This window comes from Streptopelia decaocto (assembly GCF_964273445.1).
Source record: "Streptopelia decaocto genome assembly, chromosome: 4".
In the NCBI taxonomy this organism is placed as follows: Eukaryota; Metazoa; Chordata; class Aves; order Columbiformes; family Columbidae; genus Streptopelia; species Streptopelia decaocto.
This window is the reverse complement of record NC_138658.1, coordinates 29,739,063-30,027,420: the sequence shown is the minus strand read 5'-3', so window position 1 is coordinate 30,027,420 and position 288,358 is coordinate 29,739,063. Positions and strand designations below refer to the sequence as shown.

Below are 288,358 nucleotides of genomic sequence, written 5' to 3'. Positions count from 1 at the left end.
ATGAAGTACCATGATACTACTTGGAGTAGCAAAGGATGAGCTGGACAAGAGGAAATGACCATTCACTATGCAGACAGTGCATGAACAGATAAAAAGCCAAGCCATGAGGGGTAAGTGGAATTGTTTTACTTGCTGGCTGTTTTACATCCCTGGCTGCAGTCAGGGATATGCACAGGCTGCTGGTGTAAGAGCACAGGGGTGAAATATCTAGGGGCAGCATTCATTGATCAGCTGGTAGGAGTAGATGGTGGATAAATTGAATACTTATTCCTCAAAAGTCAAATTCTGCCTCCACAGTCTATACGATACACCTCTGGCTTCTTGTCCTATCAACAAGCTTAACTGAAAACACACCACACCCCTAAAGGGGACCCTTTTGTTCCAGGATTTGTCCTTTCCTCCTGGCAACAAAGCAAACAGTGCAGGTTGGACCCAGGCTGTTGCAGCTACTTTTGATTCAGTCTAAGGGTGCAAACAGGCTGCTCCCAGTGCACTGTGACTGGTGGAGCCTGCTCTAACGGTCAGACAGAACAAAACAAGTGGGGATAAATATCCTCTTTGCCTCTCTGTGCATGCTTAGGTAGAGATGCATGTGCACAAAAAGCACACTCAGAGCTTACTGCGTGTTTAAGAAATGCTACTGCAAGGATGCAGGGCTGGATGCTGTTTCTCCTTGAGAAAGCTCTTCCCAGGGATCCCGTTCTGTGGTCCCGATGCACAACCCAAAGCTGGCTCCCAGAGATGCTGTCAGGCAGACAGGAGCAGCAGAGAGCGGTGGAGTCTCAGCAAGTAGAACTGCAACATGACATGCAGTCTCCTGTGGCTTGCAAAGCAGACTAGAAAAATCAGCAGCTTTTCAAAACAGGAACAGGCAACTTGCCCAGTGTGACAGTGTTATTATTTACTTGAGATTCTTGTCCTGAAAAATCCCTCCTTATTTCTGTGCTTCTTTTGTACAAAGGCAAGATGGTAGATTCTGTCATGCTTTCAGTGCTTTGCTCCTTTGCCATGATGGGACCATGTTAGAAGCACAAGTGCCACTGAGAAATGGTGCACCTGGCATCACTAAATCCTTTGGCAGCCACTGGGAAAACTTCCCAGCATTAATACAAACCCTCAATGCTCAAAGGTCTTTGCCACCAAAATAAGCATGGGAAGCTGTGCTGGTGCACCTTCATTGTGTAAAATACCTGCCAAAAATCACAACCCAGCCCACCTCAGTGAGGAAAAGGAAAAAATTCTCAAACTTCAAAGAACTGGATCAGGCATGAAAGTTACAATAACATCCTGATACAAGGCTGAGTCTGGGAAGGGTAAGAAGCAAGAGCTCATCTTCTAAGCAGCTGCATCGTTTTGCCTGCTGTCAGAGAATGGAAAGAATTTTGTCTCAAACATCGTTCCAAAACCAGTTCCTCCAGTCTCAGGAGATGGGTCACTCAGGATAAAGTGATAAGGTGAATTGTGATTTACATACCAACAACGAGCTAAGGGGCCACAGACAAAGGCCGGCTGGCCAATACAGGAGGTGAGGGACAGGCCAGAAGGCACATAGCTCCACCTTCTGATATGCCCAGCATGGCACAAAGGCAAAAGTTGAGACCCTTCAAGATGGCCTGAAACTTGTCAATCTTTCGCAATCACCCTCCTCCCCGCCTTCGACTTTTCTATCTTTTACAATAACATCTCCACAAAACACCAAAAATTATGCAAGCGGGCAACTCAGAGGGCTATAAAGGCCCACTTTGTGCAAGCACTGGTGTCGTCCACCCACCATCCTGAGGACCACTCTGCCCACCGGTCTCATCACATGAACTGAACAGAACACTGGAGGAGGCCATACATTGCTGGATCTGAGACTGCAAACTCCATCACACATAAAGTGGAGCCACAAGGATGGTGAAATCTTTCTCTCTTCTTTCTTTCTTAGATTTCTATTATTTTGCTTCCCTTTTTATAAGTAATATAGTAACATAAGATTTATAGCCCCACATATGCCACAAACTTTTTATGTTTACCAATTGAACCTGCAATAATGTAAATCCTTCTACCACCAAATCATATGCCAATTGGGCCAAGCTGCAAAATAAAAGCCTTTTGTTTATGGACCTTAAGTACTGTGTGTACTGTTTTACAACCAAGGGGATGCACAAACCTGAGTCACTTCTCCCCCCACCTCATACCTCTGGGAGAGACATGACACTAGTTCTAAACTTCCCTCAGAGGACATTCTGCTCAGTCAGATCTTACATCTGCTTCCCTTGCTTTTCTGAGATACATGCACTTTAAGAAACCTGCCCAAGACACCCACATTGTAATGCCTCCAACATATAAAACTCAGACTGTGCTAAGTTGTCTTTTTCTGGCCTCTTTTGCAAACCAGTTAGAGTCCATGTAGCATAGTCTACACATCGTGATTTCTAGAGAGGGTAAGGCTTATCCTTGTATTAAGTCCATCACAACAACAGCACCCGAACAGTGAACTTGCATCTGGGCTAAGCGGTGTTCCGAACTAGTATGTTTACTTACAGGATGTTATGTGGGAGCACTTAGGAACTGCTACCAGTAGAAGGATCCAATTTAGGGTCCTTAAATGATTATTGAAATGCACTCTACATATGCTACACCATAAGCTTTTTATGATAAAGCTGTTGCATAGATCTGCATCTCTCTGTTCAAGAGTGGTGTTCGCTGGGACATGTCGCATAACTGCTAAAATACTACAGGCAGCCATTCTTGCATTTCTGAAAAGATACTGGAAAGCTGGGGAGGAAGCCAAATGTTGCCATCAAAGTAACATGAAGAGGGAAAACACCCCTTGCATCACAGAATCACAGATTGGTTGGGGCTGGAAGGAACATCTGGAGATCATCCAGTCCAACCTATCTGCTAAAACAGGGTGACCAGAGCAGATCACACAGGATTGTGTTCAGGTAGGTTTTGAATGTCTCCAAAGAAGGAGACTCCACAACCTCTCTGGGCAGCCTGCTCAGTGCTCTGGCACCCTCAAAGTAAAGATGTTTCTCCTCATATGCAGATGGAACTTCCTATGCTTCAGACTGCACTTGTTGCCTCTCATCCTATCATTCGGCACCCCTGAAAAGAGCATCCTCTTGACACCTAACCTGTAGATATTTATAAGCATTGATGAAGTCCCCTCTCAGCCTTCTCTTCTACAGGCTGAACAGACCCAGCTCTCTCAGCCTTTCCTCGTAAGAAAGATGCTCCAGACTCCTCAATATCTTTGTAGCCTGCCACTGGACTCCTTCCAGTAGTTTCTTGTCCTTCTTAAACTGGGGAGCCCAGAACTAGACCCAGTACTGCAGATGTGGCTTCACCAGGGCAGACTAGATGGGAAGATAACCTCCCTCGTCCTGCTGGTCACACTCTTCTTAATGCACCCTAGGTACCATTGGTACTTCTTGGCCACAAGAGCACATTGATGGCTCACGGTCAACCTGTTGTTGACCAGATCTTCTGGGTCATTTGCTGCAATGCTGCTTGCGAGCAGGTCAACCCCTAACCCATACTGGTGCCTAGGGTTATTCCTCCCCAGGTGCTGGACCCTACACTTGCCTTTGTTGAATTTCATCAGGTTCTTCTCTGCCCAGTCCTCCAGCCTGTCCAGGTCTCGCTGAATGGCAGCACAGCCTTCTGGTGTATCAGCCCTTCCTCTCAGTTTGGTATTGTCGGTGAACTTGCTGAGGGTGCACTCAGTCTCTTCATCTAGGTCATCGATGAAGAGGTTGAACAAGACTGCACTTAACACTGACTTCTGAGGAACCCCACTAACTACAGGCCTCCAACCAGACTTTGCACCATTGATCACAACCCTCTGAGCTGTGTCATACAGCCAGTTCATGATCCATCTCACTGTCCACTCATCCAGCCTGCACTTCTTGAGCTTGCCTATGAGGATGTTGTGAGAGACAGTGTCAAAAGCCTTGCTGAAGTCAAGGTGACAACATCCACTGCTCTTCCCTCATCTACCCAGCCAGTCATGCCATCAGAGAAGGTTACCATACTAGTCAAGCTTGGTTTCCCCTTGGTGAATACATCTGGACTACTGATAACCTTCTTTTCCTCCACATGCTTGGAGATGACGTCCAGAATCAGTCGTTCCATCATCTTTCTAGGGATGGAGGTGAGGCTGACTTGCCTGTAGTTTCCTGGGTTGTCTTTCTTGCCCTTTTTGAAGACTGGAGTGATTTTGGCTTTCTTCCAGTCTTCAGGCACCTCTCCTGTTCTCTATGACCTTTCAGAGATGATGGAGAGTGGCTTTGCAATAACATCTTCTGGCTCTCTCAGCATTCATGGGTGCATCCCATCAGGGCCCATGTATTTGCGGGTGTCCAGTTTACCTAAACGGTCACTAACCCGATCCTCCTCAACCAAGGGAAAGTCTTCCTTTTGCCAGACTTTTTCTCCCACCTCCAGGGCCTGGGATTCCTGAGGGCCAGCCTGTGGCAGTTACACTTTTCCCCTACTCTGAGAACTGCTATGGTAGTTGCACTTCCCCCCTCTGAGAATTGCTGTGGTAGTTGTACATCCTCCTCTCCTTCAATGGGGCAGTTAATGGCTCTTTTGTGGGACCCAGAGTCAGTTAGCCAGGGTAGTTAGCAGAGGAGGGGTGGCCCAGAGAAGCTGAGAAGCTTCTGGAATGCCCACAGCCAGATCTGATCAGACTATAAAACTGGGTTCCCGACGAAGATTCCCTTTGTGTGGTCTTGTCGGAGCAGCGGGTCTGTGCTGAAGCCCTCCCCTTAGACTGGGACGCTGGAAACCTCCCAGGATTGTAAGTGCCCTACCTCCTTGTTCAGGTGAGTGATAATCTACTGTGAGTCCTTGCCAATCAGGCAAGTGTAGCATCCTGGAGTCAGAGGGCTCTGGGCTTTGTTTCTTGTGAGTGTGCGCGTGCATGCTGTGGATCATCATTATTCTCATTTGCTGGACCCCAATAATTTCCTCAACTGATATTTGAACCTTTATCTTATGTTATCAGAGTGCTAACTAGTCATATAAACCCTGTTTTGGTCGGTTCATTGGCTGTACTTTTACAGCCAGGATAAAGTCTGTTTTGGAACTTGCTTTGCCACCTAAAAGTAACTTTGGGGTCCCTTTGTGACACAGCCTTAGCAGTAAAGACAGAAGCAAAGAACGCATTCAGTAACTCTGCCTTCTCTGTATCTTCTACCACCAGAGCACTCTCCGCATTCAGCACCAGACCTACGTTTTCCCTAACCTTCCTTTTGCTACTGGTGTACTTGAAGAAGCCCTTCTTGTTGTCCTTGACATCCCTTGCCAGATTTAAGTCCAGGTGGAGCTTGGCCTTCCACATCCCTGCATACTCTAACAGCCACCTTATATTCCTCCCAGGTGGTCTGTCCCTTTTTCCGCATTACATAAAAATCCTTCTTCCACCTGAGTTTTGATAGGAGCTCCTTACTCATCCATGCTGTCCTCTTACTCCCAGCGCTTGATTTGTTGCTCATAGGGATGCATCAATCTTGAGCTTGGAGGAAAGGATGCTTGAATATTAAACAGCTCTCTTGGACCCCCATACTTTCTAGAGCCCTAGCCCATGGGATTCCTCTAAGCAGGACATTCAGGAGGCCAAAGTTTTCCCTGCTGAAGTCCATGTTTGTAATCCTACACATGATCCTGAACACCATGTCATGGTCACTGCAGCTGAGGCTGTCCCCAACCCTCACGTCTCCAACCAGTTCTTCTTGGTTTGTTAGGAGAAGGTCCAGCAGCACACCTCTCCTCATTGGCTCCTCTACCAGCTGTGTCAAGAAGTTGTCGCCAATGATCTGTAGGATCCTCATAGACTGTGTATGCTTAGCTGTGTTGTCATCCAGTAGATGCAGGATGATTGAAATCCCCCATAAGAACCAGGGCACGTGATCCACCATAGCCATACATACCCTTGAGGTGGTTGGCCTTCTGGCTGTCATCTTGAGAGGCAGCTAAGGAATATTTATTGGTGCTCTGGTTGACCAGTTGGATGTGATGCCACTTTGGACCCCAAGTCCCAAGCTCTTCAGTTCAAAGCCTGCATCAAGAGGTCTAATCAGTGCACTCTGCTTAAATTACCAAAATGAAGATCAAAATGTGACTTAAGAATGGAATAACTTAACATGGATAAAGTTATGGATATTGAAGGTACATTTAACTAATGTAGAAAGATGTAATGAGGCAGCAGCTGAGAGCAGAAGGGGGATGGATTCAAATGGAAGATGGTACAGCTTTTATCAGTGAAGAAGCTTAATTACTGCCATAACATATTGGGGCAGGGGTAGAGTCATATCACTAGAAAAGTTTGGATCAAACCCGCATGTCTTTCCAAGGAAATGTTTCTGTCACCCAAGGGTTACTGTTCCCAGTGAGGAGGACTTCATATTGTTTTAAACTCTCACAATATACTGGAGTGCAGACCAGAGGAGGATCTGTAGACATATTCTGAAGCCAAAATGTCTGCACTGAGGATCCTTGCTAAGCTCAACAAGATCCCCAGATACTATGACCTAAATCCTCCTAAAGTATTTTATTAAATCCTTAAGTATTCCGTCCTTGAGTTGACATCTCATCTCTCTCCACCACATAACCCACTTGAGTGTTGCTTCAAAAGAGGGTCCTCAGTAGAGGTCCTCAGCTTCCAACCTAAAGGGAAATAACCTGACTATGTCAGCAAGCCTGCTATAGCCATAGCTCTGCAAGGCAGAAGGGTCAGTTTTGGTTGAAACAATTGCTTCATTTCTCTTGAGACAATACCTCAATCATGACTTCACTACAGGCATCAAGGATCACAGATAAGACCCTTCTTTGGTTTAGAGTTGCCTGTTTTAGAATCTAACTGCCTCAGGTTTCTTCAAATATTAGCCTAAATTATGGGAGTCCATTGACCGGGCAACTCCCACAGCAAGCCGTTACCCCAAAACTGCGCTCCTTGTCTGGCAGGTCAGTCCTCATAACCACGTCATTCAGAAGTGCCATGATTTCTGCAGCATGGTGTAGGGGGGCACAGTTTCCTTTAAGTGCACAAAGACAGTTAATTTTGGCAGGTAGCCATTGCTCTTCTCTGAATTCCAGTGTTTCATGGCTTCACTGTGAGATGCACATAAACCACAAGAGATTCATGTGCTGTTCAACAGCTATTGCACCACATTATGAATTCACCATATTCATTTAAGCAATACATTCACGTGCAGTGTGGGATGCAAATGCTTTATGTGTCATATCACATTTTTATCACATACTGTTCAGTTTAATCCAGTATCAGTAAAACAAACATTCTGCAATATTATCCACTAAATCTAGAGCTTGGATTTAGACAAATGGGAGGGCTTTCCTAAATAAAATTTCCAAATGATTGCAGCGAAAAGCATAATTAGGTTCATCTTTTGGAGTAGCATGAAATCATCTGCATGTATTTAGAGTTCAGCAAGGCTTCAGTATGTTCCTGAATAAAGATTGAGGGTTAAGTCAGATTTGCAATGAGTCTGCCTTTTGGATTGCTGCACCTTTGGCACATCAGCACTTGGTCCCACTCCAGGAGCATCGCTGGCTGTATTCAAGTGCCAGATCTTTTTTCCACTGCCTATACAGTGCAGTGCAAAGGAGGGAAGTCTTGCTGGTTAATTTTAGTAAGATAGGAGCTACTGAGTAGGGTTTCACCACAAACTGAAATGCTTGAAGGTAGTTTTGCACCCAGGCATTACAAAAAATTCTCCTGGAGGCTGATTTGCAGCATCCAAGACACTTCTAAATAATGAACAGTATAGAACAAATACCTGCATGAGTCCAATTAATAGTATACACAGCTGTGACTGAAGTTTCTCACTCCATGTGAGACAGGTCAAGAGCTTATCAGACATTCTACAGCCAAGCCATTTTAAAGATAATAACCTTCTTCAGCGTTGCTTGCTACAGAAAATTCAACAAATGTGTTTCCATTTCATATTTGCCCTAAAGACTTGCAACAAATAAAGCAAAGCAAACCTTATCCTGTGATCACAGGAAAACACAGTTTGGAAGGGACCTCAGGAGACGATTTACGCTCATATGATTCCCCTGTGTCAGAGACTGAAAGGAATTATGTCTCAAACATCGTGCCAAAACCACTTCATCCAGCCACAGGAGATGGGACATTGTCAAAGACTGAAAAGAATCAGGACTCAAACATTGTGGCCTAGTAGCAGGAGATGGGGTACTCAGGATAAGGTGAATTGTGATTTACATACCAACAGTGAGCTAAGGGGCCACAGACCAAGGCTGGTTGGCTGACAGTAGGAGGAGGGGGACATGCCGGAGGGCACATGGCTCCACCTTCTGATATGCCCAGCATGGCATAAAGGCAAAAGCTGAGACCCTTCAAGATGGCTCAAGACTTGTCTATCTTTCACAATCACTGCCCAGACTTTTATTTCACAATAACACCTCTGCAAAAGACCAAAAAATTACACAAGCAGAGAGACCAGAGGGCTATAAAAAGGCTCACCTATACTAGCACTGTTCAGAGACCCCATCATCCTGAAGACCACTCTGCCCACCAGCCTCATTGTGGGAGCCAAACCAGCCACCTGAGGATGTTGCACACCGAAACTACGAATCCCAGCATCCTTGGCGCGGCATGCTGGAGGCCACACATCACTGGACCCAAGCTACAAGTCCCATCATCCACGCTGCAGAGCCTAGGGGTGGTGGGTTCCCTCACTTTATTTCCTCCTTCCTTTCTCCTCCCCTCCCCTCCCCTCCCTATATCCTCCCCTCCCCTCTCCTCTTCTTCCCTCCCCTCCCCTTCCTTCCCCTCTGATTCCAGTCAGCATTGGTTCATGCGATGATAATACAACTTAGCACAATAGCTAAGAGATAGCACTCATGGCAGGTGTCCGGATTATTTAAACATCCTGGTTATTTTTGCCAGTTCGTCACTTCTTTTGGCTTAATTGCAAAGTTGAAATACATCAATTTAAGTTTCTGCAATGAACCACTCCAAATTATTTATTTGAAGCACCATCTCACAATGGACTCATCTTACTATTGAATTCTGCTGTTCGTTTGTTTGGGTGTTTTTATTGTGGTTTTTGGTGTTTTGTTGTTTTTGTTGTTGTTGTTTTTACTGCAGGTTAATGATTTACTGAGTTATTTAGCAAAATCCCCAGTGATTTGACATGAAGGTGAGCTCATGCTCACGCCATCTTTTCTGCCTCCCAGTATATCATCACAATTTTCAAATCCATGAGCCAGATCCAGAGCCTGCGAATTGTTAAGGATCTTCTGACACCTTGGGCCAGATATTCACCTACTTTACAGCATGATAGGACCACTGAGACATGTGGAAGATATCTCCACTCAGAAAAATAGCTTTTAGTGGAGTCAGATTAGACATTTTGCAAAAAGAGCTTTTTTTATTATGTTAGTGGCCAGTATGTCTCATCCTAGGGAGAGTGCATGTTACTTAGCCCAGAGAAGAAATTGAAGTTACATTAAATGACAATTATTGTGCCTTCTGGCTTTAGTTCCTTTAAAAAATTTCCTGGTACATACAATTTCACTTCGAGATTTAAAGTATGGTTTCTTGTGTGGACACAAGCCAAGTTTTTCCTCAAATGCAAAGAAGGAACTTTAGACTACTACATTGTTATATGAGCTAGTAACTTCAATTGCTATGTATTTTCCTACTTATTCTATTAGATCCAAAAGTACCCGGGGGGGGCGGGGGGGGGAGGGGAGGGGCAGTGAAGGAGACAACTAAAACCAATAATTGTGCTATTACTTCTAAAGAAGCTGCATTTTTTCCAATGCACTCAGATGCTCAATTTGAAAACAATTATTTCAGTTGCCAATAAATAAGAACAACTATGGGAATAAGTTGCCATGGTCTGTTAATATACTATATATTTCTGCTAACCATCTGGCTGCTTTCAGTGCTTTTGCCACTCAGGGAGAAGTAATTTACAATCAGTTTCAACAAATACCATATGCATTAGGTTGAGGAAACAAATGATATTTCAATATTACACATTGTAGAAGAGTTTCAAGTTCATCAGCCCCTTCCTTTGTTGAATTTGTTGTTTGCTTGTTGTTGTGGTGTTTTTTTTGTTTTGTTTTTGATACTGTGTGCAACCCAGCATCTTGGAGACCGAGGGTCCATTTGGCTATCCTGCAGGCACTGGCTCAGCAGCTTAGGGGGACATATGCAAAGAGACAGAGAAGCCACTTCTGGAGTCAGGACTCGTGGGACCAGCTCACAAATACCAGCTCCAGAGCACGAGCCACAGCCCAGAGCTGAGAGTTCATTTCCTACTCAATGCATAGACAAGGGTAGGGACATGAAATATTTAGAGCAATCAACACCAGGGCTTCTAGCCCTAGATTTGAGAGCTGGTTTGACACTGAAGATTTAGTGTAAAAAACACAGAATGACTTTATACTTTATAACTTGAGGTTCTCTCCAAAAGTATTCAGAGATGCAGGCATTAAGGGAGGTTCTTTATAGCTGCTTCTGATTGTAAGTGACAAGTATAGATGTTTTGGTAAGCATTGTTTCAGTGGTTTTATTTTTCAGTTAACAAAGTAGAGATTTTATTTTTTTTTTTTTTCAAAAACATGGAGGAAAAACAACTCTGAAAAAAAAACACTAGAATTTCTTTGATCTTGTCAGGTGTTTGAAAGTTCAGATAGAAGCACTGTTAAAATATTTACTAATTAGTAATCTAATCTTGCAAGTAGAACGTATGGAAAATTTCTTCTGAAGTTGAATGTTAACAGATGGGACTTTATAAGCAGTCAGGATTTATCTAATTCTCCTTCTATTTGACTAAATTGGAGTTTTACCACTTGCTTCAGAAATAACAGGTTTGGGCTAATTTTAAAATTCCTATGCTATTAAGAATGTAATAACCACCAGATTTGGACAAAGTTTCAGTCTCATTTTCAAGACAGCACAATAAGCACTAATATTTTAAAATACCCGTTACACTTTCTCCTTTTTAACTTTTTGTAACAAACGTATTAAGCAGGACTGAATTGCTACTCAAGCCACTATATCTTGCAATATGATCTGTGGAACCTCAGTTCAAGAGCAATGTGAACAACACGGAAGGAATGTACAGAATGAGCTTAGAAGTACTTAAAATCTGACTGTCCATCCTTTAGAGTACAAATGCCGATTCCTTTGTGGAAGTACACTACACTATACAGTGTATAACAATATAGTACACTATACAGAAGTATAAAAGCAGGATACTATAAGCCCGAGTTCACGTATGTTAGCACCTCCATTCCTTCCACATGTTTGGAGCCTTATGCATTGCAAAATGTGTCTTAGCAACTGAAAAGGCATTTTCTGACAAAACATACAAATCACTTCCCCGATCAAAAGACATTGTGCACAAAAATCTCTCATGACCTCAGCATTCAGAAAAAAAAGATGTTTACTAATTTGTACTAACTAGGGAATTGATTCTGCTGCACTGCTCACGAGCAATGTACTTGGCAAGTTTCAAACAGCACATTATCTGTGTATTTAATTTTTCATGCAAGGCTGTGATCAGCACTCTCCTTGCAGTGCTGTTATTTCAAGGGAAAGTGCTCCAAGTGCACTTGGGCATTTTGCCTCCAGGAAGCACTACAGGAGGGGTACAATTGTTATTGCACCCGCAATGCCCTCAGCAGATTAACTATTAGCTGCATCTCACATGTGCTACCAACCAGAAATATTAATTCCTTACAATAGCTAAAGAGTCTGAAAGATCTATGCATTTGTTCTGCTGGTTTGTTATGTGTGCTGTGCCCCGGACAGGACTGGCTGAACTTGCTGCCATTTGTTTCCATGAAAGATATAAGGTGTCAGAAGTTATTTTTCTAGAATAGCCTCTGTAGACACCTGTCCTGGAGCAGTTAGCACCATCGTGAAATAGCTCTGTTTTGGATGTTAATCCGGTGAAATCAGTTGGGTTTGAAGGTTTCAGAAGTTAAGCCAAACCAGGGCACCAGAGTCTTTTCCAAAATTCTTCTAGAATAATATTCTTTCTAATGCTCTTTCTGAAAGTCGAGTCCCATTTCCCATCACCAGTGGCTGCTGTCGCAAGCTTAGTGGGTTTGATTAAGGTCTTTTCCAGAAATCAGTTTTCTGACTGCTTCAGCTTGCTCCTCAGCTTCCTGGGACACATGGTCATCACCCTGCAAAACTGACTTTCAAGCTTACAACAACTGCTCAGTGCTTCAGAGGCCAAGAGAAAGGTACAGTTATAGTTACTGCAAGCCTGACTCTGAACATCTCTCTCCCTCCATAGTCACAGCTCTCTGGCACTATTTGAGTCAGGTCTTTCAAAAGCCCAGGGCTCTCCACCTCATGTACTTTCTGCTCCTTGTGGAGAGATCTGAGTGTTTCTCTCCCCACTGTAGGCCACTTTCATTCTCCCTAATTTGGGTACATTAGGATGTGGGTTTATTTTATCACTTTATCTGGGAATGCAGAGCTATCTACCTTTTTTATCCTATTGATTGCCCTTGTCAAATGTAAATCAGCAATCTTGTAATGGGTTTCCTATTCACCTCTCCATACTAAGCCCCCAAAACCTCTTGCTTTCTGACTTTGACATGCATTTCTACCTTACATTGCCATGTGGATCCATCCATCCTCTTAGACATGTCTATTAACCAACAGGCAGCTGTTACAGAAACAGCCCTTGCCTACATGTGTACAAATCTGTGGTCTGTAGGCAGGACACAAGGATGGCCAGCATTGCCTGGGAGGCTTGGCAGCTGTCACCAGCTTTGTACAATTCCTTAGCATAGCATTTTATTTCATAGCATTTTCATGAGCATAGTATCTTGTTGCAAAAAACAAGCCATTTTTGGTGGCTTACCCGTATCACCTAGTGGCTAAGATGATTGCTTTTTTTATTTTCTAACTGGTTCAGTTTTCACTAAAACAGACATAAGGACTAATTTAGTGAAATCACAATACTAATTAAGGTCTCCTGGTAAATAGACATCACACTGTGAAACCCATGGAGCACAGAAATTAAAACTAACACATGGCCCATATTGCTTACAAGCAATGCAGCGTCCAGAGAGTATTCATGGCTTTCAGACACCTCAGAAGCAGATTTTGCTGAAGAGATGAACACCAAGCCTGCTCTGTCACAGGCTGACTGACACAGAGCACCACTGGTTATGAGTACCAATGCTTTAAGTGCTGGATCTAGACTTGAGTTTTATATATGAGCCAGCATTACATCTGAGCCACCTAGTAAATACAAATCCAGAAGTCTTTGCAACTGCATCTTAAGTCACACAATCATAACAACCCTGGTTTATGAGTCATTACCTGTAGCACTGAGCTTTTCTTTATGTGGCCAAAGACAGAAACATCTTTTACTTAGTAGCCAAGTGCTTAAGAAAAATATTCATGCTTTTTTAGCCTCCTCAGTTTAGACCAATTCTGTAGGAGGTTTTGGGCATTTGAATCATGAACTGTAATACAAGTGATTTCATCCTTCTGTGAATGGCAGGTGCTAAGCTAGAACCACGGGTATTTTACATTCCCACTACAGTAAATCAAAAACAGTGAGGTCAGTATGGAGCAGCAACTGCAGGGTGTGACTTCTAAACAGAAGACTATCTTCTGCCTTTGGATGTTGGAGTCTGAACTGAGTGCAGTTGCCAAAGTTCTGTCTGTGTCAAATACATTTTAAATATAAAAATGTGATTCTCAAATGCATGTTCATATAAAACCCCAGCAACAAAAGTCCAGAGATTTTATAAACACAAATGTAAGAAGCCATAAATAATAAGAAATCTTGTCTGTTGTGAGAATTTCAACTATTAATATATAAAAACAAGTCAATGCTTCTAAAACCTTGATACTATATCACTCCACAGTAGAATAAGCACCTGATTTCATTAAGGAATTATTTCTGTTCTTTTTACTAGTCAATTTTTAAAACTTTTGACAGTGTGGAGCACTCAGGACCATGAACACAGCCTTACAAGGACTCAAAAAGCAGACAAAGAAGATAAATTTCTTTGTAGTACTTCACTGTAGCAGCACCACAGGACATTGCAGGAATAAAGACCATGGTTTGTTCTAATGGACATGACAGTAGTTGCTTCCCAATGCCAGAGGTAATTTACTACTATTTCTGAGCATACAGGATATTTACACTTATCCCCATGCCAGGACTCTGCATTGCACACCCAATGTCTTAGACTAGAGCTATTCTGAAGTTACATTTGAGTTTGGTGACTGGATGTAAGCAGCACAGCAAGACATTCATTTGTCAGACAAGGCGTTAGTCTTAAAATAGCTTGTAACATTTAAAGCTGTTTGCAATGTTAGACTGAATCCTGAGGGAGCCAGGCTAATAGGGAAAACAGGTAAGATGTTTAAACACACACAATACACTGCACAACACTGCAACTCACAGCCTAAAACTGGTCTCAGCTGTATTTAATACCGCACCAGCACTGCCAGAGTGGGGGACATGACAAATGCTCATTTCAGAATGAGCACAAACATGTCTTTGTAGGTATAATCTTTGGCACCTGGCTTAAAATATTTTCTATGATATGACCATCTAGCTCTGATAGGCATAGATTAAGAGACCTGCACACATTCATATGCCTGTACACTGAGTTTAAGTCAAATATCTCACCAAAGTCCCAATCTGATGGGCTACGTACTGATTTAGAAACTTCCCTTTCCAGAAACTTTGGAAAATCTGGAGCAAATTTATTCTATGAGAAGGTGTTGGGAGACTGCAGGGCAGGCAACCAGAGAGGTTTTTGTGTCTAAGGCACAATTCTTTTGCTTCTAATGATGCCCCATGGCAAACTCAGTCCAGAGGTTAATGGATGAAGCACAGCTACTGAAGCCCTGCACCAGTTTTTCTATTGGCCCTCAGGCTTCTACATTCAGCAAGCCTTTGCAGTTATGTTTTTCCCCTGCCTGTTTTAAAAGTTGTGAGCACTTCAGAATCCTTCAGCAGAGACATGTGGTCCTCTGGGAAAATAAATCCAGCTGCAATTCTCACTCACAGCATGTAAGGGACATACTGAAAGTCCTCGAGGCACACTACCCATGCTAGGTCCCAGAAGTGACCTGGTGAAATTCAGGCTGGCTCACAGACAGCTTTCCCTGTTGGCAAACAAAATGCCAAACAATGGGGAATAGTTTCGCAGCCAACAGTGTTCACTAAACAAAGGTTTACCTGGAATATTTTCTGACTCTTTAGGACAGTGCCATACTCAGATCCAAATGCAGTCAAGCTCTATTCTCTTTTCCAAGATTTTCCTCAGCTTATTCATTATATGCAAGGCAACATCCTCTAACAAGATGGAAACAGTCCAGCCACACCAAAATTTACCCCCCCAACACCTCTGAGAAACTACCAGAGAAGCCTTGAGTTAAGAAACCATTTCTGTTAGTGCTTACATTGTACCTTGCTCAGGAGAGTATGTACATGGGTATTGACATGCTTTTCTGAACAGAGATGGTTGCTCTGAAACAAAGTCTCATCTTGCTTCTTTCTTCAGCAGTGCCTCAGGGTTGTTTGTTTTTGTTTTTGTTTTTTGTCTTTTTCCCCTAGTTTTATCCAGAACGGGCCATTTTTCCACACTGGATGAAGACAGGATCTTCCACAACAGGGCTCCAACCTCACTGCAAAAAAAAGGTGTACAACAAATGACTGAAACAGACCATTTTGGAGATTTTGTTGAACAAGAGATTCTCGTCCCCTTCCCCTGATAATGAGATTGATGGTTCATCTAACTCAATTATCAATCACCAATATAATTTTGTTGTACCACTGTCTAATTATTCCTCCATCAAAGCAGCTTCCTGCATATATTCATGGACATTTGGACATATTTTGACTCTTTTGAAGGCAAATAGACACTGAGAGATGACATAGGCTGGTCCAATAACATACTTGTTTTCACAATAGTCACAACAAGGGATTTATAGGCTGTTATTTGGGTTCATTTTGGGTTTTAGGTTGGCTGGTGGGTTTTTGTTTGTTTTGGTTTTGTTTATTTGTTTGTTTGTTTGGGTTTTTTGTTTTGTTTTGGGTTTTTTTGTTGTTTTTCTGGAATGTCTTTTAACTACTTATTGTTTATTTAAAACACAATAATCCTCCATTTTAAAGATTCACAGAGCAAATAAGATTACTTGTTTTTCTGAAAAGAAAATTGCCCTGCAGATGTAGATGGTCATGCAACCAGCCTGGAGTGACAGTTGGTATTTAATTGGAAAATGAATTCTTCTCGGTCTGTCAAAGCAGAGATCTCATCTTCCAAAGGAAGCGTGAGATTTCTTAAGACCCTGCATATCATGAAATCACTGACATGAAGAAGTGAGTGAGTGAGTGAGTGAGTGAGTGAGTGAGTGAGTGAGTGAGTGAGTGAGTGAGGTGAAACTAGAAATCATCTCTCCCCATGAAAGCTGCAGATCACTTGCAAGCCCTTCTCCCAGATCCCCCAGGGGGGTTCTGTAGAGTAGCAGAGAAGTAACACTCACTTAGCAATGGTGACAGTCCAACAAATTTTAGGGAGACGGCACGTAAGCGTACGCTAAAGGCTCACACTTTCCTCCTGCTCAGACTTTGCTCCTGCTCACGCTCACCTCTATAGTCTGCTTTTAAGCCCTGAGACATATCTGCAAAGATAAGAGAATGGAGCTGCTCAGAGCTATGATTGCTCTTCAGTGTGTGGTGCCATCAATAACTCACTTTACTCCAGAGATCAGATTATCTCCCACTACACTACCAGCCCACTCTCAAGTGGGGCTGCTTGGTGTCAGGAGCCTGGGAAAATGCAAACCTCAGTGTGCACTGTGCTGTGCACCCCGTTTTCAGCTCCACCACCTCTCCCTGCCAGTTGCTGCCCAGCAAGGACTGTTCCATACACAGCCACAGCACAGCAGGAGACCCCAGGAACGAAACCCCAGCATCTTTTGGAGAGGTCCTTTGTGTTTTATGTACCAAAGAAAGATGACACTCAAAATTGAATTTTTAAAAAATTCTTGGCCTCTGTGTATTTGTGATACTATGCTCAGGTCCTATTTGAGAAGTGTTTCGATGGTTGAGGCAAAACAAAGAAAAAATGGTAACATAGACATTACTTATACAGTTTATTTTCAGAAAGAACTCAAAGCAGAATTGTTCCAAAAGATATGTTGGGACAGCCTTTAGCTGAAGTACATCGATTTAGTTCCATGTATTTCCAGGCAGAGACTCCCATACATTTCAAGTGCTGTTCAAATATGTGTAGGATCGTCTTCAAATCATAAGCCTTTGTATTCTATTGTACAGATAAACCTCTACCAGTGTAGTACGCGATGTTGTCTCTATCCTCACAGAGCCCTGCAACATAGGAAAGCGCTACCAACCAAATCAGAGATGAACATGAGGTCTAGAGAAAAACAGGGCAAGCCCTTAAAACTAGTCTGAAGGCAACTTGACAGAGATCACACAAGAAGCAGCTGGCAGAACTGGGATCCAAGGAAGCTTTAGGAACACATGTGCTGAGGCATGCGTACTGACACCAGCTCAAACCCATCTTCCCCTTCAGTAAAATACTTGGTTTAGTTTATCTTCAGGCTGTATGCTTTGGCACCATGGGATTTTCACCAGGAAAGGAGACTGAGAGTGTTCATACACATATATAGGAGACACACAGGTGAACAGACCCCGTTTTAAAAACACAATGGACAGCACACAGCTTTAACTTGTCAAAGGCCTGCCACAGACCATGTGTTATGCTTCTGCCAAATTGATGATCTGGATGCAGATCATGGGTTCTGACTGCAGAGGTTAGGAGCGCGCTATTCCTAACAGATGTGTAATGTGATTAAATACAAAATGCGATGATGTCAAAACCCATTAATCACTCTTTCAAGACACATTAATATAGTCTTTACAGACAGCTGTGATGATTATGCTGTCTCTGCAGGTACTGTTGCTTGAAGTTACCCATTGGGTCTCAAAGAGGAAAAGATATACAGTATGCAGAATATACTTTAATGCACTGTACAGACATTTCCATCATGAAAAGTGTTTGTATTACTTATATTCCTGCAGCTTTCTTTGGGTTATCTGATTTCTATGTAACTCTCCACACCCATGCCTTGTGCAAAGACAGTGATAACTCATCAAAAATACATGGATTCAGAAACAAATGCAAGTGTGGCAGGTCCATATATGAAAACACAGCTCAATAGGGGAAAAATCTCCCTTCTGAACTGGGGGAAACCTATGGGCAGCTGAAGCAGAAGAAAGATGGATTGCAAGCCAATCCCACAAACCAAGCACCTTGCACCTATGGAGTGTATTGTACAGAAAGTAGTCCCCATGGCTGGGGCCCAAATATAGGCCGTGAGCCTCAGAAATAAGTGCTTACATGCAAACCCCATGTTTAGCGCTTTGGTCTGCCAATGTTCATCCAGAAGGATGAGCTTTCCATAGTTTCTGTAGGTCCTGTCTTATTCCCCACACACATGCTCTACTGGTCTTTTCAAACCCAACCCTTTGCCTCTGTGCATACAGCTGCGATTCTTGCACAGAAATACTAGGGTAGCAACTTGGATGTTTTAGGGTTTAGTAAACACCATCTGCTTGCACTGCCTTTCCTGCTGCACCACTAGCTTGGTACTGATCCTGCTGCCTCTGCTAGCGAGGCAGGACACTCCAAGCTGCTGCTGTTAATGCCTGGGACCCATGGAAGAGGAGCATAATGGGTAGAGGACTTCATAGGATTGCTATGTCAACTGAGGTGGCCTCCCCTTTGACAGAGGCATCCAAATATCTGGCTTCTTGCCCTGGGAATGAAGGCTGCATGCACCCCCTTATTTTATGTCAGTGGGTCTAAAAGAGACCAGCTGTGAATGTGTCTAACATCCAACAAGCTTCCTTTGTTCTGGCCTCCTATGGCCTTAATGCCCCTACTACTATAAACCATCCATTGCCAAAGTTATCTCCATGTTTGTGCATAACTGGGATTTATTTCTACACCTGCTTTTAGCCTTCTCTCAGATTCATTTATTTGATTCCAGTCTTGTTATATATGGCTTCTTAGACCTTTGACTTGGTTATTTTGGCTTCAGTAGAAGAGAAACAGGCAGCCGGTAGACACCAGGAGGACCAACGGGAGGTAGCCGTAGGTAACAGTTGAGGGAACAGATCCAGCTGGTTGGCACAGTAGGAACATGCCCATCTACTGTTCAAGAGTTTGGTCATGACAAGCTACCCAAGGAAAAGCAATGACTCTTGTGTGCAGAAATAACCAAGTGTGGTCTTGGGGAAAGGGTAACAACAGCTAGTATATGCTCACAGGGGGAAAGAATTTTTGGCAAATTTAAGAGTAACAAAGTCTAGTGGGTACCAGTAAGTCACCAGACGAGGCTTCCCAAGATGATGCCAAGTGAAAATCACAGAAGGGTAAGACCAAGATTTACCAAGTCACAGCAAGGACTAATGTCCCATGGCAGACAGTGGCCAGAAATTGTTATCTGGGAATCTAAGGGGTTAACCTGAAGAGAAAAGTTGCTACTTCCAGGCCCGCTGGAAAGTTGTTTCCTATTGGTCCTGTGACAGAGGAAGCTGCTCTGTTTAATAACCTGCAATGTCTTTTTATTTCATTAATTTGTCTGGCCATACTTCAAGCCCGTAAGCTTTTAGTATGTGCAATATCCTGCACCAAGAGTGTAACTACCTGTTGCGTGACAGATTAACTCCTTTAACCCATCCTGCACACCTATATAGATGCCTTGTAGCTCTTGTGCTATAAGAGGCAACATCCTACGCGTACTTCCATTCACCATATCATTCACAACTATGGGCCTGTCATATCTCCAGTCATTTTGCCATAGTTATTTTAGTCATTGCTCAGATATAGAAACTAGTCCGTCATTTTTGATGCTCTTATTTCCATTGTGCTTTTCTCCTTCCTCCCACCTCAGCTACCTTGTCCATCTAGACTTCCATTCTGCAATTTACAGGATTAAATAGAAGATAAATTAAAAACCTGACAGCTTCAGAAGGGACCAAGATTGGCACAGCAGTCCATCATGTATTGCTGATCAAAGGGATATAGTTTATATTGTAAACTCTAAAAAGCAGGGATTTTTACTATGCATTTGCACAGTAGTTGTCTCAGTAGGGCCTTGCCTTACCTGGGACTAGTGAGTGTTATTCTAACAAGTAATTAATCAATAGCTCAAATAGGTAAAAGTCATAAATTAACATTTAAGGAAAATAACGACTTGTAGCTGCAGGCTTGCAAGTATGTTAAAAAAAGCATGGTGACTGGTGAAGGAAAGGAAGTAAGCATTATCTTGCAAAGTGTCACGGAAATGGCTTTTGGCATTGAGAGATGACTCAGGTCATCAAAACCAGGGCAATACCTGTATATAAATACATACATGCCTGTATCTGGCATGCATGTATATCAGCATATAGCAGCATACAAAGTAGTTTGTGCCATGTAGATTGGAGAATATTGTTTTAAGGAAGCCATCTTTCTGCACCACCTCTTAGTGCAAGACCCGGAAGGCCCGAGGGAGGTAGTGCTGCACACCAGTGGCAGAGCAGGCTGGAGAGACCCTTTCTTAATTAAACAGTGTGTCCTGTCCCAACAGATGGTATGAGGGATGAGTTAACTCTAAATGCGACACGCGCCCTGACTTAACAGACGAGACCAGGTGTGAGTTAACTCTGGGTTAATTCTGCACGGTTTTGTGAAATGAATGACAGACAACCACTCCAGGGGTCCAACTCAATTATCAGTTTTACTAAAAGTACGTGTTGGAATATTAGTTACAGCGAATAGTGGCTTGGCAAAAGTATTTTGTGATATCACAGAACTTATCAATACATTAACAGCGAAAGTCCTACTACGAGTGATATATTGGCAACCATTAGTAGCTATAATACAAGACTTAACAAGAATCCAACAGCAGAGCTTAAGATAATGTTACACTTATATATTGAAAAGGAAAAGAAAGAAAGAAAGTGGTAGAGGGGGAAGGAAAACTAAGAGAGAGAGAAATAGTAATATATCACGGAAGGAGAGACAAAGAAATTGGGATATAGAAAAAAGGAGAGAAGGAAAGAGCAGAGAGAAAGGAAGAAAGAAAAGGGTAAGGGATCCAGACACTCTTACGGCTTCACAGCGTGGATGACAGGACTTGTACGATGATGTATGGCCTCCAGTGTCCCGTGGTGAGGATGCTGGGGTTTGTAGTTCTGGAGCACAGCGTCCTCTGACGTCTGGTCTAGTTCCCGCAGTGAGACTGGTGGGCTGAGGGTCCTCAAGGTGGTGGATTCCCTCAGCGAGGCTGGTGGTCTGAGGGTCCTCAGCGTGGTGGATTCCCTACTAGTGCTGTTTTAGGTGAGCTTCTTTGTAGCTCTCCGAGTATAGAAAAGTCTCGGGGGTAAGGGGTGATTGCGAAAGACTGACAAGTCTCGACAAGTCCCACGCCACGTTGAAGGGTCTCAGCTTTTCCCCTTTGTGCCATGCAGAAATATGGAGGGAAGGGGTGATTACAAAAGATTGACAAGTCTCGACAAGTCTCAGGCCATGTTAAAGGGTCTCAGCTTTTTCCCTTTGTGTGCCAAGTTGGGAATATCAGAAGATGGGACTAGGTGCCCTCCAGCACATCCTCCACCTCCAGTATCGGTCAGCTAGCCTGATCTGTGGCTCATTGGCTTGTCGTTGATATGTAAATCGCAGTTCCCCCTATACTGAATGTGTCATCTCCTGTGGCTGGATGAACTAGTTTTGCCACAAAGTTTTCAGCCACGATCCTTATCAATACACAACACAGTGATGCACAGACAAATTAATGGGGACTAACACTAGCCCCCCATTAGTCCTATGGATTTATGAGATTATCAGTGCAGTCAAATCTAACAAACCATGCTGCACAAAAGGCTAACAATATTAATTTCCTGCTAAACTCATTTAAGTTTCCAATTCCCTACATGATCAGAAGCAGCATTCTGGACTGTGGTTCAAAAATCACTATAGAAACCATTACCTGACACACTACAGCCTGAGGAATTCCCGACACCACCTCCTTGGTAAACACCTCTGAAGGTGTTCCACAAAAGCAGAGCAACTAGAAGTATAATAAAGTCACTGAATATAAAGAAATTGGAACAGAAACATAGCATGTTAGAAAAATGTAGATCTTAATTATTTTTTTTTTTTTCTCAGAAAGGATCAATTTATCCACTGGGAAATATTGACAGAAACCTTCTGTTCTAGGCCACAATCTGAGCCATGGGCATGCTTCATAGGAGCTGTGTTTTTTCATGAATCTTTCCCCATCTTACATGCTTGCCAGTCATCTCTCCCATTAGGTGTACTGCCACATCCCCTACACACATTGTTACTAGCAATGCACAGGGAGCAGTTTCTGTACCTCATGTTACATTAAACGCAGAACATCCCACATCACTGGACAAAGAAGCTCTTCATCTACTCAGAAAAGTGTAAGGGGCTCTACAGACTAGATTGCTGATCAGAAAGAAATTTTATTAATTATTTTGCAAAGGCAAAGCCAGTAGGAAAAACTAAGTTAACTCAATAAGGAAAGACAACCAGTCTCTAGTAGAAAGTAGAGCCTCACAATCAATACAAGCACATCCTAAAAGCTGAAATACCTCAAAGGAATATGTTAGTGAGTAAGTTCTGGAATAAGTATTGTTTAACAACATCAGCTGGCTGAAGATTAAAGCAAATTTTATGACACAATAGGAATGGTACAATTCTTTGTAAAGAGGTAGAGTTGACCCACAGTGCTTCCTGCTTTCACAAGGACCCAGCAGCCAGGGGAAAACCATTCTCTTTGAAACTTGGGTCTTCCTGCTTGTTTGGTGCCAGGGAGGATTTCTGCTCCCTTTACCATTTGGGTGGTGCTGCCTCCCCTTGTGTAAAGTAAATTCTGTTGCAATTTCAGTGTTTCTCTCCAGCTGTGTTGGCAGCTCATAGCATCCCCTAGGACAGAACTCAACCCCAGGCTTACCTAGAGGTGTTCATTGCAAGTCCCTCTTCGGTGAATGGCTGACCCAGAAACAGAAGGCTAGTCCAGAAGTTATCTGCTTTTATCTGTCCACCTAGAAAGCTGGTAATACTGGGAAGAGGAGAAAAACATTTATCCCACATAAAACTACTGGAAAAAAGCTTCCACTTAATTTTTTACTAACATTACATTCTATAGCAAGTAAGTGATCCCTTGAATGCCATGTTTATAGAATACAGATAGTTTTGACCTATATGGCAATAATCAGAGATTAATATTTTAGACCCTATTCCCATTTACACTAAGACTGTCATTTCACAATGTTGCAGTATGTGGCAGCCACTGTCCCATCAGAGCACCCAGGATTCAGTGACTCACTGTCACATGAGGAGTCACACTGGTGTTTTCAAACACATTAATGTCTTCTAATGAAAACATGAACTTCTTAAGTCCTTACTACATCAACATGAAAAATGGACGAGAGGAAATAGCCTCAAGTCACATCAGGGAAGGTTCAGATTGGATATTAGGAAAAAATTTATTCTCAGAAAGGGTTGTTGGGCATTGGAACAGGCTTTCCAGGCAGCGGTAGAGTCACCATCCCTGGAGGGGCTTAACAGATGTGTAGATGAGGTTCTTAGGGAGATGGCTTAGTGCTAGAGTTAGGTTATGGTTGGACTCAATCTTAAGGGTCTCTTCCAACCAAAATGATTCTGTTATTCTAACAGAAGGTTTCCTGTCACTGACCTAGAGTTGTTGCTTCAAGTCTGCCCCCAAATCCCTTTTGGTCCTATTAGCTGATCATCACTCCTAAACTGGGCTGCAGGAAAAGTTTGGTCTCTCTTGCTCAAGGAGCTACTAGCTCTGAGGAAACACATGCAGGGCTGGTTAGGCAAGCAGTGAGCTCTCCGTGCCTCTCCAGGAGAGAGGAAAGGAATTGCAGACTCTAGTGCAAGCCTGGAGACTGCAGGATTGAAAACAAAGACTGGTTTAATGCACTTGCAGAAGCCCACAACAGTCAGAAAAGTGTAAGGACTTTTCTCACCATGACCCCACAAGGTTCTGCTTGGCTTTCTGCCTTCAGAGTTTCAATTTACTTCCACCAGCAGCAGCCTTGCAGGGCTGGAAGCAGGAACCTCTAAGCTCAGGACAAGTCTCCCATCATATTCTGCCAGTGCCCATGTAATTTGGTCAGAGAAGTATGCAACAGGGACAGCTAGAGCCAGGTTTAGAATTGCACAGAGCCAAACAAATCACTACAAAGCAATACACATACCCCCCAAAAAAATGCTGGAAAGCAAACTAGAATTAATCTTTCCAACTCAGGGAGGAAGAGGAATTGCTATCTTTGGCTAGTAGAGACAAAGCACTGATTTGTGTGGGCACCTACTGTTTCATAACGTGGAACTATTTAAGTCTATTAAAAAAACAAGTAGCACATTATAGTGGGCAATTATCACCATACAGAGGTCTGATGAGAAAACCTTTTCAATGCATTGGTATTTAACAGTATGCTTTACCTTTTTTAGTAAAGGAAAAGCGGTCGTCCTGGAACTGGTTTTGTACACACCTATGCATAAACCTAGTCTAAGCCCCTCAGCAATGAACTGTCTTTTAAGTACAGCTGCATCAAACTTGCACTGAACACAGTGACATTTTCTCTTGAGCTTTTGCAGGAATTGCATACCTCAGACAGACTTGAGGCTGCTACTTCAAGTGCAGCAGCATTTCAGGGGATGGAATGAGAATATCCTAGATAGTCACAAATACTTATTTCTGAGAGTATTTCTTGACTACCTTAACTTATATACTTGCCAATTATCTCTTGATAGTATTTTCAGTTTGTGAACATAAAAATAGGCACATCTTGCATTTAAAGCCACTGCTGCAAGCCAAGACTGCTTTTCTCAAGCATCCTTAACAGCCCAGATGCCTGAAGGAGATAGTGGGAAAAAGAATATAGAGAAAACCAGCGATAACACCATCTCCGAATTCCCTGTGCCATGGAAGAGTCATTTCATTATCCTGGCAGCTTCTGAGTCATTCTTGAAGAGTCACTTTCCTCTGTGGAAGGATTTTGTCTCCTTTTTCACTCATCTAATGCACTTACATACCCAGTTCCAAGGACTGGCATGTAGCCGTGCTTCTAGCACATGGAGAAATACACAGGCTCCCAGTGTTTTTTTGAAAAAAAACACCTAAGAAGGTCAGCCTGTGAACTGTAACACCAGTACTCTGGAAAGGGACCACCTCCTCATGGTACTACAGCCAGTTGTTGAGGGATGACCCAAGCATTCTCCACTTTGGGGGTGACTCACCCACTTACCACGTGAATCATTTCAGGAGGGCAGGGTGATATGACTCCCTTGCAGACCTCAAACTATAAAAGCAAGAGCTTAGCAGCTGCATCCAACCTGAACACAACTCATGAGCTAAAAAAAAAACAAAAACAAAAACCAAAAACACCAGCTTGAATATTTTGATTTTCATTCACCCTCCTAGTGATCACTAGTTACTACTCAAAGGTGATGGAATCCAAGGCACACACCAGTTAATTTTTTTCTTCTAGAGACAGCAAGTTCTTAAAGAAAATCACAAACCTCATGGAGGGGAGAACTTTTATACACTTGCTAATATCTGTCGTGCCCTAGCACAGGGAGAAGGGCTGGCAGAGGAGCAGGGTGCAACTTTGCACTGAACAGAACTGTTCTGCCTTGCATCTCTGCAAAAAGCCTCCTCCACAGCAGAAGGGTGCTGCAAACCCCAGCAAGTTCAAGACAGAGCAATGAGAACAAGGTGGTATTTTCTTCCAGCCCAGAGAAATACCAGCAGAATCAAAGTATTCTGCAAATCCCTGTATCTCAGAGGGGAGAACAAGGAAATCCAGTAATAGCTGAAGCTAGCCTGCTTATATAGCAAATTCCACTGGAAACATTTTTCTGACCACTTTAAACAAAAATCTATTGCGGGTTCAATTTGCAACAAGCTGAGGAGGGAGAAAGGTGCTGTCATAGTTGCCTGGGTGCAGCACAGCACAGAGCTGCTATTTCTCCATTATGCCTCACTGAGCCATGTATGGGGTCTCACATGGACTGTCCATCAAATCCCAGGATTTAGACTATCTTTTCTGCAAGTACTTTATTGGCTGTATTTGAATGTATTTGAACAAAACATTTTGGGGAACCTGTGTAAGCCATGCTGATGCACAGCGTGAGAAAATGATTCTACTATCCACAATACATCAAGATGAATGCAAGCTTTAGAACAGGAGCTACCTTTCAAACATCAAATTCAACACAACTGTCACAGAAAAACAAATATCCCCCACACCATAATCCTCCCCTATGCATGATAATTCAAATCTTCCTAAAAGCAGGGCAAGAACTGGAGCAAAACCCATGCCAAGTGTTGGCATTGGCCGAGTGCAGCTCCTGGAATAACATTGCATAAGCAGGCAAATTAATCATAGACGATAACATGTTCTGAATTTGTATTTTTCTGGAATTTGCTGTAACACACAGCTTGGAGAGAAGCCAGGCTGCTGATGTGTGTGACAACAGCTGGGAATATTGTGTGTATCTCACAGACAACACACTGTCCCTTTCAATAGCATCAGCCCCATATCTCCCTGTAATCACTTTAGTTTAAAATTAGAACAGACGCTTGTGGCCAGAGAATATTAACACTTCTTCAGCACTTAAACCATCAACATTTTGGGGAAAAAATGATCAGGTGATCCATAGTGTGTGCACTTTGCTAGCTGTCAGGAGGTTAATGGTGTGCCTCAAGCACGAGGCTAAATTAGGATGTGAACACCTTAATCTACAGTTGCAAATGCTGACAGCAATGGCACTTCATCAACTATTTTTGCAGTCTTATTTGCTGCATGTCTCCCTGATTTCTCAATCTGTGCCACCAACCCTCCCTCACCTTCACATAAATTAGCTAAATGACCTCTTGTAGCCTGCTTGAAATGAAAATTGTCATCTGAAGGAGAAAATAGCTGCTCTAAATGTTTTCAGGGAATGAAGAAGGTGTTGAGGAGTGCAAGCTTTCCTGTAGTACAAGCCTCCAAAATATCATGTGTCAGAAATTAGTCTTATCTGCTGTTCTGAGCCAAGAAATTAATAATCTTCCCTCCAAAAAGCAGATCCTTTCTTTCTTTATACTTGCATTTGACATTTTAAAATCTTCAGTGCATTAACCACCTATGGATCTTGTTTAAGAAGATATGTTGCTATAGCAGAGCTGGAATTTATCTGTATTTGTTACATGTGCCTTTATAACACAGATTTTGTGCCATGTTTCTGAGGAAACTGATGCATAGAGGTGTCTGAGCAGCCACCACTGATGCATTGATACTGTGCTCTTAAAAGCTTTACTGCAGGAATGCATTAAACAAAGCCAAATGGTAGAGACAGCTTTAACCACACACTGGCACCATTTGAGGGAGGAAGAGATACTGAAATTAGAAATTAAACTATTTGCCACAAGAACAATAAAATAGCAATTCTCCAATTTGTTAAAAGATTAATTTAAGGACAGCAATAGAAGCAGTCACAGTGAATTGACCCATGAGTGAATTATTCCCTCCAGCATAACTGCCTCTGAAGACCCGTTACTCATCACAGGCATAGGCTGCCATTTCTCGTTCACCAGGGGGGCCGAAGTGTGGTAAAGATGTATTTTTGGTGATGTTGCTAAGACTGCTGCTACATGTCTTTATGTCTATAAAGGTAAAGAGGAAGGGAAAGAAACAAAAGGGAAACAAGTCTATCCATCCAGCTGTGCCTCCACCCCCACAATTAAGATGCCAAATCATCCACACACCAAACCTGTGACCAGGATATCAGGAATTCTCATAATAATGCTATACCAACTGTGATGGAAACTCAGAAGAGAAAATTGAAGCTGCATTAGCCAACAGATCTTTTAAGAGGGCAGACAGGCGTCGTGAGGCAATAGCACTATGGGGGAAATTGTCTCCAGAAAAACATCCTTATGAAGAGAGGAGTAATAGAATAAGGTTGGAGAATACAACATGTGCACTATTTCAGGGCAAACCATTTCATTATTCTCCAGGGTCTGGGAGCTAAATGAGCCTTTGAGGCTAAAATCTGACCCTTTAAAGAGTGCATAATAGAGTTGAGGCATAAGAGCAAGAATGAAGTTTATTAATATAGGAAAAAGCTAGGACAACATAATCTCTGAATGAAATCAAACAAGATAAAAAAAATAGTATTCTTCTACTAAGTTCCTAAGTGTAGCATGGCCCAGCAAAGATTAAAATCTCCTGCCAATGAAAACTTCTAGTGTAAATTTAGAGGGTGAGGTTTCAGACAGGTGAAAGATTCAAGTCAGGCTAAGCAGCAAGGAGTGTTATATCCAATATTTCCAGTGTCATGCTGAGGGGCTTATTTACATTTGTTATTCAGAGTGCAAACCACTGGCAAACATTCCACAGCAGGTTTGCTGAGTGCTTTAGCTGCAGGAAAAATTCTTACCTCTTTGGTGATTCCAGACCAGCAAGCAGAAGATGTAAAAAGATAGTTTTCATTATTACAACAGGATGCTTTTTCAAAGCAGTCATTACTCCATTTAGAAAATACTGTTTGATATCCTGTAATCCCTATGCATCTGTCATTTCAATTTATTAGTTCCCCAAGTATATTCAGAGCTGTAAATGGAGAAACTGAGCTGTCTGGGTTTCAAATTGAAGATGGGAGTCAACTGACAAAATACTACATAGCTGTTTCAGTTTAATAATCCCACATGGACAGATGATAGATCTACTATTCCTTCAGAAGCTTATTTCCCAAACTCAGCTATCAGGCAGATGGTAAAACTCTGTTTCTTGAGGGTCAGGATTAAAGCCAATGGAAAGTGCCATGTAAGTCACTGCGGAAAAATAGCTATTGCTACCTGGAAGGTAATAGCTACTTCGAATACAAAACACCCTGTATTTTATGACAGGTAACATTTTCCAAAACCTTACTCAGCACCTAACTTTAGAAATAATCTAATTTCAAACACTGCTCAGATGCAGCAAACAAGCACAGTTCAATATAACCACAAATGCTTTCCAGGCTACATAACCCAAACAAGCAGCCACCCCACAGCAAGAGCATCATCCCTCCTTCAAATCCCAAGTGCTCCAGTACCCAGAGCAGGGTTTAGGCTAAAACGCAGAAGCCATTCGAGAGCTTCTGTGCATGCCCAAGCTTCCCCAGTACAAGAACCCAAACACCTTACCCTCCTAGGTTTCATGAAGACACAGCGTTTAGGTAAAGCAATGCCTATGTCCTGTGAAAGGTCCTGGTGTCCTTACTACTGCCAGGGATGTGGGCACATCCTCCAGGGACTGCTGATGTGAGATATAAATTAAGGGATGCCACTGATCTAACAGCTGCACTAAGAAAAAAGGGCTGGGGCTGCACTGGTAAAAACTGCCGAAGAGAAGGCTGAGGTACTCAGCAACTTCTTTGCCTCAGTCTTCATGGGCAAGCTCTGTTCCCACACTTCTTGAGTGAATGAACTGCAAGACAGGGACTGGGGGAGGAAAGTCCCTCCAACTATAAGTGAAGAACTGGTTCATGACCACTTGAGGAACCTGAACATACATGAATCCATGGGACCTGACGAGATGCATTCCAGAGTCCTGAGGGAATTGGCTGACATATTAATAGTTGCGAAGCCCCTCTCCATGCTATTTGAGAAGTCATGGCAGTCAGGTGAAATCCCTGGTGACTGGAAAAAGGGAAACACTGCACTCATTTTTAAAAAGGGTAAGAAGGAGGACCCCAGGCACTACCGACCTGTCAGCCTCACCTCTGTGCCTGGGAAGAAGGAACAAATCCTCCCAGAAGCTGCACTAAGTGGGGCAGGGATATGATTTGAGACAGCCAGCATGGCTTCACCAAGGGGAAGTCCTGCCTGACCAACCTAGTGGCCTTGTACAATGAAGTAACTACATCAGTAGACAAAGAATGGGCTACAGATGTCATCTATCTGGACTTCTGTAAAGCCTTTGACACGGTTCCCACAACATCACTCCTCTAAATTGGAGAGGTATGGATTTGATGGGTGGGCTGTATGGTGGCTGAGGAACTGGTGGGATGGTCGCACCCAGAGAGTGGTGGTCAATGGCACAATGTGTGGATGGACACCAGTGACAAGTGGTGTCCCTCAGGGGTCTGTTCTGTGACCAGCACTGTTTAACATCTTCGTCATTTACATAGGCAGTGGGATCAGGTGCATGTGCAGTAAGTTTGCAGATGAGACCAAGCTGAGTGGAGCAGCTGACATGCCTGAGGGACAGGATGCCAACCAGAGAGACCTGGGCAAGCTCAAGAAGTGGGCCTGCGCAAATCTCATGAGGTTCAAGAAGGAAAAGTGCAAGGTCCTGCGCCAGGGTTGGGGCAACCCCCAGTATCAATCCAGGCTGGGGGGTGAGGGGATTGAGAGCAGCCCTGAGGAGAAGGACTTGGGGGTACTGGTGGATGAAAGACTGGACATGAGCTGGCAATGCGCACTTGAAGCCCAGAAGATCGATTGTATCCTGGGCTGCATCAAAAGGAGCATGGCCAGCAGGTGGAGTGACGGGATTCTGCCCCTCTGCTCCATTCTGGTGACACTCCTGTGCAGGTAACCCAAGGGGTGCAGCTCGTGCAGTTAACCCAAGGGGTGGAGCCTCCCCCAAAGGGTGCAGCTCCTGCCCATGCCTGCTCCTTGTCCCATGTCCTACGGTGGCGTATGCAGCAGAGAGCACCTGTGACCAGGATCAAGTGCTGGTGAGATGCCTAGGGGACAGCAAGGACACCAGCTTGAGCACCTGTGGCCCCAGCTTGACCGCTGAGGTCCTCGCTGGGACCCAGCAGCAGCACATGAAGAAGCTGGCCCAGGAGGAGCGGGAGCGGGTGGGCCCTGTAGATGTCACTGGGCCAACGGCAGATTTTTGTGCAGAGGGAGACCCACATGGAAATAGTAAATTTGTGCAGTGGGAGAGGGTGAACACAGCCCCTGCCCACCTCACAGGTGGCTGATCTGGGCTGGGATGAACACTGAGGCATCCTAAATGCATCTTTACACAGGGTTATTGTGGCCTTTTAGTACTTGAAAGGGGCTGATAAAAAAATGATGGGGACAGTGCGGGAACGGCAGGACATGCGGTTCCAGCTACAGGGCCTTGGACAGGTTATACAGAAGTATGTTTTTTATGAGTGTACGAGTGATAGCCCGGGTCAGTGAGAATGGTATCTTGGGTTGGAAAACCACCCCCATATGTATGATGTGTGAATGTTGGGCCTGGGCGTGTGAATGAGTGGATCAGAACGCTGTCCACAAGATATGCAGGGGAATGTGACTGAAAAAAGTCACAACATGAGTGTGGTGTGTTTGGGATAACATTTTTTGAAAAAACATCCCGTCTAACCTCTTGGTCCAGGCCTGTAACTGTAAACTTATAAGCTGAGAACTGCTAACAAAAGTCAGCTCAGCTCTGCCTGGCTCTGCTCTCACCTGCTAACAAGAACTTTGTTTGTTTGCGTCTCTGTCTGTGTCTGAATGCGTTGTTCCTCATTGCCACAGACAGACTTTTTACCAGGGCCTGTTAGGACAGGACAAGGGGTAATGGTTTTAAACTATGAGAGGGGAGATTCAGGCTGGACATTAGGAAGAAATTTTTGACACTGAGGTTAGTGAGATACTGGTTCAGGTTGCCCAGAGAGGTGGTGGATGCCCCATCCCTGGAGACATCCCAGGCCAGGCTGGACAGGGCTCTGAGCAACCTGATCTGGGTGAAGGTGTCCCTGCTCATAGCAGGGGGTTGGACTGGATGAGCTTAGAAGATCCTTTCCCACCCAAACTGTTCTGTGATTCTATTAAAAACAACAACAACAACCCCAAACACAAAAACAAACCAAAAAAACCACAAAAACAACACAGGCACCTGTATACCATCTCTACAGCATGCCAAACAGAGCGTATGTAAAAATTGGCTACTGGTCTAAAACCACAATAATATTGTCCCAGTGTGTCTTAGAGTAAGTTCATAATATTTATTACTTTGGAAAATATTAATTCGTACAGCTGGTGCACTTTATTTTTAGTGGGAATAAAAGGCATCTAATTTAGGCCTAGCATTAAAATGTATACTTGCTAAATGTACCAGTAGTGCATTGTTGAGGACAAATTAACTTAAACATGAGACTGACTCTATAAAACATCAAACCCACCCTTCCAAAGCAAAACATACTTTAATGACATTTAAGTCTTTTAAAACAAAATTAGTCAGTGACTTTAAACATCTTCTCTTGGTCACAATAAAATGCAATTCTCTGGCTTAGCTGCATTTCCACTCTTTTGGTATTCCCCTAATTTACAGAACTGGCTAACACTCAGTTTTACCTGGAGGCATCTGCTGACTTAAGAAGAGGCATAGTGAGCCAAACAAGGTACAGCCTGCTCATGGAATCAAACTGTGAGTATCAAAGGGAAAGCCACAAGGCGTTCATCATTAAAATCCGAACTAACAAGATGTTCTGCATTTCCTTTGTAGAATTTCCTCTGAGGGAGAATTTAAAGGATGTTCTGCATTCAGGAGCTCAAGACAGTATAGTGTCACGGCAAACCTTCTAAAGCACACCCCAACATACACATTGGTACGGTACCACACAAAGCAGCCAGGTAGCACATGCCAGCAAGGAACAGCACCATGCTAAACAAGGCTGTGAAGTCTTCCTCAAAATCTGGACCTAGGTTTATTGGTCCAGGTAAACCAAACACCCCTTGAGCAGCAGGCCAGGGCACTCCTCCATCCAAGCTACCATCAGGCAAACCTCCCTGCTACGCTGCCCCAAGGGGACAACAACTTGTTGTTGGACAACAGCTTGACCATTGCTTTGTCAGATCTCAGCAGGCAGAAGTGGAGGTATTAATATGGGGTTTTCCCTCACATTGCAGCATTCATCTGAACAACCGTTTGCACTAGGCAGGACATGTTTAGAGTCTGCCTTCTTTTTTTTTTTTTTTTTTTTTTGTGGATTCTTTGTACAATTCAGCTTTCTCCCACATTAATGCACTACACACAGACCTTTTAGGCTAGAAGGTATTGTGTTTTTAACAGAAATTCTCTGTAGAGGGACTTGCGTCTTCAATACTATTGAGCAACTCCCCACTGCAGTCAGCTGGGAATCCTGCTCAGAAAAATTGATGGCACAACCAAGCCTATGGCTGGTGGGGCTTCCTTTTATATAAGGTGTGTTTTAGTGTTTAAACAAATGCCAGCATTGATCCTTAGAAAAAATAATGAAAAATAAAATGAAAAGGAGAAAATGATTACAAAATACTAGCTGAAGTCAAAAGGCTGGTAAAGGCAAAACCAGTAACATATTGTGATGCTAGAATATTAGATGTAGAATCTTTAAAATGTCATACAATAGCTTTGCTTTAAGCCCAGCAGGTTTTTGTAGGATCTGTCTGCATCATTTGAGTATTTATTGTAGAAGCACCCAAGAAAGTAGAGTAGGGTTACCGCTATGAGAAGTGAAGGGCTATGAAAACCTGGCCAAAGGGAGGACATTCAACAGGATGCAAAAGCCTTCAAGCACATCTTAAATGCTAAAAGGAAAGGGACAACCTGTCCTAAATGCTTTAGGCTCTTGGACAACCTTACCTGTTAGGCACAACAATCCAGCCTAGCACAGAAGCTTTACCAACGTGTACCAGTCCCACTAACTTAAAAAAGATCCTTTTTTTACTAGCTAAGAAGCCATCCCCTTCCCCTCCAAGCTTTAATGGAGTTGTGATTAATTGCACCAAAGTGGATCTGGCCCAGTCCTTTCAATGAAACACTGTTGATTTACTCCTGCAGCACCAGTAGCCCACCAGATTTTGACATTGAAATATTATCTCCTTTAATGACACCATTACTCTTAGTAATATCTTCCAGCTTTCTCAGTTATTCATTCTGGGATTTAGATTTAATTTTGGTGCTGTTATGTTGCATATATTTTATTGTGCTCTGTTTACAAAATGATTCTTGCAATTAATTACAGTAATGAGATTATGGCTAAAAGACTCACAGAATGCCAATTAGATAATTAATGATTGGTTGTTGTTCGTGGAACTTTATTGAACATACACTCCAGGTTAGTCTCTCCCCTTTCCTTTTTTGGTCTTTCTTTCCTGAGTTGTAATAGGTAATTGAAGAAATTATTAGTGGGAAAGCAGATTACATGAATCATATTTAGCCCCTCCGCACTTAGACAGGAATCCGGAGCAATATAATGTGAGGAATATAAGAAATCAATTCCTTTGGTATTTTCATTGTAGTAAGTACAGGCTGAAAATAGTTTTAAATCAGACATTAGTTCAAAATTGGCAAATAGGCTGGACCTGAAATGAAGAGCCTCTGTGCAGGAGCGAGTGATGTTAGAGCAGCTGCTGGCCAGCGAGGATGGGACTGATGGGCCTGCTAAGGGGCTGGCCAGGACACAGCAGAGGTTGACCACACAACACCATGTGGTCAAGCCTAGAGTCAAACAGTTGAGCACAGAGAAAACATCTTTCAGGGACTGGGGGTGGAATCAGGTCACCCTTGCTCTGCTGTCGGTAAACTCCTGTGAAACCCTTCAGCCAAGACAAAGCCCCACCTCCCTTCAGGGCCAAGCCATACCACAGACAACAACATACTACCACCAGGAGCTGGTGTGAGAGATGGTGGCTCTCAGCATACGGTTTAGTGTGTGTGAAAGCCGGTAGTCCTTAACACACAGCATAAGTGTGGAAGGCTGAGATATTGTGAATTAGCTGTCTGAAAGCTTACTTGCTAAAATAATATACTTAAGGCCTGCTTGTTACAGAAAAATGCTTGCTCGCACTGCTTGCTTAATGGGGCCTGTTGTAAAGGCCTAAATACAGTGAATAAAGGTGCAAAATGCACGATCACTGTGAATTTCTAAAACTCGAATGCTTGAAGCTCATGTAAGTTCAAGTGAAGCTCCAGCAATATCAGCCGCCAACATCTGTAACTAGGCCTGCAGTGCGCTCAGGCAACGGTCGCCACCAACTGCCATAAAATGACCAAGTTACGACCTGCAAATGTGGCCATCCACCATCAGGACCAAAACCTGGGACCGGTGGACCTGAGACCCGAGTGCTGTTAGCACCTACCAGAACCTGGGCTCTGATACCAGAACCTGGACTCTGATACCGGCACGACCCGAGACCCGCAAACTGCCAGCGTTACCAGGATCTGAGACCTGCGAACTGCCAGCACTACCAAGGCCTGGATCCTGAGAGCTGCCCCACAGGAGATGACGTTTGGATCCCTGGTGGTGACTATCTCTTGCTTATCTTCTTTGCATGCTTGCTTAACTTTCCTCCTAATTTCTCCCCCCCTTTTTCTTTGTTGCTCTGGCTTTAGGTGTGAAAATGAAATAGACTTACTCTGTCTTTAGGCATAAAAATAAAATAAAATAAAATTGTTTAGCATTATCTGACCTCGTTTGTGTCTTGGAATAATTTTTGAACATTCCTGAGTCCAAAATTGGACCTGGACCCCACAGCTGGATAACCAGCTGATAGAGTCAAATACCAGATTGGCCAAAACCCACACATATCAAATACCATTGACTCCAGCTGGTGTGCTTTCAAAAAAACAGGAATACAAAGCCACAGGGGCAAGCACTTTCTGCACACATGACGACAGCCTAATTGAGAGTTCTTACAGACTTTACCCTCAGCACTGAAAATACAACCAGACCCCTACATGTCCAGCAGGCATGCAGAAATTGAGGCACTGAAACAAACACCTGTCCAGCTGTCTTCTCTTGACCAAGACCCAGATAAAGTCCATTCTGTATCATAACACAGGGGTGCTAGGTAGCCCTAACTACCACCTTCTTGGAAAAGCATAGCATTCTCTTCCCAGATTATTTGTTTTTTTCCTTCTCCCAAGTCTGACAAGTCTCAAATCTCAGCCCCCACCTGAAATGTGGGGTTTTTTTCCAGCACTTTACTGGAGACCTTGGGATTTCTTAATTAGCAGGAAAGATTGAGCAAGAAAAGCTAGAACAGTATTCTTTCAGCTTCTGATGTTGCTCAGCAAGTAAAATACAGAATAGGTCATTCTGAGGGACTGATAAATTACATTTATTCACAAGGACCAAGGTAACTCTAAAGTACAAGTTATATTGTCAGAGCAGCAATCATGGCAGTGTCCATAGGAAAAAAAATGAAGCCATGATCAACCTCAAATTGCCCCATAACAACTTCTATATGACTTTTCTCCCCAATAAGGTAACCTAGGATCCCCAGCAAAACAGGATGCATAGGACCTGATGCAACATTTGAATCTGATCCTGTAGTTGCAGACAACTTCAACTTTTCTGTGTGGCATGTAGAAGGCACATATTTCCCTATAAAAAGATGCCATTTTCCTGTCTCTAACCCTGGAATAGGTTCACCTCAGTCCTGAAGATGCAGAATTTTCTTCCAAGGCTTTGGCTGAAGAAAAAATATGCCATTGTCCTGCAAAGAACCTGATCACTCTTGTTTCTGACCTTAAGCAATGCTTGAACTACAGCTTAACATACAAAAGCATTGTAGGCATTTAAAGAATTATTTCCCTGCCTTGGGACCCATGCAATTGGGTCCAAAGGTGGAGACTTTTCTGTAGGCCTTCTGAAGGGGGCAAAACCTGCTTGTGCTCAGCTTCCTGGGAAAATCCAGGCTTTCACATAGCTCCTTAGCTGGTGAGAGTGTTCCCAAGTCACATCTCAGCCGCAGGTGCTGGGTAGTAGACTGACTTGCTCACAGTAGTTCAGGTGAGAGGTAAACAAGCACAAGCTTCAAAAGAATGCAAAAGCAAAGACTGCAGCAGTGTGTCTTTGACATAAGTCACTATTTTACCAGCCACATGACAGGTGGCCAAAGCCACTTAGAGGAGCTGTATGCATTAACATACACCAGAGCCTGGCTATCCGCTCATCAGCATTATTCCACTACTGAGTCAAAACCACTAAGATTACAGCAGGTGACATACCAGCCAATTCCAAATACATTCTCATATAGACTAATGAATAAAGGTGAATTATCTTCCATCTACTATGAAAGACATGGGCCTCCATAGATGAATTCCTGCAAGACACACCTATTCACTCATGGAAGAGCAGATTAAGCTGTCATATTCCCAAGGCACATAACTTTCCCATTGTCCGCCTTCATTTCTTCAACTGTCAGCAGTTTTTCCAAAGAAACACAGGTATCTTAAGATTCATTTTCAGAAGACAAAGAAGCCTAGCAGGGAGAAAAGCAGGCAAGATTTCTCTCTACACACCATCAAAAAGAAACATTTCCAATTCACTACAGTAGCCAAATATTTGAGGCAAGTTACATACTGGGCACAATTTTCTTCTACACAGCATAATCACAGATAATTAATACATCTGATTGCTAAGAACACAATTATAACCCCCTAGCTAGAACCTGACATTGCAAGAATGCCATTCAAATCAAGGGGTAGGAGGGTCACAATCTGTTCTGATTATATCATATGTTATAGATGCTTCTAATATGTTTAAGACAAGAAACAGGATTGCTGCTAATACAACACAAGCTTTTTCAGAAGCTTCAGAAGCCAGTCATCTTGAAGCAAAACCAAAGTCTAGCAGCACTACTTGTTTGCCAGAGCACAGTTAACAAAAAAGTTGCTTAATATGATTTTTGTTACACACGTGTACAGCACCTAACACCTGATCAGGCATTACCTTAAGATTTGAAGGGATTAGCATCTGTCTTGAATGAGAAAGTCCATAGGAAGCATTTAATTTTTATTAAGAACAAGAATGTCTTGAAGTTACACTTATACACCAGTCTGTGGCAGCCCTCAAGCTGCTGGCAGCTTGTCTGAACAATTACAGACATTTATTTTGTATTCTCACGAAGTAGGTTTTTTGCATACAAGGTTTAAATGCCTTCTACAGTTCTCAGCCAAGAGCTAGATCTCTGCTGCTTAACTGCTAAGGCCAAAGTTTGAATGAACAGCACAGCAAGCCAGAATCCAGTTTAAATAGTTTTATTTTTAAGTTTCTGGCTATTCTTCATTTCTTGCAATACCTGCTTGCAGACTACAAAGGAAATCATTGCAGCTTCACAGAAGTGAGAAGAAAGAGTGACTATCAGAGCATTCAATTCCTGGCCTCTCACTCATACAACCCATTTCAAGAGGGCCATTGTCAAAAATACACAGCATGAACACCAAATTCACAAATATACTGGTGCCACAGAACCAAGCCTGAGCTGCAAGTAGCCCAAGTGCTGTTGTACCCTCTAAACAGGACCAAGGGGCTCAGCATCTCCAAGAAAGAAGCACCTTTAACCTTCACTCCTTCCCAAAGGTCAGTTCAGCATGTATCCCCGGTTGTTTCCCATCGTGTCACTCATCCACGAAATAAAGTTCAAGTTCCTGATGCAAGTGCTGATATAGTTTGAGGCAACCATTAAAACTTATTAGTTTAAGAATGGACAGACAGTAGGTTGTTGTACATTTTAACTATGTTTTAATACTTCAGAACAGTGAGGAAACAAGTTTTGTCATAATTTTATTCTTGTTATCCTTGACCACCTCACAATATTTGCCTTATTGAGCCACATTTGCCATGACCGTTTGTAGCGCTGTCCACCTTTTACTCCAACTCTGAGCTGCAACTTATTTTTCTTTAAACCATGGGAGGCCAGTAACTGTTCAATTGTATCAATCATGGTACTTCGTTCAGAAAAGCTGTCAGCTTTGAAGTGGGCATTTGAGCAACCATTGCTTTTAGGGTGTATGTTGTCAGCAGCACCAAAGCTACTTTATTTATGCAGTAATCACTGGTCAAAAGCCTCTTGAACAAATAGCTCAGAGAAGCTAAGATGAAATATCCAAGTTCCAGTGTCCTGTGAGAGATCAGAAATGCAAAAACTTCAACTGGAAGGAGTGGAAACTTCCCTTCTCTGCAACAGTCTGCTGGGTAAACCAAAGGACAGTCATTTGTTCTAGTTACAAACCTAGTTCTTGCACACTCTAGGCACTCCTGAACTGCTGCACACATATGGTCCAGGCTTGCTGTTGCAAGTGAGGCTCAAAATACCTTTTAATTCACCATATCTAGAATTCCCTATAAACAAACAAAACACAAAACAAAACAAAACAAAACAAACAAACAAAAGAGGTGCCTTTAAATTCATCATGAAGAAGACATCCTGACTTCTGGTTAAGTCAGATATTTCACTCCAAGCAGTTTCAGTCTGCCTCCATTTTGGAAAAACATATGGGCATTTGGGGAAATGTGGGGGAATGCACTTGTGGCAATAAATGGCATCTACTACTTTCATCCTGGAAAAACTTGGTCTATGTTGTTTGTCCGTCTCAACTGCAACAGGGAAACCATTGAACTGTTGGAGTGTCAGTCAGATGAATTGTCAAACCAGCATTTACCTCAGGCAAACCTTCTAAAACAAGGCCAACCTCTTCTCTCTTCACCAATAAGTATATTGCACTCTTGGAACGATAAAGGACTCAGCATTCCGATTCAATGTGAGTCACGCAAAAGCCATTTATTACAGAAACAAGCCTCCTTATATATGCAACTATATTCTAATCACACGTCCACGCTCCAAGCATGGATTCGCTAAATGAGTATCATGGGCTGTCCACGCGCTGGAGTCTCACTGATGATACGTCCGATGACTCACGCCATGTTGAGGCCCTGTACGCCCCTCTTTCTCACAGCAGATTCTGTTCTCAACTTCTCGAAGCAGCCTTGAGATTCCTTTTGAACCTGACTAATTCAACAACAAATCTTTATCTATCAAAACCCCTCCACATTGCACTGTTACCAATAGCTCTGTAATTTCCCTCAAAATAGTGTATACTGTTTGGGGAAAACCCATGAGCATTCTCACCAGCTGAGATGAAAGTTACTGAATAATTTACTCTGAAGCCAGACTGCAGAATGCCATAGAAGCAAGAAAAAAAAAAAAAATCAGAAGATTGCCAGGAGGAAAAACTTGGAACCAGTTGTTTTATGAAGAACCCTGTACAGCACAAACACTGTGAGAGCAGCTTTGTTTTTCTTGGCCACATAGCAAGGGGCCCAGTACCACCCAAATACTCATCCGACTTCCACAAAGCAGTGCAAACACCTGTCAGACAGACATATGTACCAATCTCGGCCATATTATTGCTTATCTACCTGAGTTGCTCCCATGTTACTTTGGTCCCTTGATGGACTGTTAAATGAAATATAAGCAGATAAAATAAAGCCAAACAGCTATATGAAATTAAGAAGCAGGACTTTCGTTGAAGGAAGTTATTCCTGACTCACATGTGCCAAGTTTGCTTGACAAATATCACCTGATAATTCTTTTGTTACTGGGCATCTAAGATTGAAATCATACTCCTTTCTCTTGCCTTTTATATGCCCACATCTAAACAGAAGAGATTGGGTTAGGTGGTTATTTGCTACAAGGCTCAGATTTCACACTCCCTGGCCATGAGCCATTTTCCAGGATCTGTGCCATGTCTGATGTGTGACAAGCTAACTCCCAAACTGTTATTTCTTAGTTCCATTATAAAGACACAAGTTGGACCTTAACAGCATGCTACAGGAATTAAATGCTTGTTTTTAATGACCTGCCTCTTGACAGACCACATTTGTACTATCAGATAGAGAACCACTATGAGGAAGAAAAAAAAATCTGTAGTCCCTATGACCACTACAGAATGGTGCAATGATAAAAAAATCAACTGGCCATGATAGCTCTATGTTGAAGGAACATTAAACAGTCACTTATTTTTTCACTAGAGTAGCTTATATAAATTAGTGTCTGAAATAATTATTTTGTAAGAAAGACTATGGAAAGCAAGTAAAGTGAAATCACCAAAGAAAAAAAAAAAACAAGCACTATTTTAATTTCTTGAAGTTAAACCTGTGAAAAGGTTGGGTTTTCAAGCTTGAACAAGTACTGTCAGTGAAGGGAAGATTTCCTCAGGTGCTGCATGTTACACAGCTTAAGGCACAAAAAAACAACTTTTGAGCTATCTTATATATCTCCCATCTGTTGCCTTTTTAAATCCCTCAGGTACATGCATACTTGCCTTTTGCAGGCTTCAGAGGAGTTTCCATTTGGAAAGCCTTAATTTCATCTCTAAACTCAACAGCTAAGGTGATAACTTCTCAGAAATGCCCATAGCTTCCATTTAACATTAACACATATCGTTAGGCAGGCAAAAACCATCTCTGTTGTAGTACAACCCACACACATGTTGTACCATTGGTGAAACAAGTAGATTCATAAACCCTGGATTTGGCAAGAAAAATTTTTCACTACAGTATGAGTCACATCCTTCCCACATATACACTCCTCCCCACCTAGGTGCATATAATTTATGGAGCTGTTTAAAGCCCTTTACAATTATCATTTGTATGGCACAAATCCTTTGGGATTCCAACAAGGAAGTACCTTATCACACACACTGCATAAAACGAGCAAGGAATCAATCTCTAGAGATTTCACAAGCCAAATGCCACTACACACATCTAGATAGAGAACTTGACATACACAGATTAAAAATAGTGAAAAAAAGCCCACAACAAACAAACAAAAACCAACACCCACAAACAAACAAACAAACAAGCTCCACAACACAAAAAACAACAGAACAACAGATTGAAGGGGTTAAGCATTAGTGAACAGGCTTCAAAACCAGCACACTAGTAGCAAAAGGAAAGTCCTTCATTTCTGTGTGACTGTATCTGTGAGAAGCTATTTGCACTACTTTGTTTAGGAACGACCATATATGATGTCTGGTTGGCAGTCACTGCTTTACATATAATAAAAGCCAGGAAAGGGAAAGATAACATACAGACCATTAAGGACTTAAATAGTTCATTCAAGCTCATAAGTCTGACCACTTGCATCTTTAGACTCCTCGGTTCTGCACTCAGACACCAGTTCACAGGTAGAGTATGACTGAAGCCCCAGTAAACACCTTCTTCCACCCGCCAGGGTGGGTCCTTTTGGGAAGCAGAAGTGAGAAGGACCGAGACTGTTGGGCAGCTTTTGGTTGACTCCCTTCTACTTGAATGAGAATCCCACTTCTGGTAGCCTAAAAACGCTGATGCTTTTTGCCAAATGCTGGGTCTCTAACCTGGTGTGTGAGCACAATGTGATTTCCAGTTTGCTGGCAGCTCATCTTGCTTGGAGTAGTTGTAAACAGTGATGCTGGTATTTTTATTGGCTGATTTTACAACCTGGCATCTGCTACCAGCAGCTTCATGTAAACACACTCCTGCCACAGCATCTGTTCTGCTGCATTTTGCCCTTACCCTAGTGCTCACAGGGAGCTGGGGAGGAGTGATAAAGCTCTCTTCTGAAAGGAGCTATGTGTTGAAAAATGGGAACTGAATAAAAGGCTCAGACCTTTTCTTCAGACTGAATTTCTGGAAATGGACTACTCAAGCCAATTCATGTTTTCTTAATGCAAAGTCAGGAAATGTGATGGTGTTCAGAAGAGTGGGCTTGTATACAGAATGGCAGACTATTATTTTTTTCTGAATAAAACTTGACAGAGATGGGACTGAGTCGTTAGCCCAATGCAGTTAAGCCAAGATTGATCTTGTGGAACGTGGATATAAACTAAATGGATACAAGCACCAGGCGAGACCAGACTCCAGTCAAAGTGATGACTGTTGTGAAAGGTACAGAACAGAGACAAATCTTTGGTTTCAGTGGAGAACACAAAAGGTAACTATGACCTGCAGTTTGCTAATGGATTATCAAGCTACATAAGTATAAGAGACGTGATTAAGAAAGGAGCAATTCAGTGGCAATGCTGAAGAAAGTCCAGCTTGCCTTGGTGTCAGGCCAAAGAAAGAACAGATCTAGGCAAAAACTGAGTAAGTGCATTAAATGTAATATATTACGGGGTATTATCGTGTTTAAGTGACCCCATGCATCTCCTACTGCTTCTAGTGTAAATGTAGTTGCTTTGAGAGTCTAGAGATTTGTTCTCTACTTCTCACCATTGGCTTTCCTTCCAGCAGAGCACTGAGGGCTGATTCAGAGGGATGGCAGAGAAAGAAATGACAAAGGTTGGTCTTGTATTTTTATTGGGAAATATTGAGGTTTGTTGGTTTTAGGAGTTCATGTAAGGTTTTTGATCAGTCCTAGAAAAAGGTCAGTTGCAGACTGGAGGGAGCTGTATTGCTTTATAAACACAGCCTAGGAAGTAGGAGTGTTTTCTCCCACGTTCAACAGTGCCCAAGTGAGATTTTATGGCTGCTGTAGCTCTCCTGTCAAGATTAGCAATTTGCTCCACTCAGTGTGTTGCTCTGCCTTCAATGTGGGGGGGATGGTACTCAAAGACTGAGAAAGTTGTTACTAATCTAAAAATAAACCAAGCCTGCCCTGTTCTCCCAGAGGTGTGGGCAGACCTGCAGGAGCCTCTTCTCCAGGGATGCTGACACGACGTGAATGTGCTCCCACCTTCCAGATTTGGGGCTAACTCAGCCTCTGAGCAGTTCTCTAAGTTCAGTGTCCCCAGTTCCCAGGGTGACGGTGGTGAAGAAGGTTAATGAGCCCTTTCCTTCCTTATAAATCCTTTTTTGGTTTTTATTCTATGTGGGCAGAGTCATGTTTGTCGTTTGCAACACGACGAGCTAACTTGTCATATTTAACACAACTTGCTTGTTAGTGTTGAAGTGGTTCTAAGCATATGCAGAAACAAAGACTTTAGGATGTTAAGTCTTAATTTAATGTTACATTGAGATGTGTAAGGGGCTTGGATACTGTGAATATGAAATGGGAATGAAAATATTGATTCTTAACTGAATGTCTTCAAATACACTGATCTGCAGAGTACAATGTGTCTGCAGAGTACATGTGTCTAGCATGGGATATGTTTTGAGACGGTTATTGTTCAGTGACTAGTTCTCGGATGTGGATAATGCACTGACCAAAAGCCATACTAAGGGTAAGCACTCAGTAAATCTTTATGTAAATAGCTTGATAATGACTTCTGTTCACCTTGTCTTATTATTCACTCCTCTATGTAGCTTCACTGCCTAAAGGAGCTGTGCAATCAGTGAATCTGTAATGGTTTTATTAAAGTTTAAATGTTTACACCAGGTTTAGTATTTCCTGAAGTAAATGTCTTTGGGTGACTATTGCAGTCTGGCTAAAATGTCTATTACGTGCCTCAGACAAGAGACCCATTACAAGTTCACATTACGAAATATTCTGCCCTCGGCTATAGCTATAATCTGATTGCCATTCTTTACTTGCTGTGCATGTGCCCCCATCACCTTCACCTCCTGATTTAATGAAATTGTAATCACCTACTCTTGCATATAGCTGGGGGCAGAATTAAAGGCAGAAAACAGAGGCAGCCAGAAGTGTCTGGGAGTGCACATGTGGCAAGGCAGAACCTACTAAAGGGTGAACTGAGAGGAGATGAAGCAAAGGTGGCAGAGCCCAAAAGATCTTACAAGAGAAGGAAAGGGGAAAGAAGTTCAGGGAGCAAGCAGGAGAAGCTATTAAAGGAGAAATAACTGGTAACAAGCTGCCAGATGTCATGTCATGAAGTGGATGATATGTTTATGCCCCAATACTGTCCAGTGCTCTGGTAATATTGCACTGAAATCTGGGAGGAATACAGACGCTGTCTGAGCCTGCAGGGATGAGGTTCGGAAAGCCAAAGACCAACTGGAGTTGGGTCTGGGACAGGACATCAAAGGTAACAAAAAGACATTCTATAAGGAGAAGGGTGACAAATCAGCACTGCCAACAGTTCGGTTAAAAGGCAGTCTTGCATTGAAGAGAAGGCAAAGAGGGTCTGGCAAGGGAAAGGGTGGGCTTGGAAGAACAGGGAGGTGAAATAAGGCACACCAGTGGTTGCAAGCACTGACTTTGGCTTGTTCAGTTCCCAGGATACTGCGTGGGTTGCTAACCACACTGCCAGTTAACAGTACTGCAGAAATACCATGATGGCAGGCATGATGCAAGAGCCAGGCTGGATGGTGTTCCCCTTCAACCTCACCCAGGTGCAATGCTGAGCCTCAAAAGCACTTGTTTAAGTTAATGGCATTTTATTTGCACCTCCTTTGGGTGCACTGAGCATTGAGTAAAGGGATATTACCAGCTGAGAAAACAGCTTCCTTGGGATTGCTCAGGGTGTCTGTGTCAGAAGCAAAACTTGTACCAATGCACCCGAGTCCTGTAGCTTGATTGCACACACCACCTAATTGCTCTAGCTCTTCTGGTATGGAAGGAAGAGTTTTTTCTAGGAAGAAACAGCAGTCTGTCTGGGAGGCTAGCCTCTTTATGGCAGGCAGACCCTCCATTTGAGAAGTTTGTGTATAAAAGGTAGCTGCTGAATTTTTTGCCTTTTCTTTCAATTTTTGCAAAATCTAACACAAGTAAGCTCTTTTGAGTAGTCTTTTGTTTGTAACTCTTGTATAGGAATAGGGGAAGAAACACTGAAGTCTGGCAGTGGGAAAGACATGGATTGTATGTGGAATATTTGTGCCAGAATTTGTCATGTGGGGTAGTCTGTCCCAGAAAGCTGGCCCTGATCCTACCCTGTCACTGTTATTTAAGAATAATTTAACAAAGCACATGCCAAAAAAATTTACACTTGCTGAAGCACTTCTCTGTGAGTAGACACTAGATTTTTGCAAGCTAAGTGTTTCTGAGTTTGGAACACAAGGCTTACCTAAAGGCACAACTTGAATATTGCAAGGAAGGAGAGAAATAAATATGTTCCCGCATTTCAAAAACAGTTGCAATTAGCTGATGGAAAGGATGCAAAGACTATAGCTGTGATCCAGATGCCATCTCACAAGAACATAAATGAATGTGTTGGCAGCTGAAATTGCTAAGCGTTTGTAAGTATTTGAGATATGAACTGACTAACAATGATGTGATTTATTTAGGAAATCATTAGGGGTATGTTGAAATAGAGAGTCAGTATCAAACAGTTCTTCTTGGAGGAATATAGGGCAGCAGCTTGACCTAATGAAACTAGTCTGCCTATAATCAAAGCAATTCAGGGTAGCCATTCAGCCTTCCCTTAGAAATCAAAGGCATTATTGACCTTATGAAACATAGTTCAGAAAGGAACTGAGTACTGGAAAGTAATGTATGTGGGAGATTAATGTACTTAATTAGTAAATGATACATTAATATAGTGATTTTCATTATTATATCCATTATTGTGTTTGTACTTTGAAAGAATGTACATTTAATGAGTGAAGTGCTGAATGTGAACCCTTGAACTACAGTAATGTCCACATTTGCTACTGTAGATCTTGATCCAAAATGACATGCTGGAAAAGGAAAAGTGAGAATGAAAAGCAAATGGATGCTCTAATAGCTTTTGAGCTCGATTCAGGTCTGCTACACACCTTCTCTGTGACCTTGAGTAAGTTACTCAAGGGCTAGATTTTCACAAAGCGCTCTGGTACTTGCAAATGCACCCAAGTCACTTGCCCAAGCTTGTGCAGCGTCTACTAAAGCTCCTCACTGAATGTCTTGAGGAGATAAGCCAGTTTCTCTTAACGTCTGCTGATACTTACTCTGATTCAAGAACAACTTCATTCATATTTTAAGAACACTGTCCCTGATCTACAGGAGCTCTAATCAATTCAGTAATTTTTATCTGGATTTTTAACATGTTTAACATCTCCTTTGCTTCTGTCTTCCCCCATCTTCCTCACAGGGCATGTTGGGAAGACAGTCAAGAGTGTGAGGTGCTGAGCTGTTACAGTTAGTGGATGTATATAAATAGCTTACAATGAGAAATACGAAAGTGAGTCCATTATTAAATTTATACAGGGCTAACAACATAATCAAATTAGCCTTTGCATTTTCTCCTGTTCTCCACTTTCTCCATTAGAAAATCTCCATAAATCTCTGCAAAGCCATTTCGTTTGTTCCTTCTAATGCTCTCCTCTTGTGTGATGCAAAGAAACACCTTGATACCTGCTGAGCAGTGGGTGGGTGGCAAGTTGTGCCAGCTGTGTCTGCTGCTCTCAGTGCTCCCAGGTGTGGACTTCCATGTGCAGATGGGTCTAACCTGGGTTGGCATGTGAAGGGCAGACATGGTACCCTCTGGGCCAGGGACCGTTCCTTTGCTTGAGGATGGACAGTGGGTTGTTGATACCTGGGATCTAGCTACAGGGCTATGAGAGAAGGGAGCGGTGATGAAGCATTTGCCAATGGGAGCATGCTGCTAGGTCGAGGGCCTTTGGAAGAACTTATCAGGACCAAGGGCTGATGACAAAGTGCTCAATGCCAAGCTGAAATGTCAAGCTTTCACTAAGCCTCTTCTGTCTGAAGCAAATATTCACATGGTTTTCCATGGATTTTCATGGCTTTGGGTCCAATTTGTCTGTAAATGAAGTCAACAGATATCCCTAAGCACACAGTTGTAAGTAGCAACTGTGGGGGTAGCAAAAGAAAAATCAGTGCTGAGACCACAGCAGTGGCTGGGTTTTGAACTTGTACAGGCAATGCTTTATCTACCACTTGCTCATTTTTATTCATGCAAATACCGGTTTATTGGTTAGAATCTTTGTCTACACTGAAGTATGAAGATTTCAGCAGTGACCGAGGGGATAATCCCTGATATCCCTTGTCTGGCCAAGGGGTGGCCCACCTGCACTTGATATTTTGACTTCCTTGTCCCTGCTGGCTCCTGGTACAAATTTTCGTGTTGTCTACTGGGCCTGTGACTATTGCTTTTTGCAGTCCTACACAGGCTGCTGTGGTGTTTCTTGAACACAACCATTTTGTGCTAAAATTGTAGTCACATTCATGGTGCAAATCCAATTGCATATACTATGCAAAGCTGCTTAGCTGATCTCAATTGCTTTTGCTTTTAATAAGCATTTACTTTTTGAACAGAAGATAAATATTCTGTTTCAAAGGACTTGTGGGTCAAAAAACAAAAGTAATTTCTACATTTCATGACGGTATTCCTTAAAGGTGTCACCTCTGACTATTCTGAAAGGACTTTACAAAGGAAAATGGAAATACTTATGTGCCTAAATAATTAAAGAATTGGTTGCATTATAGTGGGGCTTCTATTCCATTAATGCAATGAAGCTGTGGCTTTAGTGGGACTGTTTACACTTAAATTTCAAGTGTGAAATTGAATCTTTTCTCAGATGGTGGCTGTATTGAATATGGATAATGATACACAGAATGGATTTGGTTGGTAGTTGTGGCTTCCTGAAATAATCAGGAGGATAAACTCATTTATTGTTCAAGTGTATCCTGTTGATAGGATAAACAGTACACTAATGAAATGAATTGGCAATGCAAAGTTAGAAGCTGGTCAGAACACAGAAATTATACGAAAGGAACTACGTGTTTGGAAGAGAAATGAAATTAGACTGGGAAAAATGAGCTTTTGCATATCTAAGTGAAATAATCTGAGATGCACTAATTCAAAAGATACCTGATTTCATAAATAGTTTAAAATATATGTAATAGCTGACAGCTATTACAAGGCAAGTTACACGGGGCAAAGCTGTTGTTTCAGTTTCAGGCAGTATATGCAAAAACATTTTAGAGATAGTTGTTTATTATGGCTTTAGTATGACTGTACTTCTGGGCAAACTGTTATGAGAGGGATGTTGGGAAAACAAGAGGGAGTTTGGAGTGTAACAGTATTACTAACACTATAGAAATGACTCGTGAGAAAAAGATATGAAGGGTGAAATACAGACCTTAACTAAGTGATGATTAAGAGGGTATACCATTTGCATAGGTGAAAAGACATAAATGTAAGGGCCAGAAATGAATTAATCTGAAAAAATTGAAGCTAACACAAAGTACAGGCTGGATATGAGGAGAAATAGCATGAGTCTGAGAGGTTTAGGTTCCTGAATAATCTGTCAGCCACATCTTGTGATTTTTACGGTGAATTTACTCAAAGCAATAAAATATATACTCTTCAGGGGTTCATCAGACTGTCGAGCTTCTCTCTGATTACCCATCAACGCTACCAGAATGCTGCAGCACTTTGCTAAAATTTCTCTGTTAATGCCCACTGAGGAGGCAAAGGGTGGGAAAGAACTGCTCACTGCAAGTTACTGAGACTGGTGGCAAAACAAAGAGGAGAGCAGTAGAAGACTGACCCCTCACCAAACAGGATTAATTAAACAGTGTTTAAAGTTGCAATACCATTCATTTAGGGATAAAGTGATAACCATTTTATAATGCCGTACTTAGGCTTTTTAACAGTAGTCTGATCTCCTTGGAGATTAAATTTGTGACACTCTTCCTATGTGACAGTCAGGGTGGAGAACAATCCAAATGTCTTAGAATAAGAGCTAGTTTACTGCAGGGGAAAAACCAGCAGCTAGGATGAAACCTAGAGCATGGTGGCTACTCTTAAATAGCTGATGAATCATACGAAGCTCATCTCAGCGTTTCCTAGAAAATTAAGATGTCACTAACATATAATCTGAAATGCCTCTAAATTATAAGACTTGCAGTCCAAACAGCAGTTAATGTCTGTTAAATAGCAGCTGAAAAGAAGGAACAAACAGCAATTTGATATGACGATGTGCTAAGAGACTTGTCAAGCTGCAACAGTCTTGCCCCTTGGCTGGCAAAGGCTCCCACCCAGCTTAGCATTTTACGTGTTCTTGTCCTTTTTATTGTGCTGGCAAGGTGCTGTTTCTGATTAAGTTTTCCTTCTTTGCCCTGACTTGCGGGTGGAAACCTTAGCATTGCTTCTACAGATAGCACATTCCTAGAAATGAGTACACCATGTGGTGCTACTCCCATCCTAAATCCACTGCAAGCTAGGGTGAGATGTTCTCAGCTGTGATGGTTTATACCAGCTGAGGATCTGGCTCTGCAGCTTTATGCAGGGAGGTGTCTGATGGCAAACCTCTGTGCCTTCTGAACTGCAAATTGGTAGGTTTATCTGAATAGTGAAGATCTGATGCACTGCTGTAAACAGATGCACGCCATGCCTTTCATTTGGCTGGCAACTTTACCAATGTGCCTCATGTTGTAAAGCCAAGCCTCTTCCTTGTCCTCCTGGTGGCAGTAAAAATGTTGAATATCTTGATGTAGAAAATCCTCTTGCAACAGGAGTAAACACTTTTGCAAATAATATGCATGGTACAGCCCAGGACTATGTTCATATTTTGGCAATAGCTGAGGTTTGTATCTAGTACAGAGAAACATATAATCTAGGTACTTATGAATAAAAGAAGGGTGATGCCCATGAGGAGAGATGTGTGTTATCAGCAGTTATCTGGCTAAAGACTACATGTCCTCTCAAAACTGGCTTTGGGGATTTTGCAAGTAGTTTGGAAGCCCTGGCCCTGAGCCTTGACCCCTGGAGAGATCCTCTTCCAGGTGCTCAGCCTTAGGTTACTGCTTTTATAATATAAATGAACAGCCCCAAATCTTGGCATTGGTATGAAAAAGAGGAGGCAGCACTGGGTGAGAAAGGTTTTGGTCAACCTTGACTTGCTGTTCATGCACCTGCAACGCTGGGTTTTGTCTTTATCTTATCTTCTTCTCCAGAGGTAGTTTCCCTCAGGGGAGGAACTGATGTGAGTGAATAAACCACTAGCAATTAACTTCTGATAGCTCTGGGGATTTATGTTTTCCAGGAGGATGAAGTGGGTATCAACTAGGGCTCAGAGGCGGTAAAAAAAAAAAAACAACAACAACTCAGTGAAAACTTCCATGAAACTAGTTATCAGTGCAAGACTCAAAGCTGTGCTCCGGTGGTGACCTAAGGTAAAATACACCTGAAAATAATCTTTTACCTGTCACCTGCTTGAATACTGGCTCTGTTAGGGAGTATCTTGTATTATTGCTGAGGAGAGAGAAGTTTGGGGAGCCGTGACCTGGGGCTGCCTGTTCCACCTCAGCGGGCTCCCGAGGGCCGCCTCGCAGGGACAGCGCTGGTTCGAGCGACGAGGGGAGTCCCTTGGGCCGGCCACTTGAGGTGCGACACCCACCGCCCCGCACTGTGCCCTGAGGCGCGGTGGGCACCCACCGCCGCGCGCGATGGCGGGGGCGGCTCCGCCCCGCCGGGGGCGGCTCCGCGGCGGCGCGGGGCCGCCTCCCGGCTCGCCAGTCGCGGCGGCGGCTGGACGGGAGTGGGGCTAATCTGCTAGCCCGCCCCGTCCCGAGCGGGCAGCACCGGGGTTTGGGGAGAACGGCTGCCCTATGCGCTGAGGGGCGGCAGAATGGAGCCGCTGGGCGGTGGCGGCTGGGCCGGCCGCGCTGGGGCGCCGGCTCCTGGCTGGACGTACCTGCTGCCGCTGCTGCTGTGCGCCGCGCTCCGGAGCCTCCTGGCCAGCCCCAGCAGCGAGGGTGAGCGGGGACGGGGCGGCTGGGTCGTCGGGGCAGCGCGGCAGCGCCCGCCGAGGAGGGGGACTGTCCGGCGGCACGCTGCTTTGAGTCCGTTTTGCTCAATCTTGTAACGTTTTTGGGGAGGTAAAGAGAGGCTGTGCCGATGGGGAGGTGGGCCCTGGGCCGGAGGATCCGAGGAAGCGGCAGCAGCTGCTGCGAACCCCCCTGGGAGGGGAGCGGGACCGCAGCGCGGCCCCAGGGCGGGTGCACAGCCGCCTCTGCACGGGCACGTTTCGCAGTGTGGAATGGTGTTGCACAGGTGCCTTTGTGGTGTGTGTGGGGGGACACGCTTGTACCACGGGGGTTGCACAGGTGCATTGGTGCGGCTGGAACTGTGGGGCTTTGCACGGGGGAGTTTGCACAGGTGTAATCGCACAGCGCGCTTACTCCGTGCCTTAAAATGGGAAGCTGCGCAGCATCCGGTGTTCTAACCCGCAGCGGAGCGCGCCTGGAGACGACTGATTTTTTTTTTTTTTTTTTTTTTTTAAAAAATACATTTAATCTCTGTGAAGCCAGTAGCCAAAAATACGTGTCCAGGCTTCCTGTCTAGTGGGGGTACTTCCAGGCTTTCAGAAGGGACTGTTTTGGGGTGGGTTTTTTTGTTGTTGTTTTGTGTGTTGTTTGTTTGTTTTTGTTTGTTTTTTTTTGTTTTTTGTTTGCTTTTCCCATCCCGTCTATACGTGTTGTGTGGGCACTGCATTGAGCTTATTATTATTTTCTGGCTCAGCAGGCAGGCTCTAATGTGAAAGCCATGGGTGGAGAAGTTTGGCATCTGAAGGGGATGCCCAGATGCTGTTTGCTCGTAGCAGGCTGGTTTCATGATGTACCATAATTGTTTGTGAAACCCCTTTAGAGGGAAGAGTATGCTTAGGGTGTTGAAGGAAAACCATAGCAGAATTTCAAAGATGTGGCCTGAGGTAACCAGCTACCTGTAATGTATTTTGGAGAGTGAGAATAATGTGAATCACAGTTTTCTTCAAAAAAAAAAAAAGTGCAGAGGAAGGGGAAAATGCTGATCCTCTGTGTGTGAAGATATCAACTGTTCAGGAAGCTCTGGGGCATGATAGAAATGCCTTTGGCCTTGTCTTGGTGAGATAATAGTGGGCCTAATATTTTTGCTCCCATGGTTTCAGATTATTTCACCTGTGGGAGAGATGGCTGAGCAGGTGGTGTGGTTGCTTCCAAAGGGCTGTCCCCATTACCAGCCTCTTGGGAGGCACGCTGCCCTGACATGGTGCTGGGAGCCCCACAAGTGCTCCTAGTCCTGTTTTGGTCATCCTTCCCTGTTCTTGGTAAAACTGGATAGTACTGATGGAGTCAACAGGAGCATTGCTCAAGCATAGAGGTGCCTCTGCATGAAGAGGCAGCTGCAGAATAGGACTTTTACGTGATAGGAAACAGTACTGGAAAGGATTAACAAAGCTGTCGAGCAAACAAATTTAGTGGCATCTTTACAGGGAAGCTGCAGGGGAATATTAGAGTAATGATTAGCAGCATGAGCAATTGCTTCAAGATCTCTCTCCCCCTACTTTTCCAACTGCTGCTCTGTAATTCTTATATCTTCAGTAAATGCAAAGCTAAAAGACTGCTGGTAGGAGGGGTCTGACTGCAGACCTGAACTTATTCAATAACTGCTGTCCTCGGCTGTTAGGAGATTTATTTGTAAACCAGTGTTATTTGACAAGTGCTTCTCACAGCATGTCTCCTTACCCAATTACCACCGAACAGCTGTGCTCCTGGGAATGGATCACCCTAAAGCATGGGAAGCTGAAAGCGTGAGAAACCTCCGATGCCAAAGGCTGCCTGCCCTAGCTGTGTGCCACTGATGCTTGACACCTGTTTGGGTTTGAAAAGTTCGGTTTGGCTGCTTCTGGGCTCTGAAGAGAGAGATCCTCCCCTGGGGTTAGTTGGCATATTCAGCTGGTTGGGAACTTTTGCTCGGATGGAGGTAGCCATCTTAGACCTGTGAATAATATTTTCAAAAGTTGCTGGTATTGGTTTTTCAGAGTCTTGTTTTCTATTATCCTTCATCTTATTGAACATCGTTAAAAAACAACTAGCTGGTACCCTGTGTTGTATAAGTATGTAACACTTGATGTTGCATGGAAGATGATAAATTCTCATAATTCTTTAATCCTGCATCACATTTTTTGTTTCTCTAAATCTTCCTGCAATACTCAGTGATGTTGTATGGTAAGGGATGGGCAGTTGACAATTCACAGTGCATGATATTTTGGTTTACCCTCTAGTGGAGGAAGACTTATGGGAAGATGGGGGGGTGGGGGGGGAGGAAGGTAAATTCAGTGTCTGGGTTCCTTAACGTGGAAAAAGCTTTTTGCAAGGGTAGCCGAGTTTCCGAATTTCTACTGTTTTTATAGGCAAGTCTTGAGCACCCAACCTGGTCAGTTATAACCTCCAGTTATAGGTTGAAGGATAAACATTGACAAAAGAGAATTAGGCAGATTTTCCTTTAGTAGAGAAATAAACCTGGGTTTGTCTTCAGGTCCCTTTTCTCAATTTAGATATTAAAAGCAAAATACGCAGTAAAGGATGAAGGCTCAGTGCTATTTTGTGTATTTAAAGTATTGCTTAGCCATTATTTTTAACTCTTTAGCAGAGTTCATTGATGAGAATAATATTTCCTTCCTGCCTTTTACTGTTTTTTCAAATTCAGAAATTAATTGGACAGAAAATATTTCAAGTACACCAAAGGTATTGCACAATTTTGAAGTGCTTTATTACTTCAAAGTATGTTGCCTGTGATAATGGGATGACAGGGGCAGCCCTGCCATATGCAGCTGGGCTTCTGCACCTTCTTTGCTTTAAAATTGGATGTGGTTTAAATCTTTCTAAGCACTAGGGTTTGGAAAGTGGCTTATATAAATTATTAATGTAGAACAGAATGAACGAAGGAATTGTTTAAATAGCCCCTTCCACCCTAAACTTCATGGTATGTTATGCTGTGCCTGTGAATTTGGTTTAGTTTGCAGGTATTGTTTGGACATCATCTAGGTGACCTTAAAAAGTGTTGTGGGCAAAACTTTTTTTTTTTTTTTTTTTTAATTAAGTAGGTCACATCTTCTGGTCACTTAGAACAACATAACTCAACATAGTTGCATATTTGTATACAAAGTACATTTAATTTTAGGACTTCTCAGCAGAAGTGCGATGCAGAAGTGCTGTAACAACAGAGCATGCTGTTAAGCAAATGAAAAGAAATACAGTTTGAAATATTGACATTGACTTAGACAAAGGTGAGAAAGACAAAATGAGTCTGACTTGGTAATGTTTTGTATTTGTTTTAGGGACTTAAGACTAAAAGGATATTCTTTAGTTAGACTCCTGTGTTCGGTCATCTTCCTCTTAATTCTTCCAGGGATTTTTGAAGCGCAGTTTATCTTAATATATCATTTTTAATTTGAATGAGTAAATGAGTACAATTAAAGGGGTGGGTCTGGTGCAGGCAAAAATAAAGCAAGGTTGTAATTTGCAGATTATTCATGCTGGAGCCCAGAATGAGCCTACCTGTTCTCAGTGTGGTGACTTGTGTGTGTGTTATTTCATACTGACATAGAATTTCTATGTTATGGCACACTAGATAAATGCATATTTAAGTATAAGATCACAATGTTTCTTTTGAATCAGTGAATGAAGTATTTTTTTTCAGTGAATTTTTTATGTATTTAGTAGAAGCAAACATGAGAATACTCTTAATTTTCATACCAGTGTATTTCAATTAGTCTAATGCTTTGGGTGAAAATACACATGAACAGAACCTTGTGGTTACTAGGTCGCTCTTAGTAGCTTGGCTGTGTGTGTCATGCATTCACATAGCCATTGTATTTTGTGTAATTCTGTAGGTATTAAGTACCGCTGACATGCATATATGATGTGAATGCAGAATGGTTACCTTTGAGCATATTTCAGTCCACTCAACAGTGTTTTGTAGAGAGATTTGAGGAGGTATCTGTTTTTTATTTTGTGTATCGGAATGGTTCCCTATGTGCTTTCCATGATAACAGAGCATAGACTCACTGCTGTATGTTTATTTTACTCACAGGAGTAATCCCATTAACTTTTAAGTTTACTACAGTGGAATTACTGGTATGAGGAAGGACAGCTCATGTCTAATGGTCTTTTGGGGATCAGTCAGATGTGTGATGTATGGCTTTTCAGGAGGTTTAAAATGACTCAATCGTAGATTTAAAATGGAAACTACTATCCTTTTGACAGTGGAACAACATTTGAAATGTAGCACTTTTAAGTATATGACCAAAAGCATTGCTGCCTAATGATGTGTGTTTTAAAAAAAAAGAAAAGGGAAATAAACAATAGCAAAGATTGACTCCAAGATAGTGCCCATTGCCTTTTGAAGCCTATCTTAAAAATTGTAATGAATAGTGGAAAACAGGCAAACTGTCTTAAACTGCACCACTGACAGAGTGTCTGCATATAATGTGGTAAATTTTGATACCGTATTTTGATGTATAAAGCAGCTATTTGCAAATCAATTTACAGATGGATAAACTGGCGGGTATCACTGGAGAAGGGGAAGATCTTGTTCATGGGCTTGTCTGACAGCTTCATCCCCCTCCACCATTACGTCTCTCACTGGTACCAAACTTTTTAGTTCTAGCATATGATCTACCTCCATATCTGCCATTTTCTTTCTGTGAAATAAGAAAATGAAATCTTTCCCATAAAGAAATGTTTATTCTTTGCACTAAAATGCAAAATGCCTTTTGTGGCAGGCCCTGGCGAGGAGGCTGAGAGCAGGATTTCGTAAAATGTGGCAGAAATTTTATAGACAGGACAGTTTATTATGTAGTGTCTTGCTCTCTGATCTTACTGCTTTTATGCTTTATTGTTGAAAGGATTTCTGTGCTACTTCTGCAGAAATCCTTGTTTCCAGCACTTGCTGAGTGAGTCCAGAGCCCTTGACCTGGGAAAGTCCAGCTGGGATTGCTCAACTGAGTGACAGTGTTGGACCATGTTCAGTTTTAGGTTTTGAGCGGAAGTGGAGCTGTTATACCCCCAAAATCTTTATGACCTGGAGCTAAGTTTTTAGTGGTCCATTCCTGTAAGTGTGCAGGATACACTTCTTGAATACAGTTGAGATTTAAACATTGGTTAGGGATGTCAGGAAAGGGAGACCCTGCCCCAAAATAAAACCTTTTTTTTTTTTTTTCTTTTTTTAATACTAGGAACTAAATCTAAAGTTTCAAGCGCAAGAGGTGTTGAAAACACACACACAGATCAGTCACAATCAGTGCTGAATTTCTTAGTTATCAAGTGCATGCTTCTATGGAGGAAAGAGTATTCAGTACAGCTCTTCAGCAGATATTCAGCCCACTATCCATTAAATAGGTTGAAAAAATAATCTTGTGCTTACAGTAAAGTATCTAAACAAAAATTTGAAATATCTGTTGTAAGTGTAACTTTCTCACTGGCTGTAAGTGCTGGTGAAATATGTGGCCTCATTCCAACCACGATGGACTTGAACTGGATATTTTTCTTCTACTGAATGTTGCAGAAACACTATGTTAGTGATTGCATTGGAATGAACAATTTATTTTTGTAACTTACTCCTTACTAAACTCACTTTCTTTGATCTCTTCTGTAAAATTGCTTATTTTAAAAGCTATTGAAGTATCCTTTTTCCTTTGATTTTTTTTTTTTTTTTTTTTTTTACTTAGGATGTACCAGTTTTTTGGCACAGGCAGAATGGAGAGATGGATTGTCCTCTGTTCACATTGTGCCTGTCCCTCGCTCCGCTCTGTGACCGGCTGGACTTTGAGGTGACAGGTTTTGCTGAGGTGAAAGTGTTTGCTGGCCCAGTTGCTTCCACTGGCAAACTTGAGCACTGGCTCTCAGTAGCTTAGGCTTCTCTAGGGATTTGTTACCCTTTTAGTTGTCTCTTTGACCTATTATATCTCTGACAGTCTCAGTTTTGGTATTTGCAATGGCTTTGGTCAGTGGACTATCTGAGCCGCTCAAGGTTTAACGCACTTATCCTCTTGGAGGTGGAAAGCAGTTATCCCTGTCTTCTGCAGTTGGGAGGGGATGTGAGCACTGCCATGCGCAGCACTTAACTTTCAGGTTTGGGAGGTGATGAGATGTGGTGTGTTGGCTGCTGTGGACAGAGTGCGGGGACCTGATGTGGGCTGTGCATGTCTGCTCTTTACAAAGAGAACTAAAGATGCTTTGGGCCAGAAAAAATTGCAGTGGAAGCATTCAGTGCACCCTCTAACAGTCTCACCAGAGGTGTCAGTGGTGGGAAACACTCTCCCTTCCCTCTTCTCTGGAATTTGAGTTGTGCAGGAGGTGTGTTAGGAGGGCTGCTCAGGTGACCGCTAGCTGAAGGGATCAGAGACACCTCCTGGAGAACGTGATGCAGTGTGTTGTGCTGCAGCAGGTCAGGGAATTACCTGCATGAGCTGATCTAGCAGCCCTGAAGGAGATGATGATTCCTGCGCCTCTTCTTCCCCCTGGCAAGCTCCTGAGCATCATCAGCTTGTGTGCTCCTGAGCAAACTCTGCCTTGGGGATGGAGAAGAAACACTCCCTGGGGAAGCTGAGAGCTTCTCCATAGGTTGCTGTGCAGCAGCAGGTGTTGAGCCCTGTGGGAGAGAAGGTAGGACCCTGGCTGGCATTACAGGTTTTCATGCCAGAGACTTCATTTGGGTACAGGGGGCAGTACTGGAGTGTTTTCCCAACATATGGATTCTGGGATTCTCTAACCTGATCACTTAATGTTAGAAAGAGGTCAGCATGACCAGTTTGTACTTCATAATTCTCTAAGGGGATAGAGAAGTGCTTGGGAACAAGTTATTCAGCATCAGTAAATGTGCATTTGATGATGTTTCTGGGTTGACCTGTATCTTTAACTGTTTTGTATGGCCCAAACCAGTGAAACTACACAGGGAAGTTATCTCCATACTTGCCTTTAAGTTAATTTCTCAAAAAAAAGTAATCTTGGTTTATCCGTGTTTGCTTTACTAATGTTCACAAGCAATTTCTTTCTGGAATGTGTTGTGTGCTGTTCCCACTAGCAACCTCTACCCTCTCAACTGAAATAGAAGGGATAAACTGTCAAGCCCCCTGAAAAGCCAGTAGATCATCTTAAGCATTTTTTTCTTGCTCCTGCATGCTATCTAAGCATTATGTCAGTTCCTTTTTTTTTTCTTCTTTTTTTTTTTTTTTTTTTTTTTTTTTTCCCCTGCTTGAATGAATTTAGTGGCAGCAGAGTAGTCATTATTGTCAACAGGAAGGCTTTATTGGTTCTGGACAGTGAGTTCCTACAAGTCCACTGGCAGTGAAAGCTGACAGTCTTGACAGCTCTGAATGTGTCTGTGCTGAGTTTGTTGAGTTTAGTTATATGCAAAAGAGAATTTTATGTCCATGTCTTTTGATCCCTTTGAGGAAGGGAGATAAGATTACTTTTACTTGGTAACACCCCGATTTAAGGAAGAAGGTGAGATTTCATCTAGGCACTGCCAGAAGGTGGTTTGATTGCATTGGGAAGCTGTTGGGATTTTTAGGGCTTGACTTTACATGTGTGGTTAACAAAGTCCTCACTTTAAATAGGGTCTTGAAGAAACTGGCTGCCTCCTTCAATCACTTGCAGCTCTCTTGGTGGTGGCTGGAGACCCTAGATCTGCAGGCAGCATTGGTGTTTTATTGCTCCAGGCAGGGTGGTTGTCAGGTTGCTGGTTGCAGCACTATCTTATTTTCAGTAGAAACTTCTTCCTTGTTGCAAATGCAGAATGAAACTTACCCAGAAGGTTTCCCCAAAAGCTTTGGACCATGGCTGTCCCAGAGATCTGGTGTTGTGTCGGTACAACGTTGTTTCCAGTGGATATTGTGAGTGGGACTGGAAGCATTTTACTGTTTTTCTTCAGAGTGAATAATTCCTTTTCAATTAAATGGTGCTTTTGATGGGAATGGGAGCATTTATCATTAATAAAGGCAAACCATAGTGGAGTTTCTAAATTTCCAGGCACTTTGTTGTCAAGCTAATATCCTGACCTTTCTACTTCTAAGTTATGTATGATGGGAAGAACAAATGACTACCTCTTTTCTTGAGTGCAAGTACTGGTAAGGGGAAAACCTGCAGGTTTGTTTTGTTTTTTTTTTCAGTGGGGTCCAGTTATAGAAGTGAGCTTTTGATGCCCCTCCCTGGTGCGATGGCTGGTGCTGTACCTGTGGGGGAAAAAGTTGCAGCCAACCCGAAGAACTTAGTCCAACGGCAATATCACACCCCTCATAAACTGTGTGTTCAAACAGAAATTGCAAACATAATGCAGAAAATACTGGGCAGAATTCTCTGGCTGATTGCAGTTGTCCATCTGGCCTTAAAAACGTATGAATCTGTGATGCAGATTCTCCCACTTTGGCTCTTGCTATAAAAGGGAATTGTGAAAACTTCAAGCAGAATGAAGCCAACATAATAAAATATAAATCTGCAGTTAATATTAGTTTGCGAGTTCATTAAGTAGTGTATATTTTCTTCCTCCAGTGGGCTATAAATAATAGGTACTGCTGCAGCTTGCAGGTTGCTGTAGCTGGTTTCCACTGATGGAAAGTGTTTGCAAGGTTCTTGCCTGTGTGTTTTTTGTCCTAACTCAGTGAAGCTAATACATACAAAACATCTGTTCCCCAATGACTTTGATTTCTTTCAAGAGCTTATTTTTTTTTTCATTTGTTTTTGCCTTTTTGGATTACTTTTGACTCTCACTGCTTGGAGCATCTTGGATTTATACTTTTTAAAGAAATACTTGGCACAACAGGGAAAACAGTAGGAAAATGAATGGTAATAATAGGGCAATAAGACCGGTGAAGATTCATGAAGTAGGAAAATTTTGACTCATGGTGATGAAGAGTCCTCTGCAATCAATGTGTCTTGGTAGTGCTGTGAGCTCCAGATGTGCAGGAGGAAGGATGGGTGTTGGAACGAATAAGGACTCAGCAAAACAAGTCAGTTCAATGTGAATCACGCTAAAGCCATTTATTACAGAAACAAGCCTCCTTATATATGCAACTATATTCTAATCACGCGTCCACGCTCCAAGCATGGATTCGCTAAATGAGTATCATGGGCTTTCCACGTGCTGGAGTCTCACTGATGATACGTCCGATGATTCACGCCACGCCAGGACCCGGTGATTGTGGAACGCCCCTCTTTCTCACAGCAGATTCTGTTCTCAGCTTCTCGAAGCAGCCTTGAGATTCCTTTGAGCCAGACTAATTCAGCAACAGATCTTTATCTATCAAAACCCCTCCACAGATGGGGAGGTATGCACGGTGTCAGGAAAAACCAGTACCGTTAATGATGATGTCTCGGGCCGAGGAGGAGAGCAGAGGCGTGAAGCTTGGTGGAAAACCCTCCACTGCTATTCAGGAGACCTCAATGAGGGTTCGGTGCACAGCACTGCTGTCACTTCTTGTCGTGCACCTTGACCCCCCTCCAGAAGAGTGTTTTGCCTCATGCTTAGTTGGCAGCCTGTGAAGATTCCCATTAGAGGTTTCTCAGGAGTATTTTAAATGTAGATGCTCCCATGAGCTTATGAGTGTTGGGGTCAGAGCCTGGGCTACCTTGATTTAGCTCCGACCTTTCTATGGGTGGCTGCGTCCTGAGGAGCAGTGTGCAAAGGGGACCAGGAGCTGCAGGAGGAACCTTGAGGAGGAGCGCTAGATTCATGCTTTTTTCATATGGAGTTCAGATTACCCAAAACAGTGTTCAGATTCCTGCTCAATTTGTAACAAATATATTAAAGCAGAGTTTTGTTTCAGTTTTAAAAAACAAAACATTTTAATTCAAATGTATTTTGTTTCGAAATGTGCTACTTTTGAAATCAGGGGATGTTTTGAAATATTTATGCAGGCTTTGAGTGAAGGTTTCTTTACTCCTGTTTGTTTTGTGATGGAAACTGTAGTTGCAGGGTACTGATTTGGTCGAAGAGGATATTCTTCCTGCTTTAGTTGTATTTTAGTGAAATAAAAGATTGCTTTGCCCTTATAGCTTCACAGTATAAACTCCATCAGCTTTTGTTATCTTGACCATTTTGCCTGTTCAGGAGTAACTTTGGTGGAACATGTCCTGTGGTAGGCCTTAGCTTACAAATGGTGCTGCTGCAGAGCAGGACTCCTCTGGTGTGTAAGGATTTATTAGAAATCAGCTCAAAGACCACAGCAGCACAAGAGCTGGGTGGTTTGTGTGCCTGCAGAGACTTTGCCCTGGTGTGACAAATGGAAGTTTTTCTGGAAGATGCTTTGATACTGAAGTGGCAGGAGGATGGGTGGGTGGCAGCATCAGAGGCAGTCAGTGTTTTAGCCTGTCAGTAGGGCTTTTTTTCTGTTTCAGTTGGGTTTTTGGTTGGTTGGGTTTGTTTGGGGGTTGTTGTTGTTTGTTTTTTCCATTTGAAATTGGAGAAGAGAAAATAAAGCTGCCCTGGCTGATCCTGCTCCAGATCAGAGTCAGAGGAGCAATCTCGCTTCAGCAGTATGATGTAAAATCCATGGACTGGTGGCTTCTACTTCAGGCATTGCATCATAATGACAGACCTGTCCTGTTCTTGCCTGGGCGATGTGATCCCACCACATGGCACTGCTTGAGGTGGCTGGCTCAGACAGGGTGCTCTGCTGGGTGGGCTGTAGTGTTGGCTTCGGTTAACTTTGAATGCCATCAGCACTGGCATTTCTTGGGCTTCTTTCCAGCTGCAATTCCTCTGCAGCCATGGTAAAGCTGCTGAATGCTGACTGTATGAATGTGATGGGGACATTTTGAGTAAAAAGCTTAATCCAGTCTCCCTGTCAAGAGATTCATGACTAAGAAAACACTATTCATTCACTAGTTAAAGTTCAGGGCAAAGGTTTAGATCACTTCTGGTTTTATTCTAACTTGATTGCTCATCTGTAGTAACCAGCCTGTCTGAGGACAAGGGTGTATGTAAATTCCCCAAGCTATTATTCTGTATTAAAAAAGAAAAAAAAAAAAAAAGACTGTGGTATGACTTTAGACTTAATCATCATTTATCCTACCCTGAAGGCATGGAAGTTAATGATGATATAGATCTGTGTGGTTTTGTGTTCCCCTTGACTGAGCATTAGAAATAATTAGGGCTTGTGGGATGGATGTACTGATGGTGGAGATATTAAAAAATGCTTTCTGCTTATATGTGCCTCTTCCAAGTTTGCTGGCAAAGATAGAGGTGTTAATTGTGTGCTTACGGGCTCCGAGGTTTTCTGCTTGTTTGTTGAGACATGGCTAGCTGGTGCTGAGGGGAAAGGAAGTAGAAATAAATGACATATGTTATTTTGGAGGCTTTTAAGGTGATGGGCCAAGTAGAGTTGGTAGTGATTTCTGGAGAGTTCTTCAGTGGGGTGAGTTGTCCTGCACCCCATGGGCTGCTGCGTAGAGCTCTGAGTTATGCCTGTGAAGCATCTATCGTGTTGGGGCTGGTCCAGGAGTCCCAACTATACAGAAGCTGGCAATAAATCTCCCAGGGTGTGGAAGCACATAGTTGGAAGTTTTCCTGAATTACCTCCTTCAATGACCTGAGTGGGTTAGCTGGTTATTAGCTATGGCCAAATGCACACTTGTGGTCATGACAAGCTGGATGGGGAGGAACTGGTTCTGGTGCTTTGGGGAAGACCTCTGGTCTCTTTCTCTACTTGGCTGTGGGTTGAACCAGAGAAAATTTCAGTGTGGTGGTTTTGTGTGTGTTTGGTGTGGTTTTGTGTGTGTTTGGTGTATTTTTGTTTTTTTTTTAAGGAGCCAAAAAACCTTAATCTATTCTCAAGCAGCCATGTGGTGAGTGCTGAAAGCATCTGTTTGGGATGGTGGCAGCCCTTGTATAAAATCTTTACTAAAAGAGTTTCCCCTGTATTGTAGGTTGCTGTTTGCCCACTGTTTTTCTTCCCCAGCCTGGCCAACCTGCAGCATTTTGTTGAAAGCCATTTCAGCAAAAATAATGTTCCTGCCAGGCTGGAAAATACTGGGAAGAGTGGTGATGTGGATTGGCCTAATGGGACCGTGTGCTGATGGCCTCTTGGATGGTGTAGGATGGTAGGGCTGCCTGAGAGAGCCTCCCAAAAGTTGTTGGTAGTACTGTCACTATGCGTGGGGACCTCCTGCAGCTGGGCTGTCAGCCAAAGCTGAATTGAGTTGGGACCTGGCAATGATTTATTGGAGATGGCTGGGTGGGCTGGGGATGGGGAAGATGCACAAACCTTATTTATCTTTCGTAGTGGTGGTAATTTGTGTTTATACCAGAGTTTTGGGGATGCTGAAAGCAAAATTTTTTGATCCATGCAAGCAATTCAGAATAACAGAGCAAATGGATACAGTATGGTATTTTAGGAAATATTTTGTGAAAGCAGTGCTGGGCAGAAGCAGCCCTGCTGAGCTGTGCTGGGAGCCTCCCCGCTCTCCAGAGCACTGCTGGCTTTTGTCTTCCCGGCACATGAATTTTGGGTTACTGAGCAGCGCCTGTCAAAACTCCTGTCCCTTCCTATTTATTTTGCTTATATGCAGAATTCTACTGAAAAATAAGGGAAGAATAGAGTCTTTTCCAACTAGAGATTTAGTTAGTATTCAGCTCCACTGGCTGACTCACCGGTAAGAAAATTCCCTTTGACTTGAGTTGGAGTTGAATGGGGTGTATTATCTTTTCATATGCAGAAAATTATTTTGAAATTGAAGTTAATAACAGCAATTTAAAAATTGTCGTTGATAGAAAGATAATACAATATTTGGTTGTATCATGTTCTTTTATGATCTGATTCTTGAATAAAAGCACTTTTTCAGCTTTTTTTTCTTGATTGCCATGTCATGAAGAACTTTGTGGCATCAAACACATCATCTAATTACATTCATTAGTAGCATCTCCAGCACAAGTTTTACTTAAGTTGTACAATATAGATCAATACTTACTTTGCATCCATTCTGTCTTTGACAGGAATATACTGTTCTGCACAGTTTAATGTCCATGATTGTAACAGAGTAATTGGGGTAAACCTGCCATTTTGGCAAGTATGCTCTCTTCTCTTGCTTTTTAAATTAGTATATGGTTATAATATGGGACATGTTATTTAGCTGTGTCCTGTTTTGAAGAAAATTTCAAGATCCACCCTTTTTATCTCATTAAAAAGTAGAAGAAAATGTAGTATGGGTCAGGAGCACTTGGCTACTGGTGCTTGACTTCAGCTGGAACAGGAGAAATTGATGAGCATTTTACCTGAAGACTTCAGGAGGGGAAAAGCTGGCCATCACTGGGTGACGTATCTAGTGGTGGATGACAGCAATAGTTTTGTTTTGCTTAGACTGTGGGGTGGAAAGCTGCCTAATTGTATGTTCACTTACTGTGAATATAGTTGGGTATAGTTCGGTACCACTGCCAGCTCCTGACTGTTTGCTGTTTTGGCAGGAGAAAGCAATCCAGGCACTAAAACCCTGACCTACCAAATGTTTCTGTGCAACATCCTGAAAATATACTTGACCAGGCAGAACATCTATATCCTTATGATAGTGTGCTGGATTAATACTTGCATTCGCTGTAAAAATATCTGGGTAGGCAAATCTAGGTGAGGACTGATATTTCTATGTCAGTGTTATTTTTTTGTGTGTGTGTTTTGAGCTGGTTTTGTGAACAAGTGACTACAGTAGTCAGCTTTTAGTACAGTACAATGATTAAGACCAAACTGACTCAGAACTTTTTTTTCCAAACTTAATGCGTTTAATCTTAATTGAAAAAGAAACTCAAAACCAACAACCTTTAACTTTTTAAACAAGCATGGCTTTTATTTTAGTACAGTGTCCTTCTGTGTTGTGTTTTTTTGTTGTTGTTTGTTTGTTTTGTCGTTGTGAGGGGGTTTTGTGGGGGATTTTGGGGTGTGTTGGGTTTTTTGTGTGGTTGTTATTTTGTTTGTTTGTTTTGTTTGTTGTTGTTGTTTGTGGGTTGTTTTTTTTTTTTACTATGCCTTTGTAAATAGTGTGATCCTGATCTCTGAGGTGCTCTGTTGGCAAAGTTTTAATTGAGGAATTGATGAACCAGGTAATATCAGGAGGGCAGAAGCACAGAAGTGAGTGTTGTAGTCCAAAGAGAAGGAAATTTATGCTTTTAAAGTACTAGAAAGTTCCTCCTTGGTAGAGGTTTTCTATGACAGCTGTTGATGCAGAGACAAGTTTTTATTAATAACTTGGAGATTAATAGTCCTGGATACAGGAGGTGACACTGGGAAGCTCAGCAGCAGAAGCTGCTGTAATTTTCCTTAGCTGAGTTGTGTGCGTAGATGTCATCGTTTCACACTTTTTACTCAGTATTTCAGGTAAGGTGACAAAAATATGCCATAAGCTTGGGAATAGCTTTTTGCTATTTAATGTAAATTGGTTGCTTATGTAACTTAACAGAGCCACTCTTAATTTTTGTGTGTGGGAAAAAGAGAAGCTCCCTCAGGTATCTTATAATAAAGTTGTTAGAGGCTTGGGAAAGGATGTGGGAGAAAGACAATAATTGCTGATAACAGTAATACTCTAATACTTGTATATAAAATACTTTAAAAATTGATTTCATGATAATCAGGTTATTTTGTGTGTTGTTTCTTGTTTCATTTTTGTCGTAAAGGCCTGATGATGCTAAAAACTGTGCCACCTTAGAACAAGAAACGTATGTGCATTAACATGGAGCTGTGTATGTTTACATGTCTTCTACATGTAAATACACAGTGTGCATATGTTTATTTATTTCCCCTGAAAGACCGGATTTGAAGAACTTGAAGGATCTGGATTCTGCAGAAGTTTAGTGCATTCACAACTTGGTTTCAGTGGCAGATCTCAAAGGAATGGAGAAATGCATACATAGAATTGCTTTCAGCATATGACCTCATTGCTGGAGGAGTTATTGCACTGTTATTTTGCTTTACAAAAATGTAAATTCCTTGGTTAATTATAAACAGACTGTTTACTGTAGATGCCCAAATCTTGAAATATTTTCTGAAATCTGTAATCCATCCATTTTCATTAACAGTTTTTTTCTTATTTTCAGTGAATTTACTGGACTCACGCACAGTAATGGGGGATCTAGGATGGATAGCCTACCCAAAAAATGGGGTGAGTCTCTGTTGTTGTTTGCTTTCTCTCTCACAAATTATACTAATCGTTTCCATTTGGAAAGTAGACTACTGGGTTTAAAAACCTCCCTGGAGTGATTTGTCAGCAATAGAAGGAAAAAAAAAAAATAACAAGCTATAACTGGGAAATTGGAGCTGGGTGACTAGGGGATTGATTTATTTATGCAGTAGAGCCAGCCACAAGTATTCAAAAAAAGTCATGAGTCAGCCCCCTCAATGCTCCCCTCACCAAGAAAATCCGTGAAGTTATTTAATGTTTTAAAATTATAAATTCCTCATTTTTTCTTCTTGAGCTTTTGGGGTCAATGTACAACACAATTTTCTGGAAGTTTTCTTCTGAAATATGGGGTCTGGGACATTACTGTTAGCTTTAAACTAACAGGGCTGTTCAGAAATACTTTTCAGGCTCATGATAAAATTCTGGGAGCTGGTAGCATTGGAACAGGAGCCGAGTTTCAAGAACCTTGAAGAGTCTCTGTCCCTTGCCATTAGCTGTACTGAGGGGTGAAGGAACCTGGCCTCCTGATTTGATACCTGCAATAAGTGCTGGAGTTGAGATGCATTAAAACAGAATCACAGAATCGACTGGGTTGGAAAAGACCTCAGAGATCATGAAGTCCAACCCTTGGTCCAACTCCAATCCATTGACTAGATCATGGCACTAAGTGCCATGTCCAGTCTCAGTTTAAAAACCTCCAGGGATGGTGAGTCCACCACCTCCCTGGGCAGGCCATTCCAATGCCTGACCACTCTCTCTGTCAAGAATTTCTTTCTAATATCCAGCCTAAATTTCCCCTGGCAGAGTTTAAGCCCATGCCCCCTTGTCCTATTGCTAACTGCCTGGGAGAAGAGACCAATCCCCACCTGGCTATAACTTCCCTTCAGGTAGTTATAGAGAGTGATGAGGTCACCTCTAAGCCTCCTCTTCTCTAGACTAAACAACCCCAGCTTCCTCAGCCTCTCCCCATAGGTCTTGTGTTCAAGTCCCTTCACCAGTCTTGTTGCTCTTCTCTGGACCAACAAATACCCTCCAGTGGTTGTCCTGACTGCATCATGTAGCTGTTCATTGCAGTGATTTTTGGACTTTGGTTTGGCTGGCATGTCCTTGATGTGTCACAGAGCTTTGAGATGGTCTCTCCAGGTTAACTTCTGTAAGGTGATGGGTATTTCTGTCTGTTCCCAGGATCCATGAGCACCATGTGAGGTAAGAAAGCATCCCAGGGCAGAAATGCTGTATGACTTGGACTCTCCAGCAAACAGATCTCAGGAACATATTATTCCAGAATTTTAGACATCAGCTGAAACAGGCAGCAGAATTGTCTTGGACTCCAGTTTGACTGTCATAAAAGTGATAGCAATTTTTATATAAAACACAGCCAGCCCTGCGCATGGATCTGACACAGTGGTTTCCATCTGTTCTGTGTAGATGAAAGGCTGTAGCAATGGCCACTTCACTCAGAAAAGCTCTGTGCTTGCAGGCACTGGTACAGCAGGGACGTAAAAGCTACATGGGGAGCTGAGTTTATCCTGAACTCGGTTCAAGATCTATTCCTGTTGCGGTCAGAGTCTATAACAACACTTTTTTTTTTCTATTGATTTAAATCTGAGGACTAAACTTGCTCCCCTTGTGTTTGTGCACATCAGAATAACCAGTTCCAGACATGCTGGAATGGGGCAATGGTCTGGTGCCATACCATAAAACTTGTGATCTCCACTTCTTAATGGCAGACTTTTCCTTGTTGAACACCTGTCAGTATTTTTCCTAAGGCGTAAAGCACAGTTGCTGTATATTCCAGTGTCCTTACAGGAATATCAGTAGAGAAATAACTAGGCCTGAAGTGTTGAAAAGATTTCTGTGTTGCTATGTGTAAGTGAGTAAATGAATACCTAAATATCTTATGCATAGGCCTTAGTGTGTTGTTTGTTTTTAATTTTTATTTTCATCATTTGGAGAAACTTTCATATATTTACAAGCTTGGTTTCCAAACAGCACTTGGGAGTGCTCTTGTGAATGCCAAATCAATCATTACTGACTGAATAGGGAGGATTTTCTTCCTTAATTTAACTTCTACAAATGAAAGGTGAATTAGGCAGCTGGTTTTTGATTTTCCAGATATTTCCTCTTTAATCTTTTTTGCTTTCATGGGACATCATAAAAATTCATGAGATTAGCCCAGTTGTCTCTTTTTTGGCCTAATATGTTTGCAGTATTTTACAAGCACTGAAAAAAAGTCTTTCCAGACTTGCTTCTTTAACCTCCATCTCTGCTCTGCAATTGGCTATGCTGTGGTCATACTCTGCTTAATTTTTTTTAAAAGATCTACCTTTCATAAATATTTTAAGTAACCTCACTTCAGGTTTTGAATTTGGAAAATGAGAGAGCTTTGAGATCAGAGGTGCAAGCTGTTCTTTTTGAGGTTTTCTTATACAAATTTGTTATCTCAGGACATGCTCTTCGGGAAAATTTTGGAAGGCCTCTGTCTACACAGTCCCCTTTAAAGGAAAGGAGCAGAAGTGTCAGTGTGTCACACTTTGCAACACTCCTGTGTGACAGACCATGTGCTGAAGTAAGCTTTTTGATGTGGGATTTTATTTAGTGCTATTAACAGTGGCCTGTAAAGTCTACTTGCTTTTCAAATACTTGGTAGCAATTTCAGTAGTGATATGGCTCCAATTGAAGGTACATCAGCTTTTGAAGCAGCATTCAGCTCTGCAGTGTTGCTCCTTCTCCACTAGTTTTTTTATGATGAATCTTAAGGCAATTTAGTGTTTTTCCTAGAACCACATCTGCTAGAAATAAGAGACTGCAGCAGGAGTGCAGCTGCTGTTAAAGAAAGCAAGAGTTTAGTCTTTGTAGTTGTATGGGAGTGCTTGGAAGAAGTTATCTTTGTATCACAAAGGCTCAAACTGGAAGGTTTTAAAAACATATTTCTGCATTTATTTTAAACTGTCACTGTTTACTTCAGGGTGACAATAAACCGTGGTAGATGTTCTCTGTTAACCCCCTGCCCTCCCCACTAAGGAAAGGTAATAGGAGGAAAAGGGAGAGACTTGCAAGTTGGAAAAGTTAAAAATGCTTTCCTAATGCTACTAATGAATAGAGAAAATCATATGAAATATACAAAACCAATCTTGAATTTCCCAGGGTAGCGCAGCATTGTGGTGGCGGAGCTGACACAGCTCGTGGCTTTAGGGCAGGTACGTGGAAGTCCTGGGTTGGACTCCACAGTAAACCAGAATTGTATTCAGGGATGCAGGGTCTGGAATCAGGCCTTGGATCACAGGGACAACAGGCAGGGTCCTCTTCAGATGCCGGCCGCGGTTGAAGAGAGCGAGACCCTTGTGATCTTCCAGTTTTATAGGGTGCATGATGTGTATGGGATGAAATACTCAGTTGGTCAATTTTGGTCACCTGTTCTGTCTGTCCCTCCTTGCAAATACGCCCCTCTCACTTACAGGATGTGAGAAATCTATTAGCAACCTAGGTTGCCATAGCAATAAGTCTAAACCTGGGCTCTTCTGCATACCATTGATACCCTTATCAGCACCAGAGCAATCAGTGTCAGAAAACATACAGCTAAAAATCAGAAAAGTGCAGTTATTTAGAAGAACTTAGCTGAAAGGAAAATTCATGAAAAGAGAACTGTTCTTGTTTTAAACAAAACTAGGACAAAACCAAAACAAAAAGCTAAAAACAAAAGAAACCCCAACCAAACAAAAAACCACAATACAAACAGTGGTCAAGTCAAGCTGCTTTTGGCAGATTCTTGGGAGCTTGCTTTTGGCAGATTCTTGGGAGATGTCGGTATAAATTTCTGTTTTAGTTTTGTGCCATGGTAATTTTCTGTGTTGAAATTTTAAGACATTCAGTGCTCCAGAGAGGTCCAGCTGTCCTCACTTTAGCCTGCTGCTCACCTCATGTTTGCTGAACACAATGGAAAAATCTGATGTTATTTGGGAAATGAAAGCAGTAGGGTTTGGGAATGAGACCGACCCTCCAGTCTGGAGGTGGATCAGATTTAGAGATTGACCTGTTCCGTGACTGTAATTCCAAATAAAGCACCACAGCTGCTTTAGTCCCCACAAGATTAAACCTTGGTCTGTTGCTAAACAGCATGCACCACCACACCTTGTAAATAACAGGTTGAGGGGCAGGGAGAAGAGCATTTTGGCCTAGGGTTGGCTCTGCAGAGCTCTGCCTAGCTAGGTGTGTAGTTGGTTCAGGTTTTAGTTGTGTCTAGTATCCTTGCAGCCTAGCTGGGCTTAATTTTCTCCCATGTCTGTGGAAGGAAAGAAGAATCTCCCTTTTTTTTTAGTTGTAGTATTGAGGGGCTGGTGGAAATAAAATCATGTGATAGAAATACAGTGTGGCCAAATAGGGGCTGGAAGTTTGTCCCCTGATAGGCAGAACCAGCTGTTGTGCAGGAGAAGGTGCTTTTTTTTCTTTCTACTGCTTTGCTCTGAAGGATTAATGAATGCTGGTAGCTGCCCCAGGAGGCCCTCACAGGCTGTGCGGGTTTGGTGGTTTGCAGCCATTGTGCAGTCAGCTTGTAAACCTGCAGTTATATCTGTGTTAGCGTGAGCAAAGTCCTCCTCAGGGCTGTGTAGCCACCGAGCTCAGAAAAGGGACCCTCTCCCTGCCAGTGGAGTGTGGTCAGCATGGAAATGCTGCCCCTTTTGCAGCCTGCAGGTTGGGAATTTATCATGTCATTACATGCCAAAGGGACAATCTGGACTTCACTTTGCAGCTCATGTAAGTTTTCTTCAACCTGAAGGAGGTTATTGGAATTACCAGAGGCTATATCAAAAAGGTCTGGTTCCTCTTGCACAGTAGGAAACTCTCCAAACATGTTGACAAAACGGGTCAGGTTTCTTATAAAAGCCTGTGCTTGTATAGCAGATCTGCCAAGACACTTACGTCCAGACTGATTCCTGGGGTGCAGCTTATGTTACCAAAACTGAGCACACCAGAGGCTTATGTGTGTGTCACATATGGCTGTGACACCCACTAACTCTGACCTATGGAAGCTGCCTGCACTGAATATATCTTTTTATTACATGGAGGCTCACAGGAGTAGGAACAATGGTAAGTGCTCAGGGAGCAAAAGCAGTGTTTGGAGGCTGTATTGCCTCCTCTTCTCCCTTGATTTGGCAGGAGGTTTGACATGATGCCTTTCGAATCCCTGCAAACCCATAGCAGGGGTGGAAGGTACAAAGAACCTCCTGTAAATGGGTGCTGTTCAGTTTTATTTGGTCTGGCCGAGTGAAAACATAGCCACATTTAACAATATCCAGATAATTGCAAAAGTTGTTGATTAAAATAAATTCTTTTTTTTTTTTAGCTGGCTTGATTTATTCAGTGATTATATCTGATTTTTGTTTCAATGGTTACAATAGTGCTGATTTACTTCTTTCAAGCCTTCCCTCCTTTCAGGATTTGTTTTAAAACTACCTCCTTGACAACTTAGAAGTACTCTTTCCTTTCCAAATAGGAGTGTTGCACACCTGCTTTGATTTTTGTGTAGTGGATCCTCTCCCATCTCCTCCACCTCCCATTGATTTTATTTTTATTTTTTTTTTTCCTGCCCTTCCTGTAGCAAAGAACAGGAAAACCTCTGCGGTCCTTGGGGCACTGCCTGTGTGCTGTGGCTCACTGCACAGTTCCATGTGCTGCGAGGTTTGTTTTTGTTTTTTAAAGCTCAAACCGGAAAATAGCCATTCACTAAGGAACCTGATCCTGTGGGGATGTTAGAGAATGCTGGGATCCTTCATAGTTCTTTATTCATTGCAGAAAATGAGAGTGCTAGCTGACTTGGTACATGCGAAGGACAAGATGGAAAGCAAGTAGCCCTGCTTTTGGCCGTCAATAAGGCCAAATACCAGAAGCCGGGGTGGAGCGGGGGGGCGGCGTGGAATTCAGTAAGGCTGAGTCTGCAGATTGTTTGTTGTGTATGTAGGACATTGGTACATTGGTGGGTTTAATTTTTTTTTTTTTTGAGCACCGTTTCTTGCTCATTCTTTTGAGGACAGGTACCCTAGGGTGTCTCTTTGAAGTTAAAAATAATGGTGGTTTAGATGACTCAGCATGGTTTGTGAATAGATTAATGTTGCTCTCTGTCTATCTTAATTCAGATACAGATTTTTATACAGGAATCTTGGATTGGAGGCAGTGTTTGTCCTCAGGGACAGAAATAAAATAAAGGGGGAGGGATAGGGGGTAATGAAAGAAGGAGGATTCTTGGCACCATTGAACTTTGTCATGTAGCTATGATTATAATTGGCATTTTCAGGGCAGTACTTCTGGTAGCCTGTGTTTCTTGTTTGGTTTGTTGGTGGTGGTGCTGGTGCTGTTGTTGTTGTTGTTGTCCTGCAAATGCTCCTCAGCTGTGACCACTGTAGAAGAGGAAGCAGAAGCATATGCTAACATGACAAGAATGTGATTCATATACTGCAGCATGGAGCATGATGGAAATATTAATAAAAGTAGTACCTGAGTAGAAGCGAAAAAACATTATTTTTCTAGATTAATAATTTGTGGGATGATGATTTCAATAGACTTCAAGTATATGTGGGGCGTTGTCTTCCCCTAGGATTCCTTAAAGTAAAATGCACTGTCTCCATATATGTAAAGTTCTGTCGTCTTTGACCTTTCCCTTGGTTTGTCATGTTCTTACATGGTCACCTTTGCTCATATCCCATGGGGCCATGATGATGTGGGGTTTTTTGGGTTTTGCTGCCTGTTTTAGTGTGCCACAGTGATTCATGAATGTTTGTATTGCACAGCATAATTATGACAAATAGGTTGAGCTTTGGATCTGAAAAGACACAAGAAGTAAATAATATGGTTGTGCAGGACCCTTGTGATAACTAAACTATCTTCCAAAGCAGTGCTGAGTTCACGTTGAAAACTCTGGAAGCTCCAGAGTGACACTGAAGATGCTGGAGTTGAAGTGTGGTGGGGGCAGTGCTGTGAAGCTGAATTTGGCCAGCTGACCTCTGTTCAAGTTGGTGGGTTTCCTTGGTGAGTTGATGGCCTCACCAGTACTTGTAGAGTTGCACTTGTTTCACAGAGTTTGAATGTATGAATCAAAATCTAAAAGAGATCAGCTCTGCAATGGAGAGATGTGTGGAAAAGGCTGATGGAGTTGGTTATACCAGGGAGTGTTGGACTAGCCTACAACCACCTTGAGGGGCGCAGAGAAGAAAGGAACAACCTCTTGCCCAGGTTTGCCATGGGCAGAACAAGAAAACAAATTCTTGTTTTAGCTAAGGTTTTTGTTTCAGGTTAAGGTTTAACTTGATTCAGGTTAATTTTGCTGGAAAGTACTTCCTGCTGGTGCAGCTTTGGGGCGGATGTGGCATTTCCTTCACAGCAGGTCTCTGAGAGCAGATGAGACCATCATCTCTGTTACTCTGGACAAGCAGATTTTACCTCTTTTGGAGGAACAAACCAGGTGATCTGTTTTGGCCCTTTTCAGCCCTGCTGTCTGAAAGCTTGTCCTAACTCTGTCTCGGGTGAGATCTTTTTGTGTCTCTCAGAGTCTTCTTTCCTCTTGATCTGCTTACAAACCACGTTACTATTACTCTTTCCACAGACCCCCCAGATCTACTACTCTGATGCCTGCAACAGAGCCCTGGTGTGTAGCTGCTTTTAAACTAGAGTACTTCATGCTAGACAACAGTTCTCATTGAATAGCCTCGCCATTTTATTCATGTCCTTTCTCATATCTTCTTCCGTATCTGAAGTTTAATCTTCTCACTTTGCTTAAGAATGCTCTTAAATTTGCTGTCCTAGACTCCGATCAAGCTGCCCTTTGTTTTGTATGCTGTTGATGTGAATCAAGCCTTTTTTTGGTAGCAGCATCTGGTGAGGCGTAGGTTGTATTAAAGGGGATCTAAAATGCCTAGAGTACTCTAAGGTACTGTAAAATAAATTAATATTAGTAAGAGTAAGAATAAAACAAATCTTTATCTCTGCTAGTACTGTATTACTAGAATAATGTATTACTATCCTGTTCTTGGAAAATCTACTACAGAATAAATGAAGGCTGATCCTTCAGTATATCTTTTTATAAATACAGTTGTCAGCATTAAGTTAGTCCACACAGTCTCATTGGGCAAACAATAATCTCCTTTCACGCGATAAAGTCTCTTTTTCACTCTAGTGTCTAGGAGTTATGTTTGGGGATAAAACAGCTTTGAAGAGCTTTATCTTCTAAAACCATTGTTTTCTCTGTTGCTTTTGTGCCAATTGCAGAAATGCTGGTATCCGACCGTTTGTAACAGTACAATTAAAATATATAATCCTAGTGCTGTCAAGGAGAATCTGAAATTTTGCAGAATAAAATAGTACTGTTACAGAGTGTGTATGCCACAGGTTTTATAGCTTATGTTGATGACTTTGTAGTATGTTACTTATATTACTTATTACCTCATATGCTAAATATATGTATCAGTAGATTACTTATCACTTAATTGCATAGTCCTTTTATAAGACTTAAAATGCCTTGGCCTTGCTCTTGCCCACTTTTACTGCATATATTTTTAGTCATGTTAATGGCTTTTTTGGGTAACTTAATTAAAGGCTGCAGTCCTGTTTAATTTATTTAGTGTTGTTATTTTAATTGAGGCAAGTTGGTTTTCTTTTGATGTTATTCATTCAGGAAAGACACTTCAAACATGAAATAAAATGAATACCAAGTTCAGAAAGGGAAATGCACGGTAGGTTTGTCTAGAAGGAGACTATTTTAGAATGCAAAACTCCTGAAAAAAAGTGTTAACATGGAAGCTACTGTTTTGTCTTCATGTTTAGTGGTTGCCTTGTGTATTGCAGGGTAAATGAAGACAATGTAAATTACAGAGTGCTTTTTGAAGACCCATCACCTAGCTTAAAACCAGTAAGAAGAGTTTCTTTGTGATTGACTTCTGTGCTACTGCAAATTGCTGATATGTGGCTATTCCAGAAACGGTGCAGCAGCTCAACATCTCAAACTGTTTGAACAAACTTTCACGTACTTATCAAGTTATAAATGGGAGTGGTTCAGGATTTTCAGAGATTGAACATTGCGCTGTTGTGTTCTCCGTGAGCTTGTCCGGATCACAAAAACAAGGTGTTTTTCAGTTGCTGCAGGCTACACGCACGTAGGAAAGTGGAGAAGATTGGGCTGGGTTTTTGGCTGTCAAAAGAAAATGTCAGTATTTTAGGTGGAAGCTCTTTTTGTTTCAAAATGTTTTGGTTTTATATTCTTAACCTGAAGACGTCATCATTTGGGGGGAAGAAGCATGCTGAGCTTTATGGTTCAGTGTGTTTGACAAAAGCAGGTTGTAATAATGAGGTCTATCAGTTTTAATATTGACAATACTGTGGCAAAACAGATCAGAGATTAAGTACCAGGAATATACATGGATGCAGATACATCCTGTTGTGGGTTGTATGTTGGCTCTTCTCCAAAGAAAAGTGGTAGCTCCTCTAACCAACTTCTAGGCTCTTCCCAACACAAACGGCGAAGCGCTGTTGAAGGGAACATGGGTGACACATGGTTGTTGGTCATCCCTGCATTACGGGTGTGACATTGTGTGCTGCTGAGCTGCCGTGATCAGTTGTCTGTACCCCATGGGCTGTACGGTGAGTGTAAAAATTGCTGAATGTGATAGGGCTGCTGCTTCCACCACCTGCTCAGGGAGTCTGGGGAGGAAAAAAAAAAAAACCTAACAAAACCCTTCAAAAATGCAGAGAAGTGGGGGCTGTGCATCAGCATGTTGGTGAAGTATGACAAGGAAACACCTGCTGAGCTTGGGCACCTTTAGGGCAGATCCCAGGAGAGGTGAGGAGTAGAGAGAGATTGCTGATGGCTTTTTAAAACATGCATCTGTCAAACCACGCTAAAAAGACCTAGCATGGTCCTTCACTTGAGTCCTTTTGGTGCTTTTGAGGAAGGAAAGTATTATTAGATACCTAGTTCGTGCCAAAATGTTGATAAGCATTTGATTTTTGCATTCTTGCTTATTTTTCTTTTGTGTTTGTTATTCTAGCGCGTGCCAGGCCGCTGCTTTGACTATATTAAAGTCTTGATTTAACAAAATGAACAGTAGAGAAAAACAAATTATTCATCGTATTTTAAACAGATGTGTTTAAATGGTTAAAGAAGCTGTTAGTTCCTAAAACCTGTTTTTACATTGATTGTGCATCTTGCTGACTTTGTATATGAACTGCCTATATATGGAAACACAACAAATAATGTCCTGTAGGTTTGTTACTCTGCTGAGATGAGATAACCCAGAAGCTTGGAGATGTGTGTGTTCTGTGGATAACTGCCCTCCTTGGGATGCTTTCTTGCAGTATCAAAGCTGGGAACTTTTAGCTCTGAAAGGGGGGAAGGACTGAGCCTTTATGCTGCAAAAGTGAGCACTAGACTTCAGCAAAAATATTTTGGCACAAGTGACCTAGCCCTCATCTTCAAAGGTCTTTGTGTAACTGCAAATTCTTTCCCTAATATTGACAGTCTGTAATGCTGCGCAGAAGATCCATTTGTCAGGAGAAGATAGCACAGAGCATTTCTTAATGTGATTTGTGAGATGTTGGTACATGTGGATAATCCATTTGCCATTGTGTTCAGGTTGCAAGGAGGAGCTGCAGGGTTGGTGTTATTCTTGTTCAGTTTGGCCTCTCTCCTGTCTTGCCTTTGGCTGTGGGCTAAACCAGGAACCGGTATGTGGAGGTGAGGTGGGATGGGAGGACTCTATTTTAAATATCTATTTATTGAAAGGGATCTTACAGAATTCGTTGATGCAGATGTGTTGCTCGTAGAGATCAGTCCTGCTGAGATGATGAAATCCCAAGACCCAGCTCTACCCAGCAGATACCAAGTAGGGTGGGAAACTTACCTGTTTCTGAAAAGGAGGATTTAGATTTGCTACGTTTTCCTCCAGTTGTTGAGAAAAACTAGCACTTCTTCCTGCACTGGCAGCCTTTTTCATAGGGACTTGAATTCATTTGTCTGTATTTTGAGGGGTTAGTCTTTGCATGTTCAGCCTGCAAACTCCAGTTATGGCACTGACGCTGTGATTCTTGTGGTTTTCTGGGGGTCATTCCTGAATTTTGTCATTTGAAGGTTAGAGGACCATCAAAATAGCTTCTGCCGTGCATGGTGTCTGCTCAGCATGGCTCACTCCTGTTCAGTCAGCAGTAAAGGATAGCAAAAATGTGGCCCTTGGCCTCCTGTTCTTAAACCCTGGAGGTGTTCAGTTTTGTTTTTTATTTTAGCTTTATTTTATTTGAAAATTGAGCAGATTCTCGCTATCTTGCCTTGGTTTCAAATCTCTGAACTGTTAATTACTGGGCAGCTGTTGGAGCTCCTTGCAAGACATAATTTTAAGTGCTGTTACAAATTGTAGGGCATGAACTGACTGTTTTAGTTGATTGCAATGCAAATGTATAGTAAATCGTAGCCAGTTTTGTGATTACAAATCATTACAATAATGCAAGATTACTCAGTTTGTCACAAATCCTTCCAGACTACACAATTAAAGTTGTAACCACAAGTATAATCCTGTGAGATAAAGTTGCTTCATTGCACAATCTCCTTCTGGTTTACTGTTTGTTTTATTTCGATGCCAGATTGAGTAACTGAATGTTCCTGTGTAGTTAACTTCAATAGCAGTGTAGCTGCTTTTTGAGTCTCTGCTAATTCTGGAGTTTATTTTGCATCCTTTAAAAATATGGATATTAATACAACAATTGGGGAAAATCCCTAATGATTTCAGCTCTAATACAGGGAAAATCAACCTAAAAGTGGTAAAGGAAGTTTTAGAAAAGAATTACTAGTTATTGTGACAATGGAAATAGATGTCACGTGGTGAGAAGATAAATGAGTTGTGGTGAGGGGTACCTGGTGTTGGGTGATGGGGTAGGTGACTGTGAGCAGGTCAGCACCTCCTCAGTGGCTGCAGAATTACAGCAGGGCGGACCACAGCTGCTGAATGGGAATGAAATGTGTAGTTCACTTGAACACAGATTTCAGACCGAATCAAACCTTTTTGCACAGTTTTAGATACCCATCTCCTTTCTTGTGCAGAACCTGGTGTCTTTTCCTGAAGTTGGATGTCATGCTTCCAGTGTGAAGGAAACTGCAGCAGGCTGAGGAGTGACTTGTGTCCGTCAGCCAGAGCCCGATGACTCCATGTCAGAGTAATTCTGATAAATACCCTGACTGAGATAATCAAAACTCGTTGGGGGATTTGGTTATTGTCCTACTTATTAATATTAATGATAATTGAATATCTGTACCCTTCACGCAGGCTGTAAGCCCAACTTCCCAAGCTCTGTAAATTATTTCAAAATGCTGCTTGTTGAGAGTCAGGTATATGGTAAATGGTGGTCTTGATGCAAATGGGCAGGAGCTACTGTGTCCTTTAGAGTCACAGTAACTATGTCTGGCAGAGCCTGTTTTTTAGGGCTGTGTAAGTGTATTGAACTGGCAAATGTTTTTAGTCCCCAGGGGATTTGGCTGTGATGCTGCTTGTATAATGTTTATGAAAGGCTTCTGCTCTGAAGGTGTTGGAGAGAAAGCAGGGAATCTTAAACAGCACTTTGCTCGGTGTTTGCAAAGCTGTTGTTTTTTCCAATGCTACCTGCCCAGGTGAAACTCTTGGACCTGTCTGTTCTCTGTCCCATCTGAGCCCAGTGCTATTCTCAGGTTTTCTGCTTCCAGGGTCAGCTCCTTCAGTGTTAATCCAGGGTGTCTTCACCCAGCACTGCTGCTTGTCTAGGCTGAGCTTGCCAAAGCTGGGTGTGCAGAAGTCCCTGTGCATCTCTCCAGGTGTGGCAGAGTGTATTTGGCAGAAGCCAGAAGCTTTGTGTTGGGTTTTTTGTATGAGGGGCTTTTCCCAGATGAACTCCCTGCTGGAAGACCATGTAGTGTCCACATTAATCGAGGACGAAGTAGGCAACTGAGACCCAAAAAGGATGCTAGTGCCATGGGTGTCCTGTGTTTTCCTCACCTGGTAATAACCCTAAGTTAACAGAGCCCTGGTTGTTACGTTTAAAAAACAGACTGCCACTTTTTTCTAGTTTTTTGTTTTGTGCGTTTAAAAATAAAGCAGCAAAGAGAAAACAGAGTGAAAACCATTTTTTCACACAAAGTGCTGTGACCAAAGCTATTGCTTGGAAAATTTCCTTTCTTCTCTGCTCTGCACAGTTTTAAATCTGAGAACTGAGCTTGTTTTGTCCTGTATTACACTAAATACATAAGTAATCAAAACGATATTAGGAAAGAAAGTTGGGCAACTCCTGCTGTTCAAATATGTTAATTGCAAATCACTGACATTCTAGACATGCTGTTTATTACTGAGTTATAGTTTCCTTGCTGCTGGGGTAAAGCAATCAGTTAAAACAAACCCCACACGATATTATAGTATTTGCTAGTTCTTGTTATTTAAAAATAAGAGTAGGTTTGTGAATGTGTGACTGAAGGTAAATGGTGATGTAGCTTCATCAGATGTAAGGCTGTTAATGTTAGGTAGCTGGATCTCCTGTAGTTCAGGGGGCCTTGTAGCAGGTCTGTGACCTTGGTTTGACCTACAGTGCATCTTCTTGGATTTAGTCTTCCTCTTCTGGTGAGTCTACCATATCCCTTTGTAGCTTGTGCCAACAGCAAGCTGTCCTTGCTGTGAGACAAACTAGTCGTTCTAGCCTGAATTCGTTAAACTTCAGTTCACAATCAGTGTACGTTGCTACGCGTGTTGCTAATTTTACAGGTATGTACTAGTCATATCTTTCTCCTTCCCATATCCCATTTCAGGCAAATAGAGGCCACAAGCAAGTAAGCCACATCCCAGCTTTCTTTTCTCTCTCTCTCTTTTTTTTTTTTTTTTTTTACAGATTTTTTGTGCTGTTAAGTAAACTTTCCATCTATTCACTAGTTGTGGACTCTGTTTTCTGGGATCTGTGCAATTTGTCTGAACTGATGTGTTGCCATCTGAAATGCAAGTAGCTTTCTGAAGCGATCTTAAAGCGTTGCATTATCTTTTCATTTGCTCTGCAATGCAAATGGATCATGAGGAGAAGAAAATAATCCTTGTGCTGGAAGCTAGGTAGATGTGGAGGTGGAATCTAGTGGTGGTTGGGGAGCAGTTGGAGTATGGTGCCAGAGGTAGCTGTGACCTCGAGCTGTGTGCTAGAGCTTTGCTGAAGCCGCTGCCGTTGATTGACCTGGGTGCTTGATTGTGAAATAAATAACTTACGTTTTTTCTATGGATAAACAACATTTAATCCAATTCCTTGTATTCCTTAAACACGTGTTCATTAGAGCATAAGCAAAACAGCGCTGGGTGCGCGGGGGATTTGTTCCGCCCAACACGCACACCTTTAAACAATAAGAAGTGTGCTTAAATACAGTAAGGTATTACATATTCATAATGAACCCAGGAACGCCTATACATATTCATAACCTTTCCCCGCTTCTGATTAAAATGAGTCTCTCATAACCATTTCCATAGACCCTCCCCTGTTGCGCCTGCGCAGTGCCACTTGGTGAATTGGAGGAGGGGTCTTTGGGTGTCTTTGGATGAAGGCTCCTTCAGCTTCATCACAGTGAACTTTTTACCTTTGGCCCATTATGTTGAATTGACTGGGACACAAGCTGCCAAGTCGATTGAAACCAGACTGTTGCCCCCTTTTGCTGTAAATCTTCATTATCTTGTCTCCTCAAGTTTACTGCTAGGTGCAGTAACACTTCTTATGTTGGCATTCGATGGGGTTCTGTTCTTCTTAACATAAAGCTCTAAACTAAGCATTTATTGTGTGGCTAAGCCTTAAAGTGTTAGTTCGTTAGTAGGCACCCATTATATGTTTAATTAACCCTTAAAATGTTAGTTCCCTCTGTCAATATAACTTCATAAACAAGTTTCATAACTTTTTACATAGAACTTAACCACCTTTTCCTTTTTCCAGGTTCAGAGCCCGTGCCTCATTTGGTTATATCTGTAAACATTAAACATCTTAGCACGAATCACAACTGTGTTTCTCACAATTGTTTGGTGAGGGGAGTCCATGGGAGATAGACAGGCTGCTACAGGCCACACATGAGTGGTAGAGTTCTTTGCGTCTGGTCCTGTGGAGCTAGCAGCCAGGGTAGAGAGAAACTGTGGAGAATACAGCAGGTTTTTGTGTCCTTCCCCTAAATGGTTTATTCCTTTAATGTGAGGTTTTTTTCACTCCTGTAAGTTTTTGTGCACAATAATTTATGAATGAGAGCGCACAATATTAGAAAGGTTTATGTATTGTGCACTATAAAGGCAACTTTTCAATATCTGAATGCTATTTTTTCAACTGTCTAACTTTCAGTGGGTAGGTGTTTTGGTAAGAAGAATGATGTCAATTAACCACCTAACCTGTAGAAGTGCTGTTTCCTATGCTAATTAGTTCTGCCTCTGAGAATCATACTTTCAATTTATTTTTTAAAGTGCATTCATTCATCCTTTTCCTTTTAAGCTTCGATGCTTTGTGAGACAATATCCAGTCTCACAGAAAGAGTCTGAAGCTGAAGAGACCAAGATTGAAAGGGGATTGATTTCATGGTTTAATGGCTAAATAACAATGAAGCTGGGTTTGAAATTTCATGTTTGTGTGAAGTGGTCAGTCAGTCCATTCTGTAGAGTAGGCATAAGGCCTAGAGTGGCGATGGGTAAATGATCATCTGTAGCTTCTGTGTTGAGCAGCTTTTCTGTGTTCTTGCCCTCTCTGCCTCAGGGACTTGGTCCTGGAACAGACCCTTGTTGTAACCTGGTGAGAGTAACATATAAGAATATTTAGTATCTATATATATCGTCTCTACTCCCGTGTGACGTAGGCATGATGGTGTTAGCTTTAAGCTGCCTTTTTTAGTTGATGGATGCGTATGACTCACCATGGGCTAGGCTTCCCGAGCAGGTGACTTCTGAAACTTCTCCAGGTCCCCCTTGAAGGTTTCAAATGATGGAGGTTTGACTCCTGTGGCAAGTTCTCCCTATGGTGTTTTGCCCCCCTTAAAGTAACTAAGTTATCTTACCCTCTCTTCAGAAGTGTTTAATTTAAATTCTTGGATCTTAGGTTAAAAAAAGCAATCTAATAACAGAAATCTCTTCTTCATGTAGGCATTGCAGTATTACCATCAAGTCTCCACTCCCACATGACACAGGCATGCTGGTGCTAGCTTAAGCTGCCTTGTTTAGGTGATGGATGCATATTGCTCACCATGGGCCAGGCTGCCTGAGCATGATCGTATCTACTTTCCTAGCCATTGCGTGTTGATGTTGAATTGTTTCTTCAGCAGTTGTCAGGTGCTAGAAGAGAGCATGGAGTAGTAGGAGGTCCCAAGTGAGGAAAAACACCTGGTGAAATATGGAACATCTCCAGAAATGTATCTTTCCTGAGATGGCTAGGATACAGGGCAACCATCATGAACAAATGAGCACATCATGTTTCTTCAGTTCCAGCTTCAAAGAAACTGTGAGGTCCAGGTTATACCAGTGTCTGATATGTTTACATCCCTCTGATTCTGGTGCTATATGTAAATAGTAACATAGGCCTGATGTGGTGGGAATTAAATCCCATAGAATAAAAAGTAACTAAAAGTTGTGTTATGTTGTGTAATAAGCATAACAAACACCCCGATGTATAATTTATTACCTATAGTGGGCGAGTACTTAACAACAGTCATAATAAACTCATTCTGTTAATTCATTTTTAGATCTTAGCATACTGTTTCAGACCTTAACTGAAAGTGAATATACAATCAATGTGAGGCTTTTTATGTCAGTTTAATAATGTAGGCCTGCAGAGGATCTTTAAATAGTTATTCTTTGTTCAGTCAGGATAGGTTGCTTCCCTATAGGGATTGCAGGCAAGAACATGCAAAATCCACCTCGAATGGATCATGTTTTAGCTGCTTACTGTAATCCTGTGTAAGTGATAGTCTTTGTCGCCCAGAGCAGCAAGGGCAACCCAAAAACCAGGGAAAAAAGTTGTAGTCAGGTATTATAAATGTAATACTGATTTCTGAGGTGATCAAAGAACAGTATGCTAAGACTCAATTTGATGGTGCTGTGAACAATGTTACAGCTGTCTGACAAATGGGAAAGGTGGATTTTCTACAGGGTTCAGCTTCCAATGGCTTGCTTTGTTTTTGGTGACAGTTGTAAGGTGCTCAGCATGCAGGGAATCGTGCCTGCCTCCTTTCCCTAGGAAACAGCTCTTCAGAAAATCTGGGATTTGGTTTACTGGTAACCTTGTGTGTTCAAGAGGTGGCAACAGAGCTGTTAGGAGGAGGTGCAATAAATTGGATGGTGTACGCGCTCTGCTGTGCACAGTGGCTCCTGGGAGAGGGTCTGTGCAGATGTACCAGCCTTTGCATTTCTTCCATCTGGGTGTATTGGAAATGCAAAAATCTGGTCAGCGAGGGGGCTGCTGCTTGTAGCACCAAACAAGGCTGACTCGGGATGGTCTCTGCCATTATTCTCTTTGTCATTAATGCAGCTCACAGCAGCTGGACTGGAGGGACTTAGGTATTTATTAGGGGAATATAATCATTTAAGCCAGAATAAGCTTCAGAGCTCTAATGTGGCTGTTTGGCCAACAGAAATGAGATGTAAATTTGTGCTGAATAGCCACTGATTACGGAAAGATGATTAATGCAAGATTTAAAATTGATTTATGGGTGCAGTTGTCAAGGCCTAAACCATGAATGTAATATCTCTATGAAAAGCTTTGGATAGATTAGAGACCATGGAGTAAGGGCAAAACAATGCATTTGCTGGAGGGTCTGATACAGCGTATGGGCTGTCTATAATCTAGTCAAATTTGCGATCTGCCTGAGAGGTTAGGCTTTGCCAGAGCAGCACCATGGGTAATTTTTTTCTAATATTTCACTTCGCCTGAAACATTGGAAAAATGAAATGTTTAATATTTTTTATTTTCATGAAGTGCACTTTTTTGTCAAGTATGTTTTCCTCTTTTACTGGAAACTCTTAAAGTATTTCCTCACAGGAAATTTTAGATAGCTGATGACAAGGATAAAGGATTTAGTTTGCTTTTTTAAAAAGAAGTATTTTTTACTTCTAATCCCCTGAAAATTTCTACTGTTGCATGAGTTAAAAATGGGGCAAATGTTTTGTGCTATCCCAATTGTAGTAAGCAATTAGAAGCACCAAATAAGTTTTGACTTTTTTATTAGGATGTCAGAATAACAAGGAAAACTTCTGTTCTTGTTGCTTTTGGAAATAGTTCTGTGAATCTCTTGGTATCATTGAGTAATACGAACACTATCCCAAAAGCTTTGAAAACCCCAGCATTTGGTTGTAAATCCAAAATGTGTCATACTGTACCAAGTCCTTCTGAACAACTGACTCTGTCAGTATTCCTGTGTTAAACCATGTATTGTCAACACTTTGTTTATGGCATTTGTTAAATTGTTCTACAATGAGTGGTATGTAAAGCAGTGAAAAATGATTTAATGGTATTGTGTTTCTTCATTGCCTCTTTCATGCTCATTTTTACTGTCTTAGCCTCAATTGCTAGACCACAGTGTAAAATGGATTTTTTAGTTCAGATATAAAGGAAATTTCAAAGCTTAAAAAAACCTCCATATATTCTTATGAGAGGGAAGAGATGAGGCTTGCAAATAACACCCCAGGTGCTTTGTTCTGGGAAGGGGTCAGAGCAGTCTCTGATTAGACATGCAGCTGATGCTCCTTTTCTTTTCAGTTGCACTAACCTCCAGCTGGGTTCTCCTCCTATTTGGATTCTGGTCCTGACATCTTTCATTGATCATGCAAAGGATCAAAGTCTGAGCAAAACTTCTGTCCCATTTTCATTTTTTTCCATTGCATCTTGCTTGTTGTGCAGCACTGAAAAGTCTAGGTGAATTTGTCCTGGTGTTATGTCATTTTTCAACAGCTTGAATCATGCAGATCTCTGAACAGATAGTATATTCGATCATAAGCATGTTCTGAAAATAATTTTTAAGAATTTTAACTGGCTTTCTTCCTCACTGGCTTGCGTAGGTTGGGCTTGCTTTAGCAAATTACTGCTTGTCTTTTGAGATGCTCTCTGTTTTACAGACCTGACTCTGCACAGGCTCTTGAAAGCCTGACCCAGGTGAAATTAAAAAAATCCAAAACGCCTTATGAGAAAAAAGTATTCAGCCAGATGCTTAAGTTCTTACTTACAAAAAATGAGGTTTTATGTTTTTTTAAAGCTGTTTGCTGCTGCTGAGTTCTGAGTATAAGAATGTGAGACCAGCAGTAGTCAAGTTGCAATGGAGCATGATGGTACTGTGAACATTAATCCAACTCATTTCTAGGGTAGTTCTGTTTAGTACTGGAAATCTAATGTTAAACATTGCCCCATCTTTGCTAATTCCCCTCTTGCTCTCTGTCACAGTACATAAACCCTTGACATCGAGTGAAACTGAGCCTCAGTAAGTCTCAGTGCAGTGGCGAGTGGCTTTTAACGTGGATTAAGGCCCTTTTTCTGCTCTTAACACCTTTGCTGCCTGTGCGTTGGAAGTGATTTTTTCAAAAGCATGTGTCTGGCTGTTCCGTTAGTGGTGCTGCAGTGAGAATTTGCTCTTTAAATTGTGTTGTGTGGTGGGGTTTTTTTGTTGTTGTTGTGGTTTTTTGAGTGGGGGTGGGGGTGTTTGGGTTTTGGTTTGGGTTTTTTTGTGTGTGGAAGACAGTGGAAGTGAGTTTTTCAGTCTGCTTTCTGCTACGTGAGTATCACATATGGGATTGCAGGGAATATGTGTATGGCTAGTCAGATGTGGCATGTTTCAAAGATGCTTTGAACTTTCAGTTCATACCTCTTTGCATTTTACTTCTCCCACTTATGTCTTAGCTTATGAACAATACTCCTTAGCTCTTGGCTGGGAAATTCCCTGTAATGAGTAGGGTACTCACATTTACTTCAGGTAACTAACTTCAGGATATTCTGAGGCATTAACCAGACTGTGCAGCTTGGTGGCTAACAGCAGAGTGGCATTTGTGAGAAACGTCAGAAAATTGCAATCCAGTAGTAAAATACAAGAAAAGTAGTGCCAAAGTTGTCATATTCTTATTTGTTCTATTTATTTTCCTAACCTGACAAATTGAGGAGAATGTGCCAAACCACCAGAAAAGAAGTTCCTTCTTTGGAAACTCTGCTTCTTAAATTATTTTCATTAGATCAGATTTCTGCCCAAGTAGGGAGACTGATCTGATCTTCTCTATCCTCTGTGCCTATTCTCCATTATGTTTTTTGCTTGACTAGTAACTGCTGTCAGTAGGAATATATGTCTGTCTGTGTAAATGTCTCAGTTGTTAAATCACCTCCCCACTGGAGTCTCAATCTCATTTGGATGGCATGTGGAAACAGTAGGATCCTGGGTGGATACAACTGCTTCTGATATTTCAAGCTTTTAATAAACACTGGGATGAGTGCTGTTTGCGTTGAACTCTCTGCAGTTTTCCTTTTGATGGTGGCTCCTGCCCTTGAAACGAGCTCCAAAACCCACAAAACCAGGCAGAGGCTGTGTAGGAACCTCTGCCCCTTTTGCATTATAAAAATGGATGTTGTTATTGGAAAAGTTCATCCATACACATACTAGGTTGTGTTCTTTTTGTTTCGGTTGTGTAAATTTTAAGAAAGTGTTTGAGTTTGAAAGATAGTTTGGTTAATCTAGAACAATTTTCATATTGATTTATTCTTTCTGCCCACTGCTTCATCTTGCTTAAATTCAGGAAGATGCTAAATACATTATCTGTGAGGCTGTGAAAATGGCTCTTTCCCCCTCCCCTGCCCCCCTTTACTGATTCTTTTTGTCTCCTCCCCTACTTTCCTAACTTGATTCAAGTTCTTGAATTGTTTTCATTTCCTGATGTGTTGTGTTTTTTTTATGCTTGTTTTGAGCGGTTAGCTGTGAGTCTGTCCCAATGAACAAGCATCCTGCTTGGGGCCAATGCACTGCAGCAGAATTTGAAACCTGAGTTGTTGAACTGGCACAACTGCTTAAAACTGCCCCAGAGCTATACCTAAAACAGGACCTGGTGACCTAGTGGTGGTGGAGGGGAGCTAAGCAAAGCCATTTTGTCTTTTATTTGGTCTGGAGGTGGCATGCAGTGGAAAGGGTACCAGGGTCACCCAGGTGTTCCATCAGGTGCTGGTGGGGCTGCCAGGATTGCTAGGTACTACAAGTTGTACATAACCTCTTGACTATGCCAGCATTTAAAACAGAGCTGTTCTGTTCCTGCCAACCCTGAGGCCAGCATTGCTTTAGACACCTACAAATAATCATACAATCATTTTGGTTGGAAGAGACCCTCAGGATCATTAAGTCCAACCATAACCTAACTCTAGCACTCAACCATGTCCATAAAAACCTTGTCTCTTTGCCTTTTAAACCCCTCCACGGATGGTGACTCCACCACTGCCCTGGGCAGCCCATGACATGGGCTTGACATGCCTGACAACCCTTTCAGGGAAGAATTTTTTCCTAATATTCAATCTAAACCTCCCCTGGTGCAACTTGAGGCCGTTTCCTCTTGTCCTATCACTTGCTACTTGGGAGAAGAGACCAACGCCCTCCATGCTCCAGCCTCCTTTCAGGTAGTTGCAAACAGTGAGAAGGTCTCCCCTCAGCCTCCTTTTCTCAAGGCTCATCAGCCCCAGTTCCCTCAGCTGCTCCTCATAGAACTTGTGCTGCAAATAAGGTGACTTTTTAGTTCTTTCTGTTTTGTGTTCTTGTTTTTTGACCAAGCAACATCTTTTTTTCCTTCAATGAAGACTGAAACAACTCCAGTAAAAGCCAAGATTCTCCTTTAATCACACAGTTCTGGGGCTGAACATCTGAGCAATGCTGTGTAGGGCTTGTTGATAAAATTAGTGGCAGACTTTGAAGTAGCTGAAGTTTTGAACTGGTGTGTCTGTAAGGCAAGATGGTGACACAGTCAGTGTTGTTTTACAGATAGCACAGCCCTGCAAAACCTTCTGCAATGCAGGAAAAAAGATGAGTAGTGCCCTGCCTGGCTTGCACTGGAGATTTAGTCTTATGTGACCTCATTGAAGTCGGTGAAACTGCACAGAGGAGAACCTGCTTCTTATTTGTTTTAACTTTGTAATACAATAGCAGGTAGAAAGCCAGCAGGCAGATTTAAAAAAAAAAAAAAAAAAGTTTTGGGGTTTTGTGAGATAGTCGAGTAATGTGAGGAAACACATATGTGAGCTGAGCTGGAGGCTTTTGATTGGCAGCAAGGTTTTAACATCAGCTGTGTAAATTGAAGAGGCTACCCAAATATGACCAGGATGAAAGGCAGGATAAATGGCACAGAGCTGAACGCTGGGCTGCTCTGCCCTTCTGGAAGGGCGACAGGTCTCCCCTGTTAACTTGGCATAGGGATTGCACAGCCCCATGTCATGCACTTCTCTGCGCTGGTGTGCTTGTGCTGGGTTTGACAGCAGAATCTTGGGGTAAAACTACCTCCTCTATATGTGGGTAAAGTGCATGGAGTGCTTCAGATGCTTCTGCACATTTGAAGCCTGGGATCTGAGGTCTGTGCCAGGCTTGCCTGTTTCCAAAAGAGAAGGGGTGAAAATCCATGAATCCTTTACCAATCGTACACCTCTGTGCCAGCAGATACCTGCACTACCATGCATAAGTTGCAGAAGTCCATGTGGTGGGGTGGATAATGAAATGGGAAAGGATGAGGCTTCTTGTACCTGTGAAATAGGTAGTGGGGACAGGGGCAGGTTGCATAGTCCTTGGAGAGAGGGAATCCTGCTGGGAAGGTTTTGGATGAGTCCCGGGAATCCCTCTTAAGGTTCATAGGATTTTGCTAAATGCCTGATTATTCTTTCAGTAGTGCTAGAATGTGTGAAGTTGGGAAAAAGGCTTGATATTTCCATACCACCTTTAGTGGCTGCTGAAGAGTGAGTTACTGGAGACCACCAAAATTATCCTGGGGGGGGGAACCCACACACAAACACAAAACATAACCAAATAAACAAAAGCTCTGAGATTTTCCTCCCTGATGTTAGTATTTGGTTTTGGGGTAGCAGCCTTTCAATGTGCTGCAGTGCCAAATTGCAGTTCAGGAATCCTGGAGATGAGAAACAAGCCTGAGTAGCATACATCTGGTAAATGTGTTTTAAAATTGTCTGTTTAACCAAGGCTGCTCCACTGAATGCTTTTTCAGCTATTGTATTTTTAGTTAACTGTGTGATATCTTTGGCCTTTCCATAGGCAAACAGCCTGCGTGAATTACAGGCTTCCTATTGATGGAACCGAGTGCAGCGTTTACCTTCTGTTAACTTGCCAGCAGTAGTGTACTGGAATTTTCTGATTCAGAAATAGGTCTGCTATAAATGATTTAACATCAGGCTATTGAAATGCGTTTGTGTTTTCCTTCTTAAGAGCATTAACATGGAGAAAACATTTAGCACTGAATTAATGTTGCATTTTTGTTTTAATCCTGCAGATAGGGTGGATTTATATCTCAAAAACATGTAGTGTAGAGAGAAATCATAATATTACACAATTTTTCTGTTGCACTTCATTTTTTTTTCATGCCAATGTTTTTGTCTAGATTCTGTCTCTTAAACGTGGCGAGCTTTCTTTTTCATTAACTGTAAGGTGTGCAGTGTTTCATCATTTGGTTGAAATGCTAGTCTGATGTCTGCAGCAATGGGGAAGCAGAGACCAGGCGGGTGATCCGTCTTCTCCTCATGGAGGGCTGGAAAAGCAGAAGGGCGCAGGCTGCCCACGGTCTCTGGGCAAGGCAGACATGGCTGCACACATTAGAAGTGAAAGAAATGGTGCACTCCTACATGCAGATAGGAAAGATGGAGATGGAATTAAATGACAGAGCTGAGATTTTGGCACAGTAGTGGCTGCTCTGATAAAATTGGGTTGGCTTTCACTTGAGAATTATAGAGCAGCCTTGACTGGCTAGCACCTTGCTTTTGCTCTCTGCTGATTGCTTTAGGTTTGCTGGAGGTGGCACTGGCAGGACTTGCTCTGATCTGGGGTGTGGTGCTGGAAGTGCAGCACCTCTGGAAGCCTGATGGTAGATGATATGTTACTTGTTGCAGTTCAGATTAGACTCCAGCTCAAGCTGATTTTTGGACCTTCTCACAGTGTTAAGTGCTCTCAGTGTGTGAAAGCAACCATTAGAATCTCTGGATTTAGTTTTTGAATGAATCAGCTTTTTTCTACTTACTTCTGCTAACACAGCTCCTGGAACAGCGATGGAAATTAGCTTTATTTTGTAACTCTGGAGAGCATTGAGAAAATTGATCTGGCAAGTATTAAAAGAGATAAGTGATTTTTGATTTTTTTTTTTTTTTTTTAATATGCCTTCAAGTTAGGTCATTAATGATGTTACTGCAACTCGCAGTCACTGCAAATGTCACTTCTCTAAAGAAATACATGTCAGATGCTCCCTAAATGTCGTGTGGAGTTAATTTCCACTCCTCACATGCTTTTCACCAGCTCCTGCTGGAGGTGAACACTTCTCCGTGTCTGCTGGTTGATGTGTGTGGTTATTTGGGTGAGTGATCTTCTGACCTTCAGCCAAGAGAAGCAAAGGATTAATGTCCTGAAGGTCTTTCCTGGGTGATACGGCAAGGTGCTCCCCAGCTCCTCTGCCTGGGACATCTGCTTGTATCGAGGGGTGACGGGAGACACTCCCTCTTCATCAAACTCAGAATTGCCACTGGGATAAAAATAAGACTTTGCATTTATCTCACATTAAACGAATCCACTTGGAAGCATATTTTGTACAGCATATTTAGCACTTAAATTAGCCACAGTAGTTGAAGAATGGTGCTTCTCAGCTTTTTAATTTCCTGGACCTAAAGCCATTCTATTTATTGGAACACAGAGAAGCTAGCAGCAGATTTGTGCTAGCTTGAGTGTTTTTCCTGTGTTTTTTCTCTGTGGCTCTGCTCTCTCTAATTGTTAATTGCCTCTTCCTAAAGCTAGGCAGGGATACTGCATGGCCCTGCCTGGCTCTCTCTTGTAGGCACATCTACAGCTAAGTCTGTGGCGCTACTGGGAAAGGTAAAGTGGCATCAACACGTTCATTGCGGCAGGGTCATGGCCTGTTGAAGCTCCGGCATGTAGGAAGTGTTTTGAAATGAAAATACTGCTTAGCATGACAGATGTTTGGTTTGGTTCTTCACTTGGCAGACTGGTGGTATAGGTGAGCTCTGCATTGCTGTGGGCACATCTTACTGAAATTGCTAACTCCCCTCTTGCACCTCCCAGGTCAGGGAGGAGAGAAAATGCTTTTCTTCTGGTGGTATTTGTAACTCCTTTTGGACTGTAGCACCAGGATATGTTTTAATGCCACTTGTTGCCACTCTTTTCATTTAAAAATCTGAGAACAGCATTTCCCTGAAAAGAAGTTCATGGTTATATTGACTCTGAGGGTGTTTCCTGTCAGCTCTGTGGTAATTGCATCTGGCTTGAGAAGGCTCTCAACTTCATCTCGGGCTGTATCTCCAACGAAAAAAAAAATGGCCTTTGCCCTTAGGAAATATGCAGCTTGGAATATAGCTATTACCTTGTACTGGAGCACCTTTAAATTATGCTTGACACATGTGCTGTTGTCTGCGGCTGTGCTACATGTGGGCAGCAACACTGGGCAGAGGATGGAAGAAGCTTTGGCAGTTGCCCTTGCAGATTAGCGGGTCAAAGGTAGGAGAGGAACGAAACTGAATCCATTAGTGGTTCTGTTGAGCTCTTTGCTGTACTTTATGTGGATTTAACTGCCTCTCAGTGTGACACTGGAGCTCTCAAAAGCAGAGGGGAAACATTAACACTGTGTTTCTGTTGTAGGCCCTGTGGCAGTGTTCCATACTGTTGTGTGCTGGATTAGGAAAAAGCATTTCTTCAAAGTGGTGCACTTCAGAGTATGGCCAAAATAAAATGGAAAAAAAAGTCATTACAATTCCCACAAAGATCTAGGAGATGTCGTCTGGAGCTCTGCTTAAAAACCTGCATAGCATGCTCAAACAGCTCAAGATTTACAAATCCCTGTAACATTTATTGGAAGTAATCTCCCCTTTGCATCAGCAGAGACTGCTCTGACTTGCACTTTTAGGAAGGAAAGTCCTATTTATTTCATATACCACTCTACTCATTTTCTGGCAGGGTGTTGGCAGGGGAGAATAGCTTGTGGTCATCTTCATTGCATTGAGCAGTGACTTGAGGATGTGGTAGAAAAGGAGCCTGAGGAAGCAGGGACAGACGGACTGTAAACAGCTTTTTTTTTTTTTTTTTTTTTTAAATCTCCTATGTGGATGCATTGGAAAAGGCCAACTCATCAACTCATGGCCCCATCTCCTTTCATTTTGTTGCCTAACAAAGTATTAGTGGACAAATGCAGAAGTATGTTTTCCCATTTTTTAAATGTCTGAAGGGTTTCACTGTCTTCCTTTTATATTGCTAAAGGGTCTTTTATCTGATTTTGTCAGGAATATATCCAGCCTCCAGTATGGAACACTGCTATTTAAAACTTTTTTTTCCCCTAACCTTCCTCCTGAACCTCTGAATCCTGACGTGCTCTTAGATGGGAAAGCTAACATTGTGTAGGAGCTGTATCTTTTCAAAAAAAGTAATACTTTTCCCTTTTATACAGTGGGAAGAAATTGGTGAGGTGGATGAAAACTATGCTCCGATACACACATACCAAGTATGCAAGGTAATGGAACAGAATCAGAACAACTGGCTTCTGACCAGCTGGATCTCTAATGAAGGGGCGTCTCGCATCTTCATTGAGCTCAAATTCACCCTGAGGGACTGTAACAGCCTTCCAGGAGGACTTGGGACTTGCAAAGAGACGTTTAATATGTATTACTTTGAATCAGATGATGAAGATGGCAGGAACATCAAAGAAAACCAGTACATCAAGATCGATACCATTGCTGCCGATGAGAGCTTTACAGAGTTAGACCTTGGCGACAGAGTTATGAAGCTAAACACAGAGGTGAGAGATGTTGGGCCACTAACAAAAAAGGGATTTTACCTTGCTTTCCAGGATGTGGGCGCTTGCATTGCCCTGGTCTCTGTGCGTGTGTACTACAAGAAATGCCCGTCGGTGATCCGCAACCTGGCCCGCTTCCCTGACACCATCACAGGAGCGGATTCCTCACAGCTGCTTGAGGTGTCGGGCATCTGCGTTGACCACTCAGTGACCGATGAGGCGCCAAAGATGCACTGCAGTGCTGAGGGGGAATGGCTGGTGCCTATTGGGAAGTGCTTGTGCAAGGCAGGGTATGAGGAGAAGAACAACACCTGCCAAGGTAAGGCTGTGCAGGAAAGGGTGCTGCGCTGAGGCTGCTGGGATGATGTGGGGTCTTGGCTTCCTTCTCTTTCATGTCACAGAATCACAGAATGTTAGGGATTGGAAGTGACCTCGAAAGATCATCTCGTCCAATCCCCCTGCCAGAGCAGGAACACCTAGATGAGGTTACACAGGAAGGCATCCAGGCGGGTTTTGAATGTCTCTAGAGTAGGAGACTCCACAACCCCCCTGGGCAGCCTGTTCCAGTGTTCTGTTACCCTTACTGAGAAGAAGTTTCTTCTCAAATTTAAGTGGAACCTCTTGTGTTCCAGTTTGAACCCATTACCCCTTGTCCTATCATTGGTTGTCACCGAGAAGAGCCTGGCTCCATCCTCGTGACACTCACCCCTTATATATGTCTGTAAACATTAATAAGGTCACCCCTCAGTCCCCTCTTCTCCAAGCTAAAGAGACCCAGCTCCCTCAGCCTTTCCTCATAAGGGAGATGCTCCACTCCCTTGATCATCTTTGTTGCCCTGCACTGGACTCTCTCCAGCAGTTCCCTGTCCTTCTTGAACTGAGGGGCCCAGAACTGGACACAATATTCCAGATGTGGTCTCACCAGGGCAGAGTAGAGGGGAAGGAGAACCTCTCTCGACCTAATAACCACCCCGCTTCTAATACACCCCAGGATGCCATTGGCTTTCCTGGCCACAAGGGCACAGTGCTGGCTCATGTCCTTCATATCTGGTTGAGTTGACAGCAGTGGGTTGGGTTCTGACTTCCACTGAGGTCCTGTGAATGTATTATTCAATATATTCATCAATGATTTGTGTGAGGGAATAGAGTGTACTATCAGCAAGTTTGCTGATGACACAAAGGTGGGAGGAGTGGCTGATACGCCAGAAGGCTGTGCCACCATCCAGCAAGACCTGGACAGGCTGGAGAGTTGGGCAGGGAAAAAAATTAATGAAATATAATAAGGGAAATTGTAGAGTCTTGCATCTGGGTAGAAACAACCCCGGGTTCCAGTATAAGTTGGGGAATGACCTATTAGAGAGCAGTGTAGGGGAAAGGGACCTGGGGCTCCTGGTGGACAGCAGGATGACCATGAGCCAGCACTGTGCCCTTGTGGCCAGGAAGGCCAGTGGCATCCTGGGGTGGATTAGAAGGGGGGTGGTTAGTAGGTCGAGAGAGGTTCTCCTTCCCCTCTACTCTGCCCTGGTGAGACCACATCTGGAATATTGTGTCCAGTTCTGGGCCCCTCAGTTCAAGAAGGACAGGGAACTGCTGGAGAGAATCCAGTGCAGAGCCATGAAGATGATCAAGGGAGTGGAGCATCTCCCGTATGAGGAAAGGCTGAGGGAACTGGGTCTCTTTAGCTTGGAGAAGAGGAGACTGAGGGGTGACCTCATTAATGTTTACAGACATAAAAGGGTGAGTGTCACGAAGATGGAGCCAGGCTCTTCTCGGTGACAACCAATGATAGGACAAGGGGTAATGGGTACAAACTGGAACACAAAATGTTCCACTTAAATTTGAGAAGAAACTTCTTCTCAGTGAGGGTGACAGAGCACTGGAACAGGCTGCCCAGGGAAGCTGTGAAATCTCCTACTCTGGAGACATTCAAAACCTGCCTGGATGCCTTCCTGTGTAACCTCATCTAGGTGTTCCTGCTCCGGCAGGAGGATTGGACTAGATGATCTTTTGAGATCACTTCCAATCCCTAACATTCTGTGAACCTGTGTGAATGGTTGTGACAGCCTTAGGTGGATGTAGTGCAACTTGACACCTATATATGGGTCCCTCTTGTGCTTACAGGGCTATGGACAGGGAGAATGTGGTTCACCACTATTGTCTTTCGAGCACTGCACTGTTGGGTCTATGAGATAATTGCAATTTCATCTGCTCTTTAAAGTTTTATGTTATTTTTCCTCAGTATTGAAATTTTCTTATGAATCGAGAAGCTTGACTTCTTTTTTTCTGGACTGTCCCATGCAATGTTTCAAGTTAATCTCCCTATGCAAGGTGTGTTTTGTTTCTGTTTTTAAAGGAATATGTTTTTATCACTCTGTGGCGGTAATAATATTGGATATGGTGTGAGCTGATTTGTTTTCCTTTCTGGTGAACAGTTTAATACAAAGCTGCTCAGCTCTTCAGAGCACAAAGCCACAATGATAAAACTGCTTCCATATGAAATGCTTCCACATGTGCTGAAGTCTTCACACAAGTAGCTGGCTGAGATTCCTGGCTTGCTGGTCAGCATAGGTCTCCTGAGTCATTGAGGGCCTTGAACAAAAGACCTAGGGTATCTAAAACTCAAGACCTAAAAAACCCCAACTTTTAAAGAAGAGCAACGTAAAATGAGGTTATATGCTCTTAGATTACAGCTTGCTATACTATGTCCTTGTTTATAAAATTTGCCCGTCTGTTGTAAATATGTAACTGGTAGCTTTAAATCTATCTGGGCATAAAAGAGAAAAGGGGAAAGAAGTAAAGACTGCAGTGCAGTTTGCTTTTTGCAAACTTTTTATTTGTTGGTCACCTTACCTGCCTTGTACTTGCACCCACCTAGTAATGGATAACCCAAGGGGAAGGCAGAGGGATTCTGCTCTGACTGAAGTCAGCGTTGCTTTTCTCTTTGCCTCACACCAGGCACTTGTTGTTGGTATTTGTAGTGTTGATACAAAGGACAGATCAGTATGTACCCAAAGCAAACTGTAGCTTTGATCCTTTAGTCCTTGATCACACACTGTACCCCTGAAGATTATATAGTTGAAACCTGTTCAAGGGTTGACTTGGAGAGAAAATGTAGGTATGACTGTTCACCAGAGGTTTCTCCAAAACAAAATGGGGAGTTTTTTCATCAGGATAGCCTCCTTTTCCTGCAGATATAGTCAATATTGCAAAATCTAACTTGATTTTGCCTATCTTGTGCCAATAATCATACTTCTCCCATGTAGGTGGGAAGAAGAGTCTGACTTGGTGTTTGATACTGCACAAGAGTAGCCAAGACCCAAGCTGAGGAAATCCAGACTGTTGCAGATGAGGGATATGGGTCAGATAGATAAGCAAGGATCCCCTTCACTGTAGCTAAAAATACCGTGTCCCAAAATATCATGCACTGATTGGGTGCTATGTCTGGACACTGACTTCGGTCACCTCTAAGAATCTTTGGAGGAAAGGGCTACGATCATTAGTCACCTTTCAAATCCCGCTGCACGAGCAGCATGGGCTGTCTCAAAGCACAGAAACCAAACCACCAAACCCTGCCCCTCCCCAACAAAACTTCACCAAAAAAAAACCCCAAAATACAAAACAAAAACAAAACAAAACAAAACCCACAACCAAAACAAAACCAAAACAAACAAAAAGCCCTAAACCAAAAAACTGCCAGCTTAAACTACAAGCCTGAGACTACCTTTGTTGAACCTATCGTGTCTCTACAGTGGCTGGATTTCTGGTAGTGCTGAGATAGCAGTACAGGGTGTGCTTTCAGAAGACCTTGGTGATTTGTGATTCTGTTTTCCATTTTGTGGTATGGGTGGGTTTTAAAAATTTTTCTTAGTCAGTTGAGAGGACAGTGTCTGGCGATGTGATTTGTGACTGTGTTGGGTAGGAGCATGGGCATAATTTGGAAGCATAGAGATGCTTTGTAGTGCTGTACCATTGCCCTTCCATGGTAGGGCATACCCTCATAAATTAGTCGTACACGTCACCCACAGCGTGCACACTCGTATCGCTCCAATTCTCTGGAGCCATTAAAGCCCATAATTCTCATTTGTAGCAAAGCCCTAAATTCCATCCAAAAAAATCAATGGGGCATTGGGATCTGAGTGCCTGTGGCAAAGTCAGAGGGCCCCATTTGGTTGTCCTGTGTTTAACCCAGGTCACCACGGCAAGTGTTTCCTGCTGGCTGGCTCCAAGATGCTCAGTTGACAGGAGACATTCTGCCTTAGGCCACGGGGAGGTCTGTCCTCAGCGTGATGGAGCTCATGCTGATATCATGTGTGAGTTAAGTGGTCTGATTTGGATATTGTTATATTCACAAGGATGAACTATTTTCTAGGATGAACTTTGCAGCCCATAAGTAGAATAAGTTACACCAAGGAAGGGGCTATGTGCTTGTAGAGGCTTTTTTTTTTTTTGCCCAGGCCACCTCCCCCAGCCTGACTGGTGTTTAGGAAACACTCCATTCTCCTGGCTGACAGAATTATGGTCTTGGCACTTTATGGTGTAGCTTTGACAAACACCTAAATAATTCCTGACCTTTTAGTTTGTCATCTCCCTCCTTGCTTTCACTGGTGCATAAGCAGGCTATTACTGACCATGCTTCAGGAAACATTTTCAACCCAGAAAAGGCTGCCTTTGTTTATTAAAATTTCTTGTGCAAGGATGACATTTTTTCCAAGCTCTGGTGTCATGTCTGGACAAAGCAGACTACACTCTCTTATTATAGACAATGTAAATCCCAGTCACCCTCACAAACATATGGAAACTATTAAAATCCCTTCTGCCTACAAATCATTAATTGGCGATGATGTTCTGAATTCATCACCTTGTCAGCAGGGTTCCTGTTTGAAGAAGGCACTGACAGTAAAAACTGAGCAATTTTTCTCACTGGGGACACTGAGGCTGTAAATATGACATGGTCTAATCTCCTTCTGTAATGTGCTCACTCTCTCAATTAATATAGGCAGCTAGGTAGTAGTTATTGTAAGTAACCCAAACTGCTTGATTTTTTTTTTTTTTTTTTTTATGCCTCCTTTGGCAGCATGGCCCGTTTATCAGCAACTGGAATGGGACAGCTAGAGGTAAATTGTGTCTGGTTTGGGACATGTTTACGAGGGGCCTGTGTTAAGGTTCATTATTCATGGGAGTGAATTGCTGTATTAGTTAATAAGGGAAATAAAAGCAGTCACTCTGAGTTCCTGTGCTGGTTTCCAGAATGGTGATTTGGTGCCACTGAAGGACTGATGGTGGTTGGCTTTGCCTCGGTTCAGCTGGTGCTGTCTGAATGGGTTCTTGAGGAAATGTTCCTGAGCACTTTCAGCAGCTGGAGAATGCCCTGTTTCAAATCTGTTTGGCCCATTTCAAGTCTCTGGGTAGTGGTCTCCTCCTTAGCAGAGGGTGTGTTCAGCCATGATTGAGGGCCACATCCAAAATGTTGTAAAACTTGATGTAGGACTGTTGAAATCTCACCCATTTAGGGTTTTTGCTAATTGTCTGCCCCAGTTGACACTTTCCTTCTTCCTGCACTGGTATAGGTGAGTTTTATTGTAACTTCTGGTTTAGTTGCTTCTCCTGCATACAGCAGGGCTCAGCATTTGGGGTTTCTGTAGGAAAGGAATAAAGTCACTGTGGAAAGAACACATTTTGGCACTTCTCTGTATTTGTCCTCACCTTCAGCCCAATATGTTCTCAGGGAAAAGCAATATGTTCTTATTTTTTTTATCCCTTTAATGGCTCTATACCTCATGCTACTGGAAGGGAGAGGATGTTGTCAGGTTAGTGAGACCCAAATACACTTGTGGTGATGAGGTCCTGCTAGTGGCTCCAGGGCTACAGAGTGGTAACTGCAGATATAATTGATTTTTCAGAGCCTGAGATTTGTGTGGCTTCTTTGCAGAACTGAATTGCAAATCAATTAAATAATTAAATATTTGGGTAATAAAAAATGAAGAAGTATGTTGAATGAGCCAAGCTGAAAAAGCAAGTAATGAGTGCAGGAGTTGATTAGGCTCTCCTTACCAAGAATTAGTGCATGCTGCTACTTAAAGAGACATCAAAAGGAGTAGAGCTAGTTTTAGCCAACTCCAAGGTATGGACAATATTACAGATGTTAGAAGTGGATAAAATAATGGAGGAGAACTCAGCAATGTTACCTCACCCATGGTGCCTACTGAGGGCTGGAGAGACAATGGGTTGGGGTATGGTTTTCTGTTTTTAGAAGGGAGTTGCTGCCAGAGGAAATACTTCGGTTTGGGTTTTTGGTTTTGTTGTTTGTGTTGTGTTGGGTTTTTTTTTTGTTTATTTGGGTTGGGTTTTTTTTGTATAGCAGCTCAAGAAGCTTCAAGCCCTTCTGTTATCTTAAATAGTGATGTTTGTTGTTTGATTATTCTTCCCTTGATCACCTTTGCTGAACAAACCTCTTTGCGTTTACAGAAGAATATTTTTGCTGATTGTTCAGTATTGTGTTACAGTTCAGCTGAGCTTTTATGCTAAGAGAAATGGGAATTTCTTATAGAAAACAAAGGCTGCAGAAAACCTCTGTGTTCACAGGTCTTTTATTCTGGATATAATTAAAACTAATTGACATAGGTAGCTAGCTTATGTAGATCAGAATTTTATTTGCTGAATCAGTTCTCGGGTGATTGTTGCTGGCTGATTGATGCAGAGTTACTCATCTTCCTCTGAGAGCAGTGCAATCAGTGCAGACGTTGGAAGGAACTTTCCCAGCGCGGTGATTGCCCCCCTGTTGATCAGCTGCTGGAAGGGTATTTGGAGGTAATTTGGGTTTTTTTGCAGACATGCAGGTGTGGGCAGGCAGAAGTGGTGACCCTCGGCTGGTGGGCAGCAGAAGGCAACCGAGGGATCACACAGGCAGCAGGGGCAGAGCTGTGCTTGGTGACTGTTGTGTCCCTGCAGAGCAGCTGTCCCCAAGGCCTGACTCATGAATGAAATGCAGCTAAGAGGGGAGATTCAGGCTGGGCATGAGGAAAAAATTTTTGACCCTGAAGGTGCTGAGACACTGGCCCAGGTTGCCCAGAGAGGTGGTGGTTGCCTCATCCCTTAAGACATCCCAGGCCAGGCTGGACGGGGCTCTGAGCAACCCGATTTGGGTGAAGATGTCCCTGCTGATGGCAGGAGGTTGGACTAGATGAGCTTGGAAGGTCCCTTCCAACCCAAACCATCTCATGATTCTATACCACAGTAAAGCCACTGGAATTAACTCCGTAGGGAAGTGGTGGATTCCCCAATGTTGGATATATTTAAGATTCAGCTGGACAGGGTACTGTGCCAGCTTGTCTAGACCTTGCTTTTGCCAAGAAAGGTTGGACCACATGATCTTTGTGGTCCCTTCCAACCTGGTATTCTGTAATTCTAATTTTTAACAAAGGAATTCAGTGTGTGTGGTTTCCCCAGGTGCAGCTCGGCCATTGCCTTCCCTTTCCCCTTATTTCTTGGAAACATGCTGCTGCATGGGTAACCATGTTTTGGAGTTTAGGCTTTTGCTCCAAAGCATCCAGTGTTTCTGTTTCTGCATCTAATGGTGGAGGAGGCAACTTTTCTTCACCCCTTCCACAACCTGCATCATGCCTCTTTGGGTCAGCTGAATTCTCACTCTAAACTCCTTGTTACAGATTCTAGAAAGAGATAGTATCGCTAAATCCTGCCTGTCCTTCGGGACACTTCCCAGCTGGGACTTGGGTGACTAAGACAAGTGTGGTTTTAGCCTTGTGGTAAAGTAGAAAGCAGGCAAGGTCCAGGAATTAAAAATCTCTTTTTAATTCTTCCACCGGGAGGTGATTACATGGCAAGAAAAATATTGATGGAAATAATCAGTATATAGAGAATATTTAATTTGGAAATACTGCTGCCCCTCCAGGAAGTTCTTTGCCCATCATTCGTACTTCTTGTGCATTTTTCTGATTAAAACCAAATTAGCTGGGAGTATAGCATAGTAGGTGTTTATTATAGGTGTTTATATAACTATGAGCTGAAGTGCCTAGTTAATTTTAATTAGGCACAAAACCAACCAGTGTCAGAATAGCCAAATTTTTGGCTATGCAGTGTGTATTTTCTTTTCAAATGTAAAGAAAATCACTTGAACGCTACATTTCAGTAAAAGGCTGTTGTCGCTGGAGGCGGAATAGGTTTTATTCTGTAGAGATGCGTGCATGTGTGTCTTTAGGTGTTTTTTTCTGCAGCTGATGTAATTAACAAGAGCAGGGGGATGTTTTCCACAGGTCAAAACTGTGTTGCAACAGGATCAATTAAATATTACTCTTTTCTTTGTTTTGTGTGTTCGCTTTAATTACAGGAGGCACAGTATCAGTGTATGCAGAGTCTATTGTGCTTTGCTAAGGAGTTGTAACCTACTGCACTACCCTGTGTGCTTGTAACCCCAATGACTCTGAAGATCTTTCCTCATTCTGCAGCGATGCTTTTAGGCCACTGCTTTGCCTAACTTAACCTTACAGTTCCTTGTATTGTGGCTGCTGTGCAGTCACCTTCCAGAAGGACAATTAAGGAGTATTTTATTCCCCATGCCAAGTGTAGACTGAGCAATGCAAATAAAATAGGGTTTGGAATCTGTCCTGAAAGAATTAAATGTGAAGGTTGTGTTTTGCTGCTTAGCCAAAAGGTGTTTTGGGGCAGATTTTAAGGGATGCTCTTTAGTCTGATCCTAGATAACTAAATTATATTGGGTTGAGTAGTGACTTGATTTGGTTTTAGCATTCTTCAATATAGGGTATCCATTGGTAGCTTAGGGAATTTCTTAAATTATGGGATGGGAGAGACGCTGCAGGAGAAAAGGAGTGTTACCCACAGTGCTGTTGTGTTCCTCTGATTGCCACCTTTGACTCTGGATTCCTTGGAAATAGCTTGCTTATTGTCCTGGTTTTCTTAAAAACAAGACCAGTTTCTCTTCTAGTGAATTTTCCTTTCAGCTAAGTTCTTCTAAGTAACTGCACTTTTCTGAAGTAGGATACATGTTTTGGTAGACATAGCAATGGAATGCAAGGTCACTAATAAGGATGCACATCCCATAAGTGAGAGGGGCAAGGAGGAGCAAACTGAACAGGTGACTAAAACTGATCACCTAAGTATTCCATCCCATCCACGTCATGGCACCATATAGAAGTGGGAGATCACAAGGATCTTGCTCTCTCTTCGACCATGGCCGGCATCTGGAGAGGACTCTGTCTGCTGTCCCTGCGACCTGAGGCCTAGTGACAGACCTGGGTTTTTTGGTTGTCGTTGGGTTTTTTTTTTCCCCATTGAAAACCTCTGCTTAAAATTAGGCTATTTAAATCAGTACTTTGGGCCTATAGAAACTTTGTTTTCAAAAGCATCAGGCAGTCATCAGCATATGCTGAACTCAGTGGATGCTCAGTCCTTGTGAACCCCTTCCTGGGCTGCTTGCTGTTGTACTTCTGATGCTTTCCTTCAAAATGTGTTTGGCCTAGAGGAGCTTTCTCTGAGCAGGACTTTCACATCAACTGGAAGCTGTGCCGAGGAGTCCATATCTGCCTGGAGATCCTTTTTGCTGCCAAAGCCCTGGTGTTACAGAGTACCAGACCTTCTGTGTATAGATAAAAAAGCATCTTCCCCCTCAGCAGACTCTCCAGTCCGCTCTGCACATTTGTGCCTGGTACTACGTGAGTAAAGCAAGCCAGCCTAGTGAACCAACATCATCTTTACTGGACTCCAGAGTCATGGTGAGCATCCACTGAGTGAAACAGTTGTCTTCTGTGTGCTCATAAGGGTCACTTTGCTGTGGTGCCAGTTCCCCAAATAGTGCATCAGAGATTCTGCACTGAGTCACACAGTCCGTTGTCCCATTGCAGTGGTGACGAAGGTCACAGTGTTGCCTTCAGAAGCTACCTGGAAAGGAAGCTTTTTAATTGCTGCAGAGCAAAAGGAAGAGCTGCTCCCTACAAGCACGGGGCATATGCTAATTGGGTGTTTGGTGGAAGCAGCTTGTGATTTGCAGCTTCCCCGTGCTGAGCGGCCTTGCAGGTAGTCTGATAACTAGGCAGCACAAGAGCTAGGGCTGTGGAGTTCATTACTGCCAGGGCTCTGTGCTTGAAGAGTGCTAGCATTGATGGGATCTTGGGACAGCAGCCAGCCGGTTATTAGTATAAATCTCAGGTAATAGGGAATGTTGATTACTGGAGGAAAGGGTTCGGGGTGATGAGGGGTGCTGTGGTTAACTGTGAAGGGCTGTGGTGCCCCGTGTCCCTGTGCCAGTGAGATTTCCTCAGTTGCAATGGTTGGCTTGCTGGAGATGGATTGTTTTCTCACCAGGAGGAAAAAAAAAAAAAAAGGAAAAAAACTTCTAGAGCAAAGTGTCTGCAGAGGCAATTTGAGGTAAAAATGGCTAAAGGCTTACTGAGTACTACAGCAAAAAAAAGTCATGGGACCCACCAGTGCCAGGTTGGATGTTACTTGGGGCTTTTTTGTGCATATGGGTGTGCTGGTAATGAGTAAGTATATGGGTGATGGGTTTTCACTCTTCCTGCCCTACCTGTTTTTGGGACTGCTTTTTGCTTGAGCACTTCGTGCCCCTTCAGTGCCAGAGCAGGTGACCAGCATGAGACTTATCCTGGAAATGAAATACATGGAAATGGCTGCAGACCTCTGCAGAAAAAGGCAGGTGTGTGTCTTGCAAAATAGTCTTCTCCTGTTTGACTACACAAAGTCCTCAGTCAGGCTCAGGGCTCAGAGAAAAGCTTTTTTCCCCTTCCTGGCCTGTATTATTTGTAAAGGCTTTTTTTTTTTTCTTTTTTTGGAAGAGCTTTTTACATTATTTTTCTTTGCTTATGTCAAAACTAGTTTGCTTAGCTGGCCTTGGTTGTCTTGCATACTTTCACCAAAACAGGGCAGTCATCCTTCCAGGCATACTGCTGCCCAGACAGATGAAGTGTCACAGCAGCTAGGACTTGCTCTTGTGTTGTGACAGCAGCAGCATCCTCAGACAAAGCCTGCAGTGGGGAACGTAGACTGCAATAATGTTTACAGATGTGGCTTGGGTCAGAGCAGTGCGGACTCACACAGCAGATGAGGACAGGCTTATGCTCAAGTGTGCAAAGGAATTTTGGTCCAGATGGAGAGTCTGTCTAAGACCAGAGAGGAAAAAAAACAAAAGCCATCCCATTGGTGCCTGTGCTGGTGAGAATGGTGGATGTGGCACCCACTTGTATCAGAGTGCAGGTTTCCTGGCAAATGCAAGTTACTGTGTGATCTTGTGCTTTCTGCATTTGGGGATTTTGCCATTGATTTTGGTGGTAGGGAGTTGATACTATTTTATTATAATTTTTAATTACTAAATTATTTTTTAGCCTAGATCTTTATTAAGTATTGCACTGACTGCCAGCAGAGCACAGTCTATAGAATAGAAATTTAGTTTATAATAATTGATGTTACTGAGATTGGACCTGTTTCTCAGGTAGTGGTCTGATCCTGACCTCCAGACCTCCTGAATATCAGAGAGTGTCTGGCTCTTTGTGGTTATCTTTTTCTCACCTCATGCAGGGGAATGTAGCCTAAAGTTTATCCATGTGTTTCTGCACTGTGCTTCATTGGAAAGACTAGGGAAGAAGTATTGGGTCACTCCTTGCTCTTATGAACATTTAAAATGGCCTGTCAGTGCTTCAAGCCTGCTTGAAGGAAGCCTTCCCTACGCTGCTGTGTGTTCAACTGTCTCTTGTTCAGCGCTTGGCATCCTCATGGTTGACGTCTTTGGGTTCTGGCCTCCTGGATGCATCGGTGGTGCAATACTGATCAGTCAGGTCAAACATCTCTGGGTGCTTTTTTTTGCTGGTGTGTTGTGTGGGCTTTTCACTTTCCGGTGTGTGGGTTAGCTGCCAGCTGGAAATCTGGTGCTTGGGGACAAGCAAAATGATTGTATTAGTCTGTTATTGACTGAGCTGTGAGCGTGGCTAATGGCATTGACAGGAGCTGTGTCAAACTGATGGTTAAGGCGTTAAGCCACTCACAGGCTCTGAAATGAGAGCTGCTCAGTGCACTGGCCGGGGTGGGGGGAGGGGGGAGGTGGACAGTGCCCCCTGCCAGACCCTGCCCTCCCATGATGTTGTAAGGTACTGTTTTGTGGCTTCCCAGAGATTCCTGAGACAGAAGGGTGCTTAGAGTGAGCCAAAAGGTCTGCTCTTTTGGATGTGATTTCCAAGATAAGACTACCCTGTTTCCCTGAAAATAAGACCTACCCTGAACATAAACCCTAGCATAGTTTTTCAGGATTTTTGAGGATGCTCGACATATAAGCCCTTCTTCAAAAATAAGCCCTCGTTACAGTTGATACAAAAGTCAATTTAAATAGTGTCCAAGCAGCTATACATGTAAAAAAAGTAAGCATCTTTTGGAGCAAAAATTAATATAACACCCTGTCTTATTTTTTGGGAAACAGGTTATGATAGATCAGACCCTGGTATGTGAAGTTGAGAGAAGTGAGACACTGGCCCAGGTTGCCCAGAGAGGTGGTGGTTGCCCCATCCCTGGAGACATCCCAGGCCAGGCTGGACAGGGCTCTGAGCAACCTGATCTGGGTGAAGGTGTCCCTGCTCATGGCAGGGGGTTGGACTGGATGAGCTTGAAAGGTCCCTTCCAGCCCAAACCATTCTGTGATTCTACGACCAGTGTCATCTGCAAACTTGCTCCTGGGACCCTGTGAAGCTATGGTAAATACCTCTTACAAAACATATTTACCAAGGTGCCTGTGCATGGTGCCATCTGTGTCCTTGGCCATGCTGGTGTGTGTAAGTCATTTGCTGTGCTTCATATGTGCTGTGCATGTGAATAAGAACACACCACTTCTAATGTGGCCTGGGTGTTTGCTCTAATCCCGTGTCTAGCTTTGAGCTAACAGGGAAATGAGTGCTTTAGAAGAAAAGCAAGACCAGCCCAAACTAGAGCCAACATCTTCAGATGGAGGCATTGGCTTTTTGGATGGAAGTATAAAACCATTAACCTAAAGTTCCAGTCTTCATTTTCAGTGAGCTGTTTTAAGTGTTTTGTGGCTCTGATCAGGGAGAAACCAAGACCCTACAACAGCTGTGCTGCAGATATGTCTGTAGGGCATCTGGATCTGCAGAGACCTTGCAGGATTTAGTTGGAGGCACATTGTCACTGCTGTGTGCTTCTGGGAGATGGGTGAGGGCCTGTGGAAAGCCAAGCTAGACCACTTCTGGCTGTAGAGCCCCTTTCCGTGTTTTCTGTTGTGTATGTCCATGCAAACAATGTCGGCTGTGAACACACAGCAACAAAAACAATCCTCTCAGAAAGTTATTTTATTCAGCAAAGGCTTCTATTTAAAAAAATTCAAATTTTACGTGTTCCAAAGGCTGATTTCCAGATGCCATTGGGACAGTGTCGGGCCACATTCAAATTAGCCTTATTGTTTCATAGTATCTTACTGGAGTACAAGGTTAATTAATACCACAGGCAATATACATTATTCATCACAGCAATCAGGCTTTTCTTCTGCTGGCCTGTTGTGTGCTGCAAATGGCTTCCCTTTCAGTAACAAATCCTTGATATATTTTCATATTTAATTCTGCCAAATCATATTTGTGATATATAAATTATGTGGGCACTCTGCTGATGAATAACATTTCAGGTGCCAAAAGGACTGTAGTTTTAATGAAGAGGAGTCATCTAATAGGAGGAGTTACAGGATGCTGTTGTTCATCTGACCCTTCCTTTCCCTAAAGGCAAAGCGCACTCACCCCTCAGATCCTGCTGCCTTTGCTTGTTCAGGAGGCTGAGTCACTCTGGTATCCTGAGATTACGGTGTTGCAGGTGCCTCTAGCATCCCAAGCAGTATGCGGAAAACACAGTGAGCTGCACTGATCTGTTTCTGCCACAGCATCTACTTAAAGCGTTCACCCTCAGCAAGTTTGCAGATGAGCTGAGTGATGCAGTTGACACACCTGAGGAATGGGATGCCATCCAGAGGGACATGGACAAGCTCGAGAAATGCGGCTATGTGAACCTCGTCAAGTTCAACAAGGCCAAGTGCAAGGTCCTGCACCTGGGTTGAGGCAACCCCCAGTATCAATCCAGGCTGGGGGATAAGGGGATTGAGAGCAGCCCTGAGGAAAAAGACTTGGAGGTGCTGGTGGCTGAAAGGTTGGCTGTGAGCCGGCAATGTGCGCGTGCAGCCCAGAAGGTCAATCATCTCTTGGGCTGCATCAAAAGGAGGATGGCCAGCAGGTGGAGGGAGGTGATTCTGCCCCTCTGCTCCGTTCTAGTGAGACCCCCTTGCAGTGCTGCGTCCAGCTCTGGGATCCTCAGCACAGGACAGACATGGACCTCTTGGAGAGGGGCCAGAGGAACCACAGAAATGATCCAGGGGCTGGAACAGCTCTGCTGTGAGGACAGGCTGAGAGAGTTTGGGTTGTTCAGCCTGGAGAAGAGAAGCCTGTGGGGAGACCGTACTGTGGTCTTTCTGTACTTAAAAGGGGCCGATAAGAAAGATAGGGACAGACTTTTCAGCAGGGCCTGTTGGGACGGGACAAAGGGTGATGGGTTTAGGTTCAAGGAGGAGAGATTCAGGCCAGACATGAGGAAGAAATGTTTGGTACTGACAGTGGTGAGACATTGGCCCAGGTTGCCCCAAGAGGTGGTGGATGCCACATCCCTGGAGGCATCCCAGGCCAGGCTGGATGGGGCTTTGAGCAACCTGATCTGGGTGAAGATGTCCCTGCTGATGGCAGGGGTTGGACTGGATGAGCTTTGAAAGTCCCTTCCAACCCAAACTATTCTATGATTAATCTGAAAGATCTTTAGGAGGTCTTTCAATGCTGCTTTCACTCTGACATTTTACCTTCTGGAAGAGTTTTCTAGCATTCTGTCAGTTATGCAGACGTGTTAGGTATTATGAGGGGATACTGAGGCACAAAGGCTGGATGACTTACTGAATGTCCCACAAACCAATTTTGACAAACTGGTTTTCAGGCTTTCTGCTTCTGCCATCCTCACTTCAGGATTGTTAGCAATTTTTCTGGTGTCTCTTGTTGAAGAGGATTGAGGCAGGTACTTGTTTCCAAACAGAACCCAGGGTCAGGTCCTTGCAAAGCAATGCTGTTTTCTCCTGGCCTGTGGGAATAACTTCCAGTGACATGGCTGCAGGATAAATAGGGCAGAGTTTTACCTTAAATAGCCTGTGGCAACGAAATCCAGGAATGCTTGAGATTCCTTTGTGTTCACATTGGCAAGGAAATAATTTTCCGGCAACTCTGAATCACTTCCCTCCTGCCCCTCTTGTTTTGCACAAGGTTTTTTTTTCCTTTTAGGATGAACAGAGTGCTCAGCTTAGGCAACTGCTTTGCTTGCCTCCTCCTGGCTGGGATGGAGGGGAGTTTCAAGGGCACGATTTTTGCAATCTGATGCAGAACATGATGTCGTTTTTGTGGCAGATAACAGAAAATGAACACTCACTTTGAGAGTGAGTGCCCTGGTGCATCTGGAGCTTTCTGGGGCAGTTTGGAAACAGCTTGTCAGCAAGAACAAGCAAGTGGATAAATACCCAAATTACCGTTGCCTGTTAAATAACTGACAAATGTCTCTGCCCCTTGATTTGGGTGCTCTTGTGCTGTAAACAAATGAGCAGTAACAGGAATGTAAAGAGGTGATGATGGTTATTATTCTTCTCCGCTGATTACCGACTGCTTTAAAAAAAGTAACGGAGATACCTTTTAGGAGACCTCTGGTCTTGCATGAAACTGCATTTGTGGAATAGTTTGGGTTGCTTCAGGTTAAAACAGAAGGTTATAAACACAGTGTTTGCTTACAAGTTGATTATAGGCAGCAGAACAATAGGCAAATTGTATCTAAAATATAATTATGTAAATCACCAAAAGTGCAATGGTTTTGTCAGCTTAGTCTTTAAGAGTCTTATCAATAACTTATGAGCTTCAGTAAATGTACAGTGCTCATATGCTACTATTGTCTACTGTTATGACATAAAGGCAAAGGAATTTGATTTTTTTTTTTAGCGTTTCTGGGGTCAAAAATTTGCAGAAATCAGTGGTGTGTAAGTTTAGTGTTTTGTTGTGGATCATTGTGGTTGAAAGTGTTAATCAGAGAAAAATCTTCTGTGGATGTTGCATCCACAGATCTCTGAAATAGCTTGTGGGGGCAAAAACTAGACAGTGGCTGATAAATAATAGAAGAGCTTTGCTCCCTTGCCTCCCCTCCCTTTTCTTAGCTTTACATTACATAAAGCATGACTTTTTAAAAGTAGTGTGATGTTCAGTCTGTACCAGAGTATAACAAAAGCCATCATTGTTCCAGAGAAAAGGTATGTGTGTGTATTTAGTTAGTTAGTTAGTTAGTTATTTCTGTTTTGTTTTGATTTTGGAGTACTTGGTCTGTAGGTCTGAGTCTGAAGCTGAGAAAAGAAACTATTAATTGGTGTGACTCGCTGGCATCAGGAGTGGAGAAAGAGCCATAAATTCAGAGAGTATGCATAGGGGGAAAAAAATCCCATCATTTTTGTTTTATCTACGTGGATATAACCAGCAACCTGGGAATTTGGGTCTGTTTCAGATGTGTTTGATGCAAACAGTGCATGTATCTGACAGCCCTGCCCAAGTAAGGGGAGGTCTATCCCACGGAGCAACAACATTGCAGGGACTCTGTCTGTGGTGTCTTTTCCTGGTACTTTTATCCCGTAAACGTTTTCTGTGTCCCTATAGAAGAAGGATATGGTGCTGGCACTAGGTGAGATGGGCCTGTGATTTCCTGAAAATAACCCCATAAACACAGGTTTATTGTCTTTTCTTTTTTTCAGAGCTAGATTTTGGACTCTGATTTTTTTTTTTTTTTTTTTTTTTTCCTAGTGGCAGCAGGTGATTAAAGTCTCCTAGATGCTTTAAAAAGCACCAGGATAAAAATATTTTTGAATCTTTATTTCTTAGAGAAAAACAATCAGATCCTACTTTCAGTAGCTTGTTTGGGTTTTGTAAAAGGTGATAAAGGAAAAGTATAAATTTCCTGGGCTTTAAAACAGCAATAATATGTTAGTGATGGCTAGCACCTGCCTCCCATGGCCTTTCCAAAACCACGGGAGTTTTGGAACTGATGATGAAGAAAAAAGGGCTGTTTTGTTATGCTTCTTCTATACTTGCCTTTTGATTCTGGAATTCCCAGGGCTTTTGTTATGTGATCAAATAGCTGTTGTGCACAGGTAATGTTATTTTGATAATGAGGAAGCAAAGAAAGGAATTGCCAAAATCATGTGTTGTTCAGAGGAAAATCAGGCTTCCCAGCCTTGTGCTCTACTTGCTAAAACCACATCTCTATGCAGATACAGTGACTTATTTCTTATTATGGGTACACATAGGCATGTATCTACTATATTTTAGCTGATTTTAAGTGATTTGCTGTCCTGGTGCTGTGGTTTATAATCTACAGTTAAGGATTTTCTTCCATCTTACTGGGCCAGGATTTCAACAGTGGCTCAGTCAAACATGTTATTACACTTTGTATTGCATGTTCTCACAGGCTACGGGATATTCTCAGATGGGTTAGGAAAGCTAGAGACAAGAGAACATCATTGTATGAGTATTTAATTTCTAATGTCTTAAGCTATTAAGGAAATAGGAGATATTAAATATGTTACAAAAATTCCACTATAAAGTGATATTACTCAGTTATTCATATCTTCCACTTCTAGAACTGGCTGGATTAAATAGTTTGCTCTGTGCTGGTTTATTAAAAAGGGTGATCTGCAACTACTTCTCTTTTGCTGGATCATTGGATTCTAAATACATGTTCCAACATTAGCTTTAAACCAGCTTGCCCTCGTGGATGGTGCTTCTATGTATTCTTTCTTTTCAGGAGAGCAGAGGCAGATCAGCTCATACAAAGTGACATGCCTCTGTTTTGCTGTGGCAAACAGGACTAGATCTCTTACTTGTGTAAAAATGAAAACAAAAACTCATATTGTCTTCAGGCAAAAATGGCAATCCACTGTTTAGCCCAAACCCCTCAGACTTGAAGCTTCTGCAGGCAAAAGATTAGCAAGCCAAAACATACGAGTGCGAAGTTTCCAATAAATGATGATTAACTAGTGTGTGTAGAAGTGGAGCCTGCTGTGAGCTTTCAGTTGAACCATTTTATAATGTAATGCTCTCATTGTACACAGAAAGGCAAGGCAATAATAAAATATATGTGCTAGAAATCCCATGTAGGGGTTAGTTCCTTGAATTTATCAAGCTTGCTGGTGTGCCTCTAGAAATTTTCCCCCAAATGATGACTAGTTATTTAATTACACATCGATAGAGCGGTGGTGGTGGTGGTGTTTGAAACTACAGGTTGAATTTAATAATGTGTCATTAATCTAGTGAAATAAAAATGCCGAATTTTTTAATAAGGTCTTAATTTAATGTTTTTAAATGCTCTGAAGAGATGTAATGGTAAAGCAGATGATATAAATCTGCTTGGCTCCTCTGTAATTGTCTCCCTCAAGTGTTTACCTCTCTGCAAGGGAACTTGGCTCACACTAATTTCAGAGCTGTTTACTGCCCATGTGAATTTGATGGACTCTTATTTTTATTGTTAAAAGTTGTTAACATTGGAGGTGACCAGGAATCTGAAGTGGCAGAGTTTATAGTATTAACTGTCCTATTTTTCTTTTTCTGTCTAGTACCACAGAAAAGCCTTTGTCTTTCTGTTACACTCTAAATGCCTAAAGCCTGTCTGAAAGAGTATGCAGGCTTCAGTCTTGATGTCTTTCAAGCCTTACAGGTGAGGTTTTTGCCCTGTTTTGGGGGATGTGTCTGTGTAACAGACTGTCTTGCTTTTTGATCTCATCACTGGAGGTGTATCAGTGCTACTACTTGATGTTGCTGATTGCAAGGCATTGGGAGATGGAGCTTTGTAGTGGCATCGGCCTGGCACATTGAGGTCTCACACAGTGCTAAGTGGAGTAGAAATATGACATTGTTTTCATTATTACATCTCTGGTTTGTTCCTAAATAAGTTCCAGTCTTTTTTTCCTGTGGCATTTTGTTTTCCCTTTTTTTTTTTTTTTTTTAGCCATACTTTTCATAAGAGATAATAAAATTGGTACATTTTAGGTAAGAAAGTGAGAGCATTACTTGACTCTGATTTAGAGATATGAAATGTGCTGGATTAGTATTCCTTCTTACAGAAATTTTGGTGGCTTCTTCATTAAGCTTATGTTCATTCAACTTCTGTGCACCTGTCATTATTTACACTGGTGCAAAGTGAGTCCAGATTAGCTCCCATGCTTAGTTTCCTCATATGGGAGAGCTGAGAAGCCCTTGTCCCAGGGGTCGAGATCGAGCTACCTGTCTGTCAGCGAGTGTATTTAGCTGTCCTGATAGTAAATATTGTGGCTGAGAGGCAGTGGTGTTCACAGAGGAGCTGAATCACTGTTGCTTCAGAGCAACAAAGATTAAGAAGATGTGCATTTCCCTTGTTCCGCATGGGAGTCGGCATTGTTTTCCCTGGGGATTTTCAGAAAGTCTGTAAATAAAAGTTGCTGACTGTTTTCTTGGGGAGCAGCTGAGAACATCATTTGCCGTCAGATGTAGCTTATTAGGGGGCAGCTGGCACAAGGGAAGGTTTGTAGTGTGCTGAGCTTTGGTGCTTTTAATTTCCCTGGAAAAGGGAGTTGCCTCTTCCCTTCTCGGGACTTGGTGTCCTACCATCTAGCTGAGATGAGGCAATACCTGTGGATCAGTCTTCCCAGGTGTTTGGGAGAGCAAAGGGGAGGAGGTTTCTTGGGGACTCAATGCTATATGAAGTTGGACAAGTCCAAATAAATACTGTGTCTCGGTATATTTGCAAGCAGGAAGCTGGCAGGGCAGGGCTGCTCCTGAGTACCGTGGCACAGTTACTGAGCTGCTGCTCTTCTTCCATGGATATGTGGGGGGGCTTGGCAAGTAGGCCAGGGAAGACAAAGGGCAGCTCATGCGCCCAGTCACTGTCCTGCTTTTTAATTATTACTGTTTCCAAATCCCTTTCATTATTCACAGCTCAGTTTATGTGCTAATTGGCCCTTTTAATAATCAAAAGATAGAGACTACAAAAGTTGGTATGTGCGTTCTCCCGGCAGTGCCACTGCATATCTGGGATAAATTATCTGTTGGAAACATTTTGTTGCCTTGTGGCACTTGACATCCATCAGCTGGAACATTTTCTGCTGGGCCTGGTGGCCTCCATTGTGAGAGCTGGTCCAGGCATGTAAAAAGATGAGGGAAGAGCAGCTATCAAGGGCTGTGGTGCTGCTGGAGCAGGGGGATGCTGTAGACAGGGGTCTCTGTTTCTGGGGATGATAATGGAAGAGTGGAGACTGTGCAGCTCCTTCCCCAGGCGGTGGGTGAGAAGCTTGGTGATGAGTGTTAGTTGAAGTGAATTATCCACAGCTCCTTCTGTGGATAGGGTTCCTCATTTTTCACGCCTCCTTTGGCTTCCTGTGTGTGCCTCCTGCTCCTGCCCCCATGAGATCCGAGGCGAGGTGAAACGTGGCTTCCTTGGCCAATCTGGCTCCTCTCTGTGCCATTGCATACTCTGTGGCGTTTTGCTGGAGCTGCTCGAATGGGAGCTATAATTACTAAGTACATATCTGTTCTCATCTCTTCCCACTCACCCTCTGGTATCTTGTGCTGGGCCCTGCTTTTCCCTGCAAACCCCCTTGCTTGTTCCTAACGTTTCCACCTCTTGGCTTCCAGAAATATTACTGAGATGTTAAGAAAGTTTTTCCCCCCGGGTGTGTTGCTGTCCATTGATAACTGGTCAGTCTCAGAATCCAGCCCTTCTAGTGAGAAATCAGATATAATCTGCATAAATTTCTTTCTAATCAGTTCTTTCATATCATTGGCAAGAGATGTTAGCCATGAAAGAAATATGCAAACCTTCTTTTCACACTTCACAGTAATAAAATTGGTGAAAGAGCCTCCTTGAGGTAGAAACTGTTGGTTTTGGGTTCTTTTTATTTCTTGGTAAGTTTGTGGAAAGTGAAGGGGAGGTTATTTGATTTGTTCACAGAGCCTGGAAAACTCCCTTTGGAGATGCTGCTATCCGTTATGGCTGTGTGTCTGTGCAGAAATGAGAGTCTGCAAAAATAATCAGATGTGGCTAGTACATAGAAAACAACAGTCATGATACTGTTTTGAATAATACAGTACTGAGGCATCTTGCTGGAGGTGAAATAAGATATAACATGGGAGAATCAAGAGTGATGTATGAGTGTTGAAAATCGAGAGGTAGCTCGGTAGAATGCATAATTACTTGAAAGTATCTTTTAGTTTATCTTCTCCAAAGGCTTCTAGGGATCATAATTTTCTGGTTTTCTAAAAGCAGTATTCTTTTTCCTGTTTTCATAGAAAGTAATGAACTGAACGTGAACTGATTTGTTTCAAGAAAGCTTCTCCCCTGTTAACTAGGGACATAAAGAATTTATGCTGAAAATGTTATGAGCGAGAGTTGTGTATAGCTTGCAGTTTTCCTGTTAACCCGTCCTTTGGCATTCTCTTTTTTCTGATGAAAGGCGTGTTTGTGGGAAGATATTTGCATTACTGAAAGTATGTGTGGTGCTTAGTAGAACAAAACCAATAAATTAGAAAACAGTATTTGTTGAAAGTGGTCAGTAAGCATGGAATTTGGGAGGTTTTCCCAGCTCTTCCTGGAGGCAGGTGTATGCACAAGGTGGTTGAGATGGGTCTGGTGTGTGCCCAAAGGGAGAGAAATGGGACTTGAGCACATGGACTTAGACTTGTTAGTATAGGCTCTTATTGGAAAAGACTAAGTTTCAGACTTAACTGCTTTGTTTGTTGGGGAAAAAACATGGAAGAAGCCCTCAGACTTAGCAACATGTGAGGTTTTCTCTTGCCTAACCTTGGTGTGTTGGTTGTTTCACGGAATGCAGTTTATTAAACAGGATGATGGTTTTAGGGGGTTGATAAGAGTTTCCAGTTGGTAGGTCCCAGTTTGTCTCAAGCCAAGAGTGACTTGCCATAATTACCATATGGCGCCTATATATAAATAGTTATGGGAGTGCTGGAAAAGATGGAGGGGGACTGGAAATGGGTACAGTATTGGCTGAGTGTTTTTGCTTCTTGCTGTTATCACTGTTGCAGAGGTAAGCATGCAGGAGTTCTGCAGTTTGCTTGAAAATAATGAATTTTAAATCCTACGTATTTGCTGAATTCTTTGATTTACCTCACAGATTTTGAGCCTTTATTTTTCATTTTCAAGTTTTGCTTGGCAAATGTGAAGTCTGAAAACTTAAATAGAAAAAAGAATGGAGATTGTGATTCTAGTGAGTCCTTTCATGTAAAAAACCCCCGAATATGATGAAAATGAGAGACCTGGCAAGAGTGGCAGGAAAACATGCATAAACATTTTGCTGCTGATACCAATTGCTCAACTCACCAACTGAGGGGCTTGCTCCAAGAATAACTGGGTTAGGTTTTCTGGCCTGAATTCACTCCTAGGTGAGATGAGATTAGTATAATAAGACCCATTTGGCTTTAACATTTCAGTGCTTTGCATCTATGGTCTTTTTCATCAGAGAGGGGAACAACTGTACCCGTCTGAAGATCAGTCTTGCTGTCTGCATTAGTAATAGTCTCTAAAAGGACTTAAAATAATGGAGGTGAGTTTGGGGACTATGTACTGGTTTTATCTAGGCTAAATAAATTCTTCATCAGAGAAAAACAAATGTTAGTCCCCAGTGCTGCCATTCTGTCACTTTTCTTTCCCAGCAAATTAAGATATCATCCATGGTATAGTAAATTATTTAAGATCAATACACTAGGCAAGTTCTTATCTTGTCCAGTAGGCTTAAGATGAAAAATTATACAGCATGTTTCCAAATGTTGTATACATGATAAGTAGTCATTAAATTGTGCTGCACAGATGACATCACACCTAATAATACATTAGTGGATGTTTGTGCAGCTCTCAGGAGTCAATTATTTTGTCAGATGGTGCTGCCTCATGAAAAGAGCAGATTTTTTTTCACTGGGGCCAGGCAGCTAGCCATGAAGCAGAAACTGCAGTGGATGTGTTAGTGGGCAGTTTAGGATTGCGAGGACACTATAGGCAATGCTTAAAAGTTGTCGGGAACCTTGAAGCCAAAACCTTTTCCACTCTCCCCCTTGTCCATGTTTTTGACAAGATCAAATGACCAAAGTGCAGAAACAAATACGCAGCTTTAAACACAACAGGGAGAAACAGAAGTTTTCTAAATATAGGTGTGCACTGCCTTCACATTGAGCACAGGCTTAATGCTTGTGTACTGATATGCTGGGAAGGAAGAATTTAGCTTTTGTTTGATTTATATTTATTAGCTAACCAGTCACTACTGGTGTCTACAGGAGACTGCAAACTCACTCTAGGTTAGAAGCTGCTCGTGAAAAGTTGAAAACTGCCTCCTAGTTGTAGCACTATTATTTACACATTGAGTTAGACTTCATATATTTGATAAATCCTGTTAGTATTAATTTGGAAACAATCAGTGTACCTATTTGTATTGCAGCCTGTGGTATCATATAAGCCTGAACCGATTTAGAGTTAAGTGTTTTTCTGTTTCTTATGAGTGGTACTGCAGAGCACTTCATTATTTTCAGGAACAATGGACATGTGTGAATTACAACTATCTTGCATGGCCTGTCCTTGCATCAGTTGCAAGTCTTGACCTAACTGGTAGTTTTTCCTTGTAGCTGTAGCTCCTTCTTGAGCTCTGATGTTATGTAGAAGGTCAAGAACCACAGAAATGTTCGGGTTGGAACGGACCTTCGAAGCTCATTCAGTCCACCCCCCTGCTATGTGTTGCTTCACCCAGATCAGGTTGCTCAGAGCCCTCTCCAGCCTGGCCTGGGATGTCTCCAGGGATGGGGCATCCACCACCTCTCTGGGCAGCCTGGGCCAGTGTCTCACTACCCTCACATGGGGAAGAAGTGACTTTCTCTCCCTTCTCCCTTCTTAAAAAGTTCAGCTTCAAGACCTTTTGCTGGTACTGAGATGGTCTCTGATCCCCCCTTCTCAAAGCTCACCTCTGGCAAATGCTGGAGATGCAGTCAGTTTGGAGTATCTGCAGCACAGTTTCCTCCTGCACCATGTGCATGGCTGCTGCTGGGGAGGGGCAAACGCCTCATAACCTTGAAACCATGTCCCTCATCACAGTCTTTCTTTTGCTGAGGACTGTCTATAATTTTTTTTCCTCAAAAAATTGCACCCAAAATAGTTTCCGCCTTTTGCATTTTCCTGAACACAGGCATTAAGGTGGTTATATCCTCTGGATATTGCAAGGCTGATCTTCCGAAGTTTAAATAGACTCACAGCCTATTCAAAATCCTGCAGACATTGATGCAGGCTGGATTCAGTGCTGAACTGGCAAAGGTGAAAGGGGAGGAAGAAATTTGAAGCAAAGGTTTTGACACTGATACATCCTCACTTGCTGCCAAATGCACCCGTATGTGTCCAAAAGGCTTTTAGGTAGTGACAATTATCCAGCATTAGAGTATGGCCAGAAAATTCTGTCTATGTAAAGGGCTCTTTTAAAGAAGGAATTTCTTATGACAAAGAAATACTTACTTGATTAAAGCAAGATTACTAGTTGAAAACAATTGTGATTTCAGTGACCTTCATCTCTGGACTTGGTTTACTATGTAAAGTGTTTCAATTTCCTGAATTCTTTACATCTTTCACAACAAAATATTCTGGGTGTCCCAGAAGCCTTAGGTGCTGCCCAAGTTAGTCTTGGCCTGTTTGAGGCTGGCTGCAGTGTGACCTAGAGAGCTCCCCTGCAGTAGGTTAACCTGCTAAGGTTTTGGTGAAGCATCCTTCTGGGTTGAAGGAGAAGCATGTGGTGCTCACTGATGTGCAGAAGGACCACGAGGCCTCGCACTGGCACAGTGGTGTTTGACATTGGCCAGCCTGTGCTGGAGAACCATGCTGGTGGCATGGGCAGTGTTGGGGACTGCAGTGCTTGGGGGGACAGGCATGGCTAACCAGCAGATGCTTCTGACTGTTTCTGTGCCACAGGCTTTCCTAGCTGCTCTTCTGCTGCTGCTCATTGATTTGGAGCAGGGCTGTGCTGTCTGTCACAATTTTGCTCAAAAGGAGGAGCCGATAATCGTAATAAATTGGTCCTGCAAACAGTGGGGCACGATGGGCGCTGTTTTCCATCTTCCCACCTTCACGGTCCCAGTGCCCGTGCTTCTGTAGGGACTCCTGAAGCCCTGATATCTTTCACCCAAGATACCTCAGTGCATCTGTGAACTCAGGATTTAACATTTTTGTGTGCTCTTGGAGGGTTTCCTTCCTGATGGCTCTGCTGTTGGCTCCTCTGTCACCAGTCAGCTCCTTGTTTTGCATGATGCAGTCTCCCAAGCACACGATGTGCTTTTTGTCTTCTGTTTTCTGTGGGCTTGCAGGAAAGTCAGAGGACCCTCCTTGGAAGGGAAGGGCCACCTGATGTGCTGTCCCCAACCCTTCCTGCAAGTAGATACTTGAAGCTTAATGTTTTTACAGCGAAAGTAATGGGGCGTTGGGGTGTTAGAAGTGTCTTAATTGCTTTAGCTGAGATGTCTAATTCAGTTATCCTGAAAACCACTGTCAGCTTAATGCCAGCAACATACTTTTGCTTTCTCTTGGGATTTTGGAGTGTTTCTGTGAAGAAGAAAGGGCACAAAGAGGAGAGGTAAGAGTATAGGAGCTGAACCATGGTGGCAAGTCAAACAGAAGCAGTATGTTTTGAGGGGGAATTTTTAAGATGAGAGGTGGGACTGTCTCAACTGGTTTGCTCAGAAACCCGTGAAAATCATTGAAAAGCTACTTTTTGACTCAGTTGCGTATTTTTGGTTGGAATTTAAGGACTGTATGGAGAAAGGAGTGAAAAATAGTGTCTGGTATGGTGGGAGCTAAGGTTTCTTTAAAGAGCTTTTCTAGAACAAAAAAATATTCACCTCATAACAATAATGCAAGAATACTATCTTATTTGTTAAAACATTTTCACTAACTGTGGCTGGATTTAGCTCAATACAGTAGTGTTTTTAAGCATGAATGAGTACAGCTTTATGGGAATGTTATAGCTATCACCTAGTTTACATAGGAAACTTACTTTCTGACGGTATTGCTGACAGTAACAAAAACTGTTTTTATCATGTGTAAAATAACATGCTGCTTCTAGGTTAGTGTGGAAATTGCTTGCAATACAAATATAAATTGTGTTCCAAAAATATGACCTTGAAATATCCTTAGTTTTACCTTTTTGCATGTTCACTGTGCTCTTCTAATATTTCTTGCCCCAGAACCCTGTTTTAGCGAAATGATGTATTATGGATATCGGTATATTCCTCTGCTCCCTGTGTGCTCATTTTCTATTGCAATGCTTGAGGTGTGTTAGCATATTATATTATTGCACACATTGTAATTAGTTTATTGCTGGGTGGATGTGGGTTTTTGTTGCTCTTAGATACAATAATCCTGTGTCTTTGATCTGAAATCTTAGTGTAATGCTTTGTGGTGTTCTGAGAAGGAATTGGAGCCTTATATCTGTTAATGTATTTGGTGAACTTCATGCACTGAAGGGAAGTAATCTTTTGAGAGATTTTTAGTATCTCAGCTGGAGGGCTCTTCATGGGACAGGTCTCCTAGTGAAAGCTGCATCCTCGTAATCAGAAAGACAGAGCTGGTTTTAGGTGCTGGTGTTGGCCTCTAAAAGACGTAGTTCCCAGCTTTTGTGAATCTTTCCCCTTTTCCAGTTCAGCTCATAAAAATCTCAATGTGTTTTCCCTATGTTCTCTTCTGGCTAGAAATTAACTATTCAAGATGGATGGCAGAAGTCGTTATTCACTCTCCGTACACCCAGAGGGAGCTGGAAAGGGAGGAGGTTTCCAGGTCAGAAGACAGGTTTTCAAAACCTCTCAGTATTTTGTAATGCTCATTACATCCATGTTTTGACTCCTGTGCAATTGCCCAGAGACAGTCAGGTTTAGTATTGAAGCAGGTAGAAGTTTTCTACTTGGGTGATTTATGTAGGCGCCCAAATAAGAATCAAGAAGACTAATTTCAAGTGAGCTTTGCCTCTTGGGGGCAAAATTGTATCTCCCTCTGAAAATACAATCTTGCACTGGAGACTTATGGCTTGAATGTGTTGTTGAAAGTGCCTTTTTAGCAAGATGCACAGCCTGATTTCTGAGGACTAAATGGGAAGTGCAGGGGATTTAAGTAAATCTGGGGAAGGCATTGCACTGTGCTGTGAATGTTTCCACCTCTGTGCAAAGAGTAAAGGCTGGGATGTTTAAAGCAGTGCTTCAGACCATTGGGAAAGTCTTTTTTTTTTTTTTTTTTTTCCCCCCCTGCCCTTTTCTCACCTTTTGTCGGTTCAGCATGGCTTTACTGTACACAGAGATTTTACAGGCATGGAGATTTCCTGACCTTACAGGGGACATATCAGTACTACTATTTTATACCTAACAGTAGGCTTGGCACTTGATTTTTGCACACTAATGTTTGCCCTTAGTAATGCTAGCTATCAGCTGAGAATCCAAGAGCATTTCTGCCTTCTCCTGAATGTTTGCATCCTTAAAGTATTAACAATAAAAGGGAAGGGAGACGAGCAGTTGGAAAATGAGGTTTGCAGATAGTAATGGGTGAACCAACTGAGTTTGCAATTTGCTGAAGCTCTCGGGAGATGGTCAGACCTGCTCTCATGCAGGAGCACACAAACGCTTGGGTGCAGCCCAAATGGCTGATATTTATTGAAAATAAACAGCCTGTGAAATCACTGTGAAGACACTGCATTGTGAAAAGACTGCGGAGAGACCTGAGGGCAGCTATTGGGATGAGGCATCACAGATGCTCCTTTGGAAATGAGTGATTTGCTGCTTGAAGAGCAGCCTGGCTGGTTTGTGGAGCATGTCCTCAATGCTACCCAAACAGGGAAATCCACTGTGCTGGCTCCCTGTGTTGTAGCAGGATGGGGTTGACAAGTTAAAAGCTTCCCTTGGAGTTTTCAAAATAGGGCTTTCAAATGCTGCCCAACAGTGCTGAATCGCTGAGTTGATAGCGCTGCTTACTGTATTACAGAAAGCCACATTGCTGTACATTTATTCACTGCCCATCCTGGCCTTAATCTTGAATTTTGGAATATTTATGGATCAAAACTAGGGAGGAAGAAGGAAGGACTTGAACATCTTTAGTTTCTAGTGCAGTCCAAAAGTTTACCCTGGTTCAATAGTTTTAAAAAGGTATACACAGACACAAAAGTGATACAGTGCAACTGGCTATTTTATGACTCCATAATAATGCATGAGCTGAGCTGGGAATCACTTTTTTTCTAATACAAACAGCTTATCTTTTTGAGATGCTTGAACTTGAGAGTTTCGAAGTCCAGCCATTAACTATGTTAAGAGGCAAACACCTTAGCAGCAGATGTTGAAAGACTCCCATATCCCATGGCTTTCTGCAGGCTGACTGCAGGGATGCAATGTGTTATATTTTCTTCCGGGTTCCTGTGTGATGTGTCCATGCTCCAGCCCAAAGTTTGGCAATGGTGCAGGTAGCCAGGCTGACCTGATCTGTGGCTATGTTCCCAGCCTGTGCTGTAGGTGTATTCTGGAGTCTGTTGGCAGATGGGATCAAATCCAAGAACGGATGTAGGAATCTGAAAAGGGAATCAGGTGGCCTTCGAGGGCACCTGAATCCCTTCCCCATGCTCTCTCCATGGAGCCGTGCCAGACCTTGGTAGGTACCTCTGACTTGAATTGAAAAAAATCTAGGGCCCCTACAGTTATTCTTTCATGGAGCAAGTTTATTAAATTATTATGCTGCTGAGACACGGAGATTGACCACCAATGCCAGCAGATGAGGCTCCTGGTAAAAATGGACAAGGAATTTTGTTTCAGAATTAAGAAGTTTGTTTAAGACAGACAAGTAATTACTGGAGGGAGTCTGGTAGAGGACTATGAAGATGATTGGAGTCTGGAGCATCCTTCTTATGAGAAGAGACTGAGAGGGCTCGGTCTGTTCAGCCTGGAGAAGAGAAGGCTGAGAGAGGCCCTTATCAATGCTTATAAATATCCCAAGGGTGGATGTCAAGAGGATGGACCAGACTCTTTTCAGTGGTGCCCAGCAACAAGATGAGGGGCAATGGGCAGAAACTGAAGCATGGGAGGTTCCATCTTTATGTGAGGGTGCCAGAGCCCTGGAACAGGCTGCCCAGAGAGGATGCAATCCTGTGTGATCTGCTCTGATGACCCTGCTCTAGCAGGGGTTGGGCTGGATTATCTGTAGAGGTCCCTTCCAACACCAGCAATTCTGGGATTCTATGGCAATGTGCTTTTGCTGCCCAGGCTCCTAGAAGTCCTCCCAGTGCCCGGGGAGACAGGGTTTCTCATAGCAGAAGGGTTTGGCTCTGTCCTGGTGGGAGGATAGGATCAGTGGCTTTGGGGGCCAGGACTGAAGGAAATTGGATTCTCTACTTGTATTTCTTTCCTTAATATTTTGGGATTTCTTCCCTGTTTAAACTTGACTGATTGTGTTAGATTTATTCCTTAAATAGTTGCCTCTCCTGTACCCTTATTGCACAAGGGTTAGATAGCAAATCCCTCCAAATTGTAAGGCCACAGGAATTTCTAGAACTGTGAGAGTTGTCACAGCTTTTAAAGCAAGTCTTCTGTACCAATCCCGACTTTCCCCTGTTTTGTTCATTTTGACATGAGAGGTTTTTCTGGAAACATTTGGCTTTTTTAGCCATCTTGTAACTGTGTAGCAGGCAACAGGTGTATTTCCTTCGTTTTTGCTTGTCCTTGGAAAACGTCTGCATCAGTAAAAGCACATTGCTGGTAACTAGAAGTTTTGGATATTTGCAGCCAGTCTGCAGCTGAGCTGTTGACTGGAAGAATAACTTGCTTTAAAAAAAAAAAAGTGTGTTTTACCTTTTATGCAACTCTGTTTCTCATTTATTTAGGTCATCTGTTATGGAGTGAGGGGAACTATTATTCCCCTCTGTCTTCATGCTGCTTGTGATTTACTTTCGACTTGAGTATCATGCTGGCATCACACAGGACGTTTATGGTTCTGAACTGAGATGCCTCCCTTGCCACTGGGCCGTAATGCTCTATCAGCTCCAAATGGCAATTAATGCTGTTTTCCCAAAATGACTTCTGCAAAAATAAAGTGTAATTGGAAAGTAGTTGCCCATTACAGTGATTTATCTTGTAAGTGACTGATTTGTTATCGAACTCTAAAACATTTTATTGATGTCTTTGGAAAGTGACTAATGTGACCTAAGTAAACTTATTAATCATGGTAAGTTTTCTCTGCTGGGTTTACCATATACATGAATTATGTAGATTGTAAAATAGGCTGTTGATTATTTTAAGAAAATGTGGTGCTGTACTGCAGGCAACACATAGTTTTAATTTTATTAGTGTTAAAAATAAGATGTTAAAGGTTAAGTTCAAGTTCCTCAGTTCATTTTTTGTAGAGTCCTTTTGAAGATAAAGATGTTGTGTCCATAGTGAATAGTATTGTTGTTATTAATTTCTAAAACCTAAAGTTCTTAAGTTGAAACTGAGAGGAGAAACACCCTTTTCCCCTGAAAACGCCAGGGGTGATGGATTGCAAGGCCTTTCTGAACCTTAGACATTCCAAAATTTCCACAAATGTATTGTCTTTAATATAAGAAAATAGCCTTTATTATCTATTTGGTTCCTTCACATTTCTGGTGGAAAGCGATATGACTAATAAACCTAGCTCCCCACTTTGCTGCAAGAGTAATAGCTGTGAAGGTTAGTTTTGAAAGCGTAAATGCCAACCTTGGCTGAATCATGGCAATTCTGACAGAAGCAGGGATTGTTGAAGAAAAATATCTGGAATATTTCTGTAGAAAACAGTAAGAAAAGGTGAGAGAGTGCAGCTCTGCTCCTGACAATTCGCTTGAGGTACCAGAAATTTAACAAGGGAAAGTGTAGAGTCCTGCATCTGGGCAGGAACAACCCCAGGTTCCAGTATAGGTTGGGAAATTACATATTAGAGAGCAGTGTAGGGGAAAGGGACCTGGGGGTCCTGGTGGACAACAGGATGACCATGAGCCAGCACTGTGCCCTTGTGGCCAGGAAGGCCAGTGGCATCCTGGGGTGTATTAGAAGGGGGGTGGTTAGTAGATCGAGAGAGGTTCTCCTTCCCCTCTACTCCGCCCTGGTGAGATCATATCTGGAATATTGTGTCCAGTTCTGGGCCCCTCAGTTCAAGAAGGACAGGGAACTGCTGGAGAGGGTCCAGCGTAGGGCAACGAAGATGATTAAGGGAGTGGAGCATCTCCCTTATGAAGAAAGGCTGAGGGAGCTGGGTCTCTTTAGTTTGGAGAAGAGGAGACTGAGGGGTGACCTTATTAATGTTTATAAATATATAAAGGGTGAGTGCCATGAGGATGGAGCCAGGCTCTTCTCGGTGGCAAACAATGATAGGACAAGGGGTAATGGGATCAAGCTGGAACACAAGAGGTTCCACTTAAATTTGAGAAGAAATTTCTTCTCAGTAAGGGTGACAGAACACTGGAACAGGCTGCCCAGAGAGGTTGTGGAGTCTCCTTCTCTGGAGACATTCAAGACCCGCCTGGACACGTTCCTGTGCGACCTCACCTAGGCGTTCCTGCTCCAGCAGGGGGATTGGACTAGATGATCTTTTGAGGTCCCTTCCAATCCCAAACATACTGTGATACTGTGAAATGTACAAAGGGACATTGCAGATCCTGGGAGGAAGAGTGGCAGAGTCACAGAGGAGGACCTGAAGGGCAAGGTCTTCTTTGGGTCTCTGCTGCCCAAGACAGAATCATAGAATCGTTTTGTTTGGAAAAGACATTTAAGCACATGAAGTCGAGCTGTTAACCCAACACTGCCAAGCACACCACTAAACCATAGCCTTAAAAGAGCCTTGAGCTATGTGCAAAGAGGGATCATTTCAAAATAATTCTTTTCCCTTCAGTTGGAGTGTGTTCTGGGACTAATGTGGAAAGAAGAGCTCAAACAAGTTTTGTACGTAGTGGTGCTTTGTGTGAGTTTCTCCTTTGCAATTCATCCTCCTTGTGACAGGAATAGATGCAAGACCTGTGCTGCGAGTGGGGGCTGTCTCAGGACAGTCACCATGACCAAACTGAGAGACAGAAGTCAAAACGCAGAAGGTGGAAGCATAAGACCTATTCCTCTTGCACCAAGCAACCTGGGAGTAGAGAGCCTGGGCACTCACCAAAACCATCCGCGCAGGGTCATGTCTTTTTAGCAGAAATTTTGTAACAAAATATTAGAGCAAAATTCTTGGTGCTGATGGAAAACAAAGCCCATGGCTAGGAAATGACTGTGTTTCCCATGCAGCAAGGGCTGCTCCCAGCACTGCTTTTCCTGCATTGCAAGAGGAATGAACAGCACGCCGTACCAGAGTGAGATTTCTTTGGTTTCTAGGTCTGACTGGAGACATCTAAGAAGAGGTAGAAACTTTGGCATAAGTTGTATGTATTACTCACCTGTATGTACTCCATCACTGGAGGACCTGAGCAGTTTATTTACAAGACTGTCTACCTCCTCATTGTCTTGCCAGGACCCTGTGTCATTGTAAGTGATAAAAAGATGCTCTGATTTGGGTCTTGGAGACATGTGTGTGTTAATATCCTGTTGAATAAAAATGCAGCCCTATAGATCTTTTTCTAATTTCCTTCTATCTGTAATAGTCAATATATTCATGTTATGATTTAATTTTATTTTATTACCTTACTCTTTTAAATTTTTATTTTATTCATAACAAAAACATAGGATGTGCCAGAAAGATGAGGATTGAATACAAGACAGGCGACAGATAAAGAACTTTGTAACAAGAAAAAGGAAATTTCACACTATTAATATTCAATTGCAGTGGAAGCAGGTAGGATGAGAGAAATCAAAAAGATGTGGGAAGAGCACAGGGCTTAGAAGGGACTCATCTGCCTGAGTATGAGTCTGGATCATGGGGTTTTCATCAAAGCAGCAAAATAGCTGGGAGTGGTGGACTTCAAAAAAATTTGTCTTCACTATGGAAGTCCTTTATCCTGTTTCTTAACTAGGATGATGTGAATAGACCTTGTACTTTTTAAGAAACAAACACTTGAGGAATTTGGCCCCTGGGCCTTCTGTCCTGCTGCAGATCCAGGGATTATGACTGGACAAGGTTTACAGACTGCCTCATTGCATCCCTCACCTTTAAATTCTATTCCAGGTGGGATGTACTTTGCATGGGGTGTGCATATGAAACTGTGTCAGCTGAACAGGGGGAAGCCAAGCTGCATCGCAGCTTGAATGTCAGGCTTGGAGCAGGACATGGCTATTTTTTGTCTGTAGGGATGCTGTGAACGCCTGATGAGGAAGTCAAAAACATTGTTTTTTTGCATATGAATCATAGAATCACAGAATCGTAAAACAGTTTGGGTTGGAAGGGATCTTCAAAGCTCATCCAGTCCAACCCCCTGCCATGAGCAGGGACATCTTCACCCAGATCAGGTTGCTCAGAGCCCCATCCAGCCTGGCCTGGGATGTCTTCAAGGACGAGGCATCCACCACCGCTCTGGGCAACCTGGGCCAGTGTCTTACCACCCTCAGTGTAAAAAATTTCTTCATGTCTAACCTAAATCTCCCCTCCTTTAGTTTAAAACCGTCACCCCTTGTCCTGTCATAACACGCCCTTCTAAAAAGTCTGTCCCCATTGAACACTCAGCATATTGTGATTTGAGTTGGACAGTGATGATGTGAAATAACAAGAGGTGCAGTCTTAAAATACCTACTCTTCTCAGGGAGTCATTATGGTCCTTGAGTGCAAACTTCATGGAGATGGTGGTAATGGCAGGGAAGGCTACAACATACTGGTCCTCTCTCTGTATCTAGTGACATGCAGTGTCTTTTGACAGGACACCCTTAAGCCTTGATCCCCAGCCTACATTCAAAGCGGTAACCATTAAAATTAAGGGGTTTTATGTAAAAGTAGGTTTGTCTAATTTATTTCAGAGCTGTTGCTCAAGATGTCATAGAGGTGGCTGCTGTTGGCTGGTGTGGTTTCTGGCATTTAATGCTGGCCAGATTGTGGCCAATGAGATCTCTTCCCAGTGTCTGTCTGCCTGTAATGTGTCTGTGGGGTTTTGCCCCATCAGGGGCTCTCCAGAGCCCATGCTGCCTGCTCCATAGGGCTCGTTGTGGTCACCTTGTTGATAGTACCATGGTCCTGTCCTGGTTGACTTGGTTCAAATAAGCCCTTGTCCCTGCACACCTGCTTTGCGGAAGTCATAAAATCAAGCAATAGGTGCAAGGTGTGATGGCAGTGAAAGACTGAAGGATATTGAGGTGGGTTCTTCTCACATACCATTTGATGTGCCGTAATCTACTTTTGTACTTCAGTAGTTCATTAGCTTGACATTCTCTGTCTAAATATAAGAAAATGTATGCTGAAAAATTGATTACTGTCACTTGTCAGTGTGCCTCATTTACTCTGCCTCAAATGCCTGGGGATAATCGGCAACAAGGGAAAAATAAGCAGTTTCTGACTGTCAACAAGGCTGTGAGGGCTTGAAACAGGGTCTCCTATCATGGCATTGGCATAGCAGCTTTGTAGGGGTTTTGAAGCTGGGGAAGGTGCCTATCACAAGCTCATTCTTACTCAGAAATGCCTTCCTTCTTGGAACTGCTCTCTGGGACAGACCATCCCTTTTTCCCCCCTCTGTAAACAGCTTTCTGTTTCTGTGAGCATTGGTTCAAAGAGCTGGAAGTGCTGCTTGCGCAAAAAGTCTTTGTGGAGCTTGTAGCTCTGAATAACTCTATGTGTATAATTTTTGGAGATAATTTTGAAGCTTAAACTTATGTTGAAATCTACATCTTCATGGCTCTCAATCTAATATATGAAGTTTTCCTGAGGGGAGGTAAGTCCTGCAAGCTCATGCTTCCTGCAAAACACTGGAAAGCTGGATGCACTTTGATTGTACTGCAGCCCTTCTAGCCAGAGATCTGGCTTTAGGCATACCAAAGACTAGAAACTCTCTAGAGTACTTTATGTTTTAATCTATAGTATTTTCAGACTCTTCATATTGATTTTTTTTTTTTTCTTGGATCATGTTAAGAATAATTACTGAAATGAAACTTTAGTGCTGGCCATCTCTTCTGCTTTGATATGTTTTGTTGTTTGTTTGTGTTTTGTTTTGTTTTTTATTCCTGCTTAATCAGCAATGAATCTCAGAGTGTCTGTGTGTGGTCCTCCATATCATCAGTTCATGAAGCTCTGTGGACCAAACCTTGATGTCTTGCAATTTAAATTATACTACTTGACAGAGTAACCAAGGTTTCACCCTGTCATTTTGAATTATATTCCGTAATACTATTAAATATGTGTTGTCAGCTTTCAACAGGGGCATGACTAACACTAGAAATTAGTTTTTTTAACATTGATGTGGTGTTCGTTGTGGTTGATGTGCAGTCTGGCATCCTTTTTAAGTAACGCTCCATCCAGCACTGATAACATGCTTGGAACATAATGAGCTGTCAAAAGATTATAGCAATGGAAAGGTCAAATAATCACTTAAACACAGTTAAAAAATAATTCTTGAAAACACTGTTGGGCTGTTTCTTCATTGGGTTTAGTTAAAATGTTTAAAACACAAAACAAAAAACCACAATAAAAATCCCATAGTTCTGTTTTCCTGAGGTAAGTACAACATAAATAGATAATGTAGAAGAAAAACTCTTATGTTCTAGCATTGTTTTAGGAATATAAAACTAAACAGCCTGACTTGACAGGGAGACACTCTGTGAACGTATTTTGCAAGTGCATTTGTCTCTCAGTGCAAATTAGTTACTAATTGCCTGTTATGTGATGTGTTGAAATTAGCTCTTTCTTTCTCATCATAGCTAGAGACATCTTTGCCTCCCACTTCTTAAGGAGGTCAGGGCTTTGGTCTCCTCTGGAATCCCAAATGAGGTTTGTCAGTCAAGCGTAGCAAAACCTAATCTCATCCAGTGAAAAAGAAGAAAACAGACCAGAAAATTATCTGATTTTCTGATTTCATGGCCAAGGTTACCCCGGGAAGTGCTGGAAGTGGCATTTAAAGCCCGTAACTAAGGTGGCATGCCAAACTAAGCAGTAATAACAGAGCAACCGTGTGGAAAGGTATCACTTTAACAATTTTACTGTTGCTAAGTGTGAAAATTGTAGTGTGGGCAGGCTCCTGGAATCTGTGGCAATTGGTTCAGAGAGCTGGAATTGATGCTGAGAAAACAGTCTTGGCCTCTGTAACTCTTAAACACTGAGGTCAGCTCCTGCTTTTGCTGTTCAAACATAAGCCTGAACAGCTTCATTAAAAAGACTATTTTTTTCCTTCTCTGAGAATAAAAAAAAAAAAAAAAAAAAAAAAAAAAAAGGCATCAGGACAGCATAGAGAGGGGTTGGTGGCTTGATAGGCTGGTATTATCAATGTGATAAAAAGGATTAGGTGGCTGCGCTTAAAAATGATGCATTTTTGGTTCTAGCAAGTACTGTTCTGTTCATGCTTCTCAAACCCAGGGGCTTCTCATGCACACATGCATGCGCCCGGCCTTTACTTGCATCTGAGTTGTGTCCCTGCACAGCTTTCCTCACTGCAAACACCTCCATGGTGCAAAACACACGGCACAATGTGTGCGTGTCTGTGGGAATGGGTGCTGTGAGGTGGTGTGTATCAGGAAGGCGTTGGAGGAACAGATTGAAAGCAAACTTCTGATCACATTTCAGAATTTATATTTGGGATGATTTGTGCTAGAGATAATAGACACCTTGGAAGAGTAATCTGTGGAATGAGTTTGTACATCAAAGGGGTGAATACTGGCTAACCAGATACTAAACCAGACAAAAGCTGCTAAATGTCCTCACAGAATCACAGACTAGTTGGGTTTGGAAGGGACCTCTGGAGATCATCCAGTCCAAACCACCTGCTAAAGCAGGTTCACCTAGAGCAGATTGCATAGAATCATGTCCAAGTGAGTTTTGAATATCTCCAAAGAAGGAGACTTCCACAACCTCTCTGGGCAGCCTGTTCCAGGGCTCTGGCACCTCAAACAAAATAAATTTCTCTTCATATTCAGATGGAACCTCCTGTGTTTGTCTGTGCCTGTTGCCCCTCATCCTGTCATTGGGCACCACTGAAAAGAGTCTGGTCCCATTCTCTTGACACCCACCCTTGAGATACCTATAAGCGTTGGTGAGATCCCCTCTCAGTCTTCTGCAGGCTGAACAGACCCAACTCTCTCAGCCTTTCCTCATAAGAAAGATGCTTCAGACCCCTCATCATCTTTGTAGCCTGCCACTGGACTCTCTCCAGTAATTCCTTTTCCTTCTTAAACTGGGGAGCCCAGAACTGGACACAGATATGCCAGATGGGGCCTCACCAGGGCAGATTAGAGGGGGAGGACAACTTCCCTCGACTTGCTGGTCACACTCTTCCTAATGTACCCCAGGTACCATTGGCTTTCTTGGCCCACAAGGTCATGTTGCTGGCTCGTGGTCAACCTGTTGTCCACCAAGACTCCCAGGTCCCACAATGCTGCTTTCCAGCAGGTCAGCCCCTAACCACATCTTCTATGGAGTATCAACCAGCCTTCTTATCCCAGTATGGTAAAGGAGTGCTGGGAGCATGGGCTGGATGTAGAAAGGGCTCCAATCCCCGCTGTGTTGCCAAGCCTCCCTCCTCTGGGTCTTGGCAGCAGAGTTGGTACTTGCTGTCTTGTGCAGAGGGACAGTCCCACTATGTTGGAGATGTCTGGGCAGCCAAGGTCCTGTAGCTGTAGGAGGCTTTGCTAGGACTGGAAGAGCTTTGCAGAGGTCCTGGTGGGTGAACCTTGCTGGGAGGAGGGTAGTCTCCAGCATGAGGAGATGTTCTCATCTTCTGTGGCTTCAGGGTGCACGTGAACTTGGACGAAGGCACTTCGGGCCAGGCTGCAGCAGTGCTGTGGGTTAATGGGCTATCTCTAGAAGGCACTGGGTGAGAAGTTACCATGTGTGTGAGGTAGGTGTCCAGAAGCGATGATTACAATAACCCTTTCTGTGAACGTGGGCAAACTCTGAGATGATGCCTTCTTCAGGGCCAGCTTAACTTTTATGTGAAGACTCTGAACATATATTCTTTTTTTTTCCTCTCTCTGTTTTTACCACAGAACTGCAGATATTCTGTGTCTCTCTTTCTGCTGACCGTTTTTAACTCTCACCTTTTAAAAGTGAAGATTCCTGTGTGATAGCACTAGGGAAGCAAAATGTGTCAGTTGTTGCCTGGGCTGCAATGAGCTATTTCTGCACAGATTTCTTCTCTTGCCTCATGTTGATGTCAGTGAGTTGTGTTTCCAGAATCAGGAAAAGCTTGAAGCAGCTTATATTTAACACTCTCTAGAGAGAGACGGGAGCCTGGCACACTCACGCACAGTGATAAGCTCTCATTTTTTTCAAGGACAGCCCAAGAAGATGCCTTGGGAACCCGTGCCCTGGACCACATTGTGCCACAGGCTGCCTGGTGGGGGGGACGAGGACTTGGGCATGTGAAACCCTTACTTAGTGGGTGGGAGTGCAGGGATGCGGTGGCTGCTCAGCCAAAGCTGGCTGACCTGGCTTAAAGATCATAAGTTAGTATTTCTGTTTTGTTTTTAGGAAAAAAAGCTTAGCAAGCATCACAGGACTGAAGAGCAGAGTTCTTATGCTAGTCTGTCATAAGCACTAAGTAATATAATCCTACCCATTAACTCATCTATTCACATCTTTACTGTACCACCTGCTCCAGATTAGGTGGAGGTCTGGTTTACCTAGACTTTCTCCATATGAAAGACTCCTGGTGAAATGAAAGAAAACCAAGCAAAATGCTGAAACATTGTTTCAGTTTTTCCTGTAGATCCCTATATCACCAATCTCTCAGTTTTGGAAGAATTATGAACCAAGTGTTGTAGCAGCATCCTGGTGCCACTGATGGTGATGCAGCAAGGCATTGGCCCTGGCTGGGCTTTTCGGGGGCTGTTTTTTTGTTTTTTTAATGTACCACAGGGGAGCTGAATGTATTTGCAATAAGGCTGTATTGTAGTTGCAATGTATGGCAATTGTGTGTATAGATTTGTTCAGATTCTCCATATTTATCCTCTTGAACAATAAATTTATGTAGAGCTGGCTCGGTCTAAAGATGCTAGAAAGGCTGTTATTGTTTTAATGGATTTGGCTTCAAAAATATGTTGTCTGCATGGATACTTAAAACCACATCTACTGGCATGTACTGCAAGCTTTTTTCTGATGCTGGGGATGTATAATGTGTATACATATTACATGTATATATGTATAATATGTAATTCATAGCACACTTTATAAACTTGATCCCTTCATTCACACGTGCTTTACTGCATCAACCATATTTCTTGTGGCCAGAGATATTTGGGACTTCTGCCAGTCTCCCTGCTAAATGAGCAGGTGTTACCTCTTACATTTAAAGTGATGCATGGGAGATATTTCTGGGTTTTTCAGTAACAGAGAGGGAGAATTGCATACTTTTCTACCTAGACTTTTTGGATCAGGGGGGAGGAGAGCTGGGTATGGCTGATGCCATACTCAGTGATTCAATCTGTCATGTGCCTGAGTCCGAGATGTCACTGCTGGTATCTCTGTGGGTGGCAGAGGCAGCTGTTAAAGGCTAATGTGTGTTAACTCATGTTTTTATATCTCTATCTACCTTTCAAACACTCAGGGAGGGTGAAATGGGGAGCAGATGCCTGGGGCAGGAGAAGCAGCAGCTGTGGAAGTAGGCACAGTGCTTTGGCTTCAGTCCTTCCCTGCGCTGGAGCAGGGTGGGGAGAAATTATGCTATTTCTGGGAGAGACGATTTTGCTGTTGTTCTTCTAATAGAGGTTTTGAAAAAAGGAAAAAGCCCAGCCTGCCTTCCTCTTGCTTTTACCTTCTCTTGCACCCTGTAGTCGTTGTGTGTTGGAAGTGGTGAATTTGTGCACCCCTTCTATTCCAGGAAAACCTAGTACCACTTTGATGATGATCTGGGCTTGCAGCTTGTGCCCTGAATGTGTTTCTTGTAGCTGTTCCAAGGGCACATAAAGCTGCTGTGCTCCAAGCATCTTCTTGGATGCACGGGGCAAAGGAGGAATTCCTGAGTCTGCATGGGGTGTTTGGCGGGTTCTGTCTGTCCTAAAGTCCGTCTTTGCCTGACCCTGATGGATGGAGGTATGGAGATTGTCTAGAACAAGGAGAGATGACTACAAGTTTGCTTGGCTTTGCCTAAAATCTGGTAAAACACGAACCGCGTCCATTTCTACCTGGTTCCTGGGTTTCATTTTATTAATACAGTAAGCAAAACCCCGTCTAAGTCTCTGGACCTTGGTTTACAGCCAGACAAGTCAGTTCTTCCAGGTTGTCTTCTCTTCAGAACAGGTGGCTAATCCACTAAATAATGAATCTCTCTTCTCTTTTTAAACCTTGAATGATGAAGCATTAGCTCCTAAACCACCTAGGGAAGCAGCATCTGGTCTGTCTATTAAGCCATATGCACTCAAATTCAATATTAGCAACAAAAGAAGACAGGTTGAACATTAATTACAAAGTCCACTGATAATAAGAAATGACTTCTCTGTAGAAACAGTCTGTACTTGAAGTACAGTTTAAGTTTTTAAAAAAGAAAAGGAGAAGGACCTAATTGGCAAAAGCTGAATTTTCAGTATCTTAAAAATAAGGAAATTTTAAGGTGCAGATGGTAATGTATTTCTAGAAAAATGGTGTGGTGGCTTCCTTCAAGTGTGCATCACTGCCTTTTAGCTCAAGACCTGGTACCCAATTATTATTTGTTTCTGAAGATTTTTTGTGGGCAGCATCCTTCATCCATGTCAGCAGGAGCACTGCTTGCTCTTTTCCTCTAAGTTGCTCAAATGGACAGAGGAGCCAGGCTAAGGAATATTTTTATTTTATGTTTAAAGAAAAAAAAATAATTGTAAACACACACAGAAAAAAAAAAAGGGGGGGGGGGGGGGCGGGGCAGAAAAAAACCCACACCAAACGAACCCAGAACAGAAATTAAAAGATCCCAAAAGGTCTTGGAGATGGATGTCTGACTTGAAGTCAAGACCTGGTCTGGGGGAACATTTTGTGTTCTTGGCCATGTCTCCAAGCCCAGCTGGCAGAAACTTTACTGGATGAAGAAAGCAAAATCCATGGAGCACAGTTTAGATCGTGTTGGCTAGCAGAGTGTTTGGATTTAACCAGTAGGCATTATTAGGCTTGCACAAAAATAATGAGTCATTAATTTGCCCTGGTATCTTTGCTGCAGTTTGATGTCCAGTTGTACCGGAGTCAATTGGAAGATGCTGTGGTGTTTGTGATTAAAAAGCTTAATTTATGCATTGTAAGCTATTCTTATGGTTTGATTTTGTTATGATCCTTGTCCCACTCTCCCTTCTGATTCCTCAGGGGAATTTTGACCAGAGGCCGCAGATGCTGCTATAAATTAACCTAAATGAGTAGCTGTGGTACCATATGGGAAGAATGCAGCTAGATGGCTTGAGAATATATAAATTATGTGCATTATCAGCAAAGCTTATTGCTAGGGACATTGTTATTAGAGTGTTTTCCATGAACATTTCTGAATGAAAATGAGGTTTTTAAAAATTCTTCTTCTTCATACTTTCACTAAGATAACCTTTTGCAGTGTGAAAGTATCTAGGTCTTGGACAACCAGTGGAAATTTATTTAAATGCGTTAATTATCCCGCAGTTCGTAGAGGACAGATCATTCAGGAGAAATATTTTCCAATGAAAGATTTTGAGCAACCATAATTATAGGTGCATCTCAGTACTGTGCTGTGAAGGAATCCAGATGATGAGTAATTGGACTGTGTCTGAGTTCCCCCAGTGCCTATTTTTCCTCTCAACAAAATCAGCTCACAGGTTGTAGTAACTGTTTAGTAAAAGCCTAGCAACTTTACAGATGTGTTGGAGACCATTTATACCTGTCTTTTCATGAAGTGGAGAGCCCTTCTGCGTTAACCAGGTCCTTTTTTCCATGCATTTTTCCATTAAAAGTTGTCAATATGAGTTTCCTGTCATTTGAAATCTATGGACAAAAAGCAGAAGATAAATCCTTCTCTTTTTCCAGTGCAACCAGATACAGACAGCTGCAAGTACCGTTCTATTCCCAATAAAATACATTATCTGTTAGGTATATTTTAACATATGTGTATATACTTGTATGTACACTTGCAGTTACGTGTGGGTATTCTGATTTTTAAAGGGAGGAAGCCTGAAGGTGAAGTGAAAATTGGAGACAAATAAAACTGTCTTTTTCTCTTCCATGGGACTAGTTGGGTCTTAGTTAATATAAATCTGCAGGATGCAAGCCAGGTCCAGCTTGCCTTGAGCTGCAGATGTCTGCTTGCTCTTGAACGATATCTCAAAGGCAGAGTTATAGGAAGGGATCTGCAGGTGATGTTTTGGACTTGAAGCAAAACCATACAGTGAACCCAGAATGGCTTGTGCTTGGCTGTTGTTGGTAGCGGCTGCTGTCTTGCTGGACTTTGTAGTATCTCCAGATGTTGTGAGCCACCAAGTTAGAGCACAAACTGTTAATTGCCACTGCCATCACTCCACCTGTGTGAGGTGTGAGCAGGTGCAAGACCTGCTCGACATGGTTGTGAAACTTAAGGAGGAGGTTGAGATGCTGAGGACCATCAGGGAGCACGAAAGGGAGATCGACTGGTGGAGTAACACCGTGACGTGCCAGTCGGAAAGGTCCCAGGGAGGTACCCCCCGAAAAGGAGATGGACCTCCTGCCCTCTCGGACAGAGGCGGAAGTCCTGAGACAGCCTCACCCTTGTTTCTGTCAGGCAGAGGTAGGGGACCTAAAAGACGACAAGGGTTGCAAGCATATTCCAGTTCGGCGTCACAGGCAGCCCCCGTCCCTGCCTGCTTTGTCTCCCCAGGTGCCCCTCCGTAATAGGTTTGAGGCCCTGGATCTTGAAGAAGAGGTAGGTGAGGAGGTGGTGCCAAGCCTGCCTACAAGATCACATAGGAAGAGGCGGTTGACTTCACAACTTAAGACTGCCTCTGATAAGAAAGAAAGAAGGGTGACTGTAATTGGAAATTCCCTTCTGAAAGGAACAGAGGGCCCAATATGCAGAGTTGACCCCCATCTTAGGGAAGTTTGTAGTCTACCTGGAGCCCGGATCAAGGATATCGCTAGAGAGCTCCCCAGACTGGTGCACCCAACAGACTACTACCCGCTGCTGGTCTTCCAGACAGATGGGGAGGAAGCTGCTTCCTGTAGTCTGAGGGGAATGAAGAACGATTTCAAGGTCTTGGGAAGGATGGTGAAAGACTCAGGGGCTCAAGTGATCTTCTCTTCACTCCTTCCATCTTCAAGTGACGATGTGGGATGGAATAGGAAAATTCAGTCTCTAAATGGTTGGCTCCAAGACTGGTGCTACAGGCAGGGCTTTGGATTTTTTGATAATGGTTGGTTTTATAAGACTCCAGTCCGGACAGTGTCACGCAGGAAAGGTTTATCTCGCAGGGGCAAAAGGATGCTGGGGCAGGAAATAGCTGGGCTCATTTGGAGAGCTTTAAACTAGGCTCGAAGGGGGATGGGGTTGTAGCTGGGCTTGTCCCAGTGGGGCAGCGTTCTAAAACTGATGAGGACTGGGTGGCCTCCTATTCCCCTAGGGAGAAGTTGGTGTGCTCTGCTCGCTCCCTGAAATGCCTGTACACCAATGCGCGCAGCATGGGGAATAAGCAGGAGGAGTTAGAATCCTGTGTTCGGTTGGGAGATTATGGTCTGGTGGCAATTACAGAAACATGGTGGGACAGTTCACATGACTGGAATGTGGTCATGGATGGCTATGCCCTTTCCAGGAAAGACAGGCCAGCCAGGCATGGTAGTGGAGTTGCTCTCTCTGTGAGAGAGCAACTACAGTGTACTAAATTCTGCCCAGGAGTGGATGACGAGCGAGTTGAGAGTGTATGGGTCAGGATCAAGGGGCAGGCTGGCAGGGGTGACACTGTTGTGGGTGTCTATTACAGGCCACCAGATCAGGCTGAGGAAGTTGATGAAGCCTTCTACGGGCAGCTGAGAGTGGCCTCACAGTCACAGGCCATGGTTGTTGTGGGTGATTTTAACTTCCCTGATGTTTGCTGGAAGGACCATTCAGCCAGCCAGCCACAGTCCAGGAGGTTCCTCCAGTGCATTGATGATAACTTCCTCATGCAGATGGTGGAGGAGCCGACTAGGAGAGGAGCACTGCTGGATCTCATCCTCACTAACAAGGAGGGTCTGGTCGAAGCAGTAAAGGTTGAGGGCTGCCTGGGTTGCAGTGACCACGAGATGGAGTTCAGTATCTCGTGTGGCAGGAACAGAATAGCAAGTAGAATTGCAACCCTGGACTTTAGCAGGGCTAACTTTGGCCTTTTCAAGCAATTGCGGGGGGAAATCCCATGGGCAAGACTGCTTGAAGGAAAAGGGGCCCAAGATAGCTGGATTGCATTCAGAGATTGCTTCTTCCACGCTCAGGATCAGAGCATCCCCACACATAGGAAGTCAAGGAAGGGAGCCAGGAGGCCTGCGTGGTTGAACAGGGATCTGTTGGGTATGCTCAAGCAGAAGAGGAGAGTTTACAGGTCATGGAAGCATGGGCTGGCCACTTGGGAGGACTATACGGCTGCTGTTAGAGGATGTAGGAAGGCAGCTAGGATAGCCAAGGCCTCCTTAGAATTACAGCTGGCGAGAGGGGTCAAGGACAGCAAAAAGAACTTTTTCAAATACATAGCAGATAAAACTAATACCAGAGGCAATGTAGGCCCACTGATGAATGGGGTGGGTGCCCTGGTGGCAGAAGATAGAGAGAAGGCAGAATTACTGAATGCCTTCTTTGTCTCTGTCTACTCTGCTGGAGGCTGTCCTGGGGAGCCCTGTACCCCTGAGACCCCAGATGAAGCCAGGTCAATGGAGGAGTTTGCTTTAGTCGATGAGGACTGGGTTAGAGAGCAATTAAATAGTCTGGACATCCATAAATCCATGGGTCCAGATGAGATGCACCCGCGGGTGCTGAGGGAGCTGGCTGAAGTCATTGCCGGACCGCTCTCCATCATCTTTGCCAAGTCTTGGGAAACGGGAGAGGTGCCCGAGGACTGGAGGAAAGCGAATGTCACTCCAGTCTTCAAAAAGGGCAAGAAGGAGGACCCGGGAATTATAGACTGGTCAGCCTCACCTCTGTCCCTGGGAAGGTAATGGAACACCTTATCCTTGGTGCCATCTCAAGGCATATCGAGGATAAGAGGGTTATTAAGGGCAGTCAGCATGTCTTTACCAGGAGTAAGTCATGCTTGACCAACCTCATAGCCTTTTATGAGAAGGTAACAAGGTGGATGGATGATGGCAGAGCGGTGGATGTGGTCTACCTTGACTTCAGTAAAGCCTTTGACACAGTCTCCCACAGCATCCTCACAGCTAAGTTGAGGAGGTGTGGTCTACACAAGAGAGTAGTGAGGTGGGTTGCAAACTGGCTTAAGGAGAGAAGCCAGAGAGTGGTAGTCAGTGGTGCAGAGTCTAGTTGGAGGCTGGTATCTAGTTGAGTGCCTCAGGGGTCAGTACTGGGGCCAATATTATTCAATATATTCATTAACGATTTGGATGAGGGAATTGAGTGTACTATCAGCAAGTTTGCTGATGATACTAAGCTGGGAGGAGTGGCTGACACGCCAGAAGGCTGTGCTGCCATCCAGCGGGACCTGGACAGGCTGGAGAGTTGGGTGGGGAATAAACTGATGAAATTTAACAAGGGCAAGTGTAGAGTCCTGCATCTGGGCAGGAACAACCCCAGGTTCCAGTACAGGTTGGGAAATTACACATTAGAGAGCAGTGTAGGGGAAAGGGACCTGGGGGTCCTGGTGGACAACAGGATGACCATGAGCCAGCACTGTGCCCTTGTGGCCAGGAAGGCCAATGGCATCCTAGGGTGTATTACAAGGGGGGTGGTTAGTAGATCGAGAGAGGTCCTCCTTCCCCTCTACTCCGCCCTGGTGAGGCCACATCTGGAATATTGTGTCCAGTTCTGGGCCCCTCAGTTCAAGAAGGACAGGGAACTGCTGGAGAGGGTCCAGTGTAGGGCAATGAAGATGATTAAGGGAGTGGAGCACCTCCCTTATGAGGAAAGGCTGAGGGAGCTGGGTCTCTTTAGTTTGGAGAAGAGGAGACTGAGGGGTGACCTTATTAATGTTTATAAATATATAAAGGGTGAGTGCCACGAGGATGGAGCCAGGCTCTTCTCGGTGGCAAACAATGATAGGACAAGGGGTAATGGGATCAAGCTGGAACACAAGAGGTTCCACTTAAGTTTGAGAAGAAACTTCTTCTCAGTGAGGGTGACAGAGCACTGGAACAGGCTGCCCAGGGAGGTTGTGGAGCCTCCTTCTCTGGAGACGTTCATAACCCGCCTGGACATGTTCCTGTGCGACCTCACCTAGGCGTTCCTGCTCCAGCAGGGGGATTGGACTAGATGATCTTTTGACGTCCATTCCAATCCCAAACACACTGTGATACTGTGATATTAGTCTTCCTTCAGTTTTTGTCATTTCCATTCCTCTAAATGTCCCTTTTCATTTTACACCCTTGAAATTAATAGAATGGGAAGTTTTAGAAGGGTTTTAGCTTCGCTTCCAGTGGGCAGGGTTGGATATGGTACAATGTGAAAGTAGCTTTCCTGTGTTGTAGAGAAATGCACTCCTAGCAGCATGCCGGAGTTGCCAGGGATAAATCACTGCATGACTTTTGTCTGCCTGGGAGGCTTACCTGTTAGTCAGGGAAGTGGATTTGCCTTGAAAACATCCAGCAAACTCAACGGTTCATGGTTTTAAACTCTGTGAAGCAAATCTGTGCATCTACTGGAGGACTCTTTTCCTTCATTCACCTAAAAGCAAGGTTAGAAGTTATTAAAAAGGGTCAGAAATGCATTTGACGTTGGTGGCACAAACAAACGCAAATCTTCATCTTGGAGAGGGAGGGGGCCTTCAGGTAATGGGATTTAGGAAGCTTATCTCCTCTTTAAGACCTTGTTAGGTGATGTAATTGCCTTGCCACCTAGTAACAAGCCAATAATAAGACTTTTTGATGGCTGCCACTCAGCAAGGAGGTGAATGAAGTGAGATGATGGTGATAAATTGCTTGCCATGTTGACTGCAGAAGGGGTTAGGACAGGGCAATTGTTTGCCTTGAGCAATGTGAAGCAGGTGCACCTGCACCTTTGCTCAGTAATAGGAACTGCATTATATTAGACTTAATCTGTGTATGCATGTGAGAGTGAGTGCTGCAAGGTATTGTGGGGTTACTATTGTCATAAAATCCTTTAAAAACAAGGAAAAAAAACAGATAAGAGGCAGAAATAAGTTGATTTCTCTGGCAAGGTCAGTATAGCTCTACAGAGAGCAGCATTGCTGTGTTAACTGGCACCAGGAAGTTCCTGGCTCTGCTTTTCTTCTCCCTTTAATTTTCTTTCTGCAGTTTTCTCCATGCAAATTTTTTTTGCCCCTTCAGCAAATGCCCCATGCCTTTTCATCATGACTTTTATTCTTGCTCATCATGGAATTCTTGTTTTCTTTCTGCAGCTGCTGCTTGTATGTGAGACAGTACCAAAAGCTGACTTTGGCCTAGGTCACATCAAGGGAGGTGATGGTGGGCAGTGTTACTCAGAATGGGAGGCTGCTAAAGGGGAAGACATCTTGGAAAGCTTACACCTGTAGGGAAGTAAAGCACACAGAGCAGAGCAAAGCTCACCAGGGATGGTCCAGAAGAATGGTGCAACTGTGTAAAGGAAATAGTTTCCTTTGGAAAAGTCTGATATATTATTAGGGCTGGAGTTGAAGGATCAGCTGAGCTTTTCCTGACCAAATCTCTCGTTAGTGGGATTTTCTTTGCTTCCCTGCTGCCATTGTTGGATGAGGCCAAGAGCAGATACTTCCTCAGGTCCCTGATATGCCAAGTGGGCTCTTGGAGCCACATCTGTACCGCACTCAAAATGAGCTCGGCAAACACTCTCCTTGCTTTGGGTGGTGTCTGTAGTGCAAAAAAGGTAAATGTTTACGATTCAATTTTGAGCAGCATTAATACTGTGTCAAACAAAATTCTAGTGCAAGTCTTAAAGCAGCCAATCTTCCAGACTTTCACACTGACTCCCTAGAAATATCCAATCAGCTATGTGTGTTGGCATGTAACTATGCAAGTCTGGCGAATTTCGGTTTCCTAACTAAGTCCTTGTTAGTTGCTTCGACTTTTTGGAGTGAGATTTCCAAGAGAAGTGAACTGGAGTTAGGTTTTCAAACTTGTATGTATGTGTGTAAGTGAAAAGCATGGAATATAACCTCTGCCCTATTTAAGCTTCTGTCCCTCCTGATTTTCTGGGAGTGTTTATTGATTTCTTAGGAGTGGCTGGGCACTGACCCATATAACACAAAATACAACACAAGTCCCACGCTCATTTCTTGCATTAAGTATAGGACTTTTCAAAGCAGTCAGTGGTACTGGGAGTGATTCAGACTTAGGTTGTCAAATCAGGAATGATTGATCTTTTAAGTGTTTAGGTGTTTCATGCCTGGATGTGCAGGACTTTTGAAAACCCAAATCTGGCTTTAAAGTTTTCACCCAGCACCTTGAGTGTCTGTGAAGGGTGCTAAGTATTTGTCAAATTGGTGTCTTTTTGTTACTAGAGGCCACACAGACTTTTTTCCCCTCTGTGTGAGAGAGAGGAAGCTCTGGTAGCAGCTCAGAAGCATCCCCTTGCTGAGCCCAGGGCGTTCCAGTGGAATATGTTGGACTTGGTTATGGAAAAAAATCAACACCTGCATGCTTGGGAATTCAGTTTGTGCACAGACACAGCTGACAAATTTCTGGCCAGCAGCAGATACTTCCCCATGTCTGTCTTTCATAAAATTGTTGCAGCTACATTTACCTACAGCAGCAAATGTTTTGGGGGAGTAGATCCTGGTTTTGGGGCTCACGCAGGGCTGGGGGGAGCAGGGGCTTGGGCATTGCTGGGCACTGTGGGCGCAAGCCTGTTCTGCAGCTCTTGAGATGTACCTTGCGAATAATCGGGTGATAGAATAACACAATCAAGGCTTTAAAAATACTCTGGTTTCTGAATTACAAATTGCAGTGTTGGTGTGGGGTGTTTTGTGTGTGTGTTTTGTTTGTTTAGAGTGAGTGTTGTTACGGTGTGAGAAAAGATGGCTGGAGTGACAGCAAGAAATCTTGCAGTGCATGTAGACCTGCATGGTTTCTCATGCATATGGATGATAAGAGAGGAAATATTTGTTGTTTTCCCCCATAGGCTCTACCAATGTCTGACATATTACCACAGGTCTTGCAGCAGAATAACAAAGAAAACAATAGTTTTCCTCCTTCGTCTCATCAACTCTAAGAGTCCTGGCTTGGTATTAATGAGTAAACAACGTTTGCTTCTGCTAGATTGTCTTATTCTACAGAGACAAAATAAAATTACCAGGACAAGCAGGTTTTATAAATGAGTTACTGTTTGTTGTTTTGTTTTGTGTTTTCCTTTCTGAAAACAACCCAAAGCAAATGCTGCCAACTGAAAGGAACAAGGGGAGAAGTCACTGAAAGAGGTGGTGATTGGATATTTGTTTATTGCATTTGTAGGAGTTCATTATTGCTGATTCAATGAAATAAGAAAATTGTTTAGGCTTGCCTGAATGAACAGTACTTTATGTAATCAACCTTTTCTAAATTGGTCTTAATGTACTTCTATAAATACATTATTTCCAAACCCCAGGTTGTGTGGGCAGCATCAGTTCTACCCTGGCACTAAAATATGTCCACCCTTCTATTCTATACTGGAAAGCATGATAGTAATTGGGGGGGCGGGGAGGGGAGAAGGGGAGGTCCGTGAAAGAGAGAGGTTAGGAAATTAGTTGGAAGGAAAATGCATCGTGTGTGGTTGATCCAGGTGCAGGGAAGAGAACTCTGAAAGGAATCGTGTGGACTTTACCCGGTGGAGCTCAGATCAAGGGTTGAGTTCTCCTCCTCTTGCCAGTGGGTGAGGAATTTTCTGGCTAAGCACAATAAAATAGAGTTTAACACAGGCTGGTTTTCTACACCCTGCTAGCAAAGTGTGCAACTTCTCCTTGCTTCTTCTGGAAATTAAGCTGAGGATGTTCCCTTAAATGCATTAAGTGGTTGTAATCATGGTGTTATTAAGCTGAAATTATATATCTAAAGGTCTTCATGTGTGGCTTGTGAAAAAAGTAAGTAGTGTTTACAGGGCTGGGAAGCAATAAGCCATGGATTCATGTGAGGGGAAAAAAAATACAACCAACAACCCCTTGTCAGTTTTGCCTTTGATAAGCAGTTAATTTAGCATAGAATTTCCTACAGTTTGTGTAGGGAATTTCTGCATTACACCATGAGTATCAGTAGTGTTTGGTTATCTGAGACAACTGACAAGTGTTGGAGCATGACAGCTATTGGGAGGTCCCAAGAAGGTTGAATCTGAATACGTTCTAGTATAAAGGCTGCTGTAGGTGTGTATTATGGCAGAACAAAAAGCAGAGTTGTTTTAGTTAATGATGGTAGAGGCTCTGTCTACATTAGTAGGTGCAATGAGACTTTAGGAACAGATCCATAGGGTGAAGGAGCTGTGATGGCATCTACAAGCTGTGCACCTTGCAAGGCACCTGCTTTAGGCTGGCTCTGGTTTGCCCCCTTGGACAACCCTTAGGCACATCTTCAGGCTGAGTTTCATCCACCCACAAAGCTGTTTTGCACAGTCAGTATTGTGTGCTAAGGTAGGGGATGTTGAGGTAATTCAGTGGTTCAGTTCAAACATACGCTCCTGAACCAAACGTTTGGTACAAGTACGCTTTTGTGTTTTGCAGCGTTTCCTTTGCTCACGCTTTCCTTAGTTGAGCACCTGTCTGTTTTGGCATCAAAACATGGCATGATCTTTGCCAGCCCTGTACCTGGAAACCAGGGTGTCTTTTCTCTATCAAACCATGACTCTTTGCATTGCTGTTAGAAAATCCACAGCACTGTTACAGGACTGAATTTTGAAGATTCTGTGTTGAGCATACAGTTCAGGTACCCAGTGGGTCTGTCCAAGGATAAGACCTTTAGCAAAAGATAATACAAGCACTACAAAAAGGCAGTGAAAGCAGACCACAGTCTTTCTTTAATCAAAGAAGGGTTTAGGAAGTCTCTGTTGTCCCTTCTGTGATGGCTTGATGCTGGTATGGAGGAATCCTAATGAAGCAATAATAAGAAGGTAAATTATTTTATTTAATATATATATAAGCTTATGTGGAGGAAGGTGTGTTGGCTGAGCTGTGTTTTTGTGATGATACCCAAGATTTTGGCTTGTAACCAGCACTCTGGCAGGTTGCTTGGCACTCCTCTGTAAGACCCCTAGGGGTGTGCAAGCAATCACATTTGATGATAGAAGACTGACTCTGTGATTCTATGATGCTTGGTGGTTAGAGAGTAGCCCCAGGTGAGACTGTAGACAACAACACAACTTCGCATGCAACCCTGCACACTGCTTGGGGAGCTGAGCCATGAGAAACCAAAGTTAACACCAAAATAAATTGGTAACTTGGAAACTGCAGTGGAGAAGCTCACAACTGTTCATTTTAGGTGTTAAAGCATCTGCAGGCTTGGGGGGAGAAGGCAAGGTGCTGTAAGGGTTTCATGGGAAGGTCTCTTGGGAGCAAACCATAGCGTACAGAAGTGGGCCTTATAGTGTGGGCCTTGCAGAAGAGCGGGGTTAAGCAAGCTGACAGCAAACAAACTGTACTTGAACTCCCCGCAAGGTGATATGAGAAGTTTAATGCATAGCTTTCTGCAAAAGCAAAAACATCATCATTTATAACCTTTTAAGCAGCAATCTCATTGAAGGGGAAATAACAGATAGCAATCTGGTTATTTATTTATTTGACATACTTCGAAACATGTGAGAGCTAGTTTCTGGATTTGTCCTCAGAATGACATACAGCTCTCCGAGTAGGCCACACATAAGTTTCATAGACTATAGCAGTATGTTTGTTTTTTTTTTTTTCAAGAGCTATCGAGTAAATCCAGAGACTACCAGATAATATACTCAGCTTGAAAATGATAAGCATGGAGATAGGAAAGCCATTCCTTTTCCTGCTGTTGAAATGGGAAGATTAGTGGAAATGTCATGGCTTAGAATTCATGAAGCAATGTTTCCATAATCAGCTGTCAGACTAAATTGCTGGAATATACTATATTTGTATTTATTTCTTTTATATGAGAACACTCTGTATGTCTAAAAGCAGGCTGAAACGGGTGTCATAAACGTGTGTAGAAACCGTTATACATCATGTTCTGCAGGCTGATTGTGTTATTTTGCAGCAGCTTATCATAGACATACCGCAGTGTGCAACTTGGTAAATACTTGCCATAACTTGCTCTGCAGGATGACCCCGCCAAGAGGCAGTACTTGTCTGGGGTCTGTGTGGGACTGGTGGTGCTACAGCTATTTGCTCTGGAGCAGGGAGGAGGTAAAGGTTGACTTGGCTTCCAAAAAGGTCTCAGCAGAGCCTGGGAGTAATTTGCTGCTTCCAGGAAAAGTGTTGACATGTCCATAATATTGCCTCTGTCATTCTTGGGAGATGTATCTGTGCTAGAAAACGCCAGATTTAGGAAGACTGGAGGGTAGGATTTGCATCAGCATGTCCTATGTATATATGTATATATACACACACACACATACGTGCCCTGCTGATCCTCAGTTGGAGGTTTCTGCTCCTTCAGGTCTGGACACTAATTAGAATGAGTGAATTAGCAAAAACTGTAGCAAATTAAATTAATGAGCTTGCTTTGCTGGACCAGGTGAGGGAGAGAACTTAAAGTGCTCTGCTGGCAGATCTGGCAGGGCAGTAACTTCTGGCTGGGAGAGAGTCTGGGAACAAATAAACTATGGGAACTAAACTATGGCTATGGGAAAGGGAACAGGTGCCTTCTGATCTTCCCGGGACCATCTTTGTGCTGCCCTGTTCTACAAAGGTAGCAGGCTGGGAAGTCTCTCTGCTTGCTCTTGAAGGTGCTGCAAGAGCAGAGAGAGGAGAATGCTCACAAATTCAATTGGGAGATGAGGGATATAAAGCAGAAAAAGTACAAATACCAATGGGACAATGTAGGACATAGAATACCTTCCCATTTAGCCACCTTGTAATGGGAACCCTGTGGGCTCAAAAAATATTATATGCTATTTTGGGAATATATTACTTTTTTTTATCCAGCACAGGCAAAATTCATGTTGTCTGGTCCAGGCTGAGATTTATAGCAGCACAGGATATTAGTACTTTTCTGATTACAGTGTGGTGGTGGGAGACTTTCCATGCATCCCTCTTGCTGCTAGAAGCCCTTGGCTTTTCCTAAAGGAAAATGGCTTTTTAAAATATGTAAGAATTGGATTTTTTTTTTTAATTTTTTTTTTTTTTTTTAGTACCTGGACCATTTCCTGAGCCTGTTATTCACATCATTTGTCATTAGGCACAGCGGGCAGGAGGTTAATTGTAATTGTGTGGTCACCTGGACTATTGTGTGATCTGAAGCAGAGTATCTCTGCTGTGTGAGGTCCAACAGTGTATTATTTGAAAGGGTTAGTGCCAGGTTGCTCTTTAAATCTGCCAGGGAGCTGAGGAAGAAGTGATTTAAGTCTTTGATTTAGTGCTCTCTTCTTGCTATCTGCTTCTGGCTTCTTTACTAGCAATAGCAGAATGTAGGCAGAATTGAAATACAGAGCTTTTAAATAGAACAAAATCAAAAGTAGCAACTGAAAAGGTGGAACCCTTCATTTTGGTAACTTGATGCCATGTATCTTTGACAACTCTATATGTAAATCACTAATTATTCTAAACTATTCAGTTCCACTGCAGGAAATCCAGACTTCAGCATTAAAGGCTACCTATAAGGAATGAAAGCCTTGCACCGGTTCCCCGCAGGTTTTATTAAGCCGCAGAGAAAACCCAAGGTGTTTTTGCATCATGAATAACAGTGATAGAGGGGTCAGCAATTTACCTGCATCAGTGGAGATTACTGGCTTTGGGGCATTAATTGTAAGCACATTATGGCTGTGGTAATACATGTTTTCTGCCTCCTCACTGAAGTGGCAAGGGAAGGAAGGCACAACTAGCTCTACTTGGCTGAGGTCTCCTTTCATCACTTTATACCAGAGGTGATGTCCAGGAGTGCAGTGTAGGTGCACAACTGATGGGGAATGTGTGTCTTTGATGTTTTTTTGACATAGACTTTTTCTCAGCTTTCCCTTTTTTGGGGCAGCTGGTCATTTGCAGCCCTGCCCAGTGGCTACAACTGGGTTTGCTGGCTTCGATGCCATATGGTCTGATGCTCCTCAACTGATGAGGCTGCACCTCAAATCCTGGGGTCAGTTTTGGGCCCCTTATGCCAAGACAGACCTTGAGGTGCTGGAGCGAGTTCAGAGAAGGGAACGGAGCTGGTGAGGGGGCTGGAGCACAAGTGTGATGGGGAGCGGATGAGGGACCTGGGGGGTTCAGCTGGAGAAAAGGAGGCTGAGGGAGACCTTATTGCTCTCTGCAGCTGCCTGAAAGGAGGTTGGAGCATGGAGGGTGTTGGTATCTTCTCCCAAGTAACAAATAATAGGATGAGAGGAAACAGTTGCACCAGGGGATGTTTAGGTTGGATCTTGGGACCAATTTCTTCCTGGAAAGGGTTGTCAGGCATTGGAACAGGCTGCCCAGGGAAGTGGTGGAGTCACCATCCCTGGAGGGGTTGAACAGATGTGGAGATGAGATTCTTAGGTGCATGAATTAGTGCTAGTGTTGGGTTAATGGGTGACGCGGTGAGCTTGAGGTTCTCTTCCAACTGAAATGATTCTATGAATCTGTATGCCATCATTATTTTCTGTTGTTTCACCTTTGTAGCTCTTACTGTATCTCATTGTAGCCCATCTGCAGGCTTCTAGTCTAAAGTTCTTTGCAAGGGGAGACAACCTGAAGGTTGCTGAACTTGGGCTTCCATAAGCAGAACGTTTTCCTACATTACCCTGGAAGAAACAGCTGCATCTCCTTCTGCTTCTTTCCTCAGGCCAGAAAAGGACAGCCTCGGAAAGCAGAACTTCCTGTTTGGATTTCTTCCTAAATCTGATTTTTCATGAGCAAAGGAGAGTTTCCTTTGTCCCTTTTTTTTTTTTTTTTTTCCCTGCCTGCCAAAAATCTTCCCGCACATGAGTGTAGATTAGTCTTGATGCCTTCTCTGGTGCTGCCCTTTTGTCCTCTTTCTACTCTGCCTTCTATTTATATTATTCTTGGCCACCTTTTTGGAAGGAGCTATTGATTAAAGGGTGCAGACTGCCTCAGATCCTGCATATCAAGCTGACTTGTTTTTCCCAATTTGCATGGTATGTGAAGAGCATCCATTTTTGCACCGCAGTGCAGCTTTACCCAGATACCTGGTCTCTCCAGCTTGTGGATTTTTTTTTTCTTTGCCCTCCCATCCTGCTAAATGGATGTCTTGTCAAATCCTGTTTGTACAGACTGATAGCTCTAGAGGTCTTGGAGAAAAAGCCAGATCCCTGCACATACACCCTAACAAATAGAATCAAAATGTCAAGGCACAAGTGAAACATATCACTGTGCTTCGCTGTCTGATCTTGCCAATATCACGTGGATAAATTAACAGAGGAACACCTGCAGCAAGTAAACCTATTTTTTTTAGTTCTTGTTTCACATATTTATATTTGGTTATGAATATAGGGACTGCTGGGAAGAAAGCTTTCAGTTATTTCCTGGCAGGATAAAATGCCCTCTGTTCTTCATACAGAAAGATGACCAGGGCAGTGAAGTCGCTTTCAAATAGCACAGCAATTAATAAAGAAAGAAAAAATAATTTCACAGTGTGTTGTTAAATTAGCAATTCTTCAGAGTGTCTGGAGTTCCTGGCAGAATTAATATGCACTAATAAGCCTTGGGCAACCTCGGTGCATATCATTTACCTGGCAGCTGTAAGAGCAAAATGCAGAGATGAGGAGAGGTCCTCAATTGTAGGGGAAATATTGGAATTATCTGTCTAACAATCATTCAGCAGCCTCCTTCACAGAGATTCAGGAAAGAAACATTTGAATTTGGATCACATCTCTCACTATTTCAAGACAAAAGTAGCAGAAACAGTGGCTGGAAAATGATGTGTTAAATAACATGGGGAGGAGAAATAGGCAGGGATCAACATACATTTGAGCAGGGAAGAGAAAGTATACAGTAAGAGCACAATAATTTTTCCTTGTGTTAAAGGGGGATGTTTTATAGCAGCTTTCTGCAAATTGAATGCATCTACATAAATAATGTAGCAACATATTTAATTGCAGCTATTTATTTTTAAATTTGGCTGGATGACAGGAGAATTTCTGTGCAAAATAATGAACCCTGTGTTTTTTTGCCACTTGCTCAACTTATTTAAAGAAAACATTGTGAATGGTATTTGGGCTAAGTGTCAGAGCCTCAGGAGCATCTCTGGTGCATCTGAAAAGAAACCCTAAACATCCAGAAGTGCATCCATATGGAATCTCTGCTGGATATTGGGGAGACAAAGAGATGACAGGGAGAAGAAAATATTACTGGTCCCAACTTAAATCAGGAAACTCCCATTTCGTCTTTGGATGCGTAGAATAAATGCTGAGCTCTTTACACTTGCCCTGTGCTGGATGAGCTCTTGGTATTTTGAGTTTTTCAGGCTTTCTCCTCAAAAAAGGCTAGAGACCTCTTTTCTCTCTTCTTTTTTTTTTTTTTTTTATTTTTTCTTTATGACAAGACTGATTATTCAGATTCTCCTGAAGTGTCTACATTTTGGAGCTGCTGAGAAGGACCACCCTCACCTGCTGGGTATCACAGGATTAGATACCACAACATTTTGCAAAGCCTTGAAAAAAAAAAGGTGGGGAAGGGGAGCTGTGGCGTGGGAACTGTTGGGGACAGTCATGTATGAGACTTAAAATGATCAGTTTGCGGTCATTTCTTGCAAGGCGGAGGTGTGCCAAACCCAGGGTGCAAAGCCCTTGTACCCACACTGGCTGTTCCACCTTTCTCCCCTCTTGTTGTCTTCCAGTCTTCCTGTGAACAGATCAGATGTGAATTGTTTCCGTACAGCTAAAGTGTTGGGGTTTTGTCGCTAACCCATCTTAGGAAGGCTGTTTATGTTGGTAGCAGTACAAGAGTGCAGCAAAAATTAGAAAGCTAGTGTTGGGTTCCCGGGGCAAACAGGCTTATGTAAGCAGGGCTTATTTCTGTGGTTGTAGCTGGAGAGCCAGCTGAGCTACATGTGAGCAATGGTATCCCCTTATAATAGTTTGAGAATAGTTCTCCATAAATGACGCACTGGCAGCTCAAAACCTTAAATAAAAAGCCCATGAGAATGGCCAGCATTGCTGCTGCAAACTGTGCTCCAGGCTAGTACTATATGGTATGTTGTAGTCTGGTGAGGGAAATGGATTTGGCAAGGAGAGGGTTGTGGTGAGGCTTCATCTAGCAAGAAGGCAATGTTTGCTTGGCTTTACTTTTTTTTCACATCAGAATTTCTGGAGCAGCCGTATGTGTCAGACAGCTGAGTTTTAGGCAAGAAAAAAGCCTGTGAAAAGAGGTAGTGGACAGGGGTGCTGGCAGGACATCCGTGTCCCAAGAGTGGAATGCTTTTATGTAGATGCTTTTGTCTTAGAAAAGAATTGTTTCTAGTCTGACAAAGAAAATACCTTCTTGGAATATAACTACTTTTGTTTTGTTTTTCTTGTGGTTTTGGTATTTTTGTGCCTGGTCTGGATTTACAGCAGTTCTAGGTAGTTCATGGCAAGGACAGTCCAATTCTAGCATCTGTAAGCCACTCAAGTAGTATTGAGATTAGCTCCAAAACCAGGAAGTTTAAAGCATTGAGTTGTGTTGCTTTATCTTGGGTTTCAGCATGTTTGTTCGTATGCAGCAAGTTTTCCTCCAGAAATGGAAGAGATCTTAGCAAAATAAGAAATTCTCTTGTTGGTTGCAGGATTTAATCTCAAAGAAATGCTCTAAATATTGTCAGGCTAACATGGGAAGAGTCACCAGTGCCCCAGGTTGCCCTTCACAGACCTCATTCCTAAAGAGGAGCTGTTACATTTTTCAGAGTATTAATACTTGTCCTGTCCTCCTTGCACACATCCTTTGATTTGTTGCCTCCTAAGCAAAGCCTGAAGCATCTTGTAGTGTTGCGTATCAGGGCAGAACTTCCTTCATGAGACCTACATCTGTAACTCCAGCTGCATTTCCGTCTGCATGCCTCTATATTGCCTATATCTTAAAATTGGGGAGGGCGGGAGAGAAAACAAACAAAATAACAAAAAACACACACACACACACAAACCTGCACACCACCCTGCACAAAAAGCCACCACTTTCCAGGAGTCACTTTTGTGTGCATAAACCCATTTAGCCTACTTACTCTAGGTGACTCTGGATAAATCCTTCCCTTTTTTTTTTTTTTTTTTTTTTGTCAGGACTATAAAAGATCCATTGCCTTCTGATGGAATTTGAATAGATGTGTCTGGAGTGACATATGTTCAGCTATAAATTAGAGAGGAACAATTTTAAAATAAATTGTCTGCAGACAGTCCTAGCAAATTTACCTCCTGAGACAGATGATCATAAAGCTTGAAGCAAACAAGCCCTTAAACATTTCAGGCAGGGTTTGAAAGGATCCTGGTGTGTAGGTGTTAGCATCCCTGGAGACTGGTGGTATGCTGCTTATTTTGGACCAAATGAAGTCAGTGGAAGAAATGCTGGGTTTATACCACCTAGAAGAGCCAACCAGAAGGAAATATCCTAAACATTTTTACTTCTCTTTACTGGCTGTGTATGTACAGTCTATTAGTTCAGGCTAAAACCATGAAATGTTGGTAAACACACGTGACATAGGTCATCAAAGTAAGTCCTCCCAAATGTCATATTTCTTAACCGCAATGGGTTACAATTGTCTGAACCATAGCATAATTAGAGAATCTTTCTTTCTTTGCTGGCAGGGCTCCAGATCCCTATGGCAGACTGAATCAGAAGACTAAAACCCTTTTATTGTAGTATTGTGCCAGCAAACACATGGCTTTGAAGAACCCTATTTTTCAGATTTTACTGCCTGATCTTTGCATTACTGTCAGTAATATGTGGACTCGCATGGGGGGGTTTCAGCTGCATCAGTTTTGGATTTGAGCCTGTCCCCCTGTTCCCATGAGGGATGCTGCTGGTTATTGCTATTCAGTCAATGCTCCTTTCGAACTCGAGGGAGTTCTGTGCCTTGTCCATCAATCCTCCTCTTGCCTGGTGCACAAGGCAGCTTGAATGTTTAAGTTACCATTCATATAACAAAGGACAAGCTGGGGTGCATGTGTTGGCATACAGAAACCCCCAAAACACACTCCTATGCCTCTTGGATTATGCACAGAGCCAGGCATCTTGAGTTATGTTTACAAGCATGCAGAAACAAATGTCTTTCTGTATCTTAAATTGTATTTTTCCCTTAGGTGCAGCATTGTAAATCATCACTTCTGTTTAAAGGAGTAAAATTATTTCTGTTTGTCTCTATTAAAAAAAGAAAGATAGTGATTTAAACATAATTTAAGTGTATCTTTGTCCCATACCTCAGAGAACAAAGAAAAGATATACAGATATATTTGTATAGATACAAAGATTTACAGAGAGAGATATTTTATAGCTCTAATAGGCAGAGAGGCTTTAGCAGCAGGAAGCGGAGTACCTGTTTTCGTCATAAGCCAAACAGTCAGGGCTCAGCGAGACCAACCATGTAACCAGAGAGCAGGGAGGACCGCAAGTGCCGTGTGGGCTGGTCACTGAAATTCTGATTTTGTTAGTAAATGGCACTTCAGCACAAAGAGTGTTTTCTCTAGGAACATATCAGTTTCTCCCAGTTTTGTTTGTTTGTTTGTGATGGGAAAATTTGGGGAAAACATAAAAACAAACAAAAAACACAACAAAAAACCACAACCAAAACAAAAAAAAAACCCGCACCAAATCACACCCAGCCTAGCCCTGCAGCTGGTGGGAGCGTGCTTGCATGGTGCTGAATGCTTCTTAAAAATCTTCTCTTTCCCAAAGAGCATTTATTTTCTATAGCTTACTTGCTTGCTGCAAAATCAAACCCAAATGATAGCTCTGGTTTGCATATATGCCAGGATAAATTTCCTTTCCTGCTCCTCCATCACACTGCTGAGAGTTTAGGCTTGACTCAGGTTTTGCCTCACTGATCCCTTCAAAATCTTCTCTAGAGCAAACTCGGGATGTGCAGAAATATAGCCCATTAAGATCTTAATGTAATCACAAGCATTTTCAAATGTATTGTCTTCAGGGTATTTTTATGGCTTGCAAATATAGATGACTCAGGAATCTGATGAATTTTTCAGAGCAATGTCATGTGAAGAAGTTATATACTGTTTAGAAGAAACACATTAATGTCATTAATGACAGTTAATTCTTGGTTTTCCAGCAACTACGGTCATGTCGTAAATTTCTGTGTGACAATTTAGTGACTCACATGGTAGAAGAAGCGGTATTTCAAGGGGGGGAACTGAAAGTCCTGATTTATATATATCCTAGCTTTCAAGGTTGCGTTGGTATTCAAAGCCAGAGCTGTTTTCAATGCAGAGGTCCTGAGTTAATGTGGGATTGGACAGAACAACATCAAGAGACACGTTGTTTTCTTAGAACAAAAAAAAAAAAAAGCTTAAAAGAGTCTTTCCCACATGACAGGCATTAATCGACTTATATCCAAGGTAAGGTCCGAGTCTGTTATTTTTCAAGATGTAAAGCCCCTAGATGATACACTTGTTCAGCACGTTCCATGAACCCCTTGACAAGGACCTTTAGCAGGTTTTTAGCTGCAGCTTTGGGTGCTGAAGTTGCTGAAGAATGCTGCCAGGTCTGCAGGACTCCGGCAAACCAGCAGCTTCGAATTACAGTGTTTTATTAGTGGGTATTTATTTAATTCCTTTCAAATCCCCAAGTCATGCTATAGGAAGCAACACAGCACTTTTGTGGATAGAGAGGCCAAGCCTAAAGGAGAGATAATCAGGGAATTTTACTCATTTTTCTATAGCTTTATAGCTTTGATAGCAATTTCAGCATTGGCCTACAGTTCAAGGAGAACTGTTAGGACGGGCAGAATTAGCTCCTGTGAGCCTGCTTGTAAATTCTACAGGAGGATGCTTGAAGGTAGGTTGGTACAGTTGCTGAAAGACCTTTTAGAAGAGCACAGACATCATCTGTTTATATTGATTGGGAGACATGAAGACAGCCCACTGTGGTTTTTATTTTCTAAGTACAAGTGCGTGTCAGGACCACAAGCTGAGGCTTGGGGTTGCTCAGCAGTTTGATTCGACATTGTAAAGCCCGTATCTCACTAAGCCCTTCCTCTTTAGGCTTTGGACACATCTAAGAGGCAGCAGCCCTGCTCTTCTCAGTGCAAACACTTCAAGGCATGACAGCTCCAGAGACTAGAACAGGGCTTGGTTTATTTGTAGCTTGTTTTTCCTCAAATCCTTCAACTCTCAAGGTGTATTCCCTGCGCCGGAGTGATGCACTAATGAAGGCAGAGTTGATGAGCTGCAGAGCTGCTCTGCTTTCTGCTGAACACACACACACACAGAGCACATCCTGCTCGTGTTGCAGCCAAGAGCCGGCTCGATGTGGGTTATGGCACTCAGGTCTATCCTTGGGGCCAAGTTTTACTCTGTGGCTGCTCCTAAAAGCCATGATAATTTGAGTTGCGTGTCCCTGCCTGAAGAAGTTTGCAGTCCGACACGGCAAGTGGGGCTAAAGAGTGGGGAGAAGAAGCAAAGGAGGTTTGCCGTTTGGGGAGAAAACCTCAGCTTCAACTGGATAACCTGTGTTCTGTCTAGACTAGGCATCCTTATCCTCATTCATTTTTGTTTGATTTCATTCATTACCTTTATTTATGTATTAGCAGCACTGCCTTATGCATTATATTCATGGCTTCTGATTACTGGGGAGACTAATTTGGTGCTCTGCAAGGAACACAGCATAAATCCTGTTTGAGCTTTATTTTCTGGCATATATGAAAGGTCATTTTGCTGATCCTAAGCACTTAAGTACTGTGAGCTTATTCTCCCAGCATCACAGAGTGCAAAGGGAGTAGCAGGTTGAACCTTTCTTATCTCCCTGGGATTTCAAGGCTTATAGGGCTGTGTTTTTTCACTTTCCCCTCTCCAGGGACAAAACCAGAATTCCCACTAACATTAATTGGGTGGTTTTACTGAGGTGGCTGTGGATACGAAGGGCCTCAGAGGTGTTCCTTGCTTCTAGCACTTGTCCCCTGAATCAGTGCGAAGCCCTACACATTGGACACAGCCTTCAGCTGAAGCTCAGGGATGGTTCCAGGAATGCAGCTACAAATCATTTGATGTTAAGGCTTCCAGAAAATAATCTGTCAAGTAGTCCTAGCTGTTTGATGTTATTGGCTTGTTCTGGCTGCTTTCCCCCCCAACCCCTCACTGATACTTGATGTCTCTAGTACTGATACAGCACATAACAGTTCAGCATGTCATTTGAAGAGGCTAGTTTTCATTGTCAGGGGCTCAGTGATTCCCTCTCCATCCAGCCATGTTTGAAGATCCGGTTTCGAGCACAGCGTGGCTTTTGCAGGCTCCTATCTTGTGAGATACAAAGCTGGTTTCTGATCCGATCGCCACGCCATCACTGTCCTGAGAGGCTCTGGCTGTCATCCTTCATCACAGCCATCTCTGAAGCAAGAGGCTGCACTGCCGTTAATGCTCTGTGCCTACAACATTTTGTGTACTACTACAAATAAAAAGAGTGAAATTAATTTGCTAATAATGGATGTGCTACTAACAGAAACACATCCCACTTCTACCTAACACCAGCAGGTTGTTTATGGCATATTTGCTGTGTCTAAAAATACTGTCTTTTTTTTTTTTTCTACCAACCAATTTCATTTAAAGACTGTTTTCACACACCAGTGGCTGTTAATCAGTTAAGGAGTTATCAGTTCTAATATTAGAAAGAAGAAGGTCTCATCAACAGCTTAAAACTCTATTTCATTTCTTTTCAGCTGGCTTCCAGCAGATTATGGGGAGTCTTAGGCTCATATTATTTCTCCTCTTTTTCCCACCCCCTTGAAAAGAGAGATAGTAGCATTAATTGCGTGACTGTACTGTGCCAACTCTATGTATCCTTTCAAGAACCGTTGAATTAAAAATACTGAAATAAAAATATAAGAAGACTAAAATAAGATTTAATTAGAAATTAAACCCCAAACACCCATGTAATTTTAAATAAAATCATGTATACTTCATTAGGCGATTTTTTTAAGGTTAACTGTCAGAAGTGAAACGGTAAGATAAAGTAGTAAGGCACGGGATGTTTGTGGCTGGTTCTGCTCTGAATCCAACTTGCAAAATATTGGTGGTATTGCCATCAAAGGCAGAAAAATCACACGGCTTTTGCCTTCGGCTGTTGAGCTCAGCTGAGACTCTGCCCATCCGCCTGCCATGATACCTGGCGACGTCAGACGCTCCTGAGTCAGCTTTCATCTAACAGCATCCGTTTCATCACAGCATTCCTGTTTGTCAGAGGATTGCACGCCACCACTTGCTGTGGTGATTTTTGCATGTATTCTTTATTTTCTGTCCTCTCTTATTTTGCATAGCTTATCTCCCGTCCCTCAATTTTTCTTTTCTAATCAGCACAGGAGTATTTAGATATGACAGCATGCTGCTCTGCTGGCTGTTTGTTACAAGGCTTCATGTTGAAATCTTCAGTGTAATTGAATGCTCCTCCTTATGCTGTTTGGCCTGACCCATGGGAGCCTTCAGATTATGCAAAAATTGGTCCAGTTCAGTTTCATTTCGCATCCCTCATTAAAACATGAGTTATTGGCATTGTGCAGCTGTTGGCTCTGTACTTATTCATGAAATCAAAACATTCCATTTGGGCTGAGCTACGTATCATACTGTCATTAACAAACTGCACCTCATTGAAAATCTGTCAAGGAAAACTGACTTCTTCTGCTTTTTCTGCTTTGCACGAAATATAAGCTCAGTAAACTCTTGTGCCATAATGATTTTCTGTCTGTCTTGATGGGGCATAATGAGATAAATTCAAGTTCTTTTTTGAAGGGTGATTATATCGAGTACACACTGGACATAGGCTGCCCTTGTTATACATTGCACGTTTTTGTGCTTTCATTTCCCCATCTTTATTGGTAGTGTGCACAAGCGAGTTTGATTTAGCTTGTGGCAAGTCCAAGAACCACTGAGAATAAATTCTGCCCAAGGTGTGTTCACCAGTTGCAGCATATGGACGCGAAGCAGATGGACAGTGTCCTGCAGAGCTCACAGCCTTACCTGTGGAGCACTAGTTAGATGGTGGGCAGTGTGGGAAATTGGGTGTTTAAAACCTGTAAATCTCTCTAGTCCTACTAGTTACTCTCTGTAGGTCGTGTGGGAAGGAAAGGGAGCCCAGGGGAAGGTGCAGGAGGATGTTTGGGCTGGGGAGGTCAGCAGAGATGCAGGGGATGGAGCATCCTCTAGAGCAGGATGGAAAGGCAGCAGATGGGTGGTGGAGACCCCACAGCACGTGGTGGGCTGGGGAGCTGCTTCAGGGCTGTGTGGTGCTCGCTGCGAGAGCTTTGTGGTTCAGGCGAGACCAGAGGTAGGGCCAGGATGAGGTCTGCTGGGGTGCTCTTGGATCACACCCTTTTGATACACCAGTGGTTGTCATCAGCAAAGATGTACTGGTTGATTTGAGGACTTAGACATTGATGTGCAAGTGTCTCACGTTGATGAAGAACCTAGTGACGTAAAAAGGAACATGTCAAAGGAGTTTATCTGGCAATGCAGGAAGCAGAGCCAGTTTTAGAGCTGGCTGTCCTCGTTGGTCCTTCAGAGGAAAAGGAATCAATAAAATTCTACACTTTACCCATAGTGAAAATTATTTCTGTCGTTGCATCTTAGTTGCATCTTCTGGCCGAATTTTAGTATGTGACCTTCGTGCTGTGATTGTCTGAGACGTTCCTGCTGGGATAGTATTAATGCTTTTGCTGTGAGCTCATTTTCTGTGCAATCCAATTACAACTGGGGAACTCTGAATGCAGATGGAAAGGCTCTGGGATTTCCAGGTAGCTTTTGTAAGGCTGGTAGCAGACCTGTGCAGTGTTGATATCATACTGGGCAGAAAAAAACTAGTAGCCCTTTGGACCGTGTTTAACATGTCTACATGTCTCTGCTTTTAGAGACGCGCAGCAACAAAGGGTTCTTGACAGGTTTTATCTCTGCTTTGGTTTTCTTCCTTTTGCTAGCAGCAGGTTTATAATTCTGCGGATATGGCTATGACTGCAGGGCCAGTGCAGACCTGTGGCTGAGCGTGTGCATGTGGGTGAAGTGCAAAGCGCTTTGCTTAGTTGAAAGTACACTTCTTCCAGGATATTTACTTCAAAATATTAAAAAAAATAATAATGCCATGCTACCATTAGCCAATGTATTTGTGAGAACACAAATAGCTCTCATGTAAAGTCTTTGTGCCTCATCATGCATACATATGTGAGCTGGAAGGAATATTTTGTATGGCGAGCATGCCTGGGTCCAGCTATACCTGGAGCAATCTGGCTTATGTGGAGCGCTTTAAAATTCATCACAGGTTTTCAGGGGGAGAATACCCTAGGGAAGTAGCCTTATCACACCATCTTTAAGCTGTTGATCTCAAGATCCCCTCCACTACCACATTACTATTTGTTTGCCAAAACATTGGTTTCTGGCTATAAAACATCTTAAAAAAACCCACGAGATGTATTTTACCTGTCTTTCTAAGACTGCATGGAAACAAACAAACATAATGATGTTTTGTAAAGCAGAGCCCAAAAGATATTACCTCCAACACATTCAACAAGGAAAATACCTAGCAAAGGCAGATGCTAGGGGAAGAAAAATAATAAACAGCTGATCATTCTCTTTTCATGCAAATATTCAAACATGCAGTGTCTGTTGGCGGGGTAGACTGTTTTAAAATATTCAAACCAAATAACTCATGAGCATTTGTCTGATTTCTAGCTGAAGAAATGTTTTTTGTTTTGGTTCTGGATTTTTTGGTTTTGTTTTTAAAGGAAATGTGAACAGACTTAATTCTACGATGGGAGAGCTTAGCCTGTGGTTCTTCTTTTCACAGTATGCAGACCTGGGTTCTTCAAAGCTTCACCCCACAGTCCATCCTGCAGCAAATGTCCCCCTCACAGCTACACACTTGATGAAGCATCCACATCTTGCCTGTGTGAAGAGCACTATTTTAGGAAGGAATCAGATCCACCTACAATGGCCTGTACAAGTAAGCATGTGCTTATAGGGTTGTTTTTAATCCTTTCAAGCTGCTCCTGTACTGTGACTAGACATTATGATCCTAATTAATGTGTTTTTATAGTCTCTGGGCTGGACAGGTCTTGACACATTTGTAATGTCACTGGTTTTGTCCCCCAGCCACATGAGAACAGAATTTTCAAAGCCTTTTGCTTTTGAGAGCTGATGTTAAACCTAGGAAGCATTTTTGTAACGAACAGATGCTCCATCTCTCACCGTCCACTCATGAATGGACTCAGCACAGTGTTCAGACATCCACATCCATGTGTGTGTTTGGGCACCAGTGCAGGGCGTGAAGAGGAGATGATGGGCAGTGGTAGGCATGGGTAGAGTCTACGTGGTCCTGCTTAGCGTCATAGAAGCGTAGAATAGTTTGGGTTGAAAGGGCCCTTCTAAGCTCATCCAGTCCAACCCCTGCCAGGAGCGGGGACATCTTCACCCAGATCAGGTTGCTCAGAGCCCCATCCAACCTGGCCTGGGATGTCTCCAAGGATGGGGAATCCACCACCTCTCTGGACAACCTACCAGTGTCTCACCACCCAGGTCAAAAATCTCTTCCTCGTGTCTGGCCTGAATTTCCCTTTCTTGACTTTAAAATCATCACCCCTTGTCCCATCGCAACAGGCCCTGCTAAAAAGTCTGTCCCCATCTTTTTTATCAGCCCCTTTTTTAAGCACAGAAAGGCCGCAATAAGGTCTCCCCAGAGCCTTCTCTTCTCCAGACTGAACAACCTCAACTCTCTCAACCTGTTTTCAGTAGACAAGCAGGAAGAGAGCCCTACCTTTCCAAGCTGCCTGGAGGTGGTTGCTCTTTGGGATAGCCTCAAAACTCTGCAATGGAAATTATTTCTCCAAACCTGCGGTGAAAATACAAAGCTTTCCCTCTGGTGTAGGAGGAGGTTAGTATAACAGGCAAATTGGAGTGTAGGGAGTCAAAGGTGGAGTTTGTGGTATCAGAATTCTTAATTTTTCACTTTTTCTGCCACCTATGAGCTATCCTGTCCACTATACCTTGAAAGTTTCTTGTTCAGTTTATGTTTCAGATACTTAGGACCTCAACTTGCATGTCCCCAGCTAGTCCCACCAAGTGTAGCACACATGGGCTTTTGCTGGGCCAGGCCTGTTGTGCTCTGCCTGTGATTTTGCAGTGTAAAAGTGGTTTAAAAAGACTGACTGGGAGCTGAACTACTGGGGCAGGAGCAGGGAGAGCTTTCAGGGAACTTCACCGATGGAGGAAAATGTAGGTTTATGAGTCCGTACATGCTCATAGCCCCTGGGCAGTGGTGCAGAGGTGACTTCTGTCCTGTTCCCTTGTACCATGTGGGCATGGTAGTGGCTTTTTGTGCCTTCATCCCAGTGAATACAGATGTCCTTCCTACCTTCCCAAGTTTTCACTTCTAAAAGAGAAGGAAAAAGCCTGCTCCTGGGGGAGAGACGCTCCCACAAAGGAAACTGCCCTCAGCAAGTCTCTGCTTACCTGCAGGAGGCACTCAGAGCACAATCAGGGCCCTCAAACTCTGTGTTTGCTTTTCACGGCTCTTAGGAGGTGTGCTGCAGCTGAGGAGAAGACAGCCTTAGGCAGTGTGGCAGGAGCTGCTGCTGTAGGATCAAAGTAGTCTGGGGTGGTGAATCATTCAAGTGCTTCTCAGGTTACTGAATAGATAGCCTGTGTCTTTCAGAGTGGTAGCTGGGGTGAGTTACAGCATGAAAAACTTTGATACTGGGATTTCTTGATGTCCCTTTTGCCCCTTGGCATGACTTAAAAAACATAGGTAAATGGAAGATTATGAAGTCCAGTGTGGTATTGGGAAGTGGGAAGGGAGGAGTACTCTGAGCTCTGGACATGCAGATAAAATCAGCTTTTCTGTGCAGGCAGAACCACAGCCAGGGGCTGAGGAAGTGTTATGTTAGGCTGCCAGTGTTCACGGTGCCTCCTGCCCACCATTGTCCCCTCTTGGGATGGAGGGGTCCTTATCCAGTCTGTCCTGCAGGGAATAAGCAGAGGGAAGGAGCTGCCATCCCCGAGGAGGAGGTTTATACATTCCTGTGACCTGAGCATGGGGCAGGATTTTCAGAGAGGTGTAGGCAAGCTGAGTGACCAGCTCATGTTAATAAGAAATGTGAGTGTCCAACTCCCCCAGGTTTCTGGTGCAATTTGAGTCCTATAGGTAAAGACTGTAATTTCTGATCCTGCAAATACCACAGGGTTCTCTTTTTATATTTGTTTGGTTGTTGTTTTTTTTAAAAAAAATTTATTTGGGAGTTTTAATGTTGGGATGGTTTTGGTTTGGGTTTTTTTGTTTTGAAAGCTTACTATAAGCTCAATTAAAGTATGGGCCATGGCTCGTGAAGCTGTATTAGGACATGGCTTGGCAGGATGCCGAGTGCTTCTGGGGCAGCTGAGAGGTTTAATGCTGACCCAGGCACTGCCAAGTATCTATCACCCACTGCAAACCTGTGTAGTGGTTGTGGATGTTGCAGCATCTCTGCTGACATTCACATTTTCTACCCCAAAAGCGAAGTGGATCATCTGAGCTGTCTCCACGTGCTCCAGTCACCCTCGCTTGCCCTATGCATCCTTTCCTGGGATTTTGTCCTAATCCAGCTATATTTGTTCTGAAGGTGATGAGGAGGGCAGGGCCTGTTGCTATCCCAGCTCAGCTGCAGGGGCAGGAAGTTTTGGCAGGGACAGTAAAGAGTAGGTAGCGATGCCAGTGCTTTAAACCAGTCCACTTTGATGTGGAAGTGACCATGTCGTCATGAACTGAAATACAAGTGAAGCAAGCTTGAGTCCTGACCAGTGGGAAAATATGGCAATTTTTTATGAATGCTTTTATTATTTACTACTGCAGAAGTTAATAATTCATAATGATTCATAGGATTCCCTCAACTTGAAATCTAGTTAATTTTAGAGTATACATCAATGTCTGTTTTCAGCTCTATACCTGTAAAGTTCCCTTGCTAGTTGGTATAGCTATACAATCACATTTTCCTAATTTAAGGTGAATGCTTTTCAGTCCCAAGCTGCATGAGTCTCCCCACCACTACCAGTATCACTAAGGAAAACTAACTGCTACATCATTGGCAACTACTCAGATAAGTCCAGCGTGGGGGTAGAAAAACGCTTTTTTTCCCATTTCCTTAAGCATGTTCTATAAAATTAATAGTGCTGTGATGCAGTCTGAAATAGTTATTACTCTCATATAAAAACATGTTTGGTCCTGATGGATGTTTGAGAATTTTCTGAATATTATTACGTACCTTCAAGGAAGTAATTGTGCTTTATTTCTTCTTAGCTAAGTAATCTTAGCTTCAGTTCCTTGCACAACATCTGTTTAAAATGAAAACTTGAAGCTGCACCCTTTTTTTCCCCCTCCCATCTTTGAAAAGTAACCCTATTGCTGTTCAGAGCATACTGGGGAAATACTTTCTGATAATAGGACACATGGGACACACTGAAGGTTTTATAGTATTTAGTGTAATATTCTACTCTCAAAAAGTTTACAGTCAACTTTATTTTGAGTGTATACATACATATATTGGTATATCAAGGATAATTTCTCTCTCTGGTTATATTTTTAAAATGCGTGCATCAGCGAACAACAGGTTTGCTTTCCATTAAGAAAAATACCAGTATCACTGTCTTCAGAAGGTATTTGCCTCTGGTCAATAAACTGTGATGTGAAAAGGGTGAATCTTAACTGCCTGCCTTGGGGTATAATGTAGCAAATTAAAAAAAAAAAAAAAAAAAAAGTCAACTAATGTCTTTGTCCTTCACAAAGAGAGGTTGGAAATGAAAACAGACCTTAACAGGCCTGGGGTCCCCTTCTTCAGAAGGCAAAACATGGGTTTGTTCTTCCAGCTGTGATCTATCGAAGTTTCTACACCAGTGTGGTTTCAGGATTCTTCAAGTAGATCTTGTTGGATATCTACCGACTACTAAAGAGCTTTCTCTGAGCCCCTTTGAGAATGCTAATTATATAGGTTATGAAGTCCCACCAGCTTCAAATCACTTCCACTGAAGTTGACGTTTTGAAGCCTTCAAGAAGAGCAGCTGACTCTTCTGTACAAAGCAAGTAAAAACCTCTGGTGACTTTACAAAAGTAATGATTTATTCCCTGTTAAAGACACATTGTCCAATAAGTGTTTCTTGTGTCCGAGTTCTTTATTTTTTTTTTAGAGCCTGAGTAGCAGTAAGACAACATTCATCCAGTGGAAGAAAAAAAAGAAACGGCAATTTAACTGGTAAAAAAAAATATGTTAAATAACTCTGAGAGCAAGATCTGTAACTCCATACAGCTCTGGTAATAAGTTTCATAGTTTCCTGGGCTGAAAATAGTCCTGACTTGGAATGTACCATGGTGTCATTAACCAAATAGCACTATGTCCCCACAGCACAGGGTGCAAGCAGCTTGCTCCGCTGTTCATAGGGATCTGAAGTGATAGTAGAACAAAAGAAAGCTGATCTGCTGTTTCCTAAACTAACTCAGCTTTTGTCTTCTCCCTCCACTTCCCCCTGAAGAAAAAAAAAGGTATCAGGATTATTTCTTTCCCTCTGGCAGCAAGTTTCTCATTGAATCAGAACAGCTTGACAGTGGTTTATCAGAGTTATCAATTTTATAGACTTTAAAAAAGGAATAGGAAAGGGAAACAGGGGAAAATGCTTCTGGTTTATAAGGTAATTTCATTTTTGTAACATTGTTGGTTTTAAATAATGAATCAAGTTTAATTATCACAACAAAATGAGAAGATGACACCCTAAGATAGGCTGTTAAATTCATATGGATTTCTAGCCCTTGAAGGTCCTTGTTGGGCCATTTTCAAGGAGCTGCTGATGGGTTTTGACAGCTTCATTCAAACATTATTCTGCCTCCCTTGGAGAAATCCCAGCCTTTGCTGTATGGCTTCTGGTGATGCCGTGACTAAAATCCGTCCCAGCTCACTTGGATAGATTTCCCCTTTCTTCCTTGTTCATTAGCATTCCCTGAGTATATGGCTCATGGATCTCTTGCATGAAATTCCTGCTTGTCCTTTCACATCATCTGCGGGTTGTATCTGCCAGTTGCCCTTCATCTCCAACACAAGCTTGTTCAAAAGCTTGTAGCACCTACTGGTCCTGAAGGTGTCTCTAGGTGGGCTTTGCTCATCCAACCACGGCCTCTTCCCAGCAGGACAAAGGAAAACAGAATCATAGAATCGTGGAATAGTTTGGGTTGGAAGGCATCTTCAAAGCTCATCTAGTGCAACCCCTGCCATGAGCAAGGACATCTTCACCCAGTTCAGGTTGCTCAAAGCCCCATCCAGCCTGGCCTGGGATGTCTCCAGGAATGGGGCATCCACCACCACTCTGGGCAACCTGGGCCAGTGTCTCACCACTCTCAGGGTAAAAAATTTCTTCCGCATGTCCAACCTGTATCTTTCCTTCCTTGAATTTAAAACCATCACCCCTTGTCCTATCACAGCAGGCCCTGCTAAAAAGTCTGTCCCCATCTTTCTTATTGGCCCCTTGTAAGTATGGCAAGGCCACAGTACGGTCTCACCCGAGCCTTCTCTTCTCCAGACTGAACACTCCCAACTCTCTCAGCCTGTCCTCACACCAGAGCTGTTCCAGCCCTTGGATCATTTCTGTGGCTCCTCTGGCCCTTCTCCAACTGGTCCATGTCTGTCCTGTGCTGAGGACCCCAAAGCTGGATGTAGCACTACAGGGGGGTCTCACCAAAGCAGAGCAGACCGCATTTTGCAGGAGCTCTGGTAACTCTGCGGCAGCTGTTCCTCCTCAGATTGCCTTGCCAGCACCATGCTAGCATCCTGAGTGGGGAGGCTTGGCAAAAGGAGCAAGCATGGTGTGGCTAACCAACAGTGCTGGAGCTTTGCAGGGACCAAGGAGGCTGTTGTTGAGTAGCCTGATACAACCAGTTTCCAGTGGCCTGTGTAGATCACCATCTGCTTTGGCCTGCACCAAGTGTCTTGCTTAGGTGTCATTTGGATCCCCGAGCTCAGGTTTCCCTCTTGCCAAAGAGCTCATGGGGATGGGTGGGTGCGTGCAGAGGGAAGATTCAGCATCTGAATTGAGTACCTAAGTAGCGCAAATACCCCACTGTGTGTATTTTTTTAGGACCTTGGGCTAGTAATGTAAGGGCAGCGGGGTGAGAGGGGAAAATCTTGCCCCTGGTTGGGCCAACAGCAACTTGGGCAGAGCAAAGATTTGCAGCTCCCTTCACCAGGAGAGCAAGCAGAGCAGCAGAGGTGGTTCCACAGGGTAGGATGTGCTTTTCCTGTGGTTTTTGAGTCAGCCCCTTGTCTTGTCCTCCCATGCAGGTGGCTGCAACCCAGCACAGACCCCTTGAGATGCAGTGGGAGTGCTCAGAAGAAATCCCCATTTTCCTAGTTCTTCAGATGCTGCTGTAAATTGTCCCTGTGTGCTTTTTTGGCAACGTGAGCAACGGAGCATCTCCTTTCAGCCTAGAGAGTAGTAGAGAGCAGGATGACTGATAATAGTGTTTTTACCATGTGTTTTTCTCACTTTACAAACCAGGACCACCCTCTGCTCCTCGGAGTGCCATCTCAAATGTTAACGAGACTAGTGTCTTTCTGGAATGGATTCCCCCTGCTGATACTGGTGGAAGGAAAGATGTGTCTTATTATATTGCATGCAAGAAGTGCAACTCACACTCAGGTCTGTGTGAGGCGTGTGGTGGTCATGTCAGGTACCTCCCCCAGCAAACCGGCCTGAAAAACACCTCTGTCATGATGGTGGATCTGCTTGCTCATACAAACTATACCTTTGAAATTGAGGCAGTGAACGGAGTGTCCGACCAGAACCCTGGAGCTCGTCAGTTTGTGTCTGTAAATGTAACCACAAACCAGGCAGGTAAGTAGATCTTCAACCCAGGGAAATGTCTGGGGTGGGAGCCTGAGCCAGTCAGACTTCCCTTTGGAAGGGGTGGAAGTCCCCAGTGTGGAGGGCTGGACTGTGGCCTCTTCAACTATGTGTGGGCAGGGTGGTTGGGTCTCTCAGGTTATAATTACTGCAGTCTTCAACAGGTTTCCTTCCAGCAGGACACACTTTTAGGATTTGTGGCTTTTTCCTTTTGCACCAAGCTTCTTGGAGATCCCTCCACTTCTTTGCATTTCAGTGTATCCACCCACTAAACCAAAAAAAAGCCAGTTGCATCTCCTATTGGGAAAGGGAAATTCCTAAGAGTTCATTTTGATGCTAAATGCCAGTGGTTAAGATGTCCTAACTTTGCAAAACAGCCTAAGAAAATTGTTTTGAGTGACTTTTGGAAATTTAATCACTCTTTGCACTGTGATGTTAAGGTGACTGAACTCAGGCTGGTGAGGCGCAGAATGTGGTCACTGCATTTCCAACAAGGCAGGACTGAGACATCACTGCCTACTGTGTCCTTCTTGGGTTTGTGCTGTACAGGCAGAGATCGTGTAGACTGGTTTATTCGTTTGTCGGCCACTCAGACCTGGCTGCCCTGCCTTTTCCCAGCAGCTGAAAGGAGCTGTCACCTTGGGGGCAAGCGGCTGGGGCACAGGCAGCAGGCAGGCTTGGACGCAGGCAGGGATTTGCTGTTGTCACACCACCTCCCGTGCACATCAACACGTCAGGCACATCACACAGCTCCTGTAAGCTCTGGAGACGATCTTCTCTTGTCCTTCATGGCTTAGGATCTCTCCCTTTGCCTACCTGGCTCACTTTCTGGCATTTAATTCAAGGCTCTGCAGTGGCACTTGTCTGCTGCAGAGCCATTCTAGGGATGTGAACCGGTAGTGTTTGGATCCGTGAGGTCTCTGCTGCCAGGTCACCAGAGCCACCCCTTGCCTCCTCCATACAGACAAGACTTAGCTAGGAAAGCCCGTACAATGTGCAGCATTAAGAGCTGGTTGGAGATTGGCAGATCCTGGTGGTGGAGCAGAAAAGCACTCACTGGAGCAGGGCTGCCTTTCATCCCTGCCACCTAGGTGTATGTGCATGAGCTTGGCAGCCGTTAGCAAGGGGGCAGTTGCATCTTGCTTCATCACATACCTGTCCTGGTGATTAAACTGAGTCATTGAAGTGTTGGACAAATTGTTTGGTTATGTCTCAAGGAGAGGTGATGGATGTGACAGGAAATTTTCTGGGGGAATATCAGCAGATGACAGTATGAGACCTGTTGAAGGCACCTGTGTAGTATACATCAGTGGGTGTCATGGTCCTAATGCTATTTACTGTTTTGCCATTGTGAAGGCTGCTGCCAGTAACTCTGTTCTTGAAAGAAGTGTATTTTCCTGTTTGTGGGTTTGCATTGGCTTTTCCCTGATACGTGGAATTAAATCCATGTCAATGTAGCTGCAAGAGAGAAGGCGATACATTGCTGATCAGTGCAGACTGTGGGGAAATGGTCTTGGCTTGCGAGCTGTGTCCCAAACTCCCCATAGCTGCAGCAGGATTTATCCGTGTAGCTGACTGAGTGTGCATCAAGCAAAGAACAACCCTCTTGCACGGTTATTACCTCTGGCTTTATACTGAAAGGTCTGTTACAGGAAACGATAGACCTGTGGGTTTCGTGTGGTGAACGTGGCTCATGCTGAGGATAAGTGGGTAAGTTTAGCATCTGGTTCAGTGCAGTGGAATTGCAGACAAGGGAGATGCTAATAGATCAAACCATGAGCATTTAGCTTGCTGTTTGGTGTTGAAATGACATCTGTATGCTTGTGTGTTTGATTCACCAGGAGGTGAACCCAACCTCTGTCCAAGGCAAGGAGTGGTGACTGTATTTTGTTGTCTCCATGGCTGGTCCCACCACTCATTCAGGAGGAGAACCAGGCCTGCCTGCTTGAGCTGTGGCATCAAACGTGCTTCCAGTAACATCCTCTTTCAGCACTCCCAGGATGATCATTCATTTGTCCATGCCAGAAATAAGGCAACCTTGGAGAGGGGCTTTGCAAATCTGCCAAGTATAGAAACTGGGTATCTGTTTTCTTTAGGTGCCTCTGAAAAATGCCCTTTGAGGCTAGTAATGGAGGTATGCAGGTGAAGTGGTGCATGCCTGGCCATGCCCAACAATGCCGAACATCTCTGAAAAAGCTGTTTCTTCAACTATCCTCTCTTAAATAAGAGCAGGTAGGGCACATGAGGCTTCAGAGGATCTCATCCCACTCTTCTCCCCCTGAAACCAGCACAAAGAGATGCAGCCCTGGGACCTCATCCTTTCCCTCGCACAGGTTTTCTACTAGTATGATTATATTTTCATGAAGGTTGGTGTAATGAGGTGGGGTCACTAAGGGCAGTGATACAAGCCCAACTGTAGCAGTAGGAGAAATCCTGCTACAAGAACTGCTGGCTGCGGAAAATGGAAAAATTTCATGCTGTGGGATAGATCGGGCTGCTGGAGTCCTGCTGGTAGGTATTCACTAACCCAGCACCTCAGAAAAATGCCAGGCATTGTTTTGTTGGTTTGGCTTTTGTCTGTCCCAAAAAGACAGTGAGAAATTCAGGACTGCAGAGAATGCTGGCCACGCTACCACTTCTGTTCATGGCAGTTTTTGGCAGCAGAAGCTGCCTCTGCTTTGGGCTCTTGAAGGAATTGCTTCCTGAAAAAAAAACACAACTGTTTTTCTCCAAAATAACTCGTTCCCCTTCCTCTCTCCCCAATTTAAAATAATGAGAAAAGGAATTGGCACCGGCAATCGGTCCGGTGTTTTCAGACTGATGTAATTTTCCTCTGAACCTTTGAAATCAAGTCTGGAAATGCAGCAAGGAAACAGTTTTATGCACAAGAGGAAGCAGATCAGCTCTGCTCAGCTGGTGACCCCAGCATGCTGCTGCTTCCCCAGTCCCCAAGGACCTGATGGTACTTGGAATGGGACCGGTCCGTGCAGGACACAGTGGCCTTAGACTCCAGATACAGGACTAGTTCCCCTATTACATCCTGGGAGCCTCTTGCAATCTGCAAGCCTCTGGAATTTTGCTCACCCTATCTAGCAAAGGGTGAGCAATGCCACCATCCAGGGAAGGTGGAATGTGCTCTGGCCTCCATTGTGACTAGCCTGGAGCTGCTGCAGGCAAGCAGTGGGTGTTATTCCCTTTGTAGGCATGTGGGTTGGCCAGAGCATCGTTTTACCCCATGGGAGAGCTGTAAAATGTGAACCCAAGGGACTTCCCAGCACTGGTGGCAGGGAGCCATCAGGAATGCACTCTCACAGTGCATTGAAATAGTGCCTTGTGCACATGGGCTGGAGGCTGGTGAATAATTCATGACTGGCAATGATATGATTGAGTTAGCCATCCTTTTCTTGTTCTCATTTTTGTATTTTTATTTTTGACACTGCCACCTAATGCCCCTTTTAAGACCACTGCCAGAGAGCACTCTGTGTGTGCCCCTAATATTGAAGTTTACTTTTCAAGTGACAACTGCATGATTTTTTTTTTTTCTCAGTGATTTCATCAAGCTGGATGATTAAGTAATGCTGTCATTCTAGACAGAGATGTGCATCTCCCTGGAGGTCTTTCAGCTTATCTGCCCTGTATACAGAAAGCACCTACCATGATGTCTTGGTCAGAGACGTGTGTCTCATAACAGGCATGTAGGAAGCAAGTGGTTGTGATTCATGGTTGCCTGCTCACCCATTGTACTGTCATAGGAGGACACCGGGAAGACACATGGTTTCTAGGCTTAAAACCTGTGAATAGTAATCACTTTAAACTAGCCTAAACAGCCAAATGATTTTCTTTGCTTTTCGTTTCCATTGTCTCCCATGCTGGGCATGGCTTCAGGCATGGTGCTGGCGGGATGTAGGGGGTGAGACCAATCCGGTTCTCCTGCTGGCATCCCAAATGCCATGGACTCCCTTTAAAAGACCTTCTCTGTGTGTGTTTTCAGATAAGCCCTCTGCTTATTTTCTGTTTGAAAAGTCAGAAGCCAACATTCAGTCCCCTTCTGCGACCCACAGGATATTTTCTTTCAGCCTTTTTGGGGGAGACAGATAAGAAAGATCTGGACATGCTAACAGAGGAGACATTAATGTGTCTAATGCCTCAAGGAATCTGCATGTGTGAGGTCAGATCAGAGATACAAGTTGCACCCTGTGGTGCACCGATGCTATTTAAGCAAAAGTGTTGAAAGACAAGCCCTGGTAACCCAGACTGCTGCCTGGGAGGCAGGGTCAGGTTCTTACTTGACCAAGCAACCACCAGATGCTTGGAGCAGCTGGAAAACCTATGGAGCAGGAAGACATGCTGATAGCCGTCATCCTTGCTCCTATTGTGCAGGTTGTGATGTTGTGCTCGAAGGGAGCAGGGGATAAAACATTTTCCCTAGCACTCAGGATATACCAGTCTTTGAAAAGCAGCCAAGGGTGGTTTGGAAAAGGAGACGTGCAATGTAGAGCTTGTTGCAGTCGTAGGTCAGCGGCTGTGTGCTCTTGAACCCAATAGACTGCAGCGCTGTCCAGCCTGTGAAGGATACACAGAATCATAGAATCATTCTGGTTGGAAGAGACCCTTAGGATCATCAAATTCAACCATAACCTAATTCTGATACTAACCCATGTCCTGAAGAACCTCATCTCAGCATCTGTTCAACCCTTCCAGGGATGGTGACTCCACCACTGCCCTGGGCAGCCTGTTCCACTGCTTCATAGCCCTTTCCTGGAATAAATTTTTCCTCATATCCAATCTGAACCTTCTCTGGCACAACTTGAGGCCATTTCATCTCATCCTAAACATTAGAAAATGAGGAGAGAAGAAGGCTATGCTGAGAAGCAGTTTCCAAGGTCACTTGTGGGAATGGTCCACTTCAAGTCGTGCCAGGTTCGAGGTCTGGTTCTTGCAGCTTTCAAGTCTCACAGCCTTGTTTGCTTTGGCTTGGGGAGGAAGGCAGCTTGCTTGTTTTCTTTAGGAATAGCAATAAAAAATTTCCAAGAGGACGCTCCAGTAGCTGTAGCGTCTTGTATGCACCTTGCATGAGAAGCAAGGCTGGTTTTGCAGCTCTACTTTTCAACTAGAACTGCCTACCTAGGGCCTGCAAAAGCTTAAACAGATGCTTATTTTTGGGAAACACCCTTTCTCAGCCAGAGTGGTGAGCAGGGCCAGTAAACGTCCATTGTAAGAGACTTGATCGACTGAGCTGCATCGTCTTCCTGGCCATGGGCAGTTGTGGGTACCACAGACGGGTACGAACATGAGGCAGATGTGTATCGGTGCTTCCAACCTCCAGGGACATCTGTTTTGTGCTTTACAGCCCTTAACGGGTTTTTCTCCCATGAATTTGTCTAATCATTTTATGAACTCCTAGAAAATCTTAGCAGCTGCAGGCAATCCTACATGAATTGAGTATGTCTGATAGCTTAAACTGTGCTTTAGATTCACATTGGTCAGAGAGGAGCTGTTAGTGGCATAAATAGAGGGTTTAAGGCTGCGATTGCTCATGTATTTGGAGACCACTGTTGTTTCAGATGTCACACTAGCTCCCAGAGTGTTAACATGGGTATCGCAGCATTTAACCTAGATGGATGTACTCTTAAAAGCAAAGTGTAATCTTCCCTATCAGGATGGGCTCATACAGGGATATTTTAACGTTGACATGAACTGGTACTGCCTGGGAGACCATGGTCTCTGTTTAAACCCCAGCACACCCCGCAGCGTAGCCTCCCACAGCATGGCAGCATCCTTCTGCTGACTGTGAACTCCCTTTGTGTGCGGGGGGATGCAAAAATGAGTATTGAGCTGCCAGGGAGAGTTCAGGCAGGAAGAGATAGTAATTTCATTTGTGAAGTCCCGTGCGTGTGTTGGTAATCAACTTTAGAGAGTATTTTGCTTTATTTTTGGAGTGTGTTCAGGTGTAATTTGAGAGAGCTGGGAAGAGAACAGAAATGGTGGCAGAGTCTAGTAAAAGCCAGTGATGCACGAAGGGTTTGTTGTTTTTTTTTGTAGTGAGCACATTTATTCTGAATACAAAATCTTCGTGCAGCGCCCTATTGCAGAGACACAAGTTCACCCCAGCCCAGATGGCTCGGTGTCTGCTACCAAATTAATTATGGATCAGCTGAATACTTTATAGTTTTATTTATAAGTTTACAGTTGGTAACTGTGACTTTTTCATTGTTATAAGTCTTTCTGTTGTACTTGGAGTATTAGAAATGCATACTTGGATATCAAAAGAATTACTTGGAACGTTCCCCAAGCGTATAATATGACTTCTAGTTAGATGTCATTTTTATTCTTGAAGTATGTGAGACAACCCTGTTGTTGATATATGAGAACATTAAAAGATGAAATAAAAAACTTTTTCCTGCATCTGCAAACAGACCTTTCACTTTTGACATGAAATTAAAACATCTTATTTATAGGTGAAAATACAAATAGTAAGAAATAGTTATACCCATCCATATTGCCCCTGAAAAGGGAAGGAGAAATGCACTGAAGTTCTCATGATGAGATTCAACTGATAACATCTATTGCCTTTTGTGCAGTAGGATGCAGGTTTTCCCATCTGCCAGTGGCAGTGATAGTGCAGGTTTAAAATTTTATTTCCCATTTTGCTGGCATATTTTTAAAGCATTGCCAAGTAATCTTACATTAATCTAATTCTAATCACCTTGAAACACAACCTGAGGGGCCAAGGAGTTCTCTGTGTTGTGATGAGTACAGTACTTGGCAGAGAGCAAAAGCATCTAAAATGGTTTCACTGCTCAGGTGACATCAATGTATAGATTTTTTTTTTCCTCTGAATGCAGCTTCTGAATTTTACTGCTAATAAAATCTTATTCGGTACTTTAGTCTCAGTCTGCAAGCTGGTAATACCTTTGTCTCATATGTTATTTCTCTGATTTTAACCTTAAAAGTAGCTTTATTTTTTTAACTCTCTGCATAGGTGATATTTCTAGAAATGTTCTTAAGACACCAGGACTTAAAAATAGCCAAAAATGAATGTAAAAATACTTTCAGTGCTGCCAGAGAAATAACAGGGAACTTATATGCATTTAATAAACATCCCACCCACTCTCTGTCTGTGGTTTCTTTTCCATACCAAGTAAGCTTTTTGTAGTAAACTCCCTCAAAAAGCTTAATGTAACGGTGGAGGAGCCAGAATAGTTTGAAACATTTGCATTTCGGTAACTGTGAATTGAGTGAGCTGTCCTACAGAAACACCACTCAGGGTAGAGTCCTGCATCTGGGCAGGAACAACCCCAGGTTCCAGTATAGGTTGGGAAATTACATATTAGAGAGCAGTGTAGGGGAAAGGGACCTGGGGGTCCCGGTGGACAACAGGATGACCATGAGCCAGCACTGTGCCCTTGTGGCCAGGAAGGCCAATGGCATCCTGGGGTGTATTAGAAAGGGGGTGGTTAGTAGATCGAGAGAGGTCCTCTTTCCCCTCTACTCTGCCCTGGTGAGACCACATCTGGAATATTGTGTCCAGTTCTGGGCCCCTCAGTTCAAGAAGGACAGGGAACTGCTGGAGAGAGTCCAGCGCCGAGCCACAAAGATGATTAAGGGAGTGGAGCATCTCCCTTATGAGGAAAGGCTGAGGGAGCTGGGTCTCTTTAGTCTGGAGAAGAAGAGACTGAGAGGTGACCTTATTAATGTTTATAAATATATAAAGGGTGAGTGCCATGAGGATGGAGCCAGGCTCTTCTCGGTGGCAAACAATGATAGGACAAGGGGTAATGGGATCAAGCTGGAACACAAGAGGTTCCACTTAAATTTGAGAAGAAACTTCTTCTCAGTGAGGGTGACAGAGCACTGGAACAGGCTGCCCAGGGGGGTTGTGGAGTCTTCTACTCTGGAGACATTCAAAACCCACCTGGACATGTTCCTGTGCGACCTCACCTAGGCGTTCCTGCTCCAGCAGGGGGATTGGACTAGATGATCTTTTGAGGTACCTTCCAATCCCAAACATACTGTGATACTGTGATACAGCACCTTCACTGTGAATTTCTCCTTTCCCATGCCCCCGTCCTGCTGATAAACTGAATTTGCAGGAGAGTAAGTGCACACAGCAGCATGTACGTGTGTGTGTGTGAACATACCAGGCATGTGCCAGTCAGCAGGCAGAGGTTACCCGCTTGTGTTTTAGGTGTTTCTCTGTGACAGCTTCCTAAAGCTCACACCATTCAGTCTGCCTTCCACTCTTGCTGCCCCCAGAACAAGTTGCATTCTAGCCATGTTCAAAGCAGATGGATTGCTACGCTGCAAGGCCACTGCCAGTTTTCTGGCTCCGTTTTCCTTCCGCCTGCTTTCTTTTGCCTTGAACCTGGCCATTCCTTAATATGTAGTTTGTCATTTATCTTTTTATTTAACTGTCAGGCAGTTTTTTTACCCTCACTTGCTGATTCACCTGATTTCTCCACCCACAGAGCTTCTGCATTGCCAGAGGATTTTGCTGTATCCAAACAGAGCTCCAGCTCACACTATGCATGAATTACAGGTTCCCACTTGGTATTGTACTATCAGACAGGCTGAAATACCTTTTTCCACTGGATTGCCTGGTGTCAGAGAGGTGCATTTCAGCTGGGCATGGAAGGTTTTTCCTTGTCTTCTACTGTGGTTACTATTACAATGCACTTCAACAGCAAACCCCATGCTCATTCTTCAAAAGATGTCTGAAATGCTACTTGTGGCACTTAGATTTCTTGCAAAGGGTTAATGTAATAGTGTTAATAGGGCTGGCTAGTGCTTCATCTCGCATACATCCCTTCCTTGCCTTGCATCCCCTCCTCACCTCACATGGGGAGGGGACTGGAGAGCCCAGAGCAGCATCAAGGTGACAGGCAGCCCAGCAATAAACTGTATTTCTTCCACAGCAGCTGGGCCAAAGTTCAGCTACATGTAAATCCTACAAAAAGCTCAAGAGTTGGGAGGCTTTAATTAAAATGCACTTCAGATGTACTCATTTGCTGGCATGGTGGAATGCTTTCTGCATCTCCCAGTCCTGGAGGAACAGTCCTGATCAAAGCGAGTAACTAATGGGATCTCTGGCTAGATCAGTACAATAGAAATCAACAGAAGGAAAGCATTATTATTTATTTATTTGCCTGCTTCTTCAGGGTTTATAATTTTTAAGAATACAGGGTCTGATCAAAAGACCCTGTCCAAATCAATGCAGGACACCCACTGGCTCCGGCAGTGTTGAGTGAGGGTTCTCTGCTGCAATGCAGCAGCTGGGGCAATGTGTTGCTCTTTGCTGAGAGGTGCCAAGCACACCGGGCCAGTCCTGTAAGCTTGGGTAAGCCTTGGAGAGTGCGCTGCTCCATGGGAATTGACGGGAAAAAAAATCACAAACTCTGTGGCAGATTTAGCAGAATCCACCCTGTGGGTTTTGGTCAGGGATAGTGGGCAAGTCAGGTGGTAGAAGGGACCCATTGCTCTCCACCCTCTAGTTCTCCAAGGACTTTGGCAGAGAGATCCAGGGGTGCCTCAAAAGCAAATTTGCAGAATTAGGTGGAAAATGGCAGTGGAGGGCACCAGCACCTGCTTGCTGCCATCCCGGGAATGTGCATCACTCTTGCCCACTGTACTTCTGCATCCTGCTGTGCAGAACTTGTGCATCTTTGCTCTGTGCCTCTAAAGGAAATGGAAGGAAAGAATGTTGAATCAGGTAAAACCAGAAAATTGGGCTGCTTCTCCCTCCTTCTGTTTGCAAGGGCTTACGGGACTCTGTGTGCAACTCCTTCATAGCTTCTTCCCGACTTTTCTGCAGTCTGCCTCAATCCAAGGAGAGAAAGTGTTGCTTAGCTGATTATTAATTGCACTATCCCCTGCATTGTTTTTCGTGCCGTTCAGCCCTAGTGTGGCTTATTACAGGGGACAAATCTGCGTGGTACCATTACCCTGTCATCTCTAGGCCTCTGCCCTCCCCACACTGGGCTCCTATCTTGGGTCATTAAGCTCCCTGGTTCTGCTTTGTTCTCCTGAGGGGTGGCACCAAGAGTGTGAAATCGCTCGCTGACCTTGCCGGAGACTTATGGGGTGAGCCTCTAAATGCTTGGCCATGCAAGGACAGTTTCCACAGAAAGGTGCTCTCACCCAGTTCAGTAAACTGAAAGACTACTGCTGCAGAAGTGACTGGGTTATTTAATTTATTGTACATCTCTCTGTATCAGGTGTGACTCAGCCCCTGCAAGGAGCTGGAAAGGAGCTGTGGGATGGCTGGCCAAGGATGCACATGAGGGCACAGACCCATCTTTGCGTTTTCTAAAACTGCAGACAGCAACTAGCAAAGCTGTGTCTGTGTGAAGGACACAAATGCCTCTGTGCTTTCTGCAGGGGTGATGTGCCAAACCCTCTGCTGCATGTTGGCTGAGGCTTCGGGGGCACTTGGGCTGGACTTAGATAGCTTTGCAGGGCTTTGAATGCTATTTGCAACCCCTGCAGAACATCTCTGTAAAATAAAACAAATCACTATAAAACAATCAAGCAGTTGATAAGCATTGCTTGTGCTCAAATAATAATAGTGCATCTGTCGTGGCCTCACACTGTTCCCGTATCTTCTGATGTTAGCCAATGAATGATCTCTGCTGTTTGAAATTCAGCTTGTTCAGTGTCCACTTCTTTGTTTAGGACAAAACATGGATGGTAAATACATGGTCATTATGCAAATGAATGCAGTAAATAGATGCAAGTTGGCTCAGCTTTCTTGTATCCAGACCTGATGGACGCAGCATCATTGGAAGAGGTGTCTAATGTCAGTAAATCGCTATTGCATTGCTTATGACTTAAGCATTGCCTTTGGTTGCAGAGGTTTTTTGGGTATCTGGTTTGTTGATGGGGAAACTGAGGCACAGAGGTGGGGTGTGATGGGCCAGAGGGCGCACACCAGGGCTGGGGCTCCTCTTGCTGCTCCTCTGCCCCTGCTGACCCCTGGGCTGCGTTGGAGATGTTTCCTAACATGTTTGCCAAACTGAATTTAAGAGTAGATAAGAGAGGATGGTCAGACTCCATTGGGTATGGGTTGATGGGTGAGTTGTTGGGTTTTGGGTGAGTTGTTTGTTTCCTGAATTGGTTTCAGTATTACTGTGGTTTCTGTTTCACTGCAGCATGAAAAAACAGAAATGTCATGCTCTTGAAATCACATTTTCAAACTCAGTTGAAGCTTCTGACTGCCTTTGCAAAAGGTATACACACCAGTATATTTATACATACTTTTTAGTGAACTAATGATGCTGAATAGCTTGGGGAAAAGTGTGGTGTGGGGTCTGTGTATTCCCAGATCTTAATAGCAATAGTGACGATTCCCTTCTTCCCTGTTTTAGACCATCAGCCAGGAAAATACAATCTTTGATCCCAGTTCAGCTGAGCACAAGGTATTGCCTGTAATTCATTTGATTGGTGAAGTATTCTTTGTCTGCTAAAAATGTAGCCTTTACAAACTGACAGTATCTATTCCAAATGGTGGCAAATTCCAGTGCCCAGGTGATTAAACATAACTAAAATCCCCATTCTTTTTTATTTGCTATGCAGCAGGGCAGCAATTGCTACCTCTTCAGTAAATATGTTCAGTTTTATTTGGCCTTTGGTCTTCTTGTCCACATCGACATATTGCTGGCTCATGCTCGATTTGTTGTCCAACCTCATAGCCTTTTATGAAGACATAGTGAGGTGGATAGATGATGGCAGAGTGGTGGATGTGATCTACCTTGACTTCAGTAAAGCATTTGACACAGTCTCCCACAGCATCCTCACAGCTAAACTGAGGAAGTGTGGTCTGGGTGATCGGGTAGTGAGGTGGACTGTGAACTGGCTGAAGGGAAGAAGCCAGAGAGTCGTGTTCAATTGGGCAGAGTCTAGTTGGAGGCCTGTACCTAGTGGAGCGCCTCAAGGGTCAGTACTGGGACCAGTATTATTCAATATATTAATCAGTGACTTGGATGAGGGAATAGAGTGCCCTGTCAGCAAGTTGGCTGATGACACCAAGCTGGGAGGAGTGGCTGACACACCAGAAGGCTGTGCTGCCATCCAGCGAGACCTGGACAGGCTGGAGAGTTGGGCGGGGAAAAATTTAATGAAATATAACAAGGGCAAGTGTAGAGTCTTGCTTCTGGGCAGGAACAACCCCCAGGTTCCAGTATAAGTTGGAGAATGACCTATCAGAGAGCAGCGTAGGGGAAGGGGACCTGGGGGTCCTGGTGGACAGCAGGATGACCATGAGCCAGCACTGTGCCCTTGTGGCCAGGAAGGCCAATGGCATCCTGGGGTGGATTACAAGGGGGGTGGTTAGTAGGTCAAGAGAGGTTCTCCTTCCCCTTTACTCTGCCCTGGTGAGACCACATCTGGAATATTGTGTCCAGTTCTGGGCCTCTCAGTTCAAAAAGGACAGGGAACTGCTGGAGAGAGTCCAGTGCAGGGCAACAAAGATGATTAAGGGAGTGGCGCATCTCCTGTACGAGGAAAGGCTGAGGGAGCTGGGTCTCTTTAGTTTGGAGGAGACTGAGGGGTGACCTCATTAATTTTTACAAATATAAAAAGGATGAGTGTCACAAGGATGGAGCCAGGCTCTTCTCGGTGACAACCAATGGTAAGACAAGAGGTAAAGGGTTCAAACTGGAACACAAGAGGTTCCATTTAAATTTGAGAAGAAACTTCTTCTCAGTGAGGGTAACAGAACACTGGAACAGGCTGTCCAGGGAAGTTGTGGAGTCTCCTTCTCTGGAGACATTCAAAACCCACCTGGACACATTCCTGTGTAGCCTAATCTGGGTGTTCCTGCTCCAGAGGGGAATTGGACTAGATGATCTTTAGAGGTCCTTTCCAATCCCTAACGTTCTGTGATTCTGTGTTGTCAACCAGAACTCACAGGTTCTTCTCTGCAATGCTGCTTTCCAGCAAGTCAACCCCCTAACTGGTGCATGGCATGCTTCAATCCAGCATCATGCACCCCTCTGCTCCCTGGTCCCCATGGCTGAGCCCCAGGCAGGTGTCTGAGGGGCTCCACCAATGATGGTTTGATGGGAGAATATCCAAATATCTGAAGTGTGGGGCTGTCAGGTCTCCTGTCTCCATGTCTTCTGCTCCAGCTATTCTGCCTCATAGAAATAGTGATGTAGTTATGGAGATGGGGCACGCACATGGCTCCTAAACCATCAGGCCCTGTAAGGACGGTCCCTGAGTTGTCACCTCTGCCCTTTCCCACAGCAGGAGGGGTTTGGTGCCACATTCGGAGTATCGCTGAACTTTACCAGGTGGGTGCTTGAAAACCTTAGATCTGCCTCGAGTCAGTTTTATAGCTGCTGGTTGGCTGAATCAGGAGTGTTTTCCTCTCCACAGCTGTTTTTCACAGACCAAAAGAAGCCACACATTGGGTTAACTGGGCTTTGTCCAGCCCCCAGTCAGCCCTACACAACCTTTAGAGCCCAGAGGAGTCTTTGAAGTACCATTGAATTTCATCATTAATGCCTCAGTCATTTACCCTGAATGGAAGAGGGTATTTTTTTTCTCTCACAGGCATGAATAAACTCACTAGATTGCAGGAAATAATTCCCCTTAAAGGAGAGTTAAAAACGCTGTCTTTTAATATGAGATGGAAGGAGGCAAGAAAAAGGAAACCTGGTCCCGAGCTGTGCCTGGAACTGCTCCAGCTCTTCTCAAAAGCGCTGGATTTTGTTCAGTAATTAGAAACAGAATAAATCAGATTAAAGGAAAGGAGCTGATGACAGGGTGATACATGTGTCGGAGAAGGGGAGGGAGTGTGGATGGAAAAGCACATCATGTAGGTGACTTTAATTATGTGGAAGATAGGAAGATTGACTTCCCAGTCCTGTGCAGTGTGTGTGAGAAGATGCATTAGTCTATATTCTATCAGGGGTTGATGAGGTCTTCTTGAAGATGTTCATAGTTACTTGAAAGAAAAAAGTGCACTCGCTGGCAGTATTTATGAGAGCTTTAATTACATTTCACAGTCTGAGTTCCAATTAGAAGGGAAAGCGGGAAAAAAGAAAAAAAGAAAAGAAAATATGTACAGCATGTATAAAGAGCATGGTGATAAATCTATGGCTAGGGATAATGGTAAACAAGGTAGCTGTACATCATGGCATCATTTGCACGATTCTGTTTTTAGGTTTCCATTCCAATTATCTTTTCCCCTGCATACTACGTGCAAAATGTTCACACAGTGGTCAAACAGGGGCCTCTGTTACTCATCCTTGGAGATACAAGGGAAAGATCATTTGCAATTGCTGCGCTACAAGGCTGTTACTTTTTTTTGGCAAATCATTAACTGTGTCATAAAACAGCACTCCACAAAAGGCAGACAGAGACAGATTGCAATGTTTGTCTCTGTGCTTATGTGAACAGTGTAAAAATACTGCTATCATTAGTGCATCCTTTCGCTTAATGCTGCAAGTTCCCATACTTTCAGATTACCCTTGTTATCGTATCACCTCACTGGCTTCTTAACAAAATTACCATGATGTCTGTTTTATTTTAATGTAAGGAAGTAACACTGGAAGGGGAGATATAAAAATTGCTTAGCACTGGCTTAATTCTCCTTCTCATTGTAGTCAAGAGGGACTTTACCATTGATTTCACCTCTGAGTCTGAGCAGCTTTGGCACCTCTCTCTCATCCCATCCCTCTCATGTGCCTTGCAAAACAGCTTTTCTGTACTCTTTCTTTGTGTAAGCTGTTTGCCAGCATCTCTGCAGGTGATGCAGGGAAGAGACATGATGCATTTTGTCTAATGACGTCAGCGTTCGGCATGGGGAATACCTTGGATCTCGCAGTATCATTAATTAAAGTAAAGGTAAGTCTGTAAACAGTACATGACAAACACTGCAGTTCTGGCTGGGGAATAGCAGGAATTAATTAGTGAGATTGCTTTCATTTCAGATAAGATCATTCCTCCCACTGATTAATAAAATGGTTAACGACATTTTTAATAGCAGTCAGATGGATGCGGTGAAGCCCCGGGAGTGCTTCAGTGAATGGGAATTTTTGCTTCTGACTTCTGTTAATTCCACAATCCCACTTTGAAAGTTAGAATGAATCAAAGAAGATAACTTCTTTTTCTTTAGTGCTGTTGAAATCAAAATCCTTGTTTATCTAAAAGTAATTATGTCAGAAGTAAGGTGTGATGGAGTATAATTGCAAAGTTCTCAGTTGGTAATTAGTGTCTTGGAGCCATCTTAATGCTATTAAGAAACAGACATAATTGCACATAGGATGCATATATTTATCATGGGAGCTGGCACTTCAGACCATTAGAAAGTATCTGTAGCTTTGCTGTGTGCAGCACAGAGATCAATCTGCTTTTGGAGACTGAAGAGCCTGTTGCAGAGACGCTCCTGTCACCTGAGGAGTTGCACCACGACATGGCAGGAGGATGCTCACAGAGGCATCAGGTGTTTCCCAAAGCCTTGCTGCAAAAACATCACGGGTTCCTGATATTTGTGCATTTTGAGAGGTTTCCCCACTTCTGGGAAAGAAAAGAAAGCAAAGAAAAAAGAAAAGAAAAGAAAAAAGAAAAGAAAAGAAAAAAGAAAAGAAAAGAAAAAAGAAAAGAAAAGAAAAAAAAGAAAAGAAAAGAAAAGAAAAGAAAAGAAAAGAAAAGAAAAGAAAAGAAAAGAAAAGAAAAGAAAAGAAAAGAAAAGAAAAGAAAAGAAAAGAAAAGAAGAAAAGAGAAAAGAAGAAAAGAAAAGAGAAAAGAAAAGAAAAAAGAGAAAAGAGAAGGAAAATAGAAGGGAAAAGAAAGAAAGGAAAAGAAAAAAGAAAAGAGAAAGGAAAAGGAAAGGAAAGGAAAGGAAAGGAAAGGAAAGGAAAGGAAAGGAAAGGAAAGGAAAGGAAAGGAAAGGAAAGGAAAGGAAAGGAAAGGAAAGGAAAGGAAAGGAAAGGAAAGGAAAGGAAAGGAAAGGAAAGGAAGGAAAGGAGAAAAGAAAAGAAAAGAAAAGAAAAGAAAAGAAAAGAAAAGAAAAGAAAAGAAAAGAAAAGAAAAGAAAAGAAAAGAAAAGAAAAGAAAAGAAAAGAAAAGAAAAGAAAAGAAAAGAAAAAAAAGAAAGAAAAGAAAAGAGAAACTGTGGTGAGGGCCAGGAGGGAGCAGCGTTCATCTCCATTTGAGCTCTGTTGTGCAGAGTATGTCATAGAATCGTAGAACCGTATAATAGTTTGGGTGGGAAGGGACCATCAAAGCTCATTCAGTCCAAGCCCCTGCCATGAGCAGGGACATCTTCACCCAGATCATGTTGCTCAGAGCCCCGTCCAGCCTGGCCTGGGATGTCTCCAGGGATGGGGCATCCGCCACCTCTCTGGGCAGCCTGGGCCAGTGTCTCACCACCCTCAGGTTCAAAAATTTCTTCTTCAGGCCCAGCCTGAATCTCCTCTCTTCTACTTTAAAACCACCATCCCTTGTTGTGTCATAACTTCTAAAGAGTCTGTCCCCATCCTTTTTATAGGTGCCTTTTAAATACCAAAAATATTTCTGCTTCCAGCGTCGGAGTAGAGTACCTTGGCTGTGAAATAACATCAGCCCTATGTCACAGGCGAGGGGCTCTGCCACCTGAAATGAGGAAATTGTTGTCGGGGATTAAGCATGTTTTCTTTTCAACCTATCAAATATAGATAGAAGCAGTTCATTATGGAAATAAGCGAGGCTGGAAATCATGGCTTGGACTAGGGCAGGAACAACTTGCCAAGGGAAGAGGATTTTCAGGAAAAGCTTGTCATTAGCAGCTCAGCACCACTCAGGGCTTTTTAATTAAATATGTTTGGGAGGGATGGACAAGGAGGATCTCAGGGGAGGCTCTGTTTCGGCCACAGGCCTAAAGCTACCAACCTCACCAGATGAGGTTGTACAGCAGAACATGTGAATCATGAACAGTGCTTTGTGAGGGGCATGAATGTCCCTCCCACACCTTTTACAGGCTGTGAGATAGGGAAGTGATTTTTCCCAAGGTCACCCAACAGTTCAGCAGCAGGGCTGGGAAGAGACCAAAAAGTCACCAGGGTCTGGTGATACCATGCTTTGCTGGAGTTGAAGTTATGCCATAAAGTTATGCCATAGTTTCTTTGTGTCCTCCCCTTCTCCCACACATTTTTCCACTGCTTTTGACAACTGCTGAATGATACAAGACCATAGATAGGATCTCTTCCAAAATGGAAGAATAAATTTTTTGCTGTGTTAACCTGCAGCTGATCGTAAATCCGAGTGGTCTTCAGTTTCATTCATTGCTTTGGCTACTTTGGTGCTTGGAGGGATATAATACGCTTCCCCTTCCCTTAGTGGATCAAATCCCTTTCTTAGTTGCATGGACGCTAATTGTGATTAAGTCAGTGAGTGGCCTCTCAAGTAGAGGAATGTAAGGTATGTCCTGATGTCTCAGGTAGATTTGTATCATCCCATGTGTTGCTCTGGAAGTCTTCACAGCTGCTGCTTGTTTCCCTTTGGGCTCTTAGAAATGTTGGCTCTAAATGTCATTTTTTCCCCAGGATGTTGAGAAAGCAAGATTCTCTGGTGTGTGAAAGTATAATCATTTTGGTTTTCATTTTTTTTAACAATGCAGCATCTCACAAAACTGGTTTCTTTGGCAACACTTTCTGAGAATCCTTTTGGCCAGGTCAGTCTATAGTTGTAGTATATGATTTGACATGCCATACTGAGGAAATGATGAAGTGAAGAGCATCAGATTTATTATTAGGTCAGTGACTGAGATATTTTCAAGTTCCCAGAGTTTCATCGTAGTGACTGTCCCAGGTCTTGTCAGTAAAGAGATGATCTTGAGAAATTAAATTACTGAGATGATAATATACTGCTGTGTTAGACAAGATTCATGGTGGAGAACAGCTATGGCATTTAATGGCCTTTTAAAATGTCATAACCAGGCTTTAAAGGCCATACTCTCAGAATAAACAAAAGAGGATGCAGCTAGCTCCAGGCGCAGCAGATATTACAGATAATACAAGATATTGCAGATAATACAAGACTAAGTGGTCACTAGAAACCACGCAAGGATGGTAGCAGTGTCTTGAGATACAAGGTAAGATGTGACTACATGGTCAGCATACCTCTCGCTGAGCAGGAGAAAGAGGTAAGTCATATGAAGTTCCTGTGAGAGCAATGTACAAGCAGTTAGACAGGCATTAATGGCTTGAGTAATTTTGTTTGGAGCACAATAAATAAAGAGATTGTGTATTACATGAAGTAATACATGTCACTGCAAGCAGTTGCTTGGCAGCTGTACCTGTATTTCCACTTTTCTCAGATGCATTCATCTCTGGTAGACAAAAGCCCACAAGAGGCTAATCCATGAAGCCAAATTCTGTACACTCTGGTGTTATATAGTATTATAATGCATGTGGAATGTTTGCACTGATCAGATGTGATAGTTCAAAATGTGCAGACCTTATAAAATCAGGCTGCTTTGATAATTTTTATAGATAAATAAACATTGTCAAATTGCTTTGAAATTCACTGCCAGTCTTCAAGGTACGTTCAACTTTAAGAAGCACGCTTGAAGCATACACCCTTCCTTGAGACGTTTTTTTGGGTGAGGACTCATGGAAGTGTGCATGTGTGTGCATCTATATTTAAATCAGTGCCCTTTTCCATTATTTTTGGAGAGGTTTTCAGCAAGTAGCTGTCTTCACTACCAATTTCTAGAACAAGGTCCAGTTATCTCTTAAAATGGCCTTTTTTTTTTTTTCCTTCCTTTCTTCTTTTGCCCAAGCAGACACCACTGTTAGATATAAATGTGATTTTGTAATTAATGGCACAGGGCAAGATGAGCAATACTCCAGCAAGTCCCTGCATGGTGAAGTTTGGTAATATAGCCCCTGGGGATGAATCCTTATTGATTTAAAGGAAGATGAAAACTCCATGGTGTTTTGTGGGAGAGCTAAATGGGAGGGCTTTTGGCCTTAAAAATCTATATGAATTTCAAATTTATTATCTTGGTTTGCCTGTTGCCTATAGAATTGATAATTCAAGTTAAATGAGCATAAAACATATTTTGGTTGTATCCAGTGTATTTTAACTAAACCATTTTTAAATACTGCTCTTTTTGGTTAGCCTCCATAACTGTGTGTACTTGGGGTTTTGGGGGGCATTTAACAACATTAAAATACTTCAGTGTAATCTAATCCTGATGCAAACCCAAGTTGTTGTTGTTCTTGCATTCACTGCAGTGAGTTTGATAATGTGAATGCTTCACTACTCCATGGAAGGTGGTCCTGTAAGAACGGGATCGGTTATTGTAGTGGCAGAGCCCCCCACCACCCCGGGGGGATGGGGTTGTCGCCAGCCTGGCTGAGAGGTGAAGCCGGAGACAAACGAAAGGAGCCCCATTAGAAGGTAACAATGAATGAGTAATCGCCGGACACAGGCGTGCAGAGTGCATGGACAGTACATGTAGCCTATCACGTTATTGTAGCACGAGTTACAACCAATCACATTGTTGCAAGGCGCGCGGACAGGGCAGCTTTGGTATAAAGCTAGCCCAGTCTGACAATAAAGTGAACTCTGTGAACATCACATTGGTGTGTCAGGTTCTGTCTCTTGCATGGAAAAAGCAACAAGTTATCTGCATTGCTGGGATCCAATTTTCAATACCACTGAATTAAACCAGTTAGAGCTAGTTAATGCGCTTTCCCCTTGTATAGAGAGGGATGGGAATAAAGAAAGGAGAATAGATGCTGAATTGTTGGAGAGGAGGTAATCTCTGTTTTGTTTCCGCCATAGATTAGAGATAATCCATTATCATGTCAGCAGGCAGAGAAGTGAACATACCCCGGAATCTACACTTAGTTATTTAATCATCCTGCCTGATGCAGAGCATTCATCATTCACGTTTTTAATACCACTTACTCTTATCATCTCACATTTATGCAGGGCACATTTAAGGAGAGGAAAGTAATTCTGGTAGGGAATGTCCTGGGCAATAGATAATGGAGAAACTTGTAGGCTTCAGTTTCTGGCTCTTGAGCCGAAGTAGCTTGAGCCCTGGCCCCATGCAGACAAACTGTTGTACATGTCTGATCTTGAGATGACAGCCCTGTGGATGAGCCAAGTCCTTGTCTGAAGAAAAGCTTGATGAACTCCCACCTGTACTGGGTCGGGAGCCCTCAGTGGTGCTGTAAACTGCTTTTTTCTAAGAGCAAGTGGGAACAAACATCATCCCCTTGCCTGTGAGCGGCTGGTATTTGTTCAGCTGTCACTAGCTGTGTTTGGACTAATTTCTGCCATCGTCAAGGCACAGTTTTGGCCACTGGATGAGGCGAGCACTTGCAGTGTGAAGGTTGGTCAAGGGGGAGTCATAAATGTGCAGGGTAATACCACACAGGGAAGTGTTTTATGTATTGCATGGATGAAGAGATGCATATATACATTGTATTTTCTCACTAAGGTTTTTGATGATCTAGTCCACACACTGAATAAAGGTGAAGGTGAGAGCGCTGAAAGGAATAAGGCACTTACTTAGGACTATCCAAGTGATACCCTGCTCCAAGTTGGAGAAGAGACCCGAGAAACTCCTCTGAGGGTGGAACCCCCAGTGACCCATCGTGTTGAAATCCCCTTTTCTCTTCTGACAGTTACAAAGCAGAGAGGAGGTGAGTGATCAGCATACGGACAACAGCCTTGCCAGAAACAGATCTACAGCCCTGTTATACTGGTCGTGAACCGAAAGAGGCATCTAGATGCCATGAAGCTTGTCTCACCTCCATCTTTCCATAATGAGGTTTTGGGGAAGCTTGATGAGAAAATGTCACCAAAGCCTCAAGTCATGTTTGAGAGAGCACCTTCACATATGCTTACTTAGAAGCAGTAAGTTTCTTGGTTCCTATAAGGCTCTTCCTAGCCATACCTAGGAATAGTGAAGCTGCTGTTTTTACTTCACAACCAGGAGGTGGATGTATCTAAAATGTGAATTTGTGACATATTTTTTGACCCTCATGCTTCAGAGAGCAGCACTATCTGAAATGCAAGCCAAAGAGGCAGAGAATTCTCACTCTGCTATCCTCTGGACAGGTATCTCAACTAATTTTTGATCAGGCACCTAATTTTAGATCAGGCGTACCCACAAAGCATGATGAAGAATACTGTGGCAGAAGGACACAGGATCAGCTACCAACCAGTGTGGATTGAGTTAAGCAGCATATTGCAGACAGAAACCTGTTTGGCCACAGTTCTGATGCCAAGGAGAAGACCTGTCTGCTTATGCATCGCATGCTCAGCTATGATTTAAAAAACATCTGAAATCTCTGCTGGGACTACTTAGCTCTGGGTAGCAACCCCACCCTCAAATGCTTGGGCTGTTTTGCTGTTCCTACAGTGTCACCCTGACCTCCTGAGCCAGTGGTGACCCAGCTGAGAAGGCGAGAGCTTAGGACATTCCCTCTCAGCAGCAGAGGGGAATAATTGGACTAGAGAGTCCCTACGTGGTCTGTAAATTGGGTTTTCACATCAGAAGTTGGTCTCAAAATCCTTTTCAACACTTTCAGAAACCAACCGGCCTGGGAAAACCTGCCATATTTTGGCAGAAGGGAGTCTGCATTTCCTTCCTGCGGGAAGGTAATGCCTCTGGAGACCAGAAGAGTCAAGAGCCGTGCTCTCATATGCAGTTGCTTTTATCCCATTCAGAACACCCCTGTTCATCCCAGGCTTTGTGTTGCTCAGTCATGATCTCTGCGGTTTTGTCTCAGCAAAGCAATTTTACACAGTGCTTGTCTTTAAGCACACAACTAGGGCTTCTGCTTGGAAACAGAACTTGGAGTTGTTAAATTATAAAAATAAACCTTTACCACAGATTTCTCTGTAATTTTCCTTTTTTGTCACTCACGTAGGGCTTTTATTGCATGTTTGAGCTCAGCGTGGTGTCGCCAAGTTGCTCGTGATTTAAATAGAAGAAGCCATCTGTCAGGAATAATGCTTGCAGGTATTCCTTTTTTTCTTTATTTGCCTTACAGCAGTGCCTGCAGGCCAAAGCAAAGGTTGTGCTGGCAGCAGCTGAATAGTTAGTCCCTGCCCCTTAAGTCCAGATAAATAAAGGAATTATCATTATCTTCATTGGGCAGATAACAGCAGGGAAAGTTGAAGTGACTTGCCCATGGTCATGCTATGAGTCCCTGCCAGAGCCAGAAAGAAAAGTGTTATTTCCTCCCATCTGAAGCTTTTCTCACAGTGACATGCTTTTGTGCCACTAACTGCTTTCAACAATTCAGATTTTTCCTTGGCATCTACTGGCTGGTAAACGGCATGGAATGTATATCTCCCCAAATCTCTCCCTTTCAAGATCGTATTTATTTGTATGACTCAGCTTATAATGCCCAGCTGCCTTTGTAGAGCTGTGTGTTTGGAAGAATCTCAGAGTATGCTCATCTAACCTGCTTTAAAGCCTCCAAAGACATAAGAGCCACAGATTCACTGTGTGATTCTTCCTGGTGCTTCGTTATTTATTTTCTTAGAAAACTGTTCCTAAATTCAGTTCTCCATCTGTCTTGCCCTAGAAACAGCAGTGTTTTACTTATTTGGAGACTCATCTTCTCTTTCAGTCTCTTTTTCCCCTGGACTGAACAGCTATGCTTCTTCCAGTCTCTAACTATTGTGTACTCAACTTGTGCTTGTTCTCAGCTTCTTTTTTTGATTCCCTCAAAGTGCACTGTCCTTTTCCTGACATTGAAAATGAAGTCACGTTGGAAATGGAGCCACCAGATCCCTCAAGCACTTTCCCCTTTCTCCCCGAGAACCAGTTAAATAACTTCTCTGCCTCATGGGAAGCCCTGGGTTGAAGCTGCAGGTCTTCTTCCTCCCTTCCAAAGGGAGCAGGTTTATGGACCACAGAGGTATATAAACCTTGCAACTTCAGTTCTAGTCACTTCAAGTTTTTACTATTCCAGGTTTTTGTTCTAATACAACCTCTTCGGATTTTTTTTTCAAGAATTTTAATTCAAGTCCTCTGGTCTTTGTTGGGGAACTTGTTTGTGGAAAAGGTCTGACTGGACTGTGGTTCTGCAAAGCTGTGGCCAGCTCAGGGTTCTGCTAAAGGTGGTGAACCAATGCTTTTCTCCCATTTATGAGATGTGAGAGAAGAGCAGTGGTGGGAGAGACCAATTAGCATAGGAAATCCCAGAATGGCTACCAAGGGAGTTACAGACTTTGCCCATTCTTCCCTCTGAGCTTCTGTACCTCTTCAGTAGCTATTTTTTAAGTGAAAACAGATGTAATTTATTTGGCTGCTTCTTATTTCACTGGAGTGTTCAGTAATTTGGCTTTAATATTAGAATTCATCAGCAAGACTGATTGGTGTATCATGGAGAGTGGCAGGCTTGCAGAGAAGGATATTTCATACGCAGTTTTAAAATGGTCCATGAATTTCCAGGTTTATAGTTCGATAGCAGCTGGGAGAAGGATGCAGCAAGTCTTATATGAAGAAAGGAGCCAGTTTAGGAATTAAGAAGGTGAGTGATGGTAAGGTGCAGGAACATGCTCATTTTATGCATTTTATTCGGTAGTTGTGGTTTTGTTTTGTCTTTAATGACCTGTGATTTTTTAAAAGGAAGACTTCGCTTAAATGCAAATAAGATATTAGGTTACTAATGATAGGAGAGGCACTGGAAAGCCTGCCGGAAGCTAACCTGATAAATGCACTCAATAACAAGGATTCTGTTGCAAAATCGGAGCCCTGTGGCTACAATCCAGCAAAGTGCTGACAGCAGTGGTAGTACTCGTGCACTTAAAGTTAAGTGTTTTCCAAAAGTGCTTTGATGGATCAGAGCTGCACCTTATCATATTGCTAGGAGGGCATTTATAATAAGAGTTTTGTGAGTCAATAGTATTTAGTCTTAGGCTTCACAACTAAATGACTTATGGAATACAGGGAAATTATAACTCTTCCGTGGTGTGAAGAAATCTGACTCTGGTCTGAACCATGAACTGTTCCCCATCTTTGAGAAAAACTTTATTTTCAAAGGCACTAGGGAAATAAAAATATATATATATATAGTTGCAATTCCCTTTGGATCTGCGCCCTATAAGTGGGTGATATTCTGTCTTGCCTCTCTTCCCTGCTCCGGCAGCCCTTTGTCTCGGGTGATGCTCGATGTCTCCCTCTCCTTTCCCAGGATAAATTACAACCTCATAGGAACTGTCTGTGCAGGACTCGAGGCTGATGCTGCTGGAGGCTGATGCTGTTCTGAGTACAAATGAATGTATGCTAGGCTTAGGTGATTGGAAAGAAGTTTCCCAAATGGTGAATTTTGGCCATGGACAGTCCTGCTGAACCAATTTTTTTATGAATGGGATTTTGTACCATGGTGTGTGTGACTCTGGCCTTGGATTCCCTGCAGAATGTAGATGAGTGTTTGCAAGCATTCGGGTTTCAGGAGCAACAAAAAATACCTGGATCGATGTTACAGAAAATGGTGCATTTTGTAGACTTCATTATAGCCAGTCCTTAAAATTCCCTTACATCAGTGTTCCTGATAAGCCATTGAATATGTTTGAGTAAACATGCTGGAGGTGGTACTTCCCCACCCTTGAGATGAGTCTGCTCGATATTCTACAGTTGCCTATGGTAAATCTTCTCAGAAACCACAAAAGAAATGAAAATAGTGGCACTACAGAGGATATTTCTCATTTCAGTAAACCCCAACAGGATGCTGACTGCACTGCTTAGGTTGCACAATCTGGAGATAAAATACTGCTAATGCCATTATTCCAATTTACAACTTCTGTGATTGCCAGGGTTGGGTTCTTATCCCCTGCAGTTTTCTCTTGGGATATCTGGTCGTGTTTTTCTAAAACTCTGTGGTGGTAAGTCACGTGAATCCACAGACAGCTTCCACTTTTTAAGAGTACATATCTCATGTCCGTGATTGCTGGGAGCTGAAAGCGTGTCAGGGCGACTCTGTAAACAGAAGGCAAACAGCAAGAATCCAATTTATTTTTTGAAATCGCGTGCTTTGAAGAGTCTTGCCCAAGATTACACAGTGTGTGGAGTTGGCAGTGATACAGGATAGATTCCGTGAGGTATTCTGGCTCTGTTGTCTATGGGGTGGTGCGCACGTAAGAATGAAGTAGTATTCTTGACCCAAAATCTCTAGCACCCAGGTCCTGGGCTGTCTTTAGGCACATGATCCTGTTGCAATTGCAGTGTTACGATAGCTGTGTCACAGCGTAGCTTCATCATACTACATGTTTTAGAAGTTATTTGCTTTTTATGTGGTGATTTTTGGAAATGTTTGTGCAATGGGGCATACAGAAAGGGGTACCAGGGGTAAGGCTTTGCTATGCCAGCCTGGGTTGCTCACTCAAAGGTATGCATTTCAATAATCAATCTTAGTAACAGTATACTTTATAGATATATTTTTATAACACAAGGTAATGTATTGAGGATTTGAGTACCAGTAATACTGCTTTCTTGCTATTTGTTCTTTTAATACCGCTTGAAAAGTGTAGCTAAATATCACAGAGTGCTCATAAAAAGATTTGCAGCAAGAAGCAATAGATCCTTACGGGTGGACCAGCTGATGTTAGCTGGTTGCTGTTAAACAGGAGATGTTAGATTTCCCTTGTTTTTTCTCTTTGCTGTGTCTCTCCTCGTGTCATCCTCCAGGAGATGCTCAGAGAATCAGGGGAATTTAGCTGCACACTCCTCACCTTCCTCCCTGTTGTGCTGTTGCAGGGGGATCATGACAAGAACAGGGCATTGAGGCACGGTAAATCTCACAGCCTTAGACCATACTGGTGCATTGCAGTCCCAGCCTCAACCAGGGGCGTCTACTGAGCTGTTACTCAGATCAGAAGTAAGAGATTAACTCTTATCCTTGCACTAATGCAAACTGAATGCAGATTACTTCTGTTATCTCTCTGATTGAAGGTTTTTTCCTGTTTTGTATCTTCTAACCATGAGCAGTTCTCTGTAGTGGGGCTGCTGGTAATTAAAACCATCAGGTTAGTGATGTCCACAAAATGACAGCATCCATCCTGATCTCTTCGCCTTTAGAAAAGATACTTTCCTAGTATCTTAGGTCCAAGGATTAGAAGTCAGGGAGAGATCATCTGAGGAAAGCTTTGCAAAGAAAGAACATGCTATCCAAGTTATGCAGGTTTTCACCATGGACCAACCCGACCCTGTGTCCAGCTGGGAGCAGAGAGATCTGGGAGCACCTCGGCTCAGTGACCAGCTTGGGCTCCAAGTCACGTCCTGCTGTTGAGCTCAAGGAGCTGCATTTAGTGTTCCAGGGACTGGGGTGGGAACCACCTGAACAGGACAGCAAACAGGGTTGAAGCAGTTAGTGCAGCAGTTTGCGCAGGGAGTTTAAGCAGGCAGGGAAGCTCAAGTGATATCTCACTTGGTCGTTGACACCCTTGCAGAAGGAGCTGACTATGGTATCCACTTGGCCAAAGGTAAGTGCTCTGCACTCAGCAGGAAGGAAGTGGCAACTCAGACAGCTGCCATGGGAACATGTAGACACCCAGACCTCAGGCTGCAGAGCATGTCAGAGCCTTTTGCTGGTATGGAGTGGTAATAAAAATGTGAGGTGTGAGCAGGTGGATGACCTGCTCAGCCTGGTAGTAGGGCTGCGAGAGGAGGTGTAAAGGTTGAGAAGTATTAGGGAGCTGGAAAAGGAAATTGACTGGTGGGATCAAGCTCTGGCCACCTGCGGGCAGGTAAGACCAGCAAGAAATGAAGATCGAGGGATTCCTGTTTCCTCCCCTTGCCTCACTGAAGAAGGCAGATCAAAGGAAAGGGATGAACAGGAGCAAGTCCACACTAGGGGTGGCAGGAGAAACTTCCCCCTACCCACCCCACCTTTCCAGGTGCCTCTGTCTTAACAGGCAAGAGGCTCAGAATGTGGACTGCAGCAAATTCAGGAACGAGGGGAAATGGCAGCAAGTTCCTGCCCAGAAGTAGTAGGGTTCGTACTGTGACCACCCCACCCTCCCAGGTTCCCTTGCAAAACAGGTATAATGCCTTGCAACTGGAACCAAACAACAATATTGAGGGAGGTGGTTCCACTCAGATGGAGGTGCTGCAGAGGATAAGTCACCCTGCACCCTCCATCAAAACAGCTCCCACCAAGAAAAAAAAATGGATTGTGATTGTAGGAGACTCCCTTCTAAAGGGAACAGAAGGCCCTATATGCAGACCAGACCCACTTCTAAGGGAAGTCTGCTGCCTCCCTGGGGCCAAGGTTAAAGATGTTAGAAGGAAACTTCCTGCCCTGGTTAGGCCTTCAGACTACTACCCACTAATAATTTTTCAGCTGGACAGTGATGAAACTGAAAAGGGAAAACTTCAGGGCCTTGGAATGACTGGTCAAGGGATCAGGAGCACAACTAGTGTTCTCCTCTATCCCCACAGTTGCAGGATATTATGAGAAAAGATACAGGAAGACCCAGCAGATCAATACGTGGCTGTGGGACTGGTGTCACTGGCAGAATTTTGGGGTTTTTTATCGTGGCATCATTGATCATCAGCTTACATGGCATCTGGTCTGCTAGCAACAAATGGTATGGACCTGTCTCAAAAGGGAAAAAGATCCTGGGACAGGAGTTAGCAGGACTTATTGAGAGGACTTTAAGCTAGATTTGAAGGGGGAAAGGGAGGAAACCAGATGTGGCAGAGGCACAACCAAGGACGGCATACTGGCATCTGAGGGTAGTGCTAATAAGACCCTTCGGTCTGCCAACTCAGTGGAATCAATGGCTCAGCTGAAGTGCATCTATATGAATGCATACAGCATGGGCAACAAACAGGAGGAGTTGGAAGCCCTAGTGAGACAGAAAAGCTATGACTGATTTGCCATCACAGAAACATGGTGGGATGACTCTTGTAACTGGAGCACTGCAATGAATGGCTATAAACTCTTCAGAAGGCAGAGGTGAGGAGGCAGAGGAGGTAGGGCAGCCATGTATGTTAGGGAGGGTTTTGATTATCTGGAACTTGAGGAGCATGATGATAGGGTTAAGTGTCTATGGATTATTTCCTCGCATTATCGTATTGAGCTCGCATGCTCAAGAGGAAGGGCAACAAGGTGGACATCCTGGTGGGGGTCTGTTACAGACGCCCAAACCAGGATAAAGAGGCAGATGAAATATTTTGCTTCCTAACACAGCTGGTTAGTGAGCCTACCAGGGAAGGAGCCCCACTGGATTTGTTGTTTCTAAAGAGAGAACGGCTCTGTGGGAACATGTCAGTTGGAGATTGCCTTGAGTATAGTGATCATGAAATGATTGAGTCTACTATCCTTGGAGAAGTTAGAAAGGTGGTCAGCAGAACCGCCACTTTGGACTTCCGAAGGGCAAACTTGGACCTGTTCAGAAGGCTGGTTGGCAGAGTCCCTTGGGAGAAAGTCCTGAAGGACAAGGGATTCCAAGAAGGCTGGTCTCTCTTCCAGAAGGTAATCTTAGAGGCGCAGGAGCAGGCTGTCCCCTTGTGCTGGAAGGCAAGCGCACGGGGAAAAAGGCTGGCCTGGCGGAATAGAGCGCTGCAGCTGGAACTTAGGAATAAAAAGATAATTTATAACCTTTGGAAGGAGGGGCAGGCCACTCAAGAGGAATACAAGAACTCTGTGAGGTTATGCAGGGAGAAAATCAGAAGGGCCAAAGCCCAACTAGAGCTGAGCCTGGCCACCGCTTTGAAAGACAGCAAGAAATGTTTCTATAAATACATTAGCAACGAGGAGGGCTAAGGAGAATCTCCATCCCCTGATGGATACGGAAGGAAACGTAGTGACAGAGGATGAAGGAAAGGCTGAAGTACTAAATGCCTTCTTTGCCTCAGTCTTTAACAGTCAGAACAGTTGTGCTCCAGGTACCCAGCCCCTTGAGCCAGAAGACAGGGATGGGGAGCAGTATGAAGCCCAAATAATCCAAGGGGAAATCGTTATCTACCTGCTACGCCACTTGGACACCCACAAGTCTATGGGGCCAGATGGGATACGCCTAAGGGTGCTGAGGGAGCTGGTGGAGGTGATCACTGAGCCACTTTTCATTATCTACCAACAATCTTGGCTAGCTGGGGAGGTCCCAGTTGACTGGAAGTTGGTTAATGTGATGCCCATCTATAAGAACAGCCAGGAGGATGATCCGGGGAACTACAGACCTGTCAGTCTAATCTTAGTGCCGGGCAAGGTCATGAAGTAAGTGATCTTGAGTAACATCACACAGCACTTAGAAGGGAACCATATGTTCAGGCCCAGTCAACATGGGTTTATGAAAGGCAGGTCCTGTTCAACCAAACTGATCTCCTTCTATAACAAGGTGACCCCACTAGTAGATGAGGGAAAGGCTGTGGATGTGGTGTACTTAGACTTCAGTAAGGCCTTTGACACTGTATCTCACAGCATTCTCCTGGATAAGCTTGCTGCTCAAGGCCTGGATGGGTGTACTCTGCAATGGATAAAGAACTGGCTGGAGGGCCAGGTCCAAAGAGTTGTGAATAGAGCCAAATCCGGTTGGCGGCCCGTCACGAGTCGTGTTTCCCAGGACTCAGTATTGGGGTCAGTTCTGTTTAATGTCTTTATCAATGATGTAGATGAAGGGATTGAGTGCACCCTTAGTGAGTTTGCAGATGACACCACATTGTGTGCTGGATGGCCATACAGAGGGATCTGAACCAGCTGGATTGTTGGGCTGAGGCCAATTGTATGAGGTTCAACAAGGCCAAGTGCTGGGTCCTGCACTTGGGTCACAACAACCCCAGGCAGCGCTACAGGCTCGGGGAAGAGTGGCTGGAAAGCTGCATGGCAGAGAGGGATCTGGGGGTGTTGATTGACAGCTGGCTGAATATGAGCCAGCGGTGTGCCCTGGTGGCCAAGAAGGCCAACAGCGTCCTGGCTTGTATCAGGAATAGTGTGGCCAGCAGGCCTAGGGAAGTGATTGTGCCACTGTACTCGGCACTGGTGAGGCCCCACCTTGAATACTATGTTCAGTTTTGGGCCCCAAATGATAAGAAAGACGTTGAAGTACTAGAAAGAGTGCAGAGGAGGGTGACAAAGCTGGTGAGGGGCCTGGAGCACAAGTCAAAAGAGGAGCAGGTGAGGGAACTGGGTCTGTTTAGCCTAAGGAAAAGGAGGCTGAAGGGAGACCTTCTCACTGTCTACAACTGCCTGAAAGGAGGTTGTATCATGAAGGTTGTTCGTCTCTTCTCCCAAGTAGCAAGTGATAGGACAAGAGGAGGTGGCCTCAAGTTGCTCCAGGAGAGGTTTCCGTTGGATATTAGGAAAAAGTTCTTCACGGAAAGGGTTGTCAGGCATTGGAATGGTCTGCCCAGGTCAGTGGCAGAGTCACCATCCCTGGAGGGGTTTAAACGGTGTTTAGATGAGGTTCTTAGGGACATGGTTTAGCGCTAGAGTTAGGTTGGGTTATGATTGGACTCGATAATCCTGATGGTCTCTTCCAAACAAAATGATTCTATGATTGCCCCATTTTCATGTGAGAGAAATCTGGTTGCTTGGGCTAGCCATGGATTCACATAGAAGAATGGGACCCTGCCTTCTGTCAGGGCCACTGAGTGCTTGAGTTGGGTTTCTCCATCACACAACGTGACTTCTTTGGTTTTAAGGCACACGTCATGGCGCCTCAGGTTTTGAAGGCATTCAAAATGGAAGTGGGTAACAGAGACTGTAAATTGGTCTGAGACTTTGCGTTTACCTCAGGTGTTCATCTTGGGACGTGGAAGATGTGGAGAAACACTATATATTTGTTGCCAAAGAAATGTGGAGATTGTGTTCTCATTTTGATATTTGATGTGTGAAAAGAACCAGCATGAAGTCCCCATCTGCTTAAGGGATACCTTGAATAATCATTCAAAAGAAAATGATCTCCATATATGAATGGTGTTTTAGGATTGGGCTCATATTTTGCCAGGCATTCGGATTTAACCCTGGAACTAAAATTTACCCCCTTGCACTATTTACAGCCTGTGCATAATTGAAATGCCATGTAAGGTCTCAGGCAAAATTGAATTGGCATTTAAAACTACATGGTCCAAGGACCTTTTATTCCCTGGACACTTATTTTTCAAAATACATACAAGCACCTGCAAATTTGGGTCCAAGCTGTTTGCCTAAATAGCCAGGCACAGTTTGCACTGACTTGTCCTCAAGGGGCAAGGAGTTTTGAAACCCCAAAACAGGCAAACCAAGGTACACCTCAGTATGTTAAAAGTCACAGCACGGAAGTCATTACTTAAATGCTAAGGTTGGACCCAGGTATGACATCTGCAGTAAAAGTAGTCTTAGGGAACCTTTGAGTGGTGAGCTTTTATAAATGTATAACATTTCTATACAGAAGTGCAAAGAGATGATGCAGCTAAGTCCTTTTTTTTTTTTTTCTGTTTTAACTAATGTGTGTTATCTTGTTAAAAATGAATCTCCTGCTTGAAGCTGCCTGAAATTTCACATACCTTTAGTGTGACTTGGTGAATAATGCAGGTCTTGCTCCAAACTCTGAAGTCACCAAAGGCCTTATTAATAATAAGGCCAAAGTCAGTAATATCATTAATTATAAACGGAGTGAAAAATTGCAGTATACTGGGGTTTTAAAGTGGAACCAAAATTACTTGTCTTGAGGTTTCATTTTCTGTAATCAAAGCTGTCTTTATAAGTGTATTAATGATAGCATAAATATTTGTTTGTATATGATGACAAGTGAAGGTATTGGTTTAATCACAAGCATTAATTCGATTTCTAAATCGTCTGGCATAAATTCAGACCACAAAAGAAGTGTGACGTCACATGAAGGGAGGAGCCCCAAGGTGTTTTGGTGAGGTCTGAAGTGTTAGATCCAAAATGTTTGCACACACAGGAATGTAATCACGATAAAAGAGATTGCAAATGCATTAAAAATACATGAAAGGGAGATTATAACAGCATCTTTGATGTCTCTGTTGTCTTTGGAAAGGGGCCTGAAGCCGATATACCTTGAGCTGCAGAGGAAGGAGGGTACCAGCCCCTTTGCCCGGGTCAGTCAGCATCTCTTCCTTGGCTACGCTGGGTTGCTCCAAGTGAGGATCTGTCCTAGGAGAAGTTAAAGTTGGATTGAAGGTCCTGGGCTGATGGCTTGGGTTTTGCCCTTCAGGTGAAAGGAGCTAGTATTATTTTTGCTTAGAAGTGGAGAATTTCACCAGCTGTGGGGCTAAGGGCGAGATGGGGAGACATTAGCTGTGGTTTCTGCCAGAGTGAAAAATACTGAGGCAAAAGTAATTGGGCTGGAGAGAGCATTAGGTAGACCATGAAATGTAGAAACTAAATTATTTGTTTTATCTTGGTGCAGTGGTCATTCACCTGATAACATTAGTTTCTCTTAAAATATAATTACCGTTTTACTCCCATAAGCATCATTGTGTATTAGATGTTAGTGGGCCACAGCACAGTATTTTGCAAATACTGTGTTTGATGCCCAGAAGGCTAATTCAGTGCTAATGTCATTATCAAAGGTTGCGGAGGAAGAGTGTCCTAAAAGGTCTGTTCCTCATGAAATCACCTCCTGTAGTTATTCAGATGTGACTAATGATGCATCTTCTGCAAAGACTTTCATTTTTTTTTATTTGGTGTGTCCCCTTATTCTTCTTAAGAAATATTAGAAACATAATAGAATAAAGTAGAAACATTTTTCTGTGCTTTTATTTGCTTCCTGATTAATTTTGGTCTCAGGAAACCAAAAATGTACATTAGCAATTTCACACCTTGTTACATCTTCTGTTTGCTTTCATCACATGCATGGCTGTTCTCACGAAAGGTGAACATAAACATAAATGATGCAATATCCCTCTTTGATTTTGAGTCTTTTGCTAAGACATTAATGCATACCTGCAGATTACTTGTAAAGTGATGTGTAAACAATTTGTGATGTCCATCCACCTTTTGCAGTGTCAAGGCAGGGATTTGGACAAGAATTATGCCTCCTTTTATAAGAAATGTGGGAGAGCCCAGCTTTGTATATCCTCACTCTTATGTGAATTTGGTTTTTTGCATGTTGTTCTCCAAATGCAAGTTCTCAGTGGTCGGACTTCTTTTATTAAGAGCATGCTGCCCTTGCAGAAGCAGTGACCTTTGAAAAGCAAGTCTTGAGTAATCCTTTTATTTTCCTCAGATCATATAGCACAGTATCCAGTTGCAGGCTTTTAAGACCGAATGCTTGCAGGCTTTGTCCGCTTGCCTGGCTTGGATTACATTTTGTTTGACAAAAAAACCTCTAAAATACTTACACCTTCCTTCCTTCCTTCCTTTGATTCAGAGCATTATAATCTCCCTGTGTTGAGGGTACAGAGTAGTTGCTGTATCATCCCAGCACCACTGGGATTTATTAGATGTACTTAATTGCCCTTTATCTCATGGTTACACTTTAATGCTTCTTTTGAAGGAGATTCAAAAAGGATACAGTTACTCCTTTTCTAATTTACTCTGAGAGTTGCATTACTTGTTTTCTTATCTTTCCTCCTCTCCCTGGTAGAATAGACCATTCTGCAGAGCCACAAGTGAACACGTCAGAGACTCGCACAGTGAGAGATTTAAGTCCATTGAAGCTGTTAACTAGCAAAGCTTTTAACACACTGCCTTTTAAAGAGGATGCTCTGTTTTAGGGGAGTTTGACAGGCACTTTTTGGATGGCTGCAGATGCATTTTGTGTTGTACTGTGCTGACGCACATGAAGAAGGGAGCTAAACTCCCCTGAACCTCCCGGGGAAGAATTTTGCAGCAGAGTTCAGGAGTGCTTGCATTGTTCGCTTGTTTTTAAAGCACTTGTGAGCCTTGGTCCTATAAACACTTCAGGAAACCTCAATAAAGTGGATGGAAAGTTCATTATTTCATCAGGCAATCTTGACACTGAGAATTGCATGGTTTTTGCCTTCCTGAGAGGCATTTGATGCCAGGGAGTGCTGAGGTCTCCCCTCGCTGCATTTCTCAAGTTTGCTTTTGCTAATGGGCGTTTAAAGAGGTTTAGTGCTCAGCTCTTACGTTCTCCATCCTGCTGGACCTTTGCTGCCAGCTCCACAAGCCTGGGACGGGCATTGCAGGGATTTCAGGGCATTGGGGAGCAGTCCCAGAGGGGCACATGTCCCTTTTTCTGCATACTTCGGTGTCTCATTCCCCTGTAGCATCCAAGTGACTCACAATAAGAATTGACCAGTATCCTGTATTTAAGTAGGGCTGTGTAATCACCTGTTATTTGGCACCACCACCCCAGAGTGAGACTTGTTTTCCAATGCCCATGAAAACCATTTGCCTGCCTTTACATTAGAAGGGAAGTTCATCCTGTTTTAATGGAGTTTGCTACTTGCTGTGTCATCTCTGGACTAACACATCTGTCCATCCACATGTGCAATAGACCATATATCTCACATGCACGACTCAACTTGCCATGGACATGCATTGCACAACACCCATTTAGGCATGTGGATTAATTAATGCAAAATCCTATACCAGATTAGCAGTCCGAGTCTACGTTGTTATTAGCCTTCACGTAGCCCAAGACATTGTGGATGACATCAGCTGAGGGCAAGGTGACTTTTGTGGATGAAAAATGGTCAGTGATCACTGTGCAATGTCTACATAAATAACACGATAGTCATTCAAATCCAGGTGGTTTTACTTGCTCAGTGGAGCAGCTGTGAGCACAGTGGTGGATGCACAGCTGAAAAGCGAGTGTTGTCCGTGCAGCTTAATGCCAGCTCTCTGACAGAAAACAATATGGAAATGACCAACACCTTTCAGGATCTTCTGAGAGCCAAGTGGATGAGAGATTAGTAAACAGGAGTGAGAAACACTGGGGCTGAAAAGAGACTGAGATGTGGGAACTTGCTTTGAAAGAGAAAACTCGCTGCTAGCCTTCTATCCAGGGATAATCATCTGCAGCACTTCCCTTACTCTTTTTGGCTGAAGATCAGACCTGGCAAAATTAATTTGTTTGTTGTCTTTATTTTACTTAATTAGAGGTTTGGTTTAGTATTATGCTAATTAGTTAGTCATGCATATAGAAGTCATTTTAAAATTATTTTTTAATAGTTCCAAATACATTTTGGAAGATAAAATATGGTCATTTGCTACTGGTCTTTGCACTCCATTCCCCATATGGCCACCACGGTCTTTGCTATGGGTCTCTCCAGCCCCCTGTAATCCCAACCTAGACCTGGCCTATCTGGAGGGTGAGTTGGAGACCCTCAGCCAAGTGTGGGCTGGTTTTTCCTCTGGAGAAGCTGCTCTCAGCCCTTTAAATTAGGGAGTATGAATTTTTCCCATTCCCTCTTCACTCTAGTCTTGTTTCCTAATCGCAGACGTGAAGTACCTGGCGTGTTACGGTTGCGTTGTCCATTGCAACTTTTGCTCAGGAGCTGGCAGGGATGGTAACAACCACAACTTGAAAAGTCTCTGCCAATACTGGACTGAAAACAAAGGTTCAAGCCTGTTTCTGATGCACATCTGTGCTGCGAAGGGCCAATAACCCTTCAGGGCTGCATCTTAAAATAAGCAGCAGAGCTCCTATAGCTGCTTTTTCATTTGGCGGCTTCCCCAAGCACACCACAAACTTCCGAACCATCATCACCATTAAAATCTTTACAGTTGCCATTTGGAAGGAATTAATGTCACTATGTGAGCTATAACACTCCAGTAATATTTATAGAAAGCAATTGAATTGTAAAGGTTTTAAGTGCCTTGCTAGCTTGTTCAGTGCTTCTGGAAGGAGGAGGCTGAAAGATGCTTAGACTTTAACTACTGCACAAGCCAAAAAATAAATCATTAAGGAGCCTATGTAACCTATGGTCTTCTGTACATGCTAAAATACGTAACTTCATAGCAGCTGAAGGAAAGCAATATGCAATTACTGTGACAACACAGCCTTCTGACATATTAGGAAAGGTGAGGCGTGGGGTTGGTGCATTTGACAAGTGCTTGAAAAGATACAGTCAATGTGTAACTGCTGCTGTTGCTTCACAGTGTTACTTTGCTTGGGTGGGTGATGCTGGTCAGATCCTGAAAATCTGTGTGAATCCAGTTGTTAAAAATGGGCAAAAACCACCCCGGTGAAAACTACTCCCCCTGATCTGCAGTATTGCCCTGTATTGGGGAAGACGGTGACGAGTTTGGCTTTGGCTGGGACAGAATGTCTCACTAACCGTGGGTTTTGTCTGTTCTCTTTTTCTCCTGTCTTGCAGCACCTTCTCCAGTCAGTAGTGTGAAAAAAGGGAAGATAACTAAAAATAGCATCTCCCTTTCCTGGCAGGAGCCAGATCGACCCAACGGCATCATCCTGGAATATGAAATCAAATATTTTGAAAAGGTGTGACGGACTGATTACCGAACATCCTAAGTACCTTCTGTCTACTGTCCTTTTCATTATAATTTTCTTGAGTCATGGAAGAGAATGGGGCGATTTTATGCATAAATCAATGTCAGATTGATTTTGCAGTAAATGATTAGGGAGACTTGAAATTAGGGTGTTGTTTTCCATTAGTGTGCCACTTCTCTTGAACAAATACATTAAATCTGCATGTCAGGTTCCTCTCTGGCCTTATCACATTAAGATAGAGCCTGCTCATTTGTTAAAAATAGGAGGACTTGGGATTTGGGTATCTATTTCTTCCTGGAAACATCAAGCTATCCTTTAGCCTTGGTATTTTGACTTCACACTTGGTTTTGCATCCACAGTGTAAGGGAGAGGAGAAAGGTCTTGCAGAGAGATTGTGTCTGCTCTGATGTGAAGAAAGAAATTGAGTCACAAGTCACTTTTTTGATTAAATTTCTATTTTAAGGAAAATAATCCATTAGTTCTGTGGATAAGGCAGGTGAGGCCACTCAACATGGACCATGACTGGGTCCTTACTCCTCTCTTCTTTCTTTGACCATGGGAGGGACCCAGTCAAACACCCCATGCAAATAGGGGAAAAAGAATTTCAGAAATGTTTTGTATCAGGATAAAATCAACATTATTTTTGCAGAAAAGGGAGGTTGGGCAGGGGCACGAGGTGCATGAGTGTCTGAAATAGAGCTAGGCATTTCAAAAGGATTAAAGCACAAAGAAAGAATCAAGATAGGCTTTTGCTAGAAATAATCAATTACTGATTTTTTTATTAACTTGTTTGAATGACCATTGTAGTGCATCGAAGTGGAGTGGTCTGGGAAGGTTAGCCTCTAGAAACCTTGATAATGAGCAGATAATTAAAGCAAAAAAAAAAATCCATATATTTATTCATGTTGCATAATTTGTTTTCAAACAAATCAGAGCGGGGGGTTTAAAATGTTGTCTTTGTGGTCCAGAACTAATCTTAAATAGCTTCAGTAAATAGTTCTTCAAGCACAAGTCCTTCATGAGGAGGTTGCTACAGCCGATCCGAGTTTAAGCTGTCTTGATTTATGCTTTAAGGCTGACATTAAAGGTTAATGTTTTCCCTAGAAAAGCTCCAGTATTTAAATGTTTGCAGAAGCCAACCATGTATCGAAAACCTGATTGGGCTGATGTACAAGCAAAGATGTGGACTAACATTCATTTATTGCTTTTTAACCATTTGTTGAGTTAGATTTGGGATGTCATCCTTAATCCTTCTTGTTTGTTGCTACTGTCATTTATATTCTTTCAGTTTCAGCCCTTTGTGAGGGTAAAATTGCAGCATTCATTTCCAGGGGATGAGAGTGATTTATGTTTTGGAAAATAGAGTTTTGTCAGATTATATTCCTTTAAGACAAATCGCTCCGTAACAATAAAAAAGAACAGATACACACACACACGTTTCTCCCGAACAGTCTTCCGTAGCTACAGGCTTTGGCGAGAAAATACGTAGTCTTGCATTTGAAAATTCATAGGGCCTTATCCAGGCATATTACTGTCTAAGGAAAGTTGACCATTAAATTAAAAATAAAAATCAGTTCAGCTCCTAATAGCTATGCAAAAATTTTGGTAGGAGATTACTAAGAACTCCTGTTTACCTCAGAATAATTTGGATCTGAGAGGATACAGTGAATAAAAAGCAGTTTCCAACTTTGTAGTCCTTAATTTATGAGCTCGTCTAGATTATATGCTACAGTAAATAATTCTAAGAGTAATTACCAAGCATGTAGGCTAAATTTTAATCAAAGAACTGAAACTCTTTCACATTAGAAACTGATGTAAATGAAGACTTACTTCAGAAAATTTTCTTCAAGTCTGTTGCTTCAGGAGGTCAATGCAAAATTAGATATTTTCCTGTAGTTTTGGTTGACTCTTCCCTTCCCAAGGTCTAATTCATGGTTCTAGAAATATCAGTATAAAGTTTTGCCAAGTATAAAGTATTATTCTCTTTTAGGCCTAATTACATAAATGGGAAGTCATTTTTGTGTGAATTAAAATCCCTTTCTAAAGTGATGGGACTTTCTTCCTCTTCTCTAAGCCTTGGGGTTGATCTTTGTAGGATGAACCTTTCCCTTGCCCCAAGCCATGTCCATCCCAAGCAATGGAAACTGCTCCTACTCCAATACCAAGTTGGTCCCCGTATTGTAATTTATGGGCGGAAACGTCCCTCTGCTCTGTTTCATACCTCCCAGAGCCAGTGGTTATAAAAGCTGCTGGGCAAGATAAAGTCAGATCTCACCATACCCCAGAAAAGGCCTTCAGAGGGTTTTTTTGGGGGGAAGAGATCCTCAAAAATGCACATTTCAGTCATCCTTCGTAACGTTGCTGTGTGGGTTGCTAAGATTCTGTCTTCTGGGAGAGCCACTATTTGTACATTTGAACCTTGTGTTTTTTTGGGGGATGCTTGGGAAAAGGACCAGGAGATGAGCTACACCATCATCAAATCCAAAGAGACAACGATTACAGCAGACAGCTTGAAACCAGGCTCGGCCTACGTCTTCCAGATCCGAGCACGGACAGCCGCTGGCTATGGTGGCTTCAGCCGAAGATTTGAGTTTGAAACCAGCCCAGTGTGTAAGTCCTTTTAATTACTGTCAGCCTGCATCTCTGGAACGGTTACTAGAAAGGAAGCAGGGGATCAATACCTTGCAGAGAGCTCTGCCAGTCTTGTGCTCTGCCTCATCCCTTGACTTCAGAAGCATCAAGCACATCGCGACTGTGCGAGTGCATCTGTCCCTGCTTCCTCCTCTCAAGTGGTGGGACGGGAGGTGAAGTCAGCCTTCAGGCTCCAGAAATTCATAGTTCTTCCTGCTTAGACAAATGCTGCGTTTTTGAGAGCTGATGGAAAACAGGACATGGACTTTACTCTCAGGAAGAGAGAGGGGATGAGACCTGCTCCTCTGCATCTCTTAGTAGCTATCTGTGGAGGATGCTGAGCTCTCTTAAATATCTTTATCTGGGGAAAAACAACCTCAAATGGTGCCTCTCTCCAAGGGAAGAACTGAATCAGCATTAGTGTCGTTTGGTGTAAGTTGGTGTGAGGCTGAAAGATGGTTTCTGTTGGCTGCCAATGCTACAGCCTCCAGGAAAGGATTTTAACTTGTGATCAGAAACTGCAAAAATGTGCACTTCAGGCACAGGACTTTACTGGGCCTGTTAAAAATTTGTGGGGTCTGATTTTTTTTTTTTTTTCCCCCTCTTAATGAATCTGATGTGGATTCTGGAGCAGATTCTGTAGTAGGGTGAACTCCCAAGGCACACAGAGGCACAGCAGCTCTTTCCCCTGATTTCAGGCACAGCTGTGGCAAAATTCCTTTTGTCCCTATTACCACAATTTTGCAGAGGTGTCAAAAATAATTTTCTCCCTCAGAAAATATGTTCTATGTATTTCAGTTTGTACAACTGTCAGTTATTAATCTTTTTTATTTTGTTTGCATGGAAGAGGAATTTTACACTGGAAATACTGTGTTCGTTCCTGTGAAAAAGAGCCAGTATTATGTATGTTTTCCTTAGAAATTCAGATTCATCAATACTTTGATTACTGTTACTCCAGTTCATTTAAAATTCAGCATCTTTGAGAAGATGCCAAGTTGTCCTTTCAGAGCATGCTGCCTTTGAAGCTGCAGTAGGTTTTAAAGGAATCATTATGCATGTGCAGATGTAGCTGTGGAGCCAGTGGCTGAACTAATACAGTGCAAACTGCATCATGATGGAAACATTAATGCAATAAGAATGGTCTATTTAATGTATTTCTTATTGTATTAACCATTAGTCGTGTCCTAAAAGTAGCAACAAAATGAGATTATGCCCAAAATCATTCTGTGTTATACGAGGGAAGTTCTGCTTGCAGTTGGGAAGTTTCTAGTTTAGAGTCATTTGAGTAATAGTGTTCCTGGCTATTAATAAATCTGATATGAAATTTATGCATATTTGATCCAGTGCCATTGGTACCTGCAATCCTGGTCCAAAAATAATGGCACATGCATAAAGCCCATTATGTAATTATCTATGTTAATCAGGATTTTTTGAGGGCATCATGTGATAATACCTTAAAACACTTTAAACCCCTTGAGTCATTTAGTCACACCTGCCAAACCAGGTTTTTTAGCTTTTTAAAGACAGAGGAGTAGGGACTTCTCTCATACGAAAGAGCTGCTGGTGTACTCGGAGGAATACCCACTGCTGCTCCTCTGTTGGACTTGAGCTCTGGCTGAAGCAGGATTTAACCACATGTTTAAACAGTTGGCAGAATGGAAATGCAATGTAGGCCTCAGTATCTTGCACAAATGGCATATAAAAACCTTTAAAAAGTGACTTTTTTTTCCAAGGCTTTATATAAAGTCAATATTAGAGCTGTGAGTGTGACCAGACTCCCACTGCTTTCCTGTACATCCCAGAGAACCTGAAAGCAAGCACAGATCAAAATCTCTCTGCTACATTGGAGTTTAGATCTGAACCCCTTGTCAGAGCCAATGCAAATTATTTTTATTCGAATGCAAATGAAAACCATTCAGTGACTGCTTTGAGAATAAAACATAGCCTTCAGAATCATTTTGGACTGAACAACAGGTTTTGTTTCCAGTTTGCAAGGCTTCTGTAAATTTATAATACACTAGGAGGAAACATGAGTTGCTAACACCTGCATGATCTAAGGATTGTACCTGAGAAATGGTGAGGGAAGTGTAACTTGTTTGGCACTTTCCTCTTTTTCAAAATTTTGGACTTTTTTTACATACTGCTGCCTGTGTGTGCAATTCTGCAAAGCACTGCAATGCAGCCAGGGCTGCATTTTTCAGTGGAAGTTTTTTATTTAAGTGGAAGCTGTTGCTGGCTGTGCCCAGTTGTTGCTTCCCTCCTTTCCAAATGCCACCAAGCTCATCTAGCTGTAACAAACCTGACCTTGCCAAAAGCTGTTTTTCTGCTGGATCAGTGAGCTAATCCAGCTGGTCAGCTGGGAGGGAGCAGGAACATGTCACCAAGTCGAGGAGGGGTAATGCAGGTCCAGCTTTGTATGGCAGCAAGGTTGCAGCTTAGCTTATGAATCTGGGATTTTTAGCTGCCATGGATTGCAGCAGGATCTATCTCATTTCCCCATCCCTCAAGCTACACAAAAAACCCCACCAGAGTCACATCTTAATCTTCTCCTTTAAATGTTTTTCTTTTTAATTATTTTGTCAAGAAAGCAATAAAACGTCATCATAAGGAGCCTCCATAAATTCTTGATGGTAATAAAATCTCTGGATGACAGCACAGGTTTGTAGCAGTTAACATTAAATATTTAATGTTATCAGGGCCAGTCCTTCTGAAATCATTACCCCTGCTGTGGTAGTCCGTGCCACTCACTGTCAAGCACCAGAGAGCTCCATATGAAAAGCTACTTGAAACCCATTGCAGATCAATATTTAATGCCATCCCTTTTCTTCTTTCTTTTCTTTTAACAGTTAATATGGGGCTGTATTCAGTTATTTTATAGCCTCTATAAAGTTAATCCTGTGCTAAGGACCCCTTTTTTACTTTAATCATTTAGTTAAAGGCTTCTGCAGTGTGCAGTTGATGCCTGATGCTCCCCAGGGTGGATGAAGCTTCATCCAGGCCTGGCAGGAGCTATAATTAAGTTTTTCCTGTACAACAGCGGTTTCTGCATCAGGGAGCTGTTTTTTGGGGATAGTTGAGCTAAGGAAGCTGGCAGGAGAGGGCACGGTGAGGAGGCTTTGCTTTCTGCTTGGGGAACCCCACATGCAAAGCCCTGTAGTGCCAAGCAGTTAAACACAATACCAGTGGTGTTCATGTTGCTATTTTACAGGCCACAGGAGTTTGTTCACCCACTCTTAGCTAACCTGGGGCAAAACCCGTTTCTCCAACAACTTTCCTGACCTTTCTGCCTGTGGCTTTATCACTTGTCTCCTGCCTTTTGATAGAAAGGATCTTTCCAAAACCAGGGCTGGGAGAGTTCTTCTTCCCTTGACCAATAAAACACCCAGCAGCCTATGTGACTTAGCAGCTCCCTGTTTTACAGATTGCACTTTCTGGCCATGTTATATAGATGCCACAAGGAGTTAGTTTTAAATTGTTTATAGCTTCTAAAAGCACAGGTAATGCTGTTTGTTTCAGAGATCTTGCTCATGTGTCTTAATAATATTGCATAAATGTTTTCTCTGCAAATGGGAACCTGTTGGGTTTTCATCATTTATCTGTGTGATTTCTAATGCAGCTGACCCAGGAAGACAAACTCAAGTTTGCAAACTCAAAGGCTGCATTCTGCAACACTTTGGTTTCTGAATTCAGCCACAAGATGTAATTTTTGTTGGTTTTTTGGCTTGGTTTTGCATGTGTTTTGGTTTCTTTCCACCCATTCCTTTTCCAAATTAGAAAGAGATGGCAGAGAGGGAAACCATAAAGCTTAAAAGAAGAAATGAATGGGTAAGACAAACCTCAATGGTGGCCTCGCATGAAAGACTCATGTATGAAGGCTGACTATCATTTTAACCTTAATCTCCATTTTCTGTTTCTCATCTTAGCAGTAGCTGCATCCAGCGACCAGAGCCAGATTCCTATAATTGTTGTGTCTGTAACAGTGGGAGTCATTCTGCTGGCTGTTGTTATCGGTTTCCTTCTCAGCGGAAGGTAAGAGAAGAAGCTGTGCATTTATACTTCTCCACCTTTGGTAATAACTTTTATCTGACCAGCTGATTAGCACAATTTGGGCGAGAGCAACATGTTGAGCAAGAGCACTGTGAAACAGCACAAAGGTGGGCTGATTGATCTGTTTGGACAGGCAGGAATGGCAAAAGCTCCCTCACAGAGGTACTTCACTTCCCCATGATTTTCATCTCTGCATAGACTAGCCCTGATTACTAGACTTGACTCTCACAGGAGTGTTTTCACATTCCTTTAAAAATAAGTAGAACATGTTACTACAGGTAGAATATCCCAAAGCCAATTTGTTTGCACTCAGAGTTCACAATAGGCTTTGCTTACAGAGAAAACTTCAGGAAAACATTTGCAAAGGAAAAGAGAAGAAACCCAGCCGAATGGTCAAGCACGCCAAGTTTTGGCGAGGTCTGGGTTTCATTCTTCATGTGTAGGACACTACTGTGTTCCCCATATGCTAATAAATTATACAGAGAGCTTCGCCCACAGGGGGAAACACTCAGCTTCAAACCAGCGAGCGATCCCATTGACTTCTCATGTGCTTAAACACAGGCAAGTGATGACAGCCTGGGCTATACCATCTTTGACAACTCTAATTGAAGTGGATGGAACTTGTTGGTGAACATGGGATTGTGGTATTGGGGGGAAATCTGGCTTGTATCAGGATCAGTTTGTACTGCCGCACTGAATTGGCATAGCAACCAGCACACAAGGCACTTTTTTCATATACTACACATGTATTAGTACATTTTTTTCATGGCAGTAGTCAAAACAATGCGATATCCTCCATGCAAAGCAATGTGGGATATATCTGTTGGTACCGCTAAATTTGTTCTCAATGCAAAGTAAACATTTACGCTTCTAAGGTACCCATCAGCCCATGGCTGTTTTCACGATGCAGGTCTGTCTTATGCTCGGGTCTAGCAAGGTGGCTGTAAATTACAGGATTTCCTAAGTGTTAAGTGTAGTTACAAGATGTTTGCAGAGGAACTGTGCTGATGCTGAAGGTATCACCTGAGGGCTTTATTTCCCAGAGGAAGCAGGGTGTCAGTCTGCGAAGGCAGTGCAGTGAAACCCAGCCAGGCTGGGCAGCTCTGTCCCCAGGAATCCATAGGAGGACATGGTTATTTCCCATCCTAACAGGTGAGTGTGCTGCCAGACTCATCTCTGTTCAAGGTCAGAGACTGACTAGTCCCTTCCAGCTCAGCCATTCGAGCTCCTGTCATCTGCTTTGAGTGGCTTGTTGGGCTTAAAAATCAGAAAGTAAATGCTTCTGTCTGCACAAGAAGCGTGCAGCGGCCAGGGGGGTGAATGGTGCCATTCACACCAGTGGCTACAGGAAAGCTGTACCCAAAAAGACTGGGCTCTGAATGCTGTAGGCAGGAGTTCAAGTCTCTCCTTAAAGGCTGGAGGTTTTGAGTCAAATCCCTCTTCAAACAGAGGGAAGGGGACGTGGACCTTGGCCTCCCCTAGCCTGGATGTGTGCTTGTATCAATGCAAACAGGATTTGGCCGTAGGAAAGCTATGGACATAGCCTGGCACCTCTGCAAGTAGGAGAAGGGGGGTGAATCACAGGCAGAGTTGTGTAAATCCCTCCAAGGCTGTAAGGAACCGCAGCTGTGTGGCAGCCAGCAGCTCTTGCTCTTCCAGAGGCACCAGTAAGTGCTTGGAACACCTCTGAGGAAGATGTGCGCTATGCAGGTTGCCTTTTTGCTTCTTCCCTCTCTGGTCTGAGCAAGCAGATGCAGAGCCTGAGCCTTTTGTCAGCAATTCTCATTCATTATGTCTTTTTGTCCTTTGCCCTAATGGGCTTTCCAGGGTGTGCTTCCTTTTAGCTCTTTATCTCTTGGCATGTTTATAAAAGCCCTTGACTCCTTTGGGTAGAGCTTTGTCACTGCTTCTTCTGCTGCCTTAATTGTGGGCAGCTGCAGACTCCCAGGAGCTTCTCCATAGTGCCATGCTGGACATATGGGAAGGGGCAGGCAGAGGGAGCTGAGCTCTTGATCCATTTTTATCTTTCCAGTTCTTCTCCTAGACTGGAAAGAACCCAGACCGTCAGCTGGAAGTGGTGGAGCAGCCTCCAGTGCTGAGGTTTGGTCTGTTCTTAAGAGAACTGGCTTCAAAACTGCAGAGCTTCCAAGCCACTTTGAGTTCTCATTATTTTAAAGCCCATCTAGTGCATTCTGTCATTCATGACAAGGAAAGATAAACCCCAGAAAGCTGACAGCCAATTTGAAAATTAAACAAAGCAAAACAAATAAATTGCTCCTGTTTGGAAGACACAGAAGTGCTGCTGAAATGTGTCAATCATGCTGCTTTGCCTTGGATATGACTTCAAGACAATTTGTGGAGTGACTCCCATGCTGTGACACTGCGGGGATGATAAAGGCATTTCAAGTCATGGGATAATCCCTTTCTGAAGCTGTTAACCTGTTTCTGGAAGACACTTTCCTGTATTTTTGGAGTGGTTATATGGTTCCAGTGCCTGGTTCCCAGGGGTTAAATTCCCTTTCCTCATTCTTTCCCATACTTGCTTTTAGAAAAACCAGACATTTTGAACTCTAGGAGCTGCTCCAGCTGGAATCACCACTGCTTTCCATGCCAGGCAAGCTGTGCAAAAACAAGGCTCAGCAGCAAAGCTCAGGAGAAAAACTCTCTTGCTCTGCAGCAGGGGGGATGTAGCCTGGCTAGCTCCTGCAAATGGGCTCCTCATCACTGGCTTTGTGCTGCTCCATGGGAGTCCCTGGGCACCTGAAAATTTGGATATTTCTCCTTAAGATGCTCTGTGTCATCTCTTTGCACCTGTCCAACCAAGTGCCAGGCTCAAGCAAGTGTGTCTGGAGACAGGACAGCACTGGGGAAACTGTGAAAGGAGAGCAGGGGCATGAGAGAAGCCCCGTAGCAAGGAGCAGGGTTCCTCCTGCTCTCCCCAGCTTGGAAAATAATATCCCAGCAGTACAATTCAGGAGTTTGCAAGCTTTTTATTTTCCACCAGGTCCTGGAAGGCAGAAGTTTCCCCATCTCTTCCCCTCCTTTGTTTTGTTTTTTTTTTTCTTACAAGTACCTCTGCTACTTCTCGCTTCTTTTGAATGAATGTAAATAGCAGCTTGGAATTTCCCATTGGCAGCTGGCCGTAAACCAAAGGTCAGCTGAACAGCAGCTGCGGTGGCATTTCCACACACCAGCGTCCATCTGTGGTGACATGCTTGGTGTCTGAAGCCAAAGGTTCCTGGGAATTTGAAGCTAAATGCACTTTGCCCTAAACAATTAAGCTGCGTTTAAGCTGATTTACTTGCAGATGTTCAAGAAGATTTTTCCTGTAAATAATGCATCCTCTGACCAAGGTCATAAATGCAAAATAGCTGATTGCTTTTTTCAAGTTATTCCCCTCTTTGCGTCAAGGACACATCAATTATATAATGCTCAGGATTACAAATCAAAGAGATTCACTAAATCAGGCTGTAGTTGTCTCAGAAAAAAAAGAGAAGTGGATTGAAAATCTCTTATTAAGCGAGATACAAGCATTGAATTAAAGAACACAGAGTTGTTATTATCTTTGTTTTGTTAGCATTACACATTCTTCTTGAAAACGCAATGCATTTCACAGAGCAATGTTACAGATTTTGCTTTCCGAGCAATGCGTGAATTAGATGCCACTTGGCACCCTTTTTCCTAATTGGAGTATATACATATATTAATTTAAAATCTTTATAGACTTTTGTTTTACAGTCTGTCAGACAGTGCCGGTCACAAAGACCTTTGCGCTCTACCTTGCAAGGAGCAGTTAAGTTGTCATTGTGGCATCAGCCCCTTTCTTCCTACCAAGTGAGGTGGGAGGCCATGTGTGCATCAGCCTGGGAAGGAAACCCACTGCTCCCCGTTTGGTCCTTTGAACCAAACCCCATTTGCAAAATTGTCAGGGTCTTAGGGTGAGTGTTAAGAGACTGCCAGTCCCTTGAGCATTTGAGCTTTGTAGTCCTAAACAATGGAACAGGCTTTTACAGAGTAAAATAGGGATGCTATTAGGTCAATGCTGAGCATGTTTGCAGATGCCACTCAAAATAACTAAGGAAGTGCACTGTGCATCTGCATTTATATACCCATTATGGGTGACCTTTCCATCTCAAGTGATCTTCCAAAGAACCAGAGGAAGCTTTTTATAGAACTTAAGAAAAAAAAAATTTGAAGCAACAAAAAACTGCCTCTTGCCCTGTGTTGTGTGTATATATAAAGTCTCTTCTGGCAAGGAACAAGCCTTTAAAAGACAAAGTAAAGACAAATCTTGCCATCTGGGTACTGGCAATTAGAGGCTTCTGCACCAGAGTATCCATCCTTGACCTGAGCTGATTTAGACTTTTAAATATCAGCCCCTGCGGTGGCAGAGGGCTTTCTGGACACAAATACGTGCACCTTGTTAAAAAGTGACTTTCAGGGAGTAGAGATGGTGAGAGGATTGTGGTGTGATGTGTATCCCAGGTCCTGAGCCAGTGCCTGCGACCTTCCCTGATGTGGAAAGTCAAAACGGATACATTTTTTCACAGACCTCCCCCATCCTATTTTCCAGGTTGTATCAGGGCTTAAAATAGTTTACTTTTTAAATATTTGTGTAGGAAATGGGAGACAGTTTGTAGATAACGTTTTTCATAGAACTTTTGCAGCATGAGTCACAATTTTTTTTTAGTTGTGACTCTTTAAAGGTTTTTTATCTCTACATTCCTGCCTTCTCTTCCTTCCTCCTACAGGACATTGTCTCCCATGATTTATAGCCACTTTATGACACTGCCTACTGCCAAATATCCCCTGTAATTCACCTGACGACAAGAAGAATTTTGTCAGAGAAGCTGTTACTCTGACAAATCAAAATTCCCATCCACTGAGAGCAGGCAGGGGCTGGTCCTGCCCCTGTTTGGATCAAGGTCTTCACTACCCCCATCACATTAACAGCCTCTTTGGCAATACCTTTTCCCCAAGAGGAGCATGAGCAGCGTTGATGTACAGGATCCCTCTCCCAAAAAAGCTCTCCTGTGCTTCCCCCTTTGCACACGGTGATGCCATGATGCCTTCCCAGGGCTGATGTAGAAATCTGCTGCCCGTAGTCCCCATCCCACCTAGATTAGCTTGGCAATTTGGCTGCTCCAACAACTTTTGGGCTCAGTACTTCTGTGCAAACACACTGCACAAGCCAGTCAGAGTTGCTACGGTTTTGGGGATGGTTTAGGGATTCATGTTAATCTGCCTTCAGATGACTGTGGCCCAGACAGGGTGTGAGATTGGACCAAGTCTGTAATTATACTCCAAGCCCACAAGGCATTGCCCTTGAAAGCAATATTTCTGAGTTACTGCAGCAGCAGCCAAGGGAAGGAGGCGGGAGGACCATGATGAAGAGATGAGTGCCTGGTGTAAGCTTTGTCTGAGCAGGGGAAGTGTGGGGGAGTGCAGCAGTCAGTGACAAAAACTCCTTGCCCTCATTCAGATGATGTGTTTGATGGCATCATGCACGTCCTGTTTCCACTTTGACAGGGAAATTGGGCTGTCCTTCAAGCTGGAAGCAGAGTTTTGGGCAGAGCAGGAATATGTGTGTAGCAGTGCGTAATGCTGCTCCTCTGTTGTTTAGTGCAAGCATGTGGACTCGTGAGGTGCAAGCGGCAGTGCTGGCCTCCCGTGCTGGTGGTGCAGGAAGCAATCATTGCCATTGCTCAGGGCTGCCTTGTGTCCCTAACTGCAAACCTCTGAAGAACAGCCCCATTATAGCAGCTTATTAAAAGCAACAAACAAGGCTTTCATTTATCATGACTCCAAGTCTTCAAATTCTAACTCTTAAAAGCCGCAGCTATATATGGCAGAGCCTCTCCAAGATGCATCTAGCCATTAGAAATGCAATTTAATTCTGAACACTGTCTGGGTCATTTGGAGGCCTGTGGTAAATTAATGACATTGACTTCAGGCACAGTTGCTGGGGCCCATCATGTATTTATATATATACATTTCATTAACCAAGCATGTAGCCCAGGGTTTGAAATGATGCCAAGGGTGTTGATAAGTCCTCCCAGTACAGGTTTAATAAAGTTTGCGCTCGGGACAGTTGGGTTTGCAAAGCACATAGGCATTGCAGGGGTCACCTTGGCTAGAACTGGAGGAGTGCCGGCTTTCCTCGCCCAAGAGAACCCAAAGCAGTGGGATTGGTCTTACCAAGAAGCGGCCGACCACAGAGCTCTGGGAGGTCCCACCGCAGCTCCAGGCTCCTCTGTGTTGTCTCTGCCCATCTGCAGCCCCTTCTTTGAAGCTGGCGCCTGAAGCAGAAGTCACATATTGTTTCAAGCCAGCTTGGCTTTTGGAGAGGTGGCTGCCTCAGCACCTTGTTCTTTCCCAGCAAAGGGGATTTTATGCAGCAGGTGGTGTCTGAATAAACTTCACCATTACGTGGACATGTCATCTGTTAACCTGAAGCAGATCAGAGTGGCTCCTGCCCTCCCACTCGAGCCCAGGGCAGCCTCCACAAGCTCTCCTTGTGGTTGGATTCAGTGAGACAGGAGATTTTGCAGGTAGTTTGGATGTATACTGTGCTCTTGGAACAGCTCAGCTCGCTGCCTAAGGATCTTAAAAACCTGGAGAGATCCGGGCATATCTCAATGAGCAGCAATCTCTTATCCTACCACAGCATCTGATCTCATCTGGAAAGCATTTGCTTTCAGCTCCTCAGCTTGTAGACCAAGAAAGCCCTTCGTGGAGTGAGGAGATGGGTAAGCTCCTCTTCAAAGCCATTAGCACCCAAAAGTGGTGGCTGCCAGAGAACGGTGGGTTTGCTGGAGTTTCACATCCAGATGTGCCAGCCTTGGATTTTAATACTCTGAAGTTTATCTGTCAAATCAAGATGTTCTTTTAACATGCATCTTCCTTTGTGCTCACTGTTCAGGAAAAAAACTCCATTCATTTAGCTGTCCAAGTGCACTCAGGACTGGAATATGAATTTTGTTGTCCACTAATCCAGTTTAGTTTGTTTCTAGTACCTTTAGATTTCCCCCAGTGTTACACCTGTGAGTATTTTGACCCTAAGCACACAGTGTTATGTGACGGGTGTGCAGGAGGAAGGCTGTATTGAGGCATATTTCCCTTGCACTTGAGCATTTTTTCCTCCCCATAAAGGGAGTGAGTGAGATATGAAGCAGCAACTGTTAGAACATGCGTGGGGGGTGAAAGGGGGCTCCTACCTAAAGCATAAGTCATCACAGCCACAGTGATCTTCTGGAGATGTACCAGTTCCTTGCACTCAAATCCTTCAAGGTTAAACCCAGAAAATGACAAAATTGTCTCAAAACATAAAATGCTTGGGTTCCCTTTGTGTGCTTTTGAGATCTGGACCTCCAGGGTTAACAGAGGTTTAGTTGAAAGCTCAGCTTCTCCCATATTAGCATGACTCCACAAGTTGCAGCCTTGTGAAAATATCAAGTATTGTCAATTACAGTAAAAAAAAAAAAAAAAATTGGCATCACTGTTTAGAAAATGCTTGCAAATTGTCTTGCTGATGCAAAAGGAGCTTAGAGAGACACTCTTCACCAGTTCTAATTTAAGTAAGCACATAATCCAGTATATAATTCTGTAAATAATTGCATGCCTTAAGTTATTTTGCATCATAATTGAAGGTGGTGCAGTTTCAGAATGTAAATTTTGTCTAAATAGGCTATTTTAATTTGTTTAGGCATTGTAAGTTATACATCATAAAAATCTGATGAGCACAATTATTTTTTTGAGGATGACGTGTTAACGATGATTTGAGGAGAAATGATGAGTGAGATCTTCAGCTGGCTTTAACCAGAGTATGTCTGCACCGTTGGGCCTCCTACCTGTATATTGTACTGAAGATCTTCCTGTTGTTTTTTCTGCACTATGTTCTTTTTCAGGATGAAGTATTTTATAGTTTGGTAACAGAAAAATTGTCCGTGCGAGTTCTTTGCAAAGATAAAGGGTAGTTACTGAGGTGCAGCCAGCCTTGGGTTGCAGACTTATGCCAGGCTGGAGCAATGGCTCGGCAGCCTTCAAAAGCAAGCTGTGGAGACACAACACCTTTCAACTCACTGCATTTTGAGTTTATTTAGGCTGAATCCTCTCACCCAACTCATAAGGGCCTGCTTCTGCAGATGCATAATGCACGAGTTGAGTGGGTGCATAATGCTCTGCTGAAGCAGTGCTCACACCCATCCAGTGCTTTCTATTCAAGAGGAATTTGAAACTGTCACTTTGCCTGTTCCAAGGAGGTGCTTAAGTTTAAGCGCATGGCTGGTACTCAAAGCACATGGTTTAATTACTTTGCAGGACCAGGATCTATACGTTTCCCCCAAGGCATTTTTCTCCAGCAGTAGCGTGTGTCATGAAATTCTTGCAGCCCCGGGTGTTAAGGTCCAAATAGTAATTACAATAAGAAGTAAGAAGTACGTATAAAAATGTTGCAGATGTATTTGCACCTGGCCAGGGCTGTGGGATTTATTCCTTATCGTGGGCCTTTTTGTTTGCTTTTCAGTTGCTGCGATGGTGGCTGTGGGTGGGCTTCTTCTCTGCGTGCTGTTGCCTATCCGAGCCTAACATGGTCAGTGTTCTCACCTGTGCTGGCCCCTATTTCGTGTCCTCTCTCCATGTTTTCTGTGCACAGTCTGCCTCTCCCTCCCTTTCTCGTTCTGGCCTGGAAATCGCTTTCTCATCTGACCTCGGTACCCAGGTTGTCTATCTCAACAACTGGAAATAGCGTGACCCAAAGCAGAGTGTGTCACCACTAAGAGCAGGGGTCCCAGGGGAAAAAAAAGACAAACCTGATGTGTTTTGCCATGATCAATCCAGATACCACACCAGAACTGTCATGTGTCATGTTAAAGCCAAATGTCTTCATCAAATTCTGATTCTTGTCACTAAGAGGGGACAGGGCGGGTAATTTGCCCCAAGAAGGGAGGCAGAGGGAAGTGGAAAGGTATTTAGTGGCATGTAATGTGCATGTCAGTGAAATGAACTGTATGTCATCGACATACGTGTCAATGTATGACATACGTGGCAACGACATGGTGCTGTTTGCCAACGATATGCTCCAGTGGCATTGGACATATCTCTGTGGGTGTCGAGAGCTGGGTGTCTGTGCTGCATGCTGCCCCATTCTGCCTCACCAGTTTCTGTTCTCTTGCACTCTCCCCTATTTTCCAACTAATCAAAGGAAGGATTATTTTAATTTCTGTTGGCTTGACTGGACACGAGTTGAGTTGCTCCTGGGAAGAGAATGAGTTTCGGGTCTCTGAGTCGGCTGTAATCTGTGTAGGCAGAGATCTTCTAGGAGACTCTCCCACAGCATCCTCACAGCTAAGTTGAGGAGGTGTGGTCTAGACAATAGAGTAGTGAGGTGGGTTGCAAACTGGCTTAGGGAGAGAAGCCAGAGAGTGGTAGTCAATGGTGCGGAGTCTAGTTGGAGGCCAGTATCTAGTGGAGTGCCTCAGGGGTCAGTGCTGGGGCCAATATTATTCAATATATTCATTAACGATTTGGACGAGGGAATTGAGTGTACTATCAGCAAGTTTGCTGATGACACTAAGCTGGGAGGAGTGGCTGACATGCCAGAAGGACCTGGACAGGCTGGAGAGTTGGGCGGGGAATAACCTAATGAAATTTAACAAGGGCAAGTGTAGAGTCCTGCATCTGGGCAGGAACAACCCCAGGTTCCAGTATAGGTTGGGAGATTACATATTAAGAGAGCAGTGCAGGGGAAAGGGACCTGGGGGTCCTGGTGGACAACAGGATGACCATGAGCCAGCACTGTGCCCTTGTGGCCAGGAAGGCCAATGGCATCCTGGGGTGTATTAGAAGGGGGGTGGTTAGTAGATCGAGAGAGGTTCTCCTTCCCCTCTACTCCGCCCTGGTGAGACCACATCTGGAATATTGTGTCCAGTTCTGGGCCCCTCAGTTCAAGAAGGACAGGGAACTGCTGGAGAGGGTCCAGCGTAGGGCAACGAAGATGATTAAGGGAGTGGAGCACCTCCCTTATGAAGAAAGGCTGAGGGAGCTGGGTCTCTTTAGTTTGGAGAAGAGGAGACTAAGGGGGGACCTTATTAATGTTTATAAATATATAAAGGGTGAGTGCCATGAGGATGGAGCCAGGCTCTTCTCGGTGGCAAACAATGATAGGACAAGGGGTAATGGGATCAAGCTGGAACACAAGAGGTTCCACTTAAGTTTGAGAAGAAACTTCTTCTCAGTGAGGGTGACAGAGCACTGGAACAGGCTGCCCAGGGAAGTTGTGGAGTCTCCTTCTCTGGAGACATTCAAAACCCGCCTGGACATGTTCCTGTGCGACCTCACCTAGGTGTTCCTGCTCCAGCAGGAGGATTGGACTAGATGATCTTTTGAGGTCCCTTCCAATCCTAAACATACTGTGATACTGTGATACTCCTGAAATCATGGCCTCATCACATTGCTGCTTGAGACATTCCAGTTGCGTTGGTAAGGAGAACCTCTCAGTACTTCAGTTGTCGGTGGTGGCCATGCCACCAGTGCAGGAGCAGTGCCTCGCTGGGAGATGTGCCTCAAATGTCCCCCAGCTATATAATCATAGAATGTCCTGAGTTGGAAGGGAATCTACAAGCATAATCAAGTCCAACTCTTGTCCCTGCATATGACAATCCTAAAATGTGTCTGAAGCATGTGTCTGAAGGCGTTGTCCAATTGCTTCTTGAATACTGTCAGGCTTGGAGCTGTTCCTACCTCCCCTGGGTGGCCTGTTGCACTGCTCCACCACCCTCTGGGTGAAGAACCTTTTCCTAGTGTCCAACCTAAACCTCCTCTGGCACATCTTCCTGTCGTTCTCTTGGGTTCTATCATTGATCACCAAAGAGGAGAGATCAGTGCCAGCCCCTCCTCCTCCCCTTGTGAGGAAGCTGTAGAGCAAAATGAGGTCTCCCCTCAGTCTCCTCCAGGCTGAACAAACCAAGTGACTTTAGCTGCTTCTCATACGGCTTCCCCTCCAAATCCTTCACCAACTTTGTAGCCCTCTTCTGGACACCCTCTGGCATCTGATATCCTTTTCATCCTGTGGCACCCAGAACTGCACACAGTGCTCCAGGTGAGGCCACACCAGTGCAGAGCAGAGCAGGACAATCATCTCCCTTGCCCGGCTGGCAGTGTTGTGCTTGATGCACCCCAGGACATGGTTGGCCCTCTTGGCTACCAGGACACATGGTTGGCTCATGTTCAAGTTCATAGTGTGACAGCAATGGGAAATATGGCGTGCGCCCACTCAGAGGACACTGGGAATGGACTGGATGACTGTGAAGAAGAGAGACGCACAGGGAAAATGTAGCTGAGCTGGAAATTACCCTCTGCCACATTCCTCCTCAGCTAGGGAGAGACCAATGCGACAGCCAGCTGGGAAGGGCAAATGGGAAAGGCCATGCCATCAGAAGGCAAAACAACCTCTTCAGAGAAATTTATGGAGATCACTTCAGAGGGAGCTTCCTGCAAGAGTAGGAAACAGTATCTTGTTCAAATTGGTATTTAATTGTTCTGGCAGTAGTTTAGGAAAGCCAAGGAGTCATTCAGTACAAAGGCAGGGAAAGACTAAAGGCCAAAAATACCACTGCTGGAATTGTGAAACTTCCTTTGGTTAACTGGAGGTTGAAGGGAGGCTGGCACCATGGAGAGGGAGACAGCAGTGGCTGGGAAAGCTGCTGAGAAGATGGTGAGCTCAGGCCAGTCGTCTGGTGTCTCTTCAAACTGGCTGAAGGTCTTAGCTTGTCATTTCAAGACCTTTTAGTGCTCTTCTGATCCCATTCTACGAATAAGAGGACTTTGAGAGTAGGTAGAGTTGAATGAGAGATTCCCAACCAGCATGGATTGCACCAGGTTACCCCAGGTGAAAGTTCGGTCCAGTGCAGTGGAAAAATAACTCATTATAGACATCAAAAAAAGTGAACAGAAAAATGGGAGACAACTTCCGGTATAAAAGCTGTTTGTTTTACACCAGTCCCTCAAGCATTTCGTAGTTTTGTACTACTGAATATACTCTGGGATTGCAAGCAGCAAAGGCGAATGCAGAACACGGACCTTTGCCTCTGGCTCTCCATATCAGCATTGTTTATCCAGGATAAACCGATTTGCTGAACAAGTTATTGTCTCCACACATGAGCTGAGGTGACAGGATCTTGGCCATATGGATGGAGCCTGGTTTGTTTGTTCCTCTGGGTGGAATGCAGTCCTGCAACACATATGCAACCTTGTTGCTTTAACATCTTGAAAAAAAATAGTATGAAATGAGCACTAACCCCTTATAAACAACAACCTCACGGTCCTCACAAACTTTCTGTAAAATGCCAGCTCGAGGTGGGTGGGATGCATTCATCAGAGCTGATTTATAGTAAAAGATGTGCTTCTGAGTGAAGGTCTGACCCCTGAAAAGCAAGTGGCGTTTTGTTACTGTTCAGGGAAGCGCACAGAGTTCATTTGTCTCATATTTAAGAAATTAAATAAATGTGTAAATCTCTGCAGGACTGGGACAGGAAATTACAGGCTGGTTTAGGGCACAAAGCAGTTGATGGCACTGGCTGTGCCTGGCAAGGCAAGGCCCTTCCCTCATCGGGGACTTCCAAATGCTGTCCCTATATGTGTCCCCAGTGCCGTCCCATGTGTGGCCCCAGCTGGGAGATGGAACCTCCTTCTCTTAGGCTTTCGGTGGGGCCAGAAAGGGCACCCCGAAGCACAGGTTCAGACACAAAGTATCTCCACAGGTCCAGGGAGAACAAGCATCGTCCTGCCTGGTTTCTTGAAGGATTTTTCTCTCTGAATTGGTTTCTGTCATGCCAGGCAACGGGCATCCGATTCCCAGCTGGATTCATCATCATTCTACCTGTCAGTTTTATATTTTATAAACCTATATAGGGATCATTTTACAACTTCACTTTTATAATCTGCCCCATAAATATTTTATGAGCTGCCTGCCAATCTGTAAGTAGTTTTTAAATAAGACATGATGCCTTAAGAATATTTAAAGTCTCACTTTTTTTTTTCCTCTGATAGTTTTATTGAAAAACACAGGGCCATGCAAGGAAGACAGCTGCTTTCTAGATCCAGAAACTGGGACAAATCCACAACAGGAGTAAATGAATTGAGATTCAGGTGTGCTGCTGAATTACATTAACTCTTTGACTGAGTGTCTCCAGCTCAGTGGGAGATGAAGCGAGCATCAGGATCTTTATACTTCTGCAGTATGTGATATAGAAAAGTTATAAGAAATCTATGGTTTGTATAATGACCATAAACTAGAGAGTGGGTCTTCCATCAGGAGACTTTTGACTCACAATTTTTCTAATAAATATTAAGCACAAATGCACATACAGAAATGGATTATTTCACAAACAACTGGGAGCTTTATCTTCCAAAAAAATATATTGCAAGGCCACAACATTTAGATACTTTTATCTGCCAGTAAGATTCATGTAGTGAATCAGAACTGTTAACCTGAAATAGCAGGTTTGAATGGGATTTAGCTGGTGAAGAAAGGAGAAAAAAACTGCTTGTGTGTGTTATTGAAGGCATCTGAAGGTTGAGAAGGGAAGAGGTGTGGTTTAGCTCCAGTTAGTATGTACCTGGCCCATTTCTCTGGGTAGTTTAAGAAAACAAGTGTGCAAAGGGCACAGGCAATTGCATGGGGCAGGTTTTGCAGCAGGCTTTGTTAGCGATGCCCAACTATTGCTTGACAGTGGTGGTCCACTGCCTGAAATTTCACTTTGACCTGTCTTGTTTTAATGATACTTTGGGGGTCCCAGAGCCTGATTTCTGTGCCGTGCTGCTGGATGTGTTTGCTTGGTCCCTTTGAGTTGTCCATCAAGGTGCGCTCAGATCACTGGATGCAAGTGATGGCATGTTCCCCATCTCTCTCTCCTCCCTCTTTATGGTCAAAGCATCAGGAGTAAGAGGTGAGGGCATTTGCTTTAAACAGCAAACAGAAGAAATCTTTTACGTCTGATTGGTAGAGGGATGAATTTGTGTATTCTAAGAGGAAATCTGAGGTTTGAATACCTGCCTCGAAAACCTCTTCACACATATACACCCTGATCCAGAAAATTACAGAAATTGCAGAAAAGTGATTTAATTTCTGGCAACTTGAAGTGGAAAAAAATAGCATTTGCCAGAAGTGGGAATTGATGCTCATCTCTAGGTTTTATACTTAAGTGGGTGGCAGTGGCATGATGAAAGAGAATCCACTTTCACCCAGGGTTTGTAAACACCCAAACATACTTTGCAATGACCCTTCCTCTCTGCATCTCTGCTTTCACCTAGTACTTAATTTTTGAGCTAATTAGGCAAGACCCCATCTTGGGAGATGGCTACAGCAGGGTGACGAGCGCTACAGCAGGGTGACGAGCGCTGCTGCAGGCACTGCCGGGGGGATAACTGAGCCGTGTCTCCATCGCTGCCTTCGTGGGTGTTGCCTTCTGAGCGTGATGGTCTCTGCTGGGCTGCTGCTGCTGAGATCGCGCCCTGCATGGATTGCCTGGCTGCTGATCAAGTGTGACCTGTTTATTGACCCTGTCACCTCCCTGCCGTTCCATGCACTGCCTGCCAGTCCTCCCCCTTCTGCACCTTCTACCAATCTGTTCCCTTGCGCTTGCTAGCTCGGCAGCGGTGTCTACGTCCCATCGTCTGGGGCATTTTGTTTGTAATTGTGTTTGCTTCACAAGCCCGGTGCCAAAATCCTCTAACCAAAAGGCTGCTCGGCCCTTTGCAGCCAGCCAGGCAGCAGTTCCCTGGAACAGTACTTCCCATTGAGGGCATGTTTTGTGCAGATGCCTGTTGCTGCCTCCTCCTAATTGCAGTTTTGTTTCTGCTAATCGTATGCGCTTCCTTGCTGTGAGCAATGCTGGAGCGTCTGCATCCCTCCCATCTCAAAGTCATGGGCAAGGGAAGACGTGACTCCAACTTTCTCGGCTGTCAGCGGCTCCTTGTTACCACGAGGGTTTTTTTGGGGTGTCTCAGCTTGCCATCCCCTGCGTGCTGGCTGCCTTGCAGAGCTCAGTTGCAGGTTTTTCTCTCTTTCAAGCAGTGTTCCTCCATCACGTGTCCATGTGGTTTGCTTGAGGGATGATCCAGTTCCTCTATCCAGTTACCATATCAGGTCCTGGGAAAGACTGGCAGATATATGTGCCTCATACATACCTCATCCCATGTTTTTAAGTATATATATATGTATGTGTGTAAATAACAGTTCTCCTCGCCTGTGTGGTTCCTCTGTAGCTTCCTAAGTGATTGTCTGAGTGAAAGAGGTCTCAGAAATGCCACCAAAGCAGCCAGTTAATGCTAATGTGATAATGTTGCCTAGAGAAGTGGCAAGAAGGGTGAGGGACAAGTTGGGGAAGAGCAGACAAAGACTGGCAGGAGGATGCCCATATGCCCATGTTTGCAGCTCCACGTTGGGATTCAGCTGCAGCCTTGCAGCTGTTCTCTGAAGTATCAAAAGTATCGAAATTCAAAGTTCTGTGCAGCCACCCCATGGACGAAGGGGACCATGCAGTACATACAAGATGGTCCCTGCAAAAGCTCTGCGGTCTCTGCAGATCCCACTTCTGTGATTGTAATGTTTCATTCCATTCCCTTTCATCATCCCTCCTCTTCTTGCTTTTTTTCCTTCTTAATAATAGCTGAATTACATGTATGGGAGAGTGGAGGTGTTCAGAAGCATCTGTGGAATTTAGAAGCACAAGTCCAATTGAAAATCGGTGGGCCTTGGGCCCTGAATCCTGTTAGGGAAATTGCAACTAGTTTGATGAGCTAAAACTGGAACATCAGCAATACGGCCACTAGAGAGGTTGGATTCATTGCTGCTCTGGGTTTCTGTGATTTGAAGTAATGAGCAGGGTTCTGCCATACCAGCGACAAAACCACTCTTCTGTGTTTGCTTTTGTTTGTTGGTTTTTTTTTTTTCCAGGCGATGTGGGTATAGCAAGGCTAAACAAGATCCAGAAGAAGAAAAGATGCATTTTCATAATGGACACAGTGAGTAAAGATCAAATGTGTATATATGCATTTTTGTCTCTCTGTGGTAATAAGAAATACAAGTGAGAGGATTTTTTTTTTCCAGAAACTGTTTTGCTAGTAATTCACAAACAAATTCGTTTTGTTCTGTTATTCAGTAAGTCCCCTCCTCCCCCGGCTCGAAGCCCCATAGAGAACTGAACATTTGAGCAGTCCTGACATATGCCCAGCTGTTTGCACCAGTACATCATCAGCACATCTCTCTAGCAAGCCATTTTATTTTGCTTCTCTGCCTGTACTGTGTGCTATTAATTTTGCCCAGCCAGCACATAAAAGCTCTACAGTTTTGTGGTCTGGATGTACCTGTGCAGAATTCCTGTTTAAAACCTTTGATGCACCTCAGCCAGCCACGAGGACCAAACCCACAACTCATCTTTGCCTCGGATGCCTCTGCAGAGAAATAATGCTTACTTCTTGCTCCTGGGAAGCTTTTAGAAACACTCTGTTAAGACCCACAAGCTTATTTGAATACACAAACCTCTGTGGTGATGCTAGACAATAGATCTTATGGTTGTTATGAGTCCTCCCATACCTCCAGAGCCAGTGTTTGAAAAGCCTTCCTTCATTAAGTGCTGTGAGGTCTGGGGATGGGGAACAGCAAGGTGCCTTTTGGGGTGGAAAAAGTAAATGTGTCTCGAACAAAAGTCAGATTTCCATTACTGCTATGTAATGAAGGCAGCAAGAAGCAAATCAATTAACAGTCGGAATGTAATGTAGCTGTCTTATTGGACCAATGAGCAGTTCTCCATGCAAGTGTCCTTATGATTGTCAAAACAAACTTATAATATGGATATTGAAAATACTTTTCCCCTCTCAAGTCCTGGAGAAAAAGCCTGCTATTGATTGTATTTATACTGGTACAACCCACAGGCTTTGTACTGCAAATATTCCGTTCGTTTAAATCTCAGTAACTCCATCTGAAATAATGTGGCTGATTGATTAGCTAATATGTGACTGGTAGGACATAATTTATTGCAGCTCCCTGTCAACCCCCATCCACCCAACTTGCTTTGCGAGTTGTTTCCTTGAGCATTTTGATTTTTGTACTTTTCCTCCTGGCGTGTCCTTTCCAGATCCAGAAAGGGATTCTTTTCCTGTAGACCCTCGATCAGCCTGTTATGCAGGACTGAAAGGGATTTTCAGCTGTGCATCGTTTCAGCTGAGCACCGTCATGCACTTTTCTAAATACAATGAAGTTTCATGTATGTCACATATCAAATAAATGTCCTTTCCAAAGGTGCTTACTTGCACAGTGTTTCAAAACACAGAACATTCAAAAAGCGTTATATATTCGTTTTTCCCATAGAAATAGGTTTCCTGGCTGCAATATCTTCCAGCAAACCAGAATGCAAAGGCCAAGAACTGAGTATTGCCCATCATCTGTCATACCATGTTTTGGTAACACTGTTCATTTGTGTTTGCAGTTAAGCTGCCCGGAGTAAGGACCTACATTGATCCGCACACCTATGAGGACCCTAATCAAGCTGTTCACGAGTTTGCCAAGGAAATCGAAGTTTCATGTATAACCATTGAAAGAGTTATTGGAGCTGGTATGGAAACACATTTCGTGCCCCTTAAAGCAGCGTGGAGGGTTGGCTTTTTTAATGCTAGAAATAAAGAAAGGCTGTGAAATCTTTGTGCTGGTCGGTGCCCTGCAAGTGATGGGGAGCACGTTCCCTCCAAACTTTGGGACATCTTGTCTATGGTTTTGAAATTCAAGGACTGAACTGAAGACAGCAGAAAATTATCACAAAGCTTGAGTTATTTCGACAGATGCTAAGGGAACTGAGTCACTTAATTTTCAGGTTCTTTTCACTCTTTTAACCTTTTTCTCCTCCTCCATTAAGGTCAGTCTCAAAGCAAATATAAGAATAAGAAGTCATCTGAGAGAGAAAAAAAGCACAAATTCCAAAGCTTCTCTGGTTAAAAGAAGAATTTCCCATTTTCTTTACAGTTAAGCTTTTTGTTTGGAATTGCGTCCAACCTTAGGAATGTTTTGTATCCTCTGAAATTGTGTTTTTGGAGGTAATGTACTGTTCACCAGAAAAAAATATCCATTTGCATTACTGTTTTAGAAAAGGTGGTTGTAAAATCAGAAAGGTTTTGTAGTCTATAAAAATATATGTTGCTATGAAAGGTTAACAGCATTCCATCTATTTAACTTACCAAAAGGAGGTTAAGAAGCAAGTGGCTTGTTCTTTACAGCTGTCTACACAGGGTGATGATACAGGATGTGACAAGACTATTTCATCTAGTAGACAAAAACATGAAATGAGGAAAAACCACATTGGAATATAGAGCGTAGCTCTTTAAATATAGGAAAATTACATTTTTCTTCCCAGTTTTCTTGTGCTTATGAGCTACTTGGCTATCTCTATGAGCTGAGCTATATGCTGCAGACGGACAGGTGCCTTCGGCATGCTGCAATCCCGTTCTTTCTGAATTTTCTCTGAAGGTGAATTTGGGGAAGTCTGCAGTGGACGGCTGAAGCTGCATGGCAAACATGAGTTGCCAGTGGCTATCAAAACCCTGAAGGTGGGCTACACAGAGAAGCAGAGGCGAGATTTCTTGGGAGAAGCAAGCATCATGGGGCAGTTCGACCACCCCAACATCATCCACCTGGAAGGTGTCGTCACCAAAAGTAGGTGCAAGTTGCTGCCAACCTCTCTCCTTGAGCTCTGATTGATGGGAGAGTTGGATAGGGAAGGAAAACTCAGGTAACTTACCTTTTGACTGCACCTTTTATCATTTCTCAAAACCCAGCCAGCTCCCCTTGCCTGAAATCACACTTTGTGGGTCTAGCTGGGAACAGGTTCCTATGCTGGTTTGACTGAAATTGAGTTATTTTCTTCATGCAGTTAGAAACCTTTCTTTTTCATAGCTAGCATGCTCATTATTTGAACTCATTTTGAGAACAAAAGATAACACCCCAGCACAGAGTTAATGTTTTTAATTGCTCTGGTCTGAGAGCCAAGGACATTCTGAGCGCTCTGTCCACAGGTGAGAGGCATCAAAGAATGGGGGCATGGATGGGGCGGAGCTTGACCGACATCCAGACTGATCAATAAGAGTATTCCATCCCATTAGTGTCATGCTTCAGATTTAAGGAGCAGGGGGATCTTCTGCTCACTCTTTCTGGGGCATTCTCACTCCTGCCTGCTCTTGGGTGTTTTTTTTTTTCTCTCACGCATTCTTTCTTTTTTGTTGTTTTTATCGGAGCCGTGGGAGTTCTGTTCAGGACGCTTAGTTCGGCCTTTTGCCATTTTGCAGAGGCCTCTGCACCTTTCTGCCTTTTTCCCTTTTTTTTTTTTTTTTTTCCTTTTTTTTTGTTCCTCTCTTCGGGATCACAACCAGGTGCAGCTTCCTGGGACTGGCTGATCAGTTATGGACGGAATTAGTGAAGCATCGCCTTGAGTATCTTTTATTTCTATGTTATATATATATTTACTAGTAGTGTATTAGTATTTTGTTATTTTATTAAACTGTGTTTATCTCAATTCAAGTTTCTCTTTTCCCTTCCGATTGTCTCCCCTAGCGGGGAGGGAGGAGGAGGGAGTGAGTGAGTGGCTATCATGGTTGTATTGCTAGCTCAGGTTAAACCACAACAGTGATTTGTGTCTGAATGATTTTGGCATTATTCTACCTAGAATGGATAAATAATGGATAAAATTATTAAAAAAAAAAAACAAAAAAACATACAACAAAAAAACACCAACACGTTAACTCCCTCTGCAAAACTTGTTTAACCTAGGCATAATATGCTTGGGCAAGAGAAAGCCCCTCTACAAAAGCCCAGAATTAAATGAGGTAGAACTAGGAGCTGGTGTGCCTGGCCAGCCTAAGGCAGTGGGTGGGCGACAGAGACAGCGCTGAGCCTGGGATGTCTACCAGAGCATGCAGCATCGCCTTCCCCTTGTAAAATGCAAGAGTATTTTGAGCCATGAGCCCTGATAATTCCCAGCTGTCATATTTTGAGAAACTGCTGCAGCAAAATGCTGGCAAAGAGCCCACAGGAGGGTAGTGCTGAACCCTGCAGGGTAAGAGCAGAGACAAAAATTAGCTGAAGGCAGGGAAGAACGAGGGTGTAGCTGAAGGGGGTAGGACTGATTTAAACTACGATTAAGTCTAGCTCCCTCAGGGATCTGCTAGTGATGCTTGTGGTAATAGTTGCTTCTCGCCAGCATCTGGGGCCATGTGGCTGCTGGTCATTGCATTTGTCATTCATCAGAGGCAGTTTCTTCAAGATTAGTTCTTTTTTCAGATCTGCAATAGAGCAGGTACAGAGACACCAGACATTTGTCCTGTTCATATCCTTATAACCTACCTGAAATCAGTACGTGTTTGCAATCAACGTCCTTCTTTTGTATTTTTCCTTGAAAGTGCATTTGCTAAAACTTCTAATTAAAAAAAAAAAAAGAAAACACAAGATGGGTCTCTTCCAATAGTTGAATAACATACTCTCTTGGAGTCACCTTGTGTAGCACACAAAAGCCTCTTCGTGGGCATCCATCCTGCACACTACATGCTCATTACATGCTTGTTTACTGCACTCAAAATTTTTCCATCAGGCATCCAGAGCATCTTCCCAGCTTTTTTTTTTTTCTTTTAAATGGACTAAAACTAGCTTTTTGAATCCCAGACAATGCTGCTATTGTTTAACTTCTCTTTCCCTTCAGTGTTTTAGTCGTTGGCCTATCATGGATTCGGATCTTTAGGGTGAAATGTCTGCTGCATTATGATTTACTTTAGAAATAAATCAAGTGAAAATGAATTAGGCCATTTTTAATTCTGAATGAGAATATCCATGCAAAGGCTTAATACCATTTAACTAATCTACTTCAAAGGCACACCTTAGTTAATTTGTATTGTCTTCGTTGTCGCCAAGCAGACAAGCCCTTAGCTACTTTTAATTTACAAATGAGATGCCAGTCTTGCTGCAATGACACCTTGAAGTGTCAGAGATAGGGACCCCATGCCACAGTCAGGAGGCTAGTGTTTAAAAACAAAACGTTTTAAAAAAGAAAAGAGATATATACCCATGATTTTCCCTCCTCACATAGCCACCAATGTGCTCGCCAACGTATAGCAACGTCACCCAAGATCCCTTCTCCCTCCTGCCCATGTTGTGCGTGGCAGGAAGGCTGTCATCCTCAAAGATGGGGCTTGTGATGGTTTTGGGGACTTGCCATTATTGCTCATGGCGCCATTGTGCTTTTCTCATAGCAGAAGTTCTGAGCACAGGGCAGTCACTGTGATATTAACTTATAAGAATGGAAGCAGTGCAGGTCCCTCTCGCTGCAAAGGTAGTGTCTGTGCAACAGTAAGTGTTTTGGTTGACAAGCTCACAATTACCTTTATTGTGTAGATAATTAAGCAGTAAATTAAGCAAATAGTTAAGGTAAGGGGGAAGTGAGAAGATTAAGATCAATGTAAATGGTGGGATGCGTGCCCATTTTTCGGAGCATTTACCTTCATGTGCATGTTATGACATGCAGCAGCTCTCGTTGATCATTTCTACCAAAGACGTTTATAATGCGTTTTACAAATAATTGACAGCTCCTCTTTTGTCTGTGCCGTGTGCTAGCTAATGGAAATTGATTTAAATAAAAAATAATTATCATGTTCTTATAAGATTTCATTGAATTTACAAGGGCTGGAGCACACCACATTAATTATTGCTATGTCATTGTGGCAAGCTAGCGAGAAATTAGATATAAAAACTGAGCAAAACCTATATATAATTACCATAAAAATGACTCGGGCATGAAAATTAATCACATGGATTTGGAAAAATGTTATTATTGCTGTCAACAGTAGGAGACCAGGTCTTTTGTTAAAAACTTTTATTTTGATTTCCACTCACACTCACTCCATATTTAACTTGCTTTTGTTCTGCAGCACAAATATTCCTTTTCTTCATTCCAGATGAGTTTACAAAGGCAGTCACACAGGTTTAGTTGAATTACAAGGGATGTAATCCCATCCTTTCTTTCAGCTTGCAGGTACCCCACCTGTAATATGGGGTTACTTTGCCATCCCCTCCTCCTCAATTCTTCTATTTCTACATAGATGTGGGCAAAAACTGTTGTCATCCCTCTGGGACAGCAGTGTCTCAGTGTAGATTTACTGTTGCATGGCTGTATATTTGTATTCAGGCACACTATGAAACAATTTTATTGCTCATGTTTTTTAAATAAATTGCTGCTAACAAACTGGTGCACTTTTTAAAAATTTTTTTCTAGACAAACCAGTAATGATAGTAACTGAATACATGGAGAACGGTTCTCTGGATACATTTTTAAAGGTAATACTTTGACTATTTTTCCAGGGGTGGCCTTGGTTAAACCTCGGGTTCTTTGCAGGTGGTTAATAGGGATGAAAACGTTTGCTGGGTGCTGGTCCAGCCGTTGGTGCTGTCTGGAGGCAGGATTAGCTCAGTTACGTGTTTGATCTGTATTTATACAACATCCTTCGGGAATTGGTTCATGCATTGGTACAAACAGATAAGAATAAGTTGGAGAATATTACATTTACTTTAGAAGGTGGTCTGCTGCATGGAAGTGATTCACTTAGCCTGCAAAACTTCTTGCTGTTTCAAGAGCACATCCACGCTGCTGCATCATGGCAAACCCCACACTCATCAGAGTTTTTCATGAAATGTGAGAGCTGGAGAAGGGAGGATAGACCAAGAGGTTAGAAATGTGGTGTAGTAACATGGGAGGAGCCCCAGCCCCCAAATATTCACCTGTGGACCTCTGCAAGTAGGATTTATGTGCATCTTGGTGCCTTTCCATTGGCTGACTCAGAGACAGCCCACCCTGGTGCTTTTATACACTTAATTACATGTGTACACTCCCAGTCACTGTCTCTTCATCAGTCACCAGTGGAAACAGTTCACTCCTTGATCTCCGGTTAGAAGAACTACATTTCCTTAGCTTTGTCTCTAGGGATCATAATTCAAACAATGAAACTATGAAAAGCTTCGTGGTCTGAGCATGCGAGTAATGAATTATTAATTTCCCTGGTTTTCTGCACTGGAGACTTGCCTTTGCATTTTTCTTGGTGCACATGCAATGCTGAGAGTAAGAGATGCTCAGCTCTTCAAATGTCTCCTTCTTTTTACAGAAGAATGATGGGCAGTTCACGGTCATTCAGCTGGTCGGGATGCTGCGAGGCATTGCATCGGGAATGAAGTACCTGTCTGACATGGGTTATGTACACAGAGATCTCGCTGCCAGGAACATTCTCATCAACAGCAACTTAGTCTGCAAGGTGTCTGACTTTGGCCTCTCCAGAGTCCTAGAAGACGACCCCGAAGCGGCATACACAACCAGGGTGAGTTATGAGGATACTCAACTGATTACACTCAAGAAAAATTTATTTCCTGCTGCTTTTTGGTATTCAAGCTCTTTAGCAAAGAGGTTTCTACAAATCCAGAGCCTCTAAACTGTGCAGGAGGGTTTGGCATTGTTACCAGTTAATCATAATCAAGTTCATTTTGCAAATGCCTGTCACTGTTTAGTGAGGATGGCCAAATACAGCAGAACATAACTAATAACTTGTAAGTTCACATTGGGTTCCAGAGTCAAATAGCAAACTTGGCCAGGGCACTGCACTCCCGGATGAATCCTGTCCTCTTTGGTGAGTACGGAAGGGAGGAAAGAGAAGGAGCAAGTGCTTTGCTTATGCATCCATGAAGAGATGTAAGCCATGGTCTTCTGGACAATTTGCCCCTTCTAAAACATTAACAAGCATGTCATGCCTGTTGCAAATGGCACATATTCAACGTTACCCTGTCAAAGGTTGTTTCCCTCAGCCTGAGAAAGGGCTGCTCCAGTCTCAGCCCTTTCCATCCCTGATCCATCCTTTCAGGACACCAGCACCCACCATGGTGCGAGGTCCCACGGCCCCAGCACTGTGGAGCGGGGATGGCCAGGACCTGTCTCCAGCAGTGGAGACTTGGAGAGAGCCTCCTGTGATGGGATGTCACCAATTATCACATTTTTCTGAGGGCGATGGGAGCTCTCTGTCTCCTGTTCCCAGTTCCCCGTGGAGATTTTGCAATCTGGGAAAGGCCTTTGGACTCTTGGCAGTCCCAACCCCATGACAGGGCTGGGAGCATGGCATGCATCAATAGATCTGTGAATAAATCATTATTGGAAGAATGGACTTTTTAAAATTGGCTTTGAAAACGTGTTCCAATTTCTTTTTTCCAATAATAAACACTGTTAGGGGGAATTCAGGGAGACTTTCCAATATTTGGTTCATCACTGAGAGGAAAGGACTTCACAGTAAAATATATTTTGATACAAATCAGGGGAGACAACTCTTTAAACCCAATGAGAAAAGCACTTCTTAATCCAAACTCCTTTCTTTAATCCTTAATCCAAATCCTTTCCCTCCTCTCTTCCTTGTCAGAGATGATCTGAAGTTTGATTTCTAAAGTGGTAGAAAGTGGAAAGGGAAATAGCAAAGCACACTTGACAGCTGTGGCATCGTTTTCAGTCCCACAGCAAAGGCCAAGCAGATTTCTGTGCCTGCTATGCAGATCCCTCTGCAGGATTAGGACCGCGCTAAAGAAAAAAAAAATGACATTACCTCCACAGCAATTTGCATGAAGCCCTCATTAGATCAAAGTCTTTCTTGGTTTCAGAGCTGTCTGTTCTGCCCCTGCTCGCTCTCAGAGACGGAGGAACTGTATTCCCTTACCAAGCCTTGCAACATAATTGAGATGTTGATCCTATACATGTACCAGCGTTCAAACAACAGACCTTCAGGACAGCCAATTAGTAGGCAGCCTACAAATGCTTATGGGCTGAGATAATGTGGAAGAGGGCCCCATGCTGTCAAACAGATTTACTTTAAAATTCGATGTCTCTTTCCAGAGAGAAAATAACATCCCTCAGTGCTCTGATGCTTCATCCTCTTTTGCATGTTCCCTGCCCTCCCCTGTAATCTGGTTCTCATTTGGTTGGTTTTTGTTGTTGTTTTTGTTGTTTTAACTTTTTATTCTAGGGAGGGAAGATTCCCATCCGATGGACGGCACCCGAAGCGATTGCCTTCCGCAAATTCACATCGGCCAGCGATGTTTGGAGCTATGGCATTGTGATGTGGGAAGTGATGTCCTACGGCGAGAGACCTTACTGGGAAATGACAAACCAAGATGTAAGCACATGCGAGAGCTGCCGCATGATGGGATTTTGAGGGCTCAGCGTTCAGCCTGCAATCAGAGAGGCAGGATGGGGACAAGAGGATGAGAGCTGCTGTAAAACTGGCTTTGCTCCCTCACACCAGATTAAACCAATCCTCCTGTTTGATGCTCTTTTTTGCAGCAGCAGCAACCCAGAACAGGCTGTGCGCAGAGGGGAATGTGTCTGTCTGCACAGGGGCAGGCCTGCTTCCCCGAGCAGACCACCGGAGCTTCACTAATGCTGTTAGAGCTAGAGCCAGGCCCTCCTCTGCTTGGTGACAAAGGTCTGCCAGGGAATAGATGCTGATAACTGGCAGTATTTCATTTGTGTATTCAAACCCCCACTGCCGCGTAATTCAGAAACTCAAGAGAGTCATGATAAGGGCTTTGTTTTGCTGCACAAAAGCTCGATGATTTGATCAAGTGACAGCAATCCCAGAGACTGCAGCTCTGTTTCCCTTGCATCATGGATCTTGTGAGCACGGTTTTGCTCCTGTTGAGAACATCGTATAAGTCTGTGCTAACGCAAAGTCTCACGGTTATATGTATATGTATAGCACCCCTCAAGTTGTGTCCCCTTGCTCCTGAGCCCCAGTGCCCCCTCAAGCCTCTGACTTTAAGGCCACCAGAGAGGTGCCTGGAGATGCCATCCTCTTCCTTCCAGAGATGCTCCAGTAGGATCTCTACCTCCTACCCTGAGCTCACCATAAACATCTGTCCTTGTCTAAGGCTAAAAAAATTTAAGCTAGGTTTTGCCAGATTTTCTGGGGCCCCTCCTTCCTCTTCACATCTCCAAGAAACACAACACATGGAGGTCTCTGAGGATGCTAGCTAGTGTGTGAGCTCAGGGTCACCATGAGGCACGCAGGGCCCCCCAAGCAGTTCTGCGATGGCGGGGGTACAAGAGCACTTGGCAAACCCATTTGTTCTTCATCCCTCTCTCTTCATCTCTGCAGCGATGCCACCAGTGGAGATGCTGCTGCTGTCTGGGTGACCAAGCAGGTCCTTGCTCCTTCATGGGCACAACACCTGATGTTTAATTCTTTTTTCTTTTTTGAGCAGTGTTCCCATCCTCTTGACTTTCTGCCATTTCACTGGCAGCAAAAGCTCTGGCTGTATTTTGTCTGTGGGCCTTCGCCATCAGTGGATTTTACTACCTGTCACACCGAGCTGCTGTCTCATATCACTCTGAGTCCAGGTGCAGAAATGAGCGGTACCTCTGGGACAGTCATGCCATGCTTCTTGCCAGGGAGATGAGCGTGTTGTTTGGCATGAATGCCCCACCACTGCTGCATCGCTGAGGCTGTCATGTTTGCAGGGAGTTTGGTAAAGTAGCCTGTATCTACACAGGGATTTATCTCAATCAAATAGAGAGACTTTCTTCCACAGCCTGTGCAGAGTATGCAGGTATTAAGAGCCAAGCTTTTTCAGTCACACTGAGCACAGTAACTATATTCAATGCCAATGCACTGGCAGAGCACAGATGTTGTTCAGTAAATGGCAGGCTAAGATTCAGGTTGGTGCCGATGAAATAACACTTCATGGCCAGGACAGTCCCTGGTCTGGATGGTAATGCTATTGTATAAACATCCACGCTTCACAGAACTGTTCCAAAAAACCCAAATGCCTCCATGCACCATGTGGTACAGAGTGAATTTCACTCTGACCTGAGAAGAAGCAGGTGGGGGACTCGTTTCTTTAGCAGGAGAAAGCAGAGGACTGGTGAGATGCTGATGAGCATCAGTTGCTGCTCAGGCTTTGCTTGGGTCACCTCTGCCTGTAACGGGTGTGGGTGGCAAGTGCCTGGAGGCCAATAGCCTGGGAAATTTAATTCAGTGCATGACAGAGAAATGTTCTCATGCAATTTGTGCCTTTCTTCTTCATCTTCTCTGCCTTCCTCCCCTCCTCATGTTGGCTGAAGAATCAGTGTTGACTTTCATGCAGAGGACCAGAGGGCTCTGCTTAGGTGAATTTCAGACTCCGCTGCACAAGTTTCTTCTTGTGTGGCTTGTAATTAAAGCACATTATTTGCAGGCATGGTCAGCAGTGAGCAAAGTAGTTCTCCCCATGTTACAGCCGATTTGCTTTAAAGGAGTTGCAGCACCGTAGGGCAGGCAGCATTGTAACTGCCAAGGCTACAAACCACATTTTAAAGTTGTGCTGGTTTCTGGATGACCTTCTAAAAATATGCTTTGACTTGACCACAAGATAAGGCTTTGATGCAGGAATTGTTGAGAAGAATTCTGTGGCCCGTATTACACAGGGTGGGAAGCTAAATGATGACAGTAGTTGCTTTTTAGTCTTCAGGCTGGTGGGTTTATGAAAACACAGAGCTAAAAGTGTTTGGTGGAATAGATTATCCTGACTTGTCCTCTCTCAAGCATCTCTGGTTCAGTCACGCTGATCAATAAATGAGTAGTGCTTATTCAAGAGAGGAAAAGGAACAAAAATGCCCCCTTATAGGAGCAAATTTTAGCTCTTCAAGTCTTAAAAAGCAGTATGCATCAATGAGCAGAACAGCAAATGGGCCATTTTCTTATTTTCTAAGTATTGTGGTGGCTACAAGTCATTTATCTTTGTTGTTTCATTCTTTTGCTCCTGTTATTGCCAACCCCCGAGGCACCTTCAGATGCAAGAGTATATTTCAGCATCCTAGATCCTTGTAGTGTTTTGATACCATTTACATTGCATCTCCAGAACGAATGACATCCTGTAAATTGAGTTAACACTATTGATTGTGATGTTGCTGCCAGGAATATCAAGCATGCATAACCCTGCTGCAGATGTACGTCAGATATTCTGAGCTGGTGCCAGATGGTCTGCTCCCTGTCTTGCTAGTATTTGCTTTCTGCTACAGCTGGAGGATGATCCGTTACTGTTATAAATACAGACACTGATGCAGCAAATAACATTCTTGTGGCTGTGCCACACTGAGGCTTTTTATTATAGAGCAACTGCAAATTTGGGGTTAGGGACCAACTGAAAAGCATGGTGTGAAGAACAGCAGAGTGTGTGGGGCTGGTTTTTGAGGTTGTGAGCAAAAGCCAGTCTGTAGAATAGATTGCTTTGCAGGCACAGGTTGGGTGGAGAGCAGTGCAACTGCTCCACTGACAGATGAAACCTTGGATGGCTACAAAAGGCCTTGTTGGCCAGATCTTCAGACATGCCCAGTACCCTTGGAGAAGACTACAAAGCCTCGCCTAACTTCTTCTCTACTACTTAGGTCCTTAGGGAAGCTGAGGTTCCCACTACTGCCACTCAGCCAGCCCAGCTCATTCCTGGGACTCTTCCACTTGGCAAGAAGCCCCATGGTGGAGAATGATTCCAAGGCAATCCATGCAGTCCCAATTTTTGAAGCCTTCTTGAAATGCAATGCCAGCCTGTCTTGGCTCTTCCTGTACCGCTCATATGGGGATTAAAGATCAAGAAAACAACTTCCATGCTAACCACAGAGTCTTCTTTTTAAACACAGGATGTTTTCAAATCAGAAGTGAGATGGTGCCTAGAATGAACAGCATCTCAGGCAGCCTTTGGAGCCCAGCGGTGAAGCGCTGTGGTTTTTCATACAGCAATAGCTGCTTCCAGCTCCTTTTGGTCAACAAGTCTTGGGAGTAGAGATTGTGAAGACAATCCGCTGGGACTCTTGGCACAGTCACAGACCCCTGCGGCTTGAAATAAGAGCTGTGTTCTCCTGATAATTGCTAAGGGTTCAAAATGGGAACTGCTGGTCTTGGAGCCCTGCTGTAAATCTGCCCTGAACTGGGGAAAACAAGTTGCTGTCTTCAATTCTGCTCTCATTTATTCATTTCTGCCTTTCAAGAGGGCAGGCAACACATGTGCGTACCGCTTGGTTTATATACAGAACCATATATGGTTTGTATTATATTTGAAATCAGCACAACCACCCTCCCCTGGTTTTAATTTATATACTCTTGGGCTGACATTTTAAAATCCTGGCAGAAATGTGGCCACATTAAGAAACGTCTAGACCCAGACAGTATTGAATGATACATGAGATGGTTGTTCTACCTCTGCTTTGAATCTATCCATCAATTAGCATTCAGAGTCTCTTTGGAAATAGTCTGACTTTTATTACTGTAATACAAATTCGTGGTCTAGAATGTGCCTTTTCATTTAAAGAGCAGCCAACATCTGAGTAAACAAAATTGTTGTACTGAAGGAAGATGCCAGAAAGCCCCATAGGCTGCCATTTGTGGACTTAGAGTCACCTCTGGGAATTTCCTGGTATAGAACCTACAGACCTGAGCAGAGCTTTGGATAGGTATTATACAAGATGAGATCTGGCCCCCTGCTTACGGCGGTGCCCGGGCTTTCTAAATTCATTTTGCAGTGTCCAAAAATAAACTTATTCAACCTATCCCATAGAAAATCTGAAATATAGTGGGGTTTGCTGAGTTTGCCTCTTGTATGCAGAGTTGTGGCGGTGGTGGGCTTGTTTATGAGCGTATTGCTGGCCCCCAAGCTCTGTTTAAATCAACTGGAGGAAAAGGTAGGAGGAAGAAAAATGACTTCTCAGCCTTGTGTTGTGTCTCCTGCAGGTGATTAAAGCTGTGGAGGAAGGCTATCGTCTGCCAAGCCCTATGGACTGCCCGGCTGCACTCTACCAGCTCATGCTCGACTGCTGGCAGAAGGACCGCAACAGCAGGCCCAAGTTTGACGAGATTGTCAGCATGTTGGACAAGCTCATCCGTAACCCAAGCAGCTTGAAGACGTTGGTGAATGCATCAAGCAGGTACAAACTCAGGCCAGAGCCATTTCTCAGATCCTTGTCTGAATACCTGTCCCTGGAGTTGAATTATCACTTATTATTTAGCCTGTGAACATCTGGGGGTGGATGTTCTTCCAGCTTCATTATGTCCAGGGGAGCTTCCCCAAATCAACTTTTTTTGTTAAAATTGGCAGGCAGGTGAGCAATTTAGTTACTCTATAAAAGCAATTTTCCTGTTATACTGTGGCCTGTCTTTCAGGAACTGGAGTTTTAGCAGTATTTATGAGTGTATGATAAAGCTACCTGCGCTCTACCCCAAGAGTAGAGATGACAGGACTTGAGTGGATGAAGTAGATAGTAAACACTGCTCAAATTATCTGCCTGTTGACTTTATCTCGGCAATATGAATGAAGAGCATCTCTTGGGGAAGCTCTTATGATGTGCAGAGCTCACAGATGTCCAAGTGCATTCTCTCACAGCTTCCCAGGTGTGTTAGCCACGACCTCCACTTCTGACAGTCTTGGTAACTGTCACGGAGGCACCCCGAGGTTAGTTTAAGGGACAACAGGGTCCAAAACAACTTTTATTAAACCGGTGAGGAACAGGGTTTTAGCACTCCAGAAGTGACTTAAATACAGGTTTGGATATCAGTTGAGGAAAATTATTAAGGGGCAGCAACTAATACAACAGGCGGTCCACAGAGTGCATGCACATGGCTTCACCCAAAACAATGCTGGAGCCGTCCCTGAGTCCCGGAGGAGTACACACTTGCCTGAACACGGTGTGGGATTATTTTAAAGAGATACACGTACTCGTAGTGAGTACGGAAAGTGTACACTCACGATTGTGCGAGGGTAAATTTATAATACACTCGCAATCCTGCGAGGGTTAATTTACTTACACGTGCAAATGTGCACGGAATATTACATGTGCTTATGTGGAAGCACGGGAGGAAAATACACTCGCGATTGTGCGAGGAAATAATTTATACACGTGCTTGTATTGAGCACGGAAAGTACGCGTGCAAATGTGCATGGAAATTTACACGTGCAAATGTGCACGGAAGGAAAATACACCCGCGATTATGCGAAGATTAATTTTACACGTGTTCATATTGAGCATGGAAAGTTACACATGCATATGTGCACAAAAAGTATAAATATACTCGCAATCCTGTGAGAAGTTTTACTCACACCCATGGCGGCAGGGCAAGCGGAGTCTCCATCCCGGGGAGGGGGCTCTCGGCGGCAGCATCTTGCTCGTGCTCCGACAGACCCACGACAATGGGCAGACTCTCGACGAGAATCCCGTTTTTATATTGGCTGATCAGATCTGACTGTAGGCATTCTAGAAGCTTCTCTGCACCCCCTGAAGCCTCCAAACATCCCCCACACTGGCCAGGTGCCCAGCGGCTCCCTGGTGCCTCGGCACTCCCTTCTCCTAATGGCCCTGGCCAGGGTGCCCTGGGGCCAAACAATAGAAGCTGTTAGCCTCAAGTAGCAGAGAGAGAGGGAGATGTGCCTACTCCTTCCATACTGAAGGAGGGAGGAGGAGAGAGCGGGGTTTGCATTCTGCCACAGTAACCTCGGGAGTAACCCACAAGAGGTGGCTCCCAAAGAGTTGTACACAAACGATTTGCTAAAGCGACATTGATTAGAGCAGCCACCATGCAATTAAACATGAATCTCAATTGTTACACAGCTACAAATAAGGTAAATACAAGCAAGAAATAAAGCTGGGGAGGGGGGTGGGAAGGGAGATTTGTATTTTTGAGTGAGTATTAGTAGTGGGGTCTCCACCACACTGGAATCTTGGAGAAACTTTTTGCACTATAAGAACAGAAGTAGTATATTTCTAAGCCACTGCGCTGCTATTCACTCGGTCACTCACAGGATCATGAGGGAGTGATGTATATGTAAATAAACCATCACTGCTTCACTGGTGGCAAGTGGAGTTATCCAGATTAACACTGGAAGAGACCCTCAGAAAAGCTTATTGTCAGAGGAGACAAAAAAAGACACGATGTTATCCTTTGACAGGAAGGAGAGGGGTGTAAGATGAGGTTAGACTGGTAGCATGGACCAAAGCCAATGTACCGTTGTGAGCTTCGACCTGTCCATCTCTCCACCTTCAGAGTGAGTCTTGCACAGCTACAGGTGAACCATCTCGCCTGTAGCTGGACCTCATGTCCCCATGCCGACACGTCCCCGTGAGTGGCATCTCATTCACTGGAAGAGAAGAAATGTGAAATCTCTGTGCATTTAATTTTTTAATACAAAGTAGATCAGATTCTTCAGGCTATTTGACATGCATCACTAACCATCTGAAGAAGAAATTACTCTTATTAGCAATTAATTGTAATGTCAGTCCCAGCAAACCTTCAGGAAAGGGTTTCTAGTAGCACAAAATGTGTGATGTTTCTCTTTTATTTTCAGTTCAGAACAGTCAGCTTCAAGGCCTGTTATATGGAGGTTCATGCACTCTTATACCAAACTATTATGCCAGAAAAGAGGAAAATAGACAGTAAACTGTTCCCTTGAGCTGCTAAGCACTTTGCTGATGTTTTATTCCATGAACAGATCCACACAATTCCACACGTCTACTTTTCAAAGCTGCTATAGGTATTTTTGACATGGATGAAGCACCTGAACAGCTGGGCTTTGGGGCAGTGTTTCTATAACCACAGATTGCTATGCCCAGACCATAGTAATGCCAAATGAATCATAATTTTAACATACAGCAGCTGTAAAGGATTTTTTATATATGTAATGTATTCTTTATGGAAATTCTGATTAATGCAAATAAGGGAGGAAGTCACTCTCTACATTACAGCCCATGCATATAGTAGGTATCTCCTGACATAAGTGATGAAAATCCACTTCTCATTATGATTACTTAGGAGTTTTGAATTCCTCATGTGTATAAAATGTTATGGGAAGCCATTATGCTTTTGGTACTGCAAGTATTCACATTTTATTGGACCCTTCAGCATTGCTATTAAATAAACAAATAATACTAATGTGCTCATAAAATACATGAAGAATCTTGGAGTGCTATAATAACATAATAGCCCAGCTCTCCCTCCAGTTGAAAGTCTTTTCAGTGTAAGCCTCATGGTCAGAGACTGACCACCCAGCAAACATGGGTTTATTTTACCCGTGGGTAGTAATCTTTATGTGAGGCTTATGTTAGCTGTATGTCCTGGTTTACAAGCAGGGGACAAATCTGGTTTCTTTCCCGGCTGACCTTGGACAAGCCCCCTGTGTTCTCTGCGCATCATTAGCAGAGAGGTGGACCTGTATGCAGCACAGGTCACTCATGTCGGTGTTTCTGCTGCAGTGAAGGGTTATTATTTTGCCTGAGTTGCTTCTTTCGTGCATGGCATAAGCGAGCAGGTAGCGATTGCCGCGGCAAGGTTTTGAGAGAGGGTCTGCATGTGGTTTCAGGCTAGAGCATGGCTGGAGTGTTGCTGCTCTCTGCTGGGCTCACTAGAGGCCACCTGCATCTGAAATCCTGGCCCAGCTCCATGGGAGCAGCCCCTGAGGTATTAACAGCAGCCTGCCCTCAAAAGCTGCTGCTGGGAAATGTAATTGGATTTGCAGTTTCCAGGATCTGGGCTGTCTTAAGTTAATTAGGAGATTTACAGGCAGAGGAGGAAAACAGAACTGGAGGAGTGAAACCGGAGATCTTGAAGTAAGGGCAACTGGGGGAGCTGGGTACAAGAGGAGCGAGAGGCACTGGGGATGGTCTCCAGTCCTCTCCTCCTCTCGCTGATTGCAGCATGGACCAGAAATGGCAGCAACTACCTCCAAAGTCAGAAGTGAAGCAGTGTGTTTAACACATTGTGTATCAAGCGTGCTGGGAGGATTTGGGCTGCAGCAGTCACTGAAAACGTGGCAGAAGAACCATCTTTACTATCTAAAAATGCGACTGAGTCACATTGGGTTCACCTTGATACTGATTCTGTTTGCTCCTGTGTTTTGCTTTTGTCCTCAGAGTGTCAAATCTGATGGTAGAGCACAGTCCAGTGGGGAGCAGCACCTACAGGTCAGTGGGGGAATGGCTGGAAGCCATCAAAATGGGCCGATACACAGAGATCTTCATGGAGAACGGATACAGTTCAATGGATGCTGTGGCTCAGGTGACCATAGAGTGAGTAGCATTAAGATCATTTTCACCTCATTTGTTGGAGTTGCAGAGCTGGGGAAGACAAACATATTCAGAAGTATGGAGGGAGGAGGCTGCAGAAAGAGAAGCCATTACCCTTTCTTCGCAGTCAGAAGTTTCTCTTTCACCATCCATATTGATGGTAACAAGCACAGGGAAGACTAAAGCTTACGGTCACTCTGTTGGCAGCCAGTGCTTTGGCTCCTTTACTTACAGAAATTAATGCTTGAATAATTTGCAGGCCATCCCCTAGACATAATAGCAGTTGATTATTCAGGTTTACAGACAAATTAAAAATAAACTATCCTACTAGTAAATGTGTAGGAGCTAGAGTCCCTGCTTAGTTATACTGGCTTTACACAGGATAAGCTGTTTTCGGAGTTGATCTGGACATAGCCAGATGGACGCTCAGTAAAGCATGAAAATATATTTAACATTAACAGAAACAAGCATTGATTGATACAGCCAATGCAATCAGAAGAGCATCAGCAAACCCACAGCTATAGGGACCAGGCTCCCTGAACAAGACTCTTCCTTCTGAATGTGCCCTTGGTTTTTGCACGTGGGTATGACTGTGGTTGGGGTGACAGCACTAAAATGAGTTGATAGATGCCTTGGGGCTGTTGGTTTGTTATGCTCCACCTTTAGTTGCCTGTCTTGCTTGTGTAATTATGTCTGTACATTCCTCCTGCCCCTTTCTCAAACTTGCCCCAGGGCTGGCTTAGTTGAGCTTGGGTTACTGCAGGCGTTGGGGCAGAGTAGGAAGGAGTGTGCTCCATGCTGCTTTGGAGGAGATCATGGCTCCTCTGACCACATGCAGATGGACAGTGCACACAGAGAATTGGTGCCAGGGATTAGGAGTAAAACAAGAAAAATTCCCCACACCCTGCAGAACCGAAGCGTATCTCCTGCCTGCCTGAGGGCTTTCTTGGAGCTCACTGTACAGGATAGGGGGTCCTTTGCATGTGCTGCAGGTTGATAACACCTGCCTTGAGTTCAGTTTTGCCTTAGTGTGACAAGTCGTGCGTGGAGGAAGAGCAAGAGTGTCAGATTTTTATTTGCTCCATCCACATCACAAATATTTCCCCCTTACACCTGGATTTATCCAGCCAAATTTGAAATCCAGTCACTCACATGAAACCACCAAGGTAGGAATGAAATCCTTTCTAGTGAATGTCCTGGGAGCCAGGGTGCAAGGATTTCTACCCAGGTCCTTTTTGAGTGCCTGAGACTCTTACATGCAGTTTCTCAGCCTAGTCCTGCAATTATTTGCCATGTTGCTTTGGCTTTTGAGGACTCCACAATTCCTTACCTGCTCATCTGATATGGCAATGCCCAGAAACACCAGGGCTCTATTTAGGCTGGTTATCTACAAATGTTGACCAAGGAAGAATTCCATCCTCAGGGTGCGCAGAATCCACACAGCAGGAAGACCCAGCCAGAGGGTGAGTGAGAAGAGAAGGGCTAAAATGAGACAGTAATTTAAGAGGAAAGGAAAACATTGGACCATTCCCATCTACTATGCCATCTCAGTCTAATAACCAGAGCAAGTTCTGATAGAAAATGCAGATTGTCTAAAATATATCACAGGCTTGTTACTGGTTGGCTGAACGAGTCATATCAAAGAAGAAAATTAGATTTCACAAAAGCTTCCAGTTTGTTCCTTTTTAGAATTTTATGCAATTTCAAGAGCTCTAAAAGAACTGCTTGGAAGTGAAATTCTCAGATTTGGGTTAGAGAAAATGTTGAGTTCAACCGCAAATTAATGGGCATTTTTTACAGTAAATTAGAAGTTTGCTTTACTCATATAGCTTTAAATGGCCTTAGCATCTCATCCCACCGACAAAACTATTCCTAACTTCCCCTTTTGGAGGATTGTCTGCATTTCCCCCAAATCACACAAAACACAGTGCAATGTAATATGACATACCGAGTATTCATTGGGTTGCCCACTTATAATTAATAAATAATAGAAGAAACTATTACAACTGTGCCAGATACCACCTATTCTTGAGTGTAACATTTTGGATTGTGAAATTATCTCTTTAATTTGACTTAAAAATTTAAATACTTCTCTATATTTATTCTTTGAGCTTCCGGGGGGAAGGTTGATGCTGAAAGGAGGTATTTCATGAATCCATCTTGCATTTCAGTTGAAACTGAAAAAAAGGCACGTCGAAAATCTTCAACCTCACATCCTCCTGCACCGAGAGACTCTTGTACAAAGCCAAAAAGTCAAAGGCAACTCCATTAGATTCCCACCTGGCAAATGTGGTGAAGTTCTGCTGATGTCAAGGTAGCTACATCAGTTTTTCTGAGCTGGCTCTGACTCGTTAGCTATCCATGGCAGCAAATGAATCCCAAATCTGCCTTGGACAGAGATGCTTGCATGAGTCAGGCTTGGTTGTTGAGCTCAGCCCATGCCCCTTGGCCTTGCAGCAGTGGCTCAGCAAGAAGGCTGGACCCCACTCAGGTCTGTTTTGGGGAAAACTGGGGAAGATTCATTAAAAAGCCAACCAGCGATCCAAATAGAGACTTCTCTCATCCCTCTCAGATACAGTAAAAAAGACCAGATTCTCAGATGTTAAAAAAAAAGGAAAAGATATCATAGCGGCTTACAAGGAAAGGTGTTGAAGACCTGAACCACATGCTCAGGCTGATGGAAACCGTCAGTTTGCCCTTAAAATACACAAAGTAAAGGAGATAAATGGCTCATAGGAGGACTCAGCTGAGACTCTCACAGGTTCTCCAGAAAATAAACACTGGAACAAGCAAAGTTCTTTAAAGGTTAATATATTGGGGGTTTTGGTTTTCTGGAGGTTTGGTTTTGTTGTTTTGTTTTGTTTTGTGTTGTTTGTTTTCCCAGTAAAAGGGGAACAACAAAACATTTTGTACCCAGTAAAGGAGAATTCAGGTTAAATGTTCCTTTTCATTTTGAATAGAGGCAACTGTTCAATATATTATGGAGCTGGGACTTGGGGGGAATTGGACAAAAAGATGATCTGAACATTAGAAAGTAACTTGCTTTTCCTAAATGGCATCAGTAAAGCATTCTGTACAATTTAAGAGGTTGCCTTCAAATACCATCCAGAATCATATTCCGCAAATTCAAACTATGTAGGAGACAGGTGTGGAAATTGATGGAGAAGGGAGAACTGGATGATTGCTGCCAGAAAAAACGGAGGAGGGGAGAGAAATCACCATGATGAATGTAGAGAAATCCTAAAATCTACTGAAAAAAATTCAGGGGGGGTGGCCATAACACTGACAGGACTGGTGACTGTGGGATCCCAGCTTGTGGCCTCTTTAATGGGACCTGTTTGAGATGGTAGATGTTCAGCTTTTTTTTTTTTCTGTCTTCCATCCCCCCCCAGCATACAAAGCAAAACCTCAGTTACTACCCTGCATCTTTCAAACTGGTGGCTTGATGCATTTATTACAGAAAACAGTAGTATTAGTGACAAATTTCTGAAAACAAACGGTTGAAAAGCTAAAACCAGTGACTATTGCCCCAGGTCCTGAGCTCTGCCTGCTTAAACAAAGTCCTGAAAATGTGCGCAAACGAAGAGCGATCTCTACATTTAGCTCTAATTCTTGCAAAGGGACAAATCACCTTGTGAAAAGTGGAGCCTCACCCTCCACCCCCTCTTTCCAACTGGATATCAGACTTGAAGGCAACCTGTCCAGTGGACCAGACCTGCTCTTTAAACTTCTGGACCACCTAGTGACCTTGCGTGTGTCTGGAGCTCTGTCAATCCACTGCAAGAATAACTTGACCAGGACAATACTCAAGAATAGATAAATCCATGACATGAGTTTCAATCTGACCGTTGACTGGACCAATAATAAGTGTGGACTACAGAATTCCACCTTTTGAAAGCTCTGTACTCACTGAATCTCAGGACACGCTGTTGTTTGATATTAGATGAAGACCTCTGAGTATTTGTAATAATATGTGTTGTGTTGCTTTGCATTGTATTTATTTTTTCTTCTAAAATAAAATAAATTACTTATTAAAAGTTACATGGGAATAAGAGCATTTAAGAGTTCACCTGCTCTAGAGGCTTTTATTAACCTGATATCTGTCTTGGGATTGTGATACTGCATCTCTGAATGAACAAACCAATTTTCATCTCATAATCAAGTAGGGTGGGAATAATGAATAAGAGCAGGTGAACTCTTAATTAAAAAACTTTTTTTTTAACCCTCATTTCCTGCAGAAGTCCCTAGCAAGTGGATTCCTCTCTCTTTAGCATCTCCTGAAGGTCTTTGAGCTTCTTATTTCCTCTCATTCCAACTGGCCACGAATTAACTCCATGAGTAGTCCTAGTCTGCACAGGTAATTGTAGAGTTACACACCTGAGGAAGCGTGGTGAAATCTGCCCTGGGCAGGAGGAAATGAAATACAAAAGATCTGTGGCAGGTTGACATCTGCCAGCCATGGGGATCTTACAGGAACCTGGTGCTTGCAGGACTAAGTGGCTGGTGCAGGGGGGTGTATTTTCTGTGGCAACCCAGTCCTGGTCCACTGTGTTTGACAAACTGGTCCATGGTGTATAAGTAGTTCTGTTTGTAAATAAAATGTTTTAAATACGTTTCTTATGATGTGGGGACTCTGAATTCAACCCTTACAAATGGAGGTTACTGCAGAAAAGGGGATTGTCCCTGGCAGCTGGGCATTCTGCAAGGGGTGAGCCGACACTAATTTTCCCTGTTATTTCCTTGGCTTTTTGCTCAACTTGGCAGGAATTCAAATTGCTTGCTAATGTAGTACTAAGAGGATGACCTATTTCCATTTTCTCCCTACATGGATGAAAGAGAAGGGAAAAGTGGAGAGACTTCTCCCTGAAACAAAACTAAAAGTTGTCTTGTTCCTAGGGACAAGGCAAGTATTAATATTTTGAAAACCCCCACGGCAGATGGGTGCACGTATCTTGACAAAACCCACCATCTGGGGTCACCTGCTTTGCAAGGGGCAATCTGGATCATGATGGCAAGTGCCCCCAGGTCTTAGTTGTGCCTTTTCTTGCAGGGAATTGCACATTTCTGTTGCAAAGCCTGGGTAGATAGCCACACACATCTCCTCTGTAGAGCTCAGCCCACTGAAATTACCAGTTGGCTGCAGTAGCGTGAATCAGAGCATCTCTGGAACCTGAGAAAAGTTGTTTTGTGGCCCTTTGGCACAAAAGTTGATTATTTTTTTGTCCCAAAACCAGCTGGCTTGCGCACTAAATTTTATTTAAAATTGGCTTCTACATTTGACACTGTAAGCCCTTCAAGGCTGGATGTCCAGGAGCATGCAAAGTGCCATGCTTGAAAAAACAGGGAATTAAAGCTCCAGCATTTTCTAGGCATTTTTTGGAAAGTTTTGTTCCTGGCTTTGCAAAGCAGGAGGTGGATCTTGAATAAAACTGCTGGTTTTATACTGGGTGAGCATCTGGCTCAGGAGCCGTTGTCTGGATTAGGCTTCTCCTCCATCTTTGCGGAGGTAAAATACCCCACTATATTTTTTTGTTTTTTCCCCCTCTCTGAGGAGTCCTTTGGCCAGTGGCTCTGCATTCAAGAGGATTCAATATTTTTTAAAAAAATAGACTGGATCCCCTGGTGAGCAGCTACTGGATTGAAACCAGAAACTCCTTTTTCTTTCTCTCTTGGAAATCAGTGAGGGACTCCTCAAAGATATGGGGTTATGTGGCATACTATAATGGGAAGAAAAACAAAAGCTGTGTAGTGAGTAGTTTTTAGTAGACTGATGTAGTTGCACGTGAAACACAAATACATGCCTTTCTCATCATTTCAGGCTGTTTTGTCTGCATCAGAAATTACACGTGTGTGAAATATGTGGTGCTGTATTTCCAAAAGAGCTCAGCGTGCACTTCAGATACCTCAAAAAAAAAAAAAAAAAGCTTCGTTTTCAAAAAGTGCCAGCAGAGCACTGCTCAGCAGGGGGAAGATGGATGTTGGCTCTTTTAAAAATCGGGTCCTATGCTGGGTTGGGGTTTTCTTTGACCTCTGGTGTGAATTTCCAACATGCTGTGTACATAAAATAAATTGCATGTAACAGTAGCATTACTACATTTTCCTTCGTTATTAAGATGGCTTGCTGAACTAGTTTTGCAATTCAGTGGAGGCTAAAATGAAAGTGTGTCCCCCTGAGTAGGCAGACAACTTCGTGACCCTTTCTGCCAGGTGAGGAGCATTGCTGATGTGTCTCCCCAACTTCCCTCACTCCTTGCCTCTTACACTGTGAATTCCCCTACGGATTGGCAAGATGCATTGCTGAAAAAGGGTATGATAATGAAATGAAGTGTTTAGCCTCAAGCAGAAAACCTGTTATTTTCCAAATCAAAAGGCTGAAAGAGTGGTGATCCTTGGAGAGCAACAGATCTAGCTTTTGGCTTCAACCAGCTCAAATGTTACCGTATCACACCTTCACTCGGGTTTGCTTTTTATTCAAAGCAACATTCATCTATGTAATTTTTGTATGGGGATGGTTGGTTGTATTCACACAGGAGTCTCTGTGCAAAGCGGGAAGCTGCTGAGAAGTACTCTTCCATGGGTAGCTCACATGCATTATGCAGAAGCATTGTGGTGGTCATCGCATGGACCTGCAGTCCAGCTGCAGGCCAGGTTTGCAGTAGAGCTCAGGTGATGTTAGAGTTCCTGAGTGTTATGGATGATCCCAGCCCTTACAAACACCAGCCCTACCAGTGTGGTTTCCGAAAAGCATCTGCGTGTTCAAGGTCACATGTCTGGCTTTTGGTGGAGAACTTTCTCCTAAAAGACTTCTGAGAGCCCTGCATGGGGCATCGGCAGCTCTGGGATTCATACGTGTGTTGGCAGGAATGTAGGGCCCTACTTTGAAAACACCCTTTATTCGGTCCAACTCAGAAGTAGAAAGTGAGGGGCTAGTATTTCTCTGGTGGAAGTTTTCAGACAAAATACCACATCTAAGTCCAACGGCTTCTCTAACAGTCTCTGTGTCTTGTGTTGGAAACGTGGATGCACCTGTCTTGAGGTTTTTTCTGAGCTTTTATTCCCACAATTCTTTGCTAAAACTTTTACTCCTATAAAGAAATACCTACACTTATACCCTGTCATAACCCATGGTCTTACCTGACTTTAGATGTGTCATTGAATGTGATCACCCAAGGTCCTACATCCAGTGCATCCAGGGGATGACTTGTCCCACTCCTTCCTTTGGATGGGGTAAATTGTCCCATGGGGGTGCCACATTCACACCATCAACATGACCTTTGGTGATTACATTCATCTAGATACCCACATTTTAGAGGGCTGAGCTTCTAAGACAGTCACATCTTCTTTTACAGCTCTCCTGTAATGGCAGCCCAGCAGACAGCTTAATATGAGCGCCTTCGGCTTGTAGAATTCAGCCCCCAAAAGACTCATATGTGGATTTACAGGAAGATTTGCAAAGGCCCAGAGGGGACTTGTGTTGCCAGTTCCTGTTGACGTTAGTGGGTCTTTGGGGTGGTGGCTGTGCTTGGGGCTTTTGCCGTTCAGCTTTCTCTAGGAGCTGACTCTAGGATTGCAGTTGATGTTATCTTTGGCTTTGCCTCATCTGAAGAGGAAGGAACCATGGATTGACCTCTCTTCTCGCTGCTCATACCCAAGACCAAACACCAGCCTCTCCCAGGAGAAGAGGAAACTGCAACATAGGCTTTCTCATGCAGCTTTTCTCTTGGAAATAGGACTATTCACACCTAGTGGAGTCCTTGGCCAAAGATAATGCTGATGCTTTGCCATTCAGCTTTTCCCCTTGGCCAGTGAGGTGATCCCTCAGCCATTAAAGATGCCATCGACCATTAAAAAATAATGTTTAAAAATGGAGAAAATTAAACTTGTTTCCTTGGTAAAGGGCTTCGGGAGCCGCACATGGTAAGAGCGCTGGCAGCAGCATTGGCTCACACAGTGTGTGGTTGCGCGCGGCGGCGTGTCCCTGGGCGGCCCCCGGAACCAATGTCTGCTTTCTCCCACAGGGATTTGAGGCGTCTGGGAGTGACACTTGTGGGTCACCAGAAGAAGATAATGAACAGCCTTCAGGAGGTGAAGGTCCAGTTGGTGAATGGGATGGTGCCATTGTAACTTGTTTTTAAAGTTGCTTCCTCAAGTGGGTTGGTCCTGCACTTTGTACTCTAACCTGGAGATTTATTTTGACCAAAAGAAAAAAAAAGGGAAATTCGATGATTTCTGTAACTGAAGGACATTGGCCTCTGCCACAGCATTTCTAAAGAATTGACTTTTCTTCCTATTTGTGTTCTCATTTTCATGAAGTAAATGTAACATGCATGGAACATGGAAATGGATCTGCTGTACACAAGGTTAACCCATCTGTTATGCTTCAGCGATGATGACAACGAGCCTTCCCACCACACGTTGTCTGTACACAGGAGATTTACATATATATAGCACCTTTATATACTGAATTATGGCAGCACACAGAAATGCTTCCAAGGGCTGATGTGAGCAGAGGAGTTTTATAGCTGTTCATGGGATCCCAAAAGCTGCAGTTTACTGGAGTTTACTTCAAATCTTACTTGTCTACAGAAGTGTATTGAAGAGCAATATGGTTAGATTATTTCTCAATAGATATTTCGTTTTGTACATTTAAAGGAAAGAAGAAAAATGCTGTCACGCAGCCTTAAGTTATAGAGACTAGTGTATAAACATGTTGCTTGCTCCAATGCAAATACAATACAGGGTGTATATTTTTTTTTCCTCTCTCTGTGTTACAAGTCTCTTCTCCTTTGCTCTTCTGGGAGGAAAACACATGACAAAATGTATATACTGTATAATTTGTTACGCATCAGGTACAAGATTGGGGCTCTTTCCTTGTTTTGTTCTTTTTTTGCTTCCACCCTTCTTCTGCTTTGTTTTCTCTCCCTTTTGTGTTACCGCTATGCTTTGTATTTTGAGCAACCTTGAAAGCCTTCAATTTTGACGATGTGTATGAGGCAGGAGTCTGCTTAAAGAAAAGACCTCGCCTCCTTTTCCTTTCCACCGTGGGCTGGGGATATCCAGAAGAAAAGCAAAACATCCTACTCTCGGTGGCTTACAGCGACAACATGGCATCAGTTTTTGGGGTGCACCAGACCTGCCCGAAGATAGCATTGGATTGCTTCCACACCCAGCGTGGCTCTTGTCCCCTGCTGCAAGTGCCACCATCCCTGGAGCCCAGGAAAGAAATTGTGGGGTGGCTTTACCTGCAAGGAAGAGATTTTGCTGTTCTTCTTCTCATTCCAGGGATTAAGCCCTGGGGTGCACATGGACGCATCCACATAATCATCCAGCAGATCGATTTTGCATTATTTCCCCCAGATTGGGGGTAGAGAGGCAGGATTATTTTGGGCACTGTGCTATTCCCAGCTTGTATCTCCAGTCATTTTTGGCTTGGGTAGGGACCTGGTCGTTTTTGGGCAGAGAGGAGGGAAAAGCAGAGCATCCCAGGATGGTCCCAGCAGTGGCATCCCATGGTTCAGAAGGTCCCATCCCTCTGGGGATAGCACAGCTTGAGTCAATGCTTGTTTGTCATTGGGATTCAACGTGGCCATTAAAACTCAGGGCTGCTGTTTTCAGAGGGACCAACCCTGGCAATCCCACCAAGAACCAGTTTGGGGCTGTCTTCCTCCTTTGGCTGTTGGCAGTATTAATCAGCACAGTTAATTTGGTATTCATAGGCTGTGGGGGGATTTTTAAATGGCTCAGCAGATTAACAAGTGTTTGATGTTACTGTAGATACATTGCTTTCTTGGAGGGCTTGGGAAGGAGCTCGTAGCATCCTTCCTTGGTGATGACATGGATGTGTTGACTTGCTGCAGCTGCCATCATCCCCAGTTCTGCCGAGCCAAGCCGAGGAGTTCATCCAGTGCCTGACGCGTGTCCTTCACGTCTTGCAGAAGCTCGTGCCGCCTTCAGCTGTTTCAAGAATCTTTATTCTATTTCCTCCAAGTCCTTGTATGAGATTTGATACAGAGCACTTTCTAAAGAAAAGGGAAAAGTCCAGGAGGAGAAAGTTGGGTTGGGTTGGGTTGGGTTGGGTTTGTTTTTTTGGTTTTCTTTTTTTTCTTGCTTAACTTGCTTGCTTTCAGCAGAGCTTCTTCAGGCAATATTTTCCTGTTTGGAAATGGCCTCCTCCTCTGCGAGCTGCCACCAAGCTCATCGGGAATTGGGAGAATAGGAAGGAGAAGAGCCGTGGTGAGGTCTGACAAATCTTGATGGTGTGATTTTTCATCATGTTGTTTCATTTTGGCAGCCACCAGACCACAAAAGACACGGGGCGGGGGTGGAAATCATGACTAAGAATTTCAGTGCATAATAGAAATTTGTCGTGTAATAAATAAGATTATTAGAGCTGTCAGCAGAACTGTCCTGGGATTATTTGTGCCTCCCTGCCTGCAACGCTTGGGAAAATAACCTGTAAGAAGACGGAAACGGCTTGTTTTGTTGGGAGGAATTGTTCAGTCACCACCTGCATCCATCGGCTGCACGGAGAGAGATGGTATTGTCAAATATTCAGCACTTTCTGCCCACCATCTCCTCTGATTCCTTACCTTTTGGCTCTGTGGGAGGAGCTGGGTTTAGTCTTTTGTTCATGGACTTTACCAGAAGAATTCCTTTTCACCATTTGCAGGGGTTTTAAGGCATAGTAGGTATGGCTGGGTGCATACAATAACCTTCAAAATGATGAACTGGTGGAAAACAAACTGTTCTGCAGCCAGACCGCATTTGTAAATAGGACACCTCAGTTCCTCCAATAAATAAAGAAACTTTTCTATTTATTTCAAGAGCTTCTTCTTGCTACAGATCTCTGTATTAATAAGCTTTGTCTTGGAGCTAAAAAAACAAATAAAATGGTGTTTTAACAAGTAGGGTCCAAAAGTTACAGCTTCTATGTCCACAAGCAAATTCCAGAGACAACAGAGGTTTTGGTTCCCATCCCAGAACTGCACGTACTCTGTATTTTGGGTATGGTCCTGTATATTGGGGTGATGACAGGAATATTTTACAGCTTGTGCTCTTTGTAAGGACTGTTGGGTGGGTTTCCTGCCTACAGTTCAGTCTGAGCACTTTGCTTTTCCAGCTTGCTAGTGCTGCAGCTGGTCCAATGAATACTTCTTCTCCGGTGTATTTTGCTGCTAATTGCGAGGAAGGTATTTCAAAGGGCCTGGGAGGTGAAAAAGTTCTTTTTAATATAGTGTTTTCATTTCAGGAGAAAGCAGTGTCCCCAAGCTTGGCTTGTGAAGACTGATTTAAAAGACAGGAAAAAAAAAATCAGTTTATAATGTTATTTATTCCTTCTATATGTTAATTGCGAGAAGAACAAAATAATGAAGGTAAAAACTGTTTTTGTCTCTTCATTGTTGAATATGATGTAGAAGTCCCAGTGGTCAAGAACTTGTGACTCCTTGGACTGCTGTGGTCTTGAAATTAGTCATTAACGCTTGTGTAAGACACATCAGTAGCAGTCTTAAGAGTAAAACTTAGTTTCTAATCTTTATTAATATGTTAATTGCAGTTCCTTAGGGCATGAGCTGGTGCATCCAGCACTACCAGAGCCGGAGCATCTGTCTTGGCTCCTCATGTCAGTGTTTTAACTCATAGGAGACTGTAGCATTGCTGTAATTATTCCTCCCTTCCCCTCCCCACCTCCTCTGTGCATTTTTGTTTGTGTACCTTTTTTTTTTTTTTTTTGTAGCGTAAGAGATGAAATTTTCTATTTTTTCATAAAAATAAAAACCTTTGACTAAAAGCAACATCCAGGTGTGGATCATGTGCCCTCTCAGCTTTCCACAAGTGTCAGAATTTTTTCCCCCTTGGAAATAAATCCTCTTTATTTTTTTCCTCTCCTGAAACACAGACTTGGTGCTAATCCTGTGGTACGTGGGGGAGAGAGGGGATTCTGGGACAAGAGAGACATGTCAACCCCGTGTGAAGGCATCCTAGCCTGTTTCAGGCTCTTCCCTCTTTCCTCTGTTTTTATTTTGGGAGCAAAATCTGCTTTTTTAGTCCTGTTTTTGAGGTAAAGCACCTGCCAAACTGACCGAGGTACTGCAGGCACTGAGCTCTAGAGCAGCCCCTGGCCATGCCATTCCCCCATCCCTCAGGAATGTCCAAGTTTGGTTTGGGTTGTTTGTTGTTATTGTTGTTGTTTTTCCCCCCCAAGAACTGATTTTCTCTGAGTTTGTTGTTTTTTTTTTGTTGGGGGAAGACCCCAGCAGAGCCATGTCCAGCTGGAGCACATCTCTCAGGACTGACGTGCCCGTCCCCACACAGGGTTTACTTATTCAGCCTGGGGTTTGCTGCTGGACCATGGTGGTGGCAGATGCTGGGAGAGATCAGAGGGGCTCTGAGGACAGGGGAAAAATAATATTAACTCACCCTATGTAGCTTCATGGAGACAAAGAAACTGCAAAGGGGAAAACAAGAAAATGGGGAAACTTCTTTAAAGAAGCTGAAAGTGAAGTAGCTTTGCAGGTGATGGGGAGGCTTCAGACAGCTCATGGGAAAACTGAAAGGTTTACCACCTCTAGCAGCTTCAAGGCACAAAAATATAAGAAAAATTTAATAAATGTAATAAAAAAATCTTGAGGAACAAAGTTGTTTAACAAAGTGTCCCAATTTCAGGTGCCGTAGAAGCAGGGATGGTGCCCACCTTGGTTTTGGGACCAGGACTTATACAAATCTCAAATCAGGGTTTGCTTATTATTTTCCACTGTCAGGCTCAGTGTGAGAAGGGGCACTTGCGCTCGTGGCCACCAAATGTACCTGCTCAAAAAGGTGCTTTACTGCAAAGCAGGTCCTTAAGCATGTGCCTGACTCATTTTTTCAGGTGGTTCTGCACAGCCCCCAGACAGTCCTTGCAATAAACGCACAGCTGCTTCTCCAGCCACAAACACCAACTCTTGAGGATACCAAACACGCGTGAACAGGGCATTATTATTTCCTGCATCACTAGTCAGTAAACCCAAAACAAATGGGCAGCAAGATCGCACCTCTGTCTTATTTTTCCTATCTGATAAGCTAAAAATACGGCTGTGGGGATGCTCTGACCAGCTTCAAGCCGGTAGTGTCCCCAGAGGATGCTGCTGCCCTAGAGTAGGAGCAGTGGGGAGGCTGCTCCCCATCACCCCGCGAAACTGAGCAGAAAGTGATGCAAGATTTATGAAGTCATGGGGAGAGAGAGAAAAAAAAAAATAGGGACTCTTCATGTATTTTTCATGGGCTGAACCGCATAAATAGCATACAATGCATAAACTGTGACTGGATATTTCCACAAAAACAAAAGGAGACCAGCAAGTAGAAGAGATGAAAGAATGAGATAGATTTACTCAAGTCAACAGGGGCTGATTAAAGTCACCCTCGGCTGCAATAAGAAACAGGTGAAACAGCACGGAATGATCCCAGGGCAATTCGTCTTGGCTGACACAAAGAGGGAGCCAGACTGGAGAAGGGTGCATGTTGTACCTGCTTGGTAAAAATGGGTGCACCTGGGCCTCCAAGCCCGAATGTTTAATAATGCATCCACCGCCAGAGCCCGCATCAGGTATTTCCTCAGCCCCACACTAACTCACCTCCAGCTCAGTCATTCACATCATCAGCTATTAGTAATATTCCACAAATAAAGTAAAATAAAAGAAAAAAGACTCTTCTTTACACTGACCTGATGCTTTGGTAAGTGATTAGCAGGTCTAACTGGGATTTTGGGGTTTTTTTTGAGACTATTACGGTTCCTCCATAACCAGCATTTTTGCCAGCGAACATGACTTATTTCTCTCAAATCTTCTTTTTTAACTACAAAACCAAAAGAAAAAAATCTTCCCAGCAGCAAAATGGTGGGATGGGGTCCCAGCCATTTTCTTGGTTTGCTCCCAAATACAGGCCATATTTGTTAACAAGAAAATTGAAAACCTATTGATGTCCCTCTGAGGCGCTGTGTTTCAAGCTTGACATTTAAACATGAAACTCAGAGCTCCAAAGTTTAATCATTTACACCTCAAGAAACTCAGGGTGTGGAGGTGCTGAGTGAAAGGCTGTGTGAGGTAAAAATGGTATTTCCTGCTGGGGGGGGGAAGATGGGGAAATTATATTTCATTTAAAAGATAAGATAGGGAACAACCTTTCCCATCCAGAGAATCGGAAAAATGCCAGTGAAGTGGCATCATGTCATCCTGGGTCTTTTTGTAGCAGCAACTACTCCTATTCCAGCAGAAAACAATAAAAAATAGAATATAAAATAAATAAAATTAAATAATTAAAATAAAATATAAAATTGAATTAAATTAAATAATCATAAATCTTCTGCATAGCAAAAGGCTAGCGGCTCTGACAGAGGCCAAGTTGGTCTGCCTTTCAGGAGGGCAGGGGTGCAGCATCCCAAGTCATGGTGAATAATTGCCTCTGGGCACAGAAATCACTCTAGCTTCTCCAGCAACGTCAGCATCCCTGTAACGAGTTGCGAAGCCCCATGGGTACCACCCAGGGATGCTGCTGGACCTCTCAGCACTGCAGCCTGGTTGTGTAAAGCCAGAGCCTGCCCCTCAGAAAAAAGAGTTTATTCTGGGTGTCTTTGTGGGTGTTGCTGCTGGGGTTTGCAATGGGGAGGATTTAAGGAGTCACAGGGTTTGGCAAGATGCTGCCTGGCGATGTGCACACCCCAAAACTGCTGAAAAGGGAAAAAAGAAAAAAAAAAAAAAGGCAAGGAAGGCAGCAGGGGACCAGTTATCCTGGTGTAAGCTTATTTTGTGCCAACATTATTCACCTATTCAAGGCATCTGATTTTCTAGAAGGGAGATCCAGATTATTTTTTGTGCTGCAGGAACTGATGAAGTGGCAGGTTTGCAGGAGCCTCCCAATCAGAATCTGGATCAAAAATATTTTTTCTGGTTCCCCCTAGCACCATGATTTGCTTTGATTTTAACCTCATTTGAGGCTGACCCTTAGCGAAGTCTGTTTATATTCCCCAGGAAAGTTTAGTGTAGGGCACTGCAACACCTCCCCAGCTTTGACAAGTGATGGTATGGAGGGAGGTCATAAAATATGTAAGAGAATATATATATATATACACACACATATATATATACACACACATATATATACACACACATATTTATGTTTGAAAAACATATATATAAGAAAATCTTTATCAAATCAAAGTTAGAACTCCAGAAACAAGTTCTTGTGTTTCTGCTGAACAAGTGAAAGCAAAATAAACTCTCCACACTGAGGACTTCCATTTGCCTGTGTATCCGAGTGATGCAGAAAAGCAGCTGGACATGGGCTAATAAGCAGCTCCTCAATATGCCTTGATGAGCGAATGCATTCAGAGCCTATAGCGAAGGGGGTGTTTGCAGCAGCAAGAACGGGAGATGATTCCCCTCCTGTGATTTTGCCTAAGTAAGGCATAAACACCTATTTTTCTTTCTACTTTCCCCCTTTTTCTAAAGACCAGCTGGCTATTAATGCATATAATGATGGTCCCGCCAGGGCCCAAAGCCTGAATTCCCATTCATATGCAAAAAAACAGAAGTGATGAACTTTAGATTGGGCCCTAATAAGGGAAATTCTAGCTTGCCTTATTTTTCCTACCCAGTGTGTGCCAGATGCCTTAAAAAAGGAGGGGGTTGTTTGTTGCTGCTGATTATTCTTCTGTGCAGAGCAGAGCTGGAGATAAGGGGAGGATGCTCCTGGCATCCCTGTAACGTGCCACCTGATCTTGAGGATCTCTTCCAACCTAAATGATTCTGCGATTCTATAAAAAAGGGCTGAATATGACGGCAAAGGGCTGAGGCAAGTGGGAAAGATGAGGTATTTGTGCAAATCCAGCTCCTGAGTGCTCTTTTTCAGGCAGACGGCTCAGCGCTTGCACACTGGTCAGCACCTGCCTTGCTCCCAACTGCCCTCCAAAATCCTGCAAAATGTTCATACTGTGGAAAGCAGTCCTTTTGGACTTCACCGAAATGATTTTTCTTTTAAAGGCACGGTAAGAGAGATGACATTGAGCAGAAAGAGGAGGGAGACACCTTGCAGGGCACCAGCACCAGCAAAGCACTAGAACAAGTGCTGGGGATCATCCCTGGTGACAGGAAGGGGATTTGGGGGATGTAATTCTGTAGAAAAAATAGCTATCACCAGCCAGATTGTTACTGGAAAACCAAACCCTCTCCTTTGGGAGGCTCGGGCATCACTGTGGGGTTATTTCAAGAATCTGCATGTAGTGGGCAAGTCATTTTTCAGGCTGGATACTTGCCTGGAAACCATGTGCTTCAGAGAGAGGAAGTGATTTTAAGAGGAAAACAGGCATATTTGGAGCTTTTTGCTCTTTCCCATGGAAGAAAGTTCAGAATATTTCGTCCTCACCATTTCAAGATGAACAAGGGCTTTGCAGCGCTGAGGCAATGGTGGACTGTTAAGAGATCAGGTTTGGGCTGGCATGGGTTTTTATGCTCAGCCTCGCAGCTGGTGCAGGTGCATTTCCAGCCATAAGTAATAACAGTCCCTGTGGAAACATTTGGCTGTGGTAAAAGCAGACAGAAATCTATTATCCATGTGAATGCAATGTCAATGTTTGCAGAGGGAGGTCAAAGAAAGAGAGCTCTGCTCGGGAAATGTCAGCTGCGGAGGAGGAATTAGTAGCATTTGCATTCATGCTAGACGCAATTCCCGCAAGGCTGGGAAACAGCAAAGAGGTTTTGCGACTTCCAGCCCTCTCTTCCACACCTTCTTGCTCTGCCGCGGTGCCAACAATTTTGGGCACCTCTGCATTGCCTGGAAGCTATGCTGGAGGCTTCCTCCGGCTCCCTGAAAACGTGGATGTGGGTGGTTGACAGGCCATGGTGGCTTTCCTTATCTGCCATTAACAGGGGCTTTAACAGAGAGGGAAAGATGAGAGGGTGCAAAAGGAAGAGAAAAATTGTGCAAAAGGTCAAAAAAAAGACTCCAGGTAGATTCAGGGCAGTACCCACTCCTGAAAGCCCATCAGCGAGGAGGTGATGCTGGAGCATCCCTCTTGTGGAAGTAACTGGAGCCAGAAAACCCTGAGATTTCTGCTAAGGGTACCTGTTGACTTCGCAAAGTCCTGCAAAACATCAACCCTGTGTAGCCAGGCAGGAGCCACGTTTTACCCTGACCAGCAGCGGAGCTCCAGGCTATAAACTGCTTTGCTTAGTTGCCTGTGAGATATCAAGGCAAGAAATTACCACATTCTTGTTGCTTTTCCTCCAGGCTAGAGGATTCTGGATTTAGCAAAAGGATCTCAGATTATTTTTTCTGCAGACTTATTGCTGAGGGTGGAAAATATTTGAGAGACATTTAATCCCCGCAGCTTGGTGTTATTCATAATCATTGGCAGCACAGGAGTTTCACGGCTCTCTTAAATGAAGAGCAAGGCTGTTTTGTGTGAGCATGGGTGGGCTCTGCATGGCATGGGCAGACAGCAGAAGGACAAGCAAGGCCACAGTCTGAAAAATTGCTTTTTGCCACCATCTCCAGTTGCTGCCCGTGGGAATGTCAAGATCTCCAGGTGATGTTCCAAGGTGTGAGAGAGCAGATGAACATCACTGCCCAGCAGAGCAGGTATCCAGCCCTGCAAAGGGCAGTGAGTATTGCCCACCCAGCAGCATTTTTCCTGTGGGAAAGGAGGCTCATGGCATCCCAGAAAACTCCCATGCATTCATAAAGTGGAAGAAACACCTCTTGTCAAAGGGTGAGCTCCTTCCTCTGTCCCTGGACAGCCTTTTTGCCTGTAACTCTATTTATGCTTGAATAAAACTTCAGGCACTGGTGGCCTGTAAGGATGTGGACTGTGCCAAGCTGTGATGGTCATCAACATCCAGTATTTATTGATATCTACATATGCATGGCCAAATCACTGCAAAACACACAGCAAGCCAGAGACAGCAATCTAAGTGGGCAGCAGAAAACCCTTTTCAGCTCACTTGCACGCTGGGTGCTGTGCCCACGTGGGTTGGACCCAAAGTCAGGAGATTTGGTAGGTTTGAAAGCAGGGGTGAGTTTGGAGGGCAGGGCAGCCTTGCGGGGTGCAGAGCGTCCCATGTCTCTGTCAAAGGCCATCAGCATCTCCTTGCTAAATGAGGTTCAGCTCTCCGGTCCTACTGAGCCCCCACGTTGCTGAAAAAAAGTGCAAAAACCCCACCATTTATTGCTCTGAAACAGAGACCCGTACATATTTTGATTGCTGCTGGAATAAAAGGCATTTTCACTGTGCCAAGATTTATGAGGCATTTTCTCAGCTGTGCTTCCCCTGCAGCAATTCTGGTTCCCTGAGGTTGCAAAGGACACTGCTGTGGCATGGAAACAGTCATTTTGGGGTTAGATTAAAGGTTATTGTATTGAGGGGGGAGGGGGAGGAGAAGGAGGGTGGTGGCAGAATTTGTGACATGTTTCTTTGCTGGCCATTTCCCTCATCATAGTTTTATTACTAAAACAAAATCAGTCACAATCACACTAGGGGGTGGTCTCCCGGCTCGTCCCAGTGCCCTGGCAAGAGCAAAGTTCATTTAGGTCCCGAAATTCCCGTTCCCATCTCGTAGTTCCCCGCCTGCTGCACTCCCACGCATGTCCTCCTCCCCGTGCCGTGCCGCCCCGTACCCGCCAAGGGGCTCCACGGTGCGGGGGGCAGGTGTGCGGCCGCCCACGAGGCTTCAGAACCCTCCCCGCGGCCGCCAGGGGGCGCCGCGGTATCAGCGGGAGGCTGCGCAGAGGCGGGAAGGGTTTCGAGGCTCCCGGGTGTCCGGCAGGACCCGGGGACCATCTGCGGGCGTGCCCCGGGACGGGACCGGGGAGGGTGCCACCGTGGCGGGCATCGGCTGCAGCCGCGCCGGGACCGGGCGTCCCGACAGGGCGGGGGAAGCAGGTGTAACCGGGAAAAACCAGGGCCTATTTCCTCCACAGCGGGGGCACAGGCACCAGTTGTTAGGTGCCTGAAGCTCTAGTGCACACCCTACCTGCCTCCCCGCGGGGAGACGGCACCCGACGGGGCTGGGGGTCTCCCGGGCTGCTGGTAACTCCCCATGCTGCCGGGCTCCCACCTTCCGGTTCCTCTCCCCGGCTTGTTGTCTGCAGCGGCTGCCAGGAGGACAAATCCCTCGGCCCGGCGCTGGTTCTGCCGCAGCCGGAGGAGCTGGAAGAGGTGACTGCAGGAGCTGCTGCTGGGGGACCTGCTTTCCACGGGGGCTCAACCCTTGGGCGGCCCTGGCAGGGCCACCAGGTGACTCTCGGCCCTGTGCAGAGCCAGAATTTTCCTGAAAATACTTTTTTCAGCTCCTGAATGCTGCAGCAGGAGCAGAGGCTCATCCAGGCACTGGGCAAGAAGCTTGGCCCTGAGACAGTGAGCACCGGGGACTTCTGGTGGGGAGGACATGCTCGGTGCGTGTCCCGGGACGGGGCTGCCATGCCCCAGGGAGCTGGTCTGTGCTCGGGGCACATTGGCCTTGCCCCTTGTCCTGCTGCAGTAAGGGGTGGGGGTGCTATCCCCCCACAGGACTCCCTGTGGGGCCCTTGGGGCAAGGACGGGTCCTAGTGCCGGGGTGCCCTCATTTGTTTCACGTTAGGCTTGTGGATAGCTCAAGTTTAGTTTTGGCTCCAGTTCTTTTCCATACCAGTTTTTCTGCTCTGGCCCCGGCCCGCGCAAGCACCTGCTCTTATTTCGGCAGAACTGCAGCTGTTCCGACTGCGCCGGACAGTGGTAATGGGCTGGGGGCGCCGGGAGACCCATCGATCTGGATGCAGCGCTACGGCCCTGGCCCGGCGATAGTGAGGTTGGGGTGGTATTGGGAATGGGTCTCGCGGGGGCCTGGGTTGGAAGTGCTGCTGGTGGAGGAGTCCCGCAGTCCGCCTCCCCGTGCGGGGCCGGAGGATTCCGCTGCCGGAGCAGCGCCGTCTCAGGGCCGCGGGCGGGAGGAGCTGCGTCCCGTGGCCGAGCCTGGAGCTCCCGGGCCCCCAGGTCTGAGTCCCGCGTTTCCTCCAAGGCTGCTGCCAGGCGGGGTGGGGGAGGGACACCCTAGAAATGCTGGAACCTGCCGGCGGCTCCAGGACTCCCTCGGTACTGTCTGACCAGGTCCCGCACCACAGCTCGGGGTTGGCGGTGCCCAAACGGGGCTCCCGAGCCACTGAACACCAGAACGGCCCAGGAAGGGCGTCTCTGCTCTCACAGTACTCTTTGGCGCCGGGACCTGCCCAGAGGGGGCTCTGCCCACCCCAGGACCCCAAACTACGAGGCCGAGGCTCTGCACTCACACCCCAGGACAGCACCGTGGGCCCGGCCCAGCACACATCTGTACTGCCGAGCCCAACAATGCAGGATGGGATCTCTGATTTTCAAACTCCAGAACTGGCCAAATGAGTGGGGTTTCAGGCCTCCAAAATGCAGGACTTAGTCCCACTCTCTGACCCCTATAACTGGCTAAATATGCCTGGTTTCAAACTACATTAATACTGGACTTAGTCTCAATTTTCAGCCCCCAAAACTGCCCAAATGTACCTGGTTCCAAGCACTCCAAACACAGGACTTAGTATCTGTTTCTTGCCCTAAACCTGGTCAAATTAGCCTGGTTTTCAGTCCCAAAACACATGACTCACTATTTCTGAACCCCACAATGCAGGACTTAGTTTCTGAGCCCTAACAGTGGTCAAATGCACCTTCTTTCAAGCCCCTCAAATGCAGGGCTTGGTCTCTATTCCTGAGCCCTGCAGGGCAGAATTGGGTCTCCCTTTTCTGGAGGTAACAGGGCACAGTTCAGCCTCCCCCAGGGTGCTGAGCCCTACACCCACCCACCTTGGATTCTGCTTCGCAGCCAGGGCTGAACCCCCAGCAGCCCCAGCCACTGTCAGGCCCTGGAAACAGGCTCTGCACCCCAAATTCCCCCAGGGAGCTCCTTTCCCTCGGGAGCCCCCGGAATTTGTTCTCCATCGCACAGCCCAGATCGTGCTGCTTGAAAACCCACGGCTCGACCTGTGTGCCGGGGCTGGGCTCCACAACGGGCCCCGAGCCGAGTTTCGCGGCTCAGTCGGTGCGGCTGAGCCCCACAAGTACCCGGGGACTCCCAGACACCCAGCGTGTGGTGTCAGAGACGGGCCGGGAGCCCCGGCAGTATCGGGAGGTGCTTGAGAACTGGCCGGGGGTACCCGTGGGTCCGGTCCCGTGTGGCCTCGGGCAGGGACGGGGGCGCCAGTCTCCGGCTCTCCAGGCTTTATTCCCAGGCGCCCCGAGCTCTGGCGCTCCTCCGCAGAGCCGCGCGGCCGCCCGGGCACCGGCCGCGTTTCCCCACCAGCCTCCGCTCCGAGACCCCCGGCCCCTTCCCCGCTGCCACTCCCCTCTCCTCAACCTAGGACGGCCGGACGTCGCCCCTCCGCCGCCACGCGGCTTCAAGCGTCTGGAGCTCCCGGCGCGGGGCCGGGCCAGGCCTCCCCGTCCGCGGGGCCGCCGCTACCGGCGAAGCCGAAGCCGCAGCCCCAGTTCCGGCCTGCCTGCCCGCTCCTGTGCCGGAAAGGAAATGGGCATGACTGGGCCACCAAGCAACAAAGCATTCCGGGTCCCGCTCCGCGCCGGCGCCTTGGGGCCACGCCCCGCCCCGGGGGACGAAGTTCCACGGGGACGGAGCTCTGTGGGCGGGGGCGTGGTCAGCTGTCCGGCGTTGCGATCCACAGGCCGCAGGGTTCCAGCGCCCGCCTACCGCTGAGCCCGGCTCACCAGCCCCGGCCCCTTCGGTTCTCCCCGGAGACGCCAGGGGACGTGCTCTCCCGGGACACCGCGGCTCAGGTGCCCGCTGCTTTTTTTCCCTATTTCCTCAACAAAAGAGGCTGCCGCGGACACTCGCCCCCTGCATTCCTGCCTTTATTTTTTTAGCCACATTGAAAATTTCTCTGGCTATGAAGTGCAGGACAAGTCTCACAAACTCTCTAAAGTATGCCCTAAAATAAGGTGGCCAACGTTGTCATTTAAAAGGGAAAAAAAAAACCAAACAAACAACAAACCACTGACGAAATTCCATTCCAGTATATTAACTGAGGGGGTAAATTCACCATGATTAAAATTGAACAATTCACTTCAAATTAACCCCATCGAAGGTTTTCCTGCTGATTTATGCAATTTTTGCTCTGGCATTTCTCCCAGGAAGGCATTGAATTTATGTCACCATAAAACAGCAGCATCTCTGTATAGACTCCTAGAATGATCTTAATGTGTGAAGCATCCCTAAAGAGCCAGCCTGAGCTTTTCAAAGGGGCACAGCAGAAATTAAGCTGGCACAGGAGGCATCTGTTTCTTAGTCTGCAGGCACAAGTCCATCTGGTTACGATTGTACATCACAGGCATGAGCAGATGGCGGAGCTCCAGCCCAGGCACTGCAGGATTAAAAAGGCTTGGAACCAAGGGATGGGCACGTCCAGCTGCACAGTCACCTCTGGGGATAAACCTTACCTGGTAAGACCTAGCCATGCTCTGGTGCTGTGGGATTTGGCCTAACACCAAGGATGCAACTCCCCAAACTTAGTTCTTGCTTAATTCTCACTCCAGCTTAGACACCTCATGTTTTCCAGCTCTCTCCCTGCAGACCGCACCCACTGCTCGATTTACAAATAAACCAGAAATGCCTACAAATCCATATTCACCTTGTCTTCCAACCAAGAACTAGATTGGGCTTCCCCCCTTAAACCTGTTCTATGGTACCTGCGTACAAGCTGGTATCCCACAATCAGAAATAGGATCAGAACATCAGAAATGTTTTGCTAACAGCAAACGTTGGTGCTTGTGCAAAAAAGCCAATCACCATCAACTCCGTGCCCAATGCAAAGCAAGACTGGTTTGCCTTTACCTGGTGACAAAAGCAATATCCCTCGCATGCATTGCCTCAGGGATGCAAACAAAGACCCTCCATTCACCACCAAATGATCTAATGCAGTTTATGTAGCACCACGGTCAGGTATTGTTACTGTTTGCCATTATATTGGCGATTATGGCAGCATCACAACAAGAAACTGAAGCAGCTGCCAAATCACTGAAAGTGCATTTACAGGACCTAGGCTGGGCAATTAATCCAAAGCAAATACTGGGCCCTACTGTACAAGTCTCCAGTTGTTAGGTTATGACAGCCTGTTTAGAAAATGTTGGGAAAGGCAATATTAGTATTAGTGAGATTGTGTCCAGTTCAGATTAAGGCAGATAGAAAACTTGAGGACAGGTGATGATTCAGTATTTGGAAACACCAAAAAAGGTCTGTGCTTAGAAGCAACCACCTAATAAAGCACCAGAACTTAAGCACTTCTTCTTTCCTCTTCCTTTGCAGAAAGTTCAAAATTTAATCTAATTTTGGAAATTCATCTGAGCTCACCAAAGAGATACACAATATACTAACTCAGTTGAGCATTCTGTGTTAAAGAATCAACATCATTTACCATTTAGTGCAATCTTAAAGGCTGACCACAACTTACCCAATCCTGGCAAACTTCCTGCCACTTTCATATTTTAAACTAAAAGAGATTCTGATTCAGCAAGGTAATTCAAACATGTACAACTAAGCATATGCCAAACATTAAGTATTTGTCTAGTTCCAAGACAATCAATGCTAAACTGGGGTTTCAGAGTACAACCAAAACCTTTGCTTTGAAACTAAATCAAATATTTTAATGAGACGTCTTTAGTATTAGTTCAGATCAAAAACTGAACACGGATTTGTACACAACCACGTAACAGAGCTTGCATCCCAGTCTCAGGGAGACAACGCTACGTAGGATGAAGCACATGCTGTGGGAATTTGCACCCCTCCAGTTTTTACTAGGTGGCTACTCAGCTTGCTGGGTTAGAGAAAAAAGGCATTCACCAGCTACAATGTGGAGTTCAGAAATCCCCATGGGGTGCAGCACCCTTAAACCACCAGAATATCTGGGGCTGTCAAGATTATGGACAGGTTATTTTCCCACATCTCAGTTCTGCAGATCCCACTTTTTTAGGGAGCAGTAGTGACTTATTATTTAAAACATTCACAGACTTTAAGTGTCCAAATAAGACCAAGCACCTGACCTTCGAGCTGGCTAAATCAGCACCAATGCACAAAAGTAAAGTAGCAGAGCCAAAGATGGAGTTATTGCCAGAAACTGAGTTAAAGTGAGGCCAGGATCAATTTGAATAACACAAGATGTGCCTTGGATCATGTCCAAATGTCACCTGACAGGAAAATAAAGTAGAATTACTAGTGAGGCAGAGCAAGGAACAGATCTGGCACTGCAACAGCAGCATCCTACTCACATTAATTTGATTTAATAAAGCCATAAAACCACAGTCCAAGATATAAAGATGTCCATTTTTTCTAAGGCTTCTGGGTTTCTAGAAGGCTGAAACCTCAAAAAGGGTTTAGAGATTACGGATGGATCCCCAGATGCTGATGCTCTCCTAAATCATAGGTCCCTATTGCTCATTTGATCCAAAACCTGGCATCAGCAGACATTGACTCAGGTCCTAAAATTCTAATTTAATGTTTTTGTAGTGAGCTAGCAGGGGGGGGACATGTTTGCCTCTTGCAGGAAGGAAGACTGTTGAAATAAAATAGAAGGAGAAATAGAGGGAGAATATAAAAGGTATTCTCATTTAAATAAAGCCAATTTTGCAGATGCAAGGATTAAGGTGCAAAACAATCAAGAGAGCTGACATGTTTTCCTTTGTCATCCTTGTTGTTCTTTTATATCAAGCCCACATACTATCAGAAGTAGTAAAGAGACAATTTCATATCTGTTAATGGCTATAATGATGTTATTAATTTAGACTAATGATAATAAGAAGCCAGGGCGTGTGCAGGAATAATTCATTATGAAATTAATTGCTCTGATTCGGGTCAATACCTAAGGTAAGGTTTATAAAGCATTTCTGAAACAATTAGTTTTGATGGCTATTTGGCATCCTAAGAAATGTAAATCTAGAGCATATATTTTACATTTCTCCCCCCTCCCCATTCATATACTAAGTCCTCTGATAAACACCGCTTGTTCAAAATAAAATTGCAGCCAGTAGACTGAGGCAAAGCTGAATAATGAGGTATTATTGATATATTCTGTAAATGCTTAAAATATTCCTGACTTCGGTTTAGAAATTATTTCAGAGAAACAAAAAGAAAAAAACCCAAAATGTCTTTTTACAAAGTAAAATTTAATCTCTCCATTACATTTGTGGCTGTTGTCTTTTCCCCTTAGCAGACATGGAAAGGGTTTGATTACAGTTCTCTTTCTGAAGGGACTGTTGTTCTTTGTAATTCCCATCTCTCAACTCTCAAGGTCTCTCTCACAGAATGCTGCCCCACAGTTATGTGAAGCACCTGTTTCCAATTCACCTCTGTAAATGAAACTTCACATGGTTTTGTCTCATTGCATCTTAAATGCACCTTTCTCTCTCTTTCTCCCTCTCTCTTTTTCTCTCTCTCCCTCTCTCACCTTTTCTCTCTCTCCTTTTCTCTTTCTCTTTTTTTTTCTCTCTCTCCCCTGAATTCTTTAAGAAAACAACTGACAGAAGGAACTCACAGTAATGTCCTTAACACAACAGAGTGATTGTGCAATCAGGGTGTTCCTTCACACAAAGGTCTGCAGCAGTCTAACTCCATCCCTCCCTAATGCAGTCAAGTTTTGGCACTTGATTTCCATGTGATCACATTAGGTCGTTCCTGACAGCTTTCCAAGATCTTATCCTAAATATAGGCTGTTTGCAGCAAAGAAACAGTTTAGCTAAGTTAACTGGTTCTGGCCCAACACTGATTTTATCTGCCACAACACGTGGGCTGTCAAAAGATGACCAACGTCCCTGCCCTGATCTTGGATATATCCATTTTGGTTTTGCTCATCTTCTTTTCTCACAGTCCAGTCATTCAAGCAAACAACAGGAGCAATCAGCTCCTCTATGCAATACATGAGAAGTCCTCAAGCATTTTTTTGAAAGAACCAACTATCATTATTTTTGTTTTTGCAGATGGGGAAACTGAGGCCCTGAAGTGTGTAACTAATGTACCCAGAAGACCAAAGTACAGCTGGGATACAGCCGGTTTCTCCAGAGTCCTGGCACAGTAGGAACATTCGGGAGCTGTGGGTGCTCCAGCCCTGAGAAACATGTGAGGGTATGATCAGGAAGGGAACCAGAGCTTACTGAAGTCAGATTAAATCTTCCCCATTATTTCAACAGGTATGTGGCACAAGCCTCTGTTGAACCCTTGGGGCCACCTGTTGTCTGCTTTGTGTGGCTCATTAACACAAAAATTCATCCTGAATGCTTAACTCTTCAACTGGCAGGTTTGCAGGTATCTGTGCTTATCCTTCCATCGCAAACGACAGCAAAAAGAAACAGTATAGAGAAAAGAGCAGAAGAGGGGAGAGATCAGCCCCAGCAAGTCACAAGAGGAAGCAGCTGACAGAAATGCCGAGACTACTACTTCTCTTATGCCTGTCCCCCAGGTGTTTGGCAGAAATCTGACAGCTTTGTGGCAGTCAGCAGAGCATTTCTCATCTTATTTTATATCACAAAGACAAGCACCTTGATACTGGAATTGATCAATGCTCCTACTGAGTCAATACTCAGATTACACGCAGTAAATCCCCAAAGTGGTGCCAAACCTGCAACGAGCCAACATGTCTCAGCACACTGCCAAACTCTCCTTTCCCTCTCGCACTGGAAACCCACCAAGCGGATGGAGCTAGTGTCACTCAACATTGGCAAACCAGGAGCTAGAAGATGGCTCATTGCAGTCTCTTAAATACCATCATGGGGTATATTGCTTCAGGGGAAAGGTCTAGAAAAAGCAGCACATTATCTAGACAAGAAAATGGCACCAACAGGAATTTTTGAGAGCTGCAATGATGCAGGGCACTGTACCAGGCAATATGTTACTCAAACAATGCCCTGTATCAGAACTAATTCAGGAGTCTAGTATAATGACCAGAAAAGAAAACCAAAAACCAAAAACCACACACAACACCACAACACAGTATACAACAGCAGGCAGCCCTGCTGCTCAATACCAAGTAATAAGAATCAATTGAATTATCAATAGATTACCCTGTCCACCAGGGCTTTGAAGATTCTGCTGTCATGCTTTCTGCTCTAATTAGCACTTGATGAACTTGGAACATTTAATGGCTGTGAAATTGCATCCCTATAGAGATAACGGACATCTAGAATAACAGCATGCAATTCAGAGATCTGTGGAGACACACACCATTAAACACAGAACTTCAAATAGAGTTTTCATGGAGAAAATTGAGCTAGCTCTTTGATGGGCTGACATCAGCTCTGGTCCACTTGTTTCTCAAATCGTGAGTGGAGCGACGAACTTCAAAGAGCTCAGGATATGGTGCAAAGCAACTATGGCATTTGCATGTTTAGCAATGAATGTATTATACTCTCCTGGCAGTAGATTAAGAGAGACAGACCACCCTGACCTCAATTTCACCTTCATGCTCAGAATGAAGGCAAAATGAGGTATATAAGAGAAGAAGAGAAAAAAAACCTCAGTGACCAGTCACCCCATTCCAGCTTCAGTATAAAATATATAATTTATGATACAGACTAGAACACAGAACCTTTTGGGGGAAGAAAAAGGAGGAAATGCATTGCATTGTAAACGTGGCCCCAACTGACAGTTTTGCAAAGCTGAGAACGCAATAGCGATGTACAGGAAAGTAAATGTTTTCTTCTCCAGAATCAGAGTATCTTTTCATCATATGTATTTCTGCCTTGCACACTATATGAAAGCCATGCTCTCTTGCCTGAGCTGGGGGCACATACCTAAAAAGGGAAGTTAAAGTGGCAAAAATTAAACAAAGTGCAAGGAGGAGCTGATGTTTTTCCTCCAAAGTTGAGGAGAAACTTGGCTGCGAACTCAATTTAGACTTAATCCATTTGTAGGGCCCAACATTTCTAGCTCTGCTATTCACTACTCATCTCCACAACTACAAACCCCAGAAGAGCAAACCCATTGTATCAGACACCAATTTCCAAAGCACATACACACAAGACAGACCAGGTGATGTCACCAACCTTGATGTAAAGGCCAACTGACTAGGAATCCAGAATCCTGGCTTTCTAGTATCATGCTGGGCAGATATTAAAAGAATCTGAGGCAGAATCACAACGAGAATTCTCTCTTTTCATGCTCTATCCTCAATCATGGAATAAAATTCTGTTTTGTCCCCCTACACCATCCACCATTGACCCCAGAGTCCCAGGTAACACAAATATAAGCCTAAACACTTGTAAATATCATTATTTCCCTCTGACTACATGTGTCTGCACAGAAATTCGATAGGGATTGCTGTTTTAAATGTCATGCCTGATCTCTTCAGTTTTTAAAAGACCACTATGGAAGGCTTATTGTGAATTTATTATGAAGAAAAAAGTAAAATTGCTAGCACTATACTACCATTCATCATGTGGACAAGGTTAACACATGGTAAGATTAGGGTTGGATATGAATCTACAAAGCTCAATCTCAGAATTCAAACTGAACTGCTTAAAGTTTTGCCTGTGTGAACGCTGACAGAATTAGCCAAGTCACTCTTGTTTCCAACCTGTAAGGTCAAAAAAGCTAATGGTTCTCTGCCACACAAAAATGCAATGAAGGTCACTGTTGCTGAAACAGAATAGTATATTTAAAGAAACTTACAAAAATACACATGAATATGAATTTTTAAAAAAAATCCCTTAATATATCACATGAGAAGTACCAGTGTGTATTTTCCTTCTGCTTTTGTAAGATGCATGTAGAACCTTTTAAAGCTAGGGGTTAAACATTCAACCTTTACTTTGAGCTTTCCCACCTCTGGAGTGTTTCCATAGATACTTTTATATTAATAAAAGACAACTGGACCTTTGAAGGCTGCTCTATTGAGTTTTCAAGTATTCTCTGACTGTAACACTTTATCCCTATCCTGTTCTTGGCTTCCGTTTCCTACTAGCAGGATGACTCTACAGTTTTCTTTCTGCAGGGGAAAGGTCTTTGTTTTTTTCTTCAAACTTCAGTAGTGTCACACTGGAGTCAGCCTTTGCCTCACCTGAGTTCTCACAACACAACTACAGCAAAAGCATAAGCACTAGAAAAACTTTGTGAATCCAAGTCCCTACTGTTCTTACATGCTCCCTTTTTTGGTTTTGTTTTGTTTTCCAGAATAAGTTCAGGTGTAATTAGTAGATGTTTCCCATTTCAGCTGTGACAAACAGCAAGATAGCACATCTTCACTCAGCTATTCCTTAACTTGTTACATGGATAGCAAAGGCCAAGCCAAATTCGTACCCTGTTCTAAGAGTATCTCACATCACACAGCCTGGGACATTAACTGCTTGTTTACTGCACCTGAGTTATGGTATCCATCTCAAATGACTGGATTTGAGTTTATATTTCAAGGAAATATCCCCAGTTTCAAAAGCTGGAGGAGCTGGGCCACTCACCTCAATGAAGGCATGGTAATTAACATCAGCCAGGCTAGCAACTTGGTGGAGCTTTGCCAATTTAAACCAGTGGAGAATTACCCCCTTATCCCTGGAAATGTTTCACAAAAATACAATGTTCCCTCTAGTCCCTGTTGTCGTTCTCTTAAGCAATTACTGCACTACATTCCCAAGAGAGGGTATAGCTATATGTATTTTAATCTCAAGGTGACTTACTGCCTGTTTTTCCACAGCAAGAGATGACTGATTTACTCCAATAGCTTTTATTAGTGGCGAAAAAAAGAAAAGGCAGTGATCAGATCTTGTAATTGAAAAGAGAAGGTAATTTACACTCCAGTCTTCTTGGAAATTAGGCTTTTTATTAGAAAAAGGAGAAGGTCTGAAAGGAACAACTCTCTTTACTGCATTGTGGTACATAAAAAAAGCTGGAGTAGCAGTTGTCTGAAGAAGCGGAAAGCCTCAATTTTAAATACAAGCCTTTGATTTTAAAATAGTGCCAAGAACTTCATGAAAGAGACTGAAATCAGCAGCCCACAGTGAGCTACGCTTCCACTTGAGCAGACAGGAAGGTGGTTGAAAGGCCGAAGACTTTTGTTTCACAAAAAAAAAGTAACCGTTTTCACACCCTTTGATAAAGCTTATAGATAAAGCAAAAAAGCCTGCTTACAAGTTGAATTTGCATTTCCATTTAATTATGGAATGGCAATTTCTTTTCATTTGCTCACTGGAATCCAGAATGAAACACAAACAGAAGGTGAAAATGCCAACTTTTGGTCTTCAAGAAAAAAATAAGAATAGCCAAACTGCAAAAACTGTTGACAATAAAGACTCTACTGTTAGAAAAAAAATCTGCTCATCTCCTGATTAAGAGACAAAAGTAGGACATGTGATATTTTTAATAGATTTTTTTTTTTTTTTAAAGAAATGGAAATATTGTTTCCTGACTGCATTTTATTCAATAGGATGGATTTTCTCACTGGTTTCATCCCAGACTTTTCTCTGCCTGCATGCCATTCCACACACCTGCAAAAAAACCTGATAATGGCACCCATACATAACTAGAGATGAGCTCACTGGAGCACAGAGGCGTGAATGGTTGAACCAGGCTTGACAGGAGCTCAAAAGAAGATTACTTGTTGCTCAGACATGCACGACATGGTTGTGTAAAACGGGGGTGGCAGGATCAACAACAAAACCTGCAAAATAAAAACAGACCACCACACAACTTCTTTAGCAACAACTTCCCATTTAGAAATGCTGGGTCACAATCTCCAGTGAGACAGTTAGGTTCTTGAGATTAACAGAGCCCAAGAACAGGCTGTCTGGACTTTTTGTTCACGTTTTCAGGGCATGGGAAATTCAACAGCAGCAGTCATCAGAGGCTGAGCAAGTATATTTTAAGCACCACTTGTGTGTATGTGAAGTTCTACAGTTCAAAATTGCTTGGGGGATCTTCAAGAGGGGAAGGGAAGATGAACTGTACATGTCAATAAACTGATCTGCTTTTGGTTTCTGCATCTGCTTTAACTGCTGCTAAATATATGGCAAGAATAAAGAAGACAGATAACTGAGGGGGGAAATTGCAAAAACAGTTCAGCTAAGCTTTATTTTTCAATTGACCAAAGAAGCAGCTTCTTAAACTTAACATGATCTAGAGACTGCACATTCTCCAACAGTCCCAGCAGCCCTAATTAGTTGAAGAAACCAAGCATTTTACTGCATAACCTTCAAATCATTTATTTGAATTCACTCTTTGCCTCTAAACCTCACTGGTTTCCCAAGTGTTTTCTTGTCTAATTTCATACAGCTAATGAAACAACTCAATCAAGGAGCAGGTTTTTATATGTGAGCAGAATCTGTCAGCATTCTAAAGGGCTGAAATTTGAAATAGATGACCACTCTTTGCTTTGTTCCTTAAAATAAAATCAGTGCCAGCACCACATCCTTTTTCTGACCCATGAATGATTTGTCAGGTACGTCGCACATCCCTTCTTAAGAAGAGTACTTCCACATCTCAGAAGGAGATGAGTTTGGGCACAGAAATCCAAAATGCTTTATTTCCCATACAGAGCTGCTATTTGAAATGTGTGCACTCTCTCCAGCTTTACCTTTTGAGATGAAGTATTTTGCTCTGTACCCTGTGAAAGATCTTGTGAACAGAATGTCATTTATACTTGTCAAGGCACAGATGTTGCCAGACCTAGCACATATGTATAGAAATAAAATTTTACCCAGGGCAGAGTGGTTCACTGAAGGCCTCTCTTTTTTTTCCTTCCAACAGCTGTTCAGAAATTGTCTTTCAGTGACCTTTAACCCAACTTCAAGGAACAGATCTCTAACCTAAGACATCTGATCTAAACTGACTCAAGTAGTGTGATCCCATTCCAAAGTTTTGAAAAGTAACCCATACAGTGGAAGTTTGGAATTTATGCAGCATTTCTGGAGCTTATTCTGCCTTTCTCCTTGTTTTCTTTCACTCATTTTCACTATGACTAAGTAGGATAAGTACAGAAGAAATTGCTATTTATTAGTTATTGCCATTGGCAAATCCTACACTAGGACAAGAAACTGCTGAAGTTTAATCCATTTTAATTATCAGTCATGACAATTCAGATGGTTCAAATGTTTGCACCCTATAGTATCTGATTACATTAAAAATTTGGAGTCTAGGTGGTTCAGTCAGCTACACTAGAATCCTCAACCTCATTGCTGTTTGCCTCTCCTTCTCACTTTGAACTGAGCTAGCTACAAATACACACTCAGTCAAGAGATTTGTAACCTTAGCTAATTAGTGTTCTGAGGACAGCTGGTAAATGAAAGAAAAGTCAACTAAAAGAATTTTTAACACAACTTTTTTTTCTAAAAATATTCCATTACAAGCTTGAATAAAAAAAATATTACTAGGTGTTCAGTAAAAAAAAAAAAAATAAAAATCAAAATTTGTTCCTAAAGTTGCAGGTTTTTTTAGAGTAACTTGAAGAACACTGTGTATGTGAAAGTGTTTAAGTGAAAAAATCTGGCCAGCCCTGACAGACTCCTAGAGAACTCTGCCTTTGTCTTGCTGTTACTCATGTGGAGAAGTACATAATGGGGTAAAGGAATTACTTATCAGCAAAGGCCTGTCTGCTTTCTGAAACAAGCACGATTTGTAGTTTTTATAGTTGTCAAATATACAAGAACACAAGCCCACAGTCTGCAGCACAACAACCCACTAATGCCAAGGCACAATGAAGAGAACAAAGGAAAACAAAAAAAAAGCTGGCCATAAAAATCTCACCTCAAGGACCAGCTAGGAATTTTCCAGCAGGAAAACAACTTCCACAAAAAAAAAAACAAATTGCATTTTTTACAGTAAATACTTCAGCTCCACAGTGGGGAATATTGTAATGAAGCTACCCAATTTCAACAGTTTTCAGCATTTTCAAATCCTACTTTAGGTCAAAGATAAATGCTCAACAACTGGAATATCCCCTAGGAAAAAAAATAATCAATATATGCTCATCCACACTCTTACTTTGTCCTTCCTGTGTAAGCTTTTCTTTTGACAACAAAATTCTCAGCAGATCGAAGAAAACCCAACAGTTCAGTCGGCTCACAGCTTTGACAGCTTCTGGTTTCCTGGATGTTCTTGGAGGAATGTTATTCAGAGGAAGTCAGCTTCAGGTTGCAATTCCTTTCAGATGCATTCCCTTCTCAGATTAACTGGGGATCACAAACAGAAACCATCAATGAACAGCCTACACCTGTTGTTCTGTACCATGTGCTGACGATGGGGTAACAGTTATTTGCTGGATCTGTTCAGCGTCACACATCACATAACATTTCATATACCTCTTCTGCTGTAACTGTTATTCCTTGTCTGTAATAAGAGCTGCTCATTTTCTTCATGTGCAAAATTGCACAGCTCCTTCAAAATGTGCTTATCTGTTTCTGACACTGTTTTTGCCTAGTAAGAGATCACCTCACACGACTAGCTTGGGACTTTGTGAAAAATGCAGCTGATTCTGGTTTTGTGTCAAAGTTCAGTAGTATGCACCTTCCACAACCATTATACTGAAGAATTAGAAACAGTAACATCTAGAATTATCAGACACTTTGTTTACATGTCTAAGAACCCAGCTCTCTTGGAAACCTAGCTCTAACTATGATGGTTAATTAACAGAGCACAAGACATTTCTGCAGGACAATAAACTGATTATGCAACTCCAGTGCTCACCATTCTGTTGCCTGATACCAATATCTTTAAGCAAATCGAAGTATTTCTTTAGACACTGCTTCACTTAGCCTTATGGAAAGTTTCTAACCCATTTAAAAATATATCTGTAGTGTAAAGCATGACCAGTTCAAGGGTACAGAGCAACGCAGCTCTGTTTCTTTCTCAAACCAGTTGGGCTTCACCTACCTGAACTTCCGCAAGGCTTGTCCTCACCCGGAGCCACCACATTCCATCTAGGGCTGCGAGCTAGAAGCTGGGTTTTCCCGTGGGCTGGGAGAGAAGTGCTGGTGGACTGCTTGCGCCACCTAGTGACGGGCTTGCGCAGTTTCTCCTTCCTGCCTGAAGCACGACTGAACCCTGGCTCGGGATGCTGGAGATCTCTTGAGAGAAAAGAAATAAAATAAAAATTACACCATCCCCCCCCCAAACAAACACCCCAAACCAAAAACACCACCACCACCACAAACAACCTCCCTCCCCCCCCCAAACAAACGAACAACAGCAAAAAAACCCACCAAACACCAAAACTACTTGCAACACAAATATTGTGCTCTCCACAGTGTCAACATTTTTTATCTGGCTTTTCCTCTGACACATCACACTAGGTTAAGTATATCTATAGCATATTTGTATGGATATCAGGTGAAGTATGCAGGGTTTACAGGGCACAAGACAGTGGTACTGGACTGGAGAAAGCAGGATGCAATAGGGAGGATCAACAACACTTCCACAGGCATTTTTTTGTAAATGCAAGGTTTTCAGAAAAAACCAAACCAAACCAAACCAAACCAAACCAAAAACCCCACAAAACCAACCAACCAACCAAACAAACAAACAAAAAAAAAAACAAAAAAACCCACAAAAAAATAACACCTAGGGGGTCATTTATATCCCCCAGAAACAATGCTTTCTGTATTAAAGAAACTGTGTGAAAATGTTTTCATCTCTTTCTTTACACTCATCTATGAAGTGACTTTGCTCTTCAGACTTTCCATGATTCAGCACATTGTGAGGAGGAAGCAACATCTACACAGATATTTGACTCTGCAAAGAGCTAAACTACAGTGGTGTTCAGAGGATAAAAAGTCGACCCCATTGAAGCAAAACCCTGAAGATCACTGACTTAATTTGGTCAAGGAATTCACATCTATATTTGCTATACACTTCGGCGGGAACAGCAGTATGTTATAAAAGGCAGTTGTTTTGGGTTTTTTTAATTAGAAGTGGGACACAGGAATCACAAGTCTCGGGTTCTGTGCTAGAAATTGCCAAACACTTATTTTAACTTGAACTGTATTGCCTTTTCTCAGTTGACCTTTGCGTAAAATAGGAATAATTCTTACCTGTATTCTCAGAGTGTTTCCAGGCTTTGCTTCTAAGGCTTGAAAAAGATGTAGAAATCTTTGAATGAAAATCCTGTAACACAGAAATTCAGGGTATCAGAATTAAAATGGAACAAGAGAAAAAGCAGATTTGTGTAAATAAACTTTTCTCTAGTTCTGCCATGGGGATCAGGGAAGCTATTCACTTAAAAGTGAGCTTATAGGTTATCAGTGACTTCTCATTCTTATTCTGTCAAGTCAAGTTTGAGGGCAGGAAGGATGGGATATCAGGAGATGTGAGGTGCACTCCATTTTTCCTGGTACTGTGTTAAAACCCAGGTTGAATTTGTGTTCCCAGAGATTAACTCAAGGACCTGCTCACAGTCCAATCTTTCATTATAGTTCTCCAAAGAGGTCTCACCTCAAGAGTTAAGTTGCTGAGTGACATCTCTATATGAAGTGAGAAATGCACTTCCAAAGTCTGCATTGGTGTAGTAAACAACCACGGAAACTTTTTCACTGAACTTTGGGCTACGAAGATACACATTTCCTTTTCTCTGCCCGAGCATTTCTCTGATGACTAGTCACTTAATTCCATTATCAATTAATATTAGGCACTCTCCCATCTGTGGCTGCAAAAATGAAAATTCTCTTACTTCAGGCTGGCCAGAGGTAACCAGGCTTGAACAGGAGTTGGGGGAGCATGTGTACATGAAGGTGGATTTTTCTGGTCTTTGTTTTACTTGGTTGTCTTTTCCACTCTTAATTTCTTTGGTTCTGGCATTTAGAAGGGCAAGACTGTTGTGAGTTTTAAATCAAACCTTTTTAATTATTAACTTGCAAATCCATTAAGGATATCATATGTTATTTGCTTTACAGCGAGGGCATTATTAAGCATTAAACTAAAAATCTCCAAAAGAGCAGACTTTTCAGGATCCTCCAGCAAACACAAAGCCAGACAATATTAATACTACTATGCTTCTCTCAATACGAAGTCAATCCATTGCTGCATTTCAAACTAATTGAATGTGTATGTGGAAGCCTTCATTATGCTAATACTGACAGGATCCATCTTGATGCCCTCTTCTACTGAGATGACTCATTTTCATCTAGGTTGTTTGCAGATCTCCACTGCATAGTAATATGATTTTAATGACAGAAGGCCTCAATTAAATCTCTGAGGTTTCCAGGAACATCTTCAGTTCTTCAAAAAGTTATTATCTCCCAACCACATTTACTGGCCCAAATATTTTAAAGGCAGCCTCCTCCCCTACCTCATTATGAAGGCCTGAGCAAAACTGACATCAAAACAAACAGGGGTTAGCCAATCAGCCTTTTTTGTAGTGACCGCAAGAGTTAGCGGCATCTGGACATCTCAATTTTAACATGTACTTTAAGGTTAATCTTCGTTTTTCTCCTGACTTCACCACTTTGACACTGATCTTCCCTTGCCGTCATTGTATTTGCCTTTCTTCCAAATCTCCATACTCATACAACCACATGGGTGTTCCCACAAAGCACGTACTCCTCCCTGGTACACCTCCTAAGTAGTTTTTGTGCCTTGGAGCAAATGCCTGAGCAAGGTCTGTGGTGGCAAAAGGGGGTCCTTGACCCCACTCTTCTTAAGCTCCAGTGTCTGATTACTATACTAATGCCTCCTGCTCTTAATGCTTACCTCTCCAATCCACTGGAACAAGCTGGGGACCTTGAGACCCATCTTCTGCTGGCATAGCTCTTGTGAAGATAGTGGATCTGTGTCAGAAGAAAATTCCAAAAGTATTAAATAGCAGGGAAAATTAGGTCCTTTCATTTGATCTCATTTACAAACTCAAGGACAGAAAAGAGCACAAATATTCCTATTATTTAAGAACACAATGCTCAAACAGACACACACACAATCTGAGGATATCAAGTAATGGAGAAACCCATCAAAGATTCTCATACATTTTCAGTTGTTAATTTGCCTCACTATTAATAGCTGATCCTTATTTTTAAGCTTGTTTTTTTTGTGTGTGGTGTTTTAGGTGTTTTTTTTTTCTTTGTTTGTTGGTTTTTGTTTGTTTTAATCTAGAAGTACAGTGTTTTCCTAGCCTAAACAAGGTGCTTCCCCCAATACAGTTATTTCTGCATTATTGCCAAATCACATCCCAATCAGCTTTGTGTTTAGCAGAAAAAATGCATTCCTTCAGTCTCCCACTTCAATGCCCTATGGATATAATTATAACATGCGAAAATAGTACTCCTTGTTAACATTGCTGTGTCAATAAAACATTGGTGTGCTTGACAACTACTGTAATTTTACATCAAGGATCTGAATCACAGAACCACAGAATGGTTGGGTGTGGGGGACTACGGAGGGTCCGTGGATTCCCTGACGGAGGGCATGGGAACAGAAATTAGCCTTGAAGATATTAAGGTCTACCCAAGAGAAAGATGCGAGTAAAGGAGTAACGGGAGATACTAAGGTGTACCCGTGAGAGAGAAAGGAGTAAGAGAGTAACATTGATTATAGCAAAATTAGCCAATGAGATGTTACTACTGCAACTTGTAACCAATAGCAAAAAGACACATGAACTGGTAAAGACTATATAAAAAAGCATTTGTGACAATAAATGGAGACTGCTGTTTGTACAGAAGAACTCGGTCTATGTCGTTTGTCCATCTCAACCGCAACAGTTGGGGTTGGAAGGGACCTCTGGAGATGATCCAGTCCAACCCACCTGCTAAAGCAGGTTCAACAGAGCAGATCACACAGGAAGGTGTCCAGGTGGGTTTTGAATATCTCCAGAGAAGGAGACTCCACAACCCCTCTGGGCATCCTGTTCAGGGCTCTGTCACCCTCAAGGTAAAGTTTTTCCTCATATTCAAACGGAACCTCCTATGCTTCAGTCTGTGCCCGTTGCCCCTCATCCTATCGTTGGGCACGACTGAAAGGAGTCTGGTCCCATCCTCTTGACATCCACCCTTGAGATATTTATAAACATAAAATCATTTCAGTTGGAAGAGACACTCAGGATCATCGAGTCCAACCATAACCTAACCTAACTCTAGTGCTAAACCATGTCTCTAAGAACCTTGTCTAAACACCTTCTAAACACCTCCAGGGATGGTGACTCTACCACTTCCCTGGCCAGCCTGTTCCAATGCCTGACAACCCTTTCCATGAAGAATTTTTTCCCAATATCCAATCTAAAACTCCCCTGGTGCAACTTGAGGCCATTTCCTCTTGTCCTATCACTTGCTACTTCGGAGAAGAGACCAACACCCTCCATGCTACAATCTTATTTCAGGTAGTTGTAGACAGCGATGAGGGGCCCAAAACTGAACACAGTATTCAAGGTGGGGCCTCACCACTGCCGAGTACAGTGGCACAATCACTTCCCTAGGCCTGCTGGCCACACTATTCCTGATACAAACCAGGATGCTGTTGGCCTTCTTGGCCACCACGGTACACTGCTGGCTCATATTTAGCCAGCTGTCAATCAACACCCCCAGATCCCTCTCTGCCAGGCAGCTTTTCAGCCACTCTTCCCCGAGCCTGTAGCACTGCCTGGGGTTTTTGTGACCCAAGTGCAGGACCCAGCACTTGGCCTTGTTGAACCTCATACAATTGGCCTCAGCCAAACAATCCAGCCAGTCCAGATCCCTCTGTATGGCCATCTTACTCTCCAGCAGATCAACACTCCCACCCAATTTGGTGATCATATGGTTCTCTTGTAAGTGCTGTGTGATTTTACTCAAGATCATCTGCTTCATGACCTTCCCGGCACCAAGGTTAGACTGACAGGTCTGTAGTTCCCCGGATCATCCTCCTGGCCGTTCTTATAGATGGGCATCACATTAACCAACTTCCAGTCAACTGGGACCTCCCCAGTTAGCCAAGATTACTGGTAGATAATGAAAGGTGGCTCAGTGATCACCTCCACCAGCTCTTTCAGCACCCTTGGGTGTATCCCGTCTGGCCCCATAGACTTGTGGGTGTCCAAGTGGTGTAGCAGGTCGATAACCATTTCCCCTTGGATTATTGGGGCTTCATACTGCTCTCCATCCCTGCTCCCCCTCAGGGGGCTGGGTACCTGGAGCACAACTGTTCTGACTGTTAAAGACTGAGGCAAAGAAGGCATTTAGTACTTCAGCCTTTCCTTCATCCTCTGTCACTATGTTTCTTTCTGCATCCATCAGGGGATGGAGATTCTCCTTAGCCCTCCTCTTGTTGCTAATGTATTTATAGAAACATTTCTTGCTGTCTTTCAAAGCGGTGGCCAGGCTCAGCTCTAGTTGGGCTTTGGCCCTTCTGTTTTTCTCCCTGCATAACCTCACAGAGTTCTTGTATTCCTCTGGAGTGGCCTGCCCCTCCTTCCAAAGGTTATAAATTCTCTTTTTATTCCTAAGTTCCAGCTGCAGCGCTCTATTCCGCCAGGCCATCCTTCTTCCCTGCAGGCTTGCCTTCTGGCACAAGGGGACAGCCTGCTCCTGTGCCTCTAAGATTACCTTCTGGAAGAGAGACATGGATGAGATCCCATCTCAGCCTTCTCGTCTTCAGGTTGAACAGACCCAGCTGTCTCAGTCTCTCCTCGTAAGAAAGATGCATTTTCATGGCCCACTGCTGGACTCCCTCCAGTAATTCCTTGTCCTTCTTAAACTGGGGAGCCCAGAACTTGACACAGTAGTCCAGATGCGGCCTCACCAGGGCAGAGTGGGACGATAAACTCCCTTGACCTGATGGTCACAGTTTTCCTAATGCACACCAGGTACAGGCCTTCTTGGCAAGAAGGGCACATCGTTGACTCAAGAACAACCTGGTTTTGACCAGAACTCGCAAGTCCTTCTCTGCAGTGACGTTTTCCAGCAGGTCCACCCGTAACCTGTACTAAGACTGCTATACCTGAAGATGAAGCTCGGTGCAGTTTCCTCTCAACATTAGTGGGATTTGTCTTGAAGATGAAAAATTCCAAGATGAGCTCTGCTGTCACTGTCCCTACACCTTCTAATGTGACTGCCTGCATTGAAATGCCAAATTGTTTATTACTATGCTTTGCAACCTGTGGCAGACATGAGAAATTCCACATCAGTCAAGAAAAATACGAATAAATGCCTTGTCACCGCTGAAGGTAAAGCCTGATGCATTCAAATTCTTTTTCAAAGGCTAGATTAATGTATAAATCAAATTGAATAAAAGATTTATCACATCTACCTGCATTATACATACATCTTCCAGGACTTACACTACTTTAAACATATTTGTCGAAGTATTTCTGACATATGCAGGACTTTTATATCAGTAACAATGTCTTAGCAGCATATGTGGCAGCCAGGTAGAGACATGATGGGCTGGGCTTCTGTCAGTCCTTGGGTGGCAACTTGCAGACAGTCTTCAGATTGCGTCTACATACACATTTACTCAGCTGAGTGGCCCCAGCTCCCCCAGCTACTCTCACAGTTCAATGGCTGTTAAACACAGCCTTGCCTTTCCTATACATAGGCAGCGTATATTTTCAGAGCTGCCAGGTTTTGGAGGAGCATCAGGACCAGTACTCAGAGTGCAGGTTTCATGGTTTATATTACCAAGAAGTCTGAGTCACGAACCTTAACAACTGCTCAGTCTGTACAGAAACTTCATTTCTGCATCTCTTGTTTGTCTGCCAGCTGGTTTGCTTTAACATGTGGAAGAAAAGGTCCTCGAACCACAAGCTGTGCAAGCAGTCCAGCAGCAATTCTCAGTAAGCATCTTTGCAGAAGCACTGATCTCTTTTTGCCTTTATGAGGTGGACTGGCAGGGACCTGAGCATGCAGCAGGTCCTGTTTCTTACAGTCTGTTTGAACATGGTTGTGAACTCTTTCAGCACCCTCAAGAGCTCTGAAAGTTTCCAAATCTGTGCCTCTGGAATATTTTAAATTACTACAGCAGTAACAGCTAAAAAAAATTCTCAGGCCAAAGAGCTGCTAGCTGTCACATGCCCATATTTTTCAAATGGTTCTGGGGACCACTTATGACCAGTGCCTTGCAATTTGGCATGGACAGCAGACAGCAGTTTGGGAACTACTGCATCTATGCCAACAGGCATTGGCTGGCTCCTCCATTATTTCAGAACAGACACTCTGGTTGAACTGAAGAGCTCAACAATGACAGAAAACAAAGAGCATCATTGTAGTACCCACGGACATGACTGACACCTTTGAAAGAATGACAACTTGACCTCCCCTTATCCTTAGGAAAAGCCATGCTGGAATGCCATTGATCTGTTTCACTAGCAATTTAAAACTGATTCTGCATAACCATAAAGTACTCAGCAAGCTGTGAAAGGACAACAGTAAAGCAGGATTGGAGATTTTTGTGCCAAAGCTAAAAATACTTGGTAGCTTTTAAGCCAAGAATTTGACACCTGCTCAAGGTATTCAGTATTTTTCTGAGCAGCCTTAAATTCTCCTGTTAGTTGCTTGCATTGCTGCTCCAGGTAGAGACATCAAATACCCTGTGGCACTAAACACAAAACATAAAAATTCCTTCCCAACAAGCTAGGAAGGGCCAACATATCCAGAAGAGTCCCTAAGAAGTTCAGATCCTCTCACAGTGACTGAAATTCTGCAGCCCAAAGCAAGCAGCCTTTCTGCAACACTTTCTGAAACTCTGAGACAGCAGAGTGTGGTTAAGTGGCCTTAACCACACCAACCTGCCTTTCAAGAGCCTCTGTACTGCCAGGGCAACTGGGTATAGCTGGTGCAGTTAGCAGCACTCCTTGATTGCAGATAAATCAGTAGTTGTGCCCTGCACCCCCAGAATAGGGAAAAAGGGAGCACACCAACTTTTCAGAGAATCCATCCTTTAGGCATTGGTTAGACATGATTTTTCCCACCCTGAGGATCACAGGACATGCTGATAAGGATGACCTGAAATGATTGTACAGATAACAGACGAGTGATCACAGTAGCTACAGCCCCTTCCCTTGTATGGTTGAATAAAACAAACCAGCAGGCATGCATCTATTGCTGATCAGCACAAAATACTCTGTTTTGGAAGTGATATTCTTATGCATTAAGGTACTATTTGGCACATAAGACATCCTGTGGAACAAGACCTGTCTATATACCGCTTCGCTCTACAAGGTAATATAATCCTTTATGATTTGTTCAGTGCTTCTTCCCCACACTCAGACATGTGACTATGTACATAACAGCTTTTTAGATCCTCTAACTAAATCTAATTTCCCCTCCTGATGATTTGTTACACTCGATACCTGCTAGCCAAACAGACAAGCAGTGTTTGATTTTTTTTAAAGCAGCTGGAGTTCTCTCCTTCTGCTTTCTTGCTGCCACATGAACCAAGCTTCTGCTATAACCCAGAATAAGCACAGAGTTATTCAAGTGAGATGGAATGAAAACACCAAGCATCTCTGGAGAAAGAGTTTCGGGTGTTTTGTTATCTAGATGTTGATAGCATCCATTACTTTTAAAAATCACAATATTTATAAAGTGATTTTCAGCCTATAAGCATTCACATTTTTAGAATCATCAGTTAAAATGCATTACAGCATTACACATCTTTTCTTCACGAAGAACATAAAAGCAGTTGGGTTACTTGTCTATGGTCAGATAGCAAACCCATATTTGATATGGGAATGGAAAAAGTCTCCACGCTGGGTGATTTTTGCCTTTCTTAAAAACAAAACACAATAACCAGGCCATAAATATCACCAAGGGAAATACAATTGTTTTGGAAACATTTGCTCAGAAGCAGGCCCTCTGGATGAAAGCTTGTCCCAGACCTTTTCTGGTGAACAACACCATCTCCACAACCCACAAGGTCGGGAAGGACTGGCCACCATGACAGCCCCACTACATGCTGACCCCGCGCTCCTCTGGAAACTTCCTGCTGCCCCTCAGGGCTTGGTCTGGCTTGGGGTAGCTGGAGCCGGCAAAGATGCTCTCCGGGGCCCCCCGGACATGGCAGTACAGCTCTCGACACGCAGCTTGAGCTGGTGGCCATGTAAGCTCCTCTCCCTGCTTCCCCCAAGCAACTTGTTCCCCTCTGCCTCATTCGGTGTTTTTTATTCCCAGAATGGAATTAACACCAGGGCTGTAGCACAAGTGTTTTACCCGGCTGTCGCCCCCACAGAGGCTAGAGGTCACCTCAGCCTCACGACAAGGCTGCGACGGGGCTGGAACACAACTGGCTGGCTGCGGCTGGGCACGTGGCAGAGCGGTGGCTATTCTGGGTCTCAGTCCTGAGGGCCGTTGGAGAGCCCAGGAGAGGGCACTAAGATGGTGACGGAGCCTGGTGAGCCCCACCAGAGGGAACTGAGGCACCTTCAGAAAGGGCCTTTCCTCCTCCATTGCGCCTTTGCACAAGGGCTGTCACAGACCTGAGGCAGTTCAGTGGAATTTATTCCTCTACTAAATGGAGTTTTCCTTGCTAGGCATGGTACAGCCATCCATGGGAGAGCCAGCACCTAGATCCCAGCTGCTGCCATTTGCATATCCAAAGGCCATTTGTTTAACAGTGAACTGTAAACTGAAAGGAAGTTTGGGAACTGGATCAAAAAAAATTGCAAAAGGCACTGATCCTTCATTTTTTCTCATCACCACCGAGCTGCCGAGTACTGAGTGCCACTACATCTTGATGTGATTAAGGTAAGATGTTGTATGCTTAGCATGAGATCAAAGTGATCTAATGTAACAAAGTGTTGTGACAGTATAACAATAAGTTTTTGATCTTCTAAATACCAGAATAGATCCAGATTGACTTCAGTGGAGGACTCCAGACTTCACTGGCAGAAGTGACAACAGAATTTGGCTAAAAAGTTTAATTTCAGTTCCCCATCAGAAGCTGATAAGGGTTTATCACCAAATCCATTAGCACTAGGGAATGCATTGTGCTTATTTTTTTTCAGTTCTCACTAGTGAGCCAAAGCATGGGGCTCAAGGGAGGCCATGGGAGGAAGAACTGTAGCTTTGACAGGTGGAAGGGAAGTAAATTTGACATTTGGTAACCATGAAACCATCAGAAACAATCCCCATTCTTAAGAAAAATGCCAATGGAGGTACATTTTCCAAACAGAAAATATCCTTCTAAGGTTTCCAACTAGTCAGGATGATGGATATTTTAACATTACTCACAAATAACCGCAGGCCAAGTATTTCCAAACCTTTGCCTCTCAGCCATAAAAATAAAAATAGCCAGTCACGGAAACCGCCACATGACTCTGAACAGTTTTTCCAGTTCAGCGTCTTCACTTTCTTCCGAGTGGCTCATGACAA

At 43.5% G+C, this 288,358-nt stretch overlaps 1 protein-coding gene across 5 annotated transcripts; it reads left to right on the top strand.

The window, feature by feature from the left end:
- Positions 1–51,208: 51,208 nt before the first annotated feature.
- Positions 51,209–254,918, top strand: EPHA5 (EPH receptor A5). 5 transcript variants are annotated; one of them, XM_082051990.1, is made up of 17 exons: positions 51,209–51,427; positions 66,510–66,574; positions 93,244–93,907; positions 159,897–160,052; positions 166,616–166,951; positions 203,154–203,278; positions 205,738–205,897; positions 209,845–209,947; positions 225,921–225,988; positions 227,452–227,577; positions 228,483–228,668; positions 232,270–232,331; positions 233,153–233,362; positions 235,043–235,192; positions 239,777–239,970; positions 243,943–244,098; positions 252,114–254,918. In XM_082051990.1, exons 1-17 carry the CDS (start codon positions 51,301–51,303, stop codon positions 252,217–252,219), a joined length of 2,994 nt encoding a protein of 997 aa, XP_081908116.1. In that variant the 5' UTR covers positions 51,209–51,300; the 3' UTR covers positions 252,220–254,918. The 5 variants fall into 5 exon arrangements, with proteins under 5 accessions (XP_081908116.1, XP_081908115.1, XP_081908117.1 ...); XM_082051989.1 differs by having other exon boundaries at positions 209,842–209,947; XM_082051991.1 differs by lacking the exon at positions 252,114–254,918 and adding an exon at positions 246,267–247,742 and having other exon boundaries at positions 209,842–209,947.
- The last annotated feature ends 33,440 nt before the right edge of the window (positions 254,919–288,358 follow it).

Coding starts and splice junctions, on each gene's coding strand:
- EPHA5 (XM_082051989.1), top strand. CDS start 51,301: ATGGAGCCGCTGGGCGGTGGCGGCTGGGCCGGCCGCGCTGGGGCGCCG. Junction 205,898..209,841: donor GTTTGAAACCAGCCCAGTGT/GTAAGTCCTTTT, acceptor TTCTCATCTTAG/CAGTAGCTGCATCCAGCGAC. Junction 228,669..232,269: donor GGAAGGTGTCGTCACCAAAA/GTAGGTGCAAGT, acceptor ATTTTTTTCTAG/ACAAACCAGTAATGATAGTA.